Source organism: Myodes glareolus, chromosome 9 (assembly GCF_982192425.1).
Source record: "Myodes glareolus chromosome 9, mMyoGla1.1, whole genome shotgun sequence".
In the NCBI taxonomy this organism is placed as follows: Eukaryota; Metazoa; Chordata; class Mammalia; order Rodentia; family Cricetidae; genus Myodes; species Myodes glareolus.
In genome coordinates, this window is record NC_142034.1 from 59,109,880 (window position 1) to 59,398,237 (window position 288,358).

The window sequence follows — 288,358 nt, forward strand, 5'->3', positions numbered from 1 at the left end:
CCTCTTTAGATCCCCACTCCCCATAAAGCCATCTGGGCCTGTCTGCCTCAGGCAGAGTTGTTCTTTGACAGTTTGTTGGGTTCTTCGGTGCTCTTGCTCTCCTCATGCTTCCTAGTTTTGTTTTTTTTTTTAAACACCTGTAGCAAGTCACGTTTCCCTAGTGAAGAACAAGCTTATTTTAAAATAATGAAACATGGCAATGGGCGGGAACTCTTTTGCAATTTTAAATTATTTTTGTATCTGTGACTAAATCCTCATTCTCCTTTCTAAGGCTCTGTTCCAATTTTATTTTGTCTTTTTAGGAAGACTTATTCACTTTCTCCCTTCTTTTAAAAAAAAATTACCACCCCTGAAATCAAGCTTTAATAATTAATGCTCTAATCTCTCCCATGAGCTGTATCAGGCCTGGTCTACTGGTGCCCATACTGGACAAAAAGGTGAGAGACAGCTACTGGGGCTGTGCCTCATTGTCTTCTGCATCACTGTTGCTGCCTTGTCTAGAGTTCTCTGCTTCAAGGGCAACAGCACAAATGGCTGCATGAGTTTCCACACCTTTCTGAGAGACTTCTCCCATTCCTGGGACCTCACCCCAGTGTCACCCCAAAGCTTGGCAGAGCTGCAAAACTGGTATTGCAGTTTTCCCAGAGGAGTGTAAAGCTGGTTGCTCTTTTAATAGATGGTTGAGGGCCATCTTTCCTGGAGCAAGGATATCAGAGCTTACAATGGTGGTAAGCCATAGAAAACTTACCTTCCTCCATTGTTAATAAGAATGGGAACTGTGCCACGCTGCTTGGTGTGTTAGACCGAGCAAAGAGGGCATTCCCTGATGACCCGTGCGATTCACATGTGAACACATTAAAAAGCTGTCTGTCCTCTACCCTCCACTGTTATTGGGGCCTTTGATGAGATTCTCAGACATGTTCTCTTCAGCTAAGGGTGGAAAGTCGGGTTGCCATCCCAGATGACTGGAAAGATGGCGATAGTGTGATGGTTCTTCCCTCCACCCCTGAAGAGGAAGCCAAACAACTTTTCTTAAAGTAGTCTTTATCAAAGTACTTCTGTTTGGCTAAAAACCCTAAGTCTGTTGGGTTGTTGGGGCTGCAGCTGACACTGGACCCAAAGATACCAGGCTCCCTTGTAGTAGTTATGATCACAAACTGAGGTCTCTCTATGTCTCCTGAATAATTAAAAATGGAAATGCCAGCAAAACTTTTGTGTGTGTGTGTGTACACATATATTAACTTTTAAATTTAATTTAAATTTTTTTTGGTTTATTGAGACAGTTTTTTTTTTTGTAGCATTGGCTGTCCTGGACTGTAAACTCAAACTCATTCTGTAGACTATGTTAGCCTTGAACTTGCAAAGATGCACCGGCCTTTGCCTCCCGAGTGCTAGGATTAAAGGCATGCGTCACCATCGCCCGGCTTTTCTTTTATTTATTTATTTATTTATTATGTATACAATATTCTGTCTGTGTGTATGCCTTCAGGCCATAAGAGGGCATCAGACCTCATTACAGATGGTTGTGAGCCATCATGTGGTTTCCGGGAATTGAACTCAGGACCCTTGGAAGAGCAGGCAATGCTCTTAACCACTGAGCCATCTCTCCAGCCCCACCCGGCTTTTCTTATGACTCTTCACTCTGTGTTTTCACCAGCATTCTGTCCCATCAAATCTCTCAGCACTCTGCTGGCCAGCTCTCTTGGAAATAGATTCTGTATTTAACACTCAGACCTTTTTGGGCGCTTGCAGGTCTGTAATCAACAAGTAGGCAGTTTAAGAAGCTTGCTTCATTTCACCGTAGAAAGATCATCACTTTGGTAGTTGTCCTCATTGATCCACTTTTCTGTTACCCATTTTGGAGAGCAATGGGACTTGAAACTGAACTCTGTCCGAAGCATCTAAGGATATAACCCGGGAACCTAGAGTAACACACACATTCCCAGGACTCTGTAAAATTTTTTGTACATTTAAAGTAGCCATCTGAAGGAATTCTTTAAGTATTTTGCTACAAAGAGAAATGTGATAATTTTCTATTGAGTGAGAGCCTCAAGGAGGCTCCTTTGTCTGCCAAGGAGGGGGATGGACCCAAAGGTGTGAGCAAGACTGTGCAGGTAGCTCACAGCATCCCTGTCTCAATCTTCTGATGACTGGTAACTGTGAGCACATCCTATGAGAGAGGAGAGGTGACGGAGACCGTCTCATTGTTAAACAGCCTAGCAGTGGGCTACCGTTTTCTGAAGTTTCTTTTGTGGGAGATCAACAAATAAAACTCCTTTATGAAACCTGGGGAAATAAAGATGAGTAATACACAGCTAGCTGTGGGTTCTTAGGACAATGACAGGCTTGGAAGAACAGACATGGAAAAAATGTGTGTGGTCTGGGAAGGTTTAATGGGAAGCAGTAGAGGCCACTTGCACCCATTTTCCATAGACCACATCAGTCTCCTGGTAACCCTGCCTATGATTAGGCTATGGCTAAGCTACAGATCCAAGGAGGTTGGGAAAACTGGAATTGAGAAGGTGGACATAGCACATATCCTTAGTCCTAGCACTCTGGAAGCAAAGGCAGGGAGATCACTGGGAGTTCATTACCAGCCTGGTCTACATTAGCAAGTTCCAGGCCAGCCAACACTGCATAGTGGAACCCAAACACAAAACAACAAGAACAAAAGGAAATACTAAAGTTGATTATGTAACTTGCCATGCTATGAGGAGGGGACATACATGCGTAATAGTCAAAAACTGTCTTGAAGGGACCAAAGAGATGGCTCAGTGGTGAAGAGCACCATCGTTTTCGCAGAGGATCCAGGTTTGGTTCCCAGCATCCAAGAGACGGAACTGCCTGAAAATAAAAAGTTCCCGTACAGCAAGGAAAACAGTCAGCAGAGTTAACAGACAGCCCACAGAATGGGAGGGAGTCTTTACCAGCCACAGTTTGGACAAGGGACACATATTCAAAATTTACAAAGAACCAAGAAACACCAAGAAAATAAAATCGTCAACCAGCATTTAATAACCGTTTTAAAAAGTTTTCAGTATCCCTAGCCATCAGGGAAATGTAGATTAAAACTCCTTTGAGATCCCACCTCGCCCCAGCCAGAACGATTATCAGTAGCAAATCTGCCGACAAATTTTGGAGGCAATATGGAGAGAAAGGAACCCTTATCCACTAGACCTACAATATGTCCCAACTATTTTATTCCTGAACATATACACAGAGAATTCTATACCCTACCCTAGAGAGATCTGCATACTCATGTTTATAGAAGTTTTATTAAGGATAGAAAAGAACTGGAATCAACTTCATTGCCCATCACCAGATAAACAGATTATGGAAAATATATTCATACATGTACTATTAAGCTGTAAGGAAAAATGAAGTTAAAATTTACAGGAAATGGATGGACTTAGATGTATATATGGGAATATGTAAACAAATGCACACATGGGTAACAGTATAACATGAAAAAAGAGGAGAAGAAAGGCTAAATACAAGGGGATGGGGAAGGGCTGAACACAGGCAATGGAGGACATGAGATATGAAATAGGATATAAAGATAATCGTTTTCTAGTTCTGATTCTGTCAAAGAGGTGTTTTTTGGTTTTGGTGGTAGATAGGTGCATATAATATATTCATTACTAAAAATTTAATATGAAGCCTCGAGCTTCCATTCTGTGCATCTATTCTATGCACAGAAGGGTTGTGCATACTTTAGTTTGGTTGATTTGGGTGTCAAATGTTTTTATTTATTTTTAAGGTTATTCTAATAATAAAATTTGTAAAATTAAATTAAGCAAAACCTACCTCCGCCCCAATGCTATGGGAGCTAAGAGGTTGCTTTGGAGGCACACTATTGATGGCTGTGGTTATAAAGGTGATCAGAACCTCAGAAAATCACATAAGTTCTTCAGTTGTACACATTCCAAATGGCTTGCTGAACTGGTGGATTAGGAATTTAAACTGTAGAGATTTGGAACTACAAATTCCTGTGTGAAGAGTGATGGAGGGTGTTGTAGAAAGTCCTTGTCAAATGTTTGACAGTTACCTGAGCTTGCAGCCTCTTCTTCAGGCTGATTTTCCAGACAAGCATTGCTCAGTGGAGTTTTCTGTCGTGACAGACATGGTTCGTTTTGCCCTTCCTTATACTGTAGCCAGAAGTCACGTCACGTGTGGTATATTAATAGCTGCTTTGCTATAGCCGCTGTGATAAAATACGATGACCAAGAGTAGAAAAGAGTTTACTGCGGTTTACACTTCTTGTAGAATAGCATCCATCATGGTAGGTAAGACATGGAAGGCAGGACAACAGGAGCAGGAAGCTGGCTGAACACATCTTCATTCCCCCCATAGGAAGCCGGGAGAGAGAGAGAGAGAGAGAGAGAGAGAGAGAGAGAGAGAGAGAGAGAGAGAGAGAGAGAGGGATGGAGGGAGGGAGGGAGGGATGGAGAGAACAGAAAGCAGAGGCAGGAGAAAGCTATAAACTTTTAAAGTCTACTCCCTGGGGACATACTTCTTCCAGCAAGATTCCCCTTGCTAAAAGTGTCACCTTCCAGACACTAACTGGGGATCAAATGCCCAAATACATAAGCCTGTGGGGAGCAGTTTTATCATTCAGAAACCACAGGTGGTTCTTGGATATTGGAAATATAGTATATAGCAACTGAGGCACTACTCCTAAATTTTATTTAATTTGATGTCAAAGCCATTCTTACTCAGCGACTGACTGTGAACTTGGTTACCACATTCCTAGGAAAGTTTATTTTACATAAATAAAATTTTGAAGAAGGTAAGATAAACATTGTGGGGCGGGGGGCTAGAGTAATCCTCTGACTAAGCCAAAAGTTGACAGGTACAGGGAACTGCACTACTCCCATAGATCAAAATCAAGAATACAAGAACTAAAGTGCCTCCCCCCACCCGCTCTTCTTCCTCATCTCTTGTGAAAATGAACTTCACTTTTAAGCATGTTTCCTCCAGGTACAGAAGTAACCTTTTAGGCGTTCCATGCCAGAGCCGCAGGGCTTTCCGCTCATTGCTGAGAGCCCAGCTGCTTCACACCCCGCTCTTTGAGCTTTTGTAGGAACTGGAGAGATGGAACTTCTGTGGCCCTTCATGGAACTGCCCCTCCCCTACACATGATTTATATGCAGTGACCTCTGTCTGGGGCTTTAAGACAGTGATGGAGGCACTTTCTGTCCTGCTAGACAACTTCACTACTCCCATTGCCGAGCATGAACCACGGAAGGAAGAAGGCACAGGCTTCTATCCCAGACACATTTCCCAGAGACACAGTGATGGGACAACAGCAAACCTAAACCTCTGGTGTAAAATGATCGAGGTACCCTGCTTACTCCAGTCCCATGGCTGCCACTGTGTTCCACAGCACCTGATAGCGAATTCATAGATGGTTTTATTAGGTAGTGGAAAGGAAGATGGAGGATGTTCTGTATTTATTTCCTGTCCACAGAAAGTCACCTGACTAATCCTGACCTCAATAAATCATAGCCCCTCCTAGAGGGACAGGTAGCACTTCATATATTTATTTTTGGATAATGATAGAGTCTGTGTGCACATCATCTACCTCCCTGTTCTCTTCCCTGACTTCATCTCCCGAGTCATCATCTTCAACACCCCAGTAGCATGTTGAGTTTTTCTTTAGGCAGCATGATATTACAGTCTTCATAAGCTACATGGAAGCACCAGTTCTTGGAATTCAAACTCTTTTCTTTTTTTTTTTTTGTAAATTTTATTAAATTATAAAAGTTTCCATTTCCGCCCCTCTTCCCAACACCCTCCTACTCCCCCCACTCCCTCTCCTCTTCCCTCTTCGTCCCTTAGGGCAGTCAGGGTTTCCTGCCCTGTGGGAAGTTCCAGTTCCTTCCCCCTCCCTCCAGGTCCAGGAAGGTGAGTGTCCAAACAGACTGGATCCCCAAAATCCAGTATATGCAGAGGAAACAGGTCCCAGTATCATAGTCAATGGCTTTTCAGAAAGACTTCGGGCCAGCCACAGTCAGAGAATCCGGCCAAATTCCGAGAATCTGGTTAGATCACCTCCTCGTTCAGTCCCAGTCCAACTGGCCTTGGTAAACTCTCATTAGATCCGTTCCCTTGTATCAGTGGGTGATAGCATCCCTCGCAGTACTGATATCGTTTTTCATGTTCTTCCTCCTTCTGCTCCTCATTTGGACCTCGGGGGGCTCAGTCCGGTGCTCCAATGTGGGTCTCCAACTGTATCGCCGTCCTTCGCCAGATGAAGGATCTATGGTGATAAGCAAAATATACATCAGTATGGTCATGGGCCACGGCCGATTCAGGCACCCTCTCCTCTGTCCAGAGAACAATCTGGGGGATCTCTCCTTGGACCTGGGATCCCATATATAATCAAGTCTCCTGTAAACCCTAAAATGACTCCCTTAGTTGAAATATATTCTTCCCTGCTCCCATATTCATCCTTCCTCCCTCCCCCACCCATCCCAGGCCACCGAGCTTTCCCCGTTCCTCCCCTACTCCCTTCTCTCTAACCCTCTCCCCTTCCATCAACTCTCCCACCCCCCCATGCACCCGAGGTTACCTGGGACTCTTGTCTATTTCCTACCTCCTGGTGAATAGCTAAATAATCTTCATCAGGTTCATCTTCTTATTTAGCTTCTCTAGGATCACGAATAATAGGCTCAAAGACCCAGGACCCAGCAATTCCACTCTTGGGAATATACCCTAAAGATTCCCTAACATACTACAAAAGCATTTGTTCTACTACGTTCATAGCAGCACTATTTGTAATAGCCAGAACCTGGAAACAGCCTAGGTGCCCCTCAATAGAAGAATGGTTAAAAAAGGTGTGGAACATATACACATTAGAGTTTTACTCAGTGGTAAAAAACAATGACATCTTGAATTTTGCATGCAAATGGATGGAAATAGAAAACGCTTTACTGAGTGAGGTAAGCCAGACCCAAAAAGAGGAACACGGTATGTATTCACTCATAAGTGGATTCTAACCATAATCAAACTCTTTTCTTTTAAAACTTCATTTTCTTACACAGGTTTCTGAAGTCTGGTTTGGAAGCTCAAAAGCACAGACTCAGTGGACTTTTTCCTTTCCTTCTGTTATACTTTCTGGAGGGCAGGAAGCAGAAGATGCAGTCAGAGCGTGGCTGGGGTGACTGAGATGCTAAGTTCTTCTCTTTATTTAACTGAAATTTCAACAACCACACCTATTTAGGGGCCACTGCACTGAGTAACACAGTTGCAAATGTGAACACCACCACCAGAAACCCCCCAAACCAGTGCTGTTTAAAGTCATATCGTATTCCTAATGTCTCACTGCTACTTACGTACACAGAGTCACACTTACCAGGGTATTGGTGGCTTTTCCTGTTGCTGTGACGAGACACACTGACAAAAGCAACTTCCAAGAGTCCATCTGGGCTTGCAATTTGAAGGTGCAGTCCGTCATAGCAGGGGAGTCGTGACAGCAGGACCCCAAGGCATCAGCTGTCATGAGGAAGAGAGAGATGGATGATAACGCTCAGCTCACTCCCTCCATTTTACAGAGTCGGGGGCCCCAGCCCATAGAATGCTGCTGCACACATTTAAGGAGGCTTCCTACCTCCATTCACCTAAACCCTTTCTCACAGTCGTGCCCATAAGTTTGCTTCTTTGGTGATTCCAGAGCCTGTCAAGTTGAGAATCATTATTAACAACCATGGTCATGTGTTTCTACTCAAAATAGAAACAATTTGCTTATATAAATATGGCTTTGACATTTTAGCCATATCCACTCAGTTAAAAGCAAATGATGCCTTCACTGGCTAATTGGCTAGAACTCTTGACCTAATAAGCAGAGGCTGAATTCACAATTAATTAAGGATTTCATGTTCATTCAGCCAAAACATGCCTCAAACCATCTTTTGTTCAGCTGGCCAGTGTGATACTTAGATCCATATTTAGGACATCTTCTTACTGTAATCAACACATGCAAAATATCTCGGGTCATAGATGCTCTTTCATTTCTAAGAATAGAAATTATTCTGGATTTTCCCGTGGTGCTAACTTTCGCTGTATCCATCCCAGGAGGCTACATGGTAGTTTGTATGTAATTGGATATGAAGAACGGTAGTCTTCCATTTCCACCTGCCGGAGAGCAGTGCTTGTCATCAGAGATGGGGAGATGGGAGATGAAGGACACCCAGCAGTTTCTAGGTACCTGGATTTCTAAGGGGAATTCATATCTGTTTGATCCAAAGCCCCTGCTGCCTAATAACTCTGACTTTACTTGATACACATGATGACAACTAATTGGGATCATGTGCCATTTTCTTCCTTTTTAATATTTTAACAGTGTGTGTGTGTGTGTGTGTGTGTGTGTGTGTGTGTGTGTGCGTGTGTAAGACAACTTGTAGGAGTCTCTTTTTTCCTACCACGTAGGTTCTGGAGCTTGAACACAGGTCATCAGGCTTAGTGACAAGCACCTTTACCTGTTGAGTCATTTTGCTGTTCCCTGCCACATTCTATGTCTAGCACCCGCAATTCCTTTCAACAAGCTGATGGGCACCAGTGGCTGCCCAACCAATGCCCATTAATAGTCTGGCAGTGGAAAGTAGATGAACACAGCTATGAAGCTAGAATCTAAGTCATACAAGAGGGCTGTCTCACGTTGGGTCGCTAGACAAGATGTCACTCATTTAATCCTATATTAGCTTTTGGTTTCCTACTAGGTTTGGAGAAGATTAAGGATAGCATTTTGGGATGCATGCTATGCCTAGTTCGAAACCTCTTTGCTCCAATCTTAACCTTGTAACTGACCACCAATAAGGTGACCTTATACAATTTAATGAGCACATCCCATTTGCATATCTTCCTCTGAATTCAGCACTAAAACGTCTCACATTCTCTTGACATGCAATAGGAGCTAGATGCTCACTCTATTTGCTGTTGTGTCCTTGGCTTCACCTTTCAAGCACGAAAATATTTACTGTCCTAGAAGGCTAAAGCTTGAACGCCTTGCAACACTGCCTTCTCCCACCTCTGCACTAAAGCTGTCCTTGCAAACTTTGGACAGAGGCAAGGTGGGAGCAGAAAACTACAAGTCCCAGCATGCACGGCACATTCCGCACAGGCGCAAGGGGACCACCCGGCCAGCTGGCCAGCCAGCCTGCGGAGGCTCCCCGGTTCGCTCGCCCGGCTCGGGCTAGGGGCTGCAGCCCGGGGCGTACCGGCGGGCGCCAAGGGCGGCCCCGGGCGTGGCACAGAGAAGGATGCGACTGGCGGAGTAGGCGGAGGTGCTCTCGGGAGGCTGGGCGCGGGCCAGGCGGCTCCCCAGGCTCCGCAGTGCCGCCGCCGCCGCCGTCGCCCAGGAGGCTGGGCGCGGGAGCCATGTAACCCTGCGGCGGGCTCCGGGCAGCTCCGTCCTTCCCCAGCTCCCGGGCTAGCGCGGCAGCGGGACCACGATGAAGAAGCAGTTTAATCGCATGCGCCAGCTGGCCAACCAGACGGTGGGCAGGTAGGTCACCCGCTGGCTGCCTGGGGCCGGCACGCCCGCGGGGCTGCACCTACCGGGCGCAGGTGATGGAGCTGCCCCGCCTGGAGCTCCTGCGTTTCTCCTGTGGCCGGCAGGCTCGACCTCTCCTCTCCCGACCCGACCCTTTCTTGCTTCCCGCCGGCCGGTCTAGGCTTGGGTTGCCCAGCTCAGAGAGTGACGCATCCTTCACCTGCGTCCCCAGCTGCCCCTTCACCTCGCCCTCCCTGCCTTTACCAGGGACTCCCTTTCCCTCTGACCGCGATTCTTACTGGAAACAGGTGTTTGCTCTGAGGGAGTTGGTGGCTGCTGAGTCGCTGGCTGCCTCCGGAGATCCCTCCCTACTCGTGCCCAGTTCAGGGCTGCTTAGGGTCCTAGGGTAGTGTTGGGCCTGGTCGACACCCCCACCCCGCACTCCCCGCTGCGACGTGTTTGTTTTCAGGGACTGTGACTGTACAAGATGCTGGTTCACTTTTCTGGCCGCTTTTCTTCAGCGTTTGGGGGTGGGGAAAGGATGGCGGGGAGGGGGAAGGTGCTGGTGGCATGGCGCTGTTGTAGGCTCGGTCCCAAGACTGATTTCAGTGTAGGGAGGGAGGCTGCAGAAAGCGAGGTTTAGCTCCCTTCGAAGATGAGAGGTTCAGAGGCTCGCAGCCAGGTAGGGGATGGGGGCAGTCTCCATCCCTACTCCCAGTCCAGTACAGCTCGGCCCCGGAAATCTGCAGGACCCAGACTGTTCTCATCTTGGTGAACATGGACTAGATCTGGGCCAGTGTCTTCAGGAGCGGATCTGCGGGGTGCCAACATCTATTAAGGTTACATAAGGATTCTGGTGGGTCTCTTCCAAAGCTAGACATGCTCGAAACACAGGCTTGTTAGGTAGAGGGGATTTTTTCATGGAATCCTTGTGACCGGGGAAGAATTTCTGTGTGGTTGTCAAAGGAATTCAGGTGTGCAGTTTAAAGCAATCAGAGAGCGAAGAACCCCAGCCTTGGGTGCAATTCAAGTGCGAGCTTCACACATGGAGTGTGCTTGGCCAGGTTTGTTGAGAAACCAAATACCTTTCTTGGGTGGGAAGTGGAGCTTGAGCTGGCACCTGGTAGGGTGGGGGTGGGGGACTTCCCTGGAGAATAGAGAACGTCTCAACTCCATGGAAGCATACTGCCCTAGTTACAGTGGGCATTTGAGGGCAGGGGATGTGGTGGCTTCTCTGGGACTCCAGATGGTTTCCAAGTAACAGCGTCTAAACTAGACTTGGATTCATTTTCCCCTTCCCAAACACATGTGCTTTAACATGAGGGGGAATTTATGAATAGCAGAGTCAGATTAGCCCAGATTTTTGGCATGGTACTGCCATAAATATAGCCTCACGTGGACTGTCTTTATATGTTGGGTGCTGAGATAGTGTTTTCCTGGTACTGGAGATGTCAGGCTGACCACTCTTTACTGTTTTGACTTCTGGATTACTCTCTGGTATCTGGCTTATGTGATGGCGTTAGGCATCTCAGGGGGGCAGTGGTCAGGGGTTACTGTCTCTCATGGTCTTGGAGTGGTTCTTTTGGTGTTAGGATCTAAATGTCATGGTGAAAGCATCATGCTGCCTTCACGAAACCTGAGTCTTTGCTCTTCCTTCAGGACTTGTTGTTAAGTTGTGAGATTTTTGAGTCATGGACATAGTAACCTTATTTTTTTCACCTTCATTAACGGAGGAAATGAAAAACGGCAAAGACAAATCAGATTTTTTTTTTAAAGTGGTCTTACTTATTGCCAGAACATTCTTAGAAGTACAAATCCGTGGTTATACCTTGCTCATCTTCAGGGCTGCTGGAGCTCTTGTATGGATGACCAACCTATACAAACCGAGGCCCTACTTGTATCTGTTTTGATGGAGTCCAGAGTGAACCCTTAAAGCAAAACTTAGTCCATGATGCTCCGCTGCTCCACCACTCCCAGGGCCGGCTCCTTCCGCCTAGTAGTCCCCGAATTCCAGTGACCTGCACCACTGCCTCCGAACCCACAGGCCCCTCTGTCTCAACAGGCTCCTTTTGTCTTCCCTGTTCCTTGACCCTGAACCCCTGCCACTTGCTCTCCTGTGCTTCAGACATGTCAAGCCCAGCTCCACTATAGGGCTGTTTTTCTTGCTGACTCCCAACTTTTACTGCCCGGTTGAGCATGTGGTCTTCTCAAATAGCATTCTCATCCATCAGGACTTGGCTCACAGGCTCAGGTAGCCCCGCCCCCAGCTCTTGTCCCTCACCTTTTTCATTTTTTCGCACAGCACTCACCGCTGCTTGAAAGCTCGTCCTTTTTTTGATTTTTGCCCATCTGTCTCCCACAGAATGTATTGATCGCCCTTGCACGCCAAGGACACACAGCAGCGCCTCGTAGGCAGTTGGTGCCTGGTCAATATTTATTGCCAAGATTAAAATTTTCCTCCTGGCCCATGAGGGAAATAAAGGGGTGGCATGGGTTCTTCTTCCTATTGAGAATGTTGGGAGGCATGACCCAATGTATGGGGGGAAGGGTTGGGATTTGCTTCTTACTATCTTCATTCACTAGCCGCGCATAGGGTTTGTGTTAGTTGTGGTTTCTATTGCTGTGAAGAGACACCACGACTGTGGCAATTCATATAAAGGAAAAACATTTCCTCGGGGGCTGGTTTATAGTTTTAGAGGTTTAGTTCATTATCGTCATGGTGGGAAATGGTAGTATGCAGGCAGACATGGTGCTGAGGGTTCTACATCCTGATCTCCAGGCAACGGGAAGTGAACCGGGTTCCACACTGGACATAACCTGAGGCTAGGAGACCGCAGAGCCCACCCCCACAGTGACACATTTCTTCCAACGAAACAATACCTCCTAATTATGCTCCTCCCTGTGGGGGCCATTTTCTTTCAGGCCTGCACAGGGTTAGAAGTTTGGATGGTGTGTGCGGTGTTATGAAGTGCGTTGTAGAGAGTAGTTTTAGTAGACGCTCGGTTCTCACTCCTATGGTCTTGGAAGTAGTGACTTCCCATCTTTCTGGAGGAGAGGTGGGCTTGAGAGCCACCCCTTCTCCCTGGCCCCCCACCTAACTCATTTTCTATAACTCGCAGGTTCTAGGATTATTCCAAATGAAAACCTTGTAGGGATTGGCTCATGTCTTTTGAACAGTGTAAGGATTGCCTTCCTCGAGTATACTCTTGGGTTCTTAGTACTTTGCCTTGAATTGGGCATCTCTAACTAGACATCAACAACTATGGAACGAGTTGCTAAGTGCTCAACTGGGAGGGTGTTAGTCTAGCATGTAGGAAGCTCTGGGTTGAATCTTTAGTACCACCTGGTGACTCATACCTGTAATCCACGTGGAGGTAGCAGCAGGAAGATCAGAAGTTCAAGATCATCTCTGGCTACCTCGTGAGTTCAAAGTCAGCCTGAGATACATGAGGTCCTGCCTTGGTCATAGTCTCCACTCAGTGCACTTGCTTCTGCCGTGAACTCCCCATATCTCTGGAAAGCTCCTCTTGGCCATCCTGTACCTAGTGGCTTGGAACACTTGTTATCAAGTGGCCCGCATTTGCTGGGGTGCTTAGCGATCTTGCGATTGGCTCTCTGCACAATAGTTTTCTTATTGGCAAAATGGGAACCACGAGGGTTACCCTGTGGAGATACAGGAATGGTGACGACGATGACGTTACCCCAGAAAAATGCCCACCATGGTGTTCAGCTTAGTGGAGAGCATCTCTGGGATCTTTGGGCCAGCATTCAACTCTTTTTAGATGGCATGCTTGTGTTCAGTCACGCAGTATAAGGTGACTGGCTGTCTCCTATGGGACACACACCCTCTGCTCTAGGATAGTACAGTGCCGGGCAAACAGTCCTCCTCACCGGAGCCTGAATTTGATGCGTGTGCTGTGCTTCTAAAGGTTCATTTGGAGTGTAACCTTTAACTTGTCGATCATCTTCCTGACTTGATTTTGTGCCCCTTGGGGGCAGATACAATTTGACATGTAGAAGGTTCTCTGAAACTCCTTGGCAAATGGATCAGAAGATCCATGCATTGTAAGAAGAGGAGTCATGGATAGTTTGAGATGAGGGAGAGCACCTGGCGCTGCTGCTTTGATTTTTGTAATGGGAGTGGGTGCCTAGAGGACTGGGGGACAGCTGCTGCCGGCCTGGGGGCCACAAAGGAGGGCTTAGCTTTTGCCATATACGTGGCACCGTTTGCTCCGTTTACTTTTTTTTTGTTGTTGTTGTTAAATCTTCAATACAGTCCAGTGTCTTCTGGGGTGTTACCCATCCTGAGAGACAGTGTTCTTCTTGGAAGTGATATCTGGTTTGTGTTGGGTGAAACAAAGTGCTGAGCTGAAACTTTAGCACCCAAGAGACCTACAGGGTGAAAGAGAAGATGCAAGAAGCAAAATCAGCCCCTGCTGAGGACTTTTTTTTTCTAGTCTGCATGTTGGGAGCCCAGCAAACCCCCATCTTAGAGAGCTGTGATGAGGTTGAAGGAAGCCTGGCCTGATGAAGGGCATATCAGATGGACCTTCAGGTTCTGAGCATTTTCCTTTAACGCTCTCCCATTCAGCCTCCAGGAAACATTAGCCTTCTACATACACAGTCCTAAAAGTGGATTCCGGTAGGAACTGCCTAGCAGCTCAGCATCCATTCTGCCCTTGTAGGACAGTAAGTTCAAGCATAGGCAAGTGGCGATGGACTTGGAGGTGGGAGCAAGGCTGTTTGGGTTGCACTGGATTGTGTGGGCTTAGAGGTGCTAAGTTGGGGGTGGAAGAACAAATTCTGTCTCCAGAGCTCTGCTTTCCATTCCTCGACTGCTTGCTAGTGTGCAAGGCGGAGCTGAGAGGGCTTGGTTCTTCCTGCAGCCTTGCCAAGCCTCACTGCCGCAGCAGCGACTGCACAGTTGAACTGCAGGCGGTTCAGACCTTGGCCAGTGGTCCCCAGCTGGGTGTGAGGCCACACAACTTCCAGGAGCCCTGGCATGCCCTGCATTTATGCTCTGGCCAAAAGTCACTGATTGCCCTTCAGTGCGCTTCTGAAAGCCACCAGCCAATCAATAGGACCAGAGGGGAAAGTCAGAACAAATCTGCATTAGTCATCACCTGCGTTTTTGCTGGCTGCGATTCGGACTTCGCAGACCAATGCAGGTTTCTGCAGCCAGTTTCTGTGAGTGCAGCAGGGCTCTCCAGACCAGAGACTGTGCCCTAGAATTCTTCAGTAGAGTCCTGGGAGCCCAGGCCCCACCTCCTGGGAGGTGTGGCTGTGTGATAAGGACGTGGACTGGCTCACTGCTGAAGGGGCTGCAGAGGCAGAAGGACCTTTGCCCTTGGTCCTCCAAACTCCTTACACTGCAGGCCTGCCCCATCTACCCTTTGCTGGCCTGGTTTCTGCAGTCAGCAGGAGGCTGCCTGGGTTTCTTGCAGTAGTCTCTCAGCCCAGACCTGCAAGTCACTGTGAGGGAGCCTTTTTTTTTTTTTATCGTGAGTAGCAATTAATCATCATCTCCCCTCCCATTTTCCTCCATTGGTGAAATTCATCAACACTGATTGGTGATCTTGTAAGAGTGGGTGATAAGAAGCATTGTTTTTCTGTGGCTTTTTAAGAAAGTAAATTAGTAGCCCTGCGAATAAAACAGTAATTTGTGGTTATTTGTTTTAGAGGGATCTGTAATCATCCCTTTTATTAGTAGTCAAGAGCAGATTATTTCAAATGCTCTTTCCCCGATGTTGGTAAACAGTGAAATTACGCTTGACTCAGAGCTGAGGATGTCGGAGCTCAGAGAACAGGTTCAGGGGAAAGAGTGACAGGGCCCGCTCCCTTGGGTTCCTGGACCTCCAACCCCTTGCTACCTCGGGAGGCTGTGGTGCCTAGCAGTTTGAAACTCGCCTTTCTGTCCAGAGAGCAGATGTAGCTTTCATTTTCTAACTGTCGAGATTATTTTTAGAATAAATGTTTATTTTCCCACAGAACTCATTTTTTAACCATGATTTATAGTTGCATAAGTAATGTCCATCATAGAGAAATGGTAGACTTAGGGATCGTTGGAAAAAATGGGAAATTTAGGGATTTTCTACGTGGAGCCCCAGTAATTCTTAGCTGAAGTCTGTTAGCAGACATCTGCAATCTCTTAGCACAGTGATACCTTGGTCATGTGAGCTTCCTAGAGAGTGCTTTGCTACTGTTGGTGATGCCGTCCTGTAGGGCCACCATTGTATCTACAGCCCGTTGTTAACCCATACATTGTCAAGGGCACGTGACTGTATATTCTCAAAAAGAGTAATGACCGTATTATGTGTACTCTTGTAACCTGCTTAACCCCCTTCCTGTTATCTTGATTATGCTCTCATACCAGATACATATATGCATATAATCAATAACATAATGTTCCAGGGTATTTAGTAGTCCACCATAGCTAACTGGTTTCCTTGTTGCTCCTCCTACCTATTTAAGTCTCTAAGATGACATTTCAGAAGTGCGATTGTTGGGTCAGAGAGCATGTGAGGTTTTACCACTATGTGAACGTGTGCATTTCGTGCGCACGTGTGCGCGTGCATACACACACACACACACACACACACACACACACACACACACACACACACACAGTGCTTTTCCATCCTTTGTAGAACTCTCCCTCTCCCCAACTCTATCAGCAACTAATATGATGTTTTTTAGTGTGTGGCAGAAACCTTGAACTTTTAGTTAGCTTGAACTTTTTTGTTTGTTTGTTTTCCTGGATATTTATCGCTTTTTCTGAATTGCTTGCACTTGTTTTTGTCTTAATTTTCTAAACTTATGTTCACAACATTGCTTAATTTTTAGGTAATTTCTAATATCCAAGTACATACCTGCTTAGTCACCTGTGTGCACATTTCCCTGTGGTTCCCGAGTGCTTTCAGAGTTTGGTTTAGGTTTTTTGTTTTGTTTTGTTTTTCTCTTCATCAGGAAATCTAATATTTGTGGTTTGGGATTTGTTAATTTATGGTTTATGCTTATTGATTAATAAGCAGGCCCAGAATATAGAGACACTCAAACATCTTCAACAGTATCTGGAAGGCCTTGATTTTATCATCCAATCTGGAATTCTCCAGCCATCCATTCTGATGTGTGATGTGTGTTAGAAGTCACGTTTCACTTTCTGGGTCCTTCTTGTTTTTAAGTTAGTTATCCTATTATTAAGTGGATGGTGTAATTCATATGTACAGTACTGAAGTACCACTATTAGGTCCTTAAAATCCCAAACCACAAATCTGTGCTTGAGGGTTTATGACTTGCTTCCTTGCTTGCCTTATCAATTCCAGTAGGAAGCTGAGGTGGACTCAGTGTTGGGCAGTGGTAAGTTGATTCTCATTCTAAGGCCCCCATGTCGAGGGGACAGCAAAGCCATGCTGGACCCTGCACCCCAGCTTCTGTTAGGGCTGTTCCATGGCCCAGTTATCAGAGCTCTGAGCCTTTGGCTGGAGACGTTCCTGTCTGCCCTGTGGAAGAAAGGTGTTTATTGCCTACCCACATTTTCTTACATGTGGGTATTAAGATGGAGATGTTGCCATCTTTGCAACATTGGGTATTGTGAGACTTCACCGTCCTTGCCAAGTTGGGTACCATAAGCATGCTTCTCAAGGAAGCATCAGTTTATTTAAGCTTGTCTGTGACTTTCTCATGTAGTTGGTTATTATTTCAGTCCCCCTGGATCATTATTTCCTTTTTGGATGATTTAGACTTGTTGCTGTAGCTTTGGGGATTAGAATCTTCTCCTCCCCCTCCTCCTCCTCCTCCTCCTTCCTCCTCCTCCTCCTCCTTCCTCTTCCTCTTTTTTATTCCATTGCTCTTAAACAATTTAGAACTTGGGTTCCAGGATTCTCCAGTAGATCATTGTTTCTTTTGCAAATAATAATTTCGTGTCTTCTTCTTAGTTTGTGCTTACTTCTTTTTTCTTGTCTAATTGCATTGTCTAGTGCTCAAAGAAAGGCACTATGGTATCGTGGTGATGTATGGGTGCTTTTGTTTTGACTCTAATAAAATCACATAGTGGTTAGTTTGAGATTTTTTTTAAACATACATTTATTTATATGTGCATGTGTGCATGAACAACTTGTAGGAATCAATTCTCTTCTTTCGGCATGCAGCCTGTGGATTCTGAGCATCAGACTCAGGCAGTCAGGGTTAGCGTGCGCCACGTGTGTCCTGGCCCTCCAAAGAGTCTCCAGTCCTCAGCTCCCCTCTCCCGTACTGTGGTTTGTTGGCTGTTTCTGCATGACTAGGTTGAATTTATTGTTTGTATGGATTTGTCATCTTTGCTCTGTCTCTCATATTTTAGTAACAGTGTAAAATGAATTCTCCAGTTTTCCTTTCTAAGGAGTTTTGAAACCAGGACGTTCTCATTCCTTGAAGCTCGTGAACCGTTTTCCAAGGACACTCATTGGATACAGTTCTTTGGCGGGTCTCCATTTTCTTCTCTGGCCATTAGACTAGTCATGGTTTCCTTTTTTTTTTTTTTTCTTCCTTGAATCACTTTGAGTAGCACATTCTCAAAATATTCATTTTATTATGATTTTGATGTTTAAAACAAGTTTAATAGACTCTGCATATAAATTGGACTTCCAATGTGGTTTAATGTGAACTTCTCGCTTTGCCCCCTGACTAGCTTTGCCCCTCTCCCCCCACCTTCAAGATCAGCTTTTAGGCCTCGTTTACTCTCATTTGAATTCTCTCCTAATTTCCTTGGGTTTGTTTTGCCTGCTCTCAGCAGTCAATGTCCCGTGCTGTATGTGAGGCTAGGTGAGATCTGCTATGGGAACTCAAGTAACATAATGACACATCCTTCCCTTTGGGCTCATTCAAAATGAACTGAGATGGAGGTGAACTCTCAAGGTCACTGCTTTTCTGTGAGGGGTCTGGGAATCGATTCTGACTCCCCCCCCTCTTTCCTGGGCACTGCTAAAGGTGAGGAGAGAATAGAGAATTGACATTTCTTGGCATTCTGACTCTTCCGTCACAAAGGTGGCTTTACTCACATCTCATTGGCCAGAGATAGTCACAAAGTTCCCCTGGAAGTGACCGGAGCCTGGCCACCCCCTCCCAGTTGCATGACCAGGGCTTCCGTTCTTTCTGTACATCTGTCTCCCAGTCTCGCACTGTCTCCCTGCTGCAGATTTGAAGGAGCTGCTCAGCTCCTCCCTAGGGGCCAACATCAGGAAAACAGCCTCGCTCTTGCTGCTACTCCTGGCCTTTGTGCCGCAGTCAGAGGCATTTACTGCCATGCCCAGCTTCAAAGATAGTTTTAACAAAGGTGTTTTTAAATGCCCTTTCTACAATGAAGGGGGTAATAAAGGGAACAGAAAGTCTCCTCCTGCCACCGTGACATGACACTTCATAAGATTATTGCTGGGGTTCCATGAAATAGTAAATATAATATCCTTAGTGTAACACCTGATTCCAATAAGCACTTAATAGATTATAGCTATTACAGGATCCCTTGCTGTGGGGAGAGTCTCTTGGACACAGGGTATGACACACAGGTCCCCTTCACCTGTGTTCCTGAGAACTTGAAACTTATAACTTGAAATTAATGGTCATCTGTCTTCACCTCAAATCAAATCCAGTTTCTCTGTGTTTAGCCAAGAACAGGATTCGGGGTATCAGTAATGGCAGTAATATGACAGTCAGAGCGTGCCAGATCTTAGTGGCTCCCAGCGCTGGTCCGTAGAGTGAGGACGGCTCTCCTCGCCCCGTGCCATCCTGGCCTCTGTTCCACAGTTGCCTCCGTGGTGGAAGAAAAGGACACAAGGCTGCCATGAGTCACACTCTGGCTTCCAACATGTGCCATGTCTGCCCTTTCATTGGCCAGAGCAAGACAGCTGGCCACACCTCACTCCAGATACAGCCCTGAATGCCAACCTTGCTGCAAGGCATGGAAGGGTAGACAAGGCTGCAGGACCCGTTCTAGGAGCCTGGCTGAGATACCTGGCGAGGACTGTTCTCGTTGTAGCTTCGTTATGGATCGATTGCTGCGTATAGACCCACCTTGCAGATGGGGAAATAGAGGCAGAAAACAGCAGGGCCAGATTTGAGGTCCCTCCGGAGTGGAGTGAGCCCGGATGGAGGCCTCCTGCTCTCTCCCTAGTACCATACTTTTGCAGCCACAGGGTCCCAAGTCTCTAGAGTTTAGGTCAGTGGTTCTCAACGGAATGACCCTTTCACAGGGGTTGCCAAAGATCATCTACATATCAGACATTTATGTTATGATATCACATAAATATATATTAAATATAACAGTAGCAAAACTGCAAGTTACAAAGTAATTTTCGTTATGAAGGTATGAAGTAGCAATGGGATAATTTAATGGCCGGGGTCACCACAGCATGAGGCACTGTATTAAAAGGCTGCAGCATTAGGAAGGTTGAGAACCACTGCTCTAGGTGGTTTTAGAAATGCTAATTAACTGCTCCTGACTTAAATAAAAATAAAACTGTCTCCTTTCCTTTAAGATAATGGAGTATCTTGTATGGAGCCTTAACCACAAAGCGCATAAATGAACTTTTGTCAATAGAATATTCGTTGCTGTGTTTCCTTTAAGCAACATCAGCAGAAAGGGCAGAAAAGCGCCCTTTGAAGGTTCTTTGCCCTCCGTTGGGAAGGCAGACTGTTTCTGCAGAAGCCTTACAGTTTCTTCCCCAGCTCAGGACAAAACAGCAACCTGATAGACCAGGCTCTGGCCTCACAGTGACCTCACTGACCCCCATCATCAGTGTGTGCATTCCCACTGTTGAGGTGAGCATTGTCTCTTAAGTGTACCCCAAACTTGTGCGTTTACTTGACAGACCTCCGTTCTGCCATTGCCCCCACTTTCGACACGGGGAAGGGCAGAGTGCTGTGACTGCTGCTTGCACAGCTGGTGAGGGAAGATCCTGGGGCCGACATGTCCCTAACTGTTGTGCTTTAATGGTGGCAGTAGGGAAACGGAAGAGGATGATGTCTGACGTGAACAGAGCGAGGACGTATGTTCTGTGTTGGCACAGTTGCAACTATTTTAGCATTTGCTTAACATCAGGAAAATGTGAGAAGATTGTGGGATAAGGACACGGGATCCAGAAGTGCACACAGTGATGTCCCAACGCTAAAGCTAACTGCGTAGGAAAGATTGGCAGGAAATCCGGAGAGAGGGAAGGTTAAGCCTGCATGACCAGTAGCCATTTGTGATTTCTGCTGCTTGTACATTTGCATCTGGATTCTTTCAAATAAACACATTTCATTAAGAAACAAACAACGAAAATGAAAACCTTCTAGGACTCAATGAGAGCAACTGTAGTCATAGTTTCTTGTAATATTTTACTTTTTTGGATCTGAATGCAACATGTTTGTAGTCCTTTCGAGCCCTGGTTTCAAATATGGGGGACTGGTCATCTCTAATGTTCTGGACATGATGGGAGACCTCATTTTGTGACGCAGACTAGCCTGCTTCTGGGAAGTGATACGGCCCTGGACTTTTAGATCAATGGAGCTAATCGTGTTTTTGAGGGTTTGATGGTAATTTTTATCTTTCCCTTTTTAATGTATCTTAAAAACTTGTCACATGTATGAACCATATTGGGAGCCATACATGTGCAGGACACATGTGTGGAGGTCAGAGATCAACTTGTAAATGCTGGTTCTCTGTCCTGTGGGTCTCAGGGATGGGCACAGGTGATCAGGTGGGACAGCACATGCTTTTACCCACTGAGCCACCATGCTGACTTACTTTTCTCTTTAGAAACAAAAGCCACATAATTTAATGGGTATTTATGAGAGACACTGAAAAATCTAAAGGATATAATGTTGAAATCAGGTTTATTAGCATTTTACCTTAAGGACTAATATCTTTTAATCTGGTATATAAAAGTGATACTTATTTTCAGGATGATCATGTGATTGTGATACATCTGGATAAGGAGACTCCTGATGATGGTGATCATGTCTTTATGCAGAAATGCTTCAGAATTCTGTTGCTTTGTGGATGTGCACGCTCCATTGTTATCTATCAGAACTACTGTGGAGAATGCCAGAGGAATTAATTCTTGTGTTTCATTGCTACCAGGGTTTTCCATTTTTAGAGTTTTAAGGATGTGTGTGCGTGCGTGAGTGTTGTGTGTGTGTGTGTTAGCGTGCGTACATGCTTGTGTGCATGAGAGAGACACACACACACATACACACACAGAGACAGAGAGAGAGAGAAAGAGAGAGACAGAGAGAAAAAGAGAAGGGGGGGGAACAAGTGCCTTAGGAGCCCAGGGGGATTGGATGACCCTGGAACTGGGAGTTACAGGTGGCTGTGAGCTGCCAGGGTGGGTGTTGGGAACACAACTCCAGTCCTCTGCTCTTAACTGCTGAGCCACCTCTCCAGCCCCATTTGGAATGTGGTCAGCACCAGTCAGTCCCTGGGACCAAGGCTTCTATGTGGGCCGCCAGGCTTCTCTGGTTGTAGCAGCAGACTCTGGTCTGTTTGAGAATGGATGGGGACTGCTCTCTAAACCAAAGGAAAAGTTGAATGGTGCATCATGGGAATAGCTCCTGAGAGCCTGGTCAAAGGGGATAGAAGGCACTGAAGGGCTTTCCATTATGTGCTGTCACTGGGTCATTCAAGCTGCACAGACCAGAGTCTGATTGGTCAAGCTTGGGTCATGCCATTGGAAGGAGTGATGCCATTCAGCAAGCCCGGATGCTGACTGAGCTCTATAGGCAATGGAGCTGGAACCCACCCACCTTGACCAGCTTGCTAGGGTCTCTTGACTTTTAAGGAAGTTATTTTTTACTTTTATAATCCTGGTTAATTTCTGTGACTCTATCCCTGAAGTAATGTTTCTTCCTCCTCTGCGCTACGATCTTGGGTGTAGCTCAGGCTAGACTTGAACTTGAGACTTCCCGCTTCAGTCGGCAGAGCGCTGGCATTGCACAAGTATGTCACCCCACTCAGCTTGTCTGCACCTTTTCCTTTTTGTATCATAACTATAGTTCATGTCTGCAGCCTGAGTGATTGTAGAGACCCTTCTGCCTAATCTGGCCTTGAGGTGACTCTTCCTGACTTTACACTGTAGTCTTGAACACAATTTGGAAGACTAAATCTTTTCTTCTATATTAAGTTTTCTGAGTGTTTTCTATGACTGTAGAAAATTCTGTGGACCACTAACATATCTTAGAAATTGTTCTGGTTAGATTGTTTCATTTTTCTTTTCTTTCCTTTTTCTTTGCTCTTTTCTTTGTTTCTTTCTCTCTCTCTCTTGTAAATCTTGATACAACCTAGGACCAATTGAGAAGAAGGCACCTCAGATGAGCAACTGCCCCCATCAGGTTGGCTGTAAGCAAATCTCTGGGACATTTTCTTGACTCATAATTGATGTGGGAGGGACCAGCCCACTGTGAGCAGGGCCACCCCTGGGAGGCTTGTATAAGGCAGCAGGCTGAGCAAGCCATGGAGAGCAAGCCAGTAAGCAACATTCCTCCATGGCTTCCGCTTCACCTCTTGGCTGACCTCCCTTATGATGGAGTGTGAGGAGAGTTGTTAAGTTGTAATAACCTGTAGGGAGCCGTCCCCAGTTTGCTTTTGGTCATGGTGTTTTATCACAGCAGTAGGAAGCAAACTAAGATAGAAATTGACAGTCTATTTGGGCTCCGGCAGGTTCTGCAGTCACTAATGAAGACAAAGCAAAGAAAACCAGAGGACAACAGGAGCCCCCAAATCACAAGGTGTCCGAACTTGGCCCACCTCTGGATGGCCTGTCATTTGAAGTAACACTCCTTTACAGCTATCTGCACACTATGCAACCGTGCAGTGGGCACACTGTTCCCAATAATTATTTTGGTTTTCAATCCATTAAAATAAATTTTCACAAAGGAAAGTTAAGGTTCCTTTACTGCGTAAGCTACACTGAACAGGAGTGGTCATTACTGTAACCAAAGCATTCCTAGAGATACACATCATGGCCTTCTTGGGCTTTTTTTTTTTTTCATTGTCCAAATACAGTTGCTGTAAGGAAGAATGCCCTGTCATTTGCAGCAAAGTGGATGGCACCAGAAGTAGTCTTGCTCCATAGAGTAGATCATTCCTCAAGGGACTGGAGGCTCTGCCTGCTTGTGCAGATTGAGGCTTACATGTCGAGTCCTACTGGGGTCATTTATTATGCTTTGCCAGACTCAGAAATACAAGTATCCTGCATTCTCTCACATGCGGAATCCATGTTTATATGGCTATATGTGTATATACATATATATGTAAGTCACACAAGTAGATAGGGTACTCTGAGACAGGAGGAGCTGTCAAAATGCATGGGGAGGAGATAAAGAGAGGATAGTAGAATATATATGACTATGTAGAATATATAGGACACTATTGGCTGGGAGGAATAGGGGAGGGGACTGTGTGGGGGTGAATATATGCAAAGGATAATGATATAAGTGTGTGGAAATGCCACAATGAACCCCTTTCCTGGTGCACTAACAAAGACTTGAGTGAGAACTAAGGTTGCTTGCAAAACAAAGGTGACTTACTTCCGCATTCTTCAATCACAGAGACAGAGAAAGGCACCGTCTAGAAGGCTCTGCTCAGGACATAAGAGTCCTTTCATCTAGTCTAAGCTAACGTATTTCATATAATTACGCCTTTACCATGGGGCAGGGGAGGGAAGGTGGTGGACTGGTGGGGCTCAGACCTGTGTCTTTGATCAACTGCTGACTGAGATAGGCACAGATGCATCAGGACTCCTTCAGAATCTGAGAGAGGGGGTCTTCCTCTGATTCAAGAGACTGTGGTAAAGGGATGAACGACTCAGTGAAGTCAGAGCTCACCAGAAAGTAAGACCAGGGGCAGAGGCGGTGCCTGCCTTCCAAACACAAGGACCTGAGTTTGACTACCCAGAACCCATGTTAAAACCAAACCAAACTGAACAGGATGGCAGTGTGGTCCTGTAACCCCAGCACTGAAAGGGATGGAATGGAGACAGGAGGACCTTGAAGCTCATTGGCCAGCCAGTTTGGTTGAATTGATGAGCTTCAGGCCCGGTGAGAGAGTCTGTCTCAGAAACTAACTGTGAGAACTCCAGATATTTGAGCATCCGTAGGTACCTGAACACATGTGTGCATTCACAGCCACACTAACAAGTACATGCCACATCCATCCCGACACCCCCCCCCACACACACACACATGCAAAGAGAAAGCGACAGCTGGGGGTAGTGGCACATGCCTGGAATCCTAGTACTAGAAGGCAGAGGTAGGATCACAGCAGATCATATCTAGTGATTTCTAGGTTAGCCAGCACTGAAGAGTGAAACCCAGTCTCAAGAAATAGAGGTAAGCAAGCCAATTTAACAGCAAAGAAACATAAAGGAAGGTGAGGTCATTGTGGTACAGAGCCAACACTGTTCTCAGTGACTTGGTTAAACTCAATGATCTGTGGACTGTGTCCTGAGGAAAATCAACCAGGGAAGGCCACGTGTTCTTCTTCAGGTGGTTTCAACTTTGACCAAGCCTTGTTTCTCCTGTCTCAGCAGTTCCCTCCCTTCCAGAGCACTAGTTCACACGGGCGGTTCTGCTTCTGGCTGTGTCTTCGGCAAGTTTTTCCACAGTGTCCATGGTGTAGAATTAGTAAGGGCTCAGAAAACAGTTGGTCACAGTCATTCTCAGAGTTCAGCCCTCCCAGTCTCCCCGCACGGCTGCTCTGTATGCTTCCCAGTGCTCTGTTCATTCTCTCCTGCGACCTGCCTCATCCCATTTGGATGTCTGGCTGCTGTGACTTCTCCACTAGAGTGGAAGCTGTGCATGCTCGCATAGATAGGGGCTTAGTGTCGCTCTGGTGTTTTGTGGATCCTTTTCAAGAATGGGGTGATGGGACCCTCTGGATTATTCTGAAAGAACTTGAAGGTGAATAATTTTTTTAAGATTTATTTTACTTAGTATGGATGTTTTGCCTATATGCATGAATGTTAACCCCATGTTTGCCTGTTGCATCCCCTGGAATTGGGTTACAGATGGTTGTAAGCCATCACATAGGTGCTGGGAATTGAATTGGATTATCTGCAAAAGCAACAAGTGCTCTTAGCCTCTGAGTCTTCTCTCCAGTCCCTCAAAGGTGGATTTTTTAAAATCACTATTTTTGATGTTTGTTTCAGGCAGGGTCTCACTCTATAGGCTTAGTTGGCTGATTTAGACCTTGCTATACTGACTGGGCTGGCCTTGCCTCATGGAAATCCTTCTGCCCCTGCCTCCCTAGGGAAAAACCAAACCAGAGAATGCTTTTCTTAATTGAAGTTTCCCATGCTAAATATGTAGCTAACCATGCCTTCACTGGAGCCAAAAATGTTCTGAAGACAATCTGACATATCTTTAGAAACCTTAGAGATAATTTGTCTTTAACTCTAAAGCACAGTTTACAAATCTTTATTAATATTCTGCTATTACATAGTCCAATCACAGGTGGCCAGGGACAGTGGACAGCATGCTTGTTCATGGGGCAAAGATGTCATTAAATGGATCTGTATTTGCAGCCTAGTGCCATAGCTTCGGTCCCTGGAAAGCAGATCCTGAGAATGACCCGCAGGGTATTTGTTAAGAAGCACTCTTCGCATCTCTCTGCATGCATGGAAGGGCACAAAAGAACTGGGCAGAGGGATTTGCATGGTGGTGTGTTTCTCATGATGACCTCATCAGAATCCATGCTAACTTCCAGAACTGAAATAAGTTCAGAGTTACCCTGCATTGAGGAGAGAGGGCAGGAGAGCCTTTGTACCTTTCCCTGGTCAGCTTCCCTGAGGTAGGACATGTTTTGGGGTAGGGCTGATGGTGAGGTATTGAGGATGACCCAGGGGAACAAAACAGGGTCTTGTCCTCCGTTCCAGTACGGACCATGAGACTCAAACACACTGCAGAGGTTGGTTTTTGTGTTTTGCTTATGCCCATGATAGCTTGAACAGTTAGGTTGTTTGGGAGAATGGAAACATCACTGCATCTTTTTAGAATTAATTGGCCTGGGAACAGAAACCTATTGAAACTGGACTTTGAAGAGAGCATGCGGTCTTGACAGATGAAGATGAAGAAAAAGCATACTTGTAAACATAGGCCAGGAAACTGTATGGTAACAGAGGAGACACACACACACCTAAGATAAGTAGTTGGGTGTGTGTAGAATTTAGTCCTTAACTCATTAGATAGATAGTCAGAAGGCAGCGTGCTATCAGAACCAGATCTAAATGCATTAATAGGCAGTTATCTCAGAGACAGGCTGACGAATTGGGGAGCAAGATGAAGGACATTCTATGTTGTGTCTGACCTGGTTTCTATAAAAAGCCCATCGGAGCAAATAGCTTCCTAAACACGAGTGGTTACCATGTTTGTAAATGCATGGATCGCCTCTGGGAGAATAGAAACTGTTCATAGCACCTTTGGATAACTGAGACAGGGAAGGGAGTCCCCAGTTTTGACTGCATGCATGGGTTTGTTTAACTCTTAAAAACAGAATAAAACCAAAACCAAGATAGTAGTCTGCATAGCCTTTTGACATTTTGAAATACCTTGTTTTTCTTAACCAAAACAGTAGACCTGGAAATTACATGCTAGGTTTAGAAAAGCCCCTCCTTACCTAGAGGGCTGTGTTTTTTGTTTATTTGTTTTCAGTGCACAGATTAGAAAATGGCAGATCACATTCAGGCAGGTCAGGACCCTTGGTGACTGGGTCCTTGGTTTTCCTGGGCATCTTACCTGTCATCGTTGGTTGCAATGGGTGGGTCTCCTGGAGCTGCCCTACACCATTCTGTCCATGCTGTGCCACTTGTTATGAGAATGCTGTGCATGCATGGGAGCTGTGTGTACCGTTGTTCTTGGCTAAGCACACACAAATGTATGGGCATACAGACTTAGCTCCTACTGCCAAGACTCATGGGTGAGTATTCTAGCTTGCTCTATGTTACTATGGTAACACACTGGCCAAAACCAACTTGGGGAGGAAAGGGCTTATTTGGCTTACAAGTTACAATCCATCATTGAGGGAAGCCAAGGCAAGAGCTCAAGCAGGAACCTGGAGGCAGGAATTGAAGCCATGGAGAAACACTGCTTACTGGTTCGCTCAGCTACCTTTCTTAGGCAACGGTGGCTCACCTGCTCTGGGAAGGCTCTGTCCACAGTGGGCTGGGCTCTCCCACGTCAATCAACAGTTAGGGAAATGCCCAATGGTCATTCTGATGGAGGCAGTTCCACAACTGAGATTCCCTCTTTCCAAGTATGTGTAGGGTTGTGTCAAGTCAACAAAAACTAGCTATGACTGAACATGCTAGCCTCAGAGTGATACAGGAAGGCTGTCTTTTCTCCTGGCCCACTGAGCTGCAGCTGACTCTTCTTGAGGCTGTAATGACTTCTCGCCTTGGGTTTCAGATATTGGAAGCTGCTCACAATACTTGTAAAAGCAATACTTCTCTCTCTCTCTCTCTCTCAAGATATTATAGTTTGAATACAAATGTCCTCTAGAGCTTCTTACATGGAGGATTTGTTGACAGATAAAGACCTTTTGAGAAGTGGTTGGATTCTGAGGGCTGTTATATCACCATTAGATTTTGATGGGTGGTGGTGGTGTGGAGATGTGGTGAGTTCCTAGCGTGATGGTGTTGCGGAGACATGGCGGGTTCCTAACATGGTGGTATTGTGGAGATGTGGTGAGTTCCTAAGGTGGTGGTGTTGTGGAGATGTGGTGAGGAGCAGGTGAGGAAGCCAGAGGAAGGTGGTCACTGGGGGATGAGTCCTTGGGGCTTTGTCCTGCCCTGTAATTTTCTTTGCTGCTTCCTGGTGGCCATGATATGAATTGCTCTGCTCTGCTGTACCCTCCCTACTATGATGGGCTGAAGCCTCTGAAACACCGGCTGTGTAAATCTTCCTTCCCTTGAGTTGTGTCTGCCCTGTGTTCAGGGATGATGGTGAAGGTCACCATTGCACCGGGGTCCTGGTGGTGTAAAGTCGTCCTCCGCAGCAGCATTTGCCAGGCTCTCTTCGTCAGTTGCCTTCCGGGTCAGGCTGAAGTGCATGTGACCCTCTAGAGGGGGTCCTGTCGAGTCTCATAGCCCTTCCTTGGACAGTGGGCGGCATGCCGAACCACGCCTCCCCGTCTTGTCAGTGTCCACACCTGGCGCAGTCCTCTGCTGAGGCTCTGCCTCCGCTGCTTCCTCGCATCCCTTTTACCTCAGCTCCTCTCTACTTTCTTTTGTTCTCCCTGCTTTTTTTTTTAAATTTCAAAATACTTGTTTTACATTGTAAACCAGTAGGTTTTCTAAAATGGTTAACTGTTCGGGTCAGGTTGCTGGGAGGAAACCACCTGACTTTCCCACATCCGGTGACCCTTGACCCTTTCCCTCCTGCTTTGTGCCTCTCGTGCCTGTCCTTTTTGCACCCCACTCTTGGCTTTCCAGAGAAGCCAGGGCAGAAGGGCTCTGATGCTGGTTGTTCTTCTGACTTTTGAAAAGATCCCCGCCTTCCCTTCCCTGATCCTCCCTGCCTCCTGGGGTCCTGTGGACTGTAACAGAGGCGGGTGCGGAGGAGGAACCCGGCGGTTATGCTGCGAGTGGTTATGGTGAGCAGGGCTATACATAGGTGCCTTTTGCATTCCCTTGCAAAGACCTTCTCCTTATACTCATTCACAAAGGGGAGTGAGCAACTCCCACCCCCACCCCCACCCCCGGGCAGCGAATGGTTATTGTGTTCGGTACTGGGAGAAATAGAAATACAGAAATAGTCTTAGTGGTGGTGGTGGTGGGGGGGGGTGAGTAGAGGAGGCTGGAACAGTGAACAAGACATTGTGACATCCAAAGAGGTGAAGGATAGGAAGGATCTGAGGCAGAACCTGCAGTGATCATTGGGGTCCATGGTAGGTGTGCAGTCACATGCTGCTTAGAGACATTCCAGGCTCGGGTGTATGATGATAATCCCTAGCTTTTCACCTAGTGGCGTCGTAGCCTTTCAGCCGCCTGGGTTTTTATAAGCACGTCCCATGGGTTTGTGCAAGCACAAAAAAAAATTGCCTAGGCATGAATTCTCTAGAGCGTGTTCCCGTCACCAGGTGTCTCAGGACAGCGTGAACTGTAAAGCAGGTAGAGCCCCTGAACCTCCAACTTTGCGGAGGTGGGCCAGCCAAGGAAAGGTTAAAAACAATGACTCCAGATCCAAGTGTATGACTCGCAGACTGGTGCCCAGTTAGTGCTAGATGCTGCCCAGGTTCTAAACTGGCCATCCGTGAATGAAGCTAAGATGACAAAAAACTTATGTTTCTCTGTTTCTTATTTGGGAGACTTTGTGGAGGACAAGAAGTGTGAAAGTGAACCTTTAAGAAGAGATCAGTTAAATAAGGAGACAAGCAGGCAGTGCATAGGACGGGAGCAGCGTTCAGAGAGGGGGAATAGGGGTTTTGAGGGGCAGATGGAGTATGTGGGAGGAAGTGGCTGCTATCAGGCTGGTAGCCCCACGCTGGGAAGGTTGGGCTGAGAAGATTGGGCACACACTGACATGGGGCCTGCTGAGTTGTGGGAGGAACTGAGGGCAGTTGAAAGGGGCGTAGGATTATAGACAAGATTGGTTTAGAATGTAGTGTAACTGAGAAGGGGGAGCCAAGGAGGAAGGTAGCCAACTAAGAGAATGTCACTAGAAGGCTGGTGTCATTGAGCATCTGAATTTGTAGCATATTTGAACTCCAGGAATGGTCTTCTTTATTCCTTCCTTTTCTGCTTTCATTCATTGTAAGGCTGTGTGCTTTAACAGTGAAGATGGCCTTCCTCAATTAGGAGCATCTGAAGGTAACCAATGCTTCACTCTGTTAATGGTGCTCTATGCTTTTCTTAAGCTGCAGTTAATTTGAGTAGGTTGTGGTGAGGGATTATATTAGGATAAGAACACTGCATATCCATCCCTGTCTTTCAGGGCGTATACCATGAACAGTCCTTGAACATGATAAAGAGATATGAAAAGTAGAAAGAAATTCTAGCCCATCGTCATTTTCAGATGTGGATTTCTATGATGGAAGTCCAATCATCTCTGCTGAGAACAATTGGAATTGCTAAAAGTTTATCAAGTTTGCACGGTCGAAAGACAGAGTGGCTGTAAATGTGTGAGACACACCAGGCCAGAGCAGTGACCGATACAGGGATCACACGAGCATCACATATGGCAGGTCCCACTCTCCAGCTTATGCATGCACAAGCCTCTCCTGTGCGGCATATGAGAACAGTGTTTAGGTACAATCTTGGGCAGCAGTAGAAGAGAAGCAGACAGATCACAGAGTTCCGGACCTCAACATTCCCTTCAGTTACTCTAGAGTTCTCACTCCAGAGAAGTTCGCGATGGCTATGGTAGAACGGAAAAGAATCGTAAGTAATCTGGACCCAGCAGTAAGTGCATAGTTCCCTCCTGTGCTCATGAAGCATTCACAGAGCTGGCCACATTTTCAGTTAAAACCAACCATAACAAATTGTAAAACTTAAAATTATACAAAGTATGTTCTTTGACCACAGTGGAATTCATGTGGAAATAGACAAAGACTTGATAAAGAAACTCCAAATGTTAAACAGTCTTCAAACTTTTACATAAGCCATAGATTAAACAGGACATTTTGTAGGGCATAAAATTATTTTGAAATAGAATAAAGATAGAAAATTTGTGAGGTGTGCTAAAAGCTTGGAACTTCATAGCATTAGCTGTTTTAATAGAAATTAGTAATTTCAGTTTTCATCTTAAAAATTACAAAATAAGTTAAAAATTAAGCAGAAGGAAGAAATACTAGACGTGAATGGAAATCCTTGTTAGAATAGAACCCAGAAAAAGAGTGGGAAGGAAAACCCAAAACTAGAAGCTTATGTTTTGAGAATGTCAATATATCTAATCTGGCCAGGCCAACTGTGGGAAGAGAGAAAACACAAAATATGACATCAGTCAAAGAGGGTTGCCCCTATACTCAGCGAGTCACTTAAGGACTTTTAAAGGTACCCTAAACCACTCTGAATATAAATTGGGCAAGCTAGATAGAACATCACAGTTTATGGAAGCCCCCAAATTTCCAAAAGTCCGCATAGAGGATGTGAAACCATGAATGGCCTTGTTACCATGAAGACAAGGGGGAGAACACTCCAGATCTACACCGTTTCCTTGGCAAAGCCTGCCAAGCATTTAAAGAAATAATGTCCATTCTACTGGATTGTTTCAGGAAGCAAGATACTTCCCACTGCTTGGTGAGGCCTGTCTTGACTCTGCTGATAAGGCAAGACAAAAACATTACAAGAAGGTGTAGGCCTTAGCCGCAAGGGTGTGGATGCAGCCATTCTTAAAAACAACCAATCAAGCATAGCAGTATATCAAAGAATAACACTATAACCAAGGGAAGCTTACCCTGGGAATGTGGGCTTGGTCTAACATTTACAAAAGATTTCATGTAATTTTCCACAATAAATTAACCAAGGAGGAAATAGCATATGCTCCTATCAACTTGTATAGGAAACACATCTCGTAAAGTTCAAAATCCATTCGTGATAAAATATCAAACTGGAAATTAGGGGCTTTGATAAAGGGCATCCTAGAGCTCCCAGAGCTGAAATTGTGCACTATATCTACTTCTCTTAAGACTGGAAGGGTGGGGATGCTCTCCTTCACCTCTGCTTTCTTTTGTGGTGGAGATCCCAGGGAGTCCTAAAAGGGTGATGATTGAAAATGTGTGCAGCCTGAAAAGAATGACCATTGTACTCATTTGAAAATCCTTTCAGCTTTTGTGTGCAGCTAAACATTTCCTAGTATAATTTTTGAAATGTCAACTAAAATTGAAAAAGATCACTGCTTATGGTAGGTAATGTACTTCCATGCTTATGGGAGTTGAGATTCAGTTTTATTTCAAGATTATAGCCCGGGAAATAGATTTGGCAAACTTTTGTCAAGTCACTGCTTGGCATTACTATATAAATAAGTAAGACGAATCTTGTCCTTGAGATGCATGTATGCAATTCAAGAGCCATCGTGCTGGAGAGAGAGGATACCAAGAGAGATTCTGCTTACAGTCAGTGTGTTTTCCCAACAGCACAGTCTCTTTGCTGAGGCATGGTACAGCGTACGGCGTCCAGTGGTGACAGGCTTTCCAAGTGGCTAGTGAAGCAGTTAGAATTAAATGTAGAGCTTGGCAAAGAAGAGGGAGTGGCGAGGATTTTATATCATACTACTGTAATAGTTCCAGGAGAGCTGAGTGCATGCGTCTTTACTCCCCCTGCTTGCTTCCAGCCAGCATCTCCCAAGTCCTAAGACCCGTGGGAAGGGATACACGCTTCTTGGCTGCATGGAAAAAGTCGAAGAGTTGACTGTGGTTCATTACTCTAATCCTACTATTCTCAAGCTTGCCCATTAGATATTAGTCTGTATTTGGAAAGATACTCGGCCCTCGTGACAGTCTCACCAATTTGGAGGACTTAGGATCTGTGTGAACAAACAGCTGAGTTAGCAGAGGCAGCTCTGGACAGCTGAAGGTTCTGGCTCAATTGGACTTAAATCAACAAGAGAATTGGGCAACTTGATAAGGAGTAAGACACATTCACGAGAGCACACTGATGAACAAGGACTTTGCTGCCTCCAGATGTTGTCACTCACCGGAATGTCAATGAGCGAGGTCGGCGTTCATGCGTAACTGGGGTTCTGAGACTAGACTATTTTGCACCCTTGGTTTTTGTTCACAAACTCATCAAAAGGTTGTTCACACACATGTTCTCAGTGTGTACTGATCTCATGTATTCCCACATGTCAGCCTTCACACCCCCAAGAAAAATTAAATCCATTGCACTGTATAATAATCATGATTAGAAGACCATTCTCCATGTTGTATGAGCATGGGGTCAGTAGCTCTCCCTGAACCTCAACCCCACAGACCCATAGCAGTGGCTATCTGACCAACACTTTGATCTTTAAATACTAGCTAGAGAAACAGAAGAGAGGTCAGGGGCATAGTGTTTATCTTTCTTTGCTGAGTAGTATAAACCATTGCCTTTGGGCTTTCTATTTTCTAGTGCTGCATATGTAAAAAGCAACTCAAAGCAAACACTCAGCTGTGTGTTAGAGGTCTAGTGATAGACTGTGGTGAAAGTAATGGCAGCCTAGTTTTTCCTTCTCTACTCTTCTCTCTCTCTCTCTCTCTCTCTCTCTCTTTTAATTTTTAAAATTTTATTATTTTTTTGTTGTTGGCATCTTTCAGGATCATTTTGACAATGCTGGAGAAAGGTTCATAAACCTTATCAGCAATAAAGCCCCGTGATTCTGGTACTGGGATGTCCTGGAATTTCACTGTAGGTAACAATTTGAGTTGGTTGGTTCTCTGCTGAGGCACTGGTGATGAGAATATGCACTTGAACGTGGTCAAAGGTGACTACAATAGTGGAGCAAATCGTGATGCCCTAGTTTTTATTTTTGTTGTTTTATTTATTTATTCTTTTCAACCTGATAGAAGTTAGGGTATTTAAGAAGAGGAAGCTCTGTTGAGAAAATGCCTCAATTAGATTGCCTATAAGCAAGTCTTAAATGATTGATCTGGGAGGGCCCAGCCTACAGGGGTGGGCGTAGGGTGAGGGAGGGCAAAGCCATCCCTAGGCAGGTGGTCCTGAGTTATATAATGCAGGTTGGGTAAGCCATGAGGAGTAAGTCAATGACACTGGCTGGAGCATGGTCTCCGTTTCAGTTCCTGCCTTGAGTTTCTGTCCTGACTTCTCTTCACGATAGATTTTTAACATGTAATCTGAAATAAACCCTTTGCTCCCCAAGTTGCTTTTGTTCATAGTGTTTATTTTAGCAATAGAAACCCTGACTAAGACTCAAAGGTCCAAGGCTAGATAGTGAAACTCTTAGGCTTTGAGAGATAATACTCATCTTTGTTGTTCCAGTGTAAAGACATCACAGACCCTGAGTAGTGACAGCGTTAATCCAGCAGTGAGGCTCATTCCACATCCATATTCACATTCTAGTTTTTACTTACACAGAATACAAGACATTCCTTCAATACCCTCCCCATGGGTCATGCTGGGTTAATAAACCATTGCTGTTGTTTTTTTTTTAGCAATGTAGGTATCATGTAGGGTTTCAACCATTTGCAAAGAACAAGGGCGAAACTGTCTAATAGGCTGTGGGGTAGTGAAGGCAGGACTTAGGCGGATCTGTGAGAGTGGAGCATGGGAGAGGACCCACAGTGCAGTGGTGGTTCCCCAGTTTTCCAGGCTGGTTTATCTACTAGTCTCCATTTCTCTGCACGGATAGATATCTGACTCCACATACCAAAGGTAATATTTATTCTTTTTTTTTTGTCTTTTTGTTTTGATTTGTTTTGTCTTGTGAGACTAGGCTTCACTGCATAACAGCCTTCACTATCCTGGAACTCGCTCCATAGACCAGGCTGGCCTCATAGTCACAGAGATCTGCCTCTGCCTCCCAAGTGCTGGGATTAAAGGTGTATGCCACCACCGCCTGGCTGTTTGTTTCTATAGCTTTGACAACTTCTCCTTTGTATATACAACATGCTTTCTTTGGCCATTCGTCTGTTGACGAGCACCTAGGTTGGTTCCATCACCGGACCAGCATGAATAGTGCTGGTGTAAGCATGGAGGTGCCTGGATCTCTGTGTCCTGTTGACTTAGGTTCCTATGAGTATATACCCAGAAGTGGTAGGGCCACCATATGGTACTTCTATTTCTAGTTATTTTAACCTTTGTGCTGATTTTCACAGTGGCTGCCTCCTTGACATTCCCTTCAGTAGCATGGAAGGTATCTCCTACCCCACCCCGCTGTGATTCCTTACCATCCAACTCACATGGGCCCTGATTTGATTGTTGCCTCCGTATGTTCCTTTTGTCAGAAGAATTTATTCTTTCATTTCCTCAAACAGGACTATTTCCTTTTTCTTTTCTACTTTCTAAAGACTTCTGTGTCCCCAACACTTCCTTTCATAGACACTTTCTACTCCTGAGGAAATTGAAGTCTTGTTGTTGGATATGCTGGCTACTTTGGCATGTCAACTTGACTGACCAAGGGATAGCCAGGACGTCTGTCTTTGTCTCTGAGGATGTGTCTGGAAGGGGTTATCATTTGAGTTAGCGAACTGAGTCAGGAAGACATGTATGGGTGGGTGCCATCCAGAAGTCTGAGGACCTGGGTGGAGAAGACAGAAGAAATGTAAACTCTCTTATCTTGGGTGGGGTCATCTTTTCCTCTTACCTTCAGACACCGTACCCCAGATTTCTCTTCACCTTACGACGTTCACTAGCAGCTCTCTGCCCTAGGGTCGTCAGGACTTCATCCTCATGCTGAGAGTCACTCCCTGAATTCCTCGGTTGTGAGGACTTTAGACTTGTGCATGTCTGATGTCTTCTCCAGTTTGCAGATGGCTGCTGGGGGATCTTAGCCTCTGTCTTCCTTTCTTTTCTGTTACTCTGATAAAATCCTCTGACACAAACAACTTAAAGCCAGGAGGATTTTCTTTAGCTCACAGTCCCAAGGCTACAGTCCCTGTAGTAGGGCAGCCAGGAGAGCAGGAGCTTGAACCTGGTGACTATTCCACACCCACAGTCAGAAGAAGAGAGCAACGATTGCATGCATGCTAGTGTTCAGCGCAATTTCTCCACTGTCTCCAGAATCCCCTTCCTAAGGAATAGTACCGCCCACAGTGGGTGCTTCTTCCCACTTCAGTTAATGCAATCAAGATTAACTCCCTCAGATATGCTCAGAGGCCCATCTTCTAGGTGGTTTTGGTTTTTGTAAAGTTGATAGTTGACACCAACACAGCTTCCAAAGTTCTATGTGCCAGCTAGCCCAATAAATCTTCATAAATCTCCTCCCACCATCCTTCCTGCACTATCGATTTGTGTCCTTCAGCAAGCGCTAATCCAGATGAGTTTACTTTGCCATTCAGCTGCAAAACCAAAAGATCTGCTAGCTAAAGCCACTACACCACCTCTTCTGATGGAGAAGGCAGCTTCATGCTCTTCTCTGACATCCGTGTCGGCTCTTCCTGAACCTTATACAAGTATCCCTCTCTCACTTTCACACCCAACTCTTTCAGGTAATTTGATCCACCAACCTTTGAAATGGTTTGATCTTTCCTAGTTCACCAGCATAAGCTCTTAACCTGCTCCTTGCGTTCCATTGCCTCCCTTTTATAGCCAAACCCTGGAAGATTTGCCTGGGTTTGCCGTTTCCACTTCTGTACCACACATTCGCCACCCTGCCCTGTCTGGCTTCTAGCCATACGGTTGCATCTGTACCACTTTCCCCAAGCTCAGTAAGTAGCAAAGGCACCAGATGGCACACTGCTGAGTGCAGCACACACCTTTGCATCCTTCCCTGTTCACGGTTCAGCAGCCCAGGGGGTTGTGGATGGAGTGCTACTATAGCCTTCGGAGGTTTTCCTGCCTGCTTCATGGCTATGTCCTTCCCAGGACAGGATGGGCCTCCTGGGTCATTTTGTAATCTCTGCCTGGGCACTTTCCTCCATGCCCTTGGCACCAGTGATGGCTCTCCGCAGGTGACTCACACTTGCTGCCCATCAGCCCCTTCAGAGCTGCAGATGGGCTGTGCAAACAGAGAGAAGAGTTTGAATTTTGAGCCAAGAAGCAAATCTGGCTGTGCTGGCATTTTCTGCTGTGTGCCAGATCAACAGCAGAAAGGAAGGAGTGAACCAGGGAACCTGTGAGGATGCTGCCAGGCTTCAGGGAGCCACCAGCGCTCAGCCAGTGCCTGCCATGTCTCCAGATACATGTTCAAAGGTATCCCAAACTCACGACATTCAGGACCTAGTTCATGGTCTTCTGGCCAGACTTCCTCATCCTGTGTTTGCCATCACCAGAGACCTGTTTAGGTGAGTCACAGTCCTTGATGCCATTTTTTTCGTCCAGTTGGCTCTATGCACACTGGCTCTGTTTCTCTCTGATTCTAGCATACTAGCCAGCCCAGGTTGCCTTCAGAATGTAAACCTGACGATATAACCAATGAATTCCGTTTGTTTCTGTTGCTAATTCTTCCTTCTCTTGTCCTGCTCTTAATATAACCCTGGGTGGCCTCAAACTAGGCTCAAACTATATAGCTGAGAATGGCTTTGAACTTCTGATTTTTCTCTTTATGCATTCCTAATGCTAGGGTTGTAGACATTCGCCACCGTAACCATCTCCTGCAGTGGGGATGGAACCCAGGGTTTCTTGCATGATAGGCAGATACTCTACCAACTGAGCTACATCCCCAGCCCTGAAGTACCTTAATCATATATACATATAACATATGTATATATGCACACATCACATATATACCTATGATATATATGTATATATGTATATACATATATCATACACATATATGCCCATGATATATATGTCTATACATATATGCCTATTATATGCATGTATATACATATACATACATACCTATGATATATATGTATATACAAATATCATATACACATATGCCTATGATATACATGTATATACATATGCACATATACCTATGATATATGTGTATATACATATACATATATACCTATGATATATGTGTATATACATATATACCTATGATATATGTGTATATACATATATACCTATGATATATGTGTATATACATATACATATATACCTATGATAAAGACTACTTTGTAATTAGAAGCAATTGCGGATTAGCAGCTATAACTTGTTATTGTTGTGATAAATAAAACAATTATAGCAATATAAGGCAATGAAACTTTTGTGAATGTGATCACAAAATATCTTATTGTGTTTTCACTGTTTCCTAAATGACAGCACTTTACAATTTATCCTATGTGAACTTAAATCACCAGCCTTTCTGTTCTTGTACTTTGGACTCATATTAAGTAAAATAAGGGTTTCTTGGGAGCTGGAGAGATTCCAAATGTATACTCACTTACAGGACTGTTTAATTTGTGTTTGTGTGTGTAGAGGTATACATATGTATTCATAGGAGTGTACATATATTATGTGTGCATGGAGACCAGAAGCACAAATCAAATATCTTCCAACAATTATTTTTTCACCTTTTCTTTTCTTTTTTTTTTTTTGTTTAAGGCAGTCAGTGTCTGCCATTGAACATAGAATGTACTGATTGACTAGGCTGGATCCCACCTGTTACACCCGACTCCAGCACCATAGTTACGGAAGCATGCTGGTGTGCTTGGCTTGTGAGTAGGTTCATAGAGTTCTGAACTCAGAAGTGTTTTGCAGACTGAGCCATCTCCCCAGACCCCTTATTTAGTTATTTTGATGACATGAGGAACTGTTTTAGGATTTGTAGTGATATTTCATTTGCATTTTAATAAATAAAGCTTACATGAAGGTCAGAAAAGCAAAATAGCCAGCCACTGGCTTTTACATCTACCTCAGTCTGAAATGGAGATTCTGCCTCCAGGAATCTCAGAATGAGACTGTGTGTGAGAGCTATCTTGTCTCGTTTTATCCTCTCTAGGGCTGGGATTAAAGGCGTATACCACTACCATCCGGTTTCTACAGCATACCAGTGTAACTACTGGGATTAAAGATATGTGTCATCACTGCCTGATCTGTAAGGCTGACCAGTGTAGTTGTTTTACTCTGATCTTCAGGCAAGCTTTATTTAAATACAAATGAAATATCACTACAAAGATTCAACAAAGAAAGTGTGTGTGTGTGTGTGTGTGTGTGTGTGTGTGTGTGGTGTTTGGGCTGATTGCTTATGAACAGTCACCCTTGTGATGGTGCAGTGGGTGAGTTTGGCATTTGCAGGGTGGGTGCTGAGCTGTAGACTCTGCATGTTGCTGTTGTAGTATTGTGTCTGAAGGTTCACTTTCAAGGACCCCAGGTTTTGGAAACCTTCGTTGAGTGGATGAGACCTAGCCACATCGTGAATGTTAATCTGATTTATTCAAATATACTGATTTAGTTATTTATCACATATAAAAATAAAAAAAAATACTTCTTAGCAGCATCTAGATAGGTAAGTAACCCCAAACTGGATTCTAGGGGTGTTAGGGTTTCTGTTGCTGCAATGAAGCACCATGACCAAAAAGCAATCTGGGGAGGAAAGGGTATATTTGGCATGCACTTCCATTTTGCTGTTCATTATTGAAAGAAGTCAGGACAGGAACTCAAACAGGGCACGACCCTGGAGGCAAGAGCTGATGCAGAGGCCATGGATGGCTGCTGCTTATTGGCTTGCTTCTTATCCTTGCTTCAACTGCTTCCTCTTAGAACCAGGGCCACCAGCTCAGGGATGACGTCACCCAAAATGGGCGGGGCTCTTCCCCATTGATCGCTAATTGAGAAAATGCCCTGAAGCTGGATCTCATAGAGAAACATTTCCTCAACTAAGGCTCCTTCCTCTCTGGAGGCTCCAGCTTGTGTCAAGTTGACACACAAAACCAGCCAGTACAAGGGTTTATCACAGCTGCCATGGCTTCTGCGTCTCCAGCATCCATCCAGCCCATGGCATGTGGAAGCTACTCAGTAGATACCGGATATGGGTTTGGGGATGTCAGATCTCTGTTTCCAGCCATTGTTAGCAACAGTCTCATGACTACAGTCAGTATGTCCTGTTCAAAGGCCTCTCACCCTCTTGGCTTGACTGATTTACTGTTTTCTGCTCTTCCTCTCTCTCTTTTTTCCTCCCTTGGTGTTTTCTTGGGTGTAGCGCTAGAGCCAACGTTGGTTGGAGACATAAGCTTTACGTAAGGAGATAATTGAATTTTTTATTTCCCAGTGCTGTTAGGTTTCTCTGGCCATTTTGGCTACAGCATCATAGTGTGTTAATTTTCTACTTCTGAAATCAAACTTTTCATCCTGGCCCTGTCTCCAGAGTGTTCTATTTCTGTCATTGGTGCCAGACACCGAGGCAAGAACGCTGGGAGCCAGCCTTGGCTTTCCCACCCCCGCTCTTCCTATTCCCTTGTGATTTCAGGATGCTCCTGGGTCTTCCTTGCGGTCCTTCAGTTGATCCTCTCATTCCTACATTTCTTCCAGCACACTCTACAAGGCTCACACCACAATATTGGACTAATTACCGGCACCCCTGACCTGTTCCATCCCAACTGTGACCAACAATCCTGGATGGCTCTTCGAGTACCTTCTCCAGTACCTTTCTTCTCCTTGACTCCCACGCTTGGGCCTCAAGGCTCAAGCGGTTCACATCTAGAGCGGATTTCTTTCTTACCTTTCCTTCAGTACAGAGGGCTAAATTTCTTTTTTAAGGAATGCAATTATTTTGAGTCCTTTTTTAATACACCTTTTTCTTATTTAATTTCCTCTTTCCTTTTTCTCCAGATAGAAAGTAGGAATGTGTTTGCCTTTTGCCGTGGATGTCCTTTAGATACCCCACTGCTTTTCAGGCTCTCTAGTGTGTGTGCGCGCTAAAATTCACAGTATTATCTGTGTTTATCACAGTTATATGCTTTTATGGCTATAATACTTTCATAGATGCTATATTGTTAAGCTGTGTATAATTTTGTGTTGCTGCTATCAGAAGTTTTTTTTAAATATACATTATCACTAACCTTGGTGAAATTTCTTATCAGTTTTCATAGTTATATCCCTGTTAAATCATACAAATAATATATGGACTCATTGTTGATATTTCTCCTTTTTTCCTGCAAAAATTCTGATTTGAGGTAGTTTTACCTAATAGTCTGCACATATTGGTACTTTTTTATTCCCTTATAGTGTTTATTTATCTATTTTGCTTTCTGGATTTGCTAGAATGTCCAAAACATGTTTAAAAACCCCTAGCAGTAAGTATCCTGTAAATCTTAAATATAGAATAATTGTGCTTATACCAGTGATGACTGGACAATTCAACATGAAAATAATCTACTAATTTCAACCATTTTATTTATAAAAAAGGGAGAAAATCTATACAATTACCTCAATGGAAATAGAAAAACACTAATACAATTCAATATCTATTATAAGTAGAAAAAGAAAAAATATCTCATTGCAAATGAGGCCTGTGCACGCCGAGCAGACCTGATCCTGCCACCTGCCTTGCGGTGGGGGGGGGGGGGGCGGTGGTGCTGAGTTGCGGGCATGGTCTCAGCTACTTTCCTCCTGACCCCCACGTGGGCACATAAGCATCTGGACCTGAAGTGAGTGGCGGACATCAACCCCCTAAAAAAAGCCACAGCTGTTCCTGTAACTAGCATGAATGGGGAACAGGAACCAAATCCAGTTGCAGAGAGAAAGAGAGAGAGAGAGAGAGAGAGAGAGAGAGAGAGAGAGAGAGAACGAGAACAAAAGGAATCATTTGTGGAAGAACAGACCAGCAAGAAGTGGGGAGGAGAGAAGTGAGGAGGCATGGATATGAGCAAGGCACAATAATATGTGCTTTAAAATGTCATCACGAAATCATTATTTTGTATACTGATTAAAAAATGAAAGTAGAAGGGGTGGGTGTTTTGGGGAAGCAAACTGAAAGAGAGAGGGTGATGGGTAAAGACGGATAAATATTGTTGTAATCTATTGCATGCATGTCTGAAAACACCATAATGGAAGTCACTGTGTTGTGTGGCTATTAATATGAATAAACTAAAACACCTTCCTTGTCTTGCAATTTAGGCTTCTTACCACTATGTGGCAGTGCAGGCACTCCAGCTTTCCAGGTCCTGAAGGGCTGGGCTTGCTATCTTCCCATACCTTGTTTACCCAAATCCTTTTCTCTGCTAGAAAAGAGGTGTGCATCTCTTCCTTTGGTTGCTAAATTCTTTCAGGCTAAGGGATCTGTTTTCTCTCTTTTAATGTTCTACAGAGAAAACCTTATTAATGGTTATCTATGGGGCTCAAGCCAAGAGGGGTACATGCCTGACTTCCCTAATTCTTCCACAGTTCTTAGGATTTTATCTCCAGCCCTATCCTAGCAGTAAGAGGGTAGAGAGAGGGGATCTGTTTATCTGATTTCCACATCCCCGCTTTTCACACAGATTTACAGGCACTGTCTCGTGACTCAGGTTTTGTGTTGTCATGGGACATGTCTCCAGGGCTGTGTTAGACTTCTCTTTACACTGTTGATAGGATGACTCAGGAAGGCGTGGCGAGACGAGCTAGGCTCCGCCGCATGGGACCTTGGGTGAGTCATTTTGTCCCAGGAGGCTTAAGTCCTTCACTTTACGAGGAGAGGGTGAGGTCAGGAGCCATGGAAGACTCTTCCCTCTAGCACTGAAAACAAAATTCCGTGAAATATGCTATTATTGTTTTTCTTTTGATATGGAGCTATTCCAGACAGCTCTCATCTGGTGTTTTGCTTAATTTGCACACAATGATTAATTTACACACAAGCTTAGCCTGTATCCCTTGGCAACACTTAGCAACTGCCTGCTTTCAAAAAGCAGTCAGTTGGATGGTTTAAAGAGACACTGTCCTAAACTGGACATGGTGATGCTTGCCTGTTACCAAGCACTCTGGAGGTGTAGAATGAGAATCAGGAATTCAAGACTAGCCTCAGCTACATATTGGATTTGAGACCAACCTGGGCTACATGAGATTCTATCACAAACCAAAAACAGAAGAGAAGAAAAAAGCAGAGAGAGAGACAGAGACAGACAGACATAAACACAACACATAGCACACACCCTAATCATGGAATACAGCTATTCAAATAAGGCTGGCCTCATTTGGGGTCTATATCTCCTTCTGAATTTAAAGAAATTTTTCATATAAGTGTATTTCACTTGTAGAGGAACAAGTCAGACTTACAAGGTCTGGCTTCCAACAGAACAAGTGATCTATGATCTTTTTTTTTTTCTTTTTTGGGTTTAGAACCAAAGTCATTCAAGACTGCAACTGTGGACAGCCAGAATGGTCCTCACATTCTCCCGATGCTTCGGTTTTACAAACATAGAGGGTACAGCGCTCCTTCCTTGTCTAGCCCTTGGATTTTCCAGAGCTACATGAATTTTATGCGATTCGATGAAAGGCTGGAAGGTTAGCTTCTTGAGAGAGCGTGTATTGAGTGCTAGTGCATTTCAGAATGTGGTCTAATTTCATGTGGTTCCTATAGTCACAAAATGGTGCTTACCTGTAATCCCAGCACTTAGGATGCCCGTCAGAAGGACTGTGTGTTTATGGCCTGTGTTGTGTGTTCCAGGAGACATTCTCAGACCCTTATCTGTAACATGAAAGGGCCTGCTTGTTGGGGTTTCTGTTCTGCCTGGTACCTCACAGCCGGCAAGCCCCAAAGAAAATCATAAAGAATCTACATTAGGTTATAAAACTGATTGGCCCATTAGCTCAGGCTACTTATTAGCTCTTGTAGCTTATATTAACCCATTATTCTTATCTATGTTAGTCACATGGCTCGGTACCTTTCTTAGTGGGGCAGCTCACATCTTGCTTCTTCGGTGATCTGGACAGAACAGTGGAGGGAGCTTCCTGCTTCCCAGAATACTCCTGTTCTTATCGCCCCGCTTCTACTTCCTGTCTGGTTGATCCACCTATACTTCCTGCCTGGCCAATCAGCATTTATTTAAAACATGATTGACAGAATACAGACAATTCTCCCGCACCACTTATCTCAAGAACATTACAAAGAAAACTTATAGTTACACAAACCCCAAATTCAGATGTGTGCCATGTGCATAGCATCAGGAGGTTAGTTAGCAGTGTTTCCTGAGGAGGTGCCTCTTTTTCAGAAAATGTCTTGCAGCCACATAGCTGATCAGTGGCAGCCTGGTCTTCAGACTCTGGTCAGCCAGAATCCAGAGCCTGTGCTGTGTGCAGCCTCCTCCCATTTCATGCGTCACTTGTCTACCTGTCAAAGAGAGACAGATCTGAGGATTACCAGAGGTGATGAGCTGAAGGCTACCAGAAATGGCCCAGTGGTAGAGCAAGACTTGGTAGTTTAACCCCCAACGTCACCCCCAGCGTAAATTAAAAAAAGAAAAAAAGTTGGTGCTAGTTAAAAAGGTAAAGGCAGTGTATAATCCCATCAGTGAGGAGAACAGGGTCCCATGTGAAAGCAATCACTTAATCCTGTAGGAGGTGACTGGGCCTTTTCGAGGGAGACAAGCAGTTTGGAGTGGGCCGCCTGGGGCCCAGTCAAGTGGAAACTCACCGAAGGCTGATTGGTGATGAAGCCAGTAGCCTCTGCAGCTGGCAGTGGGAGAAGTTAAGTGTCTGTCCCTGCCAGGGACTAGCAGAGGCATCCTCCTTCCTGAGGGTGGCACTTGGAGAAGGCTTGTCAGGTCCTTGAAAAAGATACTTTTGAATTGTAGGAGATACAAACCCATCAGAGGAATGGGCAAGCCTTCACAGCTACAAACCTATTGAAGTGGCCCTGGGGGCCTTGTCAAGTTGGGCTAGAGAGACAGTTCATTCTTCAGTAGACTCTGGCCTTTCTCTGGCAGCACTGTCAGGGGTGGGGCTGAGTCACCTCCCCATGCTAATGTTTCTTGACTCCAGTGGATAGGAAGGAAGAGGATTGGCTATGGTTCTTAGACACCATGAGATTGAGATTGAGGTGATCCCAAGGCGAGCTCAGAGGAATCTAGCTTAGAGTCACCCTTATTGTTTGTAAAGTCAAAGTATTAGAAGTCTGTGAGGATCATTCCTGATTGCTCCTAGGAATCTTGAACAAACTGATTCTAAGTCATAAAAATCGCAGGTTTTCCCCGCTCAACTGTAAGTCAGACCTCGCTAGGCTGACCAGTTCCCTCCCCCACAGCATGTTGCTTAGTGGTGTTTCTTGCTTGAGCTTAGCCTTGCATGGGACTGTCTGGCTTCCTGTTGCAGGCCCGGCTAGAGCCCAGCCATGGCAAACTTACCTCCCAGACACAGCAGCTGCAAGGGACACAGGCCAGGGAAGCAAAGGAAGCAGAAAGGATAGTGCTGAGTGTCCTGGAGAGCGCTTGGGTCCCTGCAGGACCTCAGTTCAGCAAGTCACAGTTCCTCACTGATTACCAAGGCCTTGAGAAGCCAGCACCAACCGGCCTAAACTCACGTTGACCTTCCTGCCTCAGCCTGTCTGGGTCTTTTTAAGTGTTTTGTGTTTCCTACATTGAGAGTGTTTCCCTGCACGGTGCTGTCAGCCTGGATGCTTTGCACTCGCTATTTCTGTGATACCTACTGTCTTCCTGGTTCACCACCTGGTCCTGCTTGTCCTCTGAATCAACATCTTTGTCAGGACCCTCGCTTGCTAGATGCCGGAAGCTGCTCCTCTGTCCCCACCCCTCTGCCTGCTCTTCTTGTTTCTACTACTCAGCTGTGGAGTCTTGGGTTGCTCCCTTACTTGCAGCCTCTTCCATGTAGCAGCTCAGACTTCTTACTATGCTAAAGGTTTAGGGTCACAGCAGTTACCCCTGAACCACAGGATACAGCCAAGCAAGGGAAAACCACCTTTTCCCAAAACATAGATCTCACTGTTACATATTTAATTCAGAAATAACATCGGAGGTACCAACTAGTAATGGAGTGGTTTTAGTGACAAGTTAATGACTCTGTTATGTGGTCTTTCCTAAAACACAGTTTGGCACTATATTCAGCTTTTCCTCTGTGGTGCTGTATAGTGGTAGATACGGTGCCTGGGAGACGGGATGAAGGGAGGGGAGGCTGCAGGTACTCACCAAGATGGGTAAACCGCACCAACTTCACTGTGGGGCATGGGGCAGGCATTCAGCCCTGTCCAAATCTGTTTTTGTTCATGATAAGGTCTTTTAGTTTCCATTGCAAGCCCTGCTTCTGATGTTCCCTTTCCTTTGATGTTAGCAAAGATGTTGAAGATGGGGCAACCTCACCCCCTCATTAGCAGCTGCTGGGCCTTTCACTCATTGGTCTGGCATAAAGACTATTACTCTGACAGATAGATGGACTAACCTTAGGCAAGCATCTGCCTTCCAGAACACTCCTACAGATCCCTGAGGCATCTATGCGAAGGTCGTAGTTGATCACCTTGGCCCTGATGACCACAGCCACACAAAGGACTGTATGATCCAGTTTGTTTGAGGGAGCAGTGGCTGACTACAATAGTCCCCACCTTGTCCAGAGGGGGAACTTCCTGGCTAACCTACCAGAGAGACGGTGAGGAACAGTGCTAAGAGACAAGGCTGTGATTGGTCCAAATCCATCACTGTGATTGGTCTAGAAAAAACAGCCGAAGCACCCCCTTTCAGGCTATTGCAGGCTGCTCAGGCTCACTCAGTGAGTCAGCCAGGAAACACCCTCTTTTACTGCTCTTGCTAGCTTTGCTTGCAACATTGGGACCAATTAAAGCCCCTTCCTCCCCCCTGCCTTGCTCCTTTCCTGCCTGCTGTCAGTAGAGCAGGCAGAGCTGGTAACACGATGTAAGAAGTAGCAGAGACAGCACAGAGCGACAGCAGCAGTGCAGAAAATAGCCACATGACTGGACAGGCTGGCAAAGCCACACTGAAAGTATGCAGGCAGCCTTGGCAGCTGACGTAGTGGTGGCAATCTCAGGAGCAAATGTGGCGGTGGCTCGCTCAGGTGCTCGCCTGAGTGGTTGTGGCTGTATCAGCAGCAGGTGCCAGCTGCCTGGCTCCTGTGCCTCACAGGGCACCCTAAACCTTTTTCATGGAGGTGGAAGTGGGCACTCCAAGTAGTTGTGGGTAGTAACCAAGTTGTGGAAGGCGTTAGGCTACCAGCTGTATGACAGCCGAGCTATTTAAGGGTGGCCAAAGCAGAAAGAAGAGGGGTCGTGACTGAAAGAGAGTGGGAGGCAGGCTGAAGAAGGATTAAAAGGCTGTCAGCAGAGGTCACCAGCAGAGTTCCATAGAGCGTCTCATCTTTCAGACCAAGAGCTGCGACACTGACCAATGCAAAGGCTTCCTTAGGGTCTCTGCCTGAGGGCTTTACGAAAACTGTCACACTAGAGGGGGCTGCTGCAGGTTCCACCAGCTTCTGATTGGTGACAAGACTACTACAGAAAGAGTGCTTGAGCCAAAGCCATGCAATATGTGACTGTCAATTTTGTGATCAAGATGGCTACAAAGTAACTAATGGGTGGGTACTGTATACAGTGTGGACACACTGGAGAAAGGATGGATAATCTTCTATAGTGAGATGCTCTGAGATTTCATCACACTACTCAGAATGACCCAGAATTTAAAACTTATGAAGTATTTACTTTCCACTTATTTATTTTGGATGGCAGTTGATTGTAGGTAACTGAAACGTTGGAACGTGAATTCACAGATTGAGGGTGGGGGCTACTGTGTAGTCTCTGTATGATACCTCTGGTACAGGTGTTGCTCAACATTGGGAATCAGCTAAATTAAACTATAAGCCTAGGTGACAAGATCCATTTATGCAGTCAGTGAGTAGGTGTTCAGTGCATCTTCTGCATTCTGTTAGCACTGGACATTCAAGGTGATTTCTTCCTTCCTTTGTGTAGCTTAGTTTCTAATAAAAGTGATTTTTCTCAAAAGAGGTATCACGTTTAGGTAGTAGAATAATGTGAAGAAATCAATGGAAAGCAATTAATGTGGGAAAGATTTAGCATATTTTTTTTAGGTTTTCTTTTACATATCTTTATTTGTAATCATATAAATATATGATAATTTTGTTTTATTTTATAGTTATATTTAGCCCATTAGGTATAATTTATTTTAATCATCTGAAGCTTAATTGATTCTAATTATTTGGAAGTTGTGGTTGCTAAGGAGATTAAAAGGCAAGCTTGTTTATGAGGCTGAAAGGGTTTGAAAAGCAAAATGTATTTGTTTCCCTTCATTCCAAAGCATCTTATATAAGGGAAAGAGAGCGCATCCCTTGAAACCCCATGGCTTCAGGGGCTCATCTTCCTACAAAGCTTAATTTAGAAAGGGCACATCCAACCCAGAGAAAAAGCTTTTCAACTAAGACATAAACAACAAAATGGTGTCAGCATAAATTTTAATTGGAAACCTAAAATTCAGTGGAGTAGAGGTTTGCCAACATTGGCAAGAAGAAGAAAAATGTGTGTGTGTGTGTGTGTGTGTGTGTGTGTGTGTGTGTGTGTGCGCGCGCGTGCACACATGTTTATGCTTGTGTGTATGCATGCATATGTGTGCATGTGTGGGCATGTATGTGCATGCACATGGGTGTGTGGTGTGTGTGTTCATGCATGTGTGTATGCATGTGCATGCAGTCGTATGCATGCATGCATACACATGTGTGTTTATACAGTATCTTTAGTCATTGTGTTAGTCAGCTTTCCATAGCCACAACAGAACCCCTGAGGTAATCTTGTAAAGAGGAAAGGTCTGTCTTTGAGTGCTGTCGTGGAGACTCTCATTGACTGATTGGCAATGCTGCTTTGGGCTTGTAGCAATGAACACATCATTACAGGGCATTTGTGGCAGGACAAACAGTGCATTTTGTGGCTTAGAATGAGGGGAAAAGAGGAGGAAGTTGTGGCTTCACCATTCTCCTTGAAGGCTAGCCTTGATGACCTCTCTGGGACCTCTTAGAACTCTGTGTCCTCTCAGTTCTACCAAACTGTAACCAGCACCCCAGAAGCTACTGTAGTCCAGATCCAATTGTCCTAAACCTGGGAGGTCACGGCTTGTGTCCCACGAAGTTCAGCCACTGGTCCTCAGAAAACCACTTAAAACAGGCAAGTTGGTAATGAAAAACAGAACAAGGAGCTTAATTCAGTGTGGTGATATTGGGAAGAGGACAAAGAAACCCAGTGACTCCCTTCCCTAGTTCATCTTTAGGGTCCTAGAATGAGGGTAGGGATTAAATGGAAGGCAACAGATGCACAAATCTAAACAGTCCAGCCAAGGTGTGGTCCTACCCACCATTCCTCTGTCATTATTTGGAATCCTATGATGTGGTCTGAGAAGTTGTAAATCCTTTCTGGAGATGAATACTTCCGCTGGCTGGTGCCTTTGCCTTCTGCCAACATTAGATCCTGGGGAGAGTCCCTTCCATTGGCATCCATTGATTCAATAATCTGATAGTCAGATTCAGAGATGTATGTGTCTCTCAGAATATCTTCATTTCTGTCAAATCATCGCATCATCGTTACTTTCTTCTTATCTAAAATATGTAAAAGCATGGTTGGCATTTCTGTGGACTTCACTTTTGCAAACATCTGCTTATGTAAATTTAACACAACTTGTACTTTTGTTAATTAGCTTTTGGCTTAATTGGCTTCTGAGATCCAGCCAAAGACTGAAGATGAAGAGGGTGTTCTTCCCCCACTCTGCAGCGCTCTGAGGAGATACTCTGGTTTCTAGTCTACCTGAGGATGGTTGTTATGCTTCACTGAGAACCCAGAACTCATTCTTTGCAACTGGGTAGAGCAAGTGTTAGGGACATGCAAGGCCCTGGGTTTGGTCTAGCATATTGATAGCCCCTCTTTGACCTCACAACTGCTAATTTTGGTTTCCCTAAGCCAGTTTCTCCATTTCTGTCTGCCTTTGATGGTAATTGTAGAGAATAACAGCCGTGGAGGCCTTTGAGGATGGCTCCTTCCCTGTGTCCCCATTGGACCCCTCTTCCTCCTTTTCTGGTAATACTAGAGAGGGGTTCCCTCTTTAGGATTAAATTACCAAATGCAAGGGTAGAAGTAGCTGGGCTTTGTTGAGGCCCATTAGGAAAAATCTACTTCCTCTTGGAAAGGAAGGAAGGAAGAAAGAAAGGAAAGAAAAGAGAGAAAGGAAAAGGAAAATCTAAGTTCTATCTGTGGCTGTAGTTGGAGATTTGTCGTTCTGAGCTACGTAAGACATTACTCACTATAGTCTCCTCCTCTTGCAGTTAATCTAGCTGGGCCTGTCAATCACCTGACCAGGAGTCCATCCCCAGGGAAGCAAGTTCAGTTGAAGACATGCTAAGGAGAAGGGAGGACTAATTATGCCCTTATGGACACAAAGTATGTATCCTTCAGAAACTTCTCCCGTAGGGCAACTCTTGCAGTGCTTCCAGGAGGCAGACCGCACAGACCCCTTTCTCTTTTCTTAAGTCAGAAAAGCATAGCTTTTCCTTTTTCTTATCTTTGTTTCTTTTTTTTTTTTTTCAGACACCGACCAAAAGTTTGAGCCTGCTTTCTCTGACACTCTGGGCTTTCCCACTCACAGTCTGGAGCCCCACTCACCTAATGCTATGCAGCAACATGCTGCCTTCTGTTGTGGAAGCCATGGTTCCTCTCTTTCTTGGCTTCATCTGGGCATCTGCCTAGATTCCTAGATTCACACTTGTCTGTTTTAGTGTTTATCTCTCAATCACTAATAAAATTGCCCTTGAACTTCCTTCTAAATGTGTTTTTTAATTTCTTTTATCAATAATTAGGTACCCCCCCAAAGGAAACCTTGGTTTCCTCAGTAAAAATAGTAGGCGAACAAGTAGGTTATTTTATTGTACATCTTCATTTCATAACAAATATTTAAGTAGCATCATATAAAAATCTATTTGTTCCTTTCATGCATATTATTTAAGTGTAATGCCTAAAATTTTCACCATTATTAAAAGTCGTGTGTTTACGGGGTTTCCCTGGGAAATGCTACATTGCATAAAGGTGGGGCATATATTCTGTTTGTGTGTATATGTTTAATAGGTTTTCTAAAGAAGCTTTATAAAATGTCTTGAAGAAAATACATGTGCTTCCCCTCCCCCCATCCCTGACACTCTGTTTTCAACATGATCACTCTGTTGTTGAGGCTCTCTGCTAAGGTCTGTAACTGGCTTTTATTGAGTTTTTCAACTCCAGCTTCATTTCAGTGTGAGTTTTCTTTAAAAATTTAAACTCTGTTTTCATATTGCCTTAGGATTTCGATTTCTGTGAATAAAAATCATGACCTTGGAGAGACAAGGGTTTATTTCCTCTAACAGCTCTCGGGTCACATTCTGTCATTGCAGGAAGCCAGGGCAGAAACGGAATCAAAAGTCCTAGAGGAGCAGTGTTTACTGCCTTGCTCCCCACGGCTTGCTCAGCCTTGCTTTCTTATACTACCCAGGATCACCTGCCTAAGGGGTGGCCTCACCCACAGTGGGCTGTGCCTTCCCACATCCATTATGATCAAGATAATGCCCCACAAACTATGCTAAGTCTTATAGAGGCATTTCATCAACCGAGGTTTCTTCTTCCGAGATGTGTAGGTTTGTGTCAAGCTGACAGAAACCAACCTGTACTTGGATTGGCTCCTTCATTTCGTCCGTCTATCTTTGGGTAGTTTGACCATGTTTGTAATCCTTCTTTTGGTTTCTTTGTCTGAGAGTTCTTCCAGGTTATTTTCAATAGGGGTTATTACTGTGGGATTTGTATTTTTTTTTTTTTTGGAGGAGCTGTGTTATTTTGGTTTTTCGTATTGTTTTTATTTCTGTGTTGGGATTTACACATCTGGAGTTTGTTAGTTGGTTGAGTTTTTCTTTCTTTTTTTGTTTCCTATCTTCTTTCAGCAGGAGGGGGCTAATTCTGTGCAGGATTGGGATGTTGATTCCTCTATTTGTCTGACATTTGGAGGTACAGTCTCTATTCCAGGTCTTCTGCTTGTCAACTACAGACTGGTCTCTTCAGTGGCTTGGCTAAGGAGTTTGGAGGAAATTTCCTCTGGCAGTGTAGACCGCTCCTGGGTCTCAGGGCTGGAAAGAACTGGGGGATCCTGGTCAGTCAGCTGTCAGGACTTCTCTGAATCCTGAATGGAGGTTTCCCAGCCACAGGTAGTAGCTGACGAATTCCTTATGAGGAGGTTGGGAACTATACAGGCCCTGCAAGGGACTGGGAGGAGGTGGTGGTCCCTGACCAGTAGCTATGGGGCTTTGGGGTAACATAACCAGATGGTGCTGGGAAAGGGAGTGTGGGTAGCCTGTCTGGGTCTCATTACTGTGTGGGATGGCCTGTGGGTCCTTGGTGGGGAGCAGGCTGGGATCTGATGAGCTTCCAAAGGTAGGGAAGTGGGCCAGGAGGTGGTGATTATATCCCTGGAAAGCAGCTGTTGGGATTCCTCCCGAGATTCAGGGTTGGTTGATGACGAGTGGGTAGACAGAGGGCAAGGGCCAGAGGCGATGGATGACTGCAGTGATGCCATCTTCACTGGTTTCTGGACACAAGACGGCTGCACATATGAACTCCTAACATCTGTGACCGCATGTATGTTCATGCCATACATGCCATACATGTATGCCATACATGTATGTATGCCATACATGCCATGAACGTGGAAGTTCAAGCCAGGCAGAACCCCAGCGTGGACACAAAGTTGGTGTGTAGGAAAAATGGGGACAGATCCGGGAGGAGTTGGGGGAACGATGAATGGTATCAGAGCATTCATTGCATGAAGACCACGGAGAGTTCATTAAAATGAGACGAAGAAGAAGAACATCTGAAAACTCAGAAAAACTTTTTAATATGTCACCCCCTCAGGAGGTCAACTTTAAAACAATTATCACTTCCACAGCTTACTCCTGGGGCTTAATTGTGCCCCCTCTCAGGGCTCAGGGTGAAATGTCAATCTCAAAGTTGCACGCTACTGCTGTTTGGGGATGGAGGTGATGAAGGCACGTCCCACCCCCACCCCAGGGCAGAATTTGTGGCTGTGTAAGATCCAAGAATGCCTTTGCTTTCTCCCTGTAGATACAGTAGGGAGCCCCAGATGCTGACAGGTGCTGGTCTGCTGCTCTTGGATTTCACAGCATCTAGATCCGTGAATCAAACAAAACAAAAGAACAACAACAATAAAAAAACCACCGCCACCATCACCAAAAAAACAAAACAAAACCTTGTTTATAATTGATCTAGTCTGTAGAGAATAGACTAAGATGGCTACCTTACTTCATGCTCCTAAACCTTGTTGGACTATGCGCAGTGAGGACTTTACTTAGTGGAGTGACTGCAGATAGAACCTGCAGGATGGTTCTGTCTCATCCCAGAGTGCATTCTTTCTCTCAGGGGTTTCCCTTTATAAAGCATTGGCCTTTCTGTCTCAGAGCTGAGGACTTGCAGGCTACTTTGCCATGCATGCTTCCCGTGTCCACTGCTCTTGCAAGTGGAGCACGCTTGAACTGCTTTGCTTTCCGTTGGTGACCCCTGGGCTCCTCTTACCGCTCCTGTGAGCTTCATTAGCGCAGGAGACACAGACCCCCGTCCCCCAGGCACCACAAATAACCCATTGTTAGCAAAATAAAGTGCATTTGTTTTCTGTGGGCTTTTATTTACCTGGGTAAGGCCTGGTCTCAAGTAACATGTGTGATTTCCATGTCTGAACTTGCTGGCAGGTGCCTTCATATTGTACTTTAGAGTTTTTCATTCTGCGTGAGTAGGAACCTGCAAAACACTAGTTGAAGCTTTTCCAACCATTGACAGACCCCAGATTTTGAGTGACTTTATTGTTTTATATTTTCAATTTGTGTAGATGTCATTTTTTTTTCCACTTCCCTCTTGGCTCCTCTTCTTTTTCAAAAATATTCTTCATCTTCATGCAGGTTGAAATGATTTCCGGTATGGTGAAAAGATTAACCCAGAAATGAAGCGGAGATGATCACAGGTTGTTAATGTCAGTTGCTGTAGGATACAGAGACTACAGTGGAAAAGGGGAGCAAACAAAACAAAACAAAACAAAACAGCTGCCATTCATGCCCAGATCTCTAATTTTTCATTTATAAAATCTTAGACACGCCGATTCTCGCTGTTTTCCCCAGACACAACAGCTTCCTTGTGCATCTCACCTTCTTCACACTTAGCTGCAGACGGATTAATGAAACCTAGTTTCTCAATTAATCTTGTATGGCTTAGCTATTAAGTATTGAAGACTTTTTGTTATTTGAAAGTTTAGTGATTGACAGGGATTCATGAACAGTGGGGCTTCCTCCAAAACCCGGATTAGGCACAAACCCCACCGAAACACCTGGTTTCGCAGAAAGATCCTTTATTAAGCAGGGAAGGAAAGTTAAAGTGGCTGCTTTCTGACTCTGGCAGAAAACAGCGGCAAGGGACCTTGCAGGTGTCAGTTAGAATGGGATAGGATGTGGTGGGAAAGGAGATAGGGGACAAGGGAGAAGGGGAAGGGACAAGGATGTCTGTCCCCGGGGACAAAGGACTGCCTCTGGATAGAGAGGAGACAGACATGGCACATAGGCAGTTTAAAAAGGTAAAATGGGAAACCCTGTGTGTTAGGATGAGGTGTTTAATTTTAATTGGGCATGTTAATTAGGTCAGTGAAAGGGGGGTTTGGTTGCTGGACTTCAGTACTTCTGGACTTCGGTAATCAGCCTCAGGTGGAAGAGACCAAATAAGGAGATAGCTTTAGGAATCTAATGTAACAGCTTTTGGTAAGACAGAGGGAATGAGGAAAAGGACAAGGCCTGCCAGAGTCACATGCTCGAATGGGCTACTGTCCCATTTTCACATCCCTACTATTCTATTTGAATCTGTTTTTGGTGACCAGTCTCTTTGTGCAGTGTGGTTCAGATGCCACTGACTGCCTCGGCTTTGGGGAACCCATCTGGTTAAGCTAAGTTGACAGACTGTTATGGCCAGAGGGTCTTGAGCTCTGTTTTTAGCTTTGTAATGTTTCATCCATGTCTTGGAGTTATTCTGATGGCAGGTTTTTGTTTCGTTTTTAACTTTAATTGTGTGTGTGTGTGTGTGTGTGTGTGTGTGTGTGTGTGTGTGTGAGGTGGTAGTGCTAGTGGTGCATATGAATACAGTGTTTGCAGAGGCCTGAAGAACAGAAGAAGGTGTCGGATTCCCTGGAGCTAGAATTACAGGCAGTTGTGAGCTGCTTGATGTGGCCAAGATGGGTACCAAGAACCAAACTTAGGTCTTCTGCAAGAGCAGCAAGTGCTCTTAGCCACTGAGCCATCTCTCCAGTCCTCTGATCTCAGTTTTTAGAAGACAGCTGAATTGTTTTTATAACCATGGCCCACTTCCTGGCTCTTCCATGAGGTTAGGAATATGCAGTGTCTGGCCTGGAAGAGCCAGGTGGGTAAAGATACTAGGATGTGGCATCATGCCTTCAGACAGCAGATTAGAGGTCCTATTCTAAATCATCGTGGAGACATGTGGACTTTACTTTCGTAAACTAAGATGTTGTGATTCCTATCAAAGATGCAATGAGTATAAATAAGAAAAATGCAAGAAAATACTGGACTTCCTGTCAGAGTCATGGGATTCAGGAGAAATCCCTGTTCATACTAGGCCCTCTGGTACCTGTGGTATGGGCACAGCCTACCAGCCTAACTAGAAAGAATACTGAGATCATGTCCAAAGCCTATAGGACTCTCACTGTGCCCTTGAGACAGACAGATAGATAGATAGATAGATAGATAGATAGATAGATAGATAGATAGATAGATAGACTGATTGTGTGTGTGTGTGTGTGTGTGTGTGTGTGTGTGTGTGTGTGTGTTCAGGTAGGTAGGTAGTATATGTATTCTTTCACTCCTGAGGAATGTTCTAGCAGATTAGAACAGACTACAGCCAGGGCTGCTGCCTCCCAAGCCTGGAAGGATTGTCCTGTAGAATTAGCCACAAGTAGCATTGCTGGGGGGAAGGAAGCCCTTCTCAGTTTGCAGAAAGGCATGTCCTGCCCTGACAGCAGTCTTGGAAATACAACACAGAGGAAATCCACCTCAGGAGTGAGGACGAGAGCTAGAAAATGGGGCCACCAGAGACTCAGCTTCTTTCCTTGGCCCTTGTTTGGTTCTGAGTCTTACGAGTTGTTGCAGAAGACTTAGAGTTGGCCAACTCCTACCACTGACCCATCCCCTGAGCTCGGCTGTCCTGCTCTTAAGTTGACTCTGGTATCCTGGTGTCTTTTGTCATCTGTCCGTGCTAGATCTGAGGTTTACAAGAGTGAGGAATTTGTCTTTATCTTTTGATCTGAGATTCCCCTCTGTATGCTATGAATGTGAATATGTTTTATAACTATTGGTTAAGAAGCTGCTTTGACCTATAGCAGAGCAGAATATAGCCAGGTTAGAAGAAGAATATATATATTCTATCTATCTATCTATCTATCTATCTATCTATCTATCTATCTATCTATCTATCTATCTATCGAGAGAGAAGATAGAGTCAAAGTGACACCATGTAGCTGGGGACCCTACCAGTAGACCACAGCCTCATGGCAATATACAGATGAATAGAAATGGGTTAATTTAAGGTAGTAGGCCAAGCAGTGTTGTAATTAATATAGTTTCTATGTGATTATTTGGTTCTGGGTGGTCATGAAACAAAACACAGCCTCCAAATACAATCTTCAGGCCTCTAAGATCTTTGCACATGGTAGGCTCTTAGTAGTAGCTAAATTGGTTATTCATGTAACTAATGAGTTGTAGGATATTATCAACAGGAAGCTTGCGGTTAAATAGCCTCTATTACTGAGATCCATACATATATATCTTTTACATATATGATATATATTACACTTATGTATATCTTATGTGCATGTGAGTGCAAATATCCGTGAAGGTTAGAAGAGGATGTCAAATCCCCTGAAGCTAGAGCTATAGGCATCTGTAAGCCATTCAATGTGAGTGCTAGAAACTGCATTTCCATTCTCTGCAAGAGTAATATACACTCCTAAACATTAAGCATTTCTCTAGCACTCATTTCTGATATTTTTCTTTCTAGTATAATTCTATTAATAATTGCCATTATCATGTAGTTAGACCCCCTCATTTCCCAGAAGACAGACAGACAGACAGACAGACAGACACACACACACACACACACACACACACACAAACATGCTGTTACAAGCATGCACCTATATACCTTTGTACACACATGTGAACATACATGCACACACATATACATGTTCATATGTGATACAGCTGAGTTGCTCTGTGGGAGTTTTCTTAGAATTTGAGCTGCCTCTGTGCAGGCTTCGCCACTTACCCCCTCATGCCATCTGTGTTCAGAGGCCTGGAGGGAGGTTGGTAATGAGTTGGAGACAGGCAGCCCGAGGTCTTCAAAGTCAGTTTAAGAATTGGAAAGTAGGCTCGGGGGACATTTGCCCTTGCCTTTAAACTCGGCTTTTCGTCCACCTCCAGAATTGTGGCATATAGACCATGAGATACTCAGTTGGCAATTGAATGGGTGAGTCCATGGACATTTGGGGCTTCTGTTGTAGGCTGCAGACTTAGATCCATCTGGAAAGGGCTCAGAGCCTAGTGAAGAATTAGACCTCTCACTCTGATTGAGTGGTTTGGAACAAGAGACGTTTACATGGTCATGTTTTGATAAGAAGTACAAGTGAGATAAGGTATGTTTTCAGCGCTATATCCCTCGGGCTTTCCCTTAAAGAGGCAGCCACACCACACTTACAATGGACACTCGGCTGTGCGCACTCTCCCACCCACCCTCTTTTTGTAAACCATGAAAGTGTTTTGTGTATACTTACCCTTCTGCCCATTATCACATATATTAGTTAGCACAGGTAGATGTGTCATTGCTTATTTCCTTATTTCATTACATTATAGTGTGTCTAACCAGCCTCCTAACAAAAAGCACTTAATGTTGGAAATGTAATATTTCAGAGCATTAGCCACTGTCAAGGAATTACTAATGAAAGTTAGTTTTGTAGTATTGCTGATTATCTTGAATATACAAAAGATCTCCTGAGGCCCTGGAACCTGTCGTGACAGAGGTGAGTGTATTAGTAAAAGGACAGGGTTGATGAGAACTCATTTGCTATGTGCTCAGTTTCCCTGCCCAGGCAGTTGAGTTTCATTTCAAATACATATCCATAAGATGGTGGTTCATACTGCAAAGCAAACTCAGAAGACATCTTCTCTTCCACGGAGAAACTTCCATAGTTCTGGGACAGAGCTAAGAGGTTTTTGTTGTTGTTTTTTGTTTTGTTTGTTTGTTTGTTTTTAGATTTGTTTGTTTATTATATGTGTAGTGTTCTGTTTGGATGTTTGCCTGCACTCCCGAAGAGTGCAGATCTCACAATAGATGGTTGTAAGTACCACGTGGTTGCTTGGACTTGAACTCAGAATATCTGAAAGACCCGTCAGTGCTCTTAACCTTTGAACCTTCTCTCCAGCTCAAGTTGAGAGTTCTTTACCAAAGCATTTTTAGGCTGTCCAAGGTTGACCCATGAAGTGGTATACCTCCTTACTGTATTCTGACCCCTTGTCAATTTTATGCCTCTCACCTGTCCTCAGTCCAGCATAACATGACTTGGTTGGCAAACTTCCTTTGAATGGTAATTGAGAAAAGCTGCATGGGTGATCTGACAGGTATATTCACATGGCTAGGCATGTCCCCAGGGAGTGGATTGACAGGTATATTCACATGGCTAGGCATGTCCCCAGGGAGTGGATTGACAGGTATATTCACATGACTAGGTATGTCCCCAGGGAGTGGATTGACAGGTATATTCACATGGCTAGGTATCCCCAGGGAGTAGATTGACAGGTATATTCACATGGCTAAGTCTGGGGGAGCAAGCTCTGCACGCTGCTGCTCTCTTGGAGGTGCCCGGGAGCCCTGCAGGAGATGCCAGCCCACTTGATCTTCCTGTATCTTGCTCTTTTCTCCCGTCCACTTTCCATGAGCTACTATTGATGTAAAAACAAACAAAAACTTAAAAGTAAAGTCTCAGTTTCTTTGAAGTTTTCGAACAATTTCAGCTTAATCTGGCTTTTCGACTGAGCCATTATTGTCCCTAAAATCATTATTGCCCCTGCAGATGCTTTGGTATCAATGCAGGGCAGGCTAGCTAAACTCAGCTGGTCTCTCTTAGGAGCTATGGTATTTTCAGTGTGGACTCATGTAATGTGTAGTTTTTTCAGGAAAGAGCACTGTGTCAGAAACATTTGTGTTCTGTAAATAACGCCACAGTGATGAAGTAACCAGAAATGTCAGTTAGAATATATTCTTGGCCAGAGACAAACACCAGCCTGCTTCTTGCATCTTGCCGATTTCACTACAGTTGGAAGGGAGCCTGCACTGTGATAAAGCATGCCGCAGGGGTCTCTGTGTTATATACAGTAATAGTGCTGACATCAGCGGAGAGAGTGGACATGCCATCTCTCACATCCCCATCTCTGAGTGTAGATTTCCAGGTTTGAAGTGGCTCGTTATTTCTGCATGGAAATGCCACATGCCACTTCAACCATATTGTCAACGTCTACCCATGCATTTCTCACCTTTTGTCAAATTTGTTCCCTGGTGTAGAAAAGTGAGAACCATACATACATACATTGATATATTTCAGTTTATTGAGGGGTGCTGGGGAGAACAGAACAGACTCACGGGGTCGAGGGAGCTGGTTACCGGCCACACACTGCTTCATGCCTCCTGACTCCGGTTTTCACAACCCAAAAGAGCGTGCTTCACTGCTCTGTCCCTTTTATGAGATCAGGCAAGAAGCCACGGCTTAAGGCTGGTATCCCAAAGCTATTGGCGGAATGAGTTTCTACAATACTTCCCCTTTTTGTCTAACCAAATAAGAAGGTTCTATACCTAATCTAAAACTATGCACAATATGAAGAATTATCAAGTATTGTCCAAGGGAAAGAAGAGGTAATAACTTATACAAAAATGGAACTACAACCAACAAGAACAACATCAAGCAAGAAACACGTACTAAATGTTTAGGCCATGGTAATTGGGAAATAACAGAGATTATTCCGATAGCTGTCCTATCCTGAAGAGTCTAAGTCTTGTACCTAATATGCCTTAGCTAAGATACAAGAAGATTGTAACTGTGACCATCTGGTCTTCAGCCCCATCAAAGATTTGAGAAGGAAAACATTACCTGAGTAAGCAGGAAGTACAAGCAAGCAACTTCCAAAAGATGCAAGAAATGACAGAAACAGCTGGCTACCTGGACAGTCATCACCCAAAGTCTCTCTGTAATGTTGGGGCAACCAGCTTTGGCTATAGGCCTAGAATATCTGGCACACCATCTTCAGAAACAGGAAAATTCAAAAGACTGTCCTACCCTGTCTTGGCAAGGTTCAGCAGTTGCTATTGGTGGAATACACAACAGTGTAGAGCAGGGGTAGCTTTCAATCCCTGTGAATCTTCTCCTGTACCTCATACCTGTGTCTGAATTTGTTAATGTTTGAGGATACTTCTATAGTTGGTTGTCAGGGTTTCTCTTGATGTTTGTACAGAACTAGGCAATGGTTAACTATCTTACTTTCTTATTGGGCAGTATCTGTGTTCTAGAAGGAACACAGAACTTACGTTTATCACAACAAATCTTATCTGGATTCCAATCTTTAGAGTTTTGCCTATAAAAGCTTTCAGAGTCCAAGAGCAGAGACTTCAAAATGCATCCATTCTGTCTCCAGTGAATCCCAGCTAGGGTTTGTATGTCAGCGTTCTTCTCCAAATGTCTATAGACTTTGCTAGTACGTATGACGGCCTTTAAATAGGGCTTTCAGAGTCTGTTTAAAAGCAGTTAGCCCAGTATGTTCGCACTTCACTGTCATGCCAGCTGAAGAAGGATGATTGTTGTGAATAGGAGGCCAGCCTAGGCTAGATAGCCAGTCTTAAGAAAATAGACACCAGGGATCGATGAGATAGCTCAGCTGGTGAAGTGTTTGCCAGACAGATTGAGTTCAATGTTTAGAGCTCACATGAAGGTGGAAGATAAAGAGCCACTCCACAGAACTGTCCTCTGACCTCTGGTCATGTTGTGGCATAGCACACACTGCCCTCAACACATGGAACATACACAGTGACAATGCTTGCATTTTCTATAAAGGAAACAAACAGCAAACAGAAGCTGCTAGGTGAAGCCGCGGTTGCCTCTGTGTACTCATTGTCTGTGCTCATTCTCTGTGTACTCCTTGTCTGCCCGTGGCAACCAGCTTGCATGTCCGCCCTGATGCTTTCAGCGACTCTACAGATGCTCACGACCTTGGCTGGTCTTGCTCACCCAGGCCTGACTTCCCGCTTCACTGGAACTGAATCTTCTTGCTGCTGACGTTATTCAAGTGACCACGGCTTTTCTTCTCTCTGGCCTTTTGTTGCTGCTGTTGTTCAGCTGTAGTGTTTCTGTCTGTGTCTGACCCCAATGCATCCTGCTCGTTTTGCTACTCCGTGAGTCTGGCACAAACACAGCCTGACAGATGCTGATAATGAGACTCCGAAGGGCTCGTGAATTTACTGACTCTGAAATATTGATTCCTTTTGCGTGTGCCGTGTGGCGACATGACCTGTAAAGACATGAAACATTTCCGTCTTACGGTTTTCCGCCAACTGTGAAGACCGAGAAAGGAGATGGCTACCTGGGGTCTCAGCTAGGGTTTCTATTGCTGCAACAAAACATTATGCCAAAAGAGCAAATTGGGGGATGAGAGGGTTTATTTGGTTTACACTTCCACACCACTGTTCATCACTGAAGGAAGTCAGAGCAGGAACTCAAGCAGAGCAAGATCTTGCAGGCAGGAGCTGATGCAAAGACCATGGAGGGGTGCTGTTTATTGGCTTGCTCATCATGGCTTGTTCAGCCTGCTTTCTTATAGAATCCAGAACCACCAGCCCAGGAATGACCCCAGCAACAGTGAGTTGGGCCCTCCCCCATCAATCACTAATTTAGAACTTGCCCTATAGCTGTGTCATATGGAAGCATTTTCTCAATTGAGGTTCTCTCCTTTCAGATGACTGTAGTTTGTGTTGAAATGACATAAAACTAGCCAGCACATCTAGGAAGTATCAGTGGGACTGGTTGTGAGGATTCAGCTGGCTATCCACAGTAGTATTCCTTTTATTCAAAATGCAAACATTGTCCCAGAAAAGAGAGTTCAGATTGTCCTCCTACTTTAGTTCAGGTGCACCATATTTGTTCCTGGCTGTGAGAGACGTCGGTAACCCTTGCCATGGCTGAATGCTGATAATGTAGAAAGACTTGCTCAACATAGCCTAAGATTATACTTTTAACAGTGTATTCAAATTAAGAGCTCCAAACCTGAGGCAGAGAGCATCCTTCACCGAGCTCTGTGTTAACAGACAGTATGCAAAGTGTGGACACATGAAGGGACCCCTCCCAAGATCCAGCCCTGGACCGAGACAGGCTTTCATAGTAACACACAGTGTAGCAGTTGCTTTCCCCTGCTTTGGTGTAAGAACTAAAAGACCTCACATCAAAGTCAGGAGAATGACAAGGGGAGAGTGCATGGTTGAGAAGTGAATTGCCTACTCAGTGTCAAAGTACGGTGTCCTCTGCTTTCCAGTGTGCAGTAGCGTGAGCCAGGACTCCCTGAGCCCATGAGCAGAGGTCAGGGGAATGGCAGAGGCTGCCCTGTGCCCTGGAAAAATTCACCAGTCCTCTGGCCTCCACATTCATGGGTAGCAGGGTGGCCCCTAGGATCTCCATAAAGGGTCTCGCCCCCCCCCCTTCATCCTCAGTGATATCAACCTTGTATCCTCTGTGTACCAATGTCTACTCAGAGGTGGTGGGAGTGATTCCTTCATCCTTGGATCCCCAGACCTTGGCAAGGGCTCTTTCTTGGCATGAAGCATATGTGTCGTAAGCATAGGCAAGTTCTGTGTAGGACGTTTGGTAAATGTCAGACCACATTCATGAGGCTGCACAGATTATCATGGTGTTGAAACATTCCATGGTCCGGTGGTCATCACATCATGACATCATGGTAAACGGCATGGCATGTGTGCATGTGGTACAGTCATGAACAGACCTTCATGGCTGGTCATATAAAAGCAGAGCAGGTGCAATTGTGTGTAGTGCATGATGCTTGTTGATGATGAGTGACTGCTACCTGTTGATGTGTTCGTTATGCTTCTGTTGTTACTTTAGAGTACTCTTAGTCATAGAAAAATGTTTACCGTAACCTGCTTGCTGGGGGATACATGTCAGCCTCAAGGTTTCATGCTTCCTTTCCAAGACTCGTCACTCAGCCTTTCTGTTGTGTGTGACTTTATCTCCTTTTGTTTTGCTTATGGCCAGACAACTACTCAGCTGTCATAAGCATGCACATACACACTCACATCCATACATGCACATGTATACCCAGAGACATGCATGCATATACACACTCCACATGGACACATATGTAGGTGACATGTGTGCATACATGCACACAAATGCGCATGTACTTATTCACAAGTGCACACATGTACACATAGATGTGTACACATAACACACAAAGATGCATAGTCACATATGCACAGGTATACACAAAGACACCTGCGCAATGCACATGTATACATAAATACACATGTATACATATCTATACACATACACATATATGCACTAATTATGCACAATATACTGTGTAGGCTTGTGTGCCCATGATCTGTGATGTGGGTTCAATGAGGAAATGTCTCAGTACTACGCTTCACAGAGTGTGTGCCTTCGTCAGTCCTTGCTTGACTGTAAGTAGAAAGTATTAACCTGTCCTCACTACCATTTCAACTTGGCGAGTTATTTTGCTTTACCTTAAGAAGACTAATATTATATAGTAGATTTTATATTCGGGTTTAATTACTTCACCACTAAATCATCAGTTTTGAAGGCTTTTACATTTTCTTAAATAATTTATTTTTATTTTATGTGCATTGGTGTTGGACTGCAGGTATGTCTGTGTGAGATTGTCGGATCCCCTGGAACTGGAGTTACAGATAGTTGTGAACTGCCAAGTGTGTGCTGGGAGTTAACCCGTGTCCTCTGGAGGAGCAGCCAGTGCTCCTAATAGCTGAGCCATCTCCAGCACCCACTTTTGAAGATTCTTGTAGTCAGTCAGGATAGTTTACACTTCTGGAAATTTAAGTACAAACTCTACTGCAGGTAGCGTTCCCCCTGGTGTCCATGCTTGTGTGTTCTTAGTGTTTGTGTGGGGCCGCTCCACCCTGGTTTCTAAAGAACTTGGTTAGACTTGGGTGATTGCCTCTGTTGCTCATGCTTATTCTCATTCTTCCGTGTTTATAAAGAAGTGCTTGTTTTAAAAAAAATTGAGGCTATTGAGTTTTCATAGTCTGTGTTTTATTTCCTTTTTTCTTTTAAAAGAGAAATGAGTGTTGGCCTTGTATTATAAGCAGATCTCTGTGTTTAATGAGTGTACCCCTTTCAGAATATTTGGAAGCATTTGCCTATGCTCTTAGCACCATGGTAGCTCAAAGAGCCCACACTGTGTAAGATTCCTGGCCCTGGCTTGAGAGGGAAGGGGAGGGTAAGACACAGACATCTGGAACAGAAGAATGAACCTTCTATAGAGCTGGAACACTGACAACGTCTCTGTGCCGGGGATAGTGGGTAGAGCTGTCAGTGAGACGGAGGTAGACTGGACCCAGCAGGGCAGGAGAAGGTGTCATGTCAGGCTGTCCTCCTGTCCATGACCTTCATCCTTTTTGTGGTCAGCGCTTCTCAGTTACCCAGATCCGTTGTGCATAAATGCCCTGAGAGAGGCCAGCCTGGCTCCTTGTTATCAGAGTGACCTTTATGTGGGCTGCAAGCCTCCCACAAGCCTCACCTGCACACCTATTTACCACACTTATTTCTGCATCTTTATGGTTCCTGCCTTGGCTGCCTGAGCATCCTACAACCTACTGTTGTTTTAGTGACTCCCTTCTCCTGCCCTGCCTGGCTCCTAGTCTCCCCCTGTTCCCATGCTCTGTTTCCCTGCATCTGGGCCAGCTAGTCCCATGCCCACAGATTGACTCCTACCAAAGCAGCCTGCATGGTCTCCCTGTACCTGCCAGCAGCCTGTAATGACAGCTGTTGGGGGGAGGGGGAGAAGGGAGCAGAATGGGTATGACTATGGCTATGACTTAGGACTTGGTGCTGAAGGGCCTTGGTGATGGTGAGCAGGCTGGTAGAAGCTCTTTCCCAGGTGGCTGTGATGCAGAAAGGAGGGCAGAGGACAGGCAGAGTTCTCAACTTCTGCAGACACAGCATCCATGGAGGTGGAGTAGTGTTATAGCCACCTGGGAGTAGACCCGGGTGGAAAGCAAGCCTGCACACATAGTGGTCGGTATTGAGGGAACAAGGATGCGAGAGGTGGAGCTTTGGGGGCCTGTGAGGCGTGCTTGAAAGGAGGGAGTACTGCTTGGTGGAACCCACTGTGGGATGCCACAGGACACTTACTGAGCTCGGCTTCTCAGAACTCAAAAATCCTAGTCTTCTTATCCAAATGGAGACCCATGAGAACCTGCAGTCTCAACCTTCCAAGCCTCTGGCCCCTCAGTGGTGTGACACTCCAGCACAGCCCTTCACAAGCTGTCCACAGGCCACATCACCCTCGTCACCCTCCATATGCTCGTACTACTTCTCCGTACACAGCAAGCACTATACTTTAAGTAATGGTTAGACATCATTACATAACCGCAGCCACATGGCAGCAGCTGCTGGCCCCATCTGTAAGCAAAGCCTAGGAGGGACCGACGGGCCTAGATGCTGGCAGAGGAGTGAGGGACCATCCTGGGAGTTACCCAATTGGAGGTAAAGGGTCAGTGTTAGAAGACAAAATGATAAAACAGATATGCCAACATAAGAGGCGTGCAGCCACCAACATGCTACCCCATCTACTTCATTATGCCCAGATGATAACACTGAAGACCACCACAATCTTGTCGCGGAGTCAGGGTATCACACTGTAGTCTAGGCCTACTTGGACCTCCCAGCAGCCCTTCTGTCTCGTCTCCTAAGGACTGGGATTACAGGCATGTGCCACCGCAACTGGTGACCACTGCAACCTTAGCCTATCAGGGCTTCTTCCTGCTCATCTCATTTTCCCATGGGACCAGCAAAGGCTGCTTCCTCTGGGATAGATTTCAGGACGCTTATAACTAAGTGTCGCTGGCTTTGCTCTCTGCTTCTGCTCTGGTCCTCCATTGTCCTTCAGCCCAGGCAGCTGACTGCCTGGTGACCACTACAGCTTCATCTCCGGGCTCTAGCTTGATGAGCAACCCGCTTCCCTCGGCTTTGACCCCCTGTGGTAAGGGCACCACTACTATGGGGTTGCCCATCAAGCTGCATAAAGAGGCTGCAGGATTCTGCTTGCACCAGTAGCTCCCACTTTGAGTAGCTTCACTGCCCGAGATCCCTGCTGAGAAATGAGCAGCTGAGGAAGAGGAGGGGTCAGTCATCGAACTCCTACCACAGTCAGAGTGGTGGCACTCTGTTTTGAAGCACTTTTGGGTGACATGACTGTTATGGAGTCAACCATGATCCCGTTACTGCCCTTCACCTGTGCTTCTGTAAGGGAACCGAATGGACTCCTTGGTTCTCCAAGGTGAACTCTTGTAGAATCAGCACTTTGGTAACCACTGGTCCCCTCCTGGGCTGAAGAATTAGTTCTTGTCTCCCTAGTGAAGGATTTAACTCACTGTAAAATTCACATCTCCCCCTGAGGATTAATTATCCTGTTCACTGTGGAAACGCTGGGAAAACTTAGATGAATCAAAAGAAAGCATGCCGTACCATCCAGAATATTCTTACGATTGCTTTTTCGTGTGTGTGTATGTGTGTGTGTGTGTGTGTGTGTGTTTTAAATTTAATTGTGTTTTAAAAACTAGTTAGAATGTGGCTGGCCTGCAGTCTTTCCGAGAAGCCATTGACAATGACACTGGGACTGGTTTCCTCTGCATATACTGGATTTTTGGGATCCAGTCTGTTTGGATGCTCACCTTCCTGGACCTGGAGTGAGGGGGGAGGAACTTGGACTTCCCACAGGGCAGGAGACCCTGACTTCCCTAGGGGACAAAGAGGGAGGAGGAGAGGGAGGGGGGGAGTGGGAGGGTGTTGGGAGGAGGGGCGTAAATGGAAACTTTTTATAATTTAATAAAATTACAAAAAAAAAATTTCATCATTTTACCCAAACAAAAAACAAACAAACAAACAAAAAACTAGTTAGGATAGTTTGTGTTAGTATTCAGGCATTATGCTGGCCTGGCATGTCATCTGGCAGGATTACTCAGGCTGTATCCTGGCCAGCCCAGGGTCCTAGTCTGTATGCAGGAGCAAAGTCTCTTTAAGAGATAAGCTCCGCCCACCCACTTCTCACTTCCTTTCTGCCATTCTCTTTGAGAAGGCAGCTACTGTCTCTCTTTCTCCCTCTCTTTTCTCTCTCTGTCTCTCTTTCTCTCTTCTCTTTTCCCCAGTCCCTTTCCTTTCCCCAACAAAACTCCTCACTTAAGCTCTGCCTGCATGGCGTATTCTGTCACCCATGCGGACCTCACCTGCCTTGGGACCCGCCCAGGGTCCTACTCACGCTGATTTACACCAGTTTGTATGGGAAGGCTTTGTAACTTTTCATTGTCAATATTGACACAGACCCAACAAGACAAATAGGATGTTTATGGACAGATGACTCACAGTTCTGGAACTCTAGGAAGTACTTACCTGTCTGTTGTGTGTCCGCCAGAGGGTCACATGTCAGGCTTGGTTACCAACCTTGGGTGCTGCTGTTGTGATTGAGCCCTCTAGCAGTGGAGTGAGATAGAAGACGCTTGGTCTCTGGGACAGGGCAGTGCTGTTGGGATTCCAGTGCCTTCTTCTCTGTTGGCGTCTTGGCAGCCATCTTCCCCCACCACATGATAGTGTCATGACATTCTGCTTTGTCACAGTTACCGAAGCCGTGGCTAGGGCTGACCTGACGTGGGCTCTGACCCCTGAACTGATTCCAAAGGACTCTTCTTCGTTTTTCTTTTCAAGTCACTTTATCTCGGCTGCAACAGTGGGAAGCTGACTCAAAGTCTGCATTGGAAAGCGCATACTGGGTGTTAATATACCGCTGACTTCACTTTGGTAGCTGGTAAAGTGAGGCAGATCTACAGAAAGATCTGTGGAGCTCATCGTGGGGAGAAGGCCACGTTGCAGAGTATAATGATTTTGGAGAAAAGAGAAGGCACATGTATGACCACATACATGAGCATTTACGTAATGTATAGACACTGCAAAGAACAGAATGAGAGACTAGGAGGGCTATTCCAGGGGATAGTTTGCTGCCAACTCCGCCCTGCCTGACACATTCCACCTGCATTACTGAGCCCCACCAGAACCTTTGTGAGGATTATCAAGTATGTTTTCCCAGTCTGTCATTTGTTCATGATTATTGTGTCCTTCCCGCTCGGGGGCAGCTTGAGAAGTTTATGTCAGAAAGTTCTTTCTTTAATTGTGATTTCTGAATGGGGAGTCCTGCCTGGGAAGGCTTTTCTCTCCATCCCTTTATACACTAGCTGTGTTTCTCTTGATTCCTTTTCCCTTTCGTGTCTTGTTATCTTGCAACTAATTATTACACCCACGTTGATATTTGTTTTTCTGTGTGCTCTGAGGAATGGAATGTACTCAAGTAGATATCCAGTTTTCCCAGCTCCGTCTATCCAGCGATCCGTGGGTCCAGTGTTGTGCGTTCTAAAGTCCCACACATCCTTGGAGTGCTTATTAAGATTTGCCTAGCTTTGGGAGGGGGTGTCTCTTTGTTGATAGTAGCCCAATTAAGTGATCTATTGAGGTTGGGCCTTTGAAAAACCACTTGCATGATGGAGTATCTGGAGGGATCCTGGCACCAAATGAAAGCTGCTATTGTCCCAACAGAAGCATAAACAACAAATTGTGGACGTAACGCCTGGGACAAGCAGGGTGTGTACCTTAAAAATGCCCTGTTTGTTGTAGAGCTGTGGCAAGGCCTTGGATTGAAAAAGGCAAAACAAGACACAAACCCTAAGGTGTTTTAAGAAAAGGTGAGGGGGCTGGAGAGATGGTTCAAAGGTTAAGAGCACTGGCTGCTCTTCTAGAGGTCCTGAGTTCAATTTCCAGCAACCACAGGTGACTCACAACCATCTGTAATAGGATTTGATGCTCTCTTCTGGCTTGCAAGTATACTTACAATGCACTCATACATAAAATATAAATAAAATTAAGTTAAAAGCTGGTTTGAGGGACCAGAGAGATGGCTCAGCATTATAGAAACAAAAAGAAAAAAGAAACGAAAGGAAGAGAAAAGAAGAGGTAAGCTCCTTGTAGAGACCGGACTAGGCACTGGGCATGCAGAACAACAGCCAGTAGTCCCTGCAGCGGAGAGCCTCAAGGCTGAGGGGTCATGTGACTCATCTACCTGGAGTTTTGTGTCCGTGCCATCTTTTGTTGCAGTTTCGTCTATACATGGTTCATTGAAGCCCCTGGGCTTAGAGGCTACCGCTTCACAACAATCTTCTCTTGTTTAAAATCCCGAGCCAGTGTAGTGACCCACACGTCGTTCTCTGTCCAGGGATAGGAGTTGCCCACTGTGTGCAGGGGAACCTCCCCTGGAGGTTTGGAGGCAGATGGAACTGTCTGCCAGGCTTGGCAGGTCAGTGCCCTTCCCATTGCTTCCCTACCTTAAGCCTAGAGCTATCCATTTTGTTTTGTAAGCAGTGGGATGCCTCTAGAAGACACTGGAAGCTGGCCCAGGCCATTATGGAGTAGGTGAGTTGATTTTTGCATTCCCATCCTTCACTGTCTTCTGTACTAGAAGGTTCCTCTGAGAAGGCACTTTAGAGAGCCACCCACTTGCCTGACTTTAGCAAAGCCATCATCATACGCAAGCGTTCTTGAACTTTCTTCATTTAGCCCCTTCTCAACTGAGAAATTTCTACTCAACTCTTGTGACATAGCTGCCTCACATATATAAACAAATTAAACACTTACTGATAGGAAGTCATAAACTTAATTTTAGTCAGTTCTTTAGTATATATATGTATGTATGTATGTATATATATGTATATATATAATTCTACCATTTATTAAGGAGAATATCAAATCTGCATGCTAATAAAGTGGGTGTTGATGTTTGTCGAAAGGAATGCTATTCAAAACCACACCAATTTGATACTTACACGCAGAGGAATGTTGGTATGAAAATATTAAAATTCTTTGTTTTCTGTAGCTCAGCTGTTAAGTCTCTAACAGAAGAAACTTTATATATACAGTAAATTCATTCCATACAGTAGTCTCCAGCCAGAGTCAAGGTGTTTCAGGCTGTGATTCGTAATGCCTTGTGCCATGATGGTGCACAGTGTAAATCGTTCATGCTCTGTGTTCTGAACCAAGAATGTAGCAAAGTCACATGATGTAGCCCTGCCAGGTGCTGCCAGAAATCCAGTTTAGATCCATTGTGCATTTGATTTTGAATTGATCTTTGATTATTCATTGCACATTCAAAACCCTTTTGCTATTGTCATATTTTGGAGGAACCCCAACAACCTCCATATAGCGTCCTGACACCCAGTTGAAGAAGCTTGGGTATAGAAGTTATGGATGTAGCCTGTCAGGTCAGGTTTTTCTTTTTATTTGTTTAGTTGGTCAGGGTTTTTTTTTGTTGTTGTTGTTGTTTGTTTGTTTGATTGTTTGTTTCTTAACAGATCTTTTTTTGTGTGTGTAGCCCTGGCTGTCCTGGAACTTGCTCTGTAGTAGACCAAGCTGACCTAGAACCCAGAGATCCACCTGCCTTTGTTTCTGGAGTGCTGGGTTAAAAGCATGCACTAGAACTGCCCAGCTAAGTCAGATGGTTCTTAATGGCTTCTCCATCCTTGGTCAAGCTAAGCGAGCTTGCTAAAGCCTCAGTTTCCCTCTCAAATTACAATTTTAATTCCCTCAGCCTCAGGAGTGTTTTTTAACTGAGAAGCACATGGCCTTTGGTAATGATTCCTGGGAACTTCATCGCCCTGTCCTTACCCCAGAGGCTACTCTGCTTTCTGCTGGTTGCATTCCCCAAATAATGTATCCTTTTGTTTTTCAAGCAAAATCTTTCCCTCACTTCTTGCTACATTTGATTAAAACATATTTGTCTTGTTTCTTTGAACTTTGATGCCATATATTATTAATTACCTGTTCTAAAACAGACCTTGCTCTCCCCGGTTCCCAGCCAGGGGCTCCCTTGGCAACTGGTTTAAGGTATCCTGATCAGGCCTGACTGCATGATAAACTCTTATGGACAATGGAGTTTTAGGTTTCTGAAGAAAAGCATGTTGAATTGTGATACTTTTGAGGGGGGGGTCAAGGAGCAAACACTTGAAATAACCAAATGCATCTCACTAGGATGCAGGAACCTAATGCCATAAGAATCCAGCTTCCCAAGGAGAGGAAGAAGTAAGTAGCCCTTGCTGGGTTCTACACCCACTAGATCTCACAGAGAATCCTTGGGTTCATTAACTGTTTATTTGAGAAGATTTGAGATCCACAACTCAACCTAGATCAAAATACTTGTGGCTACAATTGGCCCTCCTTATCGATGGGCACAGCATCCATATATTCAACCATGTATTAGTAATGTTTGAGAAAAAATAAAACAGTAGCCCTAAGCATGTGCTGATTGGATCTTTTCCCCTCCCTCATCCTTACCTAGAATCAAAACTGGGGCCTTGTGCATGCCGGGCCAGTGCATTCTCCCACTGAGCCTTGTCATCAACCCAGACTTTTCTTTGTTGGCAATATTCCCTGGACTATACAGGATAGTAACCTTTGCCGGTGTTTACATTGCGTTAGGTGCTGCATGCAGTCTAGCGAGGGTGGAGTCTACTGGATGATGTACATGGCTCACATGCAAGAACTTTATCTTAGGGGCTTGCCTATCCTGGGACTGGTATCTGTGGAGGTTCTGGAACTTATCCCAGAGGTAGTTAGGGGTAATTATATTTAGATTAGAAAATACTGAAATAAGATTTTTTGAAAAAGCCAGATATGTGCTATGAATTGGATGCCCCAGCCTGTGATGTTCCTTCCAGCCAGTGCTCAAGATTGTGTATATCTCAACCAGTCTGAATGATGCCTGGTCCATAGGCGTCTGGGAGTGCTAAGGATCAGGTACTGTTGGCATTGGCCATGGCCCAAATAGGGTGCCATGGATTCTCACCATAGTACTGTCTCTCTTGGTAGTCACGGACATCTGCTGTTGAATATATCCTCTCTGGGTGTTTTGTTTTTCTAGATTTATATTCCTAGGGAGAAAAAGAGGCTTTCCAGTATAGCCTTTCTGAGAAGAACATTCTGTAATGGCTTGAAGCTAGCAGACTTCTCAAGGAAATGATTCGTGACCGTGTTTCCTACAACAGGATGCCCTGGCTGCCAGCCTATGGATTGTTTTAACTGATTGTGTTATTTATTCCTTTGTATCCTGCCCTCATCTAGGGAGGGACTTGGAGATTTAGCTGGCAGATATCACCAGCTGTTACTAAAGATTATGTCTGATTTGAGGCATATCTGCTTTTAGTGGGGGTGTGGCTACTAATAAGCAAGGTGCATGCAGCCACTCTCCATGGCTTGGCTGCCATTAATGGTGTTCTCTTGTTTCTACTGAGATTCCTTGTGTGAGGACTGGGTCAGTTCTCCCTTAGGTATATTTTAAGATGCCAGAATGTACTTGAGCTTGGAAAGAAGAAAGGAAGGAAGGAAGGAAGGAAGGAAGGAAGGAAGGAAGGAAGGAAGGAAGGAAGGAAGGAAGGAAGGGTGCCTTATGCCAAGTTATAGTAAGCCTTTGGCTATGTAATAGTCCATGGTGTGTGCGCACAGAAATCCCAGGATTGGAAAGTACCAACAATATTTGTTCGTCTAGAAACATCCAGGTCAGGCGTATGTGAGAATCTTGTGCACACTTGGCTGCATATCATTTCCTTCCTTCACCTCTTCTGCCCTCTGTAAATTGTGCACAAACTGGAGTCCCCTTGAGACAGCTCCTCACTTCCCTGACTCCAGGTTCCCAGGAGGAAAGAGCAGGAAAGCTTTGTAGGTCACCCTGCAGTGTGACCCTCTGATCCACAGCCATCCAGACCCTCTCCTCCCATAGCTTCCTGGTGGCAAAGAGTATGGCAATGGATGAAAGAAAGAACAGCAACAGACAGACAGCCACCTTGGATTGGGCTAAGCAATGTCCCCTCAAATGCTGCAATCTAGTCCCAGTGCATGCACATTTGACCTGAGTTTGAAGTAGGGGTTTTGCAGATGGTGGAGTTCAGGTGAAGTCCTTAGGCTGAGCCTTAACCCCACATGACAGACCCATACAAACTGAAGGAGAGGTAAATGACACAAAGGTCTACAAGCCAAGAAGTCCCTGAACTATCACAGGCTGGAGTGCAGACCTGGACAGCTTCTGTCTCGGAGGCCTCAGAGGAACGAGGCTTGATCTCAGAGCATAAGGAAACAATCCTTCTAATCTCTGCACCATCGTGTACAATACAGGAGTTCTTCATCAATCCCAAAGTCGATCTTCCTCTTTCTGGAATGAGGCCGTCATCCCATTGGAACAAGCCAAAGCTACCATATTGTCATCATGCATGTCTTCAAATTGATGTAAGGTTCATGCTTGGGCTGGCACTAGGGCCTGTAATGACTACCATCTCTTCTTTCTTTCTATGTGCTTTTCATTTTTTTTTTTTTGAGTCATAATGGCTATCTGCTGCTGCAAATTGTATCTGGGGTTTGTTTGGAGAGGACTCTGTGCACAGATGTGAAGATGATTACTGCTAAGGAAGAAGGTGTTCTATCACATTCGTACTCACTGGAGACAATACACCACCCGCAGGGCACATCCCACTCCGGGGCCACATGGAAGAGAAATGAGCTGGCAGAAAGAGGTTGGCAGCTGAGGGCGTGTCTTTCTTGCTGTGCACACTGGAAGGAGTGGGAGAAGCCAGGAAGACTTACAGCTACAATTCGGACAGCTTCGTCAGCTTTCGAATGGAAGGCTTGGTCCCCAGAGGTCTGGCACCTGGGCAGAGCAGTCTACAAGGAGTATGGTGGGACGTATGGATAGGAATTAGTTGATTTGCACGTCCAAGCTGTGCTGGGAGGTGGTTGTTTTTGCCTCTGAGAATTAACAGTTTTGGGAGAAACCTTTCTAGGTCTGCAAGGCCCAAATTTTGAGCATCAAGATGACAGAAAATAATGAATGAGCTTATATGTCATCCTGTTATATACATTTACGTGTCTGTCTCTCTGTGCCTCTCCTTACCTAGTTTGGACTCTGCAGAATTCCCAGCCACGCCTACACAGCTCCTGACTGCTGTGCTCTCTAGGTGGCCTCCTCCTCCACACACGCTCTGACTCCTTTCAGAAGACTGTCTAGAAAATCAGTCTTGTTTGCTGCCCTGTGTCCATGTCTACCCTTTTCCACATCTCTCTTCTTCATCTTTCGTTAGGAAAACAGAGTTGAAATGCCGTGTACAGGCCTATACTTGTGAAAACAGAGTTGAAATGCCGTGTACAGCCTATGCTTGTGAAAACAGAGTTGAAATGCCGTGTACAGGCCTATACTTGTGAAAACAGAGTTGAAATGCCGTGTACAGCCTATGCTTGTGAAAACAGAGTTGAAATGCCGTGTCCAGGCCTACACTTGTGTTTCTGTTGTTGGTTTTATTTGCTTTTAGCTTCTGGTATTCTAGCAATACAGTCAGGGTTTCTTCTGGACATTTCATTTCTCCTCAGGGAACCTGAACATTTTATGTTTGTCTCTTTTCCATGTTCTAGTCTCCAAGACAGCCTCCTGCCTTTCTTCAGTAAGCTACATCATCCTGCCCTTGCTCTGTTTAGAGTGAGTGAAATCTGCCCCACCCTAGCTTTAGGCGTGGCTATTGCTGCAGTGTGGCTGCTGAATGTCCTCTTGGTTTCAAGGCTTGGTCCTTAGACTGGTGTTGTCTGGAGGTAGAACCAGGAGGAAGTAGAGTCTGGTGGGAGACCCTGCGGTCACAGAGATCAAGGCCTTGAGGAGGTGTTAGGGACCTTGTCCTGTCTTTTTCTCTTTTTGCTTCCTGGGTGGGCAGTTTGGCTCCTACACATTTCCACTCTGGTGCTCTACCACAGACCAAAGCCGCAGGGGTCACCAGAACCTCCTAAATGAAATCACATGCATTTTTCTTTTCTTGCCGTGACCTTATTACATCAACTCTTTTGATAAGGTCACAGAAAACATCCACAGGGATAGGATTTGGATTTTTGTGTGTCACTGGTTTAACCAGAGCAAGCTAACTAAATTGTGCCAGCCAGGGACTTACATTTTCTTTTTATTTATTTGTTTATTCTGTATTTTTTTTTACACACTAATCTCAGTTCCCCCTCCCACCTCAGAAAGTGGGAAGCACTCTTGAATGCATTGACACAGGAGACCACTTTCTAAATATACCACCAGTAGCACAGACACTGATAGCAGCAATTAATAAATGGAACTTCCTGAAACTGGGAAGTTTCTGTAAAGCAAAGGACACAGTAAGCAATACAAAATGGCTGCCTACAGAATGAATGGGAAAAGATCTTCACCAATACCACATCTGACAGAGGGCTGATCTACAAAATATAGAAAGAGCTCAAGAAACCAGACATCAAATTACCAAATAATCCATTTAAAAAATGGGTTACAGATCTAAACAGAGAATTCTCAAAAGAAGACTCTTAAATGGCCGAAATGCACTTAAGGAAATGTTCAACATCTTTAGTCATCAGGGAAATGAAAATCAAAACAACTCTGAGATTCCATCTTATACCTATCAGAATAGCCAAGATCAAAAACACTGATGACAGTTTATGCTGGAGAGGATGTGGAGTAAGGGGAACACTCTTCCATTGCTGTGGGGAGTGCCAACTTTGGAAATCAGTATGGCAATTTCTCAGAAAATTCGAAAACAACCTACCTCAAGACCCACCAGTACCACTTTTGGGCATATACCCAGTGGAGACACACTCATACCACAAAGACATTTGCTCAACTATGTGCAGGCATAGCAGCATTATTTGTAATAGCCAGAACCTGGAAACAATCTAGATGTCCCTCAACCAAAGAATGGATAAAGAAAATGTGGTACATTCACACAGTGGAGTACTACTCAGTGGTAAAAAGCAATGACATCTTGAAAGTTGCAGGCAAATGGGTGGAACTAGAGAAAAACCATCCTGAGTGAAGTAAGACAGACCCAGAAAGACAAATATAGTATGTACTCACTCATAAGTGGATTCCAGACATACATACCCAGAAAAACCTGCAGTCTGCATCCCCAGAGAAACTAGAACCTTCTTCCAGAAACAGATGAAAGCAGATGCAGAGATCCACAACTAACCACTGGGCCCAGCTCCCGAAGTACAGTTGAAGTGATAATATGGACAAAGGGGTCAAGACCATGATGGGGAAACCCACAGAATCAGCTGACCTGAGCTCGTGGGAGATCACTGACTCTAGACTAATAGCTGGAGAATCTGCCTAGGACAAAACTAGGACCTGAATACAGGTGACAGTGGCGTGACTTGGGCAATATACAGAGCCACTGAAGTGAGACCAGCATCTAGCTTTAATGCATGAACTGACTTTGTGGAGCCTATTCTTTATGGAGAGATACCTTGCTCAGCCTAGGCACCAGGGGCTGGGGAGTGGGGCAAGGTCCTGCCTCAACAAGGTGATGGGACAGAATTAGTTGACTTTTCAGGGGAAGCTTTATCTTCTCTGAGTCACATTTTATTTATTGATTTTTTTTTCTGCTGATGCTGCTGTAACAAATTGCCACAAGCTTAGTAGCAGCTAAAGTAGCCCAGGTGTGTTACTCTGCAACTCTGGAGATTAGAACTTTGCCATCAGTCTCTTGAACCGATGTCAAGATGTTGATGAGGTGTGTTTCTTTCTGGGGTCTTTGGAGAGAAATATTTTTCTTGAATTTTCCTCCAGAGAGCTGCTGTCCCTGCCTCAAGGCCCCCTCTGCCACCTCCAGAGCCATTGCCGTCCAGGTCCTCTAGTCAGACCCGTGTGTGGATCACAGCTGCTGGAGCCCTCAAGGACCTTGGCATGACAGTGGACTCCTCTGGATAATCTATGAATTTGTCATCCTCTGACGTTCTTCAGCATTTCTGTGACACGCCTTTTCCACAGAAGGTATCACAGGGTGAAGAAATGCTTGGAAGGACATTGTTTCCCTTTCCTAACTGGCGACATTCAGCTCTGGGGCTGTAGAGGGTGTTATTGAAAAGATTCCCCTTCTGCTGGGACTGCTGTTGCGCATATGGGCTTCTATGTGAAGCCACTGTCTCCCAAAGAATGTGGACCACCTGCAAGATGAGGGGAGCAAGGTCATGACCCATCTTGTGTCCTTGGGCTTTTGAGCCCAATTCTACCCTCGGACTGTTCAGTAACAGAGCTAGCCAGTTCACAGCTGCCGTGGTCACCATCTCTACCTTCCGAGGTTGATGATGTAGTGGATGGGACACTAATGGCTCCCTTTCCTTGCTCTTTGGAGCTCAGGGGACAGCTGGGTTTGGAAAACAGCTGCGTGGGGAGTGGTTTATGGTGACATGTTTCTCCAGGCATGGAAATGCTGCTGCTTCTCCATGGGGCCTGACCTCTCCCTGTCTGCTGACCTCACAGGCCCTCATCACTTTGCTCTGTGAAGGCTGAGTTTGGTGCCCAGTGTGTGCTTGGTTTCCGCACATGAATATTCATTAACCTGGAAGGATCCCTTAAATGTCATTGTGCCCAGTTTCCTTACTCAACATACGTGGGAACTGGGCCTCTGAGCAGCTAAGCGCTTCCACTTGGAAACGGCCCAGGAGAAGCAAGGACTCCTGATTGCTAATCCCACTGCGCAGCACCACAGTTCTGAAAATTCCTTGACCTAGTTCACTCGATCTGCGTAAGGGTGTTCCCCGAAATTTGCAGAATCTAGTGTCAGTCCCTGAGATAGCTCGAGATAGTTTGCATTTGTGCATGAGACGTGACATAATGTTTAGCCTGTCTTCTTCTGCTAAACGTATTTTATGAAATGAAATTACCATATTCTGTCAGTCTCTACCCATTTCTTTTAAAACCTCTTGTCAGTCATTTTAATGCCAAGGAAGTAGTTAGCGCCAAAATCCTCTCTGAGACCCCACCAAGACACTAGGACAGATCTGAGGCTAAAACCGATGCTTGAAAAACAGCACAATACTGCGCCGAAGTATAATACAATCAAACCCTGGAAGGTTCTGGGCTGACGTGAGCGATGCCCTTGGCGTCTTCCCTGGAGCTGCGTAAGCTCATGCATGGTAACTGTTTTCTTCTGTACCGGTGTCATGTGGTTCCTCCTGAACCTATTAGGCCAGCACTTGGAGCAACACCACCTTGCCGTAGCCACCAGGGGCTGTTAAGTTACATGCTGAGGCTGTCATGTGAACGAAGGCTTGCTCATGCCCCATCTGTTCATCGGCATTGGCTCTTCATGGAGGACATAGAAGGTGTTGGTTGGACACCTTCACATGGTCACTCTATTCGGGACTGGCGTCCTACACCCTGATGCTGTTTGATGACGGAATCTGAGCCTTTCCAAGGCTCAAGGGGATGAAAGCCAGCTTTCCCTGCTGGAGACTAAAGTTCCACCAGGGCGGTGAGTCTGAGATGAGGATTTTTTTTTTCAAAACACTGGGAAATGAGGGCAGGCTTCAGTTTTTCTCTTGGGTTTGTAATTATTTTGTCAGCTCCCGTGGCGAGAATGGTACCTTCCTGAAGACTCAAGGGAAGTACAGTGTGTAGTTAAGGGTGGCCTGTTCCTGGTGGCCAGAGGTGAGTTCCGGGTTTGTCTTTGTGAGTAGGGAAGGGTACAGGATCCTCTCAGTGCCACATCTGACTACTTTAACTCTATTTTCTTTGACCTGTTTCACTTGGCACCACTGGCAAAGTCTGAGTAGGGGCTGAGGTGCACCAGGCTATGAGTCCAGAGGAGTCCAGGGCTCACTGAGGAGCTTTGCGCCACAGAGGAGGAAGAAATGCAAACTCTGTCCTAGGAGGTACAGTCCTGAGAGAGGACTTTACAAAATGAAAGAAAGCGAAAGTCCAGGTGGATAAAAAAAAAAAGGCTTCCCTGAGGTGAATTGTTACTTTCACATTACAAGGCGTTCTTGGATATGGCAAAGGCAGGGCTGCTGCTGAGAACAGTTGCTTCTCAGGAAAGTTAAGCGAACACCTTCTCACAGAGAAAAGACATTCCAAGGAAATACAAGAAATTTGGAGGGCAGCTTCGGGAGACGTGGCATGGGTCAGGCATGGAGGTTCATGGAGCAGCAGTGTAGCTGAACTGGCGAGCTCCACGCTCTGTGGGAGACCTTGTCTTAAAAATTAGACTGACTGGATGGTTGGTGGCCCGTGCCTTTAATCCCAGCACTTGGGAGGCAGAGGCAAGCAGATCTCTGTGAGTTTGAGGCCAGCCTGGTCTACAAAAGCTAGTTCCAGGACAGGCTTTAGAGAAATCCTGTCAAGAAAGGAAGGAAGGAAGGAAGGAAGGAAGGAAGGAAGGAAGGAAGGAAGGAAGGAAGGAAGGAAGGAAGAAAAAGTTAGACTGGAGGGGCTGAGTATGTGGCTCGCTGGGTAGTGCCGGCTGTGCAAGTATGAGGACCTGAATCTTAATCCCCAACAACCACATAAAAAGCTGGTCTTGACTACGTGCGAAGCCCATGACCCAGCATTGGAAACAGAGGCAGGTAGAGACCAGGAGCTCACTGGCTAATGAGGATAGCCCAGAAGGTGAGCGTTGTGTTCAGAGAGAGACCCTGTCTCCACAGGGTGGAGAACAATAGAATACAACACCCAGTGGCCTACTCTGGTCTCTGTATGCAGCTTCACATTCATGTGCGTGTGTGTGTATGCGTGTGTGTGTGTGTGTGTGTGTGCGCGCGCCTGATATACACACAACAGAGATACTCATTTTGATTTATTTAACAGTAAGGTGGAGTGAAGAGTGATAGAGGAAGATCCTTGTTAACCAATTCTATCTTCTATCTGCACATGCACACTTGCACTTGTGCATACAATACACACACACACACACACACACACACACAGTGGTTTGGAAATAAGAGAGCAACATTAGGAGGTTAAATGTGTTCAAATGTTTCTTCTGGATCAGCCAGGATTTATTAGTATTACTAGTCAGGATAATTAGTAATTACAATTATCTAATAATTAGCTAAATGTAGCCAATACTAGAACTGGCTTCAGTATAGATTTCAGGGTAGAGAAATTACTTTTGGAATAGGGAATCTGCCCAGCACAGGGGCAAGACAGATCCTCAGTGGGGGCTCTCAGGGCTGCATCTCTTCCGCCAGAGTGCTTTTGATCCCACACACTCGAGGGCTTGGCAGGTTACTCTGGGGAAAGTTTGTCCCTTCGGCCCCAACCTCAGAAGAAGCATCATAGCCATTGCCCCCCACAGCTGCAGCCTTAGCCTCCATGTGACCCACAGATCTCAGCCGGCCCTGGCTTCTGGTCCACGAAGACAGCAGAGCCCAGGGTAAGCAGAGCCCAATAAGCCTTTTCCTTTATTGTCATAGTTTCTCCCAGTGGGGCATTGGAGATCAGACTGCTAGAAGGAAAGCAAGATACATGAACATGACCAACAAAGATATGTAGACCAGGTTGGCCTCAAGTGTATGGCAGTTCTCCTGTCTCAGCCTCCCAAGTACCAGGATTATAGCTGTGAGCCCCTTGTGTCTGGATTTTATAGAGGATCTTAAGAAAGAATAACTAATGAGGATATGGGGCGTAAGAAATAGAAGGGCATTGTCGTCCACACCTTTAATCTCAGCATTCCGGAGACAGAAGCAGGCAGATCTCTGAGTTAGCAGCCAGCCTGGCCTACTCAGAAAGTTCTAGGATAGCAAGGGCTACACAGAGAGACCCTGCCTCAGCACTCTGCCCCATTCTGCAGGGAAACAAAAAGACAAAGGGAAAGGATTTGGGGCTCCTCTGTCAGAGAGCTGTGGGAATGTCCCTATGCTGTCAGCCGGGTCAGTCTGTATAGGTTCCTCTTGTCATCCATTGTCTGTCTTCTTCATGATGCCAAACATCCCTGTTGTTAGAATTCATTCAGCCAATAGTCTTTTAGCTACCAGCCCATTAGGACGTGGTCTGAGGTACCATAAGCACAGACAGAAAGTGTGTTTGGCCCTTTTTCCTGTTATAATTAAAATAGTTCTGTGTAATTATTTGGGTCTGAGTAGCCAGGAAACAAAACACAGTCTCCGTTTCCACTTCCTTGCAGAAGAATCTATGGAAGTTTTAGTTTTCAGGAGTCTCTGCTTTTGGTTGGACAGGTCCAGCTTGGGGAAGGCTGCTTCCTGCACCTGTGCCTTCGTCTTTGCTTTGTCCAAAATAATTCATGTGTCACACTGGCACATTTGGGGGTAGCGTACTTACTTTGGGGTGGCATGTCTTTATCCGTACAGCAGCACGGTTTATAAATTGATTCACACCTGAGAAAGAAGATAGATTTATTGATCATGGGGGCGAGCGATCATCAGTCTTCACTGTTCATTCATAAGACAATGTGACAGGTCACAATAAGACACCACAGGCTGTGAGGGTCTGGCAGAGAAGAGAGGACAGTCCAAGAAACGCTGTAGAGTGCCAGCATCCTGTTCTGTCTGGACATGGACCCTTCTCCTGTCTCATATAGGTAACGAGGATCTGCATCCTCCCAGCAAATAGCAACCCAGCCTACCCTCTCCATCAGCAGAGTCCATCAGCGCTGGTGAGAACCTTGAAAATTATCCCATCTCATCTGAAGATGTTCACCGTGGTGGTGGCTTTCCTTTTGGTTGTGTCATGAGCAATAGCACAGCAGTTGTGTGGCAGATCCTAAGTAGTCCAGAAATAATGACACACACGAGGCCATGTGTAGGTTCTGTTCAGACTCTACACTATTTCTCATGAGGACCATGTGTGCCTGCAGGGTGTAGAGAGCCTCCCTGGATCCAGCCCCCATGGATCTTGAGGAGTGACTGATGATTTGTTGGTCTCTGATCAAAGTGTCAAGGGCACAGGTAAGGGAAGATCACATCTAGATGGTGGCGCTCTTCTCCTTTGACTCAATTAGTCCCACATTCCTGTTTGCAGGATCCCAGGGCAGGCTTTCCCAGGGAAAATCTGCCAGTCACACCAATATGCACTGGGCATTTATCATCTTCTGTGTCATAGGGCTGCATCCTGAAGACCTGGATTTACAAGCCTCTTCCCATTGACCTTAACCAGAAGTTTATTTTTACAGCTGTGCCCAGAGTCACGGGCCAGAAAGAGACCTTGGCAAGTCTTTGAGTCTGTCCTCACACAGGAAGGAGGAACTTCAGCCCTGCCCGGGGCACTGTTCTTCAGGAATCAGGGAACATGCTGATCCGCTCTGTCACTCTCTAGCTGCGATGACACTTCGGCTTCACAAGGAAATGAGAACTTGAGCAGAGGGATGGCATGGCCAGGGATGGAGCCTTTTGAACTCCATTCTGTGGCTCTGTGCTGGTGATTATATGTGTTCGGATAACTGAGGTAGTGGTTGTAAGAAAGAGCACAGAGGTGCCTCTGTGTGGCCTTGATCACACAGCTGGTCTTGGTCCTCCAGTGAGTCCCTGGTTCGATCATCACAGTTGTAGAATGATGCAGGATTTTTCTCTCATATCCTAGGCTGGACATCCAAGCTCAAGATGCCAGCCGGGCTGTTGCCTCTGTGCCCCCTCTCCCAGCTTGTGGGTGGAGTCTTCTCAGGCTCCAGTGTAGTCTTTCTCTGTGCCCATCTGTCCCTGTCTCCTCTTTTGTAAGGACTCCAGTATCAGTGGATCAAGCTGCCCCCTAGCCCTGCTCTTAATCACGTCTTTAAAGATGCTGCCTCCTAATATATTGTCATTCTGAGGTACAGTTTAGTTGTGGGGTATGACTTAACCCTTGGTGACAGCGTTTCAGTAACACCAGCAGTATATACACACCATTGGGGAGAAAGGACGTTCTTCCCACCCTCTCTAACATAAATGGAGAGTGCATAAACAGTCTGAGAGGTGTCTTAGATGCCCACAAGGGCTAGGAGAGGACTTGGTTGGTAAAGTGATAGTGAACACGTGACCATGATAGCCTGAGTTTGCATTCTTAGCCCCCACATGGAAAAGGAAGAGCAATACACACCTATAATCCCAGTGCTGGACAGAAAGAGGCTGGAGGATCTCTGGGGCTTGCTGGCCATCTCGCACAATGAGCGAGAGACACTGTCTCAAAGCGTACAGGGTGAGCGATAGAGGAGCACATCCAGTGTTGACCTCTGCCTCCTACGCATGTACACACACACACCCATATACACATATGCAAACACACAAATGTACACACGCATACACAAACCTGTGTACATGCCTATGCTACACACAAAATATATGCACACATAAGAAGAAATACAAGAGCTTACAAGGAAGGTTAGTGGTAAAATGTGTGCTTGTTGTGTGTAAACAAGGCCGTGGGTTCAACCTCAGTTTCACATTAAATGAACAAACAAAAGAAACATAATTATTTGGAGAATGGAAGAAATATGTGCCTAATAATTTAGTATAATAAATGTCAGGGTATTTGAGGCTTAGACATCTTCCCTCTGAGAAAAAGATATTAATCCAGGATTGGAAAACACTCCCAAGAAAGGCGCTTGCTGTCCGGCGCTCTCAGAGAACAATAAAGAGCTTGTAGGATTTAGATTAGAGACTTAAGGTAATGTTCAGGTATTTTAGACACTGCGTGACAATTCCCATTTTAGAACTAGGTTTTGGGGAAATGATACAGTACTTTAAAGTTTCAGTTTACAAATTTAGTCCTTTGTTTAATACCAGTGACATGAAGGTGTGTTATTTGTAAGTTGATTTGTTTACTAACTTATCACACCCGTGGTGTAAGCTGTTCTTTTGGTATTTTTTTTTCTGCATGCTTATTTTTTTTTTAACAGTGACATCCCTGTCCGCACACACACATGCCAGATTGGCAGTCACCATCTCTGCTGTTCCTCGTGTGGACGGGTACTGTGGGTACATTCTTGTCCTTGCATTCCTGTTCCTCCACCTGTCAGGCCACTGTTTGCTCTACCTTGCCATTGACACTCTGTAACCGTGGGACCTGTCCCTGTTCCTGGCTCCTGGCCGCCTCTGTCATTCACAGCACAATATACACACTGTTCGTGGTAGAGGAATTGGGAGTTTGAAAGCAGCGGAGGTCTGGCGGTTACCATGGCACGTACCTTAATCTGCCTTTTCTGCATATGCATATGTGGACTTTTTTTAAAAGGAGATCTATTTATTTTTATTTTCTGTATCTGAATGTTTGGCCTACTTGTATGTATGTGGACTGCTAGCATGTCTGGTACCTGCAGAGACCAGGAGGTATCCGCTCCCTTGGAACTGAAGTTACAGATGGTTGTGAGCCACCGTGTGCATGCTGGGAAGTCTGTCTTAGTTAGGGTGACTATCACTGTGCTGAAACACAATTACCAAAGCAACTTGGGGAGGAAAAGGACTCGTTCAGCTTGTGCTTCCACTTCACAGTTCGTCATCAAGGGAAGTCTGGACAGGAACTCAAGTGAGGCAGGAACCAGGGGACAGGAGCAGGCGCAGAGGCCATGGAAGGATGCTGCTTACTGGCTTGCCCCCCACATCTTGCTCAGCTAGCTAATTCAAGACCACCAGCCCAGGGATGGCCTCACCTACAATGGCACGGTGGGGTGGGGTGGGGTGGGGTAGGCCCTCCCTATCGATCCTTAACTAAGAAAATGCCTGATAGCTGGATCTTATGAAGGCATTTTCTTAATTCAGAGTTTCTCTTCTCAGAAGACTTTAGCTTGTGTCAAGTTGACATATCTTGACAGCCATCACAGAACCAAACCTTGATCATCTGAGAGAGCAGTAAGTTATCTTGACTGCTGAGGCATCTCTCCAGCCCCTCTGCCTTTTCGTATATATGCTGGTGTGCCACCTTCCATATTAAAATGCTTTCCACAGCTTTCCATGTGAAAGAAATGACATTAAATTTTACCACTTAACTAGAATACAAGTTCATGCATTTAAGCTGTCCATTTTAGGGTCTTTAAGTGACCAGACCTTTGTCCCCAGGCCTTCCCATTGAGTTTAGTTCCTCTCCATACCTCAAATGACATGCGTATCCTGCTGCTGGCTTGCATATACCCATCATACATACATACATATAAGCAGACACATGGCCACACACATGGACATGAACACACATGCATGTGCACACACATTCGTGCACACACACACACACACACACACACACACACACACACTTTAGCATCATTTGCTTCTTGCCAGCAATTCTCTTACGCCACCCATAGACTTTTCACGCTCATTGCTTAAATAATGTGTGATATTTTTTTCACTCCTATTTAAACCTACCCAGGATGACCTAGTTTCTCTTGACAGGATTTAGTGAGCTATGGTAATTGGGAGTCCTTCCACTCACCCCGACCCTCACTACACCTTTCTTTGTTCAGCTATTTCTCTCCCACTCTCCCTCTCTCCTTTTCTCCTCCCCTTCCCTTCCTCTTTCTCTCTCTTTTTTTTAAAAATATTTTTTATATTTTAAAAACAGATGGTTGCTATTCATTCTATCCTGGGATAGTCATGATTATGTCTTCAATACATCATCTATACATTCCTTCTTGAAGCCTTGAGTCAGTTAGAACTGGGTGTGGTGGAATGTGCCTATAATCCCAACACTTAGGAGGCTGAGGCTGGCTTATCTGAAGTTCTAGGTCAGCTTGTTTACATAGCAAGATGCTGTCCAAAAGAACAAGCCAATGAAGCCATGTAATGTTACCCACTGTCTACATGTCTAACAGGATCCCATCTCATTCTGTTTGGCAGGATAGCTGATATTAGACCATGGTTTCTATTGCAGGACTTCTCAGTACCTTTGATGTTTCAGTACAACTCTGTTAAATGGGGAAATCACATCCAGTCTTTCCTTAACTCATATCTCCACAGAATCTCTTTCCTCCACAGTGTCTTGGGGAGCTGTTCTTTCCTGGAAACTATTTGGGTTATCATTGTGACCAACCACTTCCAAATATGTATGACACTGTGACAATCAAGGTTTCCGTGGGTGGCATCACTTGTTCTTCTGGACTTATGAATAGATCAGAGCACCCGTTTTGGATCAGTTTGCCTGGTTCCTGCTTTGATTTTAGTCTGTTGAGCGTGAAATTAAAAAAAATCAAAAAGTCATGACTGGTACCCAATGTCACTTATACAGTGCTTGTCACCATGGTGATTCATCTGTTGGACGTGGTGGAGAGGGCTTGGGCTGGGTATCAAGTGATGTTTGTCTTTCATGTAAGAAGTTGAGGCTGAGACCCAGCCTTTACACAGCTAGGGCCTCTTTGCTGGGGCACAGCAGCACTGTCCTTGGCTACCTGGCCCTCATCTCTTCCAATTCCCATGGGCCTTTTCCTCAAGCCCTCAGGCATGCTCCACAATTCTTAAAAGCCCATCTGACCTTCACATTAGTTTCTCAGCCCCAGCTTCTAGGAACAGACTGGAGCAGAGTGTCTCTAGCAAAGGGGCTTTCCTGCTGTGCTGTCCTAGCTGCACAGCTCCAGGTCTTGGTCCTGATGCTTTCCCTTAGTCTGCCTGATGCTAGCTAGAGTCATCACTATGGGCAGCTGCCAGTGCTGCCAGCAAGCCAGCTGTATTGCTCTCCTGGGCAGGGACTGTGATGGCGCAAGATGAGGCTCTGCTAGCATGGGTCCTAGGTGACCTCTGTGACCCTTTGCTTCCGAATGCAGTGTCCCTCTAGTGCTTAGTGTGCTGACAACCAGTCCAGAGCTCTTGGTGTCAAGTAGGCACAGAAGGTTGGCATTCCCTGACATGGCTGGCCCTCTAGCTCCCGGCCTTTGGAATCTAGCCTCTCTGCAGAAGCCTCCAGCGGTGTCTCCTTGATATTGCTGCTGTGTTTTCTTCCATATCTACCGCAATAGTGGTTTAATGATGGCACAGCTTCATTCTCTGTGCCTTCTCCTAAATATGGCTGTCAGAAGTGGGGAAGAAAAGACAGCTTAACCTATCCTGTGATTGGCCCTAATGCTGCAGCGCCAGGAGCCAGCTGAGCAGAGCTGGCTGAGCAATGTGCAGCAAATTGCCTACATCACCCAGAGAAGGATGTTCGCTAATCAGAATACACTCTTTGCTTCATTCAGGCCGATCGCAACAGGCCCTCTGCTGGCAACCAGGAGAACTGCTACTACTCAGGAAGTAGACATGAATTATCTGGACATAAATAATTTTAAAAAAATTAAAAAAAGTCTGACCCAAGCTGTTTTAATTCCTGTGACTGTGATAAGGCCTTCAGGAGCTGGAATTATGCCCTGGCAGCAAGCTTCTGTGAAAGTTTCTTGGGGCAAGCTTGGAGTGTGCAGAGCAACCATGCTGCCATGAGGGCAGTCTGACTGGTTGCTTGGCTGATGGCGTTAGTCGGATGGGAGTAAGTCAAACACTGTTTATTAAATAACTCCTTTCCTCTCTTTACCCCCTTGCTGATCTTAGATGACAGTGCATCTGCCATCCATCAATCAGAGTGGGTCCCTTCCTTGGTGGGTATCCAGTGGCCACGTCAGTCTGATTAGTCAATATCTCTGATGAACATAGCTAGAAAAATTCTCAAAAAATGCTTACACACTAAGTTCAGGAACACAGCAAAAGACTAGCCACCGTCATCAGGGTGACTTCATCCCAGAGATGCAAAGATGACTTAACACAATTAAATCGGTTATCTTTCAATAGCGTTATTTAGTCTCCATGAGTTTGTATACTTTCTATGTTTTCTATTGCTGTTGAAATCCATATTACTTATCTATGGTCTCATAGAATATAGGATGTGATTCAAATTTTCTAATATTTGTTGAGGTTTGATTTACTTCCTAAGATGTGGTCAGTTTGGGAGAAATTTACATCCACTGCTGAGAAGAATGTATGTGTTCCCGTGTTTGGATAGACCATTCTGAAGTTGTCTGTGAAGTCCACTTGGGTAATTATGTCATATAAGGCGAGAGTTGCTCTGTTTTGCTTTGTTTTGTTTCTTCCAGGTTACCCTGGCTTTTATAGTCTTTGCTGAAAGATCATCTATTATTCTGATGAGTCTACATTTATGTTTGAGTTGATCTTTTTCTCTTGCAGCTGCCAGTATCCTTTCTTTGTTCTGTACATTTAGTAATTTGACAATTATATAACATGGAAAGTTTTATTTTATCCTATTTGATGTACTATATACCTCTTGAATAGTTACAGACATCTCTTTCGTTAGATTGTGAATTTGTTCTTCTATTGAGCCAAGGCTTCCTCTTTACCTATATTCAGATTTGGTCTTTTTTATAGTGTCCTGGACTTTCTGTATGTTCTCTCTCCCCCCTGTAACATGAGGGGCCAGCTTGTTGGGGTATCTGTTCCCGCCCGGTACCCCACAGCTGGTAAGTCCCAGAGAAAATCAATCACACAGAGATCTCTATAAGTTATAAAGCTGATTGGCCCATTAGGTCAGGCTACTTATTAGTCCTTGTAACTTATATTAATCCATTATCATTCTCTATGTTAGCCATATGGCTTGGTACCTCTTTCAGCTGTCAGCTCACATGTTGTTGCCTCTTCGGTGGTCTGTGCAGGAGTGGCAGAGGGAGTTTCCTCCTCCCTAGCCTTATCCTATTCTCATTGTCCCGCCTCTACTTCCTGCTGGTTGACCCGCCTATACTTCCTGCCTGGCCAATCAGCGTTTTATTAAAATACATGATTGACAGAATACAGACAATTCTCCCACACCATTTCCCTATTTTTTTTAACAAAGAAAAATACCCATAGTCCATTTGTTGGGAATGTGGGCATAGTATTTCAGGCTACTTCCTGCTGATTGGGGGCGCTGATGATCTTATGGGAACCTAAAGAAAATTTAGAGTTATAATCAAGTCCTGACTGGAGGATCCTGTGAGTCTTGATCATCTCAGGCAGCAGTCTTGAATCTGTTCTGGATGTAGAACTCTGTCATCTGGGCCATCTGTTCCTATCGGAGATTTCTCAGGTGGTCTTTCTTTTTTGAACCTGATTTTTCTTAACTCAGAATGAATCCACAGCCTCTCATTTTCTGTGGAAACAAAAGCAAAATCTCTTCTCCAAAGTAACATACCTTTTGACTTCAATTTTGAAGCCAAGGTATTTTCAACATACCTATCTTGGATTAATTCCACAGCATTTATAAGCAAATGTCTTTTGGCGACTGTTGCTCCTTCCTCAGCATTCAAACAATTAAAAGAGAGCATAATAGCATACAGTATCAAGATTCTCTGTGTATTTTCCATATTTATGCGGCTTTATTTCAACCTCTATTTCTTTTATTTTTACTTTTAACTTTTGGCTTTTTGAGACAGGTTCTCTGTATATATCTTTGTCCTGGAATAACTCTGTAGACCAGGCTGTCCTTGAACTCACAGAGATCCTCTGTCTCTGCCACCCCAGTGCTGGGCTCAAAGGTGTATGCTACCACACCTTGAACTCACAGAGATCTGTCTGTCTCTGCCTCCCAGGCATTGGGATTAAAGGTGTGTGCTACCACACCTTGAACTCACAGAGATATGTCTGTCTCTGCCTCCCTGGCATTGGGATTAAAGGTGTGTGCTACCACACTTTGAAGTCACAGAGGTCAACTACCTCTGCCCCTTAAAGTCTGAGTTCAATTTACCTCTGCCTCCGAAGTGTTGGGATTAAAGGTGTGTACCACCACACCCAACTACTCTCTTTCTTTCTTTACTTTAAGAACTTTAACTTTTAGCCTGCATATATTTTTAACACACTGTAAACCATTTAGAGGTTTTCTTCAACTTCGAATCTTTCTTTTACTATATATCTCTCTTTTTCTGACTACAGGAGTCTTTAAGGAGAGGATGAAAGCCGTGGCTTTGATGGCTAAATCCAGCCCATTCCTTAGCTTTCCAGCCTCAAGGCAGAGGTACCGCTGGAGCCATTTTTATTACCACCACTCTGTGGCGGTTCAAGGTCCCTGTCAGCAAGCAAGCTGCAGCATTCTGCTCACAGACCACACTCAGTCGGACTGCCTGCCTGAAAGAGTCAGAGTTTGACCTGACAGGACGACCCAGAAAGCCGGCATTTTAAAACAGTGCCGCTTTTTTCCTGCTACGACTGAAAACCCGAAAAGCATGCATTCAGCTTTTCATCAACACCGTTTAAGTGTTTTGTGGCAGGACCTCTTAAAAAGAGCTGCAAAGTTTTGCAGCTAAAGCTGAATCAGGAAGCCTCTCTTAAATGAGAGCGCTTGCCTCTAGTGAGCAGAGCCCACCCAAGAGAGTGCTGCTACCAAGAAACCATGATTTACTCTATTCTTTCCCAAGCTTTCTCAAGCTTTCTGTGGATTCAGTTATCCACGTCTGGGCGCCATATGTAACATGTGGCACATGCCGGTAGGATTTGCTGAAGAAGCCAGAGAGAGAGAGGAGGACAACCGCTGCTTTTTTTTAAAGAGAGAGAGAGACCACGCCCCAATGGGCTGGTAACTCAGTAGCGATTGGCTGAAGGAGTGGAAGGAGCTCCCACAGCACCCCCCCCCACCGTATTTGTTTATCATTTTCTTTGATGACATGACTTTTTTCTCTACCTTATCTTTAAGACCTGACATTCTTTCCTCTACTTGGGTCAATCTATTGTTAATGTTTTCCTCTGAATTTTTTGGCTTTTATTCCTGAATTCTTCATTTCATGTTTTATTTTATTTTATTTTGGAGTTTAGGGTTTCTTTAGAAATTTTATCTTTTTGCTAAATTTTATTTTCATATATTGAATTGTTTTTATTATTCCATTCAATGGTTTGGGGTTTGTTTGCCTGCTTGCTTGCTTTGGATTTTTTTTTTTTTGAGACAGGGTTTCTGTGTGTAACAGCTCAAGCTGTTCTGGAACTCTCTTTGTAGACCAGGCTGACCTCAAAATTCACAGAGATGAATCTGCCTCTGCCTCTTGAGTGCTGGGAGAAAGCATGTGCCTCCCCATGACTTCAACTGTGTTTTTATGGTATTCATTTCAGCCTTTATTCATATCCTTCTTGAATTCTTTGAACATATTACTGCTGATTTGAAATCATCATCTCAGTTACTTTGCTCAGGCTGTATTCATATTGTGGACACCTATTGTCTTGGTCATTTATGTTGTTTGTTTTTGCAATGACACCTTGGAGTCTAGTTAGGTTGTTGGCAGTGTTTCTTTGTATGAAAGTTTTATCTTCCAGTTTTTGAGTTTGGTACTCTTATTTCCTGCTTATTCTTACTTGTTAGGTTGTAGACCAGTTGTATGTAACACTAAATGCTTGTAACACTAAGTCCATAGGGCTTAGGGTTCAGTCTTGGGGCAATTCAGTGTTGATGTTTGAATATAAGGTATCAGACTAGGTGACATCTCTAATCCAAGGACCAGAGCTTCTGTAGAGTCAGAAGATTCTAAGGGACTCTCTAGGAGTCTGGGGGAGTGTTCAGGACTTTTCTTCAGGCAGCAGGTATGGGTGGAATGGCAGCTAACATCTTAGAATGGGAATGTTTGTCCTGCTGGTAAACACAGGATATAATGACCTCAGGCAGGCTGAAGATGTGAATGGAGTTGGTGACACATGTCTGGGGTCCCTATGTAGAGAGGAAAGGTCACTTGGTGATGAGCACTTTCTTTGTTAGGGTTTCTTATTGCTGTGAACAGACACCATGGCCTTGGCAGCTCTTATAAAGGAAAAACATTTAATTGGGGGTAACTTACATTTTCAAAGACTTAGTCCATAATCATCTTGGTGTCCATGCAGAAATGGGGCTAGAGAAGTAACCAAATGTTCTACATCTTGACTTACAAGCAACAGGAAGTAAACTGAGACACTAGGCATAACTTGAGCCTATATGAGACCTCAAAGCCTGCCTCCACAGTGACACACTTCCTCCAACAACAAGACAATATCTACTCCAACAAAGCCACACTTCCCAATAGTGCCATTCCCTTTGGGGTCCATTTTCTTTCAAACCACTACATTCCACTCCTGGCCCACAAAGGCTTGTAGCCATATCATAATGTATTTGGTTTAACTTCAAAGTCTCTAGCAGTCTTGTTATTTAACTTATTTAAAAGCCTAAAGTCCATAGTCTCTCCTGAGACTCATGCAATATCTTAGCTGTAATCTCCTGTAAAATCAAAGTCAAAAAGCATATCACATACTTTCAATATATGATGGCACATGGTATACATTACCATTCCAAAATGTAGGGAAGGGAGCCTAGTGAGGAAATACTGGACCAAAGCAAAACTAAGAACCAACTGGGCAAACTCCAGTTTCTGCATCTCCATCTCTGATGTCAAAGTGCTATTCAGATCTTCAACTCCTTTCTGCTTTATTGACTACATACTTCTTTCTCTTGGGTTGGTTCTGCTCCTGTTAGCAGCTCTCCTCAGCAGGTATCCCATGGCTCTGGCATCAACATCTTGGAGTCTCTATGGCAACTCAGGCTTCACCTTCACAGTTTTATAAAATGGCCTCTTTAGGCCTCTATTCAAGGACACATGCCTGGTCTTAATAGCTTTCCTTAGTCACAGAGGCAAATTCTAAAGCCTCTTTCTTCTATCCTTAAAGCCAGAACCACATGGCTGAAGCTGCCAAGTTCTGCTGCTTGCTGGAACTGGAGCATGAACCCTTGTTCAATTATATCTTCCCTAGCTTTCTGTTTTCCATGGTTTCTTTCACTGCCTAAGCTTGGCTGTTCTGGGATTTTCTCTGTAGACCAGGCTGGCCTCAAACTCAGAGATATGCCAGCCTCTGCCTTCTCAGTGCTGGGATTAAAGGCCTGTATCACCACAACTGGCTCTAAGCTTTTCTTTAATTTCTTTTCACAAGTTGGAAATCTAGGTGGGTGGGATCTTGCCTTGAGGTGACCACTCTCTTTTATTTCATTTCTTATTCTGCTTATCTCCTTGAACACAGGATTTAACTCCATTCCTGATGCTCCTTTTCTCCTCAAATTGTTCTACATCTTGTGCTTTTTCTCTTGCTCAGCTTGCTCCTTTTTACTGTAAATCTTCATTAGGTTTACTACTAATAACCACATGGCAGAGTGGGGTAATTTGAGATTTCCTCTGCCAATGGAATTAATCCAAAACTGTTTGGTTTAGCTTCATGCAGACTCTTTGGACAAGGGCAAAAGGTAGCCACAGTTCTTACCAGTATATCGCAAGAACAATCTCTCGGCAACATATTGAAAGTCTCCTCTGAAACCTCTTGAGCCAGCAGCCTCCCACAGTTCAAATCACTTTAGCACCACTGTTGTCCATGCTCCTACTATTATGATGCATTAAACATCACTTAGAGTATTCAACTGCTTTGCTAATCCATAGCCCCAAGGTCCATATTCCTTCGAATAAAAGCATGATCAGGCCTATCACAGCAATACCCCAGTCCCTGCTACCAACTTCTGTCTTAGTTAGGGTTTCTATTGTTGTGAAGAGACACCATGGCCATGGCAACTCTTATAAAGGAAAAACATTTAATTGGGGTGGCTTACCTTTTACAGAAGTTTTTTATAGTGGCATGCAGGCAGGCATGGTGCTGGAGAAGTAGCTGCCAAATGTCCTATATCTTGACTTGCAGGCAACAGGAAGTAAACTGAGACACTGTGTGTGGCTTGAACATATATGAGACCTCAAAGCCTGCCTCTACAGTGACACACTTCCTCTAATAAGGCCATACCTACTCCAATAAAGCCACGCCTCCTAATAGTTCCACTCCCTTTGGGGATCATTTTCTTTCAAACTATCACAGACACTTAGTTCTCATTTAGTCTTCAGGGTCTAATGGAGTTGGTTGTGTGGGTCCTGGGCGCTTAACTAGAAAGGGGATGATGCCAGAGGGCAGGCTGTGGGGATGAGTGGAGTTGTGGTGTGAATCTCGACTCCCTGCATGGGGAGAGAAGTCCCAGGAGAGCTGGAAAACAAGTGTAAGGCATTTGGCTTTCAAGCATCTGTGGGAATAGCACAGGTGGAATTGACAGCAGGAGTCTAGTCCCTGGGCACAGGGTTGAGGGTTAGCTGAAGGCATGGGCAGAGTTCACAGTGTGTGTCTTAGGTCCCTAACTATAGAGGAGGCCTGGAGGGCTGCTGCAGGAAAGGGTGGAATGTGTAGTCTAAGTCCTCATGTGAAGGGATGTGGAGGTTGGACTACAGGGCTGTGGAATTGACCTTATGTGTCTAGGGTCTCTACCTGGAGTCAGGATGGAGTGTAAACAGTGGGGATGGGTAGAATTGGGCACCTGGAGTCTTCATCTGGAAATGAGGTCCTGGAGGGTGGTTTGCTCTGATGGGTGGATTTGGCCGTGTAAATCTAGGATCCTTACCAGGGATATGGGCAGAGGTGTATTGTGAGGCTGAGTGGAGTCGGCAGCATATGTATAGTACCTACCTGGAGGGACTTGAGAGTGTGGGCACAGGACACTCAGTTCTTAGGCATCCTCATTGGGGTGTGTGGAACTGATGATGAGAATATGAGGTACCTGCTGGAGCCAGGGACCTCCAGGTACATCATGAAGATCTGTGAAATTATTTTTAGAAATCCTTATTAATATTTAAAAAAAATGTTTTGTATGTGTATGTATGAGTGTGGTATATTCACACACATGTCTCCCTGTGCAGTGGTGGGTGTGGGGTTTCCTGCTATATTTATCATGAGCTACTATTTCTTTGAGAGAAAGTCACTGAACCCATAGCTGGTGTCCTATAAGAAGAGTGGTCCCCTACTTCAGGTCCTCCCAGCACTAGGGTTATATGAGCACGCAGCCATGCCCAGCTTCTTATTGAAGCTGCTGGAATATAAACTCAAGTCTTCATGCTTATATAGTAAGTGTTCTTACCCACATAGCTATCTTCTTGGTTCTCTCATGAAGAGTTTTTACTTATTTTTAAAATTAAAAACTATTCTTTGAAAGTTTCCTATATATTTATAATGCATTTTGATTATATTAAGCCTCCATTCACCCTTTTTTAAATCTTCCTACTTACTCTGGAACTTTTCCCATCCCCAGCTGTCCTTTAGTCTTTATGACATAGTGAGTTTGGTTAAGGTTGCTTTTATGTGCATGGTTGTGGTGCAATTTACTGGATGTAGGCAATGTACCCATGGCTATACCCCTAAAGAAAAGGCTCCCTTGTACCAGAAACCATTAACTGCCTGCAGCTCCTCAACTAGGTTTTGGTGGTTGTATGGAGCCCTCCCTGAGTCACATGGGTATGTTGATGTGCACTCTTCTGCAGGTAACTATGGTTACTGTGAGTTCCTGAGTGTAGTAGCCATGTCATATCCAGAAGATGTATAAGTGGGTGGGGATCCAGATCTTTCTCTTTGGGTCTGGCAGCTAACAGCCACTTATGCTCAGGCCTTTGCACCACTGTGAGTCTCTATATTAATCATTTCCCACTGAAAAAAGATGCTGCTCTGGCCGGGGCTGAGAGTAGCACTAAGCTATGGGTACAAACACAAATACTTAGAAGGCAGTTTGACAGCGTGTTCATGTAGTGAAACAACAGTAGAAGGATCAGTCGCCAACCCCGCCATGGGCTTTCAATCAGGTTTACCGTACCAGGCATGAGTTCTCTTCTGTGGAGGGGGCCTTAGATATAACCAAGCAGAGGTATTACCTCCGGTATTAGTAAGGACTCGCTAAAGGAACAGAGCTGATAGAGTGAATTATATACATTGGCTTACAAGATGTGGTCTGGGAAGTCCCACAATGGCTATCTTTTATTAGATAGAGGCCAAGAATCTGGTTCTTTCCGTGAGGCCAGATGTGTCAGCATTCCCAATCTAGTGCAGAAGACCTGGAAAATTCCTGGAGAGCTCCTGGTCTTCAGTCTCCATCAGAAGCCTGGAGAAGCCGGTTCTAACCAGCTTCAGGATGGATGACATTGTAAGTGAGAGTGAGGGCAGGAAGGCAAAGAGCAAATTTCCTTCTTCCATGTCCTTTGATCTAAACTGCCCTCAGCAGGTCCTATCCATGTTTAGGGTGGGTCTTCCCACTTTAATAACACGAAAAGCAAAGTTCTTACAAGAGTATCCAGTAATCTGTGCATTAGTTAATTCCAGATCCTGTCAAATCGGCAATCTGGATTAACTCTTACACCTCCAATAACATCCATGCCACTGTCACCCCAGTGGGTGCATTACGCCTGCAAGGTCCACTGCAGGGTAGGGTCACTGGTGACTTTTATCCCGCAGTAGCTCACATAGCGTATTTTAGTCTTGAAAGCTAGTAACCAGGGAGAAAATTTCCAGGCCAGTTCCAGTTTGACTTTTCTATGTCTTGCAACTGAGGAGTCTAGAAACAAGGCTTTACCATCTCCTTATGTCAGTCAACCAAGGAAAACAGCAAAAGCCTGCATTGTTTAGGAGGCTCCTGGAGCCTCAGTCTTAGTTACTGTTCCCTTGCTGTGAAGTGCTGCGCCTTGATCAAGGCAACTGCTAGAAAAGAAAGCATTTAGCTGGAGGTTTGCTTCCAGTTTGGGGTGTTACTCCACGATGATTCTGTCGGGAAGCAGACAGGCATGATACTGAGCGGTGAGTAAGAGCTTTATATCCTGATCTATGTGCACGAGGTAGAGGCTGGGCCTGGTGTAAGCTGACCCCCAGTGCCACACCTTCTCCACCAAGACCAGGACATACTTCCTAATCCTTCCCAAGCAGTTCCACTACCTGGGGAGCCAAATATTTAAGCATATGAACCTGAGGCCCCTAAGAGAGACATACGTGGATCTAAACTACATGGGACCCCGAGTAAATTGGGAGCATGGGGACCATGGGAGAGGGTAGAAGGGGAGGAGAGAGATAGGGAGGAGAGCCAAGAAAATATATAGCTCCATAAAAACAATAAAAAATACAAAAAAAAAACCAAGTAGTGGGTTTTCATATAGTTTTTCAGAAATCCTTAACTTTGGTTGCCCCCATTTCCTTCAGTCCTTACTGTCCCCAGTCTCTTCCTTCACCTTCCTCTCTCCCATCTCCTTCACATCCCCCTAAACCTTTCTATCCCAACAATCACATCTGTTCTACTGTCATCTTTGCCCTCGTTAAGTTTTTTGATATCTTTGCCTCATCTCTAATGTTTTTCCATAAGTGTATTGATGATCTTTTAGGTTTAATTTCTTTGCTACATTAAATGAATTTTGAAGTTAGGTTTTCTGAGCATTTCCCAATTCCATTAGTTTCATTATACTGACTTTATATCTAACCTGCTTTTCCAGATAGATTATATAATCATTTCTTTATGGTGTTTAAGTTTACTTTAAACCAATTTAACTTAAAATATGTCTATTTAGATATTTCCATTTCAGTTTTTAAAATCTATTGTAAGAACAGACATGCCTATATTCCCCTAGTAGTAAAACAGGAGCGTCAGAACTCAAGGTCATCCTTGCCCACATTGAGGGTGCAACTCAAAAAGCAAGTAAATAAATAATTATATAAATCTTTGGTTTCCATTGTGCACCGTTGGATAAAGGAATCTGTCTGCTTATCAATTACATAAGAATACTTTTAACATTCTGCCAGGAATAAGGTATAGAACTACTTTTTAAAAGCCAAGGATTTTCCTTTTTGTATTTTTCATGAATATGCATTAGATTGTGTTAAATAGTTCCCATTTATGAAATAGTCTTGGTTTTGACATTTAATTAAGCAGTATGATTAATTACACTGGAAGATTCCTGAGGTTAAACTCTGTGTGCCTTCTGACAGCTAATCTAACTTGCTTGCAGTGTGCCTGATTATGTTACAGTGTCATTACCTAGATAAAATCCATATTTTTCCTTGTATTGCCCTTTTCCAGTTTGGGAACTATTATTTAAATGAGAAATGTCCCCCACCGGCTCCTGAGTTTGAACACTTGTCGCCCAACTTGGTGTTATTTGGGGAGGGCGTGGAGCCTTCAGGAGGTGGGACAGGCCTTCAGGTTTTAATGCCAGGCTCCCACCTCCTGTCTGTGCTGTTTCCTGACCGCAGCTCCTGTGAGCAGCTGCCTCACACTCCCAGCTCCCTGCCTTCCTTGTCATGCAGTTGGGATATAATAGCAGTAACTAATATGGGAATGAACTGATGCTTGTTTTGATTCTTTTGCTATTATTATTGAAATAGTTTGTGAGCCATTTTAAAGACAGCTTGGCCTTCTGTTTTCCTTTGGGAAAGATGTGTAGCTGCTGTCCAAATGGCTTCCCGAGTTGGTAGGACTGCCCGTGCTTTCTATTGACTCTTGAGTCAGTTTTAGCTTACTTTTCTTTTTCTAAGCTTTGGTCCAGTTTGTCTGAATTTGTCAGTTTTGTCACTCCAGAGTCTCATTTATCTTTTAACATTTGTGACATCTGTGTGTGTTCTACCTTCTTTTCTGTCCTTTCTCTCATTTTTCTTTCTCGCGTGAATCTGGTAAAGATTTGCTTTTTCGTGAGTCCCTTTGAAGAGTTCGGTTACGTGAGTTTTTCCAATCTAATTTCTTCTTCTTTGCTGTTGTTTATGTTTGAGTAGCGTTGCATCTCATAAGATAAGCCGCTGAGAGTGTGCACGTGAAGTGCCACTTTGCTGATATGATTAATGTATTTTGTTTCTTAATCCTAAATATTTTAATTTTTTAAAACACAAATTATTTTAGACTTATGTGCTATTTAGAGGTGTTTCCAAATTTGCAGTTCAGGGGGAAGCAGGATGGACAGGGCTTGTGTCACAGGCTGGCTTCCAGCTTCCTTGGGTAGCTGAGGATAACCTTGGGCTTTGTGCGTGCAAGCCAAACACGCTAGTAACTGAACTACAGCCCAAGCAAATGTGTTTCCTTTCTCATCTCATCTTGCTCTTTATCACAATATAAAGTTTTGGGGTGGAGAACATTGCCTGGCTTTCACATCTCTTGAGAAGTGTTTCACGGGCTCATCAGCTGGGGTGTCTGGAAACAAATTCTTACGCTCATGAGCAGAGCTCCGGCTCTTTACCTCCAGAGATTATATATGACTGTCAGATACATCCTGTTGCTTTATGGTTTCAAGCCCCCTGTCTCTTCCCTGTCTCTCTGTAATAGAACGGTGATGCCTGTTGTTATCCCGAAATGTTTAGACCTTCCCAAAGTTTTATCAGGCCTGACTTGTTTATTTTCTGATCCTTAGAAGTGAATTATAATTTTTTATCATTGCATTGCAATCTTCTCTCCTAAAGTCAATATGATTAATTAAAAATAGCTGGAGAGGCAGCTCAGAAAGAACATACTTGTCTAGCATGGCTGAAACCTCAACTCCCATCTGCAGCTCTGCAGATAAACAGCAAAGGGAAATTTGCTTGCTGTTTCTTTCCTAAGTCTGATATTTTAGAAGTGACTTTGTGTGTGTGTGTGTTGTTGTGTTGTTGTTGTTGCTGTTATTGTTGTTGTTTTCCTCTTTCTTCTCAAGTTTCTTCTTCCTGTTAGATCTTTTCTGAATAGCACTGAGCTATCTTTGAGCTAGATTTTTTTTTTTGTAATTTTATTAAATTATAAAAAGTTTCCATTTACGCCCCTCCTCCCAACGCCCTCCCACTCCCCCCCTCCCTCTCCTCCTCCCTCCTTGTCCCCTAGGGAAGTCAGGGTCTCCTGCCCTGTGGGAAGTCCAAGTTCCTCCCCCCTCACTCCAGGTCCAGGAAGGTGAGCATCTGGGAGGGTTGATGGAAGGGGAGAGGGTTAGAGAGAAGGGAGTAGGGGAGGAATGGAGAAAGCTCGGTTGACCGGGATGGGGGGAAGGGAGGAAGAATGAATGTGGGATCAGGGAAGAATATATTTCAACTAAGGGAGTCATATTAGAGTTTACAGGAAACTTGATTATATATGGGATCCCAGGTCCAAGGAGAGATCCCCAGATTGTTCTCTGGACAGAGGAGGGGGTGCCTGAACCGGCCTTGGCCCGTGACCATACTGATGAATATTTTGCATATCACCATAGATCCCTCATCTGGCGTTGGAGCTAGATTTTTTAAAAAAAATCTAGGCTATATATCTTTGGATTCTTCTCCTAACCCCACTGTGGCAGGTGAAGGAGCTGGCTCTACCCTATACCAGCTACAGCACACAGAAGAACAGGAACTGCACCTCATACTAGAACTGACCCTGTTATGGGGGTCACAGGTGAGCCAACCTTATGGGCAGGAGATCTGACCTTGCACCACCTCCTATGCCCCCTACATCACTTAGGAGAGAGGGTACTACACTTTGCCTAGGCAAAACTCATATTGCCCTTGGCCCTGGCAATATGAATGAGGGGGACCTAGATCTGAGGGCCTCAGAGCAGGAGAACTGGCCCCCTCCCTGCTGCAGACTGCTTTGGGTGAGCTAGCTGAGACCCTGCTCTAGAGCTTATCCGGGTAGTGACGATGAGGTAGTAACCCAGTTACTACTCAGGCCCAGAACTAGAACTTTGAGTTGACCCACCCCAGCATCCACTGAATCTATGAACTGTTGGAGCATGTGAAGGGAACAAACCTACAGATCCAAAACAAAAGAATCTCCATGACACAGGACAATAATAGGATAAAAGAAAATGCAATCTTGGGCTGGAGAGATGGCTCAGCGGTTAAGAGCATTGCCTGCTCTTCCAAAGGTCCTGAGTTCAATTCCCAGCAACCACATGGTGGCTCACAACCATCTGAAATGAGATCTGATGCCCTCTTCTGGCCTGCAGGCAGACACACAGGCAAGAATATTGTATACATAATAAATAAATAAATAATTTTTAAAAAAAAGAAAATGCAATCTTTGAGTTTTTAACTGGAGTGTTTCATCCGAGTGTGTTTTCTCATATATTAGATATCACATAACATAAAACTTTTGCTTTATTTTCTATTTTCTTCACAGCTATTGTTTTCCTTTGTTTCAATGTTAAGCCTTACTTTAGTTATTTTTTGATTACGTAGCCTCTGGTAGATCTATATCCTACTTCTTCCCTAGCAGGGATGCTCTTGGATGTTCATGTGTCTCAGTTTAATTAAGAGAACCAAGATGACCACTTCAGCCTTGCTGAAGAATGATGCCAGGAACTTAGAAATTTGCCCAGTTCCTTATCCTCCTGGACTTCTGGAATATGGTCTGGTGTCACTTTCATGTTTAAAGAGATTTCTTCTTCACTTTTAAAACTTACTTTAAGTATGCTGCCTTGGTAGTATGTGAGTCTTAACTCATATGTTGATTTTGTGTAGCCATCACTGCCAACAAAATTTCAGACTTTTATCTCATAGCTGGGCAGGGAGATAGAGGCAGGCGTATCTTGGTGAGTTCAGGGCTAGCCTGGTCTCCATAGCAAGATTCAGGCCAGTCAGAGGTACAAAGGGACTCTGTCTCAAACAAAACAAAACAAAACAAACAGACAAACCTCCGAAACTTTCCCATGCTGCCCCGTCACAGGCAAACCTGCCTTAGCCCCATCCTAGGAGTTATCATCAAAGCTGTTGTTTCCAGCCTTGTAACTGAGTTTTTCCCAGAATGCTCTCTATAAGTAGAGTCATTGTCTTTGTAATCCTTTATGATTGGTTTTTGTGCATAGAGGTTATGCCTTGACCTTGAACTGAGTGTTGGCATGTGTCAGCATTCCACCCCTGTGGCTGGGTAGCATTCTTCAATAGAAATGTTCTGGAACCTCTTCTTCACCTGCTAGAGGACAGAAAGATTGTTCCCAGATTTGGAGCATTCATAGGTGTGTTCTTGTGTGTAGGATGTGTGAAGTTCATTTCTCTGACGCACCACTGCTAGGTCACATGGCAAGTGTATATTTAGTTTTTATAAGAAACTACCATTGATTCTTCACCGGCTTGAACTGTTCTGTCACGCCCATCCCCCAGCAACTTGTGAGCCTTTCATGGTCAGATTCTTTAGAGCTTGATGTGATGTGATATGTGTGTGTGTGTGTGTGTGTGTGTGTGTGTGTGTGTATGTATGTATGTGTAGTATGACTGCTATCTTTTATCTTTCTTGGTAATATTTTGCTCATTATTTTTGTCTCTTTTTTTCAGTAGCAGGGATAGAAGTCCAGGCTGAATGCCTGTCAGGCCAATGCTGTACCATTGAACTATCGCCCCAACTCTGTGCTTATTTTACTAGATTTTTTTCTTATTACTAACTTGGACAGTTCTATATATAATTTCCATATCATTCCTTTATCATGTGATGTGCAAAATATTTCTCTCTATGGGTTTCCTTTTATCTCTTAACAGGATTTTTCAGAGAGCAAAACCTTTTCATTTCACGAGAAGTCTAACGCACCAGTTCTTTTTCTTTTCTGTAGAATGCTTTCAGTGTTATCCCTTAGAACCCGCAGCTCTAATGAAGGGCACAGATCTTCCTTCCCGTACTTGAAAACTCCATATTTTTATGTTCTATTGAAACCTGTGATCTATTGTGATTAATTTGTATAGATGGTACAGAGCCAGGATCCTCACCTTTGCATATTGTGTTCCATGACAGTTTGTTCGATTCTTTCTTCTCCTTGAATAGTCTTTGTTCCTTTTTCAAGATTACTTGGTCATGAGTCTGGATCTATTTCTGGCTGGTACATTCTCTCCTTTTGCCAATGCCATCCCTCCTGATTATTTAATTTTAAAGTCTGATCATATGAGTGCTATAACTTAATTTTCTTTCTAGGGATGCAGTAGTCATTTCCCCTTTTCTGCATGTCACTGTCCGTTGTTGGAGTTGGTTTCTCTATCTCTACAGCCAGTCCTGCTGTAGCTCCAGGGTTGCGTCCCGTCTGAGGTCAGTTTGCGGAGGAATTGGTACCTTCGCTTTGTTGCGTTCTCTAGTTCACAGACATTCTATGTCTCTCCACTTGACTTAGATATTCTGTGAATTTTTTCATAAGCACTCTGTAGTTTGCTGGTGTGTTGGTTACATTTCTGTTGCTGTGATAAAACACCATGGCCAAAGCAACTTATAGCAAATTGTTTGTGCTTATGGTTCCAGAGGGTTAGAGTCCATGGTGGTGGAGCGAAGACGTGGTGGTAGGAGAAGGAAGCTGAGGGCTCACATGTTGATCTGAGAGTATGAAGCAGAGAAAGCAAAATGTCACAAGCCTTTAAGCTCTCTAACTACCTCTAGGGACATACTTCTTGTGCAAGAGCATACCTCCCAAACCTACCCAACAGTACCACCAGTGAGAATCGACGAAACATCTGAGCTATGGAGGGCATTCTACTTCAAATCACTGCATCCAGCTTTCAGGCTCTTTAGTTTTAATAAACTGACACCAAAGAATTTAATCTTTTGGAACCGCTAAGAGTATTTTCAAGGGTCTGTTACTAGTATGCGGAGAGAGTTTATGTTTGTATATTTCTCTTATTTAATGCAGTCTTGCTGAGATTCTTTTTTGCTTGGTTATGGTTTTTTGTTTTTTGAACAGGGTCTCACTATATAGTCTTGGCTGACCTACAACTCTGTGTAGATAAGACTGGCCTCAAAGTCAGAGATACACTTGCCTCTGCCTCCTTAGTGCAGAATTAAAGGTATGTGCCACCATGCCTGACTTGCTGACCTTTTTGACGAGGAGGCATCTCATTTTCTGGTCTTTTTTTTTCTGCATTGATTATGCCAGCTGCAACTAGGGACCTAACACTTGAAAGTCAAGCCACGACCAGAGTCTCTATGTTCATTGCTAGGATTCAGTACAGGTTTTGTATTTGCTGTTTATGAATTGTACAATCGAATCCTACTATTTTTGTTTGCTCTTATGGGCAAGGTTGAATGCACGGGTGTGGCAGTCTTCTTAAGAAAAAAAATAGTAGAAGTCTGTTTGTTGTCCTTGATACATGTCCAAGTCTGTGGCGGGGCACTCTGAAGAACCTTGAGCTTTCTGCTTTGCTGGCATGCTACTTAGTGTTTCTGGAAGATTCTAGAATTGTCTTTATCTTCTCCTATTAAGAGTTTCTGGTACTCTTGTCTGTGTCTCTGAAGTTGCTGGAGAAACAGTGGGATTTGTCCTTCGACTGTTCTTACCTAAGTCTGTATATCGGAATGTGTATGTATTAGCATATGTATATATAAATGTGTATTAACATGTGTACATGTGTATGTGTGTATGTTTAAATGTATGCACGCATTTGCTGACCGTTTTCTCTATCTTCCCTCTAGGGCAGAAAAGACTGAAGTTCTGAGCGAAGACCTTCTCCAGGTGGGTTGCCACTTACCTTGCCTGCCAGACCCTGAAGATATTTTCCTCTGGGATAGAGCCATTCTCTGTTTAGTTTCCATGCCTCTCCTGCTTCCCTACAAGCTGTTAGGGGTTGAAACTCTGTTGTTTCTAACAGTGCTTTCTATTTTGGCTCCCCAGAGATGCAAGCCCACATCCATGGTTTTAACCAGCTGTATATTAAAAATACTGGGGCAAACTGCTTCTGTACTGAGCATGTGCAGACTTTCCTGCCATTCCCTAAATAAGGCAGTGTTGTAGCTGTTGTCAAGGGGTTTACATTGCATAAAGCACACTGAGTAACCCAGAGTCTATTCTAGATACACCAGGGGAGGTCTGTGAGTCGTATGCAAATATGTTTGTTTAAGCATATTTGTGGCTTGATGTTTGAGGGTATCCTGTGCTAGTCTCCCTAAGTATTGACTTAGATAAGATTCTTGGGGGAAAGATTTACAGAGTATCAGGGGAGCACCCACGCTGTGGTCACCCCACCCCTGCTTCTGCTCTCCAACACGGGGCATTTTCTGCCCAGAAATCCTTGCCTTTCTGGTAACAGGTCACTGTTGTCCACTCCTGCCCTCTGTCTCACTGTACCTCCCACTGTCTGTGCAGGTAGAGAAGCGCCTAGAACTGGTGAAACAAGTGTCCCACAGCACACACAAGAAGCTCACCGCGTGTCTGCAGGGCCAGCAGGGAGCAGAGGCTGACAAGCGCTCGGTAAGTGCCCTCTGCTGAGCCCAGGCGTCTTAGATCCTGTGTCCTGGCACCCAGCATCCCCCTCCCACCCTCAGGGCAGTTGCTTGCTGAGGCTACTCTTGTGTCTGCAGCTCAACCAAGCAAGGTTTGGTGCTTGTTTCTGCTGTGAGGGAGCTTCTGCTCTTTAACCCTGCCTGGAGCATCACCCTCACCAACCAAACTGAGGCCCCCTTCCTGGGGCGGATACCCCCAGGATGTCAGGACCATGCTTAAGTGGTTGAGAGCCTACCTCTGAGGGAGTGTTCCCCTCCATGGACACCTTTCATTGATTCAATTCCATCAGGGATTATATTTACCTTAGTCATAGCAATGCCCAATGGAAGACAGTCTACCTTGACTTCCGAGGTTTCCAGGGACCTAGAAAAAACCCTTGGAAGTTGTTTCCACTGAAATGAGGTGACAGAATGCCTGCTGGGTAAAGCTGCTTTGATGCCTTTCTTTTGAACTGATTTCAGTAACAGTAAGCATTGTGAATGCTCTGGTACTCAGCAGTGAGTGGTATGAATACCTTTTTCTTGTCTTTCCTTTTCATCCCTTCCTCCTTCAGTTCCACAAAAGGGCAAAAGATACTTTTACATGTGTGTGTGTGCATGAGTGTGTATGTGCATGCATGTTTGGGGGAGTTCACATTGGGGGTGGTGCATGTGCACCTTAGGTATTGTTCCTTAGAAACCATTCAACCATTCTCCCTTTTTTATCTTTGTTTGATTGTTTGTTTGAGACAACTTTCCCTGGTTTGAAACTTATCAAGTAGGCCAGGCTTACTGGCAATCAAACCCCAAGGGTTTGCTATCTCTGCCTTCCTAACACTGGTATTATAAGCATGCACCACCACACCTGGCTTTTATTTGAAAAAAAAAAAAGGTTCTGGGAATTGAACTCAGGACCTTGTGTTTGCAAGGCAAACACTTACTGGAGCTATGTTGTTTTATTATGGATATGTTGTATTCTAGGGTGGTATTAATTTGTATTAATTTGTCAGCTTAACAATTTCTAGAATGATCTGGGAGCTGGTGGGCATTCTTGAGGGGGTTATCTTAATACCATAGAGGTAGGAAGACTTGCCCACCATGGGAGGCACCATCCCCTGGGTAAGCTCATGGGCTATAAATGCAGCAGCAGCATGCATTGTTGCCTGTTACTGACTGTGGTGGCCATGTGCCCAGCTACTTCAGGCTTCTAATGGCGATTCTTCTGCAGTGATGGACTATAAATGCCCTGGAACTGAGAGCCAAGTCAACCCTTTCTCTCTTAAGCTGTGTTTGTCAGAGTGGTTCTCACTGCTATCGGAGCGGTGTCTAAGACAGATGGCCCCTCTCCCGTTCCTCCTTCTTAAATTTGGTGTCTGTTAGATTAGTTGTGCTGATTTCTGTTTGCCAGGGTCTCATGAGCCCCTACTTATGATAGCCTTGGCTGTTGAGAGTCACAGAATGAGTACCCTGGATTGAATGAATATGCCCCATGTTTTCTTCGGTGTCCACACAAATGCCAACACCAGCCCCGATTGCTCAGCCCTCACTTTCTTTCTCTCTTCTCCCAAATACTTAGTGTTTTGAATTTCAAATATTTGGAATTTTGGAATATCTGTGAGCCCACAGTGAGGTACCCATCATTAAATAGATGATGCTATTTAATATTTTGGTTCATCTCTCTTTTCATCTCACATCTTCATGTTCATCTCACATGTGGCCAGGTGTGGAATTTTCACTGGTGGCTTCTGGTCAATGCTCAGAATATTTCAGATTTTGGAGCACTTTTGGGTTTAGGAATTGCAGATTGGGGATATTCAAACTCTATTTTCAATAGGAATCCCTTGTTGTGTGATATAAATAAAACCTCAGCTCTAGAAAATATCTTTTGATATAATCAAGCATGTGTCAGGAATTTCAGTAGGGTGGTCCCAAATAATCCTAAAGAGGAGCTTGCAAAATGCCTTTCAATGTGAACTCCATTGATGGTGAGTCTAATATGTTACTTGGCTTGCTGTTCCAGATAGGGAACTGGAGCTCAGGCAACCTTTGACCCACATCCTTCCTTTTGTTGCAATATAACTGATTCCAAGTGTAGTATATTTTTTTTCTGTCAAGAGTCTCATCTGAGGATCAAGTGCAATGACACGCACCTGTAACCTCCACACTCTGGAGGTAGAAGAAGCATCATGAGCTCCAGGCTAGCCTTGGCTACATAGTCAGTTTGGAGTTTGACTGGCTGTGGGAGACCCTGTTGACAAACAAAACAAAATGGAAGAGTTTAATTTTAATGTTACCAATAGAAGCTTGAAACCAGCCTTGGAGGTTGACAGCAAAATGATACCGACATAATTTCCTGGGCGAAGACAGAATTACCTAATGTGTGGAGTTTTAGCTGGGCTGAGAGTTCTGCCAATATCGTCCAGTTAGCAGACATTGACTTATTCCTAGAGCCTTTGAGGTATGGCCTAGCCAACAGATCTGAAGACAGGTACATGGGGAGAATGGTTGTCACTCAGCCACTGAGAGCAGGGACCATGCCAGGCTTCCTGGAGATATACAGGGGCAGCACTGGGGGTGACTCGGAAGTGGAAGTGAGGGTGTGAACAGGAACCTTCATCACAGTTGCTGAGGGCAAGGAGGGAGGCAGGTGCAGAGCTTCTGATTAGTTTGAATAATTCCTGCAGGGTGTGAGGTACAAGGCTGTGCCTAGGTGACTGGCCCCTGCCTCTTAGTGGCATGACTAGATAGGTGGACCGTGGCCAAGAGAGTGCCTGGTGGAGCATGGCCTCAGGATTGGTTAGTTTGCATGCGGAAAGCATGTTTTGACCGCATTCTTTGTTATATTTAGGAACTGGTTAGGCCTTTCGTGTTGTCTCTCATCTCCTTTAGCAGTCGGTCCTGAAAGCTATGGCTTCTCATCCATGGGGATGGGCAGTTTCCACGGCCTTGGTGGTCAGAAGAGCATCTTCATCTCGTGGTTGCTGAGCTCGTCTGAATTCCCGGTTCAGAATGCAGAGGGGCCAAGGTGTATATCACATTTCCAGCTTGTATGTTTTACTTCAGGCCAGTAACTGGTTAGTCAGTAGTTGATAGGGCTCTGAGCTCTGCTTATCTGGTGAGAAGGTCACATACAACACGTAAATGGAGTCTCTCCCCTTTAACAAATATTTAGGGGGAAAAAAAAGAACAAATGTAGTAGAAAGTGTGGGTGCCACATTTCCGGCACCCAGCTAGCTTAACCCCTGAAATAACCACACAGAAATTGTATTAATTAAATTACTGCCTGGGCCCATTATACCTAGCCTCTTCTTGGCCAACTCTCATGTCCTGATCTAACCCATTTCTACCAATCTGTATTCTCCACGAGGTCATGGCTTACCGGGAAAGATCCTAACCAGTGTCAGTCTCAGACAGGAGTTTCATGGCGTCTTCTACATTGCCCTTCTTCCCAGCTTCTTGTTCTGTCTTCTCTGCCTACATAATTTCTGCCTTATCAAAAGGCCAAGGCATTTTCTTTTTTAAAATTAATTTATTAATTTGTTTGTTTATAAAAATTTCCACTTCCTCCCCTCCTCCCCATACCCTCCCATTTCCTCCACTCCCTCTCCCCCCCCCCCCACTCCTTCTCCTCTTCCTTCTCCATTCCCTAAGAGCAGTCAGGGTTTCCTGCCCTGTGGGAAGTTCAAGTTCCTCCCCCCTCCCTCCAGGTCTAGGAAGGTGAGCATCCAAACAGACTAGGATCCCAAACAGCCAGTACATGCAGACGAAACAAGACCCAGTGCCATTGTCAATAGCTTCTCAGTCAGCCCCCATGTCAGCCACGTTCAGAGAATCCGGTTTGATCACATGCTCGTTCAGTCCCAGTCCAGCTGGCCTTGGTGAGGTCTCATTCGATCAGTCCCCTTGTATCAGTGGGTGAACGTGCCCCTTGCGGTCCTGATTTCCTTTTTCATGTTCTCCCTCCTTCTGCTCCTCATTTGGACCTTGGGGGGCTCAGTCCAGTGCTCCAATGTGGGTCTCCATCTCTATCACCATCCATCATCGGATGAAGGTTCCCTCTGGTCCTGCCTATCTTGCTCACGTTTTCCCTCCTTCTGCTTCTCATTTGGATCTAGGGAGTTAAGTCCAGTGTTCCAATATGTGTCTCTGTCTCTATCTCCATCCATCGCAAGATGAAGGTTCTATGGTGATATGCAAAATATTCATCAGTATGGTTATGGGCCAAGGCCAGTTCAGGCACCCTCTCCTCTGCTGCCCAGGGAAGAATCTGGGGACCTCTCCTTGGGCCTGAGAACCCCTCCAGAAACAAGTCTCTTGCCAACCCTAAAATGGCTCCCTTAGTTTAGATATATACTTGCCTGCTCCCATATCCATCCTTCCTCCTCCCTATCTCATTCCCCCATGCCATCCCCAATCCTCCCCCTCTCCCTTCTCTCTAACCATCTCCCCTTAAGGCATTTTCTTTATTCAACCAATAAAAACAACATAAATACAGAAGAACCTCCTACACCATTTCCCCTTTTCTATTTAAACAAAAAGGAAAGGCTTTTACTTTAACATAGTAAAATTACATATAACAAAACAGTTATCAAGGAAGAATTACAGTTACAATACTTCTCTTTTTTTAAATTTTTGATTTTAATTCTTCCTAAAGGACAGTTACAATATTTATATCTACTTTATCTTTTATCACAACAATGAAAAACTATAACTATAACTATCTATCTATTCTTCAACTCCATCAAAGACTTCAGAAGGATATAATATTACCTAAGTAAATGAGAAGTAAGCAATTTCCAAAACTCTAGAAGTGACAGAGACATCTTGCTTCCTGGACAGTCACCCAAAGTTATTTTGTACTGTTGGGGCATCCATCTTTGGCCTACAGGCTCATAGTATCCAGCAGACTTTTTCATAAAGCAGAAAATTTCAAAGACAGTTCAGTCACTTTCTTCTGTATCCTGCAGAATGTCTCACAGACTCTTTCATGAATCAGGAACCCTGAAGGATCATCTCACCTTTAGGCAAGTTCAGCAGTCCTCTCTCTGTGGTTTCTTTGTGTCCAGAAACTGTGTCCAGAAACTGGACTGTTTATGCAGCAGTCCAGGCAAGAGCAGTTTCTTGCCCAAATGGCTAACCAACTCCATAAGGAGCCTCTTCGATGCCCATCTTCCTCTTGAAGTAGATTTGTGCTGCCAGGAGCAGACATGTCTCATTATCATGAAAAGCCCTAAGTTATTAAAACATTAAATGCCATATTCTTTGAATATGTAGTCTTTGAAAGATATGAAGAATGCCTATTTAACTGAAATATATCTCTATATATCTAGAAAATCTAACATGACTACAAACTTGACTATTACAGATGACTATCTATTCACCTATATTTCTTAATTATACATTTTAAATGAACTACACAATCACAGTACCTTAATAAAGATCAGAAATACACATATATAACAAAATTGACCTTAAATGTATATCAATAAAGCAAAATTTATACCAATGTAAATCATTCATATCTATATCATATCCCCCTTTAAATGTAAAAGAACATTTATAAATAATATTTGGGAATATGAGCGTAGTTTTTCTCTCCAAACTGCTTCTTGCTGTATGGGGGCACTGTTAATCAGGTCTTTCATGGTGTATCCTGTATGCTAGGTTCATCTCAGTTGGCAGTTGAGCAAAGTAAGTTTTTGAGGGTGTTCATAGCAACCTTTCAGAAGTGTGTGGTCTATCATACCGTGTTGGTCTCGAAGAAATCCACAGGATCTCATCCTCTGTGAAAACAGAAGAAGAACCACTTTTCCAAAGCATCATATCCTTAGACCCAAATTTTGAAGTCAAGATACCTTTAGAACATATATGCTGGTTTGGCTTAGCAAACCACACAATGAAATGTCTCTCTGTATTTAGCTCCTTCACAGTCAAAAAATATAAAGAAAACACAATACACATAATCCAGACTCTTTGTGAATTTTCCACTTTTATGTGGCTTATTTTTTTAATATTTGATTATTTGTACTCTGTCTCTTTAAAGACTTTACCCTCTCTTTTTAAAAAGCATTAACTTTATTTTATAACTCTGTATACTCTTTTTGTTCTCTCTCCCAAGCCTCCGTACATTTATTAAACATTGTGACCCATTTAAAGGTCATTTATATCTCAATCTGTCCTATTGCATTGTCCTTAATTCTCTACTGTCTTGAAGAGCTTTTAAAATACTAAGCAGCGTGGTCGTAGCTGCTCTGGATGTTGGCTCCGCTTCTCTCTGATTTCAAAATGGTGGACGTACCATTTCTGCTAGCTCAGGGGCTGCCAGGTAGGAGCCGCACTCAGCACTTTAACTCTGAGACTAAGTGTGCAGCATATAAACTCTTTTTATTTGAGTTACAGCCAAATCTGCCACGCAGAGCACTGTGCAGCCTGGAAACATCTCTCTGTATGGCGGCAGAAATCCGCCATGCTCTCCTGCTTGTGCATGCATTGTAAACCTGATCCTGCCACCTGCCCAGGCAGGGTGCACTGAGTCACAGGCATAGTCTTAGCCAGTTTCCTCCCAACCCTAGTGGGCACAGAAACACCTGGGTCTCACAGATATCATTAAAATGCTTTATAGCCAGAGTTCGCACTGGCGGCACAGTCCAGAAAGCCACATTTTAAAACCGCACGGCTTTTTTTTTTTTAATGGCTGCTGAGTCGGGAAATTCTCTCTGCGGCACGCCACTAGCAAATAGCAAAAAGCTGTGTTAAACTGTCTCACTCTCCTTTTCAAGCCCTCTCAGGTTTTTAAATGGATTTAGTCCATTGCGTTGGGCGCCATGCTGTAGCAGGAGGTGCGGGCCATGTTCCGCCACCCGGCTAGCTTAACCCCTGAAATAACCACACAGAAATTGTATTAATTAAATTACTGCCTGGCCCATTATATCTACCCTCCTCTTGGCCAACTCTTACATCCTGATCTAACCCATTTCTACCAATCTATGTTCACCACGAGGTCGTGGCTTACCGGGAAAGATCCTAACCAGTGTCAGTCTCAGACAGGAGTTTCATGGCGTCTTCTACATTGCCCTTCTTCCCAGCATCCTGTTCTGTCTTCTCTGCCTACATAATTTCTGCCTCATCAAAAGGCCAAGGCAGTTTCTTTATTCAACCAATTGAAAGCAATACAAATGCAGAAAGATCTTGTACACCAAATAAATGTTTGGGAGCCCATGTCTGTCATACAGGGTCGTGTGTGTGTCAAGAAGCATGTTCAACTGGACCTCTGTCCCGGAAGGTCCCCAGGTTAGGGACAAGCAGGTGCTATGATGGGCACCAAGTACCTGTCTTGTCTCTTAGTGTAACAGAGCAGATTACTAGGAATTCCATGGTTGGAAATGGGCTTGTGAAGGATACACACAGGAACGTCAGACCAGAAGGATGCAGGGCCAGGGAAGAGCGAGACATCCCTCAGAAAGAAAAGTGTGTTGAAAGCAAGTAAACTCTAGAGAAAGAGGAGGGAGGTGGCATAAGCCTGGGCTGCAGGGGTTTCGGTTCCACCTGACAGGTCAGTGCTAGAACTTGGACCTCATCCTTAAAAGGTGTCCTGGCATCCCATTTGCTCACCACAGTGGGCTTGGTAGAAGGAAGACCCCAGTTAGACACATATGGCCATGACCTAGGTGAGATCCCAGGGAAGATGGGAAAGGAAAGGCTAGCAGGCCTAAAGGATGCTGCTGGCAGAGCACCCTGACTCAGCTTTGCATGAATAAGGAGTGCCAGAAAAGAAAAGTCTGGTTGACCGCTGACTCTTACCGCTGAGATCATCACCTGGAGGGAAATAGGAGGCGCTACCCACTGGCTCAGCCTCTATCCCAGATGGCATTCTTTATTCTTCCCTTTCTAGAACCCTCAGTCAGGCTTCCCGGAAGCCCTCTTGGCTCTTCCACTGAATTTCTACTTCACTGCAGCATGCACCACTCTGGTCCCTGTGGTTGTCATTCGATGGTGGTTCCCATCACTCTCCTCCCTCTTCATATTCCATCTCCTGCTACCACCTCCCAAGCCGGTATTGAACATGGGCATCAGATGAGGCCGCTGTCCCTGCTGAGTCCCAGCAAAGGGCTTTCCCATCCACTGTGGAGCAGAGTTTGGACTCCGTCATGAGTCTTCTGTCCATGTTTCTGAGCTCAGCTCTTGCTCCATCTTCCTCTCATCCTTCTCCAGCCGCCCTGCTGTATTTCTGAGAGCTGCATCCCCGCCAGAGCCCTTGAGTTTGCTTTGGCCTCTGCGTGCCATTCTTTCCAAGCATTTCAGGGCCAGTGACTTCTAGTCATTGCTCTTCCCTTTATCATCAGAGACTCCAGCCACCCAGGGCACGGGCTTCCTCGTCTCCCACAGCCCATCATTCTGCCTCATTTTCTTCGTAGTGCATATTCGTGCCCGAAGCGCCATGATCACTGATCTCTGTCACTGATCACCAAGCTCCATGGGAACAGAGGTCTGGTCTCCACCAGCTGTGTTCTCAGTGCCTAAAACAGGCCCTGCCACATGGTAGGCGGTGATAAAAATAGACCGATGTCAGGAACAGATAGTCCATGAGTATTTGAGGCACAGGATCTGCCTGACACGCTAGCCCACCAATTTAAAATAACAGGCACTTTAGTGAGAGGGCTCTGAGGTCAAGCCTGGAGTCTCCCCTGAAGTGAAACTGCTGCTTCATTTCGCCTGACCTTGAGCGAGTGAGTGACTTCCTAAGCCTTAGCTCCTCCATTTGGGAAGTGGCGATAGCAGTGATTTCTGACCCTGTGGGGTTATTTGTGAGTGTAACGAGCTAGTACTTGTAACTGACTATAGCGTGCTTAATGCTACTATGGTCTGAGCAAGATGCCTTGGGTTTTTGGGGATTAAACTGCACAAGCTGCTTTGTAGGACAGAGAACTGGAGGACAGTGGGAAGCAATTTTCCTGGGTCACATGAGAGGATGTGAATACAGATATGGGGGGGGCAGAGTATATAAGAGGGAGATTGTATACCTGAGCCATCTTACAAACCATGCCTCTTAAGCCCAGGGTAATTTTAGAAAGAACAGTCATTTCAGACATGACAGATTGATGCATCGAAACCTGGGGACATTCTGTCTTTCCTCGCCTTGTTCTGAAGTAGCAGGGGACAAGTTCATTTTAATAGCTCATCTTTGTCCCTGAAAACCACTGGCTGGCTTAAAGCCTGCTACATACTCCATCCATTCAGCAAGGATCAGGATCAACATGGATCCTTGGCAACAGAGGGATCCTTCTATATGAAGTAGGGGTGGGCTGAGGGTGGGAGAAAGCAGCTAAGGCCTGGGTGATGGACGGTTGGTAGGCATGAGTGACTACCGAAGCTGTTTGTGTGGAGTGTCTACCCTTGCCTTGGAATTTCCTTAGAAGCAGAAGTGAACTGTAACCTGTTGGGGTTACAGTCCACCAGCATCCATCCCACCTGCTGCCTTGAGGATGGGCTGCCCCATCCCCCTTGATGTGAAGGTACCACCTATGTTCTCCTTTTCTTGCCCCTGATGGTATCCTTCTGATTTCATGATTCCCGAAACATCTGTGTGAGTAAAAATATCTGATTTTTTTTTTACCACCCCTCCCCGCTTCTTCCTGCCCCTCAGATTCACCTCTGTCTCTCTCCTGGAGGGACCGTTAAACCATTAGTAAAGGACTTACATAAATATGTTGCCATTCGTTCAGTGATTCCCCTGGTTTTTAAAAGCCAAGGAGTCAGCTCTAGATGTGACGATAGGAAGCGGTATGAAAGACACCCTGACGTAAGCAGGAGGGCAAGGCCCGGGGTGCAGAATGATGTGTGCTGACCAGCCTTGACACTGCGACAAACTATGTCACAGAAGCTACCCAAGGGAGGACGGTTGTTTTGGCTCATGGTTTCTGGGGATATTGGTCTATGGTGGGGAGAAAGTATGACTGGCAGCAGGGTTTGTGCTCCGATTTTCTCAGATGTCAGAGGATCAGGATGCAGAGAGCTCAGGCTGGAACTGGGCCTGACCTGTAACAGTCAAATGTGTATTCCTGGTGGACTGTCACCACCGTTACATCCACCATCCCATGACCAAAAGGTTCCACAGTCTCCCAGAACAGCACCACCAGCTGGAACCAACTGTTGACACACAGGAACCTGTGGGGAACATTTTGCAGTCAACCGTAGCATATGCTAATGTTTGTGAGGAATATGGTAAAAAGGAGCACAGCTGTGCAAGAGCAAGATAAGATGTGCTTAGAATTTGCGTAGATGGGTGTGCAAGAAACTGGGCACCATCATGGCATCTGGTGAAGGCTGAGGGATGTGTCTTCACGTGGATGGACAACATTATCTTAGCCCATGGACATCTGAACTGTTTCTGTTCTCTGGTTGTTATACAGAGGCTGCTAGTCTCACTGATGAGTATGTATTTGTTCGGATACTTGTTTGCACTTCAATGATGCATATATCCTGAGTGGTTAGTCTTTGGTTAGTCTTTAAGTTACTATGAGATTTTGCCACAGTGAAGGACCATATTAAATTTCCAATAGGAATGCCCGTCTAGGGCTGGAGAAATGGCTCAGTAGTGAAAGACTAGGCCCACAACCAAAAATATGAGAATGCCTTTCTTCGCGTGCTAAACTAGTGTTTATTTTGTATTTAAATAAACGTTGAATAGAGCCATCCATGTGGTGGGTGTGAGTGGCGGCTTGCTGTGTGGATGACTGATTGGGTTTCCTCAGTCGCTCATGAGCTGGCTTGCCTTTTCATGAGCTCGCTGGCTTTGCTGTGCACTGCAGTCAGATGTGAACCCTTTTCTCTGTTGAGTGTGCGCTGTCTTGTTTAAAAAATGGGGTGGGTAGACTTCAAGAAAATAGTGTTTGGGGGAAACGAATGCATTGCTCAAACCTTTGTGAACATGAGTATGAAATAGTCTGTTTTTTTTCCTTCTTGTTATCCCACTTTACCCTTGAAATGTAGATGTCGGGCTGTTTCCAGAGTAGCACATTGATTACTTTAACTTCCCACATTTCTTCTTTTCACCTCTTAAGTCTGGCACGTATGAGCCCTTTGGGCTTAAACATGTTCTGAAGTCAGATGTTTCATAGCTGTTTTCATATACTAGCTTTTCAGGCCTTTGGCTTCGTCCTTTCCGAGGACACGGATAGAAGTTCTCAGTGCCGCGTTTGCTTCCTTTCCAGAAAAAGTTGCCGTTGACGACACTGGCTCAGTGCTTGATGGAGGGTTCTGCCATCCTGGGAGACGACACGCTTCTCGGGTAAGGTGATAGATACCGTGTGCCTGTGTGTGTGTGAGTCTGTGTGTGTGTGTGTCTCTGTGTGTGTCTGTGTGTGTGTGTGTGTGTGTGTGAGTCTGTGTGTGTGTCTGTGTGTGTGTGTGTGTGTGTGTGTGTGTGTGAAATCTAGGTATGTCTCCCATCTGTAATGCAGGAACTAAAAGACTCCTCACGGAGCACCAGCATCATCTGAATTCTAGGTGTGAAAGGAGAAGACGTTATGACGAAAATCAGAACCCCCAGGCAAAGTGCTGTTGTCTGTGACATCAGGCAAGTCCCCGTGGGTGGGAAAGGGAACTTAAGCCTGGCGAAGGTCAGTGAGATCCCGAGGCTCAAGTGGAGCAAACAGGTGGCTTCCATCAGGTGTCAGAATTTACGGGGTTCCCAGCAGGAGAAGCCAAGCTAATTTGGAGCTGAAATCACCAGAGTGACTTCTACTCAGCAGCCAGTTCGCCACTCTAAGAAGCAAGAATAGCAGGGCACAGAAAAGTACAAAATAGTAACTAGAGTAGAACTGTGTAATGAACCAAAGACCAAGTCCTTGACAACGAAACTAAATCATATGGGCAGATTTGAATAAAACAAACAAGCGAAACCCAGAACTCTTTAAGCCTGCAAGTAGAGTGCTGGTCCACACTGACCTGAGCTGGAGTGGAGGTGGTACACCAGTGCGAAGTTGATGAACTTGGAAACAATACAGCGACGCCCTAGCCAAAGCTGTGAGCCATTCCACCGCGAGGCAGCCGGGACTGTGCAGCCACTGCCTCTGCCTAGAGGGGGTTCCCGAAGAAGGAAACGGGACGTTTGCAGTGGGTGATTTTCATCTCTAACTGGGGAGACGAACATGTCTCTAAAGTGAAGGAGATCTGCAGAAGGGAACCCGTGATTCAAAGCCAGCCTGAAGAAAAGAGATGATCACCTCTAGCAGGGCATTCAACTGGTTACAGACCACTCATGAGCCACATAAATGCCAGGGGATGGTAGAGGATGTGTTCAAGTACTGAGTGAAAATTCGGGAACACCGGACTTTTCATACTAAATGAAGTTGTTATCTAAGAATAAGGGGGAACTAAAGCGATTTTCAGGCAGAGAGTCAGTGCTTACAGAGTCGCCACGAAGGGACAGTTTTCTTATTGAATAGACCGAAGTTTCCTGAAGTGGACTGTGTGCACAGCATGGAATAATGTCAGGTTGCTGTACTACAAGGGAGGAAAAGGTTTGTTGTCCCTCGAGCCTTTCTATAAGATTAACGACAGCTTGCCAGGAGAGCAGCCACGTCTTCTCAGCACATGTAGGGCACGCACGCAGGGCGCTCCAGTGATGAGTAACCGGTGGAAGGACGTGGGTTTGCACAGCGTCTTGACAAGAGACTAGCAGTTTGAGAAGCAATGACAAGACAAAGGGAGAGGAGTTTCTGGGGTGGCAGATTGTGGGAGGGGAAAGACATGGGGAGCTAACAGAGGGCAGGACCAGTTGGCAAAGATTGCAACGTGGGTTCCTGTGGCTCTGTCTTGGGATCTGGGGGTGCCTGGTGATTAATTTCTGCTCTTCCAGGTGAAGGGAGGAGGAGCATGTTTGTAAATCCATTTCTTGCATTTAGGTGGGCACCAGGTAGAAAGATTCCACTTTTGATTTTTTTTCTTATTTGCCTTCACCTCAGAATAATCTTTATTGCCAAAGTGTCATGATTTGGGTGGCCTATTCTACTATCTTTCACTATAAACAAAATATAATCTTTAAATTTAAAAAGCAACAGTATAACACTGATTAATTTGGTGGGTAATAGCCTGGTAAAACTCCATCATTAGATAGTAACAACAGGAGACACTGGGGAGGGAGCACTGTTTTCAGATATTGTGTGATCTGAAAGGAAAATAAGATATATATTACCTTCAAATTTATGTGTGTTAGACAAGCAAAGAGAATAGGAAGCCTGGTGTGGTGGCTTACACCTGTGATCCCAGGTCTCAGGAGACTGAGGCAGGAGGATTGATAGTCTAAGCTACCTAGTGAGTTTCAGACCTGCCTAAGCCACAGTGTGAGACCCTATATACACATATAGAAGAGGTCCTGTGATGTCTTCTAGGAGACAGCCTTGGAAAGAACTACCAAAACACACGTGGCAGAAGTAGAATGTGTAATGTCTGTCTTCCAAAGTAGTAGAAATGAATAGAAGGAAACAAACAAGATTGGAAGAAAAAAAACTCTCCACAGAGGAGAAAGTGGGTGAAGGTGCTGCGGTTTGAATGGAAAATGATCCACGTAGGTTCGTATGTTTGCACATTTGGTCCCCAGCTGGCGACTACAGGTTCGTGAACCTTCATGAGGCAGGGTCTAACTAAAAGATGAGGTGCTCTCCTGGGAGGGCCTTGAGGTCTATAGCCTGCACTGCTCTCGTCTCGTCTCCCTCCTGGCTGTGCTGAGATATGAGCAAGTACTTACTTGTGCTCTTTCTGCCAGACAGCTGTCGGCTGCCTGCCTTCCCCACCACGATGAACTGCATCTCTTGCAACCCTAAGTCAGAAGAAATCCTTCTTCCATTAAGTTGCCTCATGTCAGGTATTTGATTGAAGCAACGAGAAAAGCAACTCATAGAGAAGGTGATGGCCTCCACTGTGTGTGTCCCCAATCATCACAGGTGGAAGTGGAATAAAGCAAACTTTTCAAAACATAGAACATTGTAGGCACGTGAACACACTCTGCGCATTGGAGAAATACAGTGACACCACAGGGAGCCCTCGATCTGGCTCCCTTCTAGAATCCACTGAAGTTAGAACACAGGCATTTTTGTTTTCCTTAAAGACGTAAACCCACAATGCTGGCAAAAACAAGGAAAAGACACCAGTGCCATAATTGTGTAAGTTTCCAGGTATAGGAATCACCAAGAACAGGCTAGGTGAGGCTCAGTGTAGCACACTTGCTTACCATACGGGAAGTCTCTGGTTTGAGATGACGGCACTCTAAAGACAGCAGTAATGAGCCAGGAACTTCTTAGGCACATCCCAGTACAATAACCCCACACCAGCAGTTGGTACACCAAGGTCTGGCAGAAAGTACAGCAAGGAATTCTCCTAATGCTCAGGAATGATGGGACCGGGGTTTCTGCATTTGTAGGTCTTTGAGGTGGAATAGGTTATTCAAATAATGAATGGGATTATAAGTCTTTCAGGTACCCATGGAATGCAAAGCTTTCATAGTCTTCACCTGTCGGAGATTTCCCTTATCATCCATCCCAGCACAGCTTTCCCTGGGAGATAAACAAAAACACTTTTTAAAGTACTGAACTCTGGGCACAGCAAGGTATAGCAGGACCAGGCACTAGAGAGGAGGGTTAAGGGTTCCTGAACGTAACAGATATGACATGCCTCAGCCTTATGGCCCGAAGTTTTACCCCTCTGGGAAGGAAGTAGAAAGAAGTCTCTTTCCTGGAGCACCAAGGAAGGGCCTAAGCCTGTGAGGATGTTAGGGTGGGACAGTGCCCATGGCTCATTCTTCACCCACCTCTCAGCTGCCTTGCCATCCCCGCCCTTAAACAGAAGCAGGCACTAGATGTCCCCAAGCGTCCAAGGGAAGTCTAACCTCCATCAATCCACGAGAGAAATACAGTTGGAAAGAACTTAGAGAGGGGGTGGGAAGGAAAGATTGTAGATGAAGTGTTGGGAATGTTTTCAACTGGTAGGAGAAGGCAGTAGAATCAGAAGGATGTTGGTTTGGTACAGGATGTTTACCAGGCAGGAACATTCAGAAATCCAAAGCAAATTGGAGGACGTGAAAACAAAGGGCTGTAGATGCAAAATTCTTGGTTCAAGATGATTTGGGAGAAACCATCCAGAAAATCAAGCATGGAGACAAAGACATGGCAGATAGACAAACTTGGAAAACCATTAGAGGGATGGTTCCAGAAGTCATGCTCAAGTAGCAGGAGTTTTCAGAAAGAGAAGAAGGAATTATAATGATAATAAAAAAAAGAAATAATCTGAGAGCATTTTCCAGATGGAAGGGCTTGAGTTCCTCACTGAAAGGGCCTGCTCTGAGCTCCTAGAACAGTGGAAAAACCATTAATGTGAGCCTGAGGCTTGGGACCCGGAACAGCGGTGCCAGAAAACTGCACAAGCCCCTGGAAATAAGCCTTGTGCTAGCACGAAGAACCAGAAGTGTGACTCCCCTAGACCCAACAGAAACAACGAAGGAAGCTAGCAAGTTAAAACAACCTTCTAAACAGGAAAGAGAGAGCGTGGAGAGGGATGTGAGGACCGTGGATTTAAAACATGACTTTTCTTCCCCAGAAGGACAAAATAAATAAACAAATAAATAAATAAAATTAAGAGAGGTGGCTAGAGGGTGAAAGATACAGGGCAGAGCCATGACCAGCCCCAGAAATAGTGGAGGAAGGTTCCAGGAAGACAGTTGTGTCCTATGAATGGAAAGACGCTGCTCCACCCTGCCATGTATTCCGGGGAGATGAATTCAAGAAGGCGGAGCTCATACACATCAAGGGTTTAGTGCCCTGAGCCAGTTGGACAAGTGGCTGGTGTTTGGGGCTCAGTCAGACACACAGGAAGCAAGCAAACTGAACTGTGGTTCGCTTTAGGGAAGCTAAATGAGTGAGAGCTCGGAGCTCACTACACACTAACTGTACAGCTTAACCCCAGTACGGGTGGAGGAGCCCCTCTTTCAAATGCTTGAGACCAGTTTGTACAGTCTGGAATTTTCGTGGTTTTAAAGTACTTACATAGCCATCACCAGATAAGTGTCTTTAACACAAAAGTCTTAAATCTGAAATGTTTCAAAAACTCAAACTTTTAAACGTTTGATTTTGGCAGGGTTGTAGAGATGCCTCAGTGGTAAAGAGTCGTATCTGCTCTCCAGAGGATCTTGGCTCAATTCCCAGCATCTATATGGCAGCTCCTAACTGTCTGTAACTATAGTTCCTGGGGATCTGATGCCCTCCTCTGGCCTCCACAGGCACTGCACGTGTCCAGAACAGAGCAGGGAAAAAACTCAAGATATAACAAAAAAAAAAATTAAACTTTGGATTTTTTTTATAGGAATGTACAGGAATGTCTGTAATATATAGTCAAAATATAAATACTGAACATCTATTAAATGAAATAAACAGTGAGGAAATGTGAGCACAGATTAAATTATCATTTCCATAGCTATGGGTCAACAGCTAATGCTCAGTGTTTTAAAAATCAGGAAGTAGTATAAGGAGTATAGTATATTTCATGAAGTAGTATACTTCATGAAAAATCATGAAGTATGTATGTCTATAATATATACCATAGCAGTACATATGTGGTCCCTAAAAATTTTGATCATGGGAAAGATTAATACTTGGAGGTAGACATACTTATAAAAAAGAACTATACGTAATAAAATGATGAATTTTTCATAAGCAAACGTGGACAAACCCTAAAACTCGCTAAATGTGAAAAGCAGGTAGAGCCGAGGAAGCTCAGTACTAGAGTTCCTGCTGGTCATGTCTAAGTCCCTGGGTTCGATCCCTACACTGGTGGGTGGGACAAGGAATTTGTGCAAAAACCACTGGTGGAAACATTTTTAACTAAGTGGTAGCATCATGTTATATGTGAGCGTATTAGAATAGAGAGAGCATTATTCTATCAGCTGAGAATAAACTGTGTCTGCCTATGCTTTCATTAATATTTAAAATTTAACCTGAGTTTCAGTTAACATGGCACTGTGTAAAGAAGACAGCCATTTAGGGAATGCTGACATCTTTGAAACAATCTCTTTTTCTCAGAAAACAGATTAACTTTCTCTTGATTATGTCATCTGCTGTTGCAGTATTGAGCAACTCGTGGGACGACTTTCTGGCTCTTTCCGTGGCATGATGACTTGAGTACTGGCCATGCACTAAGTAACTTTCCATGGCTTAGGAGCAAGTGTTTTCTCCTGGGGAGGTCCCATCAGAATTGGGATTTGGGTATTCATGTGAAGGTGTGGTGTGTTCGTGGATCCGTCTCAGCTAGTCTCCCCAGGGATTCCAGAGGAGAGAGAGAAGCAATTGAATTCATATGCTGGTGGATTTGGCTTGTGTGAGCCTAGTTTCTCCATCCACATTTCTCATAGTTCCCGTGTATCCCTGTTGCCCCTGGCACTCAGCACTCTTTGGAATAGGTGATAACATCAGACAGAGACAATGGGAATAGCTTGGTCTCTGGTAGCCATAGAAACCAACCCACATGTTGACCTAGGGACATTTATCAAGCCAGGAATGATGGAGTTTGAGTCTACCCAGTGTGGTGGTCCAGAACATTCAGGCTGCCTTTCTCCCTTGCTTGCAGGAAGATGTTGAAGCTCTGTGGAGAGACAGAGGACAAGCTAGCTCAGGAGCTGATCCACTTTGAGCTGCAAGTGGAGAGGGATGTGATTGAACCCCTGTTCCTGCTGGCAGAGGTGAGATGCTGAGTGAGGCTGGAGCAGGGACCACCGCCCCCCCCCCCAACCAAAATCCTACATCCTGCCTTCGCTGTTTGCTTCTCTTTCCTCGATCTCTGACCTGGTATTCCGTCAGGAAACGTCATGACCACACCATTGTCAAGATTTTCAAGTATGGCGGAGCTTTCACCTGCTTGCTGCTTCCTTCCCTCCCCCACCGGCTTCTCCCTTCACCTTCCCATAGATAAACATACAAAGCCAGCAGCATCACCTCCATCAGTAACCCAAGTCCCAGCTTCCATCAGCCTGTCCCTTCCCAGCATCCCCTCCCTGCCCATCTCCACCCTCCCCTGCCCATCTCCACCCTCCCCTGCCCATCTCCAAGCTTCAGTAGCTGGTGCACATGAATGGCAGCTCCCTCCTGAGGAGTCTGGGAAACCAGCACAGGAACCTCCAACAGGTCCCTTTGGTTGAACACCTTCTCTGGATTCTACAAGATACTGAATTAAAGTATTTTACTAAAAGCTGTCTAAATGTCTGTGAGGCAGTTTTCCCAGTTCCCACCTCCTGCAGCATTATCAAGTGAGACAAGGAGTGGCTGGTACTTTTATGGGGCTCTCACGATGGATTCCTTGTTGGTTTTTCACTGGCCATACAAAACCTAGCAGTTGCTCCACATGGAAGATCCCAACAATGATGGAACTTTCTGTATCTGTGCCCCTAGCCTTCTTCAGCCGTGACGAACATGGAATGTGGTTATTAGTGCAACTAAGGAGACGTAGAGTTAATGACAACTAACTTCTGCTCATTTAAATTTAAAGTTATATCGTTCCCCCGTGACTAGAAGTTTCAGAAGCTTTGTAATATTTCCCAGTGCGCATCTGGTTTCATCTCTAGATTGCCTCCAGTGTGTTCTTGTCTTTCCCTGTTCTTTCTGAGTCAGTGGTATGGATAAATAATTACTTAAATACCTAAAGGTGACCGAAGAGTAAATTGATACGGTGCTCTGGACAAGTCAGCCCAGAGCAGCTGTAAGCCCCTTGAATCCCACACTGTCGATGAAATTGGGTGACCATTGTCCTCCTTCCCATCTTCCCCTAGCCAGGAACACTCATGAGAGGCACCTGCTGCTCAGAAGGTGGCTGGGGCTCTGGCCAAAGCCGGAAACAACCCCAGAAGTTAGAGGGACTCAGCAGCAAGGCCCACGGCCCTTGCTGAGACTTGAGCAGTGCCTGACTGCCCAGCCCTGCCCCGGCTCTGCAGGTGCTGGTGCTGCTTCTTGCTGTTAGAGTCCTTGCACTTGGCACAGCCCTCAGCCTGGCTTAGCCCTGAGTGGGTGGAAAGAGCCTCACAGAGCACCAGGTTTTCCTCACATTTCCCCCTAGTGTTAAAAAAAACCAAAACAACCCCAAGATGATTTTAGTTCAATTCATAGCCAATTTTCCTTTTTAATTCTCACATCCTGCCCTACTTTTGCTGGGCCCGGAACCAAAATCTTGCTCTGGAATCTTCAAGGAAGGCATTTTTAGAAAGAAAAATATAAAAAGAGCATCCACATACAACCAGTATGGAAGAAGCCCTTGCGGAGAACTCCGTGGAGGCCGAGTTACTCACTGCTGACTGAAGTGGGAAATCTTGCTTCGTCTCTATAAATATGCTAACATATCTCCTTTGTTTCTATAAATACAAACTGTATGTCCTAGTGATATCCCTTAGCGTCTCAGGTCTGCTAAGGCCAGGGCTTCTCTGTGCTCAGCTGCTCGTTTAAGTTAGGTCTGCTAGTGCCTACATGGTGGTATCATGGTGGTATGTCCTTCCTTTCTCTTGCATTTGGCCCTTGTAGAAGCATTCACAGCAGTGATTGGCTCTATTTTTCATGCTGGTTTGTCTAAGGGCAAGTGTATAGCCATCCCCAAGCAGGTAGGGCTATGCAGAACCTATAGATGGTATGTCCAGGGAAGAGAGAACAGGTGCAGGTCGGGGAAGGAATTGAGCATTTTATCTGCTGCTGATCCAGGGTGCAAAGTTCCATGTGTTCAAGATAAGTTCGTTCTAGAAATGCAGTGGGCAGCGGAGAGGTGGAGGTAGGGGGGTGACTGCACTGGATTGCATCCTTGAAATTTGAGTGACAGTGAACCTCAAGTGGATTTTCACACGCACACAGGATCTGGGGAAGTGGGGAGGAAGGCAACAGCTATGCCTGATAACGTTGATAGCTTGACATCAGGCGTGCACACAAAGCATGATTCCTATTTGATGACCCACGACAAAGGGGAGGCTGATTTGCTCTGAAAACAAGGACCAGAAGACCTGTAGCAAACTTTCAGGTGACTCTCAGTAGTAATTCTTAAGTATTCTTTGAGAGCCTCGCTTTCAAGTCTTAATCTTGACCTTGGGCTTGACTGTGTCTCTCCTCTTCTGAAACCACAGGTGGAAATCCCAAATATTCAAAAGCAAAGGAAACATTTAGCAAAGCTGGTGCTGGACATGGATTCTTCACGGACCAGGTAGAGTTTTGTTACCTCCTTCACAGCTTCTTTGGCAGGACCATGATATTTGGGGGAGGGAGGGTCTCCTCATTCATCTCTTTCTTTCTTCCTTTCTTTTGTCCTTCCTTTCTTGCTTTCCTCCCTCCCTTCTTCCCTTCCTTCCTTCCTTCCTTCCTTCCTTCCTTCCTTCCTTCCTTCCTTCCTTCCTTTTTTGGTTTTCCAAGACAGGGTCTCCCAGTGTAGCCCTGACTGTCCTAGAACTCACTCTGTAGACCAGGCTGGCCTCAAACTCAGAGATCTGCCTGCCTCTGCCTCCTGAGTGCTATGATTAAAGGTGTGCACCACCACCTCGCAGCCTTCATTAAGCTTTTTAAATACCCTGCATAGCAGGCACTGGAGGTAACAGCAATCACCAGAAACGCGTTTTCTGCCTTGAGCCTGAAGGCAGATCCCGGGCAAGAGGACAGTTTTAGGCAGTCACACATTTAAGAAAAATCACACTGGATAATTTTAGAAAAGAACGATGGAGGAAGAGGCATCAACATCAGATTGGGGAAACTGAAGAGTTGCTTTTTTGCATAGGTGTTACTTTGTCTGAGCTCAAACAACGAGGCAAAGATGTGGGACAAACTGCCTATGTAGAGAGAGGCAGTGCATAGGCCCTTGGTGCTGTATTTGAGGTACAGGAAGAATGCACATGACTTGGAGGAGAGTGGGCATGCAAACCAAGAGGCAAGACAGAGCTATGCCATATGTGCATCACGGAGAGCATGTCTAACTCTGGACATGATATGTGTCAGCTCCTGAAATGGGTGGTGTAGAAGCATCCTGTTGTAGCCCTTCTGCGAAGGTCCTACCAACCTGATTCCCACCTGCCACTCTGAGACTACAAACTTCCTGTTTCAACAGACTGATGCCAGAAGCCCTCATGCAGACTGCGGCCATTATATGTGGACGTGGTACATGTTTGCCTTTGATCCTTACAGTTCTCTGTGTTTGTGCATACGTGTGTGTATGTGTGCACATACAAATATAAGTTAAAAGAATAAGAGTTCACCCACACCGACATGGAAAGAACTGTTTCTACCTTAAGTCCTCTGTAATTCAGTCCTAATCACCTCCTCTCATTTTCCTTTCATGAAATAAACAAAACCAGGAAGCTCTAGGGCAGAGAGATTGAGGATTAGGAGTCAGGAAACAAGATCCAGCTCTGTTCTTTTGTAGACCTTTTAGTGGCCTTGACTGAACCACTTCTTAGAAGGTATCTCCTCGCCTGTGCACAGGGAGTGAGCGCTATTGTCATCTGTAGAGGTATTATGAGCATCAAGTAGGTACCACGTGCCCCTGTACTTCCCCAGTGCCTTCACCTGTCAAACCGTGCTATAACATGTGATTCCACTGGGGACTCACCAGTCAGAACTCTAAAAGGTGCGGGTACAGAAATAGCACAAGTTAAATCAGTGTAGCAGTTTCTTTAGTTGGTGGATCCCAAGCCTCAGTCCCCACCCCCCCCACCCCGAATATTTTTTTCACAATACAGTTTAGAAAGAAATTTTACATCATGGCTATAAGTTGGAAGCCAATGCCCTTTGCTACAAATAATCAGGTAAGCTTAATATTAAATGGCTGGAAGCAAATTCAGTGTCTTCAAGGGAGTTTGAATGTCAGCTGTACCCAGAGTTGGGTATCTGAATACTCAGTGTTCAGTTGGTGGCACTGTGTAGGGAGGTAATGGCGCCTTGCTGGAGTGCGCACATCACCGAGGGTGGGCTTGGAGTTTACAGCCTCTCCCCACTTGTAGTAGTCTGCTTTCTCTACTTCCCGCAGCAGGCTACAGATGTAGTTTCTCAGCTTCCTGCCCAGTGCCACGGCTCCCCTGCCATGATGGACTCTCCCTCAGGAACTATAAGCCAGAATAAATGGTTTCTTCCATCTGTCACTTTTGATAACAGCATTTTATCACAAAAGGAATTACTACAAAGGGGCATTGATAGAATCCAGGTCGAACCCTACAGCCAGCTCCATACTGTGCACTCAGGAAAGAGAGCCATTGTCACAGTGCCTCTGTGCCACATAAAATGGCATCCCATGGCCCCAGTGTTCAGGTGTCCCTTTAAGACCATGGAAGCTGATTGGAGTAGTGCGGACTGCTCTTTGTTGTGAGGAGTTGGACACCGGCACTGTGAGGTCTCCTCTGCTTCTCTAAGGAAATTGCAGATTTCCTGCAGGGTTTCGGGCTAGCGGATGGAAGGGAAGGTTAGCATGGAAGCATATCCCTGTCACCTCACAATTTTTGTTTGGTCCTTTTATGAGAAGGGGAGTAAGCACTGAGCAGCGGCCATGACTGGTTTTGTTGAGAGATAGTAAACATTGTGTGCATTCTGAAAGCCCAAGGGGGTGTAAGCAAGGCCTGTCAGCTGTGATTAGCACCCTTTTCGCACCTCAGCCTATCTGGTCTGTATTTGGATCTGCTAGAGAAAGCTGTAACTCCCCTTTTCCAATCTCTGTGCTTACAGAGTTTCAGCTTGGACCCCTGTGTTAGCCGTTTGCTCGTGCACTGACAGGGGACACCTGGCAGAAAGATGCTAAGTGGGGAAAGAACTGTCTGGGCTCACAGTTTAGGGAATGCAGTCCATCATGGTGGGGCTGGTGGGGCTGGGACAGTTGGCAGGTATGGGATTAGGAGTTAGAGGTGACTGGGCACATCACATGCTAGTCAGGAAGCAGAGCTTGGCTAGAAGGAAGGCCAGACTGTAAGTTTTTATTCCTGCCTTGGCAGTCAGTCACATTTCTGCCAGCCTTGGCCCCATGTCCAGAGGGTTCCACAACTTCCCCAGACAGTGCCATGTGCTGGGGACCGACTGTGTAAACACATGAATCTCTGTGTTTGTGGTTTCTCCTTCAAATGACAGCAAACCCTTTCAATCTTTGTATGTTAGACAAAAACAAAGCAAAACAAAACAAAAAAGACCCTTTTAGATTATCCTTATGTGAGTACCGTTCTCCTCATCACATTGGTGACTTTCTGTCACCTACTTTGTGTTGTGAGAGAGGGTTGCTTGGCAGCTATTGTAGGCAGTTCAGGTCCCTCACCATCTCAGCTGGCTTCCCTTCATGACTCTGCTTTAGTAAGGTAGAGAGGACTGACCCAAACCCTCAAGTTATCAACTTTCTCGTCAATTCAGGTGATGGTCTCTAGGGTGGAAGTAACATCCACAGCGACGGTTCTTGCTCTTTAGCCCCTAATTCTGAATGGTTACATCCAGGCAGGCCTTATCTGCTTTGTTGGACTTGACTGAAAGCCACATCAAGCCGCCGTTTTCCTTAAAGCTTAGTCAGCGAGGAGCAGCTGTCGGATACAGCTGTGAAGTTCACACTGAATTCCAGAGTGATGTTGAATAGCAGGGATCGCAAGTTACTCTCCTGGGGCAGCTGGTTCTTGGTGTTCCTACCACCCCCACGCTATTTCTTCCTTCAGCTGCACTTGTGAGGTCCTTATGCTGGTGATGACCTGCATCCAGCTGTCCAGGCTTTCTTCAATCCTGTCTGCTTCCCATGAACTGTGCTGTTCCTCAGTGCTGCCGTATCAGCACCCTCCAAAGTCACTCTGTTCTGTCCTCACTCAACGTGTCCTGATCAATCCTTCCATGACAGGATCTTTGAATCTTAGCACAATTCTAGTGACTCTGTCAGATCTGTCGTATTTAGTCAGTGTTTAATGAGGGTTGAATCGAGCGCACGCGTTTGTCACCGTTTAAGTAATTCTGCCCTGTCTGCTTCAAGTCAATGAAATAGATCTAAATATGCTGAGAGTGATGTGAGCATTGAGCCCTGAGCTGCAGAGCCATCTCTCCAGCCTGTCTCCCCCACCCCGCCGCCCACTTTCAAGCATCTATTATTTGCTTCTCTAGGTGGCCTGGACAGATTGGTCGCTGTGTCTTGATCTTTATAATCAACATGGAAGTGTACTTGCTGCGTCATCTAAATTACAGCCATGATCAGGAATAATTTGTATGTCCCAAGTCCCTCATTGCTTTAATGTTTAACTGAAATAGCTGACTCTGGACAGTTCCAATCGATTCAGAAAAGGATCATTTGGGTAAAGCTTGTCTCTAAAGGAAAAGTCATTCAGGGATTCCTACTCAACTATTTTTACTGTTCTGGCTTAGAAAAATTGTTAGTTGAAACACCTGGCGACCCCGACTACATTCCTGTCTGAGCTCTGTCTGTCAGTCACCTTAAGCATGGCGGCTCCCACTCCTTTCCCCCATCCTTCCTGATTTCCCAGACTGAAGTCAGGCTTGGCTGCCATTTGTCATCCCGACTGCCCTGCTGTGCTGCTCACAGGCTAGAAATAGCTCTGTCTCTGGAGGATAAAAGATCCAGCGGACAAGTTAAGATAATGGACTGCCCTGGCTCTTTCTCCTACCTGCTGGTCCCTGTGAGCCAGCCAGGTCTCAGACTTAGCAGCAGAGAAACCCTGCCGAGCCCTTTCTTCCTGTAGGCGGTTCTGATCCTTCTAGCTTCCGCTGAGGGGGACTCCAGCAACTTCTCCCTTGATGTCATCTGAGTGTTTTCCTCAGGAGGCCAGGGTTCCTCCTGCGAAAGATGAGGTTTTACAGAACTCCAGACAAGGTGGCTAACGGCTGGCAGGATGCGGTCCCATACTTAGCAGTGCAGATTTTTGCCTTCAGATTGACTTTTAATCCTGTCAGTGTTTCCTTTTCACCTCACATTCATTGCTGGCTTCAGCCGAGGAGGTGTGTTTCCAAACCCAGAAGACCCATGAGCAACTTCACTGAATGACGGGACCATACTGAAAGCACTATTGGTATTTTCAAAATATGGATTGCATTGCTATTAACAATCATGAGCCTGATTAAGATTCAGAAATCTCTTAGCAAAAAAAAAAAAAAAAAAACCTGAGGTGATGGGTATGTAAATTAGTTTGATTTAAATCACACTACACCATGTATGTATATTAGCAGGTCACACTGCACTCCGTAAATGTCAACCATTGTAATTTGTCTGTGAATAGGGAACTCCAATTGTGACTGTCATTTGACTTTAGTGTGTAGAAGGTCATAGAGGACACAGTGACAAACTGCGATGTTGGTCCTGTGGGTATGGTCACCTGACCCTCAGTTTCACCCATCAGTTCCTCTGTGGAAAGGTTAGTCTCTCACCTGGTATAGCACCGGTATCTCCTGGTCACACCTCCTTCCTTGCAACAGTGTAGTTCTCTGGCTAACAATTTGAGGCCAGGTATTTCCTGGGCACTCTGCCATATCCCCAGGGCTCCACCTGTCTCACACACACCCTCTTTCTCTCTTGTTTTCCATCAGGTGGCAGCAGACTTCCAAGTCTTCAGGGCTTTCCAGCAGCCTTCAACCCGTGGGTGCCAAAGCCGATGCCCTCAGGGAGGAGATGGAGGAGGCTGCCAACAGAGTGGAGATTTGCCGGGTATCTGTTCCCTGCTCTTCTCTCCAGGGGCAGTGGAGTCCTGGGGGATTGTCTGTGTTGTTCAGTGGAGTTTTCTTAAAGCCTGCTGGTGATGATCCAGTTAATGAAAATGTCCCTGGGTTGCCTACCTACATCTCTAGATCCATGATGAGTTCACAGACTCAGGACTGTGAGGGTGACCAGGACAGTGAGTCACTGGGGACCCGGCGCTGTAAGCGAAGAGGACATAGCCTACATGTTTGTGGAGAACTTTAGGGCAATTGCATTCCAAAGAATACATTGTAGGTCCCTAGGATGACTAAGAATGTAGACTGAGCACAGCTTCTGTGATAGTAAAATGTTTCTCCTTGTTTGCTTTTCAATACGACCTGAGTCACTGTATTGGGAGATGCTTTAAATGTTAGCTGTGGAGGCCATTAGAGAGAGAGAGAGAGAGAGGGAGAGAGAGAGAGAAAGAGAGAGAGGTACCAAGTTCTAAGATCTGGGATCCGGTACTTGTGGGATGATGTCACTTGTTACACATACTACCATTCCCATCTATTATTCCTCCCCCACACACACATACTGTGTAAGACATAATGAGTCATACACCATTCATAGTGCTGATATATATATATACATATATGCCTTTGTGTCAGTTTGGGTCCCTAAGAAAGCTACACCTATGTAAACTATCTTTTGACCCAAATATTAGAAACCTCACTTCTTCTACAAGTAAGTACATTGTGTTCCTATTGTCATGATTGCACATAAGGGGTGTGTGTGTGTGTGTGTGTGTGTGTGTACACTGGGTATTGGACTCAGGGCTTCAAGATGCTAGGCAAACAGTCCTTTTCTGAGCTGAATTCTCAACCCATCCCATGGGGTTTTAAAAAGCCCAGTTTTTAAGAAGTGACGCTTCACTCATAGGTTTTCTGTTCTTTGCAGCTTTCGTGACTTGTGCATTGACTTTTATAGCCCGCACTGTGCAGGTGGCTTTGAGCTTGCAGCCACATGACATTCAGAATTTCCCTCTGGGGTAGGAAACAATGAAGGACCTTTAAAGTATCCTCTGTCTCCCAGGCTGCCATCCTGTGGAACCAAGCAGAGACTACAAATGCTTCAGATCCCAGATTCGGTGTGAGGGAGGCAGACAGACTGGCCGTTTGTGCTTCTGGGTCTAGGACAGATCTCTAGCTAGTGTGGCTGGTGTGCCCCTTCTGAAGTGTCCTTCTCTCTCCTGCTGGTTTGGTCATGATCTACACATGTCTGTTATACATCCATTTGTTCAGTTCAGAATCTTTCGGGGGTTATATTATTTAGGACTTTTAGCAAATGCTACAAAGACGGGTTAAAAAATTTAGAAACTCCCTCCCATAAGTCAATGTCATACACATCATTAATCTAAGTTTAGTTTATATTAATTATGTATTTTCAATTCATGATAATGGTTCATTTTTTCTAATATGTTTCTTTTATTTTTGAGACTATAATTATATCATTTATCCTTTCTCTTCTTCCTCCAATCCCTCCCATATACACCTCCTTGCTCTCTTTCAAATTCATGGCTACTATTTTTTTGTTGATTATATATACCTGTTTAGTCTATATAATGTTACTTGTATGTGTGTTTTCAGGACTGACCATTTAATACTGGATAAGCCTTGGAGTGCTCTTCCCCCTGTGGAAGACTATTTCCCTCGGTCCCTGCCTACCTTAGTTGCATGCAGCTCTTTGTGTAGGGTTGAGACCTCATGGACTTTCCTCCATACACTCTGGCATGTCTGTTGGTGTTTTCCTTTTTCAGCTCTCTTTTGGAGCATCACGTTGATGAGACTTTATGGGTGTAATTCTGATATTACTAAGAGACACAATCTCACAGCAGACTCTCTGATCCTTTGACTCTTAAGAACTTCATTCTTCTTCCCCAATGGTCCCTGAGTCTTACATGCAGGAGTGCTTTGTAGATGTTTCTAGTGGACTGAGTGTGCATTTTGATTGGTTGTGGTTTTCTGTAATGGTCTCCATGTGTTGCAAAGAGAAGTTTTCTTGATGAGAGGTGGGAACTACAGTTATCTGTGGGTACAAAGACAACCCATTTGGAGTGTAGTCGGGGTTTATACTTTGTAAAGTGGTGGTGCTACGTTCTCCTCCAAGATCCATGACTTCACTAGGCCTGGGTAGTTGGCTGGGTTTCCAACCACGGATGATTTCTCTTATGTGGAGTGGGTCTTCAGTTCAATTAGAGAGCTATTGGTTACTGCCAAGGTATATGTGCCACTAATGCACTGTTGGGTTATCATGTGAAGCTGGTCGTTGTCGTTCATAGGCATCATAGCTGGGTAGGACTATTGGTTACTTCTCCCCTGTGGATGCTTGCATGATACCTTCTGATACTATAAAAGTATATTATATTTCTTAGGGAGGGGGCTTTCAGATCAGTTCTAGCTCAGGAGCCTCTGGACCCTGTGTCCAAAATGCATGGTGTCTTTAGCAAAAGGAACTTAACTATCCACATCTGGTGGGCAACAAAGGGCAATAGCAATAGCTTGCTATGTTTGGGAGTCTCTGGGACAACTCTCAAGGGGGGCTTTTTATGCATGGTGTTGGGATTTTTGTTAGATGATCTTTGGCTTCTAGAGGAAGCACAGTCAGCTCAGATGAGGATATTTCATTGAAATTATGTGTGTATATTTTTATACAGGCTTAAGTGTATTTTAGGGGTTTTTTTGGTAAATAGTTAATAGCAAAATTCCTTAATTTTTTTAATCATCCTTACATTTTACCCAACTTCTTCTGTATTTCTCTTTACTCCCCTCCCCTAGTTGGAGTCCCTCCTTCTTTTTCAAACATCATTTCAGTAGGCCAGGTAAGCAGGTATGAAGAGGGGATTCTGACTGTGAATTCCAGCTCTGCCAGAAGAAAAGCAGTAGCGTTGTGTGCGCTGTAGCTTCTTGCATTTGTGGTTGTGCCAAAAATATATTCAGCTGTAAACATTATTACAAGAACAGATATTTATTATAACTAATGGTAAGAATACAGATACATATAATGAAAAACACAGCGATTGCCTCTTCTGACCAGCAACCTTTTCTCAAGTGAGGTGACCAAGGCCTCCTCCCACCAACGCTCACTAAAATTCTGTGTGACTTTACACCCTATTTCATACCCAAAGTCCATACAATTGAGGACTAGAGCACACATGTATGTGCCATTATATGTAGATGTATGTATATATACATATATATATAGTATATCATGTATATGTGTGTAACACATACATAGATGCATAAACATGCATACATCATGACTTGTCTATTTTCCTGTACAGAGATGCTTGCACTGACCTGCTAGCTTTGCGTTGCTTTTTCTCTCCCAAATGGTAATAAGCATCTTCAGGTCTGTGTCATGCTACTTTGTGGGATAGATGCCCCATGATGGCATTTTTAGGGCAAAACTCCCCATATTGTTATTTAACTAAATACTATCAGTTTCCCCTTCTGAAAAGGCAGTCAGTTCACATTTCTACCGTCAATATCAAAGCTTCCATGCCCCTCCTTTCATCTCTACTTGTGCTTTCTGTCTCCGTCAGCAAGGGAAGCGCTCTTTCTGTCCTACTGTAGAGACTCGTAACTTCCCATATTATAGTCACAGCCATGTGTCCTTGTGTGCTTGTTGGATGGTCTCTTCTACCGATGGGCAGGCCCTGCTGAGGGAGCTGCCTGTTTGTACTAACAAGTCTGATAGCATGCCTGTTGCTTTTTTTGTTTGTTTGTTTGTTTTTGTATTTTTGTTTTTCGAGACAGGGTTTCTCTGTAGCTTTGGAGCCTGTCCTGGAACTAGCTCTTGTAACCCAGGCTGGCCTCGAACTCGCATTGATATGCCTGCCTCTGCCTCCTGAGTGCTGGGATTAAAGGCGTGCGCCACCACCCACTGGCATGCTTTTTAAATTGACAGTTCATATGCTTTCCATATGCTGCATACATTTGATTCCTTCCCATCAACTGTGCTGCAGGTCCTCTGACTGGCCAACCTGTAGCACGGTTAGTAAGAGGTAAGAACCAGTGGCTGGCTGTTTGCTTCTCTGACCTTCAGGTTGAACCTCAGTTTCTGTCCCTGGGTTTTTATTAATTGCATTACACCAATCCAGTGTTTCTACTTAGTCTGCATTGACCTTGGCCATTAAAATCTCAGTGCTGCACTATTTTATTTGCCTTGGGAAAGCGCCTGTGTGGCCTGTTAGACAAGCGAAGTCTGTCTGAAGGGAGACTGTTTTTAATGTTTTCTTTAATATTAATGTTTTAATATACTTTACACACTATTTTATACACTTCTTTTATGGACTTTAAGCCAGCAGAAGTTTGTTTTTATAATGTAAGAGCTAGAGTCTTTTTTGTTTTATTTCCTTTTGTCCCAGATTGAGAGTCCATGGTACCTGTGCCGTGTTAAATCGCTCTGACTACCCTGAGTGAAATTTTCTCTAATTCCTCACATTTGTGGACTCTGTGCCCTCCTTCCCGGGACAGTGAGGTGCAATTGTTTTGGAAATGGCTTTGTAACAGAGTCTTCAGTAGAAGCTCGCTTCTTTCCGACAGTCATCTTGGCTCGTCTGTGACAGGTATCTAGCTGTGTGGAGCTTGTGAAGGTCAGCTCCCCTGGGTCACCATCCCCTGTGCCCTTCGTAGTCTCGCGTGTGTGCTCAGCTGATCTTGCCCAGGGCAAATGGTATTAAAGTTTTTTCTCATGACTTTGAGATACACCAGGGCTTCCTCTGTTCTACGTTCCCTGAATGGGCCTTTCCTGATCGTCAAGGTTTTATATTTCTGCAGCAGACTCTCTAGGTCTTCGAGAGAATGGGGGCCGGATGCTGGAGAAGAACAGAGTCCTCTTTCTGAGAGAGATGCTCGCAGGCCTCATCAGACAGAACTCCTCAGATATTTGGGGCCCAGAGGACTGTAGCCACCTGGAACACCCAGTCAGGGTGACCCGCATAGGTGGATACTGCTGAGACCTAAGGGGCACAGATGCCACGCCTTCTGCCCATTCCTTCCAGAGTCCACCCCATCCCTGCCTGGCCTCCATATTTCAAAGCTAAACCATTCTGCTCCTTTGAACTGCTGATCTGCCTTCCCCTTTCTCCCTGGGGCTCCAGATAAAAGAACTCCATTCCAGTACCTGTACATCCCTGAAGGTTTGAGTATCAGCTGATAGTTCTCGGGGAAGAGAGAAAGTCAGCAATGGAGTAGAGATGGATAGGAAGTGGATCTGCAGGATTGGTGGTGCAGCAGATCAGCTGTGCTTGATACTCAAGACTGACTGCCGTCGTGGGGTCCCAGCTCCAGCTTTCCTGCTTTTCACACTTGCTCCTCACCCAGTACCCAACCCGCCAGCCACTCTCTTCCCATTTTCTTTTTGTTTCTTTTTTTTAATTTAAGTTTTTTTAAATACAGTTTTTTTCTCATTTTACATAGCTATCTCTGTTCTCACTCCCTCCCCTCCTTCCTCCAGCCCCACCCTTCCTCAACTCCACCCCCCATCTACTCCTCAAAAAGGGTAAGACTTCCCATGGGGAGTCAACAAAGTCTGACACTTCACTTTGAGACAAGACCAAGGCCCTCCCCTCCTATATCTAGGCTGAGCAAGGTATCCCTCCAAAAAGAATGTGCTTCTAGACACTAGTTCAAGCAATAGGGATAAATCCTGCTCCCACTGTCAGCGGCCCCACAGACTGCCCAAGCCTCACAACCATCCCCCACGTTCAGTGGGCCTCGTTTGGTCCTCTGCAGGTTCCCCCGCTATCAGTCCAGAGTCAGTGAGCTCTCAGTAGCTCAGGTCAGCTGTTTCTGTGGGTATCACCATCATAGTCTGGTGCGGGAGAATTGTCTGTATTCTGTCAATCATGTATTTTAATAAAACGCTGATTGGCCAGGCAGGAAGTATAGGTGGGTCAACCAGACAGGAAGTAGAGGTGATGCAATGAGAACAGGAGAATTCTGGGAAGCAGGAAGGTTCCTCTGCCACTCCTGTGCAGACCACTGAAGAGGCAGCATGTAACCTGACCAGCTGAGAAAGGTACTGAGCTGTGTGGCTAACATAGATAAGGATAATGGGGTAACAAAAGTTATAAGAACTAATAAGTAGCCTGACCTAATGGGCCAATCATTTTATAATCTTATGGAGTCTTGTGTGTGATTTTCTTTGGGATATGCCGGCTGTGGGGTACCGGGCAGGATAGAAACCCCAACAAGCCGGCCCTCATGTTACAATAGTCTTGACCCCTTTACTCATACCTTTGCTCCTCCCTCTCTTGGGCTGGTCTATGGTAGCGTGGCTCAGTGCTTCCCTGTAGATCTCTCTATCTACTTCCATCAATTGCCGGATAAAGGTTCTGTGATGACAGTTAAGGTAGTCATCAGTCTGGTTATAGGGGAAGGCCAGTTAGGCACCCTCTCCACTATTGCTTAGAGTCTTAGCTGGGGTCATCCTTGTGGATTCCTGAAAATTTCCCTAGTGCCTGGTTTCTCACTAACCCTTCAATGGATCCCTCAATCAAGGTATCTCTTTCCTTTTTTTCCCTCTCTCTCTCTTTGTCCTCCCCCCTTCTTGAGCATCTTGTTTGTTCCCTCATGTTCTCCCCCTCCTTCCCTTTCCCCTCCCCTTCCACTCTCCCCCCCACTCCCAATTTTCTCAAAAGATCTTGTCTGTTTCCCCTTCCCAGGGGGATCCATGTATGTCTCTCTTGTTACCCAATTTCTCTGAGCTCGTGGACTATAGGCTGGTTATCCTTTGCTTTATGTCTCATATCCACTTATGAGTGAGTACATAGCATGTTTGTCTATATAGGTCTGGGTTACCTCCCTCAGGATGGTTTTATCTATTTCCATCCATTTGCATGTAAATTTTAAGATGTCATTGTTTTTTATTGCTGAGTGTAAATATATCACATTTTCCATTATCCATTGTGTAAATATCCATTTCACATTATCCATATCCATTTTCACATTATCCATTGTGTAAATATATCACATTTTCTTTATCCATCCTTCAGTTGAGGGGCACCTTGGGTATTTCCAGGTTCTGGCTATTACAAATATTGCTGCTATGAACACAGTTAGGCAAATGTCCTTGTGGTATGAGTGTGCATCCTTTGGGCATATGCCCAAGAATGGTATTGCTGGGTCTTGAGGTAGATTGATTCTCAATATTCTGAGAAATGGCTACACTGATCTTTAAAGTTGCTCTACAAGTTTTCACTCCCACCAGCAATGGAGGAGTATTCCCCTTACTCCACATCCTCTCCAGTATAAGCTATCATTGGTGTTTTTTATCATAGCCATTCTGATTAGTGTAAGATGGTATCTCAGAGTTGTTTTGATTTGCATTTCCCTAATGGCTAAGGATGTTGAGCAATTCCTTATATGTCTTTTAGCCATTAGCAATTCTTCTGTTGAGAATTCTCTGTTTAGATTTGTACCCCATTTTTATTGGATTATTTGATAATTTGATATGTAGTTTCTTGGGTTCTTTATATATTTTGGAGATCAGCCCTCTGCCCAATGTGGGGTTAGTGAATATCTTTTCCTATTCTGTAGGGTGTCATTTTGTCTTGTTGACCATGTCCTCTGCCTTAAAGAACTTCTCAGTTTCAGGGGGTCCTTTTTTAATTGTTACTCTCAGTGTCTGTGCTATTGGTATTGTATTTAGGAAGTGGTCTCCTGTGCCCATGCATTCAAGACTACTTCCCACTTTCTCTTTAGTGAGGTTCAATGTGGCTGGATATATGTTGAGGTCTTTGATCCATTTGGACTTAAGTTTTGTGCATGGTGATAGATACGGATCTATTTGCATTCTTCTACATGTTGATATCCAGTTATGCCAGCACCATTTGTTGAAGATGCTTTCTTTTTTCCATTGTATAATTTTAGCTTCTTTGTCAAAAATCAGGTGCTCAGAGATGTGTGGATTAATATCAGGGTCTTTGATTCGATTCCATTGGTTCGCCTGTCTGTTTTTATGCCAATACCAAGCTGTTTTCATAACTGTAGTTCTATAAGAAATAGAGTTTGATGTCAGGGATGGTGATGTTTCTTTATTGTAGAGGATTGTTTTGGCTATTCTGGGTTTTTTATTTTTTCATATGAAATTGAGTATTGTTCTTTCAAGGTCTGTGAACAATTGTGGTGGGATTTTGATGGGGATTGCTTTGGATGTGTAAATTGCTTCTCTTTCCCATTTTCTTCGTCCTCCCTCAGACTCTCTTAACTTGTGTCTGTTCTTTGTGATTTTATTCTCTAGTGTATAATCTTTGCTATTTGAAACTTAAGTCTCAGGGGCAATAGATTGAAGGTAGTTTTTAATCATCATTGCCTTCCCCATAGTTTAATTCACACACACACACACACACACACACACACACACACACACACACACACACAAGACTCAGTGTTGAGTCTGGACTTATAATTCCTATTAGCATAAGGTTAGTACACGGTCATAGTAAGTAGGTGCATAAGATCCAGACGGGACCATTATTTCAGATCAAAAGATTCCAGAATAGTTGAGGAATAGGGGCAATTTTTTGATTCCTTTCTACCAACAGAATCTGCCCCATGAGACCTATGGGCAAGAGCAACCACATCAGAGAGGAAGCCAGCTGGTGGCAGTGTCCAGTAGTGCATCTGGATGCATCTGCAGGGATCTGGGCGAGCCATGTCCATATCAACGCATTTTGCAAACATGGATGTTTCTGGTTTTGCTGGACTCAGAGACACTGTATTCCTCATCCTGATGGAGAAGGAAAGCAAACTGCAGCACTTCTGGGCCCTGATCCAGTCCCACAGGCTGTTGAGTCCTGAATCTACAGCTAGCAGAGCTTAGGTTCTAAGAAGATTTTACCAGTTTCGCCAGGAAAGCACGGGGACAAGATATTCATCATTTTAAGGTTTTTAAAAAAATCTTAATATTAGTTTTCTGTATCAGAAAACATTAGAGGTTCCCCCCTGTCCCTCATAGACACCATCAGGTCCTTTATAGTAAGCATTGCGGTATTTTCCCATGTACCTCTTCTCACCCCATTTCTTGCTATACCTGATGCAGTGTGCATGCTGTACTTATAGTTGGTATGCTATCCTGTCAGGAACTACTAAAAGTGAAAGGCCTGAAGCATGCCCAGTAGGGGTACAGTTCTTTCCTAATACTTGAGGTTGATGTTCATCTGGATCTGAGGGTGCAGAATCTATGGTGGGGAGGGCCAGCTGGATAAAGGGTTTGAGTACTTAGAAAAGATTTACTGGCAGTTGCAAGGAAGTGAATATGGCATATCTTGGTGCCTTAAATAAAATTCAACGAATAAGGATGTCGTGTTTCAGTAGATAAAAGAGGAGGAAATGGCCAGTGGAGAGAGCGCTCAGTTCGTGAAGTACCTGCTGTGCTGTCACAGGAGCAGAATTTAGATCTCCGGAGTGCAAACGGCAGGTTAGGCCTCGCAGTGTATGCTTGCAACCGGTCTTCAGGGTGGAATACAGAGAAAGACCCCTGAAGCTAGCTGGCCAGCCGGCCTACCCAAATCGTTTCTGTAAGAAAACAAGGTCCCAACAGAAAATAAGGCAGCAGTCGTGAAAAGACCCTGACTACATATTTATGTGCACACGCATGCATTCCACGCATCAGAGGTACACACACATGGAGGGGTAAAATTCCCTCATAAGATGGAAAGGACGCAAGGTGAGACTGCAGAAATTTGAAGAAACAACTCCAGCGTGGGGTTGTTCTTAGTCAAGAATAGAATCTGCCTTGTGGGAAACTGAGTCATTGCTACAACTTAAAATTTCCTTACAGAATGTTAGAGAAGTACCCCCAAGAGGAGTAAGTCTGGAGAAATTCTGATACGTGTTGAAGATGCACAGTAGAAAAGCTATGTTTAAATAGTGGAAGATTCTGAAAATCAAGTCAGGATGCTAAGAAAGATAAAAGTGGCCCACGCCAAATATCTCTGTCTCAAATCAGTTGAAAATTAAAAGCTTTGTCTTTTTTTAAGACTTTGAAATGAGTTTTTAAAGCAGTAAACACTTTAATTCTAGCTTGAGAGAACCTGTAATGTCACAGCAAAATGAAACGGAATATGAAAATTCCCATGCCCCCACATATAACCCTCCCCACTGTCAGTCAGCTGCAAGACAGCCGTGGGGTCTGCTCACTCCGCCTGCACCAGTTTATAACGGGACTTACTCCTGGGCAGCACTTGGAGTGGATTTGGACAAATACTTGTTTTTTGACTAATCTATTCAAATCCTTTACCCATTTTTAAATTCTTAATTAAAAATAAGTAACCTTGGTACTTGATTTAAAAGAGAAATCTCTAGTTTTTAAGTAATTTATCTATAGTTAATGATAATTCCGCCCACCTTTAATTGCTGTGTACAAATGGTTAGCTATCCTTGTTTTTATAGTGATAATGGGAAACATTAGAATCCTGCGATTGAACGTGGATCTTGATGTAGCTGTTTTGTTGAAGCAGTGTGGGTAAAATAACTTCAGGAATATAAATGTGAGCCAAAGAAAGCACGTGTTTTCATAGGACTGGTATTTCCCCATCTGTCTTCATTTGATATTAATCAAAACATAGTGCTGGCCGTTTCGTTTTTAGGAGGCAGAGATATGACTGTGCACATTCAGCGCTCGCTTCATAGGCAGCAAAGAGTGAGAGAAAACTCTTCTGTAGAGGCCAGGGGGTGGTGGGGCACTCAGAGCTTTGGATGGAAACTGTATCCCTGCTCTGTGGGTGCTGTGCTCTGGGCTCAGGGGCCGGCTGTTTCTAGTAGGCACACGGTCTCCTGATAGAGAAGAACAGTTGTACCTCCCTCCTGTTTCCGCCCGTGCGGTGTCTGGTTCCTTGTTTGGCTGCCTGACAAACGGGGATATAACCTGCTTCACTGGTAAGTCCTGTGCACCACAGAGACCCTCTTAGTCACCGCACACTCGATTCTTCTCAGCTGCCGCTTCCCAAAAGCCTCCAAGCAGCATAGAACCAGCTCAACAGGCCCCAGGGTTTGATCGGCTTATTAATTATAAATGTGTTCTTCAAATCCCCCCTGAGCGTTTGGGCCTGGATTCTGCCTGATACTGGTTCCTCATTTAATTCCACTGTGGTCTTCTCGTGTATTTGCCAAGGATGTCTGATGACCCAGAAAGTGGTCCCTCTGGGTCTAGACTGCATAGCATCTGAAAATGGAGTGCATTTGCTGGCACTGAGGGTGCCACCTGCTGCCACCTGCTGCTGTAGTGTCTACTGTGACGGTGTTTCCCTTTGGAGCTCTGTAAGTTATTAAGGAGCATATTTTGATGTTCTGTATTTATACTAAAGATTATTATATCTTATAGAGTATTGACTCCTCCCTAATGGAGCTCCTGCCTACCCCTCTCACCACCCCCAATATCTTCTGTTACTCTAAAGTCTGCTTTATCTGAAGGTTAGGGTTGGGGTTAGCAACCCTCACTTTCTTTTGATTGTCTTGGCACGGCATGCCTTTTTATATCCGTTTTTCTTCTGTGGGGAAGGAGAGTGAGACAAGATCTCATCCCGTATTTCACAGTAGCCTCAACATCTTTCCTTTCTTCAACCACTCAAGCGCTAGGATTGTAAGCAAGTGGCCCCATGATTGGCTCTTCTATTTATGGCCAATCTATATGTGTTTTTCTAAAGTGGGTTTCTTCTGGGTTTGAAAACCAGTAGTCTCGGTGACTGAGAGTATTTATCACTCTTGCAAGTGAACCAGGTTTGACTCCTAGCACCCCATGGCAGCTCACAACCATCTGTAGCTCCAGTTCCAGGGGGTCAGATGCCTTCTTCTCAGCTCCTCAGGCACCACACATGCATGTGCATGCATGACAGCCCCAAAACTCATACATATAAAATAAAAATAAATCTATATAAAAAGTAGAAGAGGCTTTCCATAGCCAAGACACAGTTGCCCAGGCTTTGTTTTTTGACACTGTTCTGACAGTTTCTGTCCTTCGCTGATAGATTTAGAGCATTGCTGTTCAGAGTGACTATTGATAGCACAGTTCATGCATACCATGTGTTTCTGATTTCTGTCTGTTGCTCTTGTTCCTGTGTTTCTCTCCCATCATTCTTTCATTTGAAGTTTTTGTTTGTTTGTTTGTTTTTGGAGATGGTTTTGCTGTAGCTTTGGAGCCTGTCCTGGAACTAACTCTTGTAGACCAGGCTGACCTCAAACTCATAGAGATCCTCCTGCCTCTGCCTCCTGAGTACTGGGATTAAAGGCATATGCCACCACTGCCTGGCTTCATTTTTAGTTTTAATTGAATATTTTATCTAATTTTGGTTCTCTGCTTTAAAATAACAATACCTTCCCATTTTTACTTTTTTTTAAAAAGTGATTTCTCTGGAATTTAAAATTTTTAACCCTCTTATTTCCCTTATGTGTGTATTTCTTTTTTTTTTTTATGTGTAAGTCTTAGTGTGCATGCATACCACGGCACACAAGTGGAGGTCAGAGGACAGGTCTAGAGAATGGGTTTCAGGGATAGATCACAGGTCTTCATGTTTGTATGCAAAGTGCCTTTAGTAACAGACACTCTGAACTGTGAATACATTGTTGCTAATAGTAGTTTCTGTGAACTATCACCCATAAGACCACTTAATAAGCAAAAAGTTTATATTTTACTTTGAATATCAGTTAATTTTCTCACTGCTGTGATAACATTCATGACAGAAGCAACTTTAGGAAAGGAGAGTTTCCTTTGGTGAACAGCTGGAGGGTGCAGTGGTTCCTGGCAGGCCAGGCACAGTGGCAGAAGCATGAGGCAATTGGCCACACTGCAGATCCGATACAGAGAGAGATGAAATTCTCTTGGCTTTCCCCCCTTTTATTTAGTTAAGAGCACTGGCCCATGGATGGTGTCACCCACATTCAGACTCCATCTTCCCTCCTCAGTTAAGCCTCCCTGGATATGCCCTTGTAGAGATGTGTCTCCCAGGCACTCAAAATCTCATGGGGCTGACATTCTAAACCGAATGCAGGTGCACCATCATTCAGTTATTTGTTCTGCAGGGCTTTCTGCTGGGGGCTCTGGGCGTCTGGCCTCTTTCACATTCTATTTCTGTAGAATCGTCTCTAACATTCATTTCTTCCCCGGCGTGTCTGGGGCAGCACAGTTCTTCAGTCTTTGAGTCTGGCCAAGTCTTTGTTTCTCCTTTACCTTTGAAGGATAATTTCTTAGAGTAGGGGATTCTGAGTTGGCATTTTAATGTTTTTCTCTTAACATTTTAAATAGTCTATGTTCATGTATTAGTTTGCATTTGTTCTTAGTTAAATTTAGCTGTAATTCTTTTCCCCTCTCACTTTTCCCCAAGGTTTTGTCTTTATGTTTTATCTGCTGAAATTTAAACATTATGTGTTTGTGTATGATTTTCATGTGTATTTATTTGTTCAGCATGGCATTCTATGCCTTTCCTGAGATCTATGAATTGGCATTTGATAATTTGGGGAAAATTGTTTGGTAATTTGGGGAAATCTCAGCAATTGTTTTAAATCTTACTTTTATACTGTTCTTTCATTTTCTCTTAGTATTTATGGAGAGTATGTTCTGAATGGAAATCCTTAAGACTCAATGGTTTTGTTGGTTGGTTGGTTGGGTTTGGTTTGGTTTTTTGAGACAGGGTTTCTCTGAATATCTTTTGCTGTCCTGGAACTCAGTTTGTAGATCAGGCTGGAAGTGAACTCACAGAGATTCACCTACCTCTGCCTCCTGAGTGCTAGGATTAAAGACATGCACCACGATGCTTGGCTACTACTCAGTGTTTTTTTTTTTTTTTTAGATTCTGAATTATTTCTGTATACCTACGTCTAAAATACACTTATGTTTTATATGTACCTTGTACAAAAAACATGAAGGGAATTAAATTTTTTAGCTTATTCTTTGATAATTTCATACATGTAGATAATATATTTTACCCTCTCATTAAGTTCTCTTATACACACTCATACTTGGTGAACCTTGAAGGGAAAATTTAAAGATAATCTGTTTATTTTTTCTTGTGTATATGTAGGGTGTGTGTGTGTGTGTGTGTGTGTGTGTGTGCATGCATGCATGACTGTACAGTGTACATATTTATGTGTGCATGTATGTGGAAGCCAGAGGCTGGAGTGAGGTGTCTCCCTTGATCACTCTCAACCTTAGATACTGAGGCACCATCTATCACTTGAGTCAGAGCTCACAAACTCATCATGTATAGCTAGCTTGTTCTAGGGATCCTTTGGATCTTCCTCATCCAGAGCACTGAGGTTACAGTCAGGCTGCAGGCCCACCTGGCCTTTACATGTGCACTAATGATCTGACATCCAGAACTCTTCCCGAAACGTGGGCTCTCTGCCTGTTTGTTCAGGATCCGTGTTGACTTTGCGGGTTGCTGCTCTGTCTGACCCACTCCAGTGTGCAGGCTCTTCTCAGGAAGTGCCTCCTCCAGGGGCCATGGCCTCTGGATACGACATGGCTTCCACACACAAGGACAGAGTGACAGCTTCCAGATGCTGTTAGTGACAGTGTATGCTGCTCAAAAAAACATTTGCTGTGCATGCTGTGGTGGTCTCTCTGGAACTGAAACCCATTCTTCTCAGAATAAAATGCTCCAGATTCCAGGGCAGCATTAGGTCACTGCCGCTGCAGCCCATGGAAAGCCTAATGGTTAAGAATTTTTAACTCTATTAAAATTGTGTGCAATACAATTGAGGTCAGAATCTGCTGTGTTTTAAACCAGCAATAATCCTTTCCCGCTGTGCACCTTGTCTATACAGGCTTTCTGAAAACCACTGTATTTCTGTCGCTTTCCCATGTGCTCATGGTCATCCAGTTAGTTTGTGGGTGAAGGTGAATGGGCAGGTGAAGTGACCCAAGGGAAGAAACAGCAGAGGGAGGCAAGCCAGTGTGTGCTTAGGACTGCTTCAGGTGGAGGGATGAGCCGTGGAGAGGCACGCTGTGGAGGGGCGAGCCTGGAGGGACGAGTTGTGGAGGGGCTAGTTGTGGTATAGAGAACTCATTTGCACATCACTGTAGCACCAGCTTGGATTTGCTAGCCAGTAAGTTAAAGCCCTGGGTAAACTACCATCAGGGTAGACTTGCAAAGTCACTCATTTCTAGAGCCACGGTTGGGAGACTGGAAGCCCCATAGGACGAGTGTGTGATGCCACATTATTGACTACTCAGGTACAGCAGAGTTTAAGCCCTTTCTTCCCATGCTGTCTGTGACCAATGTTAGCCACCCTCTCCCATTCTTTTTTTTCTATGTTTAACCTTGCTTGTATATTTTACCTTGCACAGGACCAGCTCTCTGCTGACATGTACAGTTTTGTGGCCAAAGAAATTGACTATGCAAACTACTTTCAAACGGTAAGGGTCCGCAAAGGCAGACGGTCATTTTCCACCAAGGCAGGATCGCAGAAAGTCTGTACGTGTCCTGGGGTGGACAGCAAAGGAAGGTGGGCATAAAAACCAGGGCCTTCTGATTGCATGATAGTATTGTGGGAAGAGGTATGGGTTTGGGGGACGGCGCTTTGCTGCTTCAGTCTCTAGGGGATTCTGCCCTCCACGTGGAGATTCGTTTCAAAACCTAAGCTTAAAACAGAACCTGGTCCCTGAGGATTATTACAGCTTAGTGAGCCCATAGCAGGACTTCTCAGCCAAGAGTGGCTTTCCCCGTTTCCTGGAGACCCTGGAAGTCTGCAGATGCCTCTGGTTGCCCGGCTCAGGAAGGCTGTGGCACTGTGTCTGTGTTAGAGACAGGAAAATGCTAGCCCTGTCAGGTGCGCAGGCTGCTCCCTACAGCAGACTGGCCCAACCCAGGAAGTCAGAGGACCCATGCTGGGAAACCCAGATTAGTGACAAACAAAGGATTTGAGAAGAATGGGAAACTATCCAATGCCTTACAAAGGCTTATTTGTTTCTGCTGAAGATTTTTGCCAAGTTCAAGGCAGGTAGATAGATAAGCAGGGATTTGTGACCTGGTGGCTGCCTCTTCTCAGTGAAAGCAGATTTAGAGTCCAGAGGCAGGATACCAGTTAACTAACTTCAGTCAGCCAATCCAGATAATTTGGATGCTGGCTCCTTGCCAGAGTAAACATAAGGATAAATAAGGAAAATCATCGACAGGTAAATCATACAAACATGGAAAAACAGTTGAGTGTACCTGTTCCCAATGTTGAAAATAAGGCTAAAACCTATGAACTTTTATTTTATGGCCAAGGCAATGATGGGATAAGAATCGAAATGAATCAGAGGGAATAGCAGGCAAGCAGACAGATCTGAGAAGTTTAAACTACTCAGTGGTGTCCAGTGGGGGATCAGCTGTGGCACTTTCCCCGCATTATTAGGCGTACAGACTTTTGCAGCCCCCACTGCAACACACGTACCTACAAAAGAACTGGTAAGAATCACTTCCAATATGGAACAGCTGGTTCAAAGCATAGTTGAGAAGTTGCATTGATGAATTTTCTGTTGCTGCAGTCAAACACCATGCCCCAAAACAGCTCTTAGAAGGGAGGGTTTGTTTGGGACATATGGTACCAGACAGACCAGGCAGGCCTGGAGGCCCGAGAAGGAAGCTGCAAGCTCACATCTCAAACACAAACAGGAAGCAGAGACAGCAAACTGAGTAGGCAAGGCTTTTTACTCTCCAAACCTCCCCCCAGTGACATATTTCCTCCAGAAAGGCCCGCCACCTGAACCCCACTCCCCGAAAGAGCAGCACCATCCGGGGACCAAGTGCTCAAGTCCCAGAGACGATGGGGACCATTTCTCACTCGGGCCACCACAGTAGTTTATTTTCAAATGCGTTCCATTGGTTTGACCTAGGAAATTCTTAATCTGCAGCCGCCGAAGCCAATGAAATCACCGGCAGCCAGGCTTTGTCAGGCTGTCCCTGGCCGTCACGCGCTGTTTTCTCAGGCCCTGGGTTCCCACACTAGTGCTGCCATTGTTCACACTCCGTGCCAGACTTTTACTTAGTTTTGGAAAGATGGAAAGTCAGACAACAAATGAAGTCACCGTTGGCTCGTGAGTTTTCCTTGGCCCGAAGCAACGTTGCAGTCATCTCTTTAATGGCTAGGATGGCAAGGGGCACACCTTGATGGACTTTGTCCCTGAGGTCCCGGTATGATAGCCAAAGGCTTTTAACTTCCCAGTGTGTCTGAAGGAGTAGAGCCACGTGCTCTCTGACCACAAGCAGGGTCAGCGGACTCACAGAAATCAGTGCGCACACAGGATACATGAACTTGTGTGTATCCTGGGCAGATGAACCTTAGCATGGGTTTTCCCCTTACATTCACGATCGTTGCATCTTTCATTGCTACCTTTAGCTTTCAGGATGGGCTGCCAGGTGACTTCAGGTGATCTAAAGCAAGCTCTGGAAGCCAGGCTCCAGCTCAAATAGATTCCCCCATTCCTTCCTGATTCTTCTACCTCCCAAATTTCCACCTGGAGTGACCCCTTTGCCCTACTGGCTGAAGCACATTGTCACTGGAGGAGGCTGAGGACAATCCTTCCTGTTCCCTCCACCGGCGAGCGCTGTCATACAGAAAGGATGCCACTGTCGAAGACTGCTTGCCTTTTTCTTCTTGTGTTTTCTCAGCTGATAGAAGTGCAAGCTGAGTACCACAGGAAGTCCTTGACACTGCTGCAGGCTGTGTTACCTCAGATCAAGGCACAGCAGGGTAAGTGTAAGCTTCCCTAAGAGCTGAGAGGGTGGGGAGCCTGCTTGCTTTGTGGGTGAGACCAGCTCCCCACCTGGGCTCTCCTGGGAGCACTCATGTTTAGAAGAGCCGGTAGATCTCCCTGAGCTGGTGATCCCCAGTGACCTAAAGCTGAGCTCATCCCTCCATATCACCCACCAGAGGGGAAGAGCTGGGTATGTGTGGTACTGACGCCCGTGGTACCGGCACAGCTGTCTCCATGCCTTTCCATTTTCCACTAAGCTGCAAAAATGAATGCTCATCTGGGCCCTCTCTTTGGTACTCTGTGTAGAATCCGGGAAAGGGGAGAAAGAGTCTGGCATGCGTGGCCTTGGGAAGCTGCTAACTGACTCCTTTCTTGCTCACCTCTCCCCAGAGGCCTGGGTGGAGAAGCCTTCCTTTGGGAAGCCCCTGGAGGAGCACCTCATGATCAGTGGCCGTGAGATTGCCTTCCCGATAGAGGCGTGTGTAACGATGCTGCTGGAGTGTGGGATGCAGGAAGAGGTAGGCACAAAGCAGCCATGCCCACCCCGCAGCTGGTCTGTTCTTTCAAGAGGCAGGGTCCTCAAGAGCTTCTCTCCTCTAGCATTCCCCACCCTTGATCCCCAAGTCAAGGCATTCTGTGATACGGGCAATACCATCTCTGCAGATACTAATAGACACCACATTCTCTTGGGAACCCTCACTTTCACAGAGAGAACAGGACTATGGGAGGCTGACGTCTGCCCACAAGAACTGTATGACACAGTGTAGACATCCCTTCTTCATATTTAATGTAGTTTGGTGATTTGAACAATCTGCTGCTGCTTTTGCTAGTATTAACCTTACTGCCTCCTTTCCTTCCTCCTCGCCTTCTTCCTCCTCCTTTCCCACTTCTTCCTTTCTCTCTTTCCTTCTCTCCCTCCTCCTCTTCTATCTAATTCTCTTTCTCCTTCGCCTCCCGTCTCCTTTCTCCTCTCCCCCCTCCTGCTCCTCCTCCTTTTTCTTGCTAAGTTTCTGATTTTCAGAGTAGCGATCTCACCCGTTTGCATCTGGTCCTTCTGAACAGATCCTCACAATTCGACTGATTGTGACATTAGGGGTTTTTTAAAAGCCGCGTATAAGGAAGGGCTGTGAGGAATTGATGGTGATCGTTGTTGGTCTTGCCTAGTCAGTCATTTGTTTGGTTTCATCTACAGGCTCTCTTAACATCTTTATCCCATCTTCCTTTAGCCTGATGGGCTCAGTATTAGTTACTAAGCAAAATATAGACATGGGATGGGGGTTATAAATTTACTGGAAGAGATGAGTCTAGCATCTATCCAATAAGGATGATTAGTCTAAGTCAGGCTGTCTTCTTTAACTGATGCAAAGCCGGGTAGGACAACTAAGGGCTGAGGAAGAGAGGGAAGGTAGCACTGTGCATATCTGTGTTGACTGGTGTGTGTGTGTGTGTGTGTGTGTGTGTGTGTGTGTGTGCGCGCACACACCAGACCTATTCTTCATAGTAAAATTTAAAGAGCTCACGAACCAAGGCGCTGGCTGCTTATGAAGGAGGACTATTATCTTCCTTAGGGTTGCTGTTGCTGCGATGAAACACCATGACTAAAAAACAAGTTGGCAAGGAAAGGGTTTGTTTTGCTGCTCATCACTGATGGAAGTCAGGACAGGAACTCAAATAGGGCAGGATCCCAGAACCAGCAGCTGATGCAGAGACCATGGAGGAGGGAGCTGCTTCCTGGCTTGCTTCCTCTGGCTTGCTCAGCCCACCTTTTATAGAACTCAGGACTACCGGTCCAGGGATGGCACCACACATCATGGGCTGGGCCCTCCCTTATTGATCACTAAAGGAGAAAATGCCTTATAGTTGGAGTTCATGGAGGCATTTCCTCAGCTGAGGCTCCTTTCTCTTTGATGACTCTAGCTTGTGTCAAGTTGACGCACAAAACCAGCTAGTACAACTATGAAACTTCTGAACATCCTGATCACTGCTATACCAGGGGCTAGGAAAACCACACTAGGCAACAAACTTGTGTCCAAGTCAGGACTGAAGTACGTAAATATAGGTGATTTAGCTTGAGAAGGGCAGTTATATGATGGCTATGATGAAGAATATGGGAGCTCCATTTTGGATGAAGATACAGTTGTTGATGAGTTAGAGAATCCAATGAAAGAAGGCAGCCTTACTGTTGTACCATGGTTGTGTTCCTTCCCTGAACACTGGTTTCCTATAGTGTCTGTGTTGAGAACAGATAATGGTATATTGTGTAAAAGACGTGAAGCAAGAGCTTATAATGAGAAGAAACTACAAAGCATTCAGTGGAAGATTTTTCAGGTTCTTTTTGAAGAACCCATTGCATCTTACAAAGAAGAAATTGTGCATTAGCTATCCAGTAATGAGCCAGAAGAGCTGGAATATTATATCAGCCAAATCTCAAAATGGATTGAACAATGGGTCAGACGTCATAACTCTCAACTCACAGACAGGCCAACCGGACCTGGTAGTGGACACCTTTAATTCCAAATCTCGGGAGGCAGAGACTAGTCTACATAGTGAGTTGTAGGCCAGCCAGGGCTACATAGTGAGACTCTGTCTCAAAGGGTGGGGGGATGCACTCCTACAATACAGCCATCACTTATCACTCAGTTCACTTAAGAGAAATTGCCCAAGGATCAGGAGAAGAAAGCTAGTTTGTAGTTCTAGCTACTGCCTGGATATTTTTCTTCATGAGAACATTTAAACAAGCTCAGGTATGACTATAAAATACTAGAGATTAAGACTGAAAAATGTCATCTTTTAAATTTAATCTACAAAATGTAAGTGATCCCTTAATATTGGAAAACTAAAGATAAAACACATAAACTTTAAAGGGGGGAAAGAAAACAGTAACTCTGGAGCTGGGGAGATGACTCAGTCCTTAAGTTCCTGCTATGCAAGCATGAGGACAAGGACTGGAACCTCCAGCACCCAGGTGAAGAAATGGGTGCAGCTGTACACTCCTGTAACTCCAGTGCAGGGTGGATGGGGGCAGAGCTGGATTTCTGCGGTTTACTAGATTCCTTCCTAGCCACAGACCTGTGAGTTCCAGCCATAGCAAGAGACCCCTTTGCAAGGAACTAAGACAGAGAGCAATAGGGGAAATGTCCTTCTCTGGCATCCTCATGTGGACACCTGCCCACATGCATCCACTACCCATACACACCAATAAATATGGGGGCTTTGTTTATGGCTTTATATTGTTAAAACTTTGTTACAGTTTTCATAGTCAGTGAAAAAACAAAGAAGGGTTTCCTTGGTCCCCAAGAACGTCTGATGGGGGAGGTTAACTGGGCTTGTCTTGCCAGACATCTCTCTCTTTCTCCCTCCCTCCTTCTCTCTGTCTCTCTGTCTCTGTCTCCCTCCCTTCCTCCCTCCTTTCCTTCCTCCCTCCCTCCCTCCCTCCCTCTTTCCCTCCTTCCCTCCCTCTACCCCCCCTTCCTTTTTTGAGGCAGGCTCTCACCCTATTGCCCAAGCTGCTATGGAACTTGCTATACAGCTTTGGCTATTTCTTTTAATTACAGAAAAACTTACACATAAAACAGTAAGTGTTTTCCCTAGCCACTTTGTATCACCTCCACCTCCATTTGCTGCCCCTAAACCTTGCCTTGGGTATTTAGAAGCAAATCTTATCTGCCATAGTCTTATTATATGTTGCAAGTAACAACACTTGGTTAGCATCGTCAAGAACCTAACCAGCATCAATTGGTGAACTGGCCTTTGATATTTCCTGTCTCATCCTCACTTCTCTGGTGTCTGCCCTTCCTGGGACATTCTTCCTCTAGACAACCATCCCCCCCCCCAGTTTTTGCCTTTTTTATATTCTGCATCACCTCCTTTCTTTCACTAACAAATATGATTAGATTTTTTTTTTTTGAGCCTAGAAAAGATTATCTCCTTGCAGCCCAGGGCAGCCTCCCATTCCTTTCTTAATCCATTGGTTTTTTTTGTTTTGTTTTGTTTTGTTTTCTTATGAAACCCAATTCCAAAACCAGTCAGCATTCACTGCCCATGTGCACACCACTGGGTGTGTGCACACCACTGGGCGTGTGCACACCACTGTTCACTCTGTACTCTTCTTGTGGTGTTACGTTTTATTGCTGTGACAAGACACCATGGTCAAGGCATTTTATATAAAAGAAAGCATTTAATTTAGGGCTGACAGTTTCAGAGGGCTCGAGTCCATGCTGGTGGAGCAAAGGTATGGCGGCAGGAACAGCTGAGAGCTCACATCTTGATCCTCAAGTAGGAAATAAAGAGTACTAACTGAGAATGGCATGAATCTTTTGAAACCTCAAAGCTCACCCCCAGTGACAAGCTCCCTCCAATCCTTCCCTAACAGTTTTAGCAGCTGGGAACTAAGTATCCAAGCATATGAGCCTCTGGGGGCACTCTCATTCAAAGACCACAGTCCCTGTCCTGTGGCTCAAACTGCCCCCACTCATCTTCCCAGGGGGCCAAGTCCAGTGAGCAGCCCCAGCCTTGTTTACCACACTGCCTGATACAGCCTCTGTAGCTGTCCCACAGCCTGGCCCATGGGACCCCAATATCCCTGCTGAACACAGGCCTCTGCCCCCCTCAGTTATAGTCATCTACTTCTCTATCTGTACCTCAGCTTCTCTGAGGAGTCCTCTCAGGGATCCACTCTCTCTCAGCTATGCTTCAGCCTCTGTGTGATTCTCTCCTACATGCAGCCTCCATTATGCCTTTGTTGCCGTTTTCCAGCATGTCTTGAAAAGTCCTCTGATACCTTTGCATTGAACTAACTAGCTACATTCATAATCTTCCTTTAATGAAACAGTCTTTGCTGTTAGGCAGCCAGCCCTACCTGCTTATTCCCCTCTATCTGTCGGTTCGCCTCTATCCATACCAGTCATCCGGTGGATGCCCAAGCATGGATAGCCCAAACCCTGCATTGCTTTGTGCCTTCCTATGCCTGCACGCACACTTGTAAGAAAGTTAAATTTATAAATTAGGCACAATCAGAAGCTGTATTAGTTAATTTCTGGTTAACTGATAAAACACCATCACTAAAGCCAAGAAAGAAGAGGGATGAGAGTCCATGGTGGGCAGGCAGAGCAGGCACGGTGGCACAGGCGGGAAGCTGAGAGCTTGCATCTGTAACGGCAAATGTAAAGCCGTTCAATGTAAAGAGAGCAAACCAGAAGTGTCATGAGGCTCGGAACCCAGCTCTGCTGGCATATTTCCTCCAGCAAAGCACCTCCTAAACCTCCCCAAACAGTGCTGCCAACTGGGGACCACATGTTCAAGTGCTTAAGCTTATGGGGACCTTTATCATTTAAATCCCCATGAAGATTAATAGTAACCAATAATAAAATAGAATGGTTCTAACAACACATTCTATTTTAAATATAGTAAATTCAGTAAAAGAATCTGAAGTCTGTGAGCGACTCCTTTCTAGAAATTCCTGTTTAGTATTTCCAGACTGCAAATGGCTGTGAATACCTCATGCTGTGGAAAATGAAAAATGTAAGTAGGGCAGGAACCATGGAGTTTAATAGCTTGAGTCCTCCTCTGTTGTGTTATCCATCCCTAACAGTACTGGCCCTTCCTGTGTGGCCACGGCATGGTTATAAGATGTCAGCCAATCTTTTTGTGTGCTCTATAGTGTGATGTCCTTGTCACGACAGCCCAATGGACACATTTGCCCAAGCTCCTTAGCATAGCTTCCTCACACCTAGGCCAGTGAGTTCTAGACATCTGCTTGTCTCACATCCTCCACTGAGAAAGGAGCTAGCCAACCCTACAGCTCGAAATCTCCATCCTAGACTGGGAATGTTTTCTTCAGAAGCAATGTGGAGGTCTGGGCTGCCATGAAACCTGAGAGGAGGGAGGGTCACCTTCCCAGCTTGCTTTTCAGTCTGTGGGGCACTTAAGGAGGCAGAGTGGAAAGCCAAAAGACTCCATACTTCTACAGCCCTGTGCCTGGAGCTTCCTTCTCAGCTCTGGCCTGCATTTATCTTCTCTTCCAAACACGCCTGTCCACCTCAGTTTTACTTTTTAATGTGAGGCTGTTCATATGGCCCTAAGTGGTAGTAATACCAAAATAATGAATAATGGAACCTGAAGCATGGCAGGCCACCAACATGTTCCTTTCTTCTCAAGACACAGGAGCTGTTTATTTCGCTTGGTGTCTCCCAGTGTGTATTCATGTACACACATACACACGCATCCCGTAGACCTCAACCTGTGGGTTGCAACCTCCTTCAGGGATCAAATGACCTTTTCACAGGGGCCACCTAAGACTACCAGAAAACACGGGGATTTACATTACAATTCATAACAGTAGCAAAACTACTGAATGAAAATAGAAATTTTCAGTAGCAAATGAAAATTTGATGGATGGGGGTCACCACAACATGAGGAACTATATTAAAGGATCACAGCTTTAGGAAGGTTGAGAACCACTGCCATAGACATTTGTTTGCCCAGGTTATTAGACCTGCGTGTCTGGAAGCTCTCAGGTAGATTCTCCAAGATGTTTACTTTAAGTGTAAAAAAGACACCTGAGAGTCCAAGGTTCACATCCCCAGTAAGTCAGTGCAGCGAGCTTCCAGGCAGTGAGCTGCTGCACCGAGAGCAGCATGGTGGACTCACGAGTTGCTTAAGTCTGGAGGAGACACCTAGGAACAGGCAGCTGCATCATCAGAACGTGGCCCTAGTTGAGATGCTGAAGAAGGGGTGGTCCAGAAGGAAGAGCAGGTAGACTTTCCAGCTCTCTGTTTTTCTCCTATCCCTCTGAGTTGCTGGCCACACTCTAACCCCGCCATCCTATTGGTAGGGCCTCTTCCGGGTAGCCCCCTCGGCCTCCAAGCTGAAGAAGCTGAAAGCTGCCCTGGACTGCTGTGTGGTGGATGTGCAGGAATACTCGGCAGACCCCCACGCCATTGCAGGTGGGTACCCTCCCCCTCTGAGCCAGGGTTCACAGGAAACGGGTGAGCATGGACAGTGTGTGGCTCCATGTCAGGAACAATGGCTTCAGACGTCCACGTAGGGCCCCCTTTCAGGCCTTGTTCTGATCACTGATGGAAGACTACCTTATTAGTCCGGTGAAGGCGAGGCAATGTGGAAAATAAGTTGCAGGGCTATGTAATTTTCAACTCAGGTACCCTCGAAGCCTGGCAACTATTCACGTGGGAAACCACTATTTGATCATGTGTGGGTCAAGGAGTCATGGCCACTTGGAGTAGTGTAGGCTAATGCATTTTGTCCTACTGTGGTGTAACAGCTTACTGTATTTATGCCCAGGGGCTTTGAAGTCTTATCTTCGAGAGTTGCCCGAACCTCTTATGACCTTTGAACTCTATGAGGAATGGATCCAAGCTTCCAAGTGAGTACCTTATATTGAATTGCATGTGGGTTAGGACTTTGAGGATACATTCATCTGTTGGTATCTGTGGACCATTGGATACTTAGGTTCTTTTTCCAAAGCAGCCAGTATAGTGTTTTCATAGAACCTCATGTGCACTTTAAGCCATCCATAGATTACTTATAAAGCCTAGTGCCACGTAAGTAGTTGCTGTGCCGCATTGCTTGTAGGTTCTCTGAAGTATGAAAGCCTGTGGTCTCAGATAAGCACCTGCGCTCTTTGCTTTCCATCATGCAGCATCATGTTCCCAAAAAGGTTCGCAAAGAATGCAGAGTGTAACTCTGTTTGAGAAGTTACTGATGGCTCATTGAAGGGCAGAGGCAGTGCCTCGTGTTCTGAGGCAATTAAGCTGATAGGGCTACTCTGACTACTAGGGAAGATGGGTATATTGCTGAATGAAAAAGACAAGTTAATAAGAACACAAGAGGGGTGTGTGTGTGTGTGTGTGTGTGTGTGTGTGTGTTAATTATTCCATTATTTGAGGTTCTAATGTAATTACATCATTTTCCCCTTCCCTTTCCTTCCTCTAAGTATATTTTTAAAGATGGAATTTTAGAAGTGGCCCTATGTGTACATTAAAGAAGTTTCTGGAAAGGCCCAACTAGACAATAGCAGTGATTTCTTTTTAGCAGAAAGAGCAAGAAAAGAATAGTCTTGAGGTATTTGCCCATATCTGTTACAGAGATATTTTAGCCACAGTGAGTTAGTAACACTGAGGCATACCATGTGGGCAGTAGATACAACCATGCTCTCTGAAGACTGGGCCAAAGGAGCAGAATTAGCAGGCCAGCAGTCAGTGCCGCAACTATCTTAAAATACAAATGACCATGTGTAGTGAGGATGTAGACAATATGGGGACAGGAGGATTGGCCCCAGAGCCAGCATGGTGGAGAGCAGAGTGAAGAGTATGCGGGTAGCAGAGAAGAGGTGGGAGAAGCTTTTAGGAGAGAAGGTTGGGAGCAAAGGTGCCTACAGATGGAAAGAATTCCTAGTAATCTCTGGTCATGGGACTTGGTCATCCAAGGCATCCAGCTGAGCCTCTCAGAAAGAACACCAGAGGCTGTATCAAGGGTCATCATCTCTTTCAATCAAGTGAATCGTCATTCTTTTTAATTGATATATAATCTACAAGGTTTTAGGGTATGCTGTGATGTGTCAGTAAGTGGGAATATTGTTCAGTGGTCAAGCCAGGGTCATCGTTAGTGTACTCATCACCTCAAAGGTGCATTGCTCATTAGTTTTCCATTCCTTAAAATCCTGGGAGCTCAAAGATAACCAGTTCACCTTAAGGTGAAGGCATGATTATCAAGCTAGAGAAGGCAGTCTCAAGTACATTGCTAGCACTGTTTGTTTTCCAAAGCAGAATAGAGTTATGCTATGGTGAACACATGGTCCATAGGTTTTACTGTGAAGGGGGGGTCTCTGATTCCATGGTGAGGTTAATAAGTGGTACCATCTGTTGAATGCTTTTTAGAGGCTTGCCATTGTTCTAAGCGCATAATCATTTTTGAACCATCTAATTTTCATAGCTTTCTGAAGTGGGCTAGGCTGTTTCCCTCCCTTGTAAATGAGGACTCTAAGGTGAGGAGTGAGGCTGGGGCAGCAAGTTACTTGCCAGCTAACACGAGAGTGAGAAATCGAATCAAATGAGCCAAGTCCTATATTGTAGGATGCTGCTTGTTTGTTCCCAGCTGTCCATCCCCAAAATAACAACACAGAAACTGTATTAATTACATCACTGCTTGGCCTATTAGCTCTAGCTTTTTATTAGCTAACTCTTACATCTTAATTTAACCCATTTCTATTAATCTGTATATCGCCACTTGACTGTGGCTTACCAGCAAGGTTCCGGCTCATCTGTCATGTCTCTCCAACTCTGCTTTCGTTCTCCCAGCATTCAGTTTAGTTTTCCCTGCCTAGCTCTACTCTACCCTATCATGGGCCAAGGCAGGTTCTTTGTTCATTAACCATTAAAAGCAACACATATATAGAAGGACGTCCCACACCAGTCCTAGAGTTCATGCATGCAGCCATTGCATCTGATGCCTTTGCAAAACAAAACAGGGATTCTAGTGAGAAACAAGAGCATATCCTTTGACAGAGACTGCCCCTGTCTTTCTCCTGGATAGAGAAGAGCTCTCGATGAGAATCTAGAGAGAGGAAGGGCAGCTGAGAGTGGCACTGGGGGTGTTGCAAGACATGCCGGTCCCCATCATTTTAAAAGGCAGTGTGTTTTAAAATAAAGGAGTGGTCCTGATGACTCCCGGGCGCTGAACCATAGAAACGCAAGGACTTGTTTCTGTGCCTGGATGATAAGCATTTCTAATGCCAAAGATTCATGGGGAGTGGTGGAGTCTGCCTTCCATGGTCTCATCATCTTAAGAAACACCTTTTCCCTGCTGTCCGAGTGCATCAGATTCTCTTGGTACACTTTCAAAAGATACCAGGATCTGATCCTGCTTCTTGGAGATCTGGATTGAACTGCCTGGGATCCTATGTTTTCATGCCCCACAGGCAGCTGAGAGGATAACCTTGGCCCTGTGAAGAGGCTAGGTGTCATGCAGGACAGCACTCAGCTGCACTCAGAATGCAGCACTCCAGGCTGATGAGCATATGTAGACAAATCTGGGGGTGCTTAGGACATTCAAGACCCAGGTGGGCCACGAAAGAGAGGAGGCCAGATTCCAGATCATGACTGGTGCTAGAGAGGCCGTTCTTTGCAGTGAGGACAGTTAATGCAGTGACTCACAACTGGTCACAGAGACCATAATTAGTGCCTGTTAAGGGCTGGGCCTATGTCTGTGCCAAACCTGCTCCACAAAGCTCAGGAACATTAAAGGAGGAGGAGAAGTAAGAGCTGGACGTCGTGGAGGCGGCACTGTGAAATGCTGGCTTCTGGACAGGACGTGGCCCTTGGACTTAACACTCACTGCAGTTATGGCTAACTGTACGAGAAAGACCTCACAAGACTAAGACAGCAGGACAGCATTCCAGCAGGCTGAACTAACTGAACTCAGTGGATTACATACTAATAAAAGCAGAAGCCATGACGATGGGAGGGAAACATGCTAGAAGGGGTCCCAGGGGAGTAGGATGCAGAGGTTGAGATAGATGGGATCCAGATGTATAGTGTATGTGTATGAAATAATGAAAATATAAATAAAATACACTTTTAGAAACAAGGTGCAGACTTACTGGGACCAAGGAGGTGACTTTGGGAACCTGGTAAAATTAAGTACCTCCATGGTAGAGCATGCAGAGATGGAGGAGGACGCAGGGTTCCGGGGCTAGGAGACCATCCTCAGGACAGATGCTCTGGAGGAGGGGGAGGATGCAGGGTTCCGAGGCTAGGAGACCATCCTCAGGACAGATGCTCTGGAGGGGGAGGACGCAGGGTTCCGAGGCTAGGAGACCATCCTCAGGACAGATGCTCTGGAGGGGGAGGACGCAGGGTTCCGAGGCTAGGAGACCATCCTCAGGACAGATGCTCTGGAGGAGGGGGAGGACGCAGGGTTCCGGGGCTAGGAGACCATCCTCAGGACAGATGCTCTGGAGGAGGGGGAGGATGCAGGGTTCCGAGGCTAGGAGACCATCCTCAGGACAGATGCTCTGGAGAAGGACGCAGGGTTCCGAGGCTAGGAGACCATCCTCAGGACAGATGCTCTGGAGAAGGACGCAGGGTTCCGGGGCTAGGAGACCATCCTCAGGACAGATGCTCTGGAGGGGGAGGACGCAGGGTTCCGGGGCTAGGAGACCATCCTCAGGACAGATGCTCTGGAGAAGGGGGAAGATGCGGGGTTCTGAGGCTAGGAGACCATCCTCAGGACAGATGCTCTGGCTGACTCCTCTGATGGGTTGCTCTCTGACACCTCCGCCTCACAGATACCTTCTGCCTCACTTTAAATGTCAGCTCCGCAGAGGAGCCTTCCCGGGCATCCTTCTTCCCTTTGCCCTGTTGCTTTTGCACTAGAGAAAGTACGAATGCCTCAGGTTGTTGATATAGCTGATAGGTTAAGAACTCTGAGGGCTTCTTCCCAGCCTAAAGGGCTGTTCCTGGCACAGAGGGACTCATTCTAATATATGTCTGTTGACTTACATTCCTTGAAAGGTCGGGTAGCATCTGCCCTTTGCCAAAAGACAAATTCAGTTTAAAAATCTAACAACTTTCCTTTTCCATTTGATTAACTGAGCAGCACTTGATTCCACGAGGCAGAATGAGTTCTTCCAGTGAATTCATCAGGACGGGTTGACTTTACAGGCAGAAAAGCCCCAAGAAACAGAAACAACAAAACGTAATTGTTTTAAAGGGACTCCTTAGGGGGCGAGGCAGAAGGGGATGGCCCTGTAGGCTCAGAGACACTGGGCCTGGTTCCTGCAAGACTCCTGTTTTAGGGAACTAGTCCCGACCTTACTAGTTCACTTTGATTGTGTGGCTTTAGCACAGTGGCCCCATGACAGCTTGGTCTGTTCTGCCAGGCCCAGTGCTGTCCGCACAAAGAGGTGACCTCCCACAGACTGCACTGTCACCTTCAGAGAAGTAGGAGATGGAAGAGGACATGGGGCCGTGCACAGAAAGTGCCTACACCAGGGACAGAGGGACAGCAGTGGTGGCGGCAGCTGCAATGCCAGTCTTTCATGTCTATTGAGACATCAGTCAGCAGTGGGGTTGGGGGAGACGGGAACACTTGGGTCACATTCTGGTTTAGACTGTTCGCACCAGCTCTGTGAGGCAGGTGTCGCTAACCAAAGTCAGAGTTTCCACCACACCAGGGAGCAGAAGGGCTGCTTCATAGCTTCCCAATCCAGGCCCACTCTGACTAGGCATTGCATAAATACGTTCTGTTCCTTTCTGTTCATAAATGGAGCTTTTAGCTGAAGGGTCTTGTAGAGGTTGCTTGCCTCTATCCCAAGGCAGAAATGAGGGGCACAGAGAATTTGTCTCACTTTGGTCGAGATCAGCACGAGGACCCTAGGGGCACCTGGCAATGACATGTAAAGGTGAGGGTATATATATATATATATATATATATATATATATATATATAGAGAGAGAGAGAGAGAGAGAGAGAGAGAGAGAGAGAGAGAATATGTGTGTGTGTGTGTGTGTGTGTGTGTGTGTGTATATATATATATATATATATATATATATATATATATATATATATATATATATATATATTTGGAGAGAGAAAGAGAGAGTGTGTGTAAATAGCTAGTGGGAATGATCCACTCACTGAAGTTAAGTTTTGAAAGGTTGGATTTATTTATGTCTGTGTAACTTACGTTGTTTGTTGAGCATTTATGCCAGATATGGAGAGATTTAATATGCAGCAAGGTTGAAGTGTACGGCAGGGTCAGATTCTCCCAACCGGTGGCCTGTGTTCTCCCGACAGCACCAAAGCCCTGTGCTCCACAATCGTCTGGCCTCTTAACCTCACTGTTCGCCTGTTCTATTTGTTCACCTAAGACCTGTGATCCATGCAGATGAAGTTTTGTTGAAGTAGAGTAGGGCAGGACTGAAGGAGAAAGTTGAAGGGGAAGTTTTAACAGCCACAGGAACTTAATTATAATCATTTGCAGTGATTGAAAATGTCCAGTGCCCATGACAGCGACTGATGAAAAAGACTGGTGATCAGTGTTACGCCAGTTTGTGTTCAACCAATGACTTTTCCTGTCCATTTCCCAGTATTCAGGAGCAAGACAAGAGACTCCAGGCTCTCTGGAACGCTTGTGAGAAGTTGCCCAAGGCCAATCATAACAACATCCGGTAAGAGGGGAGTGGAGAAAGTGGATTGGGCTTGCGCAAGCCCAGCTAACCCGTTCCCTGGATAAAGATCGTGGAACCTAGCATGCATGGGCACCTTATGGGATCCATGGTACAGTTCGCATGCCTGTCCATTTTAAGCTTCAAACAGCCTGTGAGATACGGCAGGGGCAAGTTGATAGGTTTTGCTGCTAAGGAAAGGGTCAGAAGCCACATGTCATCAGGGGCTATCCAACAGCCATTGGCTAACTCTATGTAGCTTTCCATTTTGTGAAGAACAAGGAATATTGCACACCCTCTTAAAGTGTTTGAGATTGGCGAATGTCTAGCTGACCTAGTCTGGAGCCAAAGGAGGCAGATGTGACCTTGCGTTAGTCACAGGTAGGGTGGTGAGGGAGTGACTTCCACTCCTCTGTCTTTTCCAGGGACCACTTCTCTGCTGCAGATCCTTCCCCGCCCTTGGCTTCTCCTTCTTGCCTTGCCTGTTTCTCTCTTGCTTGCCTCCTCTCCTCCCTGTTTCTCAGGGTGCAGATTTTCAGCTTCAGCTTCTGCTTCCATCTGCCTGACAATTTCTGTTTCCCTGTTAAAAATCCTTAGAGCACCGCTGTGATATTCCTCAAAGCACTAAACCCCAAATTACCACAGGATGTGGCAGCTCCACTTCAGAGCGTCAGCCCAAAGAAACCGAAAGCAGAGACTAGATATGTCTGCACCCCCATTCACCGCAGCGAGAGTCACAGCAGCCAAAGTGGAAATAACCTAAGTGTCCCTAGACAGATAAATGGATAAATCCGATATGGTGGGCACACACAGTGCAATTGTGGTTCTTACAGTAATGAGGATGAAAAGGTTTGGTTCCGTATAGGTGAGGTATTGAGAGTAGTTGGAGTCACAGCTATTGAAGGTGGTTGCCAGGGCTGGGCAGAGTGGAGAATGCAGGGGCTATGGTCTAATGCGTACAGTCTCAATTTGAAAAGGTCAAATGGCCCTGGAGGTAGATAGATGGTCGTCTGGCAACAAAATAGCTATATATCACTACGATATAGCTTGTAGTACTTTAGTGTATGCCTACAGATGGATACAGTGAGCTGTAGATATTTTTTTATTAAAATTTGCATTTAAAATATCCTGGTCCAAGTCAAATATGCATGACTCATGACATGTTGGTAACCTCAACCCTCAGCCATGGACAAGGATCCAGGCTGAATGTTCTCAGAGATCTCACATCCTGGTCCAGTCCTAGGATGCTTCTTAGAGGTTGAGACCTAAGCAGGAGAGGCTGTGGATGGAGCAAGGACGGGGAGAAGATCATGACTACTGGGTTGGACATCCCACTCCTCAAACGCAGGTGCACCATCTGCTGTAATGTCAGATGAGTGAAAAATCCTCCAAGGAACTTCCTGTGTTGTGACAAAGGGTTTGGTTGGCAGCCTTTTGTAGCTAGGAGTCCAGAAGAAAACACAGACCAGGGCCTCCAGAGAGGACAGGGATATTCTAGGTGTGGCATGCCCAAGTGGTTTCGGGGTGTTCACCTTGTACACAACTTTGTCATTCTCCTTTGAAAAACTAAAGTGATGGAGATGTAATTCACACGCCACTGTGCGTTTTGGAAAAGTGACATTTAGGATTGAGTCTACATTCACAGAGTTGTGCACCTGTTGACAGAGTCTGATTTTTAGAGTGTTTTTAATCACTCCACAAAGAAACCTGGTTCCCACTACGGCCATCCTTCACCACCCCCACTCCAGGCCAGCAACCGCTAATCCACCTTCTAGTACTGTGCCCTTTCCCGTTCTGGATATTTCACCAATGAAGTGGAATTACACTGTGTGACCTTTTGTGTCTGTCTTTTTTTTTTTTTTTTGATTGCCATATTCCCAGGACTCATCCACACTGAGAATTGGATTCTGTCAATTCTGTCACATTGAAATGGTCAATTCTTCATTCTTTTTTTTATGCCATCATAGCATTCTACATAAATGCATTCACTCCTGGAAGGGCATCTGAGTGGCCTTGGCTCTATGCACACTGCAAAGCATGCTCTCCAGGTGTTTTTTTAGCAGCTTGTGCACAGGCGTATTTCTCTTAGGTGTATTCCCAGCAGTGCAATTGCCGGGCCATGTTCTCTTGTCATTTGCTCTTTCTAGGTAGCCTGAGTGATGGCAATAAAGCCCCAGCCTGTGAATAGCCATAGACACCTTGTTACACAGAGAAGATGGCAGGAGGTTACACACGAGGTGACAGGATTTGGTGATAGATACACCTTGATCATCCTGTATTAAGGCACAAGGACAGATGGGGCCTGGTTATTTATTGGTTATTCACTGGAATAGATGTGAGCATCTCCCTGGCTGAATTCTGGGCCTGTCTGCTTTGGGGAAGAGAATCCAGAATTCCTATCTCCTGATGTGGGTTATTTCTTCATTTACGGCTGCTCTGTGAGTCTCCTTGTCAGGAACGTCCTACCCGAGAAGTTCCTATTCGGCCCTATGGGACAAAGACTAGTATTGAGTCCTAGTTAAACCCAGCTCTTCTCATTGCCTTTCAGGTACTTGATCAAATTTTTATCCAAACTGTCTGAATATCAGGATGTAAACAAGATGACTCCTAGCAACATGGCAATCGTCCTGGGACCCAACCTCCTGTGGCCACAGTCAGAGGGGTGAGTACAGGAAGGGGAGGTCCTCTAGGGCGCCAGGCGTGGGCAGGACAGGAGGGCTGGGCCCTGGATCACCTCAGCCTGTTAGCTCCAGTTCTGTCGTGGCCTGCTCCTTCCTGGAGTCAAGGGAAGGAAGAGAATTTCCTGCAGCTCTCCCTCGCTGACAGGCTCAGAGGCTCTCCCTCGCTGACAGGCTCAGAGGCTCTCCCTCGCTGACAGGCTCAGGGCTATGGATCTGTGGAAGGTGTTCTCTGATGAATCTAAATCAGAGTGGAGGGTGACAGAGGAAGGCAAGGGCCATCATGGCACCAAGCAAGGCAAGCTCTCTTGGGCCCTCTGGAGGCTTCCATAAGCATCTAGACCTAAAAGGATGTTGGGCTGGCCGTCTGCAAGATGCAGCAGACTTGAAAAGCAAACAAGCTCCGCTGTGCTGAAAAAGCATTTATGGCTAATGTGTGGTCACCAGGAGTGATCCTGTTCGTAAAGCTTCAGGGGGGCAGCTGACAGACCCAGGCCTGCAGAATTCCAGATCAGGGTCCTTTTTGGAGCTTGGTGAAACTTAGTGAAGCTTTCGTCCCCCTTCCTCAACTGGTGAGCCCACCCCTCTGCTCTGTCGGCAGGAACATCACCGAGATGATGACCACAGTTTCACTGCAGATTGTTGGCATTGTGGAACCCATCATCCAGCACGCGGACTGGTTCTTCCCTGGGGGTTAGTATCAGCACTCACATATGGGGGACAGAGGGTCAGAGGTGGGGACAGGAAAGTCGCTATGAGCTCGGAGCCTGTGAAGCCAGGGGTGTTTTCACTCCTCCTGCACACAGCTGATGCACCAGGCATTGGAGCAGAGTCTGGGATACTCCCCTTTCTATCCCTACCTAGGAGACATTCTAGTACCTGGGTGTCCATGCCTTCTGCTAACCAGGTCCATGGGTTCTCCTGACCTAACATCTACAGCATGGTTGATTCCCATCTACAAAACAAGGGAAACTGGTTGAGTGCAGAGTGCCCCTAGCTCCAAACTGCTCACTTTCCAAATGCAGAGGGTGGCTGAGCCTGAGGCGTGTGGTGGGGGTGGGGAAGCACTTCCGTTCAGGGCTCACGCATCATCTGGGCGCTACCTTTCCACCGATTGAAGTGGTGGTCCTTGAGTTGCCCCTCAGTGCATAACAGCAGGGCTCCAAGGCAGTGAGTTGCTTTTTGTGTGTGTGCCTGGTTCAAAATTATATCCTTGAGACAGCTCTCTTACAAGGGAATTTACAAGATGTTATAAGCCATGGGAATGCCATTACATGCGTGTTTCTCCATGGTGATCATTTTATGGAGACAGCAGTTGTAATATTTGCTAAAGCAACAACACACTGATCCTGTATGTCATGCGGAGTAAATGCTGAGGGTGAGCTTCAGCTTCTAACTTGTGTGAGAACAAAATGTGACTAAGGCTGGAACCCTTGCATCACAGTTCAGTGGTCAGGGCTGGCCTGGTTATCTTTCTCTATTAATAGCCAGTCTGGCAATTGCTCAGTCTCTTCATTGGCTGATCAGTACAATGAATTAATATCATGAGGTTAGCTGATATAGACTGTGAGGTGAATTTTTCTAAAGGCAGCCTGTGAGCAACTCTCATCCAGGAAGGGAGTGCCATTAGCAAGAGATCACGTACACTGGTCCTTTCTCCCTGCAGAGATAGAGTTCAACATCACAGGCAGTTACGGGAGTCCGGTCCACGTGAACCACAATGCCAACTACAGCTCAATGCCTTCCCCAGACATGGACCCCGCTGACCGGCGCCAGCCAGAGCAGGCCCGCCGGCCCCTCAGTGTTGCTACGGACAACATGATGCTGGAGTTTTACAAGAAGGATGGGTATGAGCTAGTATCCCTTTTTCAGCATTGGAAATATTGGTTTGGGGGAGGGTGTGTTTAAGAAAACCAGGATTGACAAGAAGGCTGTACCTATTAATGACACTTGAGGTGGCTTGTAGCAATTCGTTTGGGACCTTGTCCCTGATGCTTTTTTTCTGTGCTGTCTGGGACAGGTCTCTTTGGCTTGCGTCTCTTTGGGCCAGAGGTAAATACAGCCTTCTTAGCTGACCGGATTGCCATCAGTACGGTTAGTTCTCAGCAAATATATAAATGCTGGTCAGTGAAGGGAATTGATTTTTCAATCATAAACTTTATTTATCTTCTTGTTTATTTCAACATAGTCTTATATAGCCCAAGCTAGCCACACACTGCTCATGTAAACAGGGATGACCTGAAACTTCTGATCCTCCTGTTTCCATCTGCCAGATGCTGGGATTCTAGATATGTATCTGTATACCTGGCTTTAGGCAGTGTTGGGGATTGAACTCAGGGCTTTGTGCTAGATAAATGCTCTGGCAGCTGAACCACACCCCCAGCCCCTAAACTCCTTATTTTGATTCAGAATACACAGACGTGTAGCTGGGAGTCTAGCCCAGTGGCACAACTCATGCTTTGCATATGTGAACTTAAATCTCAATAGTATAGAATTTCCAAAAAAAGCCCAACATGTGTAAATGTGCGGCCATTCCCGCCTCTGCATTGTCGTTGCCTGCTAACCTGCCAGCTCGAGCAGCTTCCTTGCATATGCAGCACCTTTAATGAATAAGTTTCTCTGTGAGGCACGAAAGGAACCCTCACCTAGGAGAGGCCCAAGTATACAGCTTTTCTAAGTTCCTTAGGGTCTGTCTGCTTGAACGCAGTTCAAGTTCACCCAGCTTAGTGGGTGGCACGCCACCCCTGAGCCCCTTAAATCAGTTTACATAATGCCTAATTACACAACCTGATCCCCTTAGTAAGCAGCAGGGACATAAACAGGTTATGTAACCCACCCCAGTGAGTCCTGGCGAGCGGTCACCCAGGGACAGCAGAGTCTATGATGAGAGCCCAGCCCACCAAGGGCATCAGCACACCTGCTGCAGGAGTGGCTTACCAGGCTTTGCCAAGTCAGTCAATTAAGGAGACTGGGATTAGGAATCAAAAACTCCTTCCATACAGTCACAATCTACAACTGCTTCGGGGCAGGAGCATGGAGCCCCAAGTCAGAGTGTCTGAAACTGGGATGACAGGAGCCAAAGCAGCCAGATGCCCCCCTAAACCAGGAACCACTAGGCTGTACTGCAAAGGCAGATGCCAGAAGTGCCTGGGGGACCTGTGGAAGAGTGGGGGTCAAACTGTCCCTCCTCCTTCTGCATGGAGTTGGCACTGGGGGCTGGAATTTACAGAAGAGCTCTAAGACTGTGTCCTGTGATACAGGAGGTGGGGGTGGGACGGCTGTCTTCAGTGGGTTACTGCTCCTGCCTGTGACCTTACTCAACAGGCATGATGTGTGGGGTTGCATGTAGTTATTTGAATATGTGTGCATTTGCGTGTTGTTTGTAGGGAGAGGGAAAATGAAAACTCTTAGGTATTCAAATACGGAACAGAAAAATCTTTACCAAAAAAAAAAAAATAGCAAAACTAGAATCAGAGAGACAGAAATCTGGAGCGCACCTTGGGTGTTTCTTTTAAAAACTCATTCTGAGCAGCAGCTCAGTGCCCATGCAACCCCTCGCCAAGCCGTCAGCATGCCCTCATGAGTAGATGCTGGTGATGGCAGCAGCCCAGTGCCCGTGTGACCCCTCGCCAAGCCATTAACATGCCTTCATGGGTAGATGCTGGTGCTGGCAGTAGCCTAGTGTCCATGTGACCCCTTGCCAAGCTGTCAGGATACACTCATGGGTAGATGGTGGTGCCGCCCAAGCCATAGAGAACACCTCAGAACCAATGGACTTTTCCAAGTCCACTGATCTGTCACAGTGTACAGGTGTGGCAGCAACTTAACCAATGACATTTCAAGCTGATGCCACATCTCTAGTGTAGTCCTGTAGCTTCAGAGCACTGTGAGTGAACTATCCCATCTGTGTGCCATGATGATCTTAGGTTGGGGACTCTGTGAAGCTAGGTGTGTGTAGGCACTTCTGCCAAGCCTGGTGACCTGAGTTTGATCCCCAGGCATCACAGGGTGGAAGAAGAGAATTAACTCTCACAAGTTATCTTTGTGCTGTGGTGCATTTACATACACACACACACACACACACACACACACACACACGCATGCATGCATGTACACAGGTGCACACGCACACAAAATCTAAGTTTATAAACTCAAAATTTTATTTCCATCGTCGACCCTCCCCGTGTATGTATTGCTGCAGCACATGAAGTAACATGTACTGTGTGTATTTTAAAATTTGCTTTCCACAGCAAATGAGATGGAAAGCATAGTTTAAGTTGACTCTCAAAGAGCTGTCGGACAGGGCATGGTTTGAAGCCATGTACCGCATGATGACATTGGGTGATGATTGTTCACATACATGACCATCGTATGAGACTGTGTAACTGATAATGTCACAGCCAGCATAGTTTTAAGTATACTCTGTCACGTGCAGACAAAAATGAAATAGCCCAGTAACAGATATCTAGAACAATGGTCAGTTCTGAACTTTGAAAGAAAGTGGACTCATTGCTCATGGAGTGAGAAGAGAATGTTTTAAGTCCACTGAGTAGCACAGTGTTCACTAATTCTCAACTTCCCCACTTCTGAGCTCTTAATGTATCTTGAAAAAAATGTTAAAGTCTTGTAAGTCTCCCACTAAAATGTTGACATTGAATAGATCTTGTTGAAGGTTTTTGCCCAAGATAAAAGAAAATGTAAACTATGTATCAATAAAGCTGTTATTATAAAATCAGAAACATTGGGGCAGATAAACCAGATAAAATTGGGCCAGAGTGGGAGGTCTTCTGTCAGTGTCAAGATCATCTTTTGGGCCAGCGGCTTCTGATGTCATGTGAGGCAGCTAGCCCTCCACCGGGCTGGTCATGAGGCCTTTCTGAGTCACAGCACCGCAGGTGGAGTGTCTCCAGTGAGTCACGGGTCAGTGTTAAGAGCTCAAATCTGTGGTTTTCATCATGACACACAGGATGATGGCCACCCACAGATACGGGGTCCAAATCTGCAACCTGTATATATTACTTTGTTCTGGGGGGAAGAAAGTTTTTGCAAAAGTGAATAAGGGTCTTGAAGTAGGAAGCTGAACTGGCTTCTCAGTGGTCCCTATAGGACATCAATTACAGGAGGGAGACAGAGAACCACAATGCATTAGAGCTATGGAGGTGGGGCTGAAATTTGCAGGTGGCCTGACACCAGAAGCTGGGACAGAAATAGATCATATGTCCCCTAGAGCCCCTGAAGAGACCACAGTCGCACTGCTGCTGAATAGACCATTGTGATAGGGAGCCTGGAATCTGCTTCCAGAACTGCGTGTTTACAGCTGTCGTTTGCCCATTTTGTGGCACCTGTCACTGCCACTGCAGGAGCCCAATACAACCATTAGCAGGTGCCAGTGAGTAGCATTGTGGGAAAGATGGCAACAGACACGTAAGCTGTCCTTGCTCAGTGTTAGTGTCTCAGTGACCTTCCCTGGCATCTGAGCTAGCCATGGTGGTGTTCTGGAACTTCTGAGACTAGCCTAATATGTTCTTCCTATGTCTCTTGGGACACTCAATTTTGGAATGTAGTTAGTGCAGAGTCCAAGCATCCCCTGCAGAAAAATTGTGGTCCCAGAGGAATCTGTCCCCAGGGAGCAGGGAGCTGGCAGCCAGCTCTGTCAGGAAGTTTCAACTTTTGAGTGTCATCCCCACATCTTTAAGGTAGCAGAACAGTACACACCTGGGCTGGAAGAATGATGACTCAGCAGTTAAGAGCACTTGCTGCCCTTCCAAAGGACATATGCTCAGCTCCCAGCATGGTCGGGCTGCTTCCAACCTGTTGCACGGGTTTCCATGCCCTCTTCCTGCCTCCACAGGCAATCTCACATGTGTCACAGATGTGTCACAGACAGAAGCACATATATATAAAAATAAATCTTTAAAGGAAAGGCATGCCTGGCCCACACCTCTTGCCAATCCTGACCAAGCCTTTTCCTTGCCTCTTAAGAACTTGGTATTTTTCTCTGTCTATACTATGCCAAGTATTGGAGCTAACTCTACAAGCATAAAATATACTAAAGCCAAACTGATCAAAGATACCTGAAGTACATAAAGGGCTCTCTTAACTTACAAACCATTCTTCAGGCAGGAAGATCGTGACCCTCATAGTCAGGTTCCCTGTCCTCTGTCAGTTTGTTCTCCAGTGAACCTTTCAGCCGAGATGACAGTTCTTATTCCTGCCCCCTCTACCTGCCGTCCAGGGCTGAGCACCGAAAAGTACAGATGTAATAGTCAGATTCTGCTAATGGAACCGAATCCCTGCCATAGCCAACTTCAGAGGAGGAGAGTTTACTGTGAAGAATGGCTTCAGACTTCAAACCGCTGCTTGGCCTCATTGCCCTTGGGCGTCAGCGTACACACAGAAGTTCACAGCAGGGGATGCTCAGAGAAGTCCCAAACCCCTCTTCTGAGGCACGCTGCTGGTAACCTAATGTCCTTCTATGGGGCCAGCTGCTAAAGGCTCCATCATCTTCCCAGAGGACCAGAGATCAGGCTTTTAGCATATAGGCCTTTGGAAGACACTGATCCCAACCATGCCAGGCGGGGTTGTGTGAACCTCCCCTTAATTTTAGTTTCTTACTTCTAGAATCTTCTGTCAGGCTGCAAATATTCTTTCTTCCGAAACCTCGCTTGACTGCCAGACCCCTACAGGACAAAGTGACAGAAGGAAGAGGGGCTCTGAGTCACGCTTCTTCCACACTTTATTGCTAGGGAAGTAAGAACTCGAATATTAAACCCAGGCAGCATCTTCTCAGTGTCTCCATCTCACGCTGTCCCTAGTTCACTAACACAGTATCCTTCTTCACCCCTTAATAAACACAGTCGTGCCTTTATCAAGTAGACATTTTATTTTGTTTTAGACAAAGTCTCATCCTGTAGCTTTGGCTGTCCTGGAACTCACTATGTAGACCTGTCCGCCTCTGCTTCTTGAGTGCTGGCATTAAAGATGTGGGCCATCATACCTAATTAGACACCTTTTAAAGTGTACTTGGCATCTGAGTGACAGGACATTACCACTGCTGATTCTTCCTCAAGACTATCTGTCCCTTACAAAAACAGTTTAGGACTAGAAATAGTTCAAATTTTGAAGTATATGATTAAACCTACGAAACATCTTGGGGGTAAAACCCAAGAATAAAGATGAAATATGTCTCTCATATAGATAGATAGATAGATAGATAGATAGATAGATAGATAGATAGATAGATAGATAGATAGAGATATCCTGGAGGTCATTTTACACAGCATCTTTCCTGCTCCTGCTTTGACTGCAAGGCAACACTTGAGGCCGCGTGTAGGATTTCTGACATTCTCATCAGCTCACAGAGCTTTGGGATTTGAAGCATTCTGCATGTCACATTCTCAGATGAAGGGTATTTGGCCTGTGCCTGGTCTCCTTGGGCTGAGGGTCTTATGTTCATTATTCTATGAACACCCCCAAGATAGAGAGGTGTGCCCCTCCTCCCTCACAAAGGATACTCAAATCACTCATCTGTATCTGTATTGTATAGCTAATAATTGACAAGTCTGGCATTCATGCCAAAAGGTACTGCCTCCAAAGCACACTCTGCTGCCTTGACCAGAAGAGAATACAATACGTAGTCACCACGTCAGATACGCAATACAAACCAGCCTGTAGACCCCTCCTCCAAGATATGTTGTCATTTGCTACAACCCCGCCTCATCACCTGATGAAATTCCATTTCCATAGCTGGGCACACCTCTTCTTGGACTTACTTCGTGTTTATATCAGTTCACTTTCTGTTACTATAACTGAATGCTGGGGGTTGGATGCCTTAGCCAGTGTTCTATTGCTGTGAAGAGACACCATGAGGTAACTCTTATAAGGGAAGCATTTAATTGGGGCTTATAGTATCAAAGATTTATAGCTCATTATCATCATGGCAGGTCAAGGCAGCAAGCATACAGGCAGACATGGTGCTGGAGAAGAAGCTTAGGGTTCTACATCTTGATCTGAAGGCAGCAGGAGTCTGTACTGGGCGTAGCCCCTCATTGACAAGGCCACACCAACTCCAGCAAGGCCACACCTCCTAATAGTGCCATTCCCTATGGGGTCCATTTTCTTTCAAGCCACCACACTGGGTAAAGAAAAGAAGTTTACATAACTCGTAGTTTTGGAGCTTCCAAGGCATGGTGCCAGCCTTGGCTTAGCAATAGTGAAGGTCCCTTTGGCTGCATCCCATGGCAGATGGCAGACGGAGTATATGCGTAAGCAAGAGACGGCATGGCAAGACAGGAAGCGAGAGAGGTTTTGGGATCATGCCTGCCCGTTGGTGAACCTCTCTCATGTGAGAAGCCGGTCCCATCAGAAACTTCTCTGGTCCTTCTGAAGATAGTGTCACTTGTGACCCTATCATCTTGGGTGCTAGGCCCCAGCTCCTAGCATCTTTTACCACATTCTCAGAGGACAGACACTCTATAGCCCTCTCCAAACGCATCTCAAACGCATGCACAACCCATTCTGCCACTTCTCCCTCCAGACAGTGCTATGAGGTATGTCAGGTCTGTCATCACAAGTTACCCTTATGGATACTGGAGGCAGGAAGGAAGGATTTGCCCCATTCTGTCTATGAGGAAAGAGTTACAAGAAGTCAATAATAATTGGTCTATCTAGGACTGAAGGCATGGGTCATCTCAGAACCAATTCTTTGTTAAAGTCTCATTTAAAAAATCCAAAGTGTAATTTATTGCAAATCTCATGCAAATGGTGCTTGGTTGTATGTAATGATATACTTGTAATGCCAGTCCCTGGGAGGTGGAGGCCAACCTGTGCTCCACAAGACGGTACGTCACAAAAGCCTGCAGTAACAAAGAAATAAATGAAAGGTTCTGGTAGGCAGGGAGGAATGAAGACTTGGCATCTGGCCTACCCACATGAATCCCAGCGAGGGTTGTCTGACTGATGTTTCCTTACCCTTCAGCAGTAGGAACCGAGCACTTCACCCTTGACTCCCAGATTCTGCAGGCACACCCCTTGAGTCCTTCCTGCTTCCCCAAGAGAGGCCTGGAGGAGCCAGAGCACAGTGTTCCAGGAGGCCCTCCCTGGGGCTCGCTGTGTCCTCCTGTCCACAGATTCCCCAATCTTGGCTTTCCATGGTCTCCTCCTAATCTGGTATTTGCTCCCTTTCTCTAAGGCTCGGTTTTCACAAGAGAGAGTCGTGGAGGCGCTGGGGCCTCCACATTGATTTCGAGTTTCCATCAGCAGCACCTGCTGGAGTCACCCACTTCCATTCTGTCCCCCTTAAACACAAGCAGCACCTTGAGTCTGCTCTGATCTCCCTTGTGAGACAACAAAGACTTGAGAACTGTCGATTCAGACTTACAGTCTAATCCCCTCGTCTGTGGGCAGCCCCTTTGGGGGCAGCTTTGTCATGGCTGTCATGGGCTGAGTTTATGTGGACATTCAGGCATATAGAATTAGCAGACTGCTCCTTTGAGTCTAAATGAATATTTAAGTATTTGTGAGCATAGCTTCCACCTTTGCTATTGAGTCACCCCAAGTTTTATATAACTACTTGAAAATGTCAGTGGACATGGTATGTGTGTTAACTGAACCCACGACGTTCCACCCATCAGTCTCTCCAGCAGGCAGAGGGGTAACTGGCATAGCTCAGCAGCCTCTGGTGAAGGCGGCAGTGTGCACTCAGCTTGTAGTTCTTAGTTGCTGACATTTGCCAGTCGTAATTACCAGGGCTCGTTCAATACCTAACTGGTGCCCAAGCCTGCTCTTTCTGCTGCTGAACCAGATCAGTGGATAGACTGAGGACTGGGGTTCTCAGTATTGGATGCTGCCCTTGGAAAGAGAAAGAATTTCCCACAGATTTCCCTCTCTGATGAGGGAAGGCCTTCCTAAGCAGACGAGAATGTGGCCGAGCAGAGGGGTGGACTTCTGGACTCCTGTGGCTGCCTGACCTTGGACACTGAGCGTTGTGGCCTCCCTCCCCTTGTTCAGGAATAAGCTTTTCTGCCCCTTTGTCCTGATAAATTCTGAAACCCAGAAAGCATTGCTGATCCTCCTTGGCCTGCTGTCACTACCAGGGGACACTCATGGGCCCCTGCTCCAGTTTGATGACATTCCTGAGGTTCTCTGGATGCTCTCTGAAGGTGCTTGTTCAAGATGATGAAAGCCAGTGGGTCCTGGGAAGAGATACTCCCCCTCCATTCCAAGAGGCCCTCTTGAAGCTGTCTCCAAGGGGACCCTAGAAATGGCAGCTATAGCACTAGGCTATAGGTTAGGAAGCTAAGGCAGCCTCGGTTTGTTTGGTAGCACCCTCACCGCACCCCTCACCTCAGGTCTGTGCGGAGGCGTGTTTCCTTGAAGGATCCACTCCACCTGCTACAGCTTATCTCTGTATCAAATTGGCCTCTCATCCTGCTGCACCTCTACAAGGCAGGACTCCATGGTGCACTAGCTCAGCCCTTCGGACCACTGAGGGAGAAGAGGGGTGATGAGCAGGGGCGTGTCCTCTTACTTTCCCCCTCCTGTGCTGATAAGCACTAGAGATGCGCGTGTCCTGGAGTCCCGGAGTGCGGCTTGTCCTCACACAGAAGTTCGTGTCTCCCCCCATATCAGAGTTCCTGTATTAGTCAACAAAGCTGTTGCCCAAGGACACGGGACCAGGTCCCCCTGGTCCGAGTGATGGGGTGCTAACTGCTTTCTGTGTCTCATACAACTTGAAAACGAGCAGATGTCTGGCGCTCTGACGATTCCATGGTCCCCAAAGCCCTGGCAACTAGACGGCTCTGCTCTGTCCACCGGCACGATTGTGGCTTGTGTACACACAGGAGAGGCTTGGAGGGCAACTACACAGTAGTCACCCTGTCACACAATCCGAACTTTACATCAGGACTCTGACCGTCACAGGACCCCTTGCAGACATACCACCTCTGTATCCAAAGGAAGGTGTAGATTCATTGACACTAATATCTGTATGTTTCTGTCCCTGCAGCCTTAGGAAAATCCAAAGGTACAGTATCCTCTAGTAGCTACGAGGCCACTTGCAGTCTCTTAAAGCAAGCAAGCTGTGTGGTAGTGAGCTCGGCAAGAGGGTGAATGTGCCATGTTTGGTTGCTTGTCCGACTTACTTGGAGCTGTGTGTCCATCATCAAAATAGACTCCAAGCCTGGAGGGACCAGAGGCATGAGCAGCTCCGTCCATGCTATATAAATCAGCAGCTGTGGCCTACAGAGGTTGTGCCTTGACAGGATACCCAGCAGTGGCAAAGCTGGGGCTAGAACCCACCTTGCAAAAAAGATGTATTTAGAAGTCTCCTGCCGGTTGGTTCACGTCCTAGACTGGTGCTGTCTATCCATGTCCCACCGTCCTTCATCTCACATGGGAAGACTGTTTCCCTTGCCCCACAGGTAGGCCACATTCTGCTCTGAGGACAGCTTGAGTTCCACACCCCAGGATGCTTTGGGGGCCATTATTCCAGGGCCTGCTGGCTTTGGCAGAGGGTGAAAGCACAGCTTGTGGGCTCCCAAGCTGCTGGCTGTGCCCCATTGTGCGTTGCCACTGTGGGGAGGGCTGCTCGTGCCAGGCCTGGGCTGGTCCCCAGCAGCCCAGGCACTGGAGCGTCGCTAGCCATACCTCTCCACTGTAGGCATTGCTTCCCAGGGCCCAGGAGGGTGCTAAGGCTGCTGCTCTCTCCTAACACAGATTGCTTGAATGTCTGCTTCATGGGGGAGGGAACATGTCACCTGTCACATGTGGGTAAGCAGATGTCTTTGTGTCCCTCGCTAGCATGGGTGTGAGGGTCATGGACACATCTTGGGTGGCTCGAAGAGGCTCCTCTGCTGGTCGGAAAGCATCCTGCGCCCCGCCTTCCATGCAGCCTCCTGCCCCACCCTCCGAGCTGGCTGCACCCCTGCCATCACCCCTGCCGGAGCAGGTCCCAGACAGCCCCGCCACTCCGGCTCCTGCGCTCTCTCCATCAGGTGCCAGCCTGCAGCCCACCCCTGAGCGCCCCAGGTAAGCCCAGCCCCCCCGCCATGGAAGGCTGGCCTGTATGCTGGGGTGCCTGGGCTCTGGCTCCCACTCCAGGCCTCCTGGACTTGCTCACCCCCACCCCGCCACATCAGAACATTCATGTTTGGCTTTCTCCATCCTGCCAGCAGCCAGTCATCTGCATCACCTGCCCTGGATTACCAGGTGAAGCACAGGCTTTCCAAGAGCAGCATCCCCATGCAGACATAGAAGGTGGCACTTCTCCAGCACCCGCTGGGGACGTCCCACCCTCCATGTCCCTCTTCCCGTGCCTGCATACGTTCCCTGGTTTGAACTTTAGGATGTCAGCATCTCTCCCTTTTGCCTTTATGTTTGTAGAGGTAGTTTTTACTACTAACATTAGTGTAGACCAGAGGTGTAAAGGTGGCAGATACCCAGGGCGTGGTCATCTTCGCAGCATGCTGTCTGGTGGCATTGCCTTTCAGAGAAGAAAGAGAGCATCCATTTCATCACCAGTTCAGTGAACATTTACCAGAACTTTCTCTGTCTAAAGCTAGTAACGTGGGATTTTTGTCTACATCTCATACCCTCCTGATACAAAACTAAGCTCAGTGTGGTCCAGGATGGAAGGCAGGGATACTGTACCTGGTAAGGCCCAGACAGAAGGCAAGACCTGGAAGCGGGAGCGCATCATGGAATGGTTTGTTTCTCTTCTCATGCAGCAACCAGAGAACTAGAGAGGCTGATTGCTTGGGCAGCTATGCTAGGGATCCACACACCCCCACAGACACGGGGTGGGATGGGATACTGGGTAGCCTGAGGCTTTAACTTAGACTGTTCCTAAATTAGATTGCAGTTATTGTTTTATTGCTTGCTTCCTTTAAATGAGTAGAGCACAATTCCATTTCAAAATATAAAAGTGACATAGGGCAAAGGAGATAACCATGGATTTGGGGAGTGGCGCCCAACACTGGGTGTGCTGGAGTGCTTGCTGACTGTAGCTCAGAGAAGCCCTGATACTGGCTTTGCACTCACAGGACTCTGGGTCCATGGGAGCTGCACACTGGGCAGTGGGATCTTAGAGATGCAGAGGTTGGTAGCAGTGGTCCAGACAAGCTGGTCAAGAGAGAAGACACATGGCCAGCGCTCAGCTGCATCACTGGTTTTCTCATCTTACAAAAGAGACGCAGTGTGGCTTATCTGTCCATATGAATGCTACTCCTGAGGATGGATCCCCTGGGCTCTGAAGGCACTCCAGGGCTGTTGTACATTGGTACCTCTCAGGGGCACTTCTGTGGAGGCTCTCGCTCATTGGTACAGATTGTTGCAAAAGTCAGACATGTCCCCTTTGACTGGAGAGCCATTGCCAGAGGCTTGGCAGCAGAGGTTGTGTTACCAGCACTTGCTGGGCACACTGACTCTAGGAAGCCTTCTTGATTTGTTAGCTATGATGACGAAAGGAACAAGAAGATCCAGGTCTTTAGTTTCAGAATGACTCAGATTTCCCTGGTAGAGGACAGCACATAGAGCGGGCCACATGTGTGTTCCATGGTGCTCACTGGTCACCAGCGGGCTGAGGATGCTGGCTGTGAATACCAAGCTGAGAGTGGAGCCCTCACCATCAGTGCTCCAGGAAGGGAGAGGCACCTCACCTGTTCGGGACCATCAAAGGCACTGAGAAGGGACTGAGACAAAGCAGTGAGAGTTAAGCAGGGCCCAGACACTGAGCACTGCAGTGAGCAAGACGGGTGCTGGAGCTGACTGTGCTCAAGAGTTCCCTTGTCCTGTGTTTGTGTTTCAGTGTGTCTAAAAGCAAGGAGCTGTCTCCGGGGTCTGGGCAGAAAGGAAGTCCAGGTTCCGTCTCGGGGACAGCCTGCCCAGGGTCGCAACTGGGGCCACAGCCGGCTGCCAGCCCCAGCCAGCTTCCTGCAGACCAGAGTCCTCACACCCTCCGGAAAGGTAGGTCTCCTCTGCTGAGCATTCTTAGGCCGGAGATGGACGTTTTCCCCATTAGCAAGGGCCTCTGGAAATCTTAGCTTAATGAATCATTCCCAGTCTCAGCGCTCCCAACCCCACCAGGAAACGTAGCACACGTGCAGCCTGTCAGCAGGACATGGATGGAGGAGCAGAACTTCTGTAATGTATCCTGACGCTGTGGTGCTTCGCCATGTAATGCCACTGAATCACCACACTGCTGTGGAGAAAATCTTGTTCTCCACACTATACAAAAGAGGCCCGTTTTTTAGAAGAGGCTAAAATAATTATCCCCAAGGCATGTAGGAGCAAGTAGAAGATAGAAACCTGACCCCAAGTTGGCCTGGCCTATCTCTTATCCACACTGCAGGGAGACGAGCCTGGGAAATAAGATGTCCTCAGAATGGCTTTTCTTTCATGGAGTGGTTATGGAGAGAGGCAAAGGTGGGGAGGAGGCCACTGGACCTCTCTGGGGACTTAGATGAGGTCCGTCTAGCATATGTACTGGCAGCCAGCCCTCAGTTCTGAAGACTAATGTTCGTGTCCTCGGGGTGTTTGCCTGTCTGCGGGATCTCCTGGGTACTCGACTCCATTGTGGAGAACATTCATTTTCAATTCAAGGTAGCAGGCATTCTCTAGGATTAGTAATAAAAGGGGAAAGACAAGCATTTCAGAGAGGCCGGGGCAATGCTGCGCTTTAAAATGCAGCCATGTGGGGTGTGGCTGGGGGCCTGACCACTTTCTTACTCCCCAGCTCTGCAGAAGAGAAAATTACAATTGGGCCATCCCTACTTGCGCCCAGGGAGTGCAGTTCTTAACAAGAAAGGGGTAAAAGACAGTGACCCATGGCCCCAGGCATAGAAGTAGGGGGATGCAATTACCAAGTCACAGTTGTGAGGGGCGGAGTTCAAATGTTCCACTGCACAGTGGGCTAACTATATAGTCCATATACAGTAATTAATTAGACATTTCCAAAGAACTAGGGAGGTCTTGGCAAGTTCCCAGCACACAGAAGTGATCACACTTGGGGACAAGGGAACGGTAATGACTGTAATTTGGTCATAATGCATTGCGTTCCATCGATATACAAAAGCTATTATATCTGTTAACTCAAAGATTACAAACCGAAGCCTGGGCAGCCAGTGCCCAAGCATGAGAGGGTATCTCAGTCAATGTAGGCTGGGGGTGTCTGGAGCTGGAGGATTTATCAATGAGAGACCGAGTCATTGTGCAGCTTCCACGTCCATTTTCTTCTCTGGCACCCCTGAGCAGCTGTGTTAACACCCTGAATTAGAATCTTCCCCAGTAGAGCTGGCCTTACTGACTCCCTCTTAGAATTCAGCAAGGAGAGGAAGAGAAGTTAGCAGCAGGTGGTAAATTAAGAAAACTCAGTGTTCTCTGAATTTTTACAAGCTTATCAACTCCTCCTGGCATCTCAGGAGGAAGCAATGGCAGTTGGGAACCATGAGGATACACACTGCCAGTCGTCCCAGTGAGCTTCCCTGATAATCATTTGTCCTGTGTTGTTTTCTCTTACAGTTTCAAAGAAGTTGGCACCAATTCCTCCCAAGGTCCCCTTCGTGCAGCAAGGGACTGTTTCTGACCAGCCCACTGGCCAGCCATCCCCAGTCAGCCTGTCTCCCACTCCACCGAGCACTCCTTCCCCCTATGGACTGAGCTACCCGCCAGGGTACTCCTTGGCCTCTGGCCAGCTTTCTCCTGCCTCAGCCCCTCCCCTGGCCTCTCCCTCTGTCTTCACAAGCACTTTAGCCAAGTCTCGGCCCACCCCTAAGCCCCGACAGAGGCCCACCCTGCCGCCACCTCAGCCTCCCAGTGTCAGCCTGTCGGCCTCAAGTCCACAGTCCACGGAGCACCCCATACTAGACGGCATGTCACCGGGGGAAAGCATGTCTACAGGTATGCAGGCCATGGCTGTCTGCAGGGCTCCTGGGACGCCTAGCAGAGTGTGCCAGGGCCAGGAGCAGCAGTCACCTCTGGCCACAAGCCCCCTAGGGAAAGCGGTCCTGAGGAGCAGTCAGTGTGCAGGGGAGCTCTTGGGACTTCTCCAGCCTAGGGATCTAATTCTGTGCAGTTGGTGGGACTGAGTCCTTCGGCATGAGACCTCCAGAGAGGCTGGCATCAGAGCACAGAGGCGATGTCACCTTCCCCCAGAAAAAGCCCAGCAACTGAACAGTACAGATACTTATCTGGAGGAGAGAGCCTTGCCCTGAGGAGAAAAGTAAGCCTCGCTAGGGAGATGTGTTTGCAGACACGTATTTCAGATGGGTCACCTTCAGAAAAACATGTCTTCTCTCACCAAAACCCCTCCAGCAGCAAATTAGTCAGACCCACAACTGCTTAACTGGATTGTACTCTAAATTCAAAATGAAGGTGGAGTTGTCTTCCCAGGAAAATGTATGAAATTATAGTTTGTGACCACTGTTGGCTGTGGAAGAAGTGGGGCATTTGAAAATGTCTCCCGGATACTCGCCTTATACAGTTGTAAGGTCAGGGGCAGATCTCCGGTGGCTGCTAATGTCCTGTGGTTATTCCCTTAGCTGTCTTGGATTGTCCCAGTACTGTCAAATATCCTGCAGCAATACTACAATACACTGTCTTAGGTTCTATGGCCATGATAAAACACCATGAACAACAGTAACTTGGGGAGGAAAGGGTTTTAACCTTACAGTCCATCATCTCGGGAAGTTAGAAAAGGAACTCTGGGCAGGAACCTGGAAGCAGGAGCTGATGCAGAGGCCCTGGAAGAGTGTTGCTTACTGGCTTGCTCCTCATGGCTTGCTCAGCCTGCTCTATTATACTCCCAGGACTGCGATCCCAGACATGAGTGGCTGGACCCTCTCTCACATCAATCACCAGTTAAGAAAATATATCACAGGCTTGCCCACAGGCTAATCTTGTGAGGGCATTTTCTCAATTGAGATTTCTTCTTCCCAGATGACTCTGGCCCATGTCAAGTTGAGAAGCCAGTGCACCACAATAAATATACCACACCCCAATATACACATACACATTTGTATACCTCACACATAGATATCCCATACCTGCATGTTTACTTAGCACCCACATACACACATCACATATGGACTACATGCAGCTCACACAAATATATAGGCCATACTTGGACCACATGGACACACCATACTCACACATACACACACAAAACACATATACCACACATACATATGTACATATAGCATGCACAAACATATAACACATGACATATTCATGCACACACTGCTACACACTGTGATGCTGGGGCATAAATGAATGGCAGATGATTTGCTCTACCTGAGTTTATCCCCAACACACACATTAAGAAAACCACATGCCTACATGCATTATGTGTCACATGGCCACATGTATCATGTGCCACACACATACAAAGACCACCAACATACTTGGGTACAGTGGGACCTTGCTCAGATACTGCTTTCTTTCCCCACCATATCATCACAGAACTTGACGTGTTCCTCCCTAGTTGAGTTGGCAGCCAGTTTGTGGGGGTGAGCTCTTGGCTGTCCATGAAAATGCTATTCAATAGCTGCAGTGGTTCAGGAGTTGCAGCCTTAGGGGGAGAGCCACCAGGCAACCTGGCTCCTGTACTTTTGGAAGTGATCAATATTGAATATACAGCTGCTATTACCCATTACATACTGAGTAATACTGTATTAGCCAATATTGAACACACAGCTGCTATCACCCATTCTGTATTACCCATTACACACTGAGTAACACTGTATTAGCCAATATTGAGTACACAGCTGTTATCACCTATTGACTAGCTCAGTCAAACGTAGGGAGCGTACTGAACCCGTGAGTGCTGCGGAGGCACATGACCCAGGTGAGCCCTTGTGCTCCAAGAGTGGGCACTGGCCAGAGGTGCTTGTGGGACTGCTCCTTCGGCATTCTAACCACTCCTGGGCAGGGATACAAGGCCACCCATTCTGCAAGACATAGGATGAACAGCGATGTCACTCAAGAAAGCGGAAAAGAACACAATGACATAGTGGTAGGTGGGTATCAGCAGTAAAGAAAGGACAGTACCTTTTAGCTTGTGAGGCATAGAAGGTCACTTTCCATAGCCCAGGCCAAATGTCTGTGACCTTTTGACTCAAGTAACATCCTGCCCGACGTCTCTGTCGCTTTAGTGTCCTCTGGGCAGCAGACCATTGTGTGTCGTGCATGTATAGGTCTGACAGTGTAGACTCTGGAGTCAGTGTGGCCTCTCTGGGACTGTGACATGGGCAGTGTTTTGTTACATGTGTTCCATCCTGTTTGTTCCTCTCTCCGAATCCTATCATTATGTTCTTGCAGCTGTGTGACATGAGTGACGCAGTGTTGGATACGTGTGAGGGGGATTTTCAGGGTAAGCTGGCCCCAGCTCACCTCGCTTTACACCTCCTAGCCAGCCCAGCCAGCTGCCTGGCTACCACCCCTCCCGCCAGCCCCTCCCCTCACTGCATGTGGCTCAGACCCACCAACAGCATGCCTACTTCACTTACTGTCTTTCCCCAGCCTCAGGGAGCCCCCTGGCCTGTCTTTCCTTTCTTTTCATCAGGAGCTGGGGAGACGCCCAGCAGAAAGACCCAGCCCTTTCTTTCCACCCACACCACCATCTCAGCAGATCCCCTTCTCTCAGGTTAACAGTTTGCCCAGTTAACAGGCCTGCTGTAATAGCTCCTGAAGTTTTTGTGCCCAGAGAAACTGTTCCCTGCACCCCTTTGCTGAGGGACATGTCCCCAAAAACACTCACCATGTGAAGCCTGGCACAGGACCACAGGTTTGCACAGGCTGATCCCAGTGCCACTGTCAGCGCTAAGGCAAAGCTTGGACGGCCCATAGGGCGGCACCTCTGTGCTAACAGTAGCCACCAGGCCCTCCGTCCAACCCTGGACAAGGTTATGGGGGCATTTTATCATTATCTGCTTGGGTTCCCTCTCATCAGGAATAGATATTAAAATCTAAAAATCAGGTAAGAGCATGAATGAAGCCCAGAGAAAAGAGAGGATTTTGCCCTGCTGACTAGCAGCGAGGTATCCGGTGCTCACATGTCTGAGGGAAAACAGTCAAAGCTTCCCTGAGGGCTCTCCTCTAAGTCCTGCCCTCTTGCTGAGTGACCCTTCTTGCTCAGGCTCCTTCGAGGGTACTGCCAAGGTAAGGCTGAGACAGCTCTGCACTAGCTGAGTGCTGTCTGAACTCTCACGTTCCTGCTCCCCAGTGCCCATACTCCAGTTTGACAGTCCTGCGGGGAGACAGGTCTGCGAGTCTGCATCCAGAGAGCCCGTGCACATTCCTGATAGAGCCCACCCCTGCTGCAGCAGCCTGCCCCACAGGCATAAGAGTCAGTCTTTAGGCATCCTGTGGGATCCATGTCACACACCATAGGGGACACCTAGTGCTGGCTGGGCCAAGCTTCAGACGACAGATCTGCTCCACCGTTGTGCACAGGAGGGCTGTCCCAGTGCTTGTGTGTCTGTAAGACGTCTTTGAGGGCAGTGTCCAAGTGTCATGCCTGTATGGTACTTCTTATTCTCAACATGTTTTAGTCAATTTTTTTAAAAAGCCAACAAAAACAAAACTCATCTTCTGAGCGGCCCAGGGCTGAGCCCCTGCCAGGTTGGTGTACTGTCAGCTGGAATGCTGTTGCCAGCTCAAGATGACAAAACTCACCCAAGTTCAGAACTTGGTGGGTAGGGGAATGCTAGAACTGAGAGAAGGTACCAGGGGACCCATCACCCCAACTCACTTCCTGCAGCTCAGGGCCTCAGCAGGCTGGGCCATCCAGGATCTACCCAGTGGCTGAGGCTCCAGGACTACTCCCAGTGTGGTGTTTAAGGGGCTGAGTACCCAGCTGACAGCCCGTGAGGCTGTTTTATCTTTGCTGACTCCCAGATGTCCAGGCACTGAGTCTTGTAAATTCTAGTACATTCATCCTCCCTACCTTGCTAGAATGACCTTCTAATGCTCCTTATAAACGTGAATCAGGTGGGGTGGATCCGGCATCCTAAGAAAGATGCTGAGCTGCTGACACACAGCAGTTTCTAAGTGACTGCCTCTGCAGATGATCCCCAGAGGTCACTGAGGCCTGCCTGGGAGCACCCTGCTTATCAGGATCTGGGTGTAGAGGCTGAGAGACTAGAATAGAGCCTTGTTCCCTAGGCAGGCTCCCAGGCAGAAGCAGATTAGATCCAGCCACAGCCCAATCCTCCAGTGCCCAACTTCTAAGGAGCTAGCCTGAGCAGAGCCAGGCCGTCCTGCTTCCCATGCTGTCTGTTTGCAATTGGCCCCCTGTCACCTCTTCCTCTCTCTGCAGATCTTGTCCACTTTGATGTTCCCTCCATCCACATAGAGCTGGGGTCAACGCTCCGCCTGAGCCCCCTGGAACATGCACGGCGGCACTCGGTGACCGACAAGAGGGACTCAGAAGAGGAGTCTGAGAGCACAGCTCTTTGATGTGGCCCACCCTGACATGTGTACATACATCCATGGGCCCCCAGACACCACCCAGTGCAGCGCCCCTGGCCTGCCAAGGATTTTCCATCAGCCCTTTGCTGTCATGTCCAACACCAGGGTGGAGATGGACAGAAGAAAAGGCTCTCCCGTCCATGTGACAGTGTTGGTGGTGCAGATTTTGTTCGTTCATTTTGGGTGATGATTCCAGCCTTTTGTTTGACCTTTGCCTTTTGACTTTGTGCCTATTTTGATCCATCTTTGGCCTCTATGGCAAGCAGCATCCACCTCTTCACTCAAGGGCTTGCCAGGATGGCCTTTGTAGGATGAGGGTGCAAGAGAGGGTCCAGTTACTGTCTTGATTGGCACATCAGGTCCTGCAGCATCACCATAAGGACCAGAGGGGAAGCAGGACAGGAGGAGAGACCCCTTCATAGGGCAAGAAGTCCTGGGTACTGTCTATCCTCTGCCTGCTGCCAGGGTCCTGGCCAACCAGAACGATCTTTCAGGTTACCCTTAATCACAGCTCCAAATTAAACAGCTTAACCCATCTACTTCTGACAGCTTCATTCCCCGCCGTGTTGACAAAAGGTTCCCTCTACTCCATACTGGCATTCCTGAATTGAGGATTCGACCACAGACCCTATGTAGAGCTCCAAGTTCTCCATACACGTTAGGTATCTGAGAGCAACTTTTCCATTCAGGCACACAGCTTAGTAGGTGTGTGGGGCCTGACCCACCTCTTCTGGAGGTTACAGCTGACTAGCAATAATTCTGTTCCCCAAAGCAGGTAGAGGGAGTGGTACTGGCCGCCCAGCCCATGGTGTGGACTGCTTTGCTCACCAGCGGACCCTGTTCGTCCTTCTCACCATGCCCCAATCAGCCCTGGGGCAAGAGCACAGGGAGTCTGTTCACACTTTGAGATTGAGGGAATAAAACGGATCTGGGCCATGCATGCGAAGTCCATGTTTAAAGTTTGATCCTTTGAAAATAGATATACCTATACATGATATATTTATATATACGAAATCTATATTTGTTTAATTTGAGCCATTCACTCTAAACCAATGTACAGGTGTACAATGAAAAATTCTAAATGCTTAGTTATTTTTCCCAGCAGTGTAAACTCACCCTTCTCCGAGAGTGGGATCTGCAGACTTTTGATGTTACGGCTTTGTGCACTTCCTGGCAATGGCGGTCCAACCCCCAATTTGTAACGGAGCCTGGGGGTTGAAGGTTATCTTTAAATACATGTACAAACTGTTGTCAAGAGTAATGTTATTAAAATAGATTTATTATCCCTGAGCTTGGCACATGGTCTTCTTTCAGGAGAGGCAGCTGGGCACTCACACATCCTGGGCTGCCTCAGGAGGAAGTCTGAAGGTCGCCGTCAGGGAAGGCCCAGTGCCTCAAGTGTTGTCCATGCTCTCCTGGGTAGGGAGAATATGTAACTGTTAGAGTCGGCTTTGAAGATCCTTCCGAGTTTCCGTCACTAACCTGTTTTCAGATCCAACAGGGCATCTAGGCCAAAGTGACACTCCTTCATACTTTCATAGTGATTTTCATTCTCATCATGGAGCAAAAGGCCAGGCTCCAAGATCCTGGCGGCCACTGGAGCATGCAGTGTACATACACTAGGTACCCCAGCCCACAGACGACCCCCACACTGAAGCAGTACCACGATGAAGCCAAAGAACTCAGGATTCCAAACTTGAGCTTTATTGAGTCTGAGTCCTTGGAAAAACTATTCTTGGTGCCTGAGACACATACAGCCAATGTCACTTGTACCATGGCTTGACTCTGGCACGCAGAGGGAGGAGGCCCCTGTGCTAGTGAGTGAGGGCAGACACCTGAATTTCCATGACTTCTTTCAAGACTGGCTTGCTGTCTTCCACTGTGTGACCTCCTGTCCTGCCACTGTGCTTTCCTCCAAGCATGGGAGGCACCTGGCAGATGGGTGCTCCCCCAGCCATGGCCATAGAGGACTGCTTACTCTTGATTCCAGACTGCCTCGTGGCTAGATCATGTGCGCCGACTCCCGCCAGGATGACAGAAGATGTGGCTTCCACACAGGGCAGAGGAACACAGCCTTTAGTCCAGGATGGCTGAGACCTTCACTGGGTTCTGACCTTCTTACTCTGTGGACTGTGCGGCTCCTCCGCGAGGGTCCGCTTCTGGGCTTCTGTGTCCTCTGGGCTGTCCGTCTGCTGGGCCAGGAGGGCTGCTCGTACCATGCGCAGCTCCCGCTTCTCCCTGCGCTCGACCATCTCTTCAATGTCATCTGCAAACAGGGCCTTCAGTGGAGGAATCAGCTTGGGTACTGTTGGGAAGTCTCCAAAGCAGACCTGATGACAGACAGGACAGCATAATGAGAGGGGTAAAGGCGTGTGACAGCTGGGGTAAGGCCACCTCTCCTTCCTTACGTACCCTCAGGCCATGGACTGTAGCTTAAAAGAATGCTGTTCAGGAGGGGAGCAGCACAGTGAAGAAGGGCCAATTCCCCACTCCTGGGTAAGAGCAGGGAGACCAAAGGAAGAGGAACCCAATGGTACAGACTTTTCTATCGAGCTCACGCCCACTCCTTTATCTGGGGAGGCGAAAGGGGCAAGCCCGGCTCTGGTGCTCTGGGAGTCTAGCCCCTTCCCACCAGTTGGTGCTAAGGCTGCAGTGGGAATGGCCCAGGCCTGGGAGAAGTTCTGCTATCTCCAGGGACCCTCAGGGAAGGAAGACCTTCAGGAGCAGACTTTGTCCTCAGTCAGATTTTGGTTACACCTGGCTAGTGATAGAGAAAGCTGCTTTCTTTGGTGACCCGAGGCCATAAAAGAAGTGAATAAGGGTCACTTTCCTACCTGGCCCTGCCCCTCAGAGCCCTCAGGGTCCATGCAGCATACAGACCTTCATGTGGTCAAAGGCGATGCCAACTTTCTCATTGAAGTCAGGGCTGAAGAGAGGAATCTTGGCATACCGCTGACTGAAGTGGTTCAGCATGATAAACTCAGCATTCATTCGCATCCCCACATCAATAGCCTGGGAGGTGGTGCTGCAGCAAGAAGAATGCATAGGATGCTAAGCCTCGGCGCAGGAGTCCACAAGCCTGTCCTTCCTGCTGAGGGCACCAGGGAGGGCTGGTAGGAGGCCAGAGCCTGCCCACACTTCCTGAGAAAGGCCTGGCAGTGGTGCTGGCTGTCAGTTTGTCGGAATAACACCCAAGAAGACCCCCGGCACTTAGGAAGGCTGGTCTTAAAATACCCTGGATTCAGTCATGACACCACTTTCCCCGGAAGTGACAGTTTATTCCAGCTGGTTTGTGTTTTTTAAAACCCCACAGGCCACCATAGCACCCAGCCTAGGGGATAATCAAGAACAGAGGCGGAGTGCCCAAGAGAGCTAATGTGAGTTCAGGAAATTCCAGAGGCCTGGAAGAAACCTGCCAATCCCACTGGCTGTGGGCACCATCTCTCTGGGGATGAGCAGAAAGCTACTTAGGTTCCATCCGACACAAGAGAGGTGACAAGCACTAAATGGCACTACCTGTGTGTCTTTTCCACTGCTTCCTCTTCCAAGCCATCCTCCAGAGTGGCTTCATGTATGAGGAGGTTGGCATCTTTCCCTGAACAGAAAGATGGGCATCAAGGAGGAATTTGGATGAGTACCATATACTCCTGGCATCCATAGCTGTGTTCTGACTAAATACTCAGCTCCCTTGGTCCCATGACTTGTCTGCTCCTCAGGACGACAGCCAGGGGACCAACTGGGTAAGAACCAGTCTGCTATCTGCTGGTATCAGCTACATACCCATCTGCACACACCTGACACATGCCATATCCCATGCATCACTCAAAGATCCTGGGTGAGGCCCACTCCCCTCACTTACCCATCTGTACCAAAGCCTCACAGGGCATGGTATCCCCTGAGTAGACCACTTTCCAGCCAGACGAGTGTACCAGCGCACAGCCGAAAGCATGTTTGCAATGCCGTACCAGGCAGGTCTGAAACTGAGGGAGCAGAGGTGGAGAACTCAGGCCCCACTCCCCATGATGCCCACCCTCTCTGGGGCTTGCACCAGGGCCACTTACTTCTTCTAAGTCACATGTTTCCAACAGCAAGCTGATTAGCCTTTCAACTTGGGGACTGGAGACCTCTGCCCCTTTCTGCAGACATTTGGCAGGAATCATACTATAAGACAAAGTGATTGAAAAATGGTAATGAAAATATTTTTTTCAAAAAGTCATTTAACGCTTGCCATCACACTTGAGTTCTCTGGATGAAGAACTCTCAGTGGTTTTAAGAATCATGACTTCTGTCACAGGAATGAAGACAGAAAAGCTGATCCAAGCCACACGCCCAGCCTAGCTGGTTCACAGTTAAGACAGTGCAGGTCACAGGCAGCATCTGTCAGCAGGGCTCCTCCTCATCCTTCCCTGGACATAAGCTGGGTCAGCCCTGCTATGTCCCGCCTGGTGTAAACTCTCTGTGCTGGCAGCTGTTCAGGTACTTGACTCTGAAGCTGTGTGCTGCAGAGACAGCGCTCACAGTCGTGTACAGAGCTGCAGTGAGAACTGGGATACCTGGAGTAGCCTCCAGGCCTCCAAGGGCAGGCTTGCCAGGACTTCAGCTGCCACCCAGTCAGCTGGAGCACTGGAAGGAGGCAGCAGTGGAAGGTAATAGCCTGGGGTCCGGTGCACAGGGTTGCTGTGAGATATCTGTAGGCTACATGAAAATATATTGCTATGATGGTGTAATAAAAAGCTCAACGGCCAATAGCTAGGCAGGAGGAATTACAGGCGGACTTCACGACAGACTGGGAACTCTAGGAAAAATGCGGAGTCACCAGCCAGATGCAGAGGAAGCAGCAGGAGCAGTATAAAGAGATGAGGTAATGAGCCACATGACAGATTGTAGATGAAAATAAATGGGTCAGTGTAAGTTATAAGAGCTAGTGAACTTAGGCCTGAACTAAGGCTGAGTTTCTTAATATAAGTCTCCATGTAGTTATTTCAGAGTTTGGCTGGCGGGGCAGAAAGACTCGTTACACAGGGTGCTCACCTGATGTGGTGCAGAATCTCCTGGCACTGGTTGTGATATTGCTGCAGCCAGGCCCTGAGCTGGGTAGGAGCCACCACCAGCAAAGGATGGAAGGGTTTCCCCAGAGACTCCTGAAAGAAGATTCCAGTGCACAGCCAATAAGGCAGACTTCCCAGTAAAAATGATTTGGATTCCGTTGCAGGTACAGCTAGCTGGCCATGAAGCAGTCAATTACCAATGTCAGTCAGGTGCCTCACTTACCAGTGCGTGCTCTCTCTGCAGCAAGATATTCAGCAAACCCTGGAAGAGAGCACATGTGATGAGCCAGGCCCAGCTGTCCTTGCCACAGGTCAGAGTCCTGCCGACAAGTGGTTCCTAGTTCACCGACCCAATTCCTATCCCATATCACAGGTGGGGTTGCACATGCTAAGCAATGACTGGAATGGTCCAGGCAGAAAAACATAGCTATGTTAGAAGGAGGGCAATGGGCTGAGACCTAGAAAGCCCTAACAGGCCCAGATCTAGGCTGTATGTGAAGCAAGAAAAGTGGAATCAAGTCAAAAGTTTGGTACTAGAGCGAATGAATCCGAAGCCCAGACTAAAGGAGCCAGCACCTCTCGCATGCTGACCTCTGGGTCCCACACTCACCGTATGGTGGTCCGCATGCAGGTGGGACACAAACACAGCAGCGAGGTTGCACAGGACGCTGTCTATTTGCTGTCCATAATGGCGGCACAGCTGTCCAAAAGTGCCTTCTCCACAGTCCAGCAGCACAGACTTGTCAGGGCTGCAAAAGACAGGAACGGCTTAGTCTAGATTCTCCAGAATGGCATTGCTGTGGCCATTCTCACCCCTGCCTTCCACAACCACATACCCTTATCCTTTGTGGAGCTCATATAAAAGTCAACTAATTAAATCACACAAGTCATTCTAGACCAGTCTGTCTTTCTCTTTATGAAAGAAAGATCTAAAGTACCCCGAAGCCTCTAAGGATATACATCAACACAGTGCTGTGTGTGAAAAACAGGAAAAAAAAAAAAAAAGGAAAAAGCAGATGGTGGAGTGGAGACAGCCCTCGCAGCACCCTTCTGCTTCCCCTGATTGGCCACACTCTGCTGAGCGTGCCACAGACAGCATGATGTCATAGAAGATGACTCCCAGCTCCCTTTCCAAGCGGTCTGGTTTTGTTGGCCCACATCTTCAAATGGTCTTGAGATAGGATGGGTTGCATGAGCTCTCTCTGGGGAGGTGGCGAGTGTGACTCAAGATTCCTCTTACAGTTGTCCACTGGGCAGATCTCTGGTCTGAGCTCAGCACACCAATGTAGAGGCTCTACTCAAGTAGACAGACGGAGGTACCCCTCTGGTACCCTTCCTTCCTCTCTCAAGGAATACAAGATTGGAAGGGCCACACTTATCCAAAGACAGTGACTTCTAGGGGTGAGCCTAAATGAGAAAAGACTGGCCCTGTTCACATCAACAAGGGTACCAGGCTGAATTTAGGGATCAGAAACCAGAAGTCTTCAAGAGGGGCAACTCTAACCCACTTTCCTATATTTCTCACTCATGAAGAAAACATGTTCAGATTTGAAAACATTTGACCTCAGGTGCGCCTGGGTACTGTAGCATACACTGTCTGACTCAAGTGTGCCAATGCATTGCAGTGCACACTGTCTGATCTCAGGAGCACCTGCGTACTACAGTGCACACTTGCAGCATTGCCGTTATTGTTTGGTCATCACTAACACCCACTATAATGAGCTCTAAGAACTAACCCAGCACTTCACCAGTATGCTTCCTTGACAAACAGGTCTGCAGAGCAGTGATAATGAACACTTCACAGTGGCTCTGACATATCTACAGATAAATGAACCTAAGCAAACCCAGAAATCAACCAGGAAAAAAAACAAACAGAACTCAATAATGGGCTGAATATAAACAAATGTGCAAGACCCCCAAAAGCTTTGAAATGCACCAGCGAGAAGCTGACAGAAACACAGGTACTGGTTTAGACACAAGCTCACAGTCTGGACCTGCAGTTTAGGTTGAACAACTAAAGCAACCTCTCTCAATGTGTCAACCAAGTCAGGAGTCACCTGTCCTTCACAGGCCTAATGTGTAAGCTCACAGGAACACCCTGCAGCATTGTGTACAGCAGAGGAGGTTTCAGTTTCTTCTCCAAAGTCATGAGGGGATGGATCTGCACGTTTTCCAGCAGTAAGTAAGTAGATACAGCATGCCCGGCACTCAGGAGGCAGATAAAGGAGGGCTGCCCGACGTTCCAGGACAGCTGGGTCAACATAGTGAGTTCCAGGCCAGCCAGGGCTATACAGCAAGACCTTATCTCAACAATATATTCTAAATAAAATAAAACATAGCAAAGCCCACAAGTTCCGCTCCCAGACACCAGCCTGTTGAGTGGAGAGGACTGTTTAGAAGCAAGCCCTGGTGGACGGCAGCTTCTGGGGCAAATATGGTACCTTAAGTTGATGAGCGTGGAGCTGACATTTCGGATCTTCATTGGGATGGCAGAGCCTGTACCCAGGAAGACAATTTCGGGATACTGGCTTCTTTTCTCTGTGGAAAATACAAGTGCACTTGAGTCAGCATTCTGTCATGTGGTGGGCAAGCCATCTGGTGCAATTCACTTTCCCAGGGCGGGCGCTGGGAGAATATGTTTCCTTTCCAGTATGAGGCCTGCAGGCTGTCAGGGAAGAACAGCATCTGGAAGATAGTAATTACTCAGGCTTCTCTTTAAAACAAAACACCACTAAATGACATAGGAGGTTTCCTTAACTCCCAATCACTAGTTCCTCCATGCGGGTGGCACCTCCACTTTGCACCAAGACTGCTCACTTAGTGTGTATGTAACCACCCATCTGCTGCACAGAAACACCTGGGTGGCCAGGAACTAACACACCAGGGCAGCAACTTGATCAGAAAGTGGTATTTTATTTGTGTTCTGACAAATAAAGCTTGCCTGGATATCAGAGGGCAGAATTAGCCAGTCACTAGTTAACCATAGAAGCTGGGTGGTGGCGGCTCACACCTTTAATCCCAGCACTCAGGAGGTGGAGAGAGAAGTGACAAGGTGGGGTATAGACCCCTTTTGGACTGAGGAAGGAGACAGGTAGGAAGTAACTGACAGCTGCTCCCGGTTCTCTGATCTTCCAGGTTTTGCCCCAATAATGAAGCATGACCCCAGCTAAGACCCTAAGCAATATAGAGGGTGCCTGAACTCGCCTTGCCCTGTAGTCAGACTGATGATTATCTTAAATATCACCATAGAACATTTGTCCAAAAACAGATGGAAACAGACAGAGACAGAGACCCACATCAGAGCACTGGACTGAGCTCCCAAGATCCAGTTGTAGAGTGGAAGGAGTGTGAGTATGAGCAAGGAAGTCAAGACCATGAGGGGTTCACACACCGAGACAATGTACCTGAGCTAATGGAAGCTCACCAACTCCAACTGGACTGGGAATGAATGACCATGGGAACAAACTAGTCCCTTGAAGGTGGTTGACAGTTGGGGCAGACTGAGGGGCCAATGACAGTGACATTGGGATTTGTCTCTACTGCATGTACTGGCTTTTTGGGATCCTATTCTCTTCGGATGTATACCTTGCTCAACCTAGATGTGATGGGGAGGGCCTTGGACTTTCCACAGGGCAGGGTGTCTTGCCCTCTCTTAGGATTGGAGGGAGTGGGGGGAGGGTGTGTGGAGGAAGTGGGAGGGAAGTGGGAGGAGGAAGTGAGAATATGGATTGGTATTTTTTTAAAAGCAATAAAGTAAAATAATTTTAAAAATGAAAAAAAAAGAATGAATGAATGAATGAATGAATGAAGCAACTCCCAGGAAATAGTTCTTCTCAGACACACATGGGAAGAGGAATGGCTTACCTAGCGCTGACCTTCAGAAAAGCAAAGGTTGAAAAAGGCCATCTGGATTAAAACCCACACCCTTCTACTCTAGCATTTTCTTTATCACTAACTGAAAACTAAGAAAAATCCCCAAAGTGCACAGGTCATAAAATTCTCCAATTGCTTTCCCTGACGGAGCAATAATGTGGCCAGCATCTTCCATGGCCCTTCTTAGTCAACCAGGTAAACCCAACAGCAACTGTGGCAAGGAACGATCAACATGGTCTCACAGGTGTTCCCTAACCATTTTCCTAGAGGTGGACCCTCAAGAGTGCCCAGACACTGCCACAAAACATGGAGTTTACTGATGTAGGGTCATATGCGCGAAGATCTTCAACACCTCCCTCGCCCTCTGTTATAATACAGAGAAGTCCCAAGTTAAGTAATCAGGTTGCAATTTGTATGACGGCCTGTTCAAGACTGGAAGCTTCAGGCAGGCAGGGCTTTGGCTCACCTTCTGGGGCTGGGCTTTCCTGCACACTCTTCTTATATTCCTGCACACTCTCCTGGAATTTGGGGAGCTCCAAGGCTTCGGCTATGAATTCATCAGTATTGCAGGTGAGTGTAGTATCCCTGCAGAGGAAAATAACTTGGGTGACCCAAGGGGCCTGCAAGCCTCTTGGCAAAGGCTGACTTGAATGTTCAGAACACGAGCTCCTGGATGATCCTGGGGGAGGTGATGGGGAATCGCAGCCTTGCTGGAAGAAGTGTATCACTGGAGCTGAGCTTTGGGGGTTTACAGCCTGACCCTCTTCCAGTTCACTCCTTTGCTTTGTTTGTGGCTGACGTTATGATCCTTAAGCTCCTGCCACACCGTGCCTTCCACTTGCTGCCATGCTTCCCCACCGCGATGAACCCTTGACCTTCTGGAATCACAAGTCAAAATAAACTTTTTTTCCTTAAGTTATTTAGGTCATAGTGCTTTATCACAGGAATAGAAAAGTAACCAATAGAGGAATAGAACAGAACACTCCTATAGATAATGCCCCAGGCAGTTGTAGTCTCTGAAACCTTCCTCAACTAATTAGGGTGAGTAAGTCCTGAATAACTCTGGCTCGTTGCAGCCTCTCCAGCCTCAAGCCTGACAGTCAGGCCTTCCTGGTGCTTGGGCAAGATGAATTCTTCTTTATAGTGGAGCTGTCCCTGCAGCACCACATCCCCACACCTGGCTGTGAAAATTACATGTCTCCACATGAGCCGATGTCCCCTAGGAGGACCACAAGGGCCCTAGCTGAGAAGCAGGGTTCCAGCGAGCACCTCTCAAATTAAAGTGAGCATGCACACAGCTGGCAACTGAGAATCTTGGTGATCTGCAGAACCAGAACTGGTATCAGCTCTGGGGTGCACCCAGAGAGCCTACACCCTCAGCGAGTGCCAGTGTATGCTGATATTGCTGGTCTCCTCTCCCCTCAGCACAATACTGAGAGGGCTGATTCCCTGGGTTAGCTGAGCAGGAAAGTCCCCCAAAGCTTAAAAAGCAGCTCCAGATCAACCTCTCTAGATCAGTGCAGTGGGTCTGGGACCTCGGAATGACATCTGCACTGGCACACGGGCCGAGGAAGGCATGTAGCAATGCCCATGGCCCAAGGCATACCACCCAGAGCAATGACTATTCAACCACAACAGCACGGTGACATTCTATAACAAGATCTGCTCTAACAATGATGCTGGGAGTTTAGGACACACGAGGACCCCACACTCACACCCCCAAGAAGACAAGCTATCAGGTAGTCAGCAAAGATTTCTCACTTGCCTGGGAGTGTGCATGCAGGGGCTTTCCAGGGGGCAGTGTATGGTCACTGCTGCCTAAAGAAGTCATACACTGTGACCCAATACCCCGCATTTAGAAATCACCTTTAGGAAGCAGAGTTCCAATTAAAGACATATACAAGACATTTACTATTGCATTAAAACAAGAAAAAAATATGTACAAGATGAGTAAAACATCAGAAATACCATTAAAGCCCTTTTTTACTGGGACCAGGTATAATGGCACATATTTTTTATCCCAGCACTTGGGAGGCAGAGGCCAGAAGATCTCTGGGTTTGAGGTCAGCCTGGTTTCCACAGCAAGTTACAGGCCAGCAAGGGCTACAGGGTGAGCCTTGTCTCAATGAGCACCCATTACTGGAGCTGGGCTCTCCTGCTACTGCACAGGTGACTACTGTGGCAGAAGGCACGCGGCTGGAAATGCTTTCCAGAACACCGCTACTGAGCAGGTCCAGAAAACCTGCTACCCTCCCCCCCCCCCGCCCCAGATGTCCCCACAGGTCAGAACTGCACGCACCTCTGCCACTCTCTCTTGGGTCGGAGCTGATACTTGAGGAGGCATTCGCCCCGAACTGTGGGCAAGCTGAGGGCAGAGCCTTCCTCCTACAAGAGACAAGAACACACTTCCTGGTGAGAAAGCAAAGGTGGGGAATCCACAGGCCAGGAAGTTGTGGGGCACTAGCTACCTTACTGCAGAAGCTGGTAAGGCGGGGGAAGATATCAGGGTGGATGAGGTTGAGTTGGGTTTGGATCTTGTGGCTGCGAAGGTTGTGGACTGAGGAACAATTCTCATTCAGAATCAGGTGCTGTGTGTCAGGACCAAACCTAAAAAGAGACAGCCCACTGTTAACAGTGTCTGTCAGGATCACCCCAGCTCAGGGAAAGGACCGCAGACAAACAGGTTAATGTGATGGACATGTCCAGAGCTATGTCATACGCCCCAAACAATGACCACACAGCCAGACATAATCCTGCTGCTCCTTATCGAAGTGCATGCAGGCTTTTGTCCCTCCTGAGGCTTCCTTTGGAGTGTGCAGGAAAGAACAGTGGTTAAACTAAGAACGCATTAGACCTTCATGTAGGTATATGAAAGCATTGCCAAGAACAGGGTATTAAAAGGGCCTAGGAGGAAAACTGACAATTTGTGTCCTCGTGACTTAGGCTCACAAGGAACGAAAGACAGAGCGTAAGACCCAGAACTGTTCAGGGCAGAGAGGACAGGAAAATAGGTGATGAAGCAGATGACAGAGCAGCTAAGCAGCCACTTGAGGTCACCAAACACACAAGTCAAACACCCTTCTGGTACTATTCGCCAGTGTGGGATTATTAAATGATGGTGGACCTTCTCCTCACAGACCTGCTTGAGAACAAGCCAGAGCAGGGGACATCACACACATATGTGCAGTGAGATGCTGAAGGAAGCTGTTCCTCTACATTTGCCAGTCTCTCCTCTGCACTGACTGGGCGGAATATACAGGAGGAGTCCTGGACAACTGGGAAGTGGGCCCACTTCGCCACCTAGTGGCAATGATTCAATACACACCCTTCCTTCAGAGGGACCCGCCCAGAATTTGTAGGACAAGAATCCCAAAGAAAATTCAGGCAGGTTCAGGTGAGAGAGAGCAGTACTTAGTGGATATACATTCAAACACCACCCACAAGAATCGCCCTGTGTCCTGGACTGGTCTCCATACCTCTCCATCCACTGCTGGTACCTGCCGTCAGTGAGTACAGATTCTGGGGCAATATGGACCACCAAGGCCACGGGGGCATCGGCCTCTCCCTGGTACCTGGACAGAAGGAAGAACGGGTTTTCCTTCAGAAAGAGATAAAAGCTCAGGGTATACATGAAAGCATGTATTGTGCAGCCACAAATTGGAATACTCAGTGCTGTCATGGGTACCACCTCTCCCTGAGGCATGGTCTACTAACCTGGTGACACTTCCTTTTAGCTCAGTGGCTGTTTTCACTACCACCATCACCCCTAGACAGACAGACAGACAGACACACACACACACACACACACAGCATCTCACATAGGCACAGGGCTCTAAAGTTCCTCTGGCTCACAATAGGATAGTCTGTGTCCAGGACACCAAAGCACAAAGAACATGACCAAGGGGGGCTTCTGACACTACTGTGGGATGGTACAGGAACCAGGAGGATCTGTTGTACAAGTACATGTGAAGGACAAGCAAATACAAGCAAGCCACTAGGGAGGAGGTAAAGTCCGACAGACACGAGGCTTAAGGACTCTACCTAAGGTGGTAGCAGCACCACACTCAGCACTAAGGAGGCTAAGGCAGGACTGCAGGACCAGGGCCAGCTGAGCCTACACAGGGATATCCTGTCTCAGAAAGACCAAGGGCTGGAGATGAAGCACAGTGGGAAGGTAGGTGCCAAGTGTGTTGAAGGCTGAGCTTGAGTACCAAAATACATGGTGGAGAAATTTCCAGCCAGGACTGCAGCTGCAGAACAGGCTGTGTTCCAGTGGACACAACACCTGGGCCAGAAAGATGTTTCCATGCTGAGACTTCCCCTAGCACAATCTAGGTCACAGGGTCTGCAACATTGTCCTACCTCATTAGTCTCAACATAGTTGATGAAGAAAGTTCATACAGGAAGAAATAGGTCAGATAATTTATTTGCCTGCACATTCATTCTGGAATTTGATTTAGATTCAGATGTCTCTCTTGCTTGTGTGTCTTCTCTCTCTCTCTCTCTCTCTCTCTCTCTCTCTCTCTCTCCTTTCTCTCTCTCTCTCTCACTTTCTCTAAGTTGCAGCTGATTTTTCTAGTCCTTGATGGCTTGTGGCTGTCAGTTCTCAAATTTCATTCCAAAGAGCACTAACTACAAACACTGCCCAACTCTTGCCAATAGGATCAAGACACACACACCTTGAACCCCAAAGTTCAGGCCTTCCCAGAGACATAGTGTATCTCAAGAACACGATCTGTCTTTGGGACATGGATGTCTGTGCTGGGCTAGGTGTGCTGAACAGTGATGGCGCTCATTTCTCCCACCCAAAGTCCCTCACATTACCTTTTAAAGGTGTCATTCTCACAGACGGGCTGGATGAATCCTTCATCAGGACATTCGACTACGATAAATGCAAGACCAGGATCTGGGGGTGTGCAAAGCTCTTCAGGAGCAATCTAGACAATGAGACAGGTTGCTGATTGGAGCAGAGTGCTCTTCCAGAACAGTCTTAGCTCAGCCACAATCAAATGTCCCTCAAGGCAACTGTTACCATTATACAACCCACATTTAATACACAGAGCACAACCCTGACCTGAGTGGTTGCCACCCACCTTTCCCTGCTCTGTTCATACTTCAGCAGATGGGCACTTGTCTATGGAGACATTTCAAACCAGAGCGGCTAGTGGGAGGGTTAGCATGTAAGATACCTCCGGAGACAAAGAGCACAGCTCTGCTAAGAGACTTGCTAGCAAAGACCATCCTTGAAGGCAGGCACTGCTCTGCAGGAACAAGGGGAAGCATCTACACACACAAAAGCCCACCAGGTGTGAGCAGACAAGATATTAAGAATGCCCGGGCAGAGCACTGCAGGGGTCTATCACTAGGTAAGGGTTCCACCATCCAGCCAAGAGTAGGTAATCCCAAGATATCCCGCACATCCTTCAAAGTGTCTATAAACTTAAGGCAAACAGTGGTTTTGCCCAGCGTTCCAGGCCCCACCTGCAAGTGCTACATCCCGAGAACCAGGAGCCTCACCTCCCTTCCTTCGAACGTGATACTCTTCCCGTCCTTGACAGCAGCAATGATGGGTGCAATGGCGGCCGTCCCACTGAGAGACAGACAAGCACTCTGTGAGACACCTTTTTGTAACACAGCCCCCCGCCCTCTCCCCCAGAGTTCTCAAGGGCCTGACACTCACACAGGAAGGCCCAGCTCCTTTGCTTTAAGCACCAAGAAGTTTCCTTTCCTCAAGTGGAGCTGCAACAAAGAGAAGGCACACACAATCTCAAATGCTGATGGCGCAGTTTGTCTTAGCTTTCTCAGGAAAGGATCTACCTTTTGTTACTTGCTCACAATCATTAAAATGCATTAAAACGTGTTCTAAAGAAGTGTTTATTTGGAAAGGCTTCAGAGGCAGAGGCAGACGAACTAAGACACAGTGCTTCTGCACACCATCACCTTGCGGTGAACTTAATGAAGTGTCGCTCTGCCGTGTTAACAGCAAGGATGTCAACGCACAGCTAACAAAGAGCTCTCAGAACCAGCACACACCACCTGCTGGCCACCAGCCACAGGCCCACTCACTGCCCACTTCTGCCAAGACTTACCTTGCAGATAAAAGCTACCACTAAGGAAGGGTCCCTGCCGCCTGCTTTCCCGCTGACACCTGAGGAAAAGCACATGTAACAAAGTGAATGTGAAGGCCGTATACGCTTCTCAAATTACTATTCCTTAATTCTCCTTCAGTGCATTCAAAGGACACTGCTGATCCCATCCTGAAGTAGAAGGAAGACCCTGTCATTACTACACACCTCTTTATCTTTCTGATGTGAACAGAAAATGTGAAATTCCAGCCTGGCCTGGCGGTGCATGGCTGTAATCACAGCTACTTGGGAGACTGAGGCAGGGGGAAATAAAAAAAAAAAAAAATTCAAAGGCAGCTCAAACAACTGTCTCAAATGGAAGTAAAAACTAGCCCAGAGAGAGAATGCTTGCCTAACAGGCCCAAGACCCTCGGCTCTTCTCCAGTACAGTGGAGGCAGGGGAAGAGAAGGCGAGGAAGGAAACTCCAGAAAACTCAGAATGGCAAGTAAAACTTTCTACATGTCCCATTTTGCTTAATATTTGGGGGCAGGATAAAATAAGTTGTAATGTTTATTTATATACATTTATTTATGGGGGTGATGTAGGTGTTGGAGGGGGACGGATACTGTGCTTATGTGAAGGTCAGAGGACAACCAGCCAAAGTTAGTTCTCTCCTAAAGTCTACCACGTGGACTTTGGCAATCACACTCATGTCTTTAGGCTTGGCAGCAAGGATCTTCCCACTGAGACATCCTGCCAGATCTCACTGTAATGCTTTATAAACAAGCACATAAAAGAAAAATGATACAATAGCTAAAGGCCTGAAGGAAATATGTGAGTTTTTGCTGGGGGAGGCTGCTCGTTCATTCCCAGCTGCCCAGAACTGAAATAATCACTCAGAAACTATATTATTTGCAATACTGTTTGGCCAACAGCTTAAGCTTATTTTTAGCTAGCTCTTTTATCTTAAATTAACCTATTTCTATTATTTTATATTTTACCACGAGGCTCGTGGCCTACCTCTGGCTGGCGTCTTTCTCCTCTGGCGACTCCATGGCTTCTCACTGACTCCCCCTACTCTCTCTATATCTTTTCCAGCCTGGCTATATTCTGTCAAGCCATTGGCTGAAAGCAACTTCTTTATTCATTAACCAATAAAAGCAACACATATACAGAAGAACTTCCCACACCAGGTTTTGGTACTCTCTGCTTGCCATATAAAATAAGTTTGTCAAGGTCTGCCTTCTTAGTCACCTGCCCTGAAACCAGCAGGAGCTGACCCAGCTGAGCCCAATACTGAAGAGCAGGGTCTGAGTGCTCAATCCTCAGACAGAGCAAGTCTTGGACAGCTGCCTTCTGAGAGAGGCTGAGGCTCTCACCGACTTGTCTGTTGTGTGAGCACAGCAGCCAGTCTCTGAGCTCCTGTTTGGTAAATGAAAACACAAAAGCCAGGCACTGCTCCTCTAGGAACACACATCCTGGGGCTATCCAAAGCTACAAACTGGCCTGATACTCAGGACCGTCAATCTCCTTACAACCTTTTATAATCTCTCTCCCTGGACTAGGGCTTTACGTGACGAAGAAAAACATCTACTTTTGCAAACAGCGTTTTCACAGTGAAGACCCTAACTTAGAGCAGTAAGAGGCAAAGATCTGTCATCTGCAACACTGGACGGAGGCACAGAAAGACATGCACCACATGACCTCACCCGCATGTGGAATCTTTAAAAAAAAAATCTATCTCACAGAAAAATAAAAGAAAGCAGGTTACCAAAGGTCAGAGGAGAGGTTGGGAGGCAGAGGGGAAGCTGATAAAGGAATGCCAAGTTTCGTGCCACTTGTGACCACAGAAAACAGTGTGCTGCTCATTTCAAAGGTGCTCACATAGGGTAGGAGAGGTGGCACAAAGGGCAAAGCTTGTCCAACATGCATGAAGTACTGGGTGAGGCACTGTGGGAGGGAGGGTCACTTAAATAATGCATTTCTAATATGCTTAGCAGAACACAGCTTGCTGAGATGACAGATATGTTAACTAATTTGATTTTCTACATAGATCAACACAACTCACTGTACTTCCAAACGTACACAATTACTGTCGGCCAATTAGAGACAATCTTTTGAAAGGACAAGGAGCTTGAACGACAAGGTGCGCCCCCACAGTTTACCTGTACTGTTGCCATCTGGAAGGTGCTGTCCGTTTTCAGCTGGTGTAGAGTCCGATGATGACTGTGGTGGACTGAGCCTGTTGGGAGACCTTCTTGGGCTCTGCAGTGGCTGCTGCGTGCAATACCTCCGTTCACCTGGGCAGCAGAGGAAGCCATCACATTACACACTTCCCACAGCTGCAGCCCAGGTGTTAACATGCAAGAATTCCCTAATGTCAATCATACCAGCACTCCTTTCCCTGAAGTAAGAAATAACCAGCTATTGGTCTGCTGGCCTGGCTCAGGGCCTTGCCCACAGAAGGGAGTCAACAGTATGTGACTGAAAGCATCCAGGCTATAAACTAGCTCAGCTACCACCATTTAGTTATCCCTGCCCAGGCCCCCAGGATACCCATCACTAAAAGGAGCAGAATTCTGTAGCTATTTAGGTATCAAAATCAAGGGGTCGGGAATGGGGGTGGGGGTGGCTGTGATCAAAAAGCTGAAGCACAGCTGTTGGTGTTAACAGATGCTGCCTTTGCTCCTCCAGGCATGTCACTCAATCAGGACCTGCTGGGCTCCAAGGAGACGCTGGCCTGAAGTACGCAGGTGTCAACCATTGGAAAACACATGACAGCAAACTATCGTGTGCTCTGGAGGGAAGAAAAGGATGCTGGAAAGAAACAAGAAAGGGAGACACTTCCAGCGGGAGTTGGGAGGGGTGGCAGTGACCTGGAGTGAGTGAGGTGAAGAGAGACCGTAGGCCGATCCCCTTGCTGGCCTTAAGCAGCACTGGCGCCATTGCTCAAGAAACACACCCTTTATCCACGGCCAACATAAACTTCAGCTCCTCTCCCAGTTCTGCCTTTGTTGGGTCTCCCATCTGTTCTATAGTCCCTCAGGAACTGGCGAGATCATGCCAGTTTGCAATGTCAAGGGCATCTCCCTACCACCAGGTTCTCTCTTCCAAGGTAGGTAATACCTGGTACAAACTGTTCAGCCAGAGTGACGTGTAGAGCATCTCTGCTTCCAACTCAAAGCCACATCCTTTGGCCCTGGTACCTCACAAACCTGCTTGGAGCTTCTCAGCCCTCAATGCCCCTCTTTTAGGTTGCAGTTATTAAAAAGTCTCTAAAAAGGTACTTAATTGCAATGAACAAATGCAGCCCTAGTGCAGTATTGTTATGTTTGTTCACGAGAGGCTAAGGTCTGATAAGCAGTATCCAACCTCAAATTTCTAATCATCCTCAGAAAACAAACAACAGGCCACTCAAACCAAGTCCTCACAGTCTCTCCTCACCCACATGTCCCTTGGGTGGGACCAACAGCCACCTCTTCTGGGGAAATCTGGCTCCCAGACTCACTGTGGATAGGGACCTGGTAAACAGTCATGGTCTCGTCCTTGTACTCTGGTGCAGAGTGTGGCCGCACAGCTGCAGGAAAAACAGGTCAAGAAATTGAAAGTCTTAGTACCAGCGGGAAAATGAACCTGCAGGAACCCAGCCACAGTCACTGACTTTCCCTAGAATATTACTGGGAATATGCCAATAAAACCAGGTTTTATTTAACATTTTTAGAGGGAAAAGAAAAGGGGGAAGCTGTACTCAAATCAGCCATTTTTATGGAGCAGAGTCAAGGCAAGTCATGCTATGAGCACTGGGCAGGATTCAGTAAGAAAAATGCAAACCAATATTGTGCTGAAATGCAAGAGTCCTGAGTTAATAAGATCACCAGCCAGAAACTCTCTCATTTTAACCACGAGCACTGATATAAATTCTGATATAAAACTGTCAGTGCTTTACAAAAGTGAGGCATTGACAGGCCAGTGAGGCTCGCTGGCTCAATGATCCTGCTGTATCTGCATCCTGACATCTTCCCATCAAGGGGTTATGGGCCTCATTATACAGCTGGAGTTGAAGCTCAGCTATTAAGATGGTCACACACCCTCCATACCACTTCCTCCTGCAAGGAATTAGAGGTCCCAAGAATTATCTTGGACCAGGGAAGGAGCCTGGAGCCCGAGCGAAGGCTGTGAGAGAAAGAAATGAATGTAGGCATGTATCAGGCTAAAGCACTCTGCCCGCTAAGTCAGTATTCTTGAGGCATGAAAAGGAGCAAGAGGTAGCTGGGTGGTGGTAGGCACATGCCTTTAATCCCAGCACTTGGGAGACAGAGACAGGGCAATCTCTGTGAATTTGAGGCCAGTCTGTCTACAGAGCAAGTTTCAGGACAGATTTCAAAGCTACATAGAGAAACCTTGTCTCAAAAAAAAGAATATGTATATATTTAAAAAAAAAAAAAAAAGACCGAGATGGGCTGGAGAGATGACTCAGCAGTTAAGAGCACTGATTGCCTTTCCTTTCCTGAAGACCTGGGTTCAATTATCACTACCACAAGGCAGCTCACAGCTGTCTGTAACTCCAATTTCAGGGAATCTGACACCCTCATACAGACAAACATGTAGGCACAACACCAATGCACATGAAATAAAAACACATAAATCATTTTAAAAAATTAGAGATGGAACAAGAGAAAGAAGAAACTACAGCATGCTGAATGAAGCATGTGATTTTAAGGTTTGCTTTAAACCAGTTCTAGGTGGATTCTAATTTGAAAAGCAGGTCTCATACAAGAAGAAATATGCAATAACGAGACACAACCAACAACATACCCAGGTCTATTCCTTTCAGTGGACCAGAAAATATTTTGATTGCTTCTAGATATTTTTCCTAGAAAATAAGCAAGAAGTTATGTTTTATTATAGCACTCAAATAAATACAGTATGGACTTACTTTACACTTAATTTAGCAAGGGCTTTTTAAACTTTATCTGTACAGATACTTATTGTGTCCAGTATCGTTAGATGCCACCGTGTTAGCAACATTAAAAGGCATGGAGTTCTTGCTCTCTCGTTAGCGATGGAGAGGAAACAAATGCTCACACACACAACTCAGCAGCGATTAGGAGCCTTGAAAGAGCACTAAGAAGACACAGGAGCTGACACCAGTCTGTCCGGAGGGACAGGCACAGCTCCGAGGAAATGACCTTGGAAAGCAAGACCCTCGTGGCTCGAGCATTACAACACAGGGAGAAATGTGACCAGAGGCCTGGGCCTAGGGGACTTGGAGGCCAGCCTGTGGATCACAATACACAGAGAGCCTAGGATGGGAAGTAGCACGCTCCACGGACATCTTGCTCCGGCTGCGCTGCAGAGGACGGATTACAGGGAAGTGGGAACTGACATGCAAGGCTACTTCAGTAGACAGTGAAAGCTACAGGAGATGAGAGAAACATATTCGGACACTCTTATGAAGACAGAATTAGATGTGTGAAGTTAATACATACTTAAGAATGAAAGCTTTAATCAAGCACTTCCTTGGCACCAAATGTCTGAAGAGGTGTGGTACCTCCTATGCACCCCTTCCTTCACTCTTGAAAACCTTATGGGACACTCTGGCCACTTCATAAATTAGGAAGCTGGCGCTGAGTCCTTGGCAGCTCACCAAGGACTACACAGGCAGTTCTGCACTATGAAAGGAGATGTGTTTACTTCCACTATCTGCTATATCCTGAGGGTAGAGGGTTAGGATACAAAGATGAAGAATCTATCGTTAAACCTTTAAAAAGAAGTTGTTATTGACACGTGACTAGGGAGACACTCACCAGTTGTGGAGGTCCAGAAAGAACGCATTTGGGCAGCCCAGTTTCCTTTAATGTTAGAATCATTCCTAAAAAAACAGAATGTCAAAATAAATAAATAAATAAATAAATCAGCTCTCTCAACATACAGGCACTGCCTCTGTGTGTGTGTGTGTGTGGTGTGTGTGGAGGGGGGCAGTGTTTGCCTCTCCTTGAACCAGGTATTTACCCACATGTCCCTATTCTGGATTATGAGCAACTACGCAATACATAAGGAGAAAATAGTATTAGCAGAAGTACAGGAAACAAGGGATCTTCCCCATGTGCCTCTAGAATGGGCACGGGTGACTGGAGGGAGGCAGGGAGGCAGCTAGCATGAACCAGGATGGCCACTGTCTGAACCGTACAAGTGAAGGGTGCCATGTACATCACACCAGTAGCAGTCATGAAAACGGGGTGGGGGAGTACACACTCTACTACCTCATTCCTTCCTGTAGCCATACCACGAAGCTTTCAAAATCTGGCTTCAACACAATCTTGATGTTCCCAGTTGAGGGCCCAAATAAAGAGGCAATCTTAACAGTAGGTGCCTGCATATGGCTGCTGGTGGTTTTCATGATAAATACTTTGACGCTGATCACTGCTGCTAATCTCTAGTTAAGTGTATAGTCCAGCCCTGGAGGCCATCACCAATGTCAAGCCCTGCTTCTCTGAGTCTGGCTTTTCCCACTCAAGCTGATTAGGCTAGTACACAAGGAATTCTAGCTCCCCTGGGCTGAGAAGTGGAGTAAAGGAGCTGAAAGCCATGTTAAATTCCCAGAGACTTCCCACCAGCCTCTGACTTCCAAAAGAGACTCACCACACAAACCCCCGACATTTGACCAATGCATTCGAGTCAGAAATATGTTGTCCAGGCGAGCGACTTTCAGTCTAAGAAAAAACATACATTTCAGCAAGATGAAACCCGGCTGACGGAAGATCCCTTCAGCTGAGAAGTCTCACCTGCCTCTCACCTCTGCTTCCAAGCCCATAATCATCTCCACCCCAGAAGCCAGAGGTTGACTCACTTGTGTTCCTGCATAAGTCGCTGGACGCCTTCTCCGCAGTTAAAGAGGTACCTGTGGGAAGAGTATTATCCTACTCAGAAAAGCCTGTTCTGCAAAATGCTTTATTGTAGATACAATGCTCTAACTACAAACAGACGACCGTGTTCTGTTGCTGCCTGGTAGGTTTTGAACTCTCTTTGGTAAGGAACGGAGGAGTGGAGTTCAACACAGGCCGGTGGGAAGAAGCCCCTTTCCCCATCAACTCACCAGCCCGGTGTAGTCTACACACTCACACTGTGAGGCCCCTGCTTTGGGATGCTGATACGACACGGGGCATGCCAAAAGCCACACCTGGCCGAGGTAACGTGGAAGTATTGCACGGTTGGTTGCAAACCGTGCAGACCAAGGGGGATAAGGAACCTACAAGGCTGGACGAGAGCGAGGTTCCGAGCACGTGGCGGTGCGACCACACGGCCGGGGATGTTGGTCCGCACTGACCTGTTGTACTCAGAGAACACGTAGAGAGCGGCGCCCGCGTCCCGGCCGCCCGCCGCCACCACCTGCAGGTACACAGTGTTCGGGCCCCCGGGCCCCCAGGACGGGCCGCGCTTCTCCCGCGTGCGCAGATGTCGCAGCGGGTCTTTGGGCGGCCGTGGCCGACGAGCCGAACCCTGCGACATGGTGCGCAGGCCGAAGGGACGCAGTAGCGAACGCAGCGCCCACATGCACCAGTCCACACCTGGCTGACAAGGCAGCCGGACCCCGCGTGTCGCCACAAGCACCGCCCCTGAGCCCCGCATGGCGGGACTGGCCAATCAGCGCGCGGCGACATTGAGAGGCCCGCCCACACAAGGTGCTTCATCCAATTGCAAGGAGTCGTGGAATTCGGAGCCTGTCAATCGAGGCGGACATAGAGTAAGCGAAAGCTAGAGAGTCGCCGGAGGCTCCGCCCCCTGACCGCTTCCCAGGGTTGATAGTTTCCGGATACTGTCATTTTTCAGGAGGAGGGACTTCTGGGTTTGTAAGTACCCGAAAAGCAGTACTGGGAAATGAATGAGTCTTTTTTGTTCATCTTCTGATCTTAGGAGCTGTGTCCTCCGAAAACTTATACACTGGAAAGATTATGCCATCCTATTACCTAGCTAAGAATAAGGAGAATGCCATTTGCTCCGGGCTGATTAGGAATGATATCGGGAAATCACATTCATGAAATCTTGAATATGTGATCTTGGGTTTTATAAACTAGTGACTGCTTTTATAGTTTGAACCTCAGGAGGGTGTGGATTACCCAAGAATTATGATTGATGTTGGGACAAGTTAAGCTGTAAATAAAAGGGGACTGCTTATTTTCTTGTTCTCTTGAGGATTTGGGGAGGGGGAAGAGTCTGTTGTAGGGGTTAGCAGAGGTCAACAATCTTTGAAAGAAAGGTCAACTGGATCTAAGGGATGACTAATCGCAGCCCACTTAAGAGTTGCAGCTCTGGCCTGTCTGAGATCATTTGACTCCATTTTAATGTCCCCAAGCCAATGCTGCTCCATTTTAATTTTTCTTAACACCACCACTTCCACAAATACTAGAAATAAATAATCACAAATTCTTTTTTAGTTTTTGAGACAGGGTCTCTCTATGTGGCCCTGACCGTCTTGGAACTCTCTATTAAATAGAGAAATAGAGAGTTTCTATTTAATAGAGAGTCTCTCTATTAAATAGATCAGATTAGCCCTGAACTCATAGATATCCACTAACCTCCTGAGTGCTGGGTTTAAAGGAGCAAACTACCACATCTGGCACAATTCTCTCTCTCTTTTTTTTAATGCATTAGGAAGTACAACAAAATCATGTAGGGGATTCTTTTTGTACTAAATCCCCTAGATCAAAAAAAAAAAAAAACTGTAGAGCGCTCTGTCATCGGTGTCCTAGGCACTTATCTATCAGAAATTCCCAAACTGAACATACTTAAAAATACAGAAAGGATTGTCACCAGTAGCAAGAATTGATACTCACAGCTGCAATTTGTTGTAGTCTCGCATTCAGATACCTGTGGGCAAAGCTGGGACCCTGAACACTTGATTGAATACTCTAGCTGACTGCTTCAAAGGGAGCTTATCTAGCTTATTTCTGCTGAATCTTATGAGTATCCAATTTGTATTTTTGTTCTCTCTCTCTCTCTCTCTCTCTCTCACACACACACACACACACATTTGTTATTTATTCTTTTTACTTCAGCTTGCTGTACTTAATAAGGACACTCCTTCAAACTAAATAAGTAGCTACCATAGATCCTTCTTCCTACCATACATACCATGCCTGTTGCTGTATCTGGCTTCTAGGGATTCAGACTCGGGTCCCCATAGTTAAGTGTCAAGTGCTTTACTCTCTGAGCTATTTCTCCAGTCTGAGACACAGGTTTTGACTGTGTCAAAAATCATCATGAGGTTGGCTCATCATGGCCAATCTTGTCAATTTGTTGGGATGAAGAATCACTAAGTCAAGCTGGCATCTCTGAAAGGGTACACGATGGGGTCAGAGGTACAAGCTTGTCTCCTGATTTGCTGAAGTGCAGAAGATTGCTGTCAGAGCCACTGGGAAGTAGAAACTGAGGAGGTGGAGTCTGGCTGTCAGGGCTGCTGGGAAGGGAAAACTGAGGGCATGGGTTTTCAGAACCCAGTGCCAGTCTGAATTAATATAGTCTAATCACTTCCCTTTAATTTGAGACTCTTAGTTGTTCACTTCCCTATATAGAAACTACCTAAAACCCCTGTGGCTTGGGATCGCTTCCAACCCCTTTATAACTCATTTAGGGGTGTACTCAGAAGGATGGCTTGTCTCTACAACTTGAGGTTTCTTTTAAAGTGTTCAGGGGAGAGTGGCATGTCCAATGTGGCCTTACAGGCTGGATGCTTTGGCGTTGACTGTGGGCTGTGGTGCCATTTGATTCTAAGTAACTTATCCATCCATGCAGACTGTCCTTATTCAGCAGTCGGGCTGACTTCATGGTAGCCAATCTCCACAAAGCTGGAGTGAAACCACAGTTATTCTAGAGGATTGAACCCAGAACTCAAAGCAAGTCTTGAATAGCATTCACGTTGGATAGAATCAAAGAAGAGTTAAGTGAACTCCACCTTGGGATGAAAGAAGTTAGTATTGTTAGCGATGTAGTCTTTGAAATAGAAGAGCCAGGCTTTCTTGGTGCCTTCTGATTATCCTATGAGCACCAACAAAGCTAGAAGAACTGTCTGGCCAATTTACTCTGGTATGGAAGTAATTTCACTTATACAAATTACAAATGCATACTCTATAACCTAGTTACACACACACACACACACACACACACACACACACGCACAAGTTCTGTGTCAATGGTAGTAGTTGGAACAGGAGCAGTGGCTTGGAGAGAGGTAAGTGGCTTTAGGTATACTATGACCTCACCTTATCTCAGCTCTTTGGGCCAGAAACCCTCTTGAATACCACACCTATTTCCCACCCCACTCCTAACTTGACTGTCTGAACCTATCCCTGACTGCCAGTCTACTTGGTGGCACCCAACTGCTGTTCTAGGGTCTCACCTCACCTCTGGCCTTACTTTTCCACTCTGTAGTGTGTATATATGTACCATAAGCAAGTCCCCCTGCCAGTTATTGTAAGGATCCTCCAGATACCCACTTCAACCTTTCCCAGTTGGTTTGCTGCTCCCTGCATGAGAGTTGCCTTCTGCTCCTCCTGCTGCCAGTGCCGTAAGTCCCTGCTATGATAGATTCTTATCCCCTGGAACCATGAGCCCAAATGAACCTTTCCTTCTGTAAGTTGCCTCCATCATGGTATTTTATCACGGAAACAGAAGCGTAAGTGAGACATTTTCTTTGGGTTCCTTGCTTCACTCCAAGCAGCAAGCCAAGGCTACTTGTGTGTCTTGGGAGAGGAGGAAGTGGAGCTGAAGGCCAGCAAAGCCCCAGGCTCTTCTTTGCTTCTGCTCCAAAAGCCTCAGCTTGAAGGAAGAAAGGATTTGTCAGACAGACAAAACATGTCTGGTGGAAGGACAGGGAAAAACCGAGTTTAAGACCTGCGACAGACGGAGCTGATGGACAAGCAGACAGTAGGCAAAACTGGGGGACCTGGCCCCTTTCCCTGAGCAGAACTACCAGAAAGGGATGAGATCACAGAGTAAAGTGGCTACCCCGAGCGCTGTGCAGAAGTGGGGTGTAGGGTAGTCAGACCAAGGTGATGGGTCCCAATAACCCTCATTTTCCATGCTAGTGTGTTCACATCCTCTGTGTCTACACATACAGAATGAATGTGCCCCTTTCAAAGCCATATACCAAAGCTTCATACAGATTCTGTTTCTGTGGAGTTGCCATGTTTTCAGGCAGGTCTCTCTGGAGAAATATACCTCATAGATAAAATAAAAGCAATCGGCTCCCATTAACACAGAACTGGTAAGTTCACAACCTGACGGGTAGGCTGGCAAACTCAAATCTGCAGGGTAGGCTGGCAGGCTGGAGGCTCAGGCCTAAAGCCATGTGTGGCACGAGTCTTTCTCTATGGGAAGGAAATTTTTTTTCTTACTAAGTTCTTAGCGGGTGGGAAGAACCTAATCCACACAACAGAGGGCCACATGCTTTACCTAACACACACACACACACACAGAGCCAGCTGAAGTCAGTGCAGAAGAAACTGTCTGGTGCTATGACCCAGCCAAGTTATCAGTTTACTGTCACTATCCTAGGCATTGTGACACCATGTTCGGCACGAGGAGGGATAGAGAGAGGGAGCAGGACCTGTACTGACCACCGTTTGCTGGACATTTTCACGTCAGAGGGAACTGGCCGTCGTCAAAGCTCCTACCACTTCAGCCATCTGGTAGAGCAGAAAGAACTGCTGGTTTTAAGGCAGGTTTTGTACCAGTTTTGCTAAGTGCTTCCCAGGGCTCATCGCCTAAGGAATCACTGGATTCCACCAGGCCACACCCAGCAGCAGCCTTGCCTGGCCCAGGTATGTTCCCTTCCCAGGAAATGATTTCTTTTCTTTTTCAAGCCTTCGCTTGTTTACTTTTTGTGAGTATGAATGTGTGTGCGTGTGTGTGTCCATGTGTGTCTGTGTGCTGGCTGATTTCTGTGTGCGTCAACTTGACACTAGCTAGCTTTTTCTAGGAAAAGGGAAACTTAACTGAGGAATTGCCTCCATAAGATTGGCCTTTAGGCAACTCTGTGGGGGCCTTTGATTGATTAATGATTGACATAGGAGGGTCTAATCTACTGTGAGTGGTACCTCCCTCCCCTGGACAGTTTGTTTCCAATGGTATAAGAAAGCAGACTGAGCAAGCAAAAAGGGAGCAGCCATTAAGCAGCACTCCTTCATGGTGTGTTTCAGTTCTGCCCTGACTCACTTTCATGATAGACTGTAAACTATAAGTTGAAACAAACCCTTTTGCTAACACCTCCAACCTGCTTTTTGTCATGACATTTTATAACAGCCATTGAAACCTATCTGTTGGCAGAGGCTGCTTGTTCGTTTCCTGGCCGCCCAGACCCGAAATAACCACACAGAAACTGTATTAATTAAAACACTGCTTGGTCAATCACTTAAGCATATTGCTAGCTAGCCCTTATGTCTTAAATTAACCCATTTCTATTATTTTATATTTTACCATGAGGCTTGTGGTTTACTGGTAAAGTTCCCAGACGCATCTGTCTCCTGTGGCTATGTGGCTTCTCTCTGAACCCTCCTTCTTTCTTCCCCTATCTGCTTGGAATTTCCGCCTTGCCCTATTCTGCACTGCAATAGACCCAAAGCAGCTTCTTTATTAACCAATGGTATTCCCAGCATACAGAGGGAATCCCACATCACCTACCTAAGGATAATGCGTGCATGCCTGAGTGTGTGTGTTTGCCACCACGTTTGTTTGGTGCCTGCAGAGCCTAGAAGAGGACACTGAATCCTCTGACATTGGAGTTCTAGGCAGCCATAAGCTGCCTACTATGATGGCAATGAACTGAACTCTGACACTCTACAGGAGCAGTAAGTGTTGTGAGCTCCTGAGCCATCTCTCCAGATGCCCCTCCCTCCCCAGAATTTCAAGCACGCACGGGACCCAACCAGTTTCTGCACCCGGCTATATGGATTGGCGTGTGTTTTCTAGAGGGATGCAGGAGAGCAGGAATACTTTTGGTCCTTTGTGAGTTTTCACCCGTATGTCTTGTCATCCTCTTTCCCCTGACAGCTTGGGTTTCAGAAAGCAAAACCCAGAAGACTTCTTTTCTCTCCGCTCTGTTGTCTCTCTCACTCCCAGAGAGGCTGGGTCTCAGTGCTCAGGTGAGACAGAGAAAATGACAGTGTGTACATTCGTTTGTTTTGCTGGTTTGTTTGAGACGAGTCTCACGGGCTGGACTTACACTTACTATGTAGCCCAGACTTGGCCTCTGTCTTGGAGTGTTCCTCCTGTCTCAGTATCCAAGGTGCTAGGGCTTACAGGTGTGATCATGCCTAGATCAAGTCAGTATCTGTGTGTGTGTGTGTGTGTGTGTGTGTGTTGTTGCACATGTGCAAGGTTGGTGTTGGAATGTTTTCCTTAATCAAACACACTTTCTACTTTATTATTTTTGCAACAAGATCTGCCACCAAACCTAGACCTTGCTGTTTTGGCTAGACTAGCTGGTTGGTGAACCCCTGGGTCCTGCCTGCCTTTGTCCTCCCTTCCCCCCGGCTCCTAGTGCTGTGTGTTGTCATGCCCAGCTTTTCATGGCTGCTGAGGATCGGAATGCAGGTCCTCAGGTGACCTCCCATCACATGGTTGCACTTTAGCCAAGGTGCCTTTCTCCAGTCTCGAACACAGTGCCTTTAAGGCATGAACTCACCTCATCTGTGACTCAACCACTCTGTCAGGTCAGGGTCTTCTCTTGGTTGTATATTTTAGTGTCTTCCCCATCATAACTTCCCTCTCCTTCATAAAATTATAAACAGAGGAGGGCACATCCAAAGACATCAGAAATCCAGATTATTATTGACTTAAAAGAGCACAAGGTTACCACTTTATAAGGAAGCGCCCAGATTTCCTTGTATGTAGCCATATACTGGTCTTATGCCCTCTCTCTCCCCTCCTCCCTCCATAACTGAAGAGAGTGGGTAGCAGCCACTCTGCTTTGCAGCTGGCAGAATGCCTGAAGAGCAGCCAGTGGCCTGGGTTCAATCTCCTGATAAGTCATCAATTTCTTTCTCACCCAAAACATCTGATTTAGGCTCCTGAGTTATGAGCTAACATTAAATGTAAAAGCTTGCAGCGTCACATATATAACGCTGTTGATTAGAAACATCAAGAAAAGTAATTGACTGAAGGGGACTTCTGTGACCAGCTGGTCAAACATCTGGATAGGATCCCAGGGGTCTGAGCTGAATTCCTAAGCTGGCCATTCTTGGCTAGTGGTACATGGTAGCATCTTTAAGGGTTTTGAGTCTCCTCTTTCTGCAGTGAGTTTCCCACAGTACTTTATACACAATAATATGAATGTGTGTTTTGGTTAGCTGACAAAAAGCTAAATAAAATAATTCCAGTCGTTATCTTCCCACGCATCCAATTCCCGGGACATTGTGGTTGTCAGCATTTCTTTAGCCTTGTCCTGCTACCAACCTTGACCACTGGGTGGCAATGTGCACCCGTGTTTGCCAAAGGCTATAGTTATTGAGGGAGTTGACCGCTGGCTAAGTCCAGCTGGTTTGCAGCTAAGCAGCCCTGGGAAGAGTTCCTGCCAGCCTGGGCTGTTTTCAGGAGCTGACCTGTTGACAGCTCCACAAATCTAAGTCAACTTCTTGCCTGTGACCCCAGCCAGTAACCTGTGACCAGTACCCCGGGGCGAGACCTTGTGTTCTGTGGGCCAACAATAGCCACTCTCTTATTCTTTTCTGCCAGGGTTGACTCCTGCTAGAAAACCAAGGGCTTCTCCATCTTTTCTGGACCATTAGGGCTTGAATTTAAGGAAGATTTATGTAGGATAGTTGTTTTCAGGGTTGAATTGGAAGGTACTGGGAGGCTTCATGGTCCAAGATCAGAGAGCAAGGATACTGTCTTCTATTAGCCATCTACCTTCCTCCCTGCCTGCCTCTCTTCTTTGTGTTTATTGGGTCCTCATGAAGAACCAGGTACTCAGCTAACAGTATCAATATTAAGATCACATTAATCTCTGTTCTCAGAATTTACAAACTAAACGGAGAGAGAGATGGATCCAGGAACAGGGTCACCCTAGTGTTGAGTGCACACAGCCTTGGGTGTGAATAATAGAACCAAGATGTAGAAGGAAAACATTAGAACCCAGCATACATACAGACTTTTCTCATATTTCCTTTTGCTGTGGTGAGGTAACAATTGTCAAAATGCTGCCTTGTCTCAAGCCAAGCATGATGGTGGACCCTTGTAGTCTGAACACTTGGGAATGGGGAGTGAGAAGAGGAGAAATTCAAGGTCAACCTTGGTTGGATAGTTCAAGGCCAACCTGAGCCACACAAGACCAACCCTGACGCTAAAAACAAAATAAACAAGCAAGCCTCCTCTCAGCTGCCCTCCCAGACGGTTCTTGGCTTCTGGAATGGCATAAAGAGACAAGGGATGTGCCTTGGGTGAGAGAGACCTTGTTTAGTCCTAACAAGAAATTCCCAGCCCTGATGATTCTCTTCCTGTGAAATTTAGTCTCAGGGAGTTCCCAGTCATGAGATCACTTGTAGAAGAGGCTGAGAGTCTAATTTTTAAGTGAAATTTCCAAAAAAAAAGTTATGACATTGTGGACCAAAAAGAAAGTGACATGCATGAAGTCAACTTTGGGCCCTCCGGACTCTCCAGCCGCTGGAGCAGTGGTGCCTGTTTCCCTCCGTGGGGAAGACAGCTTTCTGCACTCTCTGCTCTTCCAGCTTCCTTCCACTCTGTCCTCAGTTTGCCTTTTCATTGTGAACATAGATGCTGTGCAGTTCAGTGCCACCTTGATGGGGGTCTTCTCCTCTTTCCTTCACCCAGATGCTGATCCAGTAGGCTTTGGAGAGGGGCTCAAGAAGTTTCCTCTCTAGCAGATTCCTGAGTGATGCTAAAAAAAAAAAAAAAAGGCGGGACCAGATGGTCGATGAGGACATCTGTTACAAAGTGTCGACCTTTGGCTTGTGCCATGGACTTGGAGATGGCTGCCTTGTTTTCAAGTATAAGTAAAGGAGAGGGCAATCCTGTCGGTTGCCTTGTCAGTAATAGCTTCAAGATTCGGATGAATCTTGTTCTTTGTTTTGGATGCTGAACAATGATTTGCTGTTCTGAAGCGAAAACAAAACAAAACAGAAGTAAGCTGGCCTGTGGAGGATGATGAAGTCGCAGGGAGCAGAGTGCAGTGCTCTCTCGTTCCTCCCACCCCTGTGACCACACTAGACTCTCAGGGGAGTGGGTGGTACCCAGAGTGAGTGATGCTAAGATGCGCAATCTCTGCCCCTGCTTGTGCCTTTTGTGATGCACTGAAGTTTGACTACAGTGTGTCTGGGGGAACTTGTTCAGGTGTAGGCATGCCTGAAATCTAACAATGATGCACTGGGATCTTTGAAGGTGGCATCAGGGTGGTCTTTGCCACCTGCTGGTCTGGTCTCCCAAAGTGAATCTGCAGCTCCTTGCTGAACAAGTCACCTTGACACCATGGAACACCATCAACCAAAAGCAGGTGAGCCCACACTGCCGCAGCACTACAGTACCTTGCTGTAGATATCAATGTGGGTACCCAAAGGAAGTTCCATCCACCCAAGAGCCAGGAGGAGTCCTGCTCCCTATCCATTTCCTCCATAGAAGTTGGGAAGACATAAAACTTGGGATAAGAGGCCCCATCTTCACCTTCATGATTGGACTAATGCCATCATCCCAAGAGTGGGTTCCTTATAAAAGGATAAATTTAGTTCTCTTACACTAAATCTCACTGCCTCTTGACATTCTGCTTTCCACTATAGGATGGGGCAAGAATTCTTGTTCTCTATCAGAGGGGTCACTGATCTTAGAAATTTCCAGCCCCAGTACTAAGAAAAACAACGTAATTATTATTGTGTTTTGCTGCATGGAGGGTCTCACTATAAAGTCCGGCCTTTAACTTACTACATAGTTGAGGAGTGCCACAAACTCACGACAATCTCCTTGCCTCAGCCTCCGAGGTGTTAGTATCATAGGGATGAGATGCCAGACCTTGCCAGTGTCTGTCTGTCTGTCTCTATATCTCCCTGTGTGTTTCTCTTTCTGTCTCTCTGTCTCTCTGTATCTCTCTCTGTCTCTCTTTCAGTCATGGGTATACAGAAACACAAAGTGGAGTAAGTCAGTCCTCATAGCAGGATCTTTTACTTAGCCACTTCTGTCTGCCATGTGGACATGAAGAGTCCAATTCATGGGCACTGGGAGTAGGGCACTGGGAGTAGGTCATTTTGTGCAGAGTCTGCCATGCTCCCTCCACATCCCAGGGAGGACCTCCAAGCTCATGACTGAGATGTTCGGAGCAGAGCCATTGTCAAAGGACTTATTTCAGCCACACCTGTTTCCCTATCTTCATCCCCCAAGTCACTGAGGCATTCTCCCTGTTCAGATCAAAGTAATGCTAGCTGATGTGGACTCTACACTTTCCCAAGCTCCTGACAGACCCTCAGCTTGCTGGCTGCCCACACCAATGGCATAGCAGAGGTCGGTTTTGTTCTTGTTTTACAGCCCAGAAAACAGAGGCAGGGAAGTGTAAGGAACCTTCAATGATGGCACAGCTGGTATGATAGAGCGAGGACTCCAGCCATGGAGGCTGTGGCAGGGGATCCCTTCTACCATGTCTGCCCACATCACACTGGCTGGAGAGGCACACCTCCACATCCTCTTAGCCCTGTACTTGGAGGCTAGACAGTTCCCTTTGTCAACTCCACATCTGCCTGAATGGGACATCTTGATGGTTTCTAGCAGAGGGCACCTGAGAGGTGGCAGAAGGAGCCTTTTGCTTTCTCCCTTTTCCCCAAAGGCAAGGCACACACTTCTCAAGAGAAATGTCCTTGGGCCATGAAAAGGAAAGTGTTATTCCTGGAGGTGGGGAGCACAGGCCAAGGTGAATCTGTGCAAATGACCCGTTGAGATTACTCTGCTTCCTGCTGCAGGTTGGTCCTCAGTGTCCCTTAAGGGTCCGTGCGGCAAAGGCTTCGTCCCCACCTTGGCACGTGGGCAGTGGTGGAAATGTATAGAGGTGGGGCCTGAGTGAGGACACCCTTGAAGAAGACTGTGGGCACAAGCTCCTTGCATTTCCTCCTCTTCACTCCCTGAGGGCCCAAATCATAGTCAGTGGGTAACTCCAATGCAAAGGCCCAGTCTTCTTCACTCAACTGGAGATGTCTCAACCTCAAATGCAGGCTCCCTCTTGGGTCACCTTAGACCGCAGTTGTCGCCTCATTGTGACTGAACCTTCCCCTCTCCCCCTCCCACCTTCCCTACCCCTTACATGCAATCTCATCTGTAGATTTGACCTGTGATTCCCCATCCAGAGTCTTTTCAGGGACTCCAGCGGGACATGTCATCTTCCTATCACACCATCAACGTAATTGTTTCTCTCAAAGAAGTGAGTATCGCTGTTCATATGCTTTGATAGTACTGAACAATTCTGTTGTCCTGCTCTCATCTCAGTCTCCAATGTGCCCTGGGGTCCCTGGATAGCAACATGTCTCCTTGGAACCACTTGGCTGGAAACAATCTGGAGTATAAATTTGTTATGGGGCACTGTCTTGGAGTTTCTATTGTTGTGAAGAGACACCATGACCACGGCAACTCTTACACATGGAAACATTTAATTGGAGTGGCTTGCTTACAGTTTCAGGGGTTCCAGTCCCTTATCATCATGCAGGGACTGTGGCGGCATGCAGGCAGACATGGTTCTGGAGAAGTAGCTCAGAGTCCTACATCTTGCAGGCAGCAGAAAGGACAGTGTGTCACACTGAGCGTAGCTTGAGCAAAAAGAGACCTCAAAACCTGCCCCCTTCCTTCAACAAGGCCACGCCTCCTACTAATGCCACTCCCCAAGTGAACTTTTGGGAACAAATTACATTCAATCTACCACAGACACCCGAAGAGAAAAATTCCCGAGAGGCCCAATTAAGTTGAATGGCGTCTTTATTAACTGCCGGTGAATCTGTTACAAGCAGATTATCAGGAAGCAAACCCGACCTCTAGCTGGCTAGAGGCTAGTTTTTCAGGGCAAAACAGGCAATTGTGACACACCAAAAGCGAGCACTGTTTACAGGAGCAGAGAGATAGCAGTTAAATGGTCAGGCAGTTAACCTTTAGCTCAGGGTCACATTGTGTAGGAATTTAGGGCTGGTCCAGGGGCCAGTTTTACCCAGGATAGTCTTAGCATCTAGGAATACTTTCCTGAGCTGGCATAGCCATAGTTCAGTAGCTTACTACAAGTATACAGCAAAGGGTCTGCTTGTCGCATTAGTTGAATAAGCTGAGTTTTCAGGTGATAAATGGATTTATGGAATAACAATAAATTTATAAGATGTGGTGATTCCAAGGACAGCACTTGGCCAGATATTTCTGCTTTCCTTTGTAACCCTGGCCAAGGTGAACACAGGTTCTTTTGTTCCAGTCTTAACCACCAATAACTCTCAGATCACACATTACATGCCACCCTATAAATCCATCTGTCTAGATCGCTCTGTCTGTGTACCTTCAGAAAGGCTACAAAGCTAGAGCCAGAGCAGAATTCAAAAGGTTTCTGAAGAAGGCTGATAGAAATGTAAATAGTCTATTGATAAGATAACAAGCCCAAATCGATTGTAGGAAAATGTTGCTGCCCTAGTAAGGCTTCCGTGGTTCACAGACATTAGAGGCGGAGAGTTGAATCAAGCTGCAGGGGTGAAAGGGCAGGGCCAGGGCCAGATGGGTGGGCAGGAGAACGAACGGGCCGATGGCAGCTGAGTAGCCGCACCAACAGCAGCTGGGGGCACAATTTGAGTTGAAGCCCTAGGGACAGTCAGGAGGTCTCTGATGGTCCTCCTTGAGGCACACACTGGGTGATCAGATGACAGGTGGGAGGGGGCCATGCCCACTGGCAATGCAGTGTGCCCACCTCTTTATGGAATTCAGGTGAGGGAGTCACACCCTCCCCTTACCTGGTGCATCTGCTAAGTTCCTAGGCCTGGTTTCCCTGATACGATTTTAATATGCTCCTGGGTCACATTACTAACCTGTATTGAAGGAATGAATATATTCTAAAGAAATGGGGGGCTAGAGAGATGGCTCAGCGGTTAAGAGCATTGACTGTTCTTCCAGGGGTACTGAGTTCAGTTCCCAGCAACCACATGGTGGCTCACCTGTAATAAGATCTGGTGCCCTCTTCTGGCCTGCAGGGACACATGCAGACAGAACACTGTATACATAATAAATAAATCAATCTTTCTTAAAGAGAGAGAGAGAGAGAGAGAGAGAGAGAGAGAGAGAGAGAAAGAGAACAGGAATACTGTGTCCCTTTCCCTGGCTATCAGATAATTGAAACCACCAAACCCAAGAAATCAGAATTTTCCTAAGAATCTTTGGCTGGGGGCGGGTGGGGGGGCTGGAGAGATGACTCAGTGGTTAAGAGCACTGACTGCTCTTCCAGGGGACCCAGGTTCAATTCCCAGCACCCACATGGCAGCTCACAACTGTCTGAAGATCCAGTTGCAGGGGATCTGCCACCTTCACACCAATGCACATAAAAAAATAAAGTTAAATAAACCATAAAAATTATTTTAAAAAAAAAGAATCTTTGGCTGGGAAGCCAAAAGGCTAAGCCCCAGGGACAACCAGAGACAACTCCCTGCCAGAGGAGGAACTCATAGCCTAAAAAGAAAATTTACAAGTTGTGAGACTACCTTATGGACAGACTTGGAGCTGAGACAGTGTTGGGTGGGGATAGGATTGTATGTATGAGAGACCATGCTTTGGCTGACTACTCATTTGTGAATATCTCTTGCATTTAATTTAAACTCTGCCTTCGTGTCAGGTCCCAAAGACAGACCTAGAGAGGTCATTTATCTCTTTGTCCCTCTTCCTGATGTGCCACATTGAATAAATAATTTTTTTCTTTTTTGTTTGGTTTTTTGAGACGGGGTTTCTCTGTGTAGGCCTAGCTGTCCTTGAACTAGCACTCGCAAATCAGGCTGACCTTGAACTCACAGAGATCCACCCACCTCTGCCTCCTGAGTGCTGGGATTAAAGATGTGCACCACCTGGTCACATTGAATAAATCTTCCATAAAATCTTCTGTTTGCATTTCACTATTAACTTAGCCCTTTTAATGGTTTATGAAAGATGAATGACTGTCCTGGCTTGTTGGGACACAGGCTGTGGCATTCCTAAGTTTGGTAAAATTCCTACAGTCTCAAGTCACCCTGACATATTTGTATGGTGGCTCCCTTATATCCCAGAAACAAGTCATTTGTCAGTCTGTGGCATGGCTGGTGCTGGGTAGACAGTGCTCTTTTTATATCTGCCCAGATGCACAGTCCCCCAAAATAGTCTCTCAGACCAAGGCATATTTGACAAATCACCAGTTTTTTGCATAATCTGAAGTAACTGGGCAAGGCACAACCTGATCTCAACATTTAGTCTGTTTTGTGTAGCTATAACAAAAGACATCAGCTTGTAAGTCTGGAGGTTCAGCAACATAGGGCCAGCAACATCCTAGCTGATAGCATTACAACGTGAAGATGTGCAAGGGGAGAGAAGGCAGGAAGCAAGAGACTGGGAAGAAGACAATTCCTTTTCTTCTTCTTCTTCTTCCTCTTCTTCTTCTTCTTCTTCTTCTTCTTCTTCTTCTTCTTCTTCTTCTTCTTCTTCTTCTTCTGCTGCTGCTGCTGCTGCTGCTGCTGCTGCTGCTGCTGCTGCTGCTGCTGCTGCTTCTTCTTCTTCTTCTTCTTCTTCTTCTTCTTCTTCTTCTTCTTCTTCTTCTCCTTTTCCTCCTCCTCCTCCTTTTTCTTCTTCTTCATTTTGTAACTAGAAACAATTATAGAGCTGACCCACCCCTACCAACCCTGACCGACTTCGCAGAGATGACATTCCTCCAGCCACAAGGATGGGGTGCCTGTGACCTAGTGACTTTCTACTTCTCCGAGTCTTCAAGGTGCCACTGCCACAATGCTACACACAGGGCCTGAGCTGTCAGCACACCCACAGGTGTGTGGAAGACAACACATATTCATATCCTGGTGAGTTCACACCCAGGACTGAGCCCCAGTGACCACTCTCACAGAACGAGAAGGCAGAGCAGAGTGGATGTGTCCCAGCTGATTTCTTGAGTTCAATGTGCCTTCTCCCAAGCAGCTTTCCCTGCTCATTAAAGCCATCTCCTTTTTGGTCTTTCTGTGGCCTTCTTCCGTGTTTTCTAAAACCCATGGACACAAACAGAAATCATTACATGTATAATGCTATGTCCGTAAGGTGTTTCTCAAACTTAGAAGATTACCGAACACAGGATTCCTTACTGGAATCAGACCTGCACACTGTAGTCAGAACTGGGGAAGAGGGAGATCCTGATCTCAGAGTTAAATCCGAGAAATGTCAACCTTCGGCCCTGCTGGCACAGCAAATAAATCAACATTTATAGCTAAGTCTGGGAGGCAGGCATGTCTGGCTGTGTTTTCCAACCATCCCCACCACCATCCGTAGGAAGAACTATCTTTCCAATGGTGATCTGGTGAGAAGACAAACACACACATATGTGAACAATTGCAGGCAAAACTTCAGCAAAATTACTCCAGTCTTTGCTTTGTGCAACTGAGGTACAATAAAAAAGGTATTGCTTCTTTGTTCCTAATACCTGGCACTCAACTCCCAAAACCCATGGAATTTCCTGTCTCTTGTCTCTTGTATGCTAATGAGGTGGCTCCTGGCAGGCGGGAGTGGATACCCTCAGGATGAGGACCAGTTGCCAGAAAAGTCAACCACAGTGATTGGTGATTATCGAGCTGGAACTTCCATCCCCATCCCCCAGCCTCCAACGACTGAGAGAGAGAGTCTCAAGGCTGACCCCAGTCTCTTCAGTTAGTGATTCAATCCAGCATCCACGCACCATGAAACTGCTGTTAGAAAATGTGAAAGAGTGGCATCTCGGGGCACTTCAGGTTTCCTGAACACAGTGTGTTGGTTAGTTTTCTTGAACTTGACCCAAACTTAAACATATCTGGTAGGAAGAAAACCTAGTAGAGAAAATGTCTCCATCAGATTGGCCTGTGGCTTTTCTGTGTGTGTGTGTGTGTGTGTGTGTGTGTGTGTGTGTATGAGAGAGAGAGAGAGAGAGAGAGAGAGAGAGAGAGAGAATCTTGATTAATGATTGATGTGGGAGTGCCCAGCCTACTGTGGGCATTGTCATTACTGGCCAGGTGGTCTTAGGTTGCCTAGGAAGCCAGGCTGAGCAAGCCATAAAGGGCAAGTCAGTAGGCAGAGTTCTTTCACGGTGTCTACTTGAGGTCCTGCACTGACTTTCTTCAGGGACAGATGTGACAAGAAACATGAAGCAAATAAACTCTTTCCTCCCCGAGGTGCTTTGGGTCATGGTGTTTACCACAGAAATGGAAAGCAAATTAGGACTCACACCATTGCCTAGAGGGCGGATGAGCCCAACTCTATAAGGACAGGTGGGGACTTTGCAGCACCAGATCCTAGCAGATGCATTCTGGGTGATTCCCCTGTCCGCTCATTTCTATTCTCATAATAACAGAGCTTTTTTGGAGCCCTAAGCAGCTTTCTAGCAAATAATCATATTTCAGCAGGAGTCATGGGGCTCCCCTGAACTTGTAGTCTGCTGGGGAGAGATGTGTGTGGCTTGCAGCCCACATCTGCTGTTTTCACCTGAAGCCGAGGTGCCAGGTGGGACTAAGCTCTTAACCCTGGGCTCTGTTTTCATCTGAGATTTGAATAACCGGTTGCTGGTGATATAAAACCAAGACAGTATATGAGTGAAATTCTATGTTTGATCTGTTCTTTTGGCCTACTAAACTTGCTTTTAAAACCCCGTTTGTTACCCATGGAGCGGATTTCGTAACTACTGCTACCAGAGTTTTTAGTGTCCAGGTCTGTGCACCTGAAAGCCCTAACCAGCCAGGCTCAGCCACCTGTCCTGAACACACCTGTCTAAGAGGCAGTGATAGTGAAGAACAGAGAAGATTCAATCAACATGGTCACTCTGGGAAGAGCAAGAAAGACATCCAGTGGATCTAAGTCCGCCTGTGGGATTCTGACATGGCATTTGGGCTTCAACGGAAGCAAGAGTGAGGGTCTAGAGAGGTGACTCAGTGGGTAAGAGCACTTACTGCGGAGGACTTACTGGGTTCAGTTCTCAGCACCCACTTGGAGGCTCACGACCGTCTATTACTCCAGGCCTAGGAGATCTGATGCCGTCTTCTGGCCTCCATGGTCACTGGACATGTAATTGTTGCACATACATACATGCAGGCAAAACACTAACACACATAAAATAAAAATAAATACATCTTTTTTTTTAAAGAAGGCATGAGTGAGCATATTAGTAAGCAGTGAGCGGTGGTCCTGCCCACCATTGGCGCATCACTGACTTGCCTCTGAACTCCCTCCATGGTGGTCCAGCGAGCTGTCAGAACTGCATGCAGTCTCATTGTCAGAGGCAAGTTCTTCCTCTGGCTGGCAACAGGGCTTCAGTTTCCCCCTTCACCTAGTATGGCATTCTTGGAGAAATGTTAACTCTTTGGAGTCCACCGCTTCCATTGTCTGATAGCATGTCCCTTCAGAATATTTCCTCCCTTGCCAGGACAGTTACACTGCTCGGTCACAGTTCAGTGCTTGGAAAATGTTCCTTAAAGAACCAGATTCATTTTAAGAGCAGTTTCATTACCAAATACTGCACTTCTGCTACACTGCCTAAGAGGAGTCGCTGTTGTACGCTGCTAGCAACTCAGGAACGAATGGGTGATTCTCAGTATGGTCCACCCTGGCCCAGCGCTCGCTTTCATGGCTCTATGGAGAATATTCAGATCCAAGCGCAGACACTCACGTTGTAGTGGGTTTGCGGCTAGTCATGACCATCGCAGCCACTTCATATCCTAGCTCAGTCTCACCTTGACGGTGTTTAGATACTTCCATTAGCTTGCGTCACAGTTGGACAAAGTCATCCAACAGGAAGTCCGTTTTCCAATAATGTGTTGACCGTCTTCTGGACCCTTCGCATACTCTATTGACAGTGACAAACAAGCCAGTTGGAGGGACATAAGTGTAAGGTAAAAGAAGCCGCGAAGCTGAAGCACCCGCTGTAAGTCAGGCATTGTCTGTCGTAGGACTCTGCCGTATTCGGGCGCCTATTGGGCTGTCAACCTACTAGTTCACTATAAGAACCATTTGTCGTGGGGTATGTGATGTCAGAAAAGTAGGGGAAGTTTGCTTTCTGAGTCCATAATTGATCAAAGGGCATCAGATGCTTTTAGATGCTCCCTTCAAGGTGGTGGGGTGACTAACTGGGTAATACTCCTCGGGTTCAAGGTGTCTCTCTAAGAAAGACATTATGCAGGATCAATGCGTGTCCCCCCCAACTCCCACCTCTCCTGCTCTATTCTTTCAGCGATAGTTGCTTTCTATCTTTCAGATTTTCCTCTTTACGACCAACGAGGTGGAGAAGGGAACACCCAGGTCTCATCTGCAATACATCCCAGAGAGCGAATTAGCCCTGCATCTGGATCCTGGCTCCTGGCTCCAATTCCATGTTAATCCTCATTAGCTTCAGTTGGAGAAGGTAACATTTTCTGACCTTGTCCTAGAATTCCAAAGCTGAACCCTTTCTGAAGCCCATTGACCCTTCTGCACTAAATACACACAATAAATCGTTGCTGAGTGATTAAACTGATATTATCAACCACAGTTTTGATTTGTGGCTGACCCGGGCTAACCCGAAACATCCTAGCCTCAAAGGGTGGCTAGGATTGTTTGACAAGGTCAACTTTATCCAAGACTGCGGAGGATTGTCCCCTCACTGAGGATGTCTGAGGCTCCACACTCAGATCCAGCATCACACATGATGTCTGCGTGAAACACATGCTTACTCACCCTCCACATGGACTGTATAAAGATGTATTTCTTTCCTCTTGCAAAGGCTCGCTCTCCCATCCGATTTAAATTGATGTAATTGCTGCCTGCCATGGAAAGGGTTAATGATCCATGGGTGGGGATGGGATTGGGGTGGGGGGTGGGGGATTCTGTTTACAAGGCCTTGCTCTGTAGGAATCCAATTTCTCACAGAAGTTGAGCCCAATCAAAAGCAACACAGGGGGTCGAGGAGGAAATGCTCTGGGGCCCTTAAGACTGTGTTCTGAGTTCCCTGCTCCCTGCACCACAGTGAAAGGACAGCGGGGGATTGTGCCACTGGGAGGAACATGTGCAGAGTGTATGGCCTGCATAGGAACAACAAACAGTTTAATACATAATGGAAATCACATTTCTCTAATCACAGAGCACACAGGCCCAGGATCACACATACCATCGGTTGTCTGAATGGGATGCACAGCAGGCTAACAGTCAGGATGATTATATGCACAGTGACATAATTTCTCTGGCCTCGAGTCTCCTTCAGCTGGGCTTCATTCTCGGACGGCAAATTCCAAAAGCGAACCCTTTCAGGCTCTCCTCTCTGATCTTTTTGAGGGTATCTGACAAGGCACCATCTTTTCCCCCAAGCAAAGAGGACCCCAGGGATGTGTGGGTGGGACCCCTGACAGTAATTCTGCCCTGAAAGGCTGGGGTTCAAGGAGGCCTAGAAAGAAGGTTTCTCTGGAGATGGCCCAGCTAGGAAACGTGCTGAGCTCAAGGCAAGTGGACTGCTCTAAGTTCACTTACAGTGTGAGTTTATGTCTGATACCCTGCTGGAAAAGTGACCAGGGTCGCAGTTACGTTCTTAACCCTGCAAAGGCTGTTTTCCTAGTCCCAGGTCTTCTCTGGCTACAGAAGCAGCAGGATTAGGACATGGGGTTGTGTCTTAAAATGCAAGGCAGGACAAAGTATAGCTACATGTGACAGTGGAAAGAAACATCTTTTTTCTTTCTTAAATAGTTCTTCCGTGCTTCATATGCACTGGTGTTTCCTGAGTTCAGTGGAGGAAAGCGCATTGGAATTTCTCATGTACCTAGTTCTGCTTTTGAAGCAGCCATGTCAGTGGGACAGTTACTATTATCCTTTCCCAACTTTCAGAGGGTTTATTTGCCATTCGATAAACACAACTGGGGATGGCAACAGCTGGGTGTTGTATCTCTGTCTATGGATTCCAAATGAAAATTCTTCCCTGGCCATCCTGGCTGTGGGTTCACATAATTCCCTTTAACCAACAGTACAATCACGATATGCAGGAAATGCTTTCCTTAACCCTAAATAACACAATGAGCAGGAACAGCCCAGCACAAAGCCGTTCGCATTAAGCCTAGATGAGAGCGTCATGTCATGGCATTTGACAGTTCCCCCATGTCTTCCCATGAATGCTGGTGCACAGCAGGCAGGCAGGCAGGCACTTCTGGCATGGTTCCAGTGACTTTCCTGAGAGTTCCTCAAAGATCCACATCAGCGTCACTTTGAGTTACACAGATACAGAAGCACGGGTCTCAACTCAGGCACCAGCTCTGACCCTATGTATTCTTAGGATCCCCAAGTACTTTATATACATGCTGGGGCTTTTACCTTACATAGCGAGTTTGTGTTTCATAGGAAAGGATGTACAGAAGCAAGCAGGCAGAACACACACATGCTCAAACACACACACACACACACGAAGTGGGCATGGTTCTGGAGAAATTTGGTTGGAGACAGTGAAAAGGAAAAGTCTGGAACCCAGAAGGACTTGGATACAGCTGCCTGGAGACGTCTGCTTTGTGGTCTCCAAGAAACAGAGGCAGTATTGAATTTTGAAACGGGAGAGGATTTTGTGCAATATCATTTGAGAAACCCTGGTGTGCTTCTGAAAGACGACCAAACCAGGCTCAGCAGCTATGCACTGTGATCTGCCAAGTGGACTGCGGGGCGGGAAGAACACAGCATTGCTAATGTCTTCTACTTAGGCCTGCGCTCCTTCCCCTTCTGGGTGTCTGTAATCCAGTCTGGGTGTGAGGCTTCAGCTTCCAGGGCGAAGTATCAGCACTTCTCTCCCCCTGCACGAGGCTGGGCTATGCTGTCTGCCTCTGGACCCTCAGGATTTATGCAACTGAGTTTTATTCCTTTTCAGGCAAATCTGACACCCTCACCCTGCTCCCCCTCCCCTCCCGCCTGAGCCTTTGCTTGGCTGGAGCTGCCACATGTCAAACAGCCCCACATTCTGTGGCTTCAGCATCCAGGCAAGTGTCCATGGAGAAGGGAAGCGTAACCACTGAGACGTGGCGTGAACACAGCTCCTGCATGCTGTTGTGGCCGGGTATGCTGAGTGATCTGCAATGACTCTCCTGGGAGCTGGTTGTCAAATTTTTGGTGTGTTCAGGAAATGTCTGCCACATTTTACATCAACATTTTCAAACTGCGAGTGAGGGAAGTGTTGAACGGTAACAGTGAGGAATGGATGGATCTCCGTAGCCACTGGGGACCGGCCGCGGTAACACAAAGTAACCGGTTTTTGAATGCACACACGCGAAGACTTTGGTATAAGACAACTGTTCTTGAGGCTTTGCTTCAAATATAAACTCCACCCTGGTGTCATATTCAGTATTTGTATAGGATACAGGAGGAAAGGATGCGATCCCTTTTAGCTGTCTACTGTCATTTATATTTAGAGATTCAGAAGGGTCAGTATCAATCAAAGGAGAGACATGTGCCTAAGTTTCAAGATACTCGGTTCTGTCACATCACTCAAGGGCTTCGGATCTTTTATATTACCATTGCCTTGATTTCTCAGGATTCTAGTCTAATTTAACTTCTACCTAGACGAACTCCCGGCTGGGATGAGCATCCTCTCCTGCCTTCTGCTATAACCTGCCCTTCATCAGGGCAAGCATGGGCCAGTGGTGAAGTCTGCTTACCCTGTGTTGACTGCACATGGCCCAGCAGTTAAGTCCACTTTCCCTGTGTTGACCGCATGTGGACCAGTGGTGAAGTCCACTTGCCCTGTGTTGACCACATGTGGGCGAGCGGTGAAGTCCACTTGCCCTGTGTTGGCCACATATGGGCCAGCAGTTAGTCCACTTCACCTGTGTTGACTGCATAATCATAGGTATTTTCAGTTCATCTCCCACTGGTAGCAGAAGAGGAACAAGAGCAGAGGAAGGATGTGAGCTCGGAGCTCTGTGCTCCCAAAGTTTGTTCATGTTTCAGTGCTGTGGGTCTCAAACTGAGGGTTCTTGACCCACAGCAGACACAACTCCTGGGAACTCGCTCAATTCAGGCCCCACTTCAGAATGACATAAACAGCCTCTCTGGGCAGTGGACACAAGATTATTCATGTGGATACCAAGCATCACACCTGCTGGGCCCGTGTCCCATTTCTGAGCTGTACCCTGCTCAACCCTCCAAGCACAGATCTCACTGCATGGTCAAGGGTGGGAAGCATTTTTCCTTTATTTTTTCAATTATTCTAAAATTATGTATATATGTGTATTTCTGTGAATGTATGGAGCGCAGGTGTCCAAAGAGACCAGAGAAGGCCCTGTGTCCTGTGGATCCAGAGTGGCAGGCAGTGTGAGCCACTTGATTTGGGTGTTGGGATCAAACCTGGGTTCTTTGTGAGAGCAACAAGGGCTGTGGACCCCTGAGCCATCTCTCCAGGTCCAGAATTACTGTCTCAACCTTGCTGCTGGCATGTCCTGTGTTCTCAGCCACCAGTCGGTAAGCTCCTGAGGGGGACACTGCACTAATAGCATTGCTGTGGAAACACAGTAGTGATCTCTCTCTCTCTCTCTCTCTCTCTCTCTCTCTCTCTCTCTCTCTCTCTCACACACACACACACACCTCTCTCTCTCTCTCACACACACACACCAGTTTCAGTCAAGATGACTGGATCTGTCCCCCCAGGTAACAAGCTTGGGCAGAATAAATAATCTCATGTTGGGGAGGTCAGGACTGGTGGACATCTCCGTACTGCCCTCCTCCGGTATCCTGAGCTTTCCGTGGTCACAGCACATGGACAACCCCATCTGTGTATGGCTCATTCTCACTGACATAGTCTTATTCATGCTGCACACAGACATAATAGCTGTTAGCATGATCCAGTGTTACAGCTGGGAACTCAGGCCCAGGGCGGGTGAGTGACACTGATTCTGTGAATTGGGTTCACCTAGACCAAGTGACACGAGTTCAGGACACTGTCCGAAAGTCCAACTCATAGACCCTCAACACCTGCCCCCACTCTCACGTTTGCCCAACTCCATGGAAGCAGAAACTTCATTCTCGCAGAGGAAGTGAAGGCCCTCGCTGCTGTTTGACCCCAGAGGATGTTGGTGTGGGATGCTACCTCCACGCTTCAGGAAGTCTTCCCTGCCTGAACCCTCTCCCCTGTCGTGCAGCTGCAGGCCTGCCTGATATGCTCTAAGGCTGTGGAATAAGAGGGGCTCTGCAGAAGTTATGGGAGAACACCATGCAGGTTCACATCCCAGCCCTGAAGAGCTGTCCGTCCCACTGTGGATGTTCGGGCTCCCCCACCGAATAGCCTGGTCTCCTCCCTCTGGCCCAGCCATCCCTCCTCAGGCACCAAAGCCCTTTCCAAAATGTCTTCACCTTTCATGTGACACCAACACTCAAATCCCCCATCCCAAATAAATGAGCGAGAAACCTCTTTTCGCCAGGTTTTGCTGGTGCCCCGGCAAACTCAAAGCCAGGATAAAATTTCCAGGCAGGCGCATGTGTGTGTAATTGCTTCCTGCAAGGAAGACGCTGGAGCCTGCTCCAAATGAGGTGCTAATGATGAGCGCCAAGGGGTTGTAACTGTGGGAAGGCCCGTCTGGACGGACTGCATCATACTGCTTTTCATGTGGATGCTGCCCTGGGTATAGACCATCCGCCCTGTGTGCAGGAGCGTCCTTCTATAGCAAAAACAAACAGAAGCCACCTGGCCTCCTTCCTCTGTTGAGGACTGAACCTTGCTGGCTCTCTATGGTGTCCCTCTGTCCTATTCAGGGTGGAGATACTTATAGGAACTCGAGGCCTCCTTAGAGGATGCTGGTATTGGTCCTTATTTCTTCAGCGAACCACGAGGAGGCAGAATAGCTGGGTGTTATCTGAAAGGCGAGGTTTGTGTGGAGTTCACTTTCATAATGTTCTGGAAGATGGATGAGTGTGTGGTTTTCTGTTTTGTGTTTTTCCTCTTGTGAAATAGGCTTAATAATACCCCTCTAATCTCATTTCATTCTCCTAAAAGCTCTCAGAGGGGATGTTTCACATCTGTGGAGCAGAGACTTAAAGGGCCTGCAGTGAGAATGTATGCTTGGCTACCTTACTTTGTAGACAAGGAGAGAGCAAGCAGCTCAGAGAGGCAATGCTTCCTTTGAGACACAGTCACTGTGCAGGGGATGAAGAAGGACCTAGAACTTGGACGTTAAGGGAGATGACCCTTAGTTCCAAGTTCAGCTGGGACAGAACTTGGCTCTTCCTAATGTTTCTCTTTATAAAAGAATCTTCTGAGCAGAGAGCTCAGATCTAGCATGTTCACAACACTGACATTCACCAGTGATATAGGGATTTGATTCACCTGTTTCGGCCACTCAGATGCCTTCAAACAAACCATCTCATTATCTAGAGCTCTGCCCTGTAGGATCCCAGCAAGCCACTCCAGACACTATACTCTGTCTATGAGGATGCCTGAGCATGACATTCAAACATTGGGAGTCCAGTTGGCATCAGTGAAATGCAATTCTAATTTATTCTGATCGAATTGGCATCAGTGAAATACAATTCTATTTTTTTCTGATCGTGTTTCATGCTGTCTTTACTCTATGAAGTCACACTTTGGATTGACTTTAGCTCCTGGCAAGTTATTACATTAAATCTTAACGCAGGATGATGAAACCAGTCTCTAGATGTAGGCTTCATGGATGGCACTGATGTCCTCACAAGAATAACCCATGAACTAGGAAGTGAGTTCAATCTGTCATTATATGGATGTTAGACTTCCAGTCCTGACTTCTGTGAGAGATATTGTCTATCAACCATTCATTCCCTGGCATTTTGTTATAGTATCCCAAATAGACTGAAGACAAACAAGACACTTAACTATATAAGAATGGGCACCACGAGAGCTTTCTGATAGTCAAGCCCATCTATCTATGCACATGGAATTGATTATAAGAAAAAAAAAAACTATGGTTTGCTTGCTGAAGCCAAAGGAATGATCGCTGCTTCAGATTAGGAATTCATTTCAGCCAAGTGACTTGACATAAGTTCCCTTTATCTTGTTAAAGGCAGAGAGAGACTTCTGGAATGTTTGCAACATGAGGTTAATGGGCAATGTTAGTGTTTTCTAAATGCGCTCAAGAAAGATGCCGCGTTCATTGGCATTCATCTATATTCTAAGGAGGGAGTTGGCTGTGGAGCGCCGTGCCGAACACAAGTGGCTATGTTTCATTAAGACTGTAGCTCCGTCTTTTAATTAACTTCTTGTTCCTGTCTTTGGTGAAATATTAATTATTTTTTAATCATCACCAGGATGTGCTATAAGGAGAAGCAGCTGGACTCATCTACCCAGAGCTTCATTATACAGATAGGTGTTGTAATAATTAACTTAATTAGCTTGTCACTGCTTGCATAAAATACGGCTGTATTTGGAGAACAGATATTGCTTCGCTGATCCAAGGTTAATTAAAAAATAGAATGTACAAGAGGTCGGGTTATGCAGAGTTGGTGGTGACCTGGTATCTGGCTGGCCTGGTTAAGAATGTCTCTTCTTTAGTCCAGGACTGGGGACCAGGATGGGAGAGCCCAAAGTGCCCTGGGGTGTCCATATCAAGAAGAAATGGAAGGCTACCAACACTGAATTCAGTGGCTGGGAACTCAGCCATGGTGACTGCCTCTCTTTCCACATCAAGGGTTCTTATTCTGGACCCCTGGCTGGAGCCCCAGCTCTATTCACAGGATGGGAATGGGTGGTTAAATGTAACACTTTTTTTTTTTTATCTAGTGGTTCTTTTGTTATCCTGTGAGGTCTGGATATGTCTGAATGAAAGCTGATAAAACAGGAAAAGAATGTAGCTAGCAGGAACTGAGTGCTCTCTGTGCACCTGGAATGGAGCTCGGAGATTCACACATAATAACTCGGAAAGATCGTCACACTTAAATGTAGCAAGTAGGACTATCCACGTCTTAGAGTTCTAGAAGCTAAGGCCTGGGAGAGGTTCAATAATTTGGCCAAGGTTACATGGCTAATTAGTGGTAGAACCATGATTCCTCACACATATTTCGGCTGCAGGAGTTAACTCTTGACCTCTGATCTTCCTTAGTAATTGTGTTCAAATGGAATGCTACTACACCATGCTGCTTGGTCATAGCGGTCAGGAGGAAAATAACGTTCTTCCTGGGGAGAGAACCCTTTTAAAATGCAGTTACTCTGCAGGCAGGAGAACCCACCCTCCCCATAACCAATAAACTGGTCCTGAACCAGGAGATTCATTCCTCATAATAACACTGAGGAAGCAGGCTGACTCGGGAAGAATTGTTTTGCGTATTCCATGTCAATACATGGGTGTGTTTAAGGTTTATAGCTGTTTTGTTTTGCTTTGTAATTACGCAGTGGGCCATTAAGGGTTGATTTGATTCCATAATCACTCCCATCTTCTAACAGCGCATTTGGAAGAATAAATGTGCCACACACAGTTTTGAACACTCCGAGATAAGAGCACCCTGTAGCCTTTGCAACTGGCTCCCCGAGTGAGGGTTGAGATGGCTGGAAAACAGTGGACATCTCAAGCCGAGGTGCTTACAAAATGGGGCAGGATGTAGTTAGCATCAGCCCCCAAAGGCTGACCATGCTGTCTGATGATTGGCAGGGACGTCATATCAGACAAATGATACCAGTGTTATGGACTGAGATGTGCTAAGATTGACCTAGAAGATTCATCTATACTTCTGGGAAAATGGCCCCAAATCGCTTGTTTGGACTCCTCCTGAGCCCCTGAGCCTGAGCCCCCAGGTAGTTTGCTGCCTCTGGATTGGATGGCTAACATTGATTTTAAATGTAATGATTTGCTCAATGCTGCTATTGGATTTCTCTGAGCTGCTGTTCATTTGTCTGGCAGTGATGTGTAGTTTGGAGTGGGGGTACTGATGCGGTCTGTCCAGCAGGATGCTGAATGTAGGACATGAGCTTAGGAAGGAGCAAACTAAGACCTGTTAAAACCTGTCAGTCAGCGTGACTGTGGCTGTGAATCATAGGCCACAGGTTGCTACTGTCTGAACAAATATTGTCCTTTTGTTAAGACATATAAGTATGAAAAACCATTATGGAATTTTAAGTCCAGAGATGAAACGGATAAACTCTAACGGTGTGCAGTAGCTCCCCTCCCCTTCAAAGACATTTCACCCCCTCAGGGATTTGAGAAACTGTAGTTAGTACCCAGCCCAGCACTCTGCTTGTTCTCCTATACCGGACAACATTTAACTTATAAATTAGGCATAATAAGAGACTAATAATTACAATTGAGAATAAAGTATGACAAGCCAACAATATACTCTATTGAAAGTATGTGACCGTGTCCTCACTTTCTCCAGCTATCGTACCGCACTGTGCCATACTTTTAGACCACGTATGGGTAACCGAGGCCGTGGAAGGTGGAACAGTGGGCAAAGGGGTGGGGTGTGGGACTGGCATGCACAGTATGCTACTCCTCAGGGAAAAAGTGATGAACAAAGAGAAACCTGTGCTAGGATTGAGAAAGCCTGAGCGCCAAACAGCAAGAGTGTTCTGGCTTTAGCGATTTCTTTCATTGAGCTGATAGGAGAGTGAAGATGCTCCCTGCCTTCACTTTGTCGGAGAAGTAGCCTGGAGGGACGGCTTTGGGAAATCTAAAGGTTGGCAAAGTGTGATACATCCAGGATGTGGTACACCACTCACCAGTAGATGGGGGGTTGTATTGTGTTTTATGTAGATGACACTGGGTTTGAAAGGTGTTGTGCTAAGAAACAGGTCTGTAGGGCAGGATGTTATAGAAGCCCTTAGGGGTGACATCTGAAAGGCAAGGCTAGCATGTGACAACAGAGAGATCAGCAATTGCCAGTGGTCAGGCTGAGAGGAAAGGGGACACAGGGAACAGAACGAGGGAGATGATGCGATTATTCTGTGTCACCTACAGTTACCGTTCATGTTTATGCGAAAAACAAATACGAAGAGCCATCGCTGTCGCTTTAACTAAATGATTTCCTTCTTTCTATTCTGATACCAGTTTAAAATAATATCTCAAAGGGCTACCATGTTTCTGTTCCATTAAATTGCTCTTGTATTATTTTCGGACTGGGTGTTCTTCAGGGTTTCCCTGGAATAGTGAACCCAGAAGGACTAGAGGGTGTACTTACGGTTGAGAGAAGGGAAATCTCTGCTTATGGAGCCCCAGGCTGGCTCCAGGGTTCGAAATGCCACCCCATGCAGTCAGGGCTTACTCTCCTTCAGCCTCTCCTTAAACCATGCTTCTACTATAGAGCAAAGACCGTGAGGACTGAGGGTAGAATGTGTTTGTTTGATGGGGCATTTGCTGCCTTACAGAATGGGTGCTCATTCAAGTGCCAGGCACAAACATGAATGGAAATTTCTAGATGCAGAAGACTGGGGTGATGCTGAACCCCAGTGCAGAGTGAACTCTTCAGGTAGATATAGTACATTCTAGCTCTGTTTTTCCCCACTAATCAGGAGTGAGCTATTGTTCTCATGCATGCCCCTTCCTGCTTCAAGTTTGTTAGAAGACAACCTCACATATCGGTCCTCACCATCCGCCTTGTCTGAGACAAGACTGATTTGGTGGTTTTCTCTTGTGTATGCCCAAAAGATGTCCCACGAGCTGGTATTCTTCTATCTCTGTCTTCGATTTCCCTCTAAGAGCACTGGGATTACTGATGTCAATGTTACCTGAATTTTATATGGGTTCTGGCCCAGTAAAGAAGTATGGGAACCTTGTAAATAAGGACACTATACGTTGATGGATGGGGATAGATTGCCTTTCTAATAATAGTGTCTTTGGGTTGTAATTAGCATTTAAACAAATCCCTCTTTTACCAACTCTAACTAAAAGTTTACAAAGTTAAAGATATCCCATTTCTTCCCATCTTGAGCTTGTCAGTTTTAGTCTGCAGTTGTTACCCAGAACCATGGTGTGACATATTATCATGTCTGTTTGAGGCAAGGCTTTCCTCTTTCCAGAAGAATGCAGATGCCAAGAGACAAGGTAGACGGGCTTGCCGATACATAATTGAGTCATATCAAATGGGACAGTTCTACTATGGGGAGTTATTGCTCAGTAAATACGTCTCTGAGCACAGTGAACCCTATTTTTCTGCTGGGGTCCCAACTTTGAGCCCCTCAAGGCGCCAGGCAAATCTACCTCCCACCACTGTAAGAAACCCGAAAAATGATTTTAGGCCAGGGAGCCACTTCCACGTTATGATCAACCCATCATGTTTTTCTTTGGGACACTTCATAGGTATTTTACAGAATTACCGAGTGACATGGAGTACAGAAGTATGCCGCCCTGTGCTGAAAGGTAGTCTACCTATGGGAGGATGGTTCTCAAAGACACATATGAAACTGTACTGATGGCAACAGCTTACCTTTCTGCATGTTTATTCTGTACCAGGTAGTATGCTAAAGTTGATTGATTTTGACAGCTCTGTGAAGGAGGTAAATGCACTATCCATATATTAAAGTTGGGAGAACTGACATTTACAGAGGCGAAACAGTTCTTCAGGATTGCATCACTAGGAAGTGATGAGATAAGTCTGGGACTCAGGGCCAAGCAGAGCAAGTTCTTTATCTCTTTCTTTATGCAGTTGTGGTGGTTTGAATAAAAATGACCCCCACAGGCTTCCCACAGGAGTAGCACTGTTAGGAGGTGTGCCCTTGTTAGGGTAGGTGTGCCCTTGTTAGGGTAAAGAAGTATGTCACTGGGGATGGGCTTTGAGGTTTCAGATGCTCAAGCCAGGACCAGTCTGTCTGTCTGTCTGTCTGTCTGTCTGTCTGTCTGTCTGTCTTTCTTTCTTTCTTTCTTTCTTTCTTTCTTCCTTTCTTCCTTTCTTCCTTTCTTCCTTTCTTCCTTTCTTCCCTCCCTCCCTCCCTCCTTCCTTCCTTCCTTCCTTCCTTCCTTCATTTTTTCCTGCTGTTTGAGGCTCCAGATGTAGAACTCTCAGCTCCTTCTCCAGCACCATGTCTGCCTGCACACCGCCATACTTCCCACCATGATAATAATGGACTAAACCTCTGAACTGTAAGCCAGACTCAATCCAATATTTTCTTTTATAAGGCTTACTGTAGTCATAGCGTCTCTTCACAGCAGTAAAAACCAAAACTAAAACATGAAATCTTGGACCTGGGGTATGTCAGATAGCCCTAGACTTTCCCAGTTTCAGTGGAGCGGAGCAAATCTGTGTTGGGGAAGAGCCTTGTGTTGGGGGTCAGGTGATGGAGAAGTAAGCTCCTTAACTAGAGTCCCAACCCAAAGTGAAGGAGAGCTTCCCTGACTCCTGGAAAGCTAACGACTCTGTCTACTTTGTGGGGCAATCAAGACATTCAAAGGTTTGTGGAAGTATTCTGTGAACTCTAACTTATCACTATTGCTTTCAACTGTTCAAAAATACTTGGGACTTGCTCCTCAAAACAACAGATCTTGACTTCTAAGGGGTGTATGGTTTTCTGTTTCCATGAGCTTTAATTTGAGTGCATTTTTGCTCCAAAACTCACACAGAAATTGTATTGTGATTGGGTGGTATCAGGCACAGAGACCTAGTGGAGATAGTTGGGTCATGAAGATGGATCCTATGAAAATGAGTTCATCCTTTTCCTTTAGAAGTCAGTCTTGGGCCTTATAAAACTATAAAGATTTTGTTGAAAGAGAGCAGATAGGAAGTATGGCTTCCTGATAGTGTTGCCTCCTCTACATCCACTCTTCTGCCCACTCCTGCAGTGTGAGTTGAAGCAGACAAGTCCGTCACCAGAAGCCAAGCAGATGCTTATGTCACACTCTGGGCTGTACCAACCTCTAGAATCACGAACCCCAAGCATCCTCTTTCTTTAGAAATGTTGTCGTCTCAGGTGTCCTATTGTAGTAACAGACCATGCCTAGAGACAGTGTGTTGTTCAGATCAGCGACTGCCCTGTGCTAAGAAAGATGGTGAGGACCTGCAGGGCAGGGAAGAGTGTGCTTGGACGCAGTGCTTAGGGGCAGGGAGAGGCACTGAGATCAGGTCTGATTGATTCTGTGCTAGTCATGACTTAAAACGGGGACAAATGAAGACAAAGGGAGTATGGTCTGATGGGCTAAGATATGGTGAAGGAACTCACAGACTTGTACTGCCAGAAGAACTTCTGTTGGGGGATTCCTGCCACCACAAGGGGCTCCAAAACACCTTGAAGCAACCACAGTGGGAGCATTAATCCCCTGCTCCCCCCCCGCCGCCGCCCCAGCAGCTTGGATAATTGTTCATTCTTAAGGCATCCCTAGCCCTGGCTTCTAGGATGGAGAACTGGGCTGGGAGCCATACAAAGGAGCAAATCTCCTGGACTGGGACTCAGCATGCGATGAAAAGCTTTGACTGAGGATGAGAGAAGGAGTCCCGGACGGGAGCGTGTGCGGCTGAACCCAAACCCATAACTCACAGCATCTTCTATTGAAACCAGGCCTCCTGCCTGTCACTCACACAAATTCTCACTCCTGGCCCATCAGTTAAGAACACTGTTATGAAAATAACATGGAGTAAAGCTGGAGGCTGTGACTCTGGAGACGTCATCCATGCTGTGCTGAGATGTTAGGCCATGACATCTGGTATGGTTCTTGGGAAGAATGTAGGGCTCCAGTTAAATTCGACTTGGTCTGGGTGGTCAGGTAAAACCATAAGGAACACATGGGACAGGCCCAGAGTTTTCACAACATTCTGCACAAAGAAAGTCTCCAAATGAATTTGTAGCACATTATGATCACATCTAAAAAAAACAGTAACCCATATTTAAACAATTTTTTTAAATTAAGTAACTATAGACTCGCTAAATGGGAGCAGTCAATGGTTACAATTTTTCTATATATTTTCCAGTATTATTCATATGCATTTCTGTGGAGACCACAGTTGGCTCTGGTGCTACATCTGTACAGTTTATTATGATAGCTATGCTGGCTAGTTTTATGTCAACTTGACACAAGTTAAGTCATTTGAGAGGAGGAAACCACAATTTAAAAAATGTCCTCATAAGATGGGGTGGTAGATAAGTCTATGGGGGCATTTTTTTTTTAATTACTGACTGATGTGGAGGTCCCTTCCCATGTGGACAGGTGGTTATGGCTGTATAAGAAGACAGGCCAAGCAAGCTAGGAGGAACAAGTCACTAAGCAGCACCCTTCCATGGCCTCTGCATAGCTCCTGCCTCCAGGTTCCTGCATATTTGAATACCTGTCTTGACTTCCTCTGATAATGAATTATAATGTAGAAACATAAGCCAAATAAACCCTGTCTTCCCAACTTGTTTTTGACCATGATGGTTCATCATAGCAATAGTAATAGTAATCCTAAGTAAGACAAAAGGCAATAGACAGAAATAGCCACTCAAAATAAGGTTAGTGTCCTCGGGTTTTATTGCTGTGAAGAGACACCGTGACCATATAGAGGACTTTATAAAGGAAAACATTTAATTGGAGCTGGCTTACAGTTCAGAGGTTTGTGGGAAAGCATGGCGGCATGCAGCAGACATGGTTCTGGAGAGGAGTGGCGAGTTCTGCATCTTGAATTGCAGGCAGCAGGGAGTGAACTGTCTCACTGGGCATGCCTTGTGTATGTATGAGACCTCAAAGCCCACCTTCATTCACAGTGACACACTTCCTTCAGTAAGGCCACACCTACTCCAACAAGACCACACCTCCTAAAAGTGCCATTCCCTATTCAATCATATGAGTCTATGGAGGCCATGCCTATTAAACCACCACAGTTAGCAAAAATACATTAAGAAGTCCAGCCCCTGAGTTGCACCAGCCACTTCTTAGCCATTCAGAATTAGGTGTGTCTCTTGGAAAGTGATGTACTACAGACAGCACATGCCACGACGGGTATGAGCACAGGCCCACACATGTCCACCCGTGGGAACCTGGTCTCAGGATGTGCTCCTGGGAAGGTGTATGCATTTTCATGGGAAGGCTGTAAGTGATTGGGGGATGCGGCCTCAGAAAGGGCTAGAGATTCTCCTCCCTCCCTCCTAGCCTTCTCCTGGTTTGCAATGTGAATATGTGGCTTACAGTGCTCAAACCATGATGTACTTCCTGTCCCTAACCGGAAACCCATGATGGGGTTGCCAGTCTTAGACTTCGATCAGTGAGCCTCGTTAACCCTTTCTTATCTCAGAAGTAATTTGTCTCCGACAGTTTGATATGCTGACACAAGTCAAACCCATACACCGCAGTGGCTATAATTCCGCTTTAAAGTGCTGGTTATGTACCACATTCTGTGTCGAAACGTGTGACCACAGAGACCCATTCACATGGTGTTCAGTCGTGGGCATCTGAAATCCCTCCTCTAAACCATGTCTCTACAGCTGGACATTCAAACTACTTATAGTCCGTCCTTAAGTAGCAAGTGTTCCACAAGCTTTGTAAGAGCTTTAGTTAGCCATTACTTCTAGAGCAGACTGCGGCTTCTTAAAGTTGTTTCCATACCTGGGACAAAGTGCTCCATGGCCTCTTTGGGAGTTAAGTGTTATCTCAAAGATGTTTGTTTTGCAATTCCTGTTCTGTTTTGGTTTCGTCTTTGTTTGAGACAGGATCTCCTTTTGGAGTTCAAGGTGCCCCTGAACTCATGATCCTCCTGTCTCAGCCTCTCAAGAGCACACACCACCATACCTGCTCATGTTTTTAGTTTTCTCCTAGATTTTCTAACTTACTGTATTTCTTTCTCTCTTGGGGGGGGGGTGGGCTTGCTTTCCTTTTATTTTTTAAACATAATTATTTTTGATTCTTTGGGAATTTCACATCATGCACCCCAATTCCCCTCTTTTCCTAGTCCTTTATATCTACCCTCTACCCTTGTAACCTCCCCTCAAAGAAAATAAGAAAGAAAAATTAAAAATAAGACAAAACAAACGTCTTGCCAACCCCTCTGGGCAATGACCTGCTCCTCTACCAGTTATGGCCTTCTCTCATCCCAGTCACAGCTGTGGCATCTCCAGTTCAGCCACACATATAGTACTGGATCTGGGCCTGGGTAGGAGCTGAGTTGGTCAGTCTGGTTCACCAATGGGCCTCCCTTTCCCCTCAGTGAGGGACAGGGCCAGCCAAGTACAGCTCTCAGGCACCAACACGGCTTCAGGTGGTAGCCCACACTGTAGATATTCACATGGCCTTTGGTGGTAACATGGGTCTCAGACATCAACACAGACCCTCACTGCACTAGCAGACGTAGCAGTTGGTCGTCACACTGGCTGGAACATCACCATGGCCCCAGGTGGCAGTGCGGGCCACTTAGGTCAGTATGGCCCTCCATAGCAGCCCAGGCCCAGACATCGCCATGCCTTCAGGTGGCAGTACAGGCTCCTCGTACCAGCCCGTTCCTCACTGCCACCAAGTCCAACTTCTTTTTCTCTGCCATCGCTCCACCACATACTCCAGCTTCCCCTCTCACATCATAGATGTGTTCAGGGTAGTGAGCCCTACAGGCCAGACTGGCATTCAGGTGTCATCTCTTGTATCTCTTCCGTGAGTTGCTTTAACGGAATTTTTAACTGAAATATTCATTCCTTTCTGAGTGAGTCATACAAGGCCTGTATAAGTGAGTGAATTAACACTTGTCACATAACTCCAGAAAGATATTTTCATTTTCTAGTTGCTCTTCTTAGATTTCTGTCTTTGATAAGATTCTTTGGTTCAGGTCTGATAAGGTTCATGCATGCATATTGACCATTCTATGATTTACTTTGTTTAAATTCCTGAAACATCAGGACATCTGGAATTTATTTAGGGTGTGGTGTGAGCCTGGTATTTACAATTGCTTTCTAAATGCTTAGCCAATTTCCCTCAAACCATTTGTTGAGTTATTAATTCCTTTCCTACCGATTTAAAACTTCTAATACTCTGTCTATACGTACATACATATTTGGGTCTGTTTTTATACTCCTGATTCTGTTTTATTGCTGTCTTTTTGACTTGGTACATGTAACACGTTGCTTTAATTACTTGCACTATATATTCCATGCTAACATTTGTGTGGTAAGTCTTAAAACTCTTCATTTCCAAATCACTTTTGACTTTGCAGTCATGTGTGTTCTCTAATATGAATGTTAAAATCATTTTCTGAAGGTCTAGAAAACAGCCCTGTCAGAGGTTTTTGTGGGTATGGTTGAATATAAAATTAACTTTGTGAATTTGAATTTTACCCATATTTAATATCTTCCCATTCAGAAATATGCTATAGCATTTTTTTTTTTGGTGGGTATTTGTTTCATCTCGGACTTTAACATCTCTATGTCTTTCCAGTCGTTTCTTCACTGGGGGCCTGCAGTGTATTTTTACTACCACTCTGTCAGCAGCTTACGAAGAGAGTTCATCTTTTTTCAGCTACCCCCGGCCCTGCACTCTGGATGGTGGAGATGGGCTGCAAACATAGAGAACGGCCCCTGGATGCAGACACACGACAGCATGTTTCAACCTTCGTACGGCTCTAGTCTGAGACCCGCTGTACTGCCCAGGCTGGCCTCAGGGGCGCAGTCCTCTCCCCTTGTGCTCTCAAGGGGGGTCCACACCATCGTGGCTGCTTCTGAATGTGTTATTGGAAATACAACAGACAAGGCACACATTTGAATGTTGATCTCACGACACCTTCAGTAGTTTTACATTAAATTTTAATTTTACTAGGTGTGTGGGATGCGGTGAGATGGCATATGTGCCATGGAACACATGTGGCCGTCAGAAGAGAACCCCAGGGAGTTGGTTCTCTCCTGGTACATTTACATGCGACCCAGGGACGGAACTCGGGTGGCAGGTTTCCACAGCAGGTGTCTTTTCTTCTAACAGATCTCAGGTTGGATCCCTTAGGCTTTTAAGCAATATAAAGCTTTATTATTATTATTATTATCATCATCATCATCACCATCATCATCATCATCACCATCATCATCATCATCATCATTACTGTACTAAGAATTGAACCCAGAGTCTCACACATTCTAAGCACATGATCCAGTCTTGAGCTATATCCCCCGGCCTTTGCTTTTTGAAAGCATTTGTCAATATTAAGACTCTTTACCTCTTTTTCTTACAGGCCAACATAATGCAACTCTGCAAGCGCAGAGATCTTTGAGACAGAACCAACTGGGGGAAATTTGAGCTGTGCCTCCTACTAGCTGGAGCCTCCTGCAATTTACCCGATGTCTGAAACTCAGTTCCCTCAAAGACAAATAATGAGACCTCCTTTCCAGGGATTGTGCGAGGATTAAACGAAACAGTGCCTTAAAGCACACAGCCCATACCTGGCACACACAGTTACTATTATTGCCTGTCTGAGTGCATTGTCTGCCGTGCCCAGAATGTTAAAAAATGATACTCCTGGACAGCTAAACTTTAATGGTGAAAGATTCGTTTCCAAATGGAAATACCAGGCCCTGATGACGACGACGATGATGACAATGAACATTTATTAAGCACTTGTGCCCAATTCAGGGCATAAATCACGGGGACAATTGTAAGAAATTACCCCGGCGTCCTACAAACTCATTTCCAATCACACCGCCGTGATGCACTCATTCTGTCATTTGATTAATTTGTGGAATAAGAAGTAGTTAAGCGTGTCTGGAGCAGCCCACCTAGGCTGCCTCAGTTCTTACTGTGGTCCACTCGGGATGTGGTGTTACTCACCCAGTAAAGACGGAACAGCAGACTGAAAAGCAGACTCTGGAGGGAAGCTGCATTGAGGGCGCATGTGTCAAACACCGGCGGAACTGCGTACCTGCGCACGTTATGGGGCCATGTATTTTACGCTGTCTCCATGGTCATCATGTGAACTACCTCACTGTGTGCAAGGAATGAGACTGAGAACTGATAATGCCGTGAGCTTTAGGGGACGAGGCCTAAGTGGAGAAAGTGAGTAGGCTCTTGAGAGCACCTCGCCTCTGGTCCAGACCTTCTTGCCTCCCTCTCTGCTTCCTGTCCAACATGAGGTGAATGGCTGTCATCTGCCAGCTTCTTCCACCAACATGATGGTCTGCCTAGATGCAGGAGGTCAAGACTCCACCACGAAGTGACAACCAAAACTATGAGTCAAAATATCCTTCTTCCAGGCTGCACAGTGATAACACACACCTTTAATTCCAGCCCTTGGGAGTCAGAGGCAGGCATATCTCTGTGAGTTTGAGGCCAGCCTGGTCTACAGAACGAGTTTCAGGACAACTAGGGCTCTTGCACAGAGAAACCCTGTCTTGAAAAATCAAAATAAAATAGCTTTCATCCTTTTAAGTTGTCCTCTCATTAGTAATTAAAACATGGGCAGTGTGTGGCTCTGCCCTTGAGTCGTTCGTAGATGGGAAAAGCCATAGCGAAGGAACATTACAGCGGAAGAACTCACAGTCAGGTCAGTGTGAGACTGTACGGAGCGAAATGCTGGTGCCAGCAGCAGGGGCTGGAGGCCTGTGACGGAATGCTGGGTGTGGGCTGTAGAGACAATGGGCCTAGGGCCAGCCTCACAGTCTGACTGGGTGTTTTAGGTGGACAAGAGCGGCATGCCCATGGTGGGTATGGCTTTTGCAAACCTATTGGCATCATGGAGCCTACCAGGTACTTTGGTGAAGTGAACTAAAAAATTGGTGATATCGTAACAAGAGTCAGCTGGGCACGAAGGCATTATTACCTCAGACTGCTTAAGGAGGCCGGCAGAGGAGGGATGGGAAGCAACTGTGCTCTCTTCACGTTCACAGCCTTGATGTTCATGGCGGCGAAACAAAAATAAAGCTACTAAATACAGCTCTTTCTAGAAAAGGACCAAGGACCGAGTGAGTGTGTGAGATAGGCCACCTCCTTACGGTCCAACCAGAATCCGTTTCCTCCGCGTTCATCCCATGTCTCCATTTTTCTTCCCACCCGTAGAAGGTTCTTGAACTCTCTCCCCAGACTCACATGTACATCGCGTGTGCAGGAAGGGTGTACCCTTCGGCCCCAGTTACATGCTGACGATCCAGAATCCGGCAACTGATTCATTTTTCGCCCCCAGCCAGCCTCTCCTTTCTCTCCGCACCCTGCTTCCTTCCAGGTATTTGGGCTTGGCAGGCTATTAATGGGTGGAACCCACAGACACAAGGAAGTGATTTTTATGGTCTTTCTTCTGGGCTCATGTACAATTTTCAGAAATTCCTTTTGATCCTTTAAGATCCCAGCAGCCAACTCTGGTTAACATCACCAAGAAGGCAGCCGCACCCAGCGTGGGCCTAGGACCACACTTCTCCTGTGCCAAGCTGCAGGCAATTCTATCCGCTCGCCTGGAACTCGGGGCATCTTGAGAGAATTCATGGAAAGGGAAGTGGAGGGAGGGTTTGGATAATTAGCATGTGAGTATGATTAATGTTTCCATCTGGGCAAAGCATTTTGTACCAAATAAATACCAAATTAATCTCTTCAAGGGTCCATCACCATCTTCCCTTCTAGATGGACTAAAGTAATCTTTATTTTATATACAGAAATTCTTGACCATGGGCCTAGCAGGAGCGTAAGCGTGACCCTGTTTTGGTCATTTGAAACTTCAGTCTGTTTCCCTGCGATTCTTAGAGATGTTTGGAGTGGAAGCCCCGAGGCACAAAGAGAGTGGGAGAGAGTAAACTCGCCTGTGGGCTGGGGGACCCTAGCTGCCTTGCTATGCTGGGGCCAGTTCAGGAATCTGAGAATCTTTTTGAGGCTCTTATCAGGCCTCCTCATCAGTGCCTTTCGTGTCTTTGCGAGCAAAAAGAAAAGTGATCATGTGCTATTTATGACTGCATTTTCTCCCCTTGAGGTGAAGCCTCACTATATTAGCCAGGCTAGCCTTGAACTCTTGGGCACAAGCAGTCCTCTTGTCTCAGCCTCCCAAGTAGCCAGGGCTACAGATATATCCAACTCTGCCCAGTTTGGATCCGTCAATTTTAAAATGAGCTTGCGGCACTGGTTCTATGAAGGAAGTACTAGGAGGCAGAGGATCTTCACCATTGTCTCACTTACCTCGTTCAATGTATTTGAGTAATGCGTTTGAACTATGCATAAAGTCTCTCCACATAAATGAAATAGAAAAATAAAACAACGAGTGACAATACAAGGGAGAAGGGTTGAGTCTCATTGACCACCTGGTCCAAAGGATGAACAGAAAAAATTCACATCAATCTAGAATGCAGACTCTAATGTGGGTCCCCATGGTGCCATGCTACAGGATCCTTGTTTGGAAGCAGACGTTAGGTTTGCGGCCTGAAGTTAACACACTGCTGAGCTCATCAAGTGGTTTTGAACCGGCGGTAGATGGCTAGAGCTGCCAGCCATGGAACGTGATTCAATAGAAATCTGTTATTATTGCAGACTCAACACAGAAGTAGGAGAGATCAATGAGATTAAGCAGAGTAGGTGAGGTGGTATCATTCTATGCTTTCTTCATAGGAGGCTCAGAACCCACATCTCTTAAATAGTGTTAGTGGGACAGAAGCCACATCCTCTCCCTCTCTGAGAATGATGTCCCTACTTTCCCAACATAAGCACATGCACTGAGTCGATAAAACAGAAGTTACAGAAATGGACACACGCTTAGCACACTTTTCTACTCTTTTATTTTTGGCAGTGCTGAAGATGGAACCCAGGACTTCATGCATGTGAAGCACACACAATTGAGTCCTCCACCAGCCCCTCCGTGTGTTTTAATTAGACAGTTGGCCCCAGGATGCACAAACGCCTTCTAACATGTGCCTCCATGGAAGCCAACACATCCAAAACACCACCAGAGCTAAAAATAAAGGGGACTTAAAATGCATTCTTGCCACAGGTTCAGCAGTGACGCTTTAGATGGGCTACCACATGTGCCTAACGGAGTAGTTTGGTGCCAGAGGCTCAAATTCATAAACCCAGAGGGACTTGGAGAAATCTTGCTGCCACCCTCCTACTTGGATGTAAAGGGCATGGAACAGAGATGTCAGTCGGTCAGCTCATGCATTCCCAGTCATTTGCTGGCTGGAGTGGATTGTGTCTCATCTTCTTTCGTGGTTTTCCGGGTCTAAGAATGCTAGTGATAGCCATAACTTGCATCTGAATATCTCTTCACAATTAGACGCCACATCCCTGTTGAAACAATGTAGGGTGGGGACTATTAGCCATGGATTACAGGTGCAGTAAGAGGGACATCTAGGTAACTGGCCAAAGGCCACATTGCTAATGAGTGACAGAAAGGGATTCAACCCTGTTTTTGAAACCTACTAGTCTAGAGATTTTTCCAAACAATGAGAGCTTCTTGACTATAAGTGAGAGACATTCAGATAGAGTGAACCCCTAGGGCACACATTAAGTCTCTATCCATTCTTTCTTCCGAAAGTTCTGCAGGGAGTGATTGGGCTATTGAACAGGTATTTGCTGGGACCTTTGACATAGAGTAGTTTTTTTCATTTCGTAAAGTGAATCCCAGGGCTGGCTAAAAAATATTCTACTTATCACATCAGCCTGCTGCTCTGGCGTATGTAAAGTACAAAAAGTCTCAGGGCTTCCCCTCCAGAGAATAAGCACAATCCATGATTGTGTCAATTAAAAAAATGGCAGTAAGAAACAAGGCTCTGCCTCTGTGTGGGTCCTGCCTCCTGGTGGGGCCCACTGTGCAGCTCAGACCAACCCAGCACGGAGGCCCCAGGAATAAGGAAACCTGTACATGACTCCCTAGAAGTTGATCTCAAAGCTGTTGGAGGAACAGGGATTGGTTTGAATCCCAAAACAAAGACTAACAACACAAAGTAAGCTTAGGACGTCCACGTCATCTCTTTAACCCATTGTTTCGTGAGATGATGCTGTTAAGGTCTCTGACTCAGGGAGTTACTGAGGTCACAGGCCACACACATGCTCACTGCCTGCAGTGCCCCTGGAAACAGGTATGCATGGAGTGGTGTCGTTTCCTTCACCTCCAAACCCACTCTGTGCTTCTCCAGTCATCAGTCGGAAATTCCAGTTCATTTTGACCTTAGCTGTTGAGTTAGAACAGACCCTTCAAGTGATATTCAAGACCCGCAAGTCTTCTCTCTACCTCAGACTACCTCAGAGTCTCGGCTCTCTGCTTGTCCACCAAGCCTACAGATAAGCCATTCAATGTGCCCTTCCTCATGTGTTGCAATTTGACAGACAGTTTGACAAAAAACTCCGGCATCTCTGCCCAGGGCACAGCTTGGAAACAGGAATGTTCAGAAGAAGGTGTGGCAAAGACTATGAAGCTCCCTCTCCCTCTTGGGGCACTTTGCTCTCTCAACACACCTTCCCATGCTCACCATCCTGCAGGATCTCTAATTGCCTGTATGATGGGGCCTTTATGAAGCTCTTATTATGAGGGATAATTGACGGAACCACTGGCCACTGGTGATCAGGTGAACCCCTACCTCGTCAGGTCCTGGAGGGAGGTCAACTTTCCAAGTTGGTCAGAGCTTTCTAGTGACGAGCCCCCCTTGAGAAAGTCCCAACTCCCAGTACCCCAGCATGCAAATATATACATAGGTCAGTGTTGCAGAACAGAGACCTGAGAATACATGTCTGCAACTTCCAGGCTTTATGCAGAAGTGCCAGGAGCATGCACCTTGAAAGGGAAAGTCCATTTCGACAATGGCACTTGGAAAGCTGACTATCCACAGGCAGAGGTGCCACCCCCAGGCTCTTTTCTCTCACCAAATACAACAGTCAACTCAAAATCGACCCCCAGACCCAAGTTTCCAACTATAGAGCTACTAGAGGAAATCTTGAAAGAAAAAAAAAAAGCCTTAGCTTTTCTTCAGACATGTTCCCCAACACTTAGGCAAGAAAGAACAAATTTAACCAAGTCAACTACACAGCAAAGTAAATCCTCATAAGAGTGGGGAAAAAACCAACAGAACAGGGTAAAATAACTGCAGACCATTCACCCAACAAGGAATGAATCTTTAGATACCAATGGAGAGACTCAGGAAAGGCACACAATGCAGTCTGCAGATGGGTGGATGACCCAGGAGACATTCACACGTACACTGCAACACTGTCCACAATAGCTATTACAGAGCCAACCCAGGTATCCATCAATGGATGAATGGATAAACGGATAATAAAATGTGCCATGAACACACAGTAGAATAGTCCCCACAGAGGGATGCAATTTGGTTGTTTGCGTCAATGTAATTGGAACTGAGGGACATTAGGTTAAATGAGGTAAATCGGGAAAAGAAAGACAAATATCACATTTTATCACAAGTAGAATGACCCTGAACAGCTAGTATGACTACAGATACTCTACGTTATAGCAGTATAGCCCACCGTGTTCGAGAACAGTCAACTTAAAACCACCAATCTCACCTCAAAGGGAATGAAAATTAGTTTATTTGGGGGCCAACAGAATCAGGTTCCCCCAAATTCCATTTTGCAATGTAACAGCCCAGTGAAGTTTCTCTAGTGACAAAACGAAGTCACAAATCAAAGCACTTCTCAGAATGCAATGGCGGGTATGTTTCTGTCTCAGTTACTTTTCTGTGGCTGTGACGAAAGACCACGATCAAAAGTAACTTAGGGAGGAAGGGCTTTATTTCTGCTTATAACTCCATGCAACAGTCCATCACTGAGGGAAAGTGGGGCAGGAACTCAAGACAGGAACCTGGAGGCAGGAACTCAGGAGACACTCTGGAGGAATACTGCTGACTGGCCATTTTAGCCTGCTCTCTTACACCATCCAGGACCATAGGCCCAGGGGTGGCATCACCCCCATTGGCTGGGCCCTCCCACCTCAATCGTTAATCAAGACAATTACCCCCCACCCCCCAGACTTGCCCACAGGCCAGCCTTAGGAAGGCATTTTCTCAGTTAAGATTCCTGCCTCTGGGATACCACTAGGTTTATGTCAAGTGGAGGAAAGCCAACCCGCGCAATTTCGTGGGGGGTTAAGGCAAACTGGGTGGCCTGGGTGGTGATCTCAGCTCTAAGGCTCAGATGCTATCTGATGACATGCTAAGCCTTCTGCTTAGTGGGAATGTGGCTTCTGTGTCCTCGTTCCAAAGGATTTACCTAGTAGTTACCTACGGAGGAGGATTATAAATAGCGGTCTGGGGCCAATCAGGACCCAAGATAATTTGTTCTGCAGCATCCCAACCTCTCCACAATCATTGAAGTTCTAGTAATTTAAGCAGCCTTACAAAATGTTCAGTGAAAGATGTGTGGGTTTTTTTTTTTTTGCAGAATTTTTTATTCACATCATAGTTAATTGAATATTTTCAAATAAGCAGTAGAGAAGATGTTGAATGTCCCTGATATAAATAATGATAAATATTTGAAGGGCTAAATATACAAATTGATCTAATTATATTACCTGTCTATGTATTAATGAACTTTCACATTATACCTTATAAATATGTTGACATGAATTTTAAAACAATAAATGTTGCTGGTGCTGCTGGCTACCTACAAATTTATCTAATGTAAGGATGCGAGACTATGTTGAGTCTAAAGTCAGTTTAATTAGACCAAAAGGAAAAAAAAAACCCAAAAGTTAAAGAATCCCATGAGAACTTTGGGATAGACAAGAATGTCTCCGTATCACAGTCTCGTTGTCACCGGCTATGTTGTTTTCCTAGGGTGTCCCGTGGAGAGGAAGCAGGACTGGAATCTCAGCATTGCTGGCTGGAGGAATAAAGCTGCGGCACATGGGTGAGTCTTCACCACTGGGAAGCCGCCTTTCTGCCACAGCCTCCAGCAGCACGTTCTGTTACTGATCATGACTGCGTTCCCCTATTCAGAGCGCTGGCAGCCTTGGCATCCGCCTGCACCCTCATGTGGGTATTATCTGGGCCACGCTGGCTGTTTATAGGAATTCCACCATTAATGACTGGGTTCTGTTGGAAAGAGGCGTGAATCTGCTCCAGTTCCCATCCCTCGCCTCAAGCGGCTTCCTCGTCTCTCTGTCCCTCTGTTTTGTGTTTTAGATTCAACGGGATCTTTCACGTCTATAACAAGCACTTGCTTTGAACTTAAAAATAAACATTATGAAAGAAAAAAAAAAAGTCTGGTCCAATCTGACTTGAAATGGCCCAACACGATTAGTAATAGGCTGCGAAACGCCCCCTCCTTATCTCTGGAAGCAGCTGCTGGCAGCATTTTGAGGGGTCAGGCTGGTTGTTGTGGGGTGATTTCTTTTCGAACAAAGCATAAGCCCCAACTGATTCATGTAGATGAAGTCCCCTTTGTCAAAGACTCAACCTTTCTAATTTTTATTCTCTCTTTGGCCTGATCCCAATCATTCATGCCAGCGTCAGGGTAGCCGGGCTCCTGCCTCAGTCTGGCCCGTTTTCTCTTTCTTCTTTCTGTATCTTTGCCTTTCTTCTTTCTAAACTTTCCTGGTTAGATCCAAGTGCTTTCCAATTGAGGAAGCATTATTTGGGTCACACAGGCCACCGCTACCATTTAGAAACCCCCAAATGCTGTTTGGTATTTGGAAAACTGGCTTGTGAATGCACACGGGGTCTTGCATGTCAACAACTGCAAAGTGAGGATAACAGGTTTGTATCTTACAGGCCTCATTCAGTGGGATTTAGTGGGAAAAAAAGGGCCAAATGAGAGTGGACTTTTTTCTCCTTCTCAACGTTCTTTTTGAACCAGCTGCCTATTTTATCCTCTAAAAACAAAGATGGAGGAAAAGAATATATTTAATTCTCTTAATTCACTGAAACATTTAGTTTTAGGATACTAAAATATGTTAAGCACATTAATTATTATGTGTATGATCTACAAGTCTATTGCAGAAGTTGCAGAAGAAATAAAAGATTGCCAAGAGGTTTGCTTCAATCTCCAGTTAAACTCTGTTCAGAGAAATAGCATTTAGCAGTCAGCCAAAGAGGGAGCCAGCATGAAATCCTTTCTGAGCCTTTTACTCTCAAAAGATATCTGAGAAGTGCTAAAAGTGAAAAATAGGACACATTCATTCTCAGTGAATATGTAGTCTATTTGGGGAGATGGGACATCAAAGACCCTGCCTCTACACTGAAGATTTCCTTAGGTTCTTGGGTTGATTCCCAAGAGATGAAAAGCACCGGAAGATCACTGCATGACAGATAAGTACCACAAAAAACAGGTATCAGATCCAGGGGGCAGAAGTTAGGGGGTGTGGCTGCAGGAATCCATGTGGCGGAGGGAATTTCAAGTAAGTGATGGAACGCTTTCTGGATTTTAATACAGTTGGGATGTGGTAGGCAGAAAAAAAATTTATCAGGAGAGAGGAACTAGATGAAGACTTGAAGAAGCGTGTTCTAATGTTGCTCAGGGGCAATTAATTTAGCTTCTTTGCTAGCAGAAGAATCCATGCAGAGATGTTCAATAGAGCATCAAAATCATTTGACATTGGGAAATGCCCAGGGAAAAAGATTTAAAACTTATTCACAGAAAACTCCAAAATAAATGGATGGGGCTACATCACCACATTTGGGGAGGGGGTGGAAAAAGGCACAGAAATTTATTTGAAAATGTATTTATTTCTAGAATTTATTTGGAAATGGAGAGAGAGCTGAGAATACGATAACACTAGACTGTAAGGTGTTTTATATAGCTGTAGCTAATACAGCTTGCACGTTACTAACATAAAGGGAAATAAACCAGTGAAGTAAGAACTATTAGAAGCTGATCCCCACATATTTGTTCACTTACTGCATGACTAAGTTACTAGCTATGTTATTGGTGACAATGTCAGTGTGTGTATTCACTTTGGAAAACATGTATATGAACCCACAGTTCCACATTTTAGCCTACCAAGTAAAACGTGTACAAATGTATACAAACGTGTCTGAATAGGCACACATTGACACAGCATTGGTAGCTTCCATCTCAGCCCATTTCCTGTTGCTGTACCACCACTGAAGAGTTTATAAAGCGTACCAGTGTACTTTACTCAGTCTGAGGCTAGGGAGTCTAAAGACATCAGGTTGGCCTCTGGTCAGGGCCTTCTCATTGTGTTTAAACATGGCAGATGGACTTTCATGGTGATACAGAGCTATCTTAGGTCTTGATTTGAATCAAGGCCTCTGACTACGAAGGCCACACCTCTTTGTCACCTCATCTTACTGTAATTGCTTCCTGGAAGTCTCACCTTCACATGCTATCAGTATAAATTTCAGTCATATTTCCTACTTGTTTGCTACCATATCAGTGGCAAACAAATTTCAACACATGGTTTTCTTAAAGATTTATTTCTGTTATTTTGAATTATGTGTGTGTCGATATCTGTGTGTCTGAGGGTGGGTAGGTATGCACACATGTATGGATGTCCCCTTGGAAGCCAAAGGCATTTGATTTTTGTGGAGCTGGCGGTAAAACGGTGAGTTGCCCAGTGTGGGTATTGGGAATTGAACTCAAGTCCTCTGCAAGACCAGTATATGATCTTAGTCACTGAAACATTTATCCAACCTCTCAACACTTGAATTTTAAGGGACACATTTAAATTGTAGAAGTTCCCTTTAGACATTAGCCTAACTATCGATCAACAATTGAATGGATGATAAATTACATTAATTTAATTAATTAAATTAATTCACAGAACATGACACTAGAGATCAGGGTTTGATAAACATTTTCCATAATTGACAGGCACTAACCAGGTGGTCGTGGAACATGCCTTTAATCCCAGCACTTGGGAGGCAGAAGTAGGTGAATCTCTGAGAATCTGAGGCCAGCCTGGACAAAAGCTAGTTCCAGGACAGCTGGGGATGTTACACAGAGAAAGCTTGTCTCATAAACAAACAAACAACAAACAATAGACAAGCAAAAGACTGGAACTAAGCATTACTTTGAGGGACTTTAGGGGACACATAACTCTTACCACTATAAGATATCTCTGCTACTATATGAATATAGCCAGAGACAATACATGCGGTAACAAGAATGGTTGTACTCCTGAAATTCCATTTATGGACAATGAAATTTGGTTCTATATAATTCCCATATTATAAAAATATTACTCTTCTTTTGATTTATTCTAGCCATTGCAAAATATAAAAAACAGTCTTAATGGGAGGTCATTTATAGTCATGGTTCTTGATACCAAATACATTCAGAGGATATAAAGATGAGGCCATGGATCCATCCTTGCTTTTGCTTATTTTCAGCCCTTTTGTTTATGAAAAGACCCAAGATAACAGAGCCAGGTTGTTCTTTAGAAAGCTCTACAGAAACAGGTATAAAAGAGAGGAGAGAGTGCTGGCTGCCACACTCTTCATGTCAGTGACTCAATGGCAAGAAAACTGAGATTAAAAGTAAATGGCGTGTGCTTTGTGATTTCACTCATAGGAAGCACAAAACACACAAAAGTAAACTGATAATAATAATAGCCACCAGTTCTCTTTGGACATGGTGGTCAGGCAGGCCAATCCCTCGGGCAGATGTTCTGTCAGACGGTAGCTAACTAGGGTGAGCCCTTGACAAAAGTCCGTCAAGCTACGATGTAAGCGTATTACACAGACAGTCCTCAACTTCCGAAGCTTCAGCTTTACGATGAACTTTCCAAGTATTAAATGCATTTGAACCTTAGAGTCTGTTTGTCTCACAGCAGGTCACCTGGGTACAACCTACTGCAAATTAAAGAGCATCTCTGTTTCAACAGAGCGGGCTGTTTGTTTCCTTCTTTGTTTTAAACAATTGAGCATCATTTTTAGAGGAGAGAATCATGTGATGGCCAAAAAGTACAGAGTTTACAGGTGGACAACTGGGCCTGGGTGCTGGCTGAGTCACTGTTGCTAAGTCTCTGCTCTTCTCCTCTGTTCTCTAGTTTTTCAAGAGGTTGGAAAGGGAAGAGCAATAGAACTCACATCACAAATCAATCTACATCAAGCCCAAACCGCTCCTCTAGGAACCCTGAAAGGTAGTGATCACAGCTTTTACCCGGTAACTCTTTGCCTTGGGTCTTACAGCTCAGCTTAAGGCGCCGTAAACTCTCAACTATATCATGTATTCTGTTTAATTTAACCTTAATGTCAAAATTACATATGCCAGGAGCACAGACTCTCTTCTAACTTGCATGTGACTCAGATCCCCAGGAATCTGACTCGAGAAGAACCTGGTGGGGAAGCCTCAGCATGTGGTAAGCCCCACATGCTTGTTAGAAAGGCCAGATTTCCCTGGGAAGGTTTGGTGCTATTGATAGTAAGGACGTGGAGATCTGGGGATCCAAAGAAATGTGTGTTCCTATTGTGAGCTAGTTGTTCCCTACAAACCAGAAGGGCCATGCTGGACAGGTGTGGGGCCTGTGCTTCTGCTGCTTGCCTGTGCTCTACACCAGGCTTTACATCCAAGAAAGACAAGGCAGGCTCTCCTGGCCTCTAGGCCCTTTCTAAGACATGTTCCAGCTCCTTAATCTTAATCTTCTCCTGGAAAAAAATTGAAACAAAGAAAGCCAGCCATGAATATAAAACCACATTTTACATTCTCTAAAGATCATACTGGGTACAGTGCACCTTGGCTTTAAAAACTAAAGCAGAAACAAGGCCTGGTGATTCAGTAGTCCCAGCAGCCTAAAAGGTTGGCATGGGAGGGTCACAAGTTCAAAGCCTCCTGGGCTACATAGAGAGTTCAATGCTTGTCTCAGCAGCTTAGTGAGACCCAGCTTTCAAACTTAAAAATTAAATACATAAGAAAGGGGTTGAAGATACAGCTCAGTGGTAGAGATTCTTCCTAGCATCTGAGAAACTTTAGATTTAATTCTCAGTGCCACCAACAAAAGAAGCAAGAAGCTATTTAAAAAAAAAGGCTAGAAATATTCATTTATTTCTCCATCCTGCAACAAATTGTATTGATTAATGTACTTGATAAATAAAAAGCCACTGAAATCCATAATAAAGAGCTCCTTTAACATTTTGACCATGGATTGCCACAACCTTTTAACCACCTTCCAAGTGATACATGTTTATATCACTGAGCCCATTTGTGGGACACTGGCAAAAGGGGCCTTTATTGCTGAATACCAAGCCTTCCTGCTCTTTGCTGCCCTTAAGAACACTTGGATGGACATTTTCCAACATATTCACTAGGCAGAGAGACTGGATTATTATGTTAGGACAAAGTCCTAGATATGGATTAAAGGGCTCTTTTCTTTTAATGTGGAAAAAATGGTCTTGTGTCAATTTTATAAATCCTAGATGCTCATAGACCATAAAGTAGTTCCATAGTTGGAACTGATTTTAGGGACAGCAGCTGAAGCCTACATGGTCACAGCGTATAGAGTGGGGCTGAAGGCCAAGAAAAGTGCAGTTCACTCTCTCAGCTTCTCTGAATTTGCAGGGGCCAGTGTTCGGAGGAGACAGGAACGTGGGGTGAAGCAAGGGAGCTTCCTCTAGTATTGGCAGCCACGCCTCCCACTCACGCTGCTCCCCTGGCTTTCCTCCAGAGCTCCCTGCCTTGGGCTAATGTGCCATAATGAGATGCCAGGGAGTTGAGGAGCCGTGGTAGCAGGCATCCTTTGCATCGGGACAACCCAGGTGCCAGCATGTTCACGGAAGGTCTGGATATCTAGGCCCAGCGTCGTGTTGCAATCGCTGGGGAGGCCTGGGAGATGATGAAGGAAGAGTGCTGGGATCCTCACTCCTTGTGGTTTATATAGTATTAAAATATTAAGAAGTGGGGCTGAAGCCCTGTGTACTGTTTCTTAGCCCCTGCTTCTCTTTTCTGGAGAGTTTACTGCCCTGTGTGAGCACATTAGTGAGCAGTGTCTTGCAGATCAGGTGGCTGTCTTGAGCAGTACCTTAGGTAGTGGGCAGGCCAGAGAGTCTCCAAAGCCCAGCTAGACCCAGAAACAGGGCCAGGTCTCACTGGCTACTAGACAGGGACAAGCATACTCTCCCTGGTATTTTCTTGGACGTTCCTCTTGGTTGTGTATTTAATTTGAGCAGAATCCATCTGTCCTCAAAATGAAAAAAAAGTAAATAGAGTTTTGGAGTCACGTCTAACTTGAATTTAGGGGGAAAACATTTTTCTCTCCTATGCAGACACCACTGCACCACATTAGAGTCAAAGCTCCATGGCTCTGCCATCCCTTCTGGCTTAGAAATATTCCAGATGCTTGGTAGACAGCCTTCCCACATCCTACCACGTGCGTTGTGCTCTTGGGCCCACCTGGACCATCTGTGGCCTCTTCACTGAGGCAGTACTCATGGGGTGGGAAACGGTTTGGCAAACAAAGCCTGACTAGATGTCTTTAGGGAACTCACTGAGCATCTTGACTGGTGGTCACTCTAGGGCAGAAGATGGCGGCTCACTTTCGTCCAGAATATAGAAGCTGTCTTTGGTCCACTACAGGGTGGAGCATAGTTTTGAAATAAATTTCCAGGGCAGAGATAACACAAGCATTTCTTTCGTTTTATGGTGGGCGTTATAGCACTAAACATATATAGTGGTAGGTCTCAGATAGTCCGTATATCTAGAAATGAGCTCAACCTGGACGATAGGAGGGTTTCTGGTGGTTAAATAAAAGCCATCATCCCTCCGGGACTTGTGAAGCCTGTTCCCTTCTTCCAAGAGAAGTTGTTTCCCTTACCTCTGACTGAAGGGACATGAGGGGGTGACTTCTTGTGGAACCTGTCAGCATATCAAAGATCATGCATGTCTCACATATCACAAGTCCGTGTTTACATTTCAAAGGCATACCAGCTTTTGGCCTTCCCTCCCCACAACCACTCGTCCTCCTTAGAATCCATGTGATTGGTCCACCCCCCACTCTCTGGCTCTCCACCCTCTCTCCCTCTGCCTTGTTGTCTGTACTATTTTTGCTCACTCTAGCTCGTCCCCTGGCCATGTCCAGTCTGCTTTCTTCTCTCTCTGCTCTGGACTCCCCAGATACCTCGGGATATTTTCCCTCTCTTCTTCACAAGGAAAACCTTCCCTCTAACACTGGAGCGGTCACATTGGCCGCCTCTTTGCAGCTCCCCCTCACATATACCTAGGAGATCTGATAAATATTTGTTAAAAGTAAGTGACTGACCAAGACTTGGCCCATTGGTGTGCACACACAGGAATGTGCATAGCTTAGCTCCTAGCCACATGGAACATTGGAGAATTTCATAGTGGGGCAGGATGGGTGTGGAATTCCCATTCCATGGTTAGAAAGAAATCCTTTTTGTTTTTTTTAATTGAATCCCCTGTTAATTATTGCATTTAGTGAGGATCTAAACTTAGTAGCAGACCAAAGCCTGACCTGGTTTCAGATGGGGACTAGTTAAAGGGGGAAGTTGTGTGGGAAACAGAAAGAGGATGAAGGATGGGGGGCAGTAAGCAGGTGAGGTAGGCTTGGCTTTGGGACACGTGATGCTCCCATATGATTGTACGGTTTAGATAGTGTGTGTGTGACTGTGGAAGGTGAGTTACTGTTGACCCTTAGGCTTGTAGCCTGGTGTGTAGCTCAAGTGATAAAACATTTATGTCCTATTCAAGAGGTTCCAGACATGACACACAAACACACAAATTCGGCTTATACAGTATTTTCTTTATTCTACTGCAAGGAATAAAAACCAGTGACTTGTGCATGCTAGGCAGGCGCTCTCCCATCAAGTGAATCCCATTATGGCTAAGGGCACGTCCACTGAAGGAAAGGACATCTTCCTAAGAGGACAGTGACCACTCACCAACTCATGCATCTGCCTGGGGTGGGTTAGGGTGTGGTGTGTCTCTTTCTAATTTGTACAGTGTTCATATAGGACAAGATGACCTATGAACTCAGCTCCATATTGATCTTTTATGCTTCCAGTTCCCTCTTCTTAAACTTCTTGGATGTTTGTGTTCATGCACTCTCATGCATGTTCATGTTTGTGTTCATGCATATGTATATATGTGTGCTCATGTATATATTCATGTTTGTGTATGATGTGCACATGTGTTCATATATGTATTTGGGCATGTGCTAATGTATGTGTAAGTGTGTTCTTGCATACATATTGATATGTGTTCAAAAATATTTTCATGTATGTATGTACACAAATGCTCATCTATATGTCCATGCATATGTATGTTTATACATGTGTGTGTGTGTGTATGTGTGTGTGTGTGTGTGTGTGTGTGTGTGTGAGAGAGAGAGAGAGAGAGAGAGAGAGAGAGAGAGAGAGAGAGAGAATGTGTATATGTGTGTATGTGAATGTGCTCTCAATGTGATATTGAGAACTGAGTGTATGGAATTAAAATCATTGCTCCTTTTTCCTCCTGCTCTGGGGTATGGGTTGCCTCTTCTCTCCTGGCCTACTGTGCTGTCTTTATGCATTCCCCATCCCTGCTAGCCACTTCTCACAGGGACAGGACGGAGACACTAAGGTCTGCACAGTGTACTCATGGTAAGATCTTGACAGAGGAGCAGCGTGGAGGAGCTACAGATGCCCCAGGTGGTATTGCCTCCTCATTCAGATCTCATTCAGATTGGCTACAGCATCTCCCACGACTCCCAGACCTTCTGTTTCCCAGCCATGGGGAAGGATTTTTTTATTGCTTATAAACTGACTAATAAGGGTCCAAAGCTTGTAACTTCTATGTTTATACCATAAATCGAAATCCGCAGAGATGCCCACCGGTAGTTCCCACAATCATCTCTAAACCTCAGTTTTCCTATCTTTAAAGTGGACCTGCCGATTGATATCCCCCAGGGTCAAGCAACAGGCCTGGGGAAGTCCTCATCTGGTCTGCGTTCTTAGGCTTCGCTGTATCTTGCGGCCCAGGCCCGGTGCCAGCATTGCTGTTTGAAGTCCTCCTGGTTCTGCTCTGATTTTATAAGCTGTAAATCATCAAAGACTCAGCACTCATTCCTCTCAGCCATCAGGACTCACCCCTAGCGCCCCGTCCAGATCCCTTTCCCTCTTAACTCGTCCTTAATTTATAGACTTTCATGTAAAGAGAGCTATAAACAAACTGACATTTCTGAATGATGTCACATTCCTTAAATCAAACTTCAGGCTCCCAGCATCCTTCCCTTTGAGTAGGTGGAGGTGCACTTCAGAGGTGATAATGCTTCTAATGTGCAATCAGGCCCGATCTTCATTCTCCCTCCAGGCTCCACATGGGAATTTAAAGCACCATCAGGTTCTTCTTGGGTTTGGCTCAATCGTCTTCAATTATATATGACATTGTAGGACGGGTGATACAGCAAGGCTGCTGAGGCTAAGATGAGAGGGGTGGGGGTGTAAATCAGGACTCGTGGAAAAGGCACACCCAGTGGTGTCTGGGTAAAAATAAATTGAAATCTGAAGCTCCATGCTCACACCTCAAAAACAACAACAGCAGCAACAACAAAACTTTATTGATTTAAAACATTCTTTTTATTGTTTTGACTTGCGTGTGTGCTGTATGCATGTGGTGTATACACCTTCGTATGGTGGACATGTGTGTGCAGATGTTTATGCGGATGTGTGCATGTGGAGGCCAGGAGGCCATGTTTGTTATCTTCCTCTGACTGTTCCTCACCTTAGATTTTCATACTTTTTAAATTCTTTGAGAATTTTATGTATGAAATATGACTATATCCATCCCTTACTCCTCCCCAAACTCTCCCCATATTCTCCCAGCTAGCCCCCTCTCACTTTCGTGTCTTCTTTTCCTTCTGCTAAATCTAATTAATGGGTGTGGGACCATTCACAGATGATAAATCCACCAGTGGCCACATCCTTAAAGAAGATTGAGTCTGCCTCCCCGTGCAGCTAGCAATTCCAGGAGCTCCTTAGTAAGGGACGAGGCCTGAAGGCACTTCCCCCATCTATGTTCACTGAAATCTTGTCTGGCGGGATCTCAGGCAGGCAACTGCTGCTGTGAGCTCATGGCTGTGACAGACATACTGTGTCCAAAGACATATTCAGTGCAGTCATCCTCATCTCTTGACTGTATGTTCTCCACTTCCTTTTCCAGAATGTTCCCTGAGCCACTGGGTGGGCATCTCACAGCCTCAAGAACCATGTTAGGATCAAACTATCAGACGGTTTTCAGGGACGTGAGTTCTATGATTTGAATGTGCAATTTTCTACAGGCTTCTGAACACCAGGTTCCAACTGATGGTGCTCTATAGAAAGCCGTGGACCCTTAGGGTCCTGCCTCTCTAGCAGAAGCGCATCACTGAGGTTGAGCCTTGGATTTGGGATCTTACCCTATATTTGCCTGAGGTCTCTGTCTCATGGCCACAGTAGCTACTCCAGCCCAAGTCACTCTGTCCTTCCCTTTTCTGCTTCAGCGGCCCATACCCCCGGAGGCCATGAGCCAAGAATCTTCAAAGCCTTCTTCATTCTACTTGCTTCTGTCAGGAATTTTGTGGCAGTAATGAGGAGAATAACAATACAACACATAAATGGAAAATGTACCATTGCTTTGTAAACTAAGGAAGGCTAGCATTGCATTTCATAAGAACAATAAAACCATTCTTAAGTTAGTTTCATATGATAGGCATATATAGAAATGAGGAGTGGCGATACAGCTGAAATCTTGAATGTCCCTCAAATAAGCAGGTGTTAGAAGCTTATCTCCAGCTGGATACTGCTGTGAAGTGGTGGAGACCTTAAAGGTGATGCCTGGTAGGAGGTGCCTTAGGCCGTGGGACATGTGCCTTTTAAGGGGACTGTGGGACACTTCCCTGTTCTCATTCCTTCTTGTCCTAGTTGTGACATAAACAGCTTCTTGCATAGTGAGTTCTCCACCATGATGTGCTCTAAATAACATGGGAAATCACTGTGGACTCAGACCTCAAACTGTGAGCCCCAACACACCTTTTCCACAGTGTGAGTTGATTATCTCAGGGATCTCCTATAGTAAGAGAAAGTAGAGGAACACAGAATGAGGAAGATAATAGAAGGAAAGTTCTAGAAGGATGAGGGTACGAGAGGTAGTAGAGAGGCAATAGTATGCAGAGAGAATAAAGAAGAGAAAATGAGAGAGGGGAACATAATGACAGGAACTCAGAGGTCTGACTGTTTATTATCTAGCCCTTTACAGATTCAGTGCTGAGGAATTATACCTTCAGTCCCAAGGCCTTGAATGTGCGAGGTGAGTACTCCAGCACTGAGTGACAGCCCCATACCTTCATTTGTTTTTCAGTCAGGGATCTCGCTAAGGAACCACGTTCCTCTTGCCTCTGCCTCCCAAGTGTTAGAGTTATGATGTGGGATGTCCTTCTGTATATGTGCTGTTTTTATTGGCTAACGAATAAAGCTGTTTTGGCCAATGGTTTATTAGAGTTACGCCAAGTGGGAAATCTGAACTGAGATATAGAGAGAGTAGGCAGAGTCAGAGAGATGCCATGTAGTTGCCCAAGAAGCAAAAGGTAACAAACCACGAGCCTCATGGTAAAATATAAAATAATAATAGAAATGGGCTACTTTAAGATGTAAGGGCTAGCTGGAAATATGCTTAAGTTATCAGTGAATCAGTGTTGTTATTAATATAGTTTCTGTGTGATTATTTGGGTCTGGGCAGTCAGGAATTAAAAGAGCAGTCTCCTACTACAGAGTTACAGCAGTGTGCTACCCTCCTTGACTCTCCAAGCTTCTCGCGATCATTCACCATTCATTGTGCAAAATCTTCCAGTTCTGTGTGTCTCTTCCCCCTAAAGCCACTGGAACAGGATGGATGAACTCAACCTCAGGTAGGCAAAGCAGATATGTGAGGTTCACAGTGGCTGTGAAGAAAATCACACAGGACGCACCTCTTCAGAAAGTGCACTGTAACCTGTCTGGTAGAAGGTGTTCTGGGACAGTCAAAAGGATGTGGTACATCTAGCCAGCATCCTTGCATACTCAAGCTTCACAGGACATATCTTTAAACAAACATGGTCTCCACTTGTGCGTTTCCAGAGTGGGGGAGACTGAGAGGAGCTGGAACACCAGTTGCAGATCTTCAATACTTTGCCAGGGTCATTTAAAGAGTTTGCCACAGATGCAGCTATCTACCACGAACCCCACCCCGCAGTCAAATCTGATGGCCCTTTGTAGGAGCTGGGAATATGGCTTCTAATAGACACCCTATTGGGTAGCTCTGGTGTGGAACATCCTGGGATGGACACGAAGGAGTGTCACTCACGGTGCATGTCAAAGGCCATCTTTTAGTGCCTAGTCCACCTCAGAATGACGCGATGTCAAGGACTCATTCAGGCACCATTCCTCACGGCCTCGACACTCAAGCTCCCCTATTTCTCAGCCTTCATCTCACCGTGTCATCCTAACTTGCCCTTTTGCTTGTCTCTATAAAATGATTGACACTTTTTATTATACAAATTCACCCTCAAAGCCTCAATCTTCCCCTACCAATGCGCCCTCTACTTCACTGTTGTCAAGTTAGCCAATGGGCATTGACCAGAGGCGCCTGGTTCTTAGTGCAGTCAAACTCAGACCTCAGTGCTTCTTCACCATGGGGCCTGCTGGCACTCCCGTCTTCCAAGCCTTTAGGCATTGGGAACCTGCTCTCGGGCCAGCTCAGAGGAGAGACCCTCTGTAGTACAGCTCAGCTCTATCAATTTCCAAGGAGCGTTTATGGCCTCACCGTGCTACAGCTGGGAACCATAAGCTGTGAATGAACATGTGTCCATATTTTGGAGCTGACTTTCGTCAGGAATGTACTAAACACTTCATAAATTAAGACTTTGGCTCTCAAGCCACCTCTGATATCAGATTAGTCATCTCAAGTCATTCTTTGCACAAAACCCAAGGGATACATGCACTGGATGGTGCCGCCAAGGATTTTGTGTTTCCTTTTAAATGGAAAATGTGTGCAGAAGCATATGTGGCTCTCATAGTTAGGGTTTCTATTGCCACAAGAAAATGCCATGACCGAAGCAACTCACAGTTCATCATCGAAGGAAGTTAGGCAGGAACTCAAGCAGGGCAGGAACCTGGAGGCAGGTGCTGATGCAGAAGCATGGAGGAGTGCTGCTCACTGGCTTGCTCAGCCTGCTTTCTTATGGAACCTAGGACCACCGGCCCAGGAGTACCTTATCCACAATGTACTAGTTCCTCCCACATCAACCACCAGTTAAGAAAATACCCTATAAGCTTGCCTGCAGCTCAGTCTTATGGAGACATTTTCTCAGTGGAGGCTTCCTTCCTCAATTGATTCTAGCTTTTACCCAGTTGACATAAAATCAGCGAACACAGTCACTACTCCACACAGCATGGTATAGTTGGGCACACGTTCAGATGTTCCCAGCCCTTCAGATATTGCATCCCTTTTCAGCTTATTCTATGTACGGAGTAGAGTGCACTGTAGGATTAGGTTCCTTCCCAGGTTCTGTAGGCGCCAGGCATTGTTGCCCACGTGGTACCTGTGCGGGGGAATTCAGCTCCTATGACAACTTTATAAGGCAGGTGCCACTGGGAGCACCAGGTGGTGCCTGAGGAAATTCAGGCACCCGAGTCTCGAATCTTGTATTTGGGGTCATTAATCAATCTCATTTAAGGCAGAGTCGGGCTTCACAGTCCGCCAGTGTTGGTAAACACCCCTGCGATGCATCTAGTTGACTGGATCATACTCAGAGCCTGTGGGGCAGGACGTTTGGGGGTTGGAAGAGCATGCTCAGTCCCTGCATGTGCCTCTTCCGTTTTCTCTTGCAGGTCTCTCTGCTCCACTGATCTCAATTTCTTTGGACAGAAGTTCCTTCCAGTGTATTAAAGTTTATTTTAATATATGAAGCTTAATACATGAAAGATACTTTCTCCTCACACATTGCTGGCTTCTTGACTGGGGATTCTATAGCCTGAGAAAGGGTTAGAAATGTAATATGAGTTTTATCTTTTACAGGGGCCTTCATAAGGAACTAAATCTCCCAAAAACCAGCTAAGCATGTGTATGTTATGTTAAATTGCAGATGAGTAACAGCTGTGGACGAGCATGACTGGACAAAGGGAGTGGTGCTGTAATATACTGGAGGGCTTATCAAAGCCTGCTGGTCCAGGTTCTTGCAGAGCTAAGCATGCTCCTGCCTTCGGGCATCTGGAGGATATCCTCAGGATGAGGGACTTGCATGAGCTTTAGAGGTAGGGGGTGAGAGAAGGCAAGAGGGACCTTCTTGCTGTTTTCCCAAAGGTCCTGTTTTGCAGTAGTAGATCTTGAACCCCAACAGAGCCAACATCTCTTCTGGTTTATATGAGGTTTTGCTATATGGGATTGAGACTCACTAATTAAAAAAAATCTAAAGTCTGAATGAAATAACGAATAATGAAATCTAAATCCAGAGTTGGAACTTTTTCCAGCACTGACATTAAAACATTTATGATTTTTCATTTTGGATTTTGTTTTAAAATCATTTTTGAGCCGGGGTTTAATTACGTCACCCAGGCTGGCCTTGAACTCTGATCATCCTGCTTCCTGAAAGTTGGGATGACAGGCAGACACCATGATGCCTGGTTGAATTTTGGACTTTTAGATCAGTGGTTCTCATTCAGTCAAGTTCATGCGAGTTGTCACAGGCCTGCGAGACTTCTTGTCTCAGGCAGTGTTGGAAGTAAGAGTTCAACCCGTAGCCAGGTACTCTAAAGCTCAAAGTGTGTCTGTACATACACATGTATTCTACCATAGAAATTTGAGATTTCTGTATATACGTGCACATGTATATGTATATATCTTCCCACAGAGCTTCTTCACTGATCAGCAGGCGCCACACTGATTGCCAGCACATACAATTAACTTCTTAAAGTGACCCCTAAGACAGTTCTCAGATGAGGCTATTTTAACGCTGGGCACAGTGGAACACCAGGAAAGTTGAGGTCATAAGTACAAAGCCAGAATAAGCTACAAAGAAAGAGCATGCCTCAAAGAACAAACAAAACAAGATGGCTGCCCCTTCGATTCCTTTGGCTTCCTTCAGATGGCCATTTCTCATGCATGTTTTGGAGGTGCTGGTGTTGTATGGAAAGAAGGGCCACTAAGGGTGAGTAGCAACTGGGTTTCCTCTTTTTTTCTTTTCTTTTTTTTTTGAGCCGTGTATCTCTGACTACCAATCTGCATGCATCTTTCTATGTATGACAGTTCAGTTACAACAGAGGTTAAAAAAAAAAATCTACCATGCTGCACTGTGCGCCATGGGGTGAGCCTATATTTCACATGAAGTATGTGCAGAATGAGACTAGTCAAAGCAAACAAATGCTGGTACCTCTGGTGTCCACGTTCCTGCCAAGAAATCTGCTAAGAAACAGTTCATAGATCTGCTTGCTCTATTGACAGCTCCTAAGAACAGGAATCAGAGTTGGGTCTTGATGATCTACTTGAATGCTTTTCATGAGAGTGAGTGTGAGGTGATCCATGCAGGGAAACTAAGCCCAACTTAACCTTCTAGGGTCATGGGAGTAGACCTTTGGTGACATACTGGTTGGAGCATCTTTTCTGCAGTCATCTCTAGCGGGAGATTGTCAGACCTTCCTTGCCAACAAACACCCCTCCTAAACCTTTCTGGGGAAAGCCCAGCAGAATGCAGGTGAGGCCATGTTCTAATTGGAAAAAAACTTGGGGCAGCTTGCATTTCCAAAGAGTCCAGCTGAAGGCATCAATTATCTACTCTGTGTTGCCAATACTTTTATGTCAGCTTGACATAAGCTAAAGTTATAAGAGGAGAGAACCTCAATTAAGAAAATGTTCCCATGAATTAGGGCTGTAGGCAGACTTTAAAGGCATTTTCTTAATTAGTGTCCCCTGAGCGAGGGCCTAGACCTTTGTTCGTGGTTCCATCTCTGGATGGTTGGTCCTGGGTTCTATAAGAAAGCAGGCTGAACAAGCCATAGGGAGTAAGTCAGTATGCAGCAGGCCTCTGCAATGGCTCCTATGGCCTGGTTCCTGCCGGGCTGGAGTTCCTGTCCTGACATCTTTGGATGATGAATTATGCTGTAGAAGCACAAACCAAAAACATCATTCCTTCCCAACTTGCTTTTCGGTCATGGTGTTTCATTGTAACAAGAGAAACCCCAGCTAAGGCAAGTAGGTACCAGTTCTGTGGGGTCTTGCTATGACAGACCTTATCGTGTAGTTTTGGGGAGGTTTGTGGAAGGGCTTTGGAACTTTGTGCTAGAAAAGCTTGCTGATCTTATTGCAGGAGCATGGAAGACAAGAATGCTTGGGAGAATGCAGATGGTGGAGGCCTGGTTTGTGAAGTTTCAGAGGGAAGTTTAAAGACTCAATCGGGGCCATTTATTGTTTTGAATTAAGATCCTGTGGTTCTGGATAGCTGGAGGCCAAAGAATCAGCTGTGATTACCAAGATACCAGGACTATTAAAGAGAAACCTTTGCTTTGCTGGGATACTTAATGTTGCTTGGCTGGCACTAAGAAATTAGTGGTGATGAAGAAGAGATCAGCACCACTAAGGTGAAATCTTCTGGGATATGTTTCCTGAAAACACAGAGAAACTGTGTTCCGGAGATGGCTGAAGCTGTATCTCATGATGGCAGCCAAACTTGGTAATGTAAGAGTCACCCAGGTGGTGCTGGCTTTGAAGGGATGAAGGGCTCTTGGAGAACAGCTGAGGCTTGGCACTTTGAGGGGACAAGGGAGGCCTCAGTGGCAGTTGATGGGTCAGGGTTGGAACAGTCATGCAGAGAAGTCGAAGCCTGGCACCAAGAGGAGAGCCTATAAGCGGCTATTGGTGAATGTGAAGCCCAGTTGCAGCAAGGGGTCCCAGCAGTTTGGAGATTCTAGTACCGTGGGAAGACCACCAAGAGCAGCAACAGGGGTGCAGTGGAGCCAGCTGGAGCCTAGAAGACAAGCCGTGTGTGCTGCAGAGGGCGGAGCTGGAGAAATGACTCAAGCCCTTTGGAGGAGCCAGGAAGATGGTGAGTGGATCAGAGACGCTAAACAATGCACTATTTGTACTATCTTAGATAGTGTTACCTTGTACAGATTGTGACTGGGTCCTGGTTCTTCCTTCTTGAAGTAAGAAAGTACTTAATTTACTTTTTATTTTATAGGAGCCCACAGTCGAGAGACCTTAAACCTTTACAAAAAGAGATTTGGGTGTTTTTATGGAGAACTTGGATTTTATAAGAGGCTGGATATTTTTAAAGAGCGACTTTTAAAGTGTTTGAATTTGTGAGGCTGTGGGACTCTCTAAGTTTGTAAAATGTTTTATATTGTGATGTCTTTATTATTGTGTAACCTTGGAGATGAATAAGGCAGGAAATATTATGGCTTAACAGTGATGCGTTTGCGTATCAAGTTGACAAGGGGTCAGCTGTCCTGAATGGTTTTTATGTCAATTTGACATAAGCTAAATTCATCTGGGAGGAGGGAATCTCAATTGAGAAAATGCCTCTATAAGATCAGGTTATGGAGAAGCCTGTAGGGCATTTTCTTAATTGGTGATTGATCGGGAAGCCCTCAAGTCCATTGTAGGTGGTGGTCCTTCTGGGCTGGGGGTCCTGGGCTGCATAAGAAAGCAGGCTGAGTAAGGCATGGGAAAAAAGCCAGTAAGCAGTGCCCCTCCATGGCTCTGCATAAGCTCCTGCCTCCAGCATCCTGCTCTCTTTGAGTTCCTGTCCTGACTTCCTTAGACGATGAACTGTGATGTGGAAACACAAACTGAATAAACCCATTCTTCCTCAATTTGACTTTGGTCATAGTGATGCATCACAGCAACAGACACCCCACCTAAGACACTGCAGAAATAACTGGTGCTGTACTTGCTCCTGGGGTCAGTTTGCTGGGCTGGCAGGGACATGGGTTGTCTAATCAGAGACTTCAGAAATGCATTTGTAAGAAGGTTAGTAGAAAGTCGGGAGCTCTCTAGGCAGTCTCTTAGCATTTTGGGATGCTGACACCAGCGTCTGCTTCTACACAGGTCCAGATCCTGGTAGACTTGTGACATTCAGAGGCCCACACGCCCCTCATATCCTGGCTCCCAGTCCTGCTTCTCATAGCAACGCTGGCGAAGAAGTGCACGTGTGTCCCGTTTTCCTGTTTCCAAGGACAACATTTGAAATCAGTTATCAGAACCGGTTCTTCCAAGACAGTCTTTAAGAAACCTAGAGAATAAACATCTGTTACTTCTCACTTTGAAAGTATCCTTTATGTTCAAGAGAGCCTGAGTTCCTTGTCAGGCCTGGCTTCCAGTACTTCTCTGAAATTTTGATTACCCAGGTGGTGCACAAAGGGGCTGAGTGCTCCCTGACGTCTTTGTCATTCAGACTTGGGCTTATTGTATAACTGCATGTGCAGGATCGGTGCCATGATTTTATCATTTCATTCTTACTATTTTTATTTTATTTTATTTTTTTAATTTTTTAAATTTATTATGTATACAATATTCTGTCTGTGTGTATGCCTGCAGGTCAGAAGAGCGCATAAGCCCTCATTACAGATGGTTGTGAGCCACCATGTGGTTGCTGGGAATTGAACTCAGGACCTTTGGAAGAGCAGGCAATGCTCTTAACCGCTGAGCCATCTCTCCAGCCCTGGTAACCACTATTTTTATTTTTAAAATCTTGTTTTACATACCAAGCCCAGTTCCCTCTTCCTTTCAGCCTCCCACTCCCTGTTCCTTCTCCCTACTCCACCACCATCCACTCCTCAGAGAGGATGAGGCCTCCCATGGGGAATCAACAAAGTCTGTCACATCATTTGAGGTAGGACCAAGGCCTTCCCTCTGTATCTAGGCTGAGCAAGGTATTCCTCCATATGGAATGGGCTCCAAAGAGCCAGTTCATGCATATGGGGTTTTGTGGGGCCTGGCTGAATTGATGCGGGAGGGTCCTTAGCTAGAGGTTTTTAAGGATAAGGCCTAACCCAGGTGGTGGTGGTGCACACCTTTAATCCCAGCATTCAGGAGGCAGAGGCAGGTGAATCTCTGGGTTTGAGGAAAGTCTGGTCTACATAGTGAGTTCTGGACAGCCAGGGCTACACAGAGAAACCCTGAAGCCAACATACCTTGTGAATTTATTGCATTCAGCTAACTCTGACAGCGTGGAAAGACACAGATGTGTTGTCCAATGTGTCTGCCTGGCATGGTGCATGCATGACAAGTGACTCACAGTGACTCAGTGTCAGAATTGGGAGATTTGAGTCTCTTTCTGGAAACCAGATGCAGGTGTGGGTGTCTGGCTGCCAAGAGCAGTTTACTGTGTGTGTGTGTGTGTGTGTGTGTGTGTGTGTGTGTGTGTGTGTATAACAATTTTTCTCTGCTGGGGAAGTTCCCTCCTTGGACTGACTACTACTAACACTATATTTTGGACACTCATTCATTCCTTTGAGCTCCTCCGGGACCCCTGGGCTTTATGAAATCCAGTGTCTAGCCAGCAGCCCCCAGACTGTGTTCAACATGCTTGGACATGCCTGACCCTAAGTATATAAACTGTTCAGGTCCAGGCTGGGGAGAGTGGGGCAACCACATGAACCCTTAAAACATAGATTGATTCCTTCAAAATGCAACCCCCTTTGAGGGAATTTCCAACCTCAGTAGGCACTGCCTGCCCAGGACTAGAGGCAAATGTGGGTGCAGAGTAAAAACTGGAGACCCAGTCAGTCAGTCTACAGACTCCATGTGGCCTGAAGGTGGCATCCAAGGTTTATGACAGTGTTTTGTTGTTAGAAAAGAAGTTTGGGTTTCTTTTGCTGAGGACAGGTATCAGCTGTGAGGGGCTGGGGGCAGGGCGTGCAGGTCATGGGCCATGGGTGCTCTGATCCCAGAGCTTCAGGGAGCTGCTCTGGTTTGGGCAGCACACTTTGCAGTCCCACCCCTGTTCACAGCTGTGCTGGCGTGCAGACTCTTCCCTTTGCTTTCCGGCTCAGTGAAATAAAGTGGGAGAAAGCCCTCGGTACATATCTGCCCTTTTTTCTGCCTTCCGAACATCACGAGCGAGCTGCTTGGCTCTGCCATACCCTCCCTGTCATGTTGGATTCACTACTTTGGGACCATGAGTGAATTCTTCTTCCTTTAAGTTGTTTTGTTCACAGTGGTGGGGAAACTGGCTACTACAGAAAGTTGGTACTGAGAAGTTGGGGCGTTGTTCTTGTTGCCTGTTCAGAAGCTTGGGCACTGGTTTTTCCAGGGAGAAAGGAGATGTTGGAGATGGAGGCCAGAGAAGACCTAGGATATTATAAACAGTTTAGGGGGCCATTCTCAGGCCAGAATGCCGACAGGAATGTGGGCATTCTGAGACTTTGTGGGAAGCTGAGTTTAAGGGTTAAAGACTAGTGAAAATGGTTAACTCAGTTACATTTGCAGCTATTATGATAAAATATCTGGACATGAGTGACTTAAGAAAGTGTTATGTGGGCTTGCAGTTCCTGGAAATACAGCCCTGCACAGCCGGGAAGTCTGTAGTTTGGAGTAGTTGGTTACATGGTGTTCTGCAGAGGGAGATGTGCACAGCCAGATTTCTTTTTATTTAGCCCTTACATGGTGCAGTCCACATTTAAGATGTGGCTTCCCAAGTTAATGAACCAAGGTTATATAATCCAAGGGCCTTGTCTTCTGGGAGATTCTACCTCCTGTTGCATTGACAGTCAATATTAAGCATCGCAATGCAGAGGAGATTTCAAGATAACCCATCACTCCACCTGAGGGGTGATCATATTCTGGTTGTGTTAGCCAGGCTTACAGTGAGAACTGGGAGTGAAAGGCAGCACAGAAGAGAAATGTTTGTAAAGTTGGCACCAAGGAAAATGGTAATAGTAAAATAGTAAACATTTCTTAAGCTCGTGTCAAGAATAAGTCAAACTCCATCCATTAAAAGCTTAGGAGTATAAAGGTCCTAACTCATCTGAAAGAAGTCGCTTTGAGGATGGAGCTCAGGGGAGCTCCTGTTTACACAGGGTCTTTAGAAAAGTGTGGCCCCGGGTTTAACCATCAGAGGCTGCTGTTGTAGTCTCGGTTCAGCTGGAGCAGGGTGTACGCCATCCACGTGATGCTTGTTTTACAGGTGTCCATAGTGCAGAACTTGTGGAATCCAGGGAGGCCTCCACTGAGATTTTACAGGAACGTCTGGGAGGTCAGACCATGCATGACCGAGTCGGAGTCTCTGTAGGCAGCCCCTGACAGGATAATACATGAATCTGTGCAGGTGAAGCCTAGGCTACAAGAAGGAATTCAAGACATCAGAGATGGCAAGAATGTGGAATGTCTACTGAAGAAAAGTCTCAGGCAGTGGGCAGAGCCAGGGCAAGAGAGAGGCAATGTGGGCTGCAACCATCAAATCATGGCCATCAGGGTGGTCTTTTCCTGAGCCAGTGGGGGGAGCTTCCATCCTGACACTTTGTGCCCTACATAGCAGGCATGGAGCTCTGGGAGTTCATGTTTTCTCTGAAGAATTTTGACTTCACTTTGATCCTATTTTTGCTTTGCTCTTCCTAGTTCTAAATTTTGGAATGGGAATGCTTACTCTGTGCCACTGTACCATGGGATCACATAATTTGTTTCTGCTTTTCCAGGGAGTCACAGATGAGACTTTGCCTTGTGCCAAAGGAAATTTTCAACTTGGGTTCTAGGAAAAAAGATGCCGCAACTGTTAGGACTACGGGACTCTTGTGGTTTTGCCTTATGCAATAGATCTGAGCCTTTTGGAGGTGGAATATGGTTTAAGGGATGCATTTGGGTGTCACGTTTACAAGGGGCAGGATTGTGACAGTTAACCTGGATTGTCAACTTGACTGGATTTAAGAAGTACCTAGGAAATCAGGTAAAGCACACCTCTGAGTACTTCTGCGGAGCCATTCCTAGAGAAGATTGACAAAGAAGGAAGGACCCGTGCTGAGTGCAGTTGCACCACCTAGAGACTGGGGTCTGGATAGATGGAATTAAAGGAGAAGGTTTGCAGTATCTGCACACCCTCTCTTTCTTCTTCCTGACCACTGTGATGTGCACTGCTCCCTGAAATGATGCCCTCCTAGCCATGATGGACTGAACACACTGAGACCATAAGCCCAAATCAATCTCTCTCCCCTCAAGTTGTTTTGATCAGCTACTTGGTACTGTTACTGTAGTAGATGAAACTAATTTACTACACTCCTGATTCATGGTACCATGTTACTATAAGCATCAGTAAGGAAGGTCATATCGTGCAATCATCTTGGAGTTTTAACATCATCCCCAGAGGAAACCTAAACGCATTAGCAGCCATTCCCTTCTCTTCTCCTCTCCCTTGTATAGGGAGGGACAAAGAATCATCTCCTCATCTGTCTTAGCTTTATGATTCAGACCCAGGACAGAACACAAGTTAGGAAGAGGAATGCATACAGATGCATTTAAGTTTCGCCTGACATGGGAGCCTTCTTAAGTGAATGAAGACCCAAAGAAATGAGTAAGCTTGAGTATTTTGGGCTAGGTGTGAGGAAGACTGGCCATTTGTGGATAAATACGGCAGGACAAAACCGGAATGATCTAGTGGTACTAAATGGCGCAATTAGTAAGGCCTATGTGCTGTCCTGTCTGTCTTCAGAAATGGTCGTCCTTTCTTCTGGGTGGGGAGGGAAAAATCACACACGATTTTTAGACCTACCTCAGGAGAGAGTCCAAAAGGCCTTTTTGCATCTTCTCTCTCCTGTATCCCCTCAGTTTCCAATAGTCCACGTGCCTAAGGGACCATACACCGTGTTCTGAATCTAGACACCTAGAAACCACTAGAGAATTAATTACCTTTCCTTGATAATTCACAAACATGGTCAGAAGAGCCCTCGTGTGCCTGGTTTCTCTCACTTAGTGTGGTTGTGCCAAGGAGCCTCCATATTCTTCAGTCTACACTTTTGAGGATGGGTAACATTCTGGCGCATGCTAGTGTCCTCCTCCGCTGGGCCCTGGCTGTTTCCGTTTCTACTGTTGTGAGTAATGACAAACATAGGCATGCAGGACTCTGTCTGAACCTTCAGTTTTGCTTGCACTGTCAAAGAACTCACTATAGAATCAACTTATCCCCTCACCGAATCTAAAATTCCATCCATCTTGGAATTAGTAAGACAGGTATGGAGAGACGCTTGAGAGCAGTGAAGGATACATCGAAGGGTCTCCACATTTCTCCTGAGATCAGAGATCCATCTCTGATGTCTCTGTAATCCGCGCAAGAGCAGAAATCCTTCTCTCTGCTCATCAAACTCATCCTTCCTTCAGAGAATGTGGGGTTGAATGGGCCCAGAGCTTCAAAAGAATTAGGCTTGTGTTCTGGCCCTGTGCCCCAGCCCTCTGTCCTTCAAGCTGGCTCAGTTGTCACCCATGTGATCTGGGTTCTAAGCACGCACTTTTCTTTTGGGAACAAATCCTCAGGAAGTCTGTGGCTATCGTAAGCAAGCAGCAGTTTCTTTTCCATGAACCTATAGGAATCGGTTCATGGCTAATGGATAAAATGGTCACAGATCAACAAGGGAAAAGATGCAAACCAAATCATCTTTTGACAGTGCTGGAGACCAAGCCTAGTGCCTCATATGCGAAAGCAAGTACTCTACCATTGAACCACACTCACAGGCTCTACAAACTCATTTAATATAAAATTTATACAACACAGGAGTCCTTATAAGGAAATGAAGGTCAAAAACTGGGTAAACATAGACGATGAAGAAGTAAAGAGTTGTAGAGGAGTGTGATAATGAAATATATGTGTGTGTGTGTGTGTGTGTGTGTGTGTGTGTGTGTGTGTGTGTGACGTGATAAACTGGAGAGAGCTGAGCTAGGCCTGTCCCTGACTTCTTCCCTGTGTCATCTGAGGTTGGTGAAGTGCCCACCCTATCTTGTCTTTTATGGAGTAGAGGAACATTTCTGATGTGACCTTCTTACCTTATTTAGGGTCATAAACTTGTCAGGGCTCAAGGGTGGAAGCTCAGACTGCTGCCTTCCAGCTTCTGGAAGATTTCAGATTCCTTCCTCTGAAAATACTTGGGGTAGTTTTCCCTGGGCTCTCTCAGTCCCTGGGGCAGGAGGAGCTGCTGTGCCTTCCACGATTTCAGCCAGAGTTGAGGGCTGCGAGAATCAGCACTGCCATTTCCCCCACCTCCCACCTGCCTCTTGCTCCAGGCACACAGCCATGACCACGTCATGTTCCCCTAGCCTCTGTGGTCTTGATCCTGCGTCTTCAGTCTTGCTGTTTTCTGGAGCATCTGTGTTCCTCCACAATTCAGCCTATGCTTTTATGGTTCCATCATAGGTGGACAGAGTATCCCATGGTATGACTCATGATTACTGTGGGTGACACACTAGACAGATCAGAGGCACAGGACAGACCTTCTGGATGTATCTTCCCCAAACTCCAAGCTGATGCAAACTTACTCTTCATTCTTGTAGGAGTCTGTAATTTAGGCACATAAGTAACCAATCTCAGAATGTTGTATTTCTTTTAAGACATTGATCTGCGGTTATTACAGCAAGGGCTGTTTGGGTCCTGGTTGGTTTTTCCACTACAGTAACTGGCACAAGGCTAGTTAACATCTACTTTGGTTAAACAAGTATGGTGTTACGCTAGACTACAGTATGTAAGTTTTACTAAAGATGATGGCAGAAGCCCTCTAGTCTTCCACTGTCTCTGCACTTTGAGTTTGGATGCCACAACTTAGAACTCAATTTATACCATGAACAGCCCAGTCTCTCTTAGGAAGGTACTTTGTGGCAAATGGCTAATTCATTTGTTCCAGTCGGTGAAAGGCAGCCAATCCTCAGACCATGCTCAAGGCAGATCCACGTGCAACTCTGTGCATGTTTTTCTGTATTCATCTAGCCACACATCTGGACTGAGCTCTCTGGATACCCTTTTTGCTCTGAGCACTGCCCAATTCTTAAACCATCCCATCATCAAATCAACTCTGCTCAGCATGATTTGCCTAAAGGTTTTCTTTGAATACTTTCTTCCAAAGGTCTGAGCACACATTGAAAAGCAACACCAGCTAATTCCAAGCTGGTGCCAGATTTACACCCAGGATTTGAAAGCACTGTGGCATATGGACTCTGCCTCAAAACCCTAAACAATTGCTTCAGAGTAGGACTTTGGGGTGGCATTTCTTAATCCCAGAGTATGTGACACCATGCAGTGAGGCAGCTGTGACTGATGGGAAGTCCTGCAGACCTCATCTGTCACATTCAAGAGTGGTGGACAGACTGGCCTCAGCTAGTGCTGGACAACTCCGAGGAGGGGCATTGCTTACATCACCACACTTCCTGCTGAAGTTCTCAAATTGCTGCTACCTGTAGATCCTGAGGAAACTGAAATATGAGTCCTGTGGTGCTAATCCAGGCTACGTTTAAATGCGGTGATTTAGAGTCTAATGCGGCTGAATGAGGCTGTCTGGGGAGTGTAAAAGATGTTGCAGATTCAGTGAGGGAGGCAACTGGCCAAATAGATGTTGTGTGGTAATGAAGATTGAACACCTTGGTTCCTACTTGTACTTTCAAACCTGTGTTGGCCGAGCTAGCATACTAAAGCTACCTGCAGGAGGCAACAGTCAAGCATGTCAGCAATGGAGACCAGGGCAGCAGGGAGGTACCACAGATGCTTCTTGGGAGCAGCAGATTTAACTGTGGGGGTGAAGTGCTAAGGACCAGTGGGTGTTGTGCTGTGGCTATGCTGGGGAAACCTGAAGGGGGTCAAGAAGAGGAGACTGGAGCAGGCAGTGGGCAGTGCAGATGGGGGTTGGGACATGAGGACGAGGCGATGAGTCTTTGGATTTCATTTTCACTATCTCTTGAAGTGTGGCACACAAACGGACGGTGGCAAAGGGGACTGTTGCAGCATGGGTTGAAGACTAGGAAAGTAGCGCAGAGTAAAGCATTTGCTCGGTATGCACACAAGGCCACAGTGCTGCAAATTAGCTTCATGATGTGTAGGCAACACCACAAAGGCACACACGACATGCTGAACTTCATCTTCATGCACACTAAGGACAGCGATATAGTTCACACTTGAAGTGTGTGTTCCATTGATGTTTTTGACATTAGGCTAAAGAAGGTCCAACCTTGGCATCCCGATCTGTGCAACCGTAGGAATTTTGGACTTGCCGCATAGATGCATTCATTGATATTTTAAATTTTTGTTGTAATATTCTGGAAGCGTTGATGGAATGGATGACCTTTGGTCTAGTTCCCTCTGGGTTTCCTTCTGCCTTGCTCTTTGCTGTAGGAATGGTAGGCTATCCTAGGAAGTGTAGCTGAGGGAAGAATTTGAGGCCACTCAATGAGAGAGACTACAGAGGGGTGGGCACTGGGATGAAGCGTGACTACCGTCAGTGATGGACTACATCCATGGCTCTCACCCCAACAAAATGCCACAGTGAACTGAAGAAGTCCTGGGTCTGTGATACGGCCATCAGACAGAGCCTCCAGGAACCAGACTTTGAGCAAAGCTGCTGCGTTTTCGGTCTCTTTCCTTATTGTTTTGGGGCTTTGGGGATTGAACCCTGGGTGTCACATGCTAAGTATGTGCTCAGCCACTAGGGCACATCAGGTCAAAGCTTCTTATTTCAAGTGTTGTTAGGAAAATACTTGTGAATTTAATTTTTAAATGTAGGTGCATTCTTCCTGATAGGATTTATAGATATGTATTACTTTAGGCAAAAGCCTAGCTTTCAAATTTCAAAATCAGTGTGAGGTTTCCTTTAAGATATTTGGCATACTGAGGGGCCATGATGGGGCGAGAGCGCTAAGCTGAGCAGAAACTCCACAAGTGCTCTGCACTGAGCTCCAGCCCCAGGCCTTAAGTTCAGAACTTCGTCTTTGAGACAAAGTCTCATTATGAAGACCAGGCTGGCTTCACACTCATAGAGGATCCACTTGTCTCTGGGCCAGAAAGCACTGGAGTAAAGGCATGCTCCTCCATGCCCAGTCAGGGAACTTCTATTTTCAATTAAGGCACTATGATTTAAGACAAATATTCTGAAGTCGTAGCTTCGTGGCCAGGAGGGGATGCAGCGCCTGGTGTGTCCACGTGTGGCTATATAGTGTCAGAGCTGTAGAAGGAGGCACAGGCAGCTAAGGTGGCCACCAAGGCTTGTGTAATTCACTCTGTGCACTTGCTGCTCTATTTCAGGGCACTCTGTAGGCCTTTCAAGGCCAAGATTGAGTTTCCTTTCTTTCTTTCTTTTTTTTTTTTTTAAAAAAAAATTTAGAACAAGTTTTTTTCTCTTTGAACCTTCCTCAGCAATGTTATCTGTCTTGTGTCCTCTTGGATTCTGATAATTATCATGCTGTATGGCCAGTTATATGCCCAAATCCGTTTGCTCTAAATTCTGAAGTACCTCCACAAGAAGGCTGGCATGATAAATTGATGTGATATGTTCCCAAACAATGGCATACTAGAAGTTCCATTGGGTCCAGTGTAATGGCACTGAAGCAGTAGAACTTCAGAGAGGTGGGACTGTGTGAAAGAAAATTAAGTCCTGAGGGCTCCATCCTTGTGTGTGGATTAATCCTGTTTCTCAGGACTGAGGTCAGTCACGTGGCACTAGACTGGTTCTCCTAAGGGTGGGCTACTATATGCAGACCTGATGTCTCCCCAGAGTCACTCTGCACTGCTCCTGACTCTCTTGTGTGTGTCTGCCATTGTGAAGCCATCATCAGATGTTCCCTAACAGTTGAGATACTGGCATCATACTCTTAAACCTCCAAAATCAAGAGCACACACAGAAAACCTCTGTTGTAAAGGAGTCTCTAGTTAGTTCCCGACTGCTCAGCCCCAAAATAGCCACATAGAAACTGTATTAATCAAATCACTATTAGCTCTAGCTTCTTATTGGCTAACTCTTACATCTTAATTTAACCCATTTCTATTAATTTGTGTATTTCCACGAGGCTGTGGCTCACTGAATAAAGTTTTGTCCAGCGTCTTTCTCTGGCGGGACTACATGGCTTTTCTCTGACTCTGACTTCTTTCTCCCAGCATTCAGTTTAGCTTTTCCTGCCTAACTAAGCACTGACTTGCTATCAGTCCAAAGCAGTTTCTTTATTAATCAACGGTATTCACAGCAGGCAGAGGTGAATTCCACATCAAACCTCTTTGCTTTATATAGTCTCCAACCCTAGATATTTGGTTATGGTAATGTAAAATGGACTGAAACAGTTTGATCATCTATATCAATCTGGCTCCCAGGAAGAGGAAAAAAGTGTCCTAGTTAGGGTTTTATTGCTGTGAAAAGACACCATGACCACAGTGACTCTTTTTTAAAATTTTTAAAAAAAATACCAATTCAAACTCCTACTCCTTCCCCTCCTCCCAGTCCCCTCCCTCTCCCTCCACAGACCCTTCCCCCACACCTCCAACCCTAAGGGAGTGCCATGCACCCCGCCCTGTGGAAAGTCCAAGGCCCTCCCTACTATGTCTAGGTTGAGCAAGGTTTACATCCAAAGAGAATAGGATCTCATGAGGACGGTATATGCAAGTAGAGACACATTCCAGTGTCACTGTCAGTGCTCCCTCAGTCTGCCCCAGCTGTCAAGACCACAGTGACTCTTACAAAGGGAAACATTTAACTGGGTCTGGCTTACAGTTGAGAGAGTAACTTCATTATCATCATGGTGACATGCAGGCAGACATGGTGCTGGAGAGGCCGCTGAGAGTTCTACATCTGGATTTGCAGGGAGCAGGGAGAGAGAGAAACGCTGTGTCTGGCTTGAGCATCTGAAACCTTGAAGCCCACCCCCAGTGACACACTTCCTTCAACAAGACCATACCCACTTCAACAAGGCCACATCATCTAATGGTGACACTCCCTACGAGCCTCTGGGTGCCACTTTCATTGAAACCACCACAGAATACAAAGTCCTTCTGTGATAGCTAATAGTAGTTTTTAACTTGATTGGATTGGGGACTACATAGAAGATTAGGAAGCCACAGCTTTGGGTGTGTCTGTGAAGTCATTTCCAAAGAGGATTTACTAAAGAGGACAGACCTGTTCTGATTGTGGCAATCCCATCCATAGCCTGGGCTGGAATAAAGGGAGGGTGGTAGGTGCCCCCTGGCAAAGCCTCTCTCTTTCTCTCTCCTGTCCATCACCATGTGAACTGCCCCTCCATCACTCTGCCATGGAAGACTGACCTGACCACGTTCCCAAATCAATACAGAGTTTATGGCTGAAGTTCCTGTAACATAAAGCAGACTAAGAAGAGAAAAACATATTGTTGCAGAGTATTCACCAGAAAAGACTGCTCAGACATGTGCTTGAGCCAATAGAAGGTCTTTATTAGCTGGTGGGCAACTACACTGGGTGTGCAGGATACCAGAGTAGCACTGAGCCTTTCTCAGGGTGAGCTTTGAAGCACAAAAATCACGCTCTAGGTTGACATACTTCAGTTAGCAAAAACAGCCAGCCAGAAGCGGACTACAGAAGCTAAAGAACAAGGTTAGCACGTTTTGAGACTTTCCCAGAACTGTAAGGAGTTTGATGGATTAGGTCTTTGTTTTCATTTTGGTTGGTGGTGCTGTCTACGTGCTGAATTTTATAGCCTGAATGGCACTTCAATCATGGAGTCTGTTGTACTAAGGTCTGGGCACTTACTGAAGTCGAGGGCCCTATGATATAAATTATTTTCATGTAAGTTTTAAACAACAGAGGCTTTTACTGAAGAAAATCCCAAAAAACCAGTTTAAATGTGTACCATTTTAGTGCTTAGATTAGAAGGCATGTAATGCATTGGGGGCATTTGAGCGACATTAATTTCATCACATTCCCCTTTGTGACCCATATCTTCTGAGATAAGGGTGTTCCTTGGTCCAGCTGTAGGGAGGGCACAGGAATCTTAGGATACGCTGAGGGGATCAGGGCCAGGAGGCGAGTGTCCATTCATCCCACTTCTGCTCAGGAGCTATTGGGTGGTATCTTGAGGGTGTACCTCTTGCACCCCACCACCCAACTTTGTCCTTCTCAGCCCACAGTGTCTGCACCTCTCCACTACAGTGGCACATTCCTTTTTCTCCACATTCCAGTGTCATCTGCAGGTAGTGAGGCTTTCTGATTACTAGGCAACACACTGCCGTCAGCCTCGTTGCATTCCTGGGAACCCAGCAATGAATGAACAGCACCTGACACAAACGGGATTCTCAGCACCATGTTCACTTTAGAGTCTTAGCTTTTAATCCTGGTAGAGAAGAAAAAGCTTGTGAAGGACCAGCTTGCGAAGGAGACGGGAACCGGTTGAACATAGACGGCGTAATATCCTCCAAGTTTGGGCAGGCGCTGATCAGGTGAGGCATACAGGGTGTCTGTTTACTAAGTTGCACAGTGCGGTTTTTACTAAGTTGCACAGTTATGGCGAGGCTGGCGAGCTACCCAGCACAGGGGGAACTATTGCCAGTCCAAGAAGCAGTGGCAGCCGGCACCCCTGCGCTGGAACAGAATGTGTCCTTTCTCTGTTAAAATGTCAAGCTAGTTTTAAAGGGGTCTTACTTTATTGTTATTTTCTTTCACAGAAGACTTTGAGGTGTGAACTGAAGGGTGTTATTCCTCCCCGGAGTTTGACTGCTGGGTTACCCAGAGTGCTGGTGCCCCGGAATGAATGGGCACATTATGCTGGCCATTAAAAGTTGTGGCTCTTAATTAAAAACGTGATCTCGGGTCTTTACGGAGACATTGTTTAGGTTTTCTCTAGCTGTTAACACTTAATAAATCATTTTAAAAGGGTCTATTCCCCCTATCGCGCAAAGGGTAGTGCATTTTTAAAAAGCCATCGGAAAATAAAACCGGGATTAAATTTCATGTTTGACAAGGTGCTAAGGGGCTCGGCACCTCAGCTGGGATAAGACAAGAGGGCTTTGCTTTAATCGGCTACTGACCTCATCCTGCTGACTCTGGCCTGGCCTGGTGGGTTCACACTGGTAGGGGGACGCTGGTGTCTTAGAGATATCGGGACAATTCGCAAACAGTCCGCCCTCACCCATTTTCTGTCTATTATACCGCAAGTGTAAAACCGGCAGTTGTTGAGAAGAAAAGCCTTCTGTGATTATGAACTCACCAGGAAGACTATAAAGCGAAGAAGAACATGGGGCTGTGTGGGTGAGAGGGAGGTATCCCATAATCATCCCGCATACGAAACATCTTGTTTTCCTTCCATCTTCCTGTTACAGCTTCCTAGAGAGCAGAGTTAACGGCTTCCAGTCCTCACCAGAGATCTGAACTTTCCCGGGATGAACCTGGCCTCAGTTTGAATGGTGGTCCGGAGTTCCTGATTTACAGGACTGGTCTAACAGCCTTTGGGCTGGCACAGTGGAGAGGAGACTGAAGCGCATGCGGCATCTCTATTAAGTGGTGCTCCCTGCTTGGATGCCCTAGGCCAGTATTCTTCTGCAGAGGAGGAAGACAGTGGGTCACAGAACTGTCACCCGAGGACAATGGGAAGGGGCAGTTGCAAAGCCGGTGACGTGACCTCAACTGCTTCACAATCAGCGGTAGAAGTAATTCCTGTACAAATTTTTGAGCTGGATCAAAAGATCTGTCCCCCAGGGGGGTTTCTAGGAGGACAGAGGCATTATCAAGTTTTGTTGCTGGTGGAGAAGCTTGTTTACTCTCTGGGTGACATGCTGTCTGCTGGGAGCGTAGTTCCCAAGCTTACCAGCAGAGGGCAGAAAGCCTCTCAGCTTCACAACACCTGATGTACCGGGCTCCTAGACTGGCTTTCCCTCCCCTGTCCTGACTGTGACCTGCATGTGCCATGGAGACCACACACAGCGGGCAGTGGTTTCCCAACGTGTTTACTGAAGGGAAAGGGGATTTAAAGAAAATTCTCTAGAAATTACAAAATACCATATTTCTCATTCCAGGTTACAGTCCACTCCAAAATTGACCTTTAACCTTCATTCTCAGTTTCTAATCTGCTGAAGCCCCTTTACCTGGAGTGCAGCCCTCATGCCTGTCGGCCACCTTGGCTCTCCCTGTCTTATCAATGCTATCTCCACCTCAGGAGTGTCCGTGTCACAGGCAGGGTCTCTGCTGCAGATGGCAAGGATCGTCTCATTTCTCTCAAGATTCCACGAGGATCGTTGCTCAAACCTGGGCTCTGCTGGGTTGCGGCACAGGTCCGCACCTCAGCTCACCTCAGGATGTCAAGGCCAGCGCATCTCTCACCACTGTTTCCAGAAATGTGCAAACCATCCTTCCACACATCCACAAAAGCTCTGTGCTCGTCAGCCAGCTGCTGCTGCCTCTGGGTGACTGGGTCTCGGGAGCAGGTCTCCAGGGTCCTGACTAGAGGCTTAAGCTTACGATTCAGGGAGGGCCCAGAGTGAAGCAGCCTGTCTCATTCTGGGAAGCTTGTCAGTCGCCTCTCTTCGGTACCCAGGCTTCCTTGGGAAGGAAGAGATGTGGGAGAAGCTGGAAGAGGATGTGGAGAGTAGACGCGATCACATTTCATTGTCTGCGTGCAAAATTCTCAAGTTTAAAGAAAGCGATTTGTAAAACGTGGATGTGACATGTGTATCGTGTATGAGCTTATGGGTAAAGTGAGCACCGCCTCTGCCACTTGGGAGCACTGCTTTCTTGCATTTCCTCCTCATCCTTCCTCCACCTACCATCACTCTTCTCGCTCCCGCTCCTTTCTCACTAGTTTAACGTGTGTGTGTGTGTGTGTGTGTGTGTGTGTGTGTGTAGTTTCTAAAACACAAACATTATACATATTGTCAGATATACAGGTAAGCATTTCTTAATATTAGAGATGCATTTTGGGAAATGTGTCCTTAGGTAATTGCATCATTGTGAAAACAGGAAAAAGTGCCTCCCCAAGGCTCTGGCTGTCACAGGCCAACATCTTTCTATGGCCTTGATGGAAGAACTGAGCTGTATAGGCGTGAGACTTAGGAGGTGGCTGGTAGGGAGATACAGTGCACGGTTGCGGGGCGAACTACTTAAGTAGGAGAAATACACTCCAAATAACAACAGAAAGTGCGGTTTGCAACCATCAGTGAGCGACTGATGGTATTCTTGAGTATCTTAGGCGGTCTGTATGGGACGTGCTGTGGCTTCCTTATGAGGTGTCAGCCACTGTGTGGAATCCCACAAGCTGTGTTTTCACACTCCTGGCAGCACAACAGCTTTGTTTACACAGCGCCAGCACAGACACGGGAGTGGCACACTGAAGGCCACCAGCAGGTGCGAGGAGCTTTCCTAAAGGCCTTGTGTGTGTGTGTGTGTGTGTGTGTGTGTGTGTGTGTCTGCACACATGCGGGGTCAGTCTCCTTTGTCTCCAGATTGAGTACTATTGATATTCTTTCTATACTTAGAAACAGTTTTGAAGCTAAAGTGACTACAGACTCATTTTTAGCTTTTAGTACTGGATATACAAATATGTCACCTTTCTACCACCATGTATGTGTGTGTTGTGTTTGCTTTGAAAAACAAACAAACAAACAAACAACAACAACAACAAATCCAAAACCTCTGGCCACCTGGGTTTTGCTTTAGGACCTCAGTGGCTGCCCCTGAGGGCAGTAGCTTGGACTTGGCCAATTGCCACTCTGTTAAGAAGCATCAAGTAGGGAGTGGTGGCACCTGTTTTTAGTCTGATAGACCCTGTGCTCAGGAGGCAGAGACAGGTGGATCTCTGAGTTTGAAGTCAGCCTGGTCTACAGAGTGAGTTCTAGGATGACCAGGGCTGTGCAGAGAAACCCTGTCTCAAGAATGAAGAAGGAGGAGGAGGAGAAGGAGGTGGAGGAGGAGAAGGAGAAGGAGGAGGAGGAAGAGGAGGAGGAGGAGGAGGAGGAGGAGGAAGAAGAAGAAGAAGAAGAAGAAGAAGAAGAAGAAGAAGAAGAAGAAGAAGAAGAAGAAGAAGAGACAAAGTGTCAGTACACTTCTCCACTGCTCATTGCCCCTGCCAGGCCCTCATTGTTCCAAGGAGTCCAGTGGGGAAACTGAGTTGGTCTGTGTCTTAAGCCCCCAGAGTATCTGAAACTGCTGCAGGGAGAACAGGCATTTGAGTTTACCCAGCTGTGTGGGAGAGTCTGCTCAGGGCTATGTGACTCTTGAAATGGGTGGGGTGTTTTGTTTTAATTCTGTAGAGCACATTTAAGAGAGATGATTGCCAACCTGGGCTAGGCTTGCTCATGAGAAACACAAAACACAAATCTCTCTCTCTTCTTCACTCTCATTTTTCTTTTATAGCTGAGATTAGGGGACTCTGCCCTCTGAAAAAATGAAACATGGAATGCAGCACAACTTGTATTATTATTATTATTATTATTATTATTATTATTACTATTATTATTTTGTCAGTGTAGGTGGACACCTTGCTCTGATAAAATGGGAAGGAGCCTTGGTTGGAAGGTGTCTTGCAGCTAGCCAGGTGTGGCTGGGCACGGAGAGACTGGGTCTTTGTCACCAGATTGTTAACTGTAGAGAATAAAAGGAACCATTATCCTTATTCATCACCTGAAGTTATTAGCAAGAACAATAGCCCACAAAATAAGAAATCCCATAAAACCAGTTCTTATATCACAATTGCAAATGATAGTTGGTGAGGCAAAAACAGGGGAGCCGTCTCTAAAAGTCAGTGCAGCTAGACTTTCTGATTAATCCCCAGTTTGAAAGGACATAAAAAAGAAATGTGAAACATGGCTCAGGGGACAGCAGGAGGATGGCTGTGGGGTGTGGGGGAATGAAAGTCAACATTTCAAATATACCTTAAGTATCTGAAGGGATCTGCTTATAGTCAGTTAGGACTAAGAATTTTTGGGGGCAGAGTCCTTTAGCAAGTTTTGGTTGTTCTGTTATGAGGCTCTAAAAGTTTATTTTAAAGTCTAATCCTGTCCATTTTGTTTCAGTTTTCATAATTTGCTTTCCTAGAATATATTGCATCTTATTAAAAAAAAAAACAGAAAGGAACTGGGGAGTTGCGCTGGTTGGTAAAATGCTTGTCCTCTAAGCATAAGGCCCCTAATTCAGATCCCCAGGATTCATGTGAAAAGCCAGATGTGGTGGCTCCTGCTGGTAACCCCAGCCATGGGGGCAGAGGGCAGAGACAGGCAGATTCCTAAACTCATTGGTCAGCCACCCTAGCCTATCAAGGACCTTTAGGATCAATAAGAGACAGTTTCAAAACATAAATGTGGATAGTGATTGAGGAAGACCATGCCAACTTTGGGCCTCTACATGTGCATATGTTCACACGACCTACACACACTCTCACTAACACACTCATACACTCACACACATACTCATACACTCTCACACACATTCATACACACACATCACACACACACTCAAAAGTAGTGGTCTTTAGGTATAAACAGATTATTTATGGCTGTAAATGGGCGCAAGTTTTAACAGTTCTATCTTGAATGATAATTTGCCCCTGTTTTATTTCTAATTTAATTTTGAATTCCTTCTCTTTTCTTTTTTTCAGTTACATACATATTTTAGATTTACAGAAATGTTGATGAGATATTAGTGTGCTCTCTAGCCTTCTCGGATGTCAAAATTCTGACCAGTTATTTTATAGACTGTACCTTAACTTAGGTTTCTTAGATCAGGAGGAGTTAACGTATCTTTTAAAATGAGAACACAGCTGTCGTCCCAATTTAGCTGATGGAGGAACATTACCGTACCTCTGCCAGATGCCTGAAGTTAGGCAAGAAATACAGCGTCTGGCAAGTATGTATATGTGCATGTGTGTGTAGTATATATGTTGATAAAGTTTAATTTATAAATTAATTGCACAATCAATTATCAATAACAAAAACCACCAATAGGATGGAATCCTTAGGAAAGCATGCTGTAATAAGTTTCTTAAATTTTATCAATGGCTTATTTCTGAACTTTTTGACTTAATTGTTTCCACCTGTGGTAGACCATAGGTAACAGAAATCCTGGGAAGGAAGCCGGCAGTAGACGAGGACAGTGAGGCATCACCCATTATGTTCCCATTTAACCTTATCTTGTTACCTTTCTCCCAGGGGATTGCTTATTTAACCCTAAGATATGCAGAAAATAGGGATTATTAGCCCATATATGTGAGAAAATCTTTACCCTCTCAAGTGCAGTTTCAATGTCCATGATTTTTAAAAAAGATTTGTTTATTTTTGTTTCGTGTATGTTTTGTGTATGTCTATGCACTATGTGAGTGCAGTGCTCATGGAGGCCAGAAGAGGGCATCAGAGCAGACAATTGTGAGCCATCATATGGGTTCTGGAAACTGAACCTGGGTCCTCTGGATGAGCAAGTGTTCTTAACCACTGATCCATCTCTCCAGCCCTAATGCCTAATTTGCTCTTAATATCCGGTCCCATTCTGCTTTCCCAAGCTTCTTTGGGTTGTTCTCTTTGTAGTCTCCTTCATGATGGGGGCTTCATTGACTTATAACACAGTGTATTTTGTACAGCTTCCTTTCTGTTTTGTGCTGTCTTTGTTTCTGAACCGACTTTTTTTTTCTTAAGAAAAAATTCTACATGCAGTAAAATCAACTCATTTTCACAGAGACACAGATCCATCTTCCTCTACAGTGAGTGTCAGACAGATTTCCTCTCTACCTCCCCCACAACCCTTGGGAACTGTGTCTGATCTTTATTATCAGTGCTTATACCTTTTCCAGGGTGAGCATTAATGTAACTACCTCTGTCTGTCTCTGACTTCTCCCTATAGAGAGTCCCATTCAAAAGTTATTTGTACACAGAGGGGCTTTCTTACCCCTGTTTGCTGTGTGGTGGTGTTGGAATGTAGGGAATTCCAGAATGTGGTTATCAGCTTATCACTGAAGGCTGCTTGGGTTGACTTAACCTGCTGGTTAGTTTAAGGTTTGCTTCTTTGTAAAGAAGCTAATCTAGTGAAATCCCCATCTCACGGACTTTTAGACGCACGTGAACTTTTATCCTCCAAAGTAAGACCTTGCCAACTCTGATTCTTGTCCCTCACAGCTTCCTCCCATCTGCAGCCTCTTCCCTCATTCACATCAACCAGAGCTCAGTCTTGGGGCACACAGATTGTTTCTATTTCCAGCACTCTGGCTGTCACCTGGAGGGGAAAGGTCCCTAAAACTACGCGTTGGCGATATTCAAACAGCCCCTTCCAAGGGAGTGTTTCATCAGAGTGCCCGATCACCTGTCTGGTCTAAGAAGAATGATCTCTAAATGTCTCCACACCCTCTTCAGAAGTAATAACTCCATGAAATGAGAGAGGAAAGTTTGATTGGAGTAAGCCCTCGCTTCCAAGCTTCACATCAAGTTGTTCACAGAAAGTCGGAACATCTGTGGGGAAGAATGTGGTCCCTGACTGCAAGACTCTGTCTTTTCAAGAAGAAAACACTTTTTCTTCCACGTGGCAGGATGGCACCAGGCTGGGATCCTGAGGCCGAAAAAGACAGAACAGTGAGAAGCTTCAGAGTGGCTGGCCATTTCTTTAGGAGCACTTCCTAATGACTCTGGATTCTTTCTCAGTTGTAGGATTGCAGGGTTTATAGCTGGACAAGCCAGCCCGTCTATCTGTAAGCCAGTTCAAAATGATAGAACTTTTTCTTTTTTATGGTAACAAAGCATCACCAGTGACTTTCTGTCCATAGTATGCTAGGCTAGATTTGTGTTCCTGTGATGTTCTCCCCAAGTATTATTCTTAGGAATGTTATATTGTGCAACTACAGGGATTTAGAAGCGTTAT

General features: G+C 45.9%; 2 protein-coding genes and 1 pseudogene across 9 annotated transcripts; 2 read left to right on the top strand and 1 right to left on the bottom strand.

The window, feature by feature from the left end:
• The first annotated feature begins 9,162 nt into the window (after nt 1-9,162).
• Arhgap44 (Rho GTPase activating protein 44) lies at nt 9,163-186,055 on the top strand. Of its 6 annotated transcripts, none has more exons than XM_087910520.1 (22): nt 9,163-9,505; nt 50,233-50,347; nt 104,287-104,326; nt 104,957-105,061; nt 116,283-116,359; nt 122,686-122,797; nt 125,210-125,286; nt 130,614-130,731; nt 146,050-146,118; nt 148,355-148,436; nt 148,831-148,958; nt 155,273-155,384; nt 155,740-155,821; nt 161,547-161,627; nt 164,173-164,286; nt 164,904-164,995; nt 165,969-166,149; nt 175,308-175,325; nt 176,102-176,329; nt 178,107-178,264; nt 179,819-180,196; nt 184,614-186,055. In XM_087910520.1, exons 2-22 carry the CDS (start codon nt 50,337-50,339, stop codon nt 184,751-184,753), a joined length of 2,403 nt encoding a protein of 800 aa, XP_087766646.1. In that variant the 5' UTR covers nt 9,163-9,505; nt 50,233-50,336; the 3' UTR covers nt 184,754-186,055. The 6 variants fall into 6 exon arrangements, with proteins under 6 accessions (XP_087766646.1, XP_048304218.3, XP_048304216.3 ...); XM_048448261.3 differs by lacking the exon at nt 50,233-50,347 and adding an exon at nt 182,615-182,666 and having other exon boundaries at nt 184,614-184,753; XM_048448259.3 differs by lacking the exon at nt 50,233-50,347 and having other exon boundaries at nt 9,164-9,505.
• LOC148120929 (adenylate kinase isoenzyme 6 pseudogene) lies at nt 150,397-150,951 on the top strand (annotated as a pseudogene).
• Elac2 (elaC ribonuclease Z 2) lies at nt 186,024-207,396 on the bottom strand. Of its 3 annotated transcripts, XM_048448257.3 has the most exons (25): nt 207,080-207,396; nt 206,603-206,653; nt 206,395-206,465; nt 205,560-205,624; nt 204,568-204,625; nt 203,261-203,329; nt 201,918-202,052; nt 199,776-199,834; nt 199,367-199,425; nt 199,204-199,276; nt 198,511-198,623; nt 197,163-197,258; nt 196,155-196,293; nt 195,986-196,071; nt 194,153-194,271; nt 192,255-192,351; nt 190,424-190,562; nt 190,037-190,075; nt 189,797-189,906; nt 188,827-188,926; nt 188,625-188,745; nt 188,282-188,360; nt 187,646-187,790; nt 186,880-187,095; nt 186,024-186,180 (listed from the first exon to the last, which is right to left on the bottom strand). In XM_048448257.3, exons 1-25 carry the CDS (start codon nt 207,379-207,381, stop codon nt 186,160-186,162), a joined length of 2,562 nt encoding a protein of 853 aa, XP_048304214.3. In that variant the 5' UTR covers nt 207,382-207,396; the 3' UTR covers nt 186,024-186,159. The 3 variants fall into 3 exon arrangements, with proteins under 3 accessions (XP_048304214.3, XP_085551234.2, XP_087766645.1); XM_085695108.2 differs by lacking the exon at nt 186,024-186,180 and having other exon boundaries at nt 186,448-187,095; XM_087910519.1 differs by lacking the exons at nt 186,024-186,180; nt 198,511-198,623; nt 199,204-199,276; ... (7 more) ...; nt 206,603-206,653; nt 207,080-207,396 and having other exon boundaries at nt 186,448-187,095; nt 196,160-196,293; nt 197,163-197,261.
• Nucleotides 207,397-288,358: the final 80,962 nt, after the last annotated feature.

Bases quoted from the DNA above. Each gene is read 5' to 3' on its own strand.
- Elac2 (XM_048448257.3), bottom strand. From the start codon at position 207,381: ATGCGGGGCTCAGGGGCGGTGCTTGTGGCGACACGCGGGGTCCGGCTG. The intron at 206,654-207,079 runs GTCAGTGCGGAC...CTCTTCCCACAG, and splicing joins GTGTTCTCTGAGTACAACAG to GTACCTCTTTAACTGCGGAG. The intron at 190,563-192,254 runs GTACCATATTTG...TGTCTTTTGCAG, and splicing joins TCCACGCTCATCAACTTAAG to CCCTGACAAGTCTGTGCTGC.
- Arhgap44 (XM_048448259.3), top strand. From the start codon at position 9,453: ATGAAGAAGCAGTTTAATCGCATGCGCCAGCTGGCCAACCAGACGGTG. The intron at 9,506-104,286 runs GTAGGTCACCCG...TCTTCCCTCTAG, and splicing joins GCCAACCAGACGGTGGGCAG to GGCAGAAAAGACTGAAGTTC. The intron at 155,385-155,739 runs GTGGGTACCCTC...ATTTATGCCCAG, and splicing joins AGACCCCCACGCCATTGCAG to GGGCTTTGAAGTCTTATCTT.